This window comes from Aotus nancymaae, unplaced genomic scaffold (assembly GCF_030222135.1).
Source record: "Aotus nancymaae isolate 86718 unplaced genomic scaffold, 86718_ANA_hifiasm-v0.15.2.pri h1tg000155l, whole genome shotgun sequence".
NCBI lineage: Eukaryota > Metazoa > Chordata > Mammalia > Primates > Aotidae > Aotus > Aotus nancymaae.
In genome coordinates, this window is record NW_026988570.1 from 2,977,814 (window position 1) to 3,266,171 (window position 288,358).

General features: G+C 43.6%; 2 protein-coding genes and 1 pseudogene across 6 annotated transcripts; 2 read left to right on the forward strand and 1 right to left on the reverse strand.

The window, feature by feature from the left end:
- Positions 1-30,782: 30,782 nt before the first annotated feature.
- NCK2 (NCK adaptor protein 2) lies at positions 30,783-178,805 on the forward strand. 5 transcript variants are annotated; one of them, XM_064371693.1, is made up of 6 exons: positions 30,968-31,009; positions 100,970-101,150; positions 119,633-119,730; positions 136,822-137,063; positions 164,556-165,277; positions 177,529-178,805. In XM_064371693.1, the coding sequence occupies exons 4-6, from the start codon at positions 136,838-136,840 to the stop codon at positions 177,721-177,723; spliced, it is 1,143 nt and encodes a 380-aa protein (XP_064227763.1). In that variant the 5' UTR covers positions 30,968-31,009; positions 100,970-101,150; positions 119,633-119,730; positions 136,822-136,837; the 3' UTR covers positions 177,724-178,805. The 5 variants fall into 5 exon arrangements, with proteins under 5 accessions (XP_021526651.1, XP_064227763.1, XP_064227764.1 ...); XM_021670976.2 differs by lacking the exon at positions 119,633-119,730 and having other exon boundaries at positions 30,783-31,009; XM_064371694.1 differs by lacking the exon at positions 119,633-119,730 and having other exon boundaries at positions 136,825-137,063.
- Positions 178,806-215,414: 36,609 nt separating this feature from the next.
- On the reverse strand, positions 215,415-216,861 carry LOC105705722 (actin-related protein 2/3 complex subunit 1B-like). Its single transcript, XM_064371639.1, is given in 1 exon segment — positions 215,415-216,861. A coding segment is annotated over 1 exon segment (1,119 nt). The 5' UTR covers positions 216,816-216,861; the 3' UTR covers positions 215,415-215,696.
- A 53,078-nt stretch (positions 216,862-269,939) lies between these two features.
- On the forward strand, positions 269,940-270,829 carry LOC105705721 (ras-related protein Rab-31-like; annotated as a pseudogene).
- Positions 270,830-288,358: the final 17,529 nt, after the last annotated feature.

The following is a 288,358-nucleotide window of genomic DNA, read 5'->3' on the forward strand; positions in this document are numbered from 1 at the left end:
GACAGGTAAACAAGTTGGGGCTCAGGCTTCTCTTTTCACCATATACTCAGAAACAAATTCGTGACAACCTCTTAAGCTCTGATTAGGGCAATGGATCTTCCCGTCTAAGAGCTCCAGGTTTCATTTTGCAGAAAACACACCATTGTCGTTTTGGATTCATTTGTGAGTTGGCTCATTTCCAAATGCCATCAGAACGTTGAGACCCAGCCTTGCAGTGGAGGTTGGAGGAAGACAGTCCCAGCAGTACTTTTATTAGAGTACATCTCTAGCAGTTACGTCGACTAAAAAGCCAACAGCCAGGTCAGACTGTTACAATCAAGCTCTCTGCAGTTAATTTGGAACAAAAGAAAAATAATGCACTTTCTATATGTAAATATGGTGTTTGAACAATTCAAGTCAACTATGGAATTCCTCAAAAATGCAAGAGATAATCGGAAGCCCATCACCATGGCACAGCTTCTATTATTTGGTGATATTTACCTTCATGTGTCTTCAGTCCTTTCATTGATAAACATATAAGAAGATGAGAGAGGTGGCGCTCGGCATTAGGGGAGGCTGATAGCTTGAAGGAAGGCTCCCAATGTGGGGAACACCCAGGCTATTTAGAGGAAATGGGGGAGATGGGTCTGGATGAGTTGCAGAGGGAGCAATGGGGACAGCCAGCGGCCTAGGTGGAGGTAGAAAGGAACTCAGGGGGAAGGGGCACTGTTCACTCTGCCAGCCCATTTAATTGATGCACCATAGACACAGCACCCAGCATATAGACTCAGCTGGAACTTTGAGACCCAAAACCAAAGAACTGTCTCTAAAACAAAAGGAAAACTGCAACAGAAGCAAAGAACGTAACATAATGCCAACAAGTCAATAACAACTCAGCCCTTCAGTAGTTAAACATTGATAAGGACATGTATTCAAAATGCAGCATGGCTGTGTCTCATCCACCCCTCTACTCAACATCACCACTTGGAGGTCTGGTAGACATGTAAACTTCACACGACCACTGCAGTTGGTGACAATGATGTCCTTCCAGTTGCTCAAGCCAAAATGTCTGGAGTCATCGTGTCTTGCTTTCCTCCGCTCACATACACCATTAAAAAATTCTGTAGATCTACCTTCAAAGATAGTAGAAATCCGATCACTTCTTATCCCCCTCGTATGAAGCACCATCATTTACCTAGATGCCTGGAAGTGTCCCCAGATTGGTCTCCATGATTCCACCTTTGCCTGCTTTGTGCCACCCTTAGCCCAGGAGAGGAGCTCTTCCAAAACCCAAGTCAGAGCCTGTAAGCTGCTTAGACCCTGCGATGCTGCCCATCTGCCTTGGATCAGAGCCCCAATGTGCCTGCGTGACCTGGCCTCATCTGTCACTATGCCCCAGCTCACTCAATCCACTCCAGCCACTGTGGCCCCCTGCGGTTCTTCCACATGGCAGGCACAGTCCCACCTTGGAGTTCTGCTCTGTCTGTTCCCTCTATCTGGAATGGTTTTCTCCCAAATAGTCACTTAGCTAACTCCATCACTCCCCTTAAGTCTTTCTTCCAATCTCCCCTTCTCAATGAGTTCCTATTCTGACTGTTCTATTTGATATGGCGACCTGCCCCACCCCTCATCCAACTGCCCTGCGCTGCCGTCTAACCTACTGCACAGTTTTTTTTGACTTGTGTTTATTGTTTGCTTCCCACCACCCCACCCCAACTCAAGCATAAGCTCTGGGAGATCAGAAATCTTGATTTTGTTCTGTGAAGTTGCCCAAGTCTCTGGAACTACTTTCTGGCTGATGATTAGCACTCGATAAATATTTGTTGGATAAACAGTGAGCAAATTAATTTGGCAGAAGTGTGGAAGATTTATTGGAGAGGGATAAAGCATACACAGGTAGAGATAGGTATCTGAAATTCAAGATTATGCTGAAAAGACAGAACTGAGCTGAAAATACAGAGTGGACAAAGAAGGCATAGACAGTATGACAGCAAAATTAATGTACGTGCAGTGTTGAATCTTGCTTTTTTCACTTAAAAAGAAATCAGTCTTTTTGCTATTTGTTGCAGTTTTCATAAATATTATTTTAAATGACTGAATTCCCATAAATGGATATATAATAACCATTTATCTTTTGTTGGGCATCCTGATTCTAATTTTTCATTATTATTAATGGTATTGTTGTGAATGTCTTCACACATATAACCTTTGCTATGTTTTGGATCATTTCATTATAATAGATTGACAAAGGCTAGAAAAAAATAATTTTATGGTTCTCCTGAAGGGTTATACGTAATTTCATCATTTCAACCTTGTTGGAACATATGCATTGCACTGTATTATCAACATTGCCAATTAATATATGAAAATGTTGGCATGGTCTTTTCAATATGTATTTCCTTTCCTGTATGATTTTTATTTGTATCCTTCCCTCGTTTATTTACTTGAAGCTTATTGTTTTTGTTTTATCAGTTTGTATTATTTGCCAATCTGAGAGGTTAAAATGCTATTTTAATTTGCCTTTTCTTAAAAGAATAAATTAATATTCTGGTGTATGTTTAAGACCTATTCCTATTCCCTTTCTTATGAACTGTTTGTATCTTTTTTCTGTGGCTTCTGTTTTTTATATTCAATTATTAATTCCATTTCATAATTACTTTCCTATATGACATCTAAGAGTTGTTAAGGGAGGAGGGAGGGCAGAGCAGGATAGGAGGCTCTATTCCACAAGATAATCCAGGGATCCGAGCCCCTTCCCTGTAACTGCTCTGTCATCTCCCCAGGTTTTTGTCCTCATCCTCATGGCCACTGCTGGTTTACCATTGGCAAGTCTGAATTCTGGGCGCTCTGCCATGGGAAGGCAGAAAGAATGAAGACCACACAGTTTCCTTTTTAAGGAAGTATCCAGGAAGTTGCACTGTTTACCTACCTGCTGGAAAGCTGGAAGAATTCAGCTGGGCATTGAGGTGCCCTACTAAAACCCAGAGGGCTTATTGTTAAAGAAAAATGGAATATATACTGGGAAAATTACCAGTCATTGCTCTAAGATGTAAGTGAAGTTCCCCCCACAAAGTGCCAAACACTTATTCCCACACTATTTATTCCTTTCTCCCATTGTTTACAGATGATTCTCTCTAAATATCTACTGATTCCAATAAAAGAGGGCTAGGCATAGTGCCTTACACCTACAGTCCCAGCCCTTTGGGAGGCTGACATGAGAGGATTGCTTGAAGTCAGGAGTTCAAGACCAGTGTGGGCAACAAAGTGAGACCCCCATCTCTACAAAAAATCTTTTAAAAAAATAGCCATGCATGTTGGCATGCACCTGTAGTCCCAACTACTCAGGAGGCTGAGACAGGAGGAGTGCTTGAGCCCAGTAGTCTGAGGCTGCAGTGAGCTATGATCACACAATTGCACTCCAGCCTGGGTGACAACATGAGATTCTGTCTCAAAAAAAAAAAAAAAAAAAGTCTTGTAGGTAATGGGGGGATGGAGTCAGCAAACTACCATGGCACGTGTTACCTATGTAACAATCCTGCAAGATCTGCATATGTACCCCAGAACTTAAAGTATACTTTTTTTAAAAAGTCGTGTTTTCCTGGACAATATTCTTTTTTTTTTTTTTTTTTTTTTTAGACGGAGTTTCGCTCTTGTTACCCAGGCTGGAGTGTAATGGCGCGATCTCGGCTCACCGCAACCTCTGCCTCCTGGGTTCAGGCAATTCTCCTGCCTCAGCCTCCTGAGTAGCTGGGATTACAGGCACGCGCCACCGTGTCCAGCTAATTTTTTTGTATTTTTAGTAGACACGGGATTTTGCCATGTTACCAGGGTGGTCTCTATTTCTTGACCTTGTGATCCACCCGCCTCGGCCTCCCAAAGTGCTGGGATTACAGGCGTGAGCCACCGCACCTGGCCCCCTGGACAATATTCTTATTACACCATTGTCATTACTTGTTAATATTTATCAGAGGAATATATAGTTTGTCAATTTACCAAATTTTTCATAAGCATATTACTGTTGGGTCACCTGAATTAAATTATTTAGGTTGGGGCCGGGGGCAGTGGCTCACACCTGTAATCCCAGCACTTTGGGAAGCTGAGGCGGGTGGATCACAAGGTCAAGAGATCGAGACCATCCTGGTCAACATGGTGAAACCCCGTCTCTACTAAAAATACAAAAAATTAGCTGGGCATGGTGGTGCGTGCCTGTAATCCCAGCTACTCAGGAGGCTGAGGCAGGAGAATTGCCTGAACCCAGGAGGCAGAGGTTGCGGTGAGCCGAGATCGCGCCATTGCACTCCAGCCTGGGTAACAAGAGCGAAACTCTGTCTCAAAAAAAAAAAAAAAAAAAAAATTATTTAGGTTGTCAAAGGGAGAACATTTATCTCGTTTTACAGATGCATCCACAAAAGCAAAACATTATTTTAATCTCAATGGATAATAATGTAGACTTGAAAGACACTTTAAGATTCCAAACCTGTCTTGCGAAAAAAAGAATCCCATTAATAAAATAAATGCGGTACCATATTTAGGGTAGGCACTAGATCCTCTATTTGAGTCTTGATTCAAAAAAAAGGTGGAACAAACAAAGACATGTGCAAATAGGCTACATTAACTTTCTAAATGTGAGTGAATCGAGATCTCGTTTCCCTTTACATTGAAAATTATATTAAGGAATGGTGAAAGATTAATAAGATTTAAAACTTCCATAGCAGAGGAGATAAAGGTTGATAAAAATTAACAGAAAGTTGTGTTTCTCCTGCATTGCCAGGGTTCGTGTCTGTCTCTAGCGGTTTCCATAGTTCCTGGAAAACGCCATCCTTGCCAATTCTTGCCATCTTTGCCTGGGATGGGGGACACACTGGTTCTGGAAATATAAAATCTTGACATATTGGTTGGGTTGATACATGGGCTGAGACTGAACATTATCAGAGCTTTTTTTTTTAATTGCATTTTAGGTTTTGGGGTACATGTGAAGAACATACAAGATTGTTGCATAGGTACATGAATGGCAGTGTGATTTGCTGCCCTCCTCCCCGTCACCTATATCTGGCATTTCTCTCCATGCTATCTCTCCCCAACTCCCCACCCCCTGCTGTCCCTCCCCTATTTCCCCCCAACAGACCCCAGTGTATGATGCTCCCCTCCCCGTGTCCTTGTGTTCTCATTGTTCAACACCCACCTATGAGTGAGAACATGCGGTGTTTGATTTTCTGTTCTTGTGTCAGTTTGCTGAGAATGATAGTTTCCACGTTCATCCACGTCCCTACAAAGGGACTCACCATTTTTTTGTGGCTGCATAGTATTCCATGGTGTATATGTGCCACATTTTCTCTGTCCAGTCTATCACCGATGGGCATTTGGGTTGGTTCCAAGTCTTTGCTATTGTAAACAGTGCTGCAATGAACATTCGTGTACATGTGTCCTTATAGTAGAACAATTTATAATCCTTTGGATATACATTATCAGAGCTTTAAAAGTAAGGGTCTGTTACCTGAGATAAACTAAGTAAAATTTTGAAAAATGTAATTTTGCATACTTATCTCTATATTAAGCCTGTTAAGATTATCCTTGTCTCCAGTCTGGACAAATGGCTTTCCAGATCCTAAAGTCGCTCTTTAGAAAGACTTTGAACCGTCTTCCAATTCATCTTGCTGCTGTAAGGCGGGATGATAATTAAACTGCTCAGAGAAATGGGAATCCATGTTCACTTTAACACTCTTCAGTGAAGACTGGTTTGTGAGGACTTTGTCGACAGGTCTCCTCACTTAGGGATGCGTCACACTCCAGGAGGCTGGAATGAGAGACAGAAGAAAAGAGCCATGAAGGACAAGGTCTGGGAATGTCCCCAGGAAGGCTTTCTGACTGTGTTCCTTCCTCAAGCAAAGGAAACAGCTCAGACATGAGAGCTGTGGGCCAGCAGGGTGACTGCCACGTGGACTAAATACTTTTCACAACGGCAGCTCAGAAGACAATTTCCAGACTAGACACATCACAGTTGCTGCAACTCCCTCCCCCTCCCCCTGCCTAAATTAGAAAGGTGCCCAGCACTGCCCCAGAGCCTATAGATGGCTGTGCCAGAGTGTTCTGGTGTTTTCTAGCTTAACACCGTCAATGTGATCAGCTCTTTAAGACAGCACAAGAAAGGAAGGGGTGGTCACCCTGAGTGCTTCTCTTCCTCTACCTGCTGCAGAACAGTTCCTGTCTCTGCTCAAATAAATGGATGAAGTTGGGCAGATATAAAACTGGATATGGCACAGTGGAGGCCCTTGAGACGGTGATGGAGGGGACGACGAAAGAGTTGGAGGAGGAAGAAGGATGTCTTCACCTACTTTAGGTTTTATTTGAAATTTTAGAAAATTTAAGCAGCTAAACACAGAACTTTACATTAAATGAATATGTTATTAAAATCTTGGCCAGGTACGGTGGCTCAAGCCTGTAATCCCAGCACTAGGAGGCCAAGGCAGGCGGATCACCTGAGGTCAGGAGTTCGAGATCAATGTGGCCAATATGGTGAAACCCTGTCTTTATTACAAATACAAAAATTAGTTGGGCATGGTGCCAGGTGCCTGGAATCTCAGTTACTCAGGAGGCTGATGCAGGAGAATCACTTGAACCCAGAAGGCGGAGGGCACGGTGAGCAGAGATCATACCACTGCACTCCAGCCTGGGCAACAAGAGCGAAACTCTGTCTCAAAAGATAAATAAAATAAAATAAAATTCTGAGAGAAGAATCAAGTCATCCCCATGTATACTCAAGGGATTGGTCCCAGGCCTCCCTAAATATAACAAGCTCAGTGCACGCTCAAGTCCCACAGATGGTCTCGTGGAACCTACCTTAAGGAAGGGTCAGCCCTCCCTCTGCATTACTTAGGTTTCACCTTTCCATGGATATTATATTTTCTATCTGTGTTTGGTTGAAAAAAATCCACCTATAAGTGAATACACGTAGTCAAAACCTCTGTTGTTTGAAGTCAACTGTAGTTTCCTCAACACAGAAGTAACACAGTAAATCATAAAAGGAAAATTTGACCACATAAATATTTAGCACTTTCTATGGGAAATCCAAGGCAAGAAAGCAAAGGGTAGGCTGGGAGAAATGATAGAAAATTGCTCAACAAATTTCTTAAATAAAAAGAGGTCATAAGAGAGCAGAAGAACATTGTAAACTTGACAGCTAAATGCCAAAGAATACAAGCAAATCATTCATGGTCAGGAAAACAGAACTGATCATCAAAATATGGGGAAAAACTCAGTGATACTCACTTGTAATCAGTGTTTGGCAAATAAAAACAACGAGGTGGCAATATTCTTCACTTTTTAAATTGAATTAAGATTATGTGTACAGGCAGAACGTGGTGGCTCATGCCTTTAACCCCAGCACTTTGGGAGGCTAAGGCAGGTGGATCACCTGGCTAACATGGTGAAACCTCATCTGTACTAAAAATGCAAAAAAATTAGCTGGCGTGGTGGCAGGTCCTGTAGTCCCAGCTACTCGAGAGACTGAAGCAGGAGAATCGCTTGAATACATGAGGCAGAGGTTACAGTGAGCCAAGGGTGCCAGAGCAAGACTCCGTCTCAAATAAAAGGTTATGTATACATTTCCCAATTCTAATCACAGTGTAGTGAAATCTGTACATTAATTGTGATTATGTTGTGTGTGTTTTTTAATGGAATTTGGAAATGTGTATGCTTTTTAAAAAATCGTTTCCTTGTTCCAATAATCCCACTTATAAAATTCTAGTTCAAAGGAATGTTTCCAAACATGGAAAAACACATATATAGGAAGATGATTACAAATGTGGTTATGTGAAAAAGTTAGAAAAATGTCCAGCAGCTGGATTCTGGCATAGAAACTTAGTGAAACCTCGTATACTGCAAGCAGTGATTATAACAATTAGAATGTAACATGAGAAAATATTATTGAGTGAAACAAGTGGTGAGAAATTCTGTGGAGGATAGGTGCAATGTCTTAGTCCTTTGGGGCAGCTATAACAGAAATGCCATAAACTGCATGGCTTAAAACAATAAATGTTTATATCTCACAGTTCTGGAGGCACTGACAAATTCAGTGCCTGGTGGGGCCCGTTCCTCATAGATGGTGGCTTCTCGCTGTGTCCTCACAGGGCAGAAGGGGGAAGAAATGTATTCCTGAGCTGCTTTTATAAGGGCACTGATCCCATTCGAGAGGGCTCTACCCTCATGATCTAATCAATTCACAAAGGCCCAGCTCCTAACACCATCACTTTAGAGATTAGGTTTCAACATAGGAATTTTAGGGAGACACAGACCATAGCATATAATGGACTATGAATGTAATATGTGTTTGGAAAAAAAAATGACTGAAAAGAAATATGCCTGTAATCCCAGCACTTTGGGAGGCCATGGTGGGTGGATCGCCTGAGGTCAGGAGTTTGAGACCAGCTTGGCCAAAATGGTGAAACCCCATCTCTACTAAAAATGCAAGACAATTAGTCGAGCATAGTGGCACATGCCCATAGTCCCAGCTACTCAGGAGGCTGAGGCAGGAGAATCACTTCAACCCAGGAGGAAGTGAGACAAAATTGTATCATTGCACTCCAGCCTGGGTAACAAGAGTGAAACTCTGTCTCATTTAAAAAAAGGAATATGCCAAAAAGATAAAAAGATAGTAATGGTTGGGTTGTGACCATGAAATGACCTGGGATTAATTTTCTTTATTTTCAAAAGTTTCGGTGTGAGGTTTATAACACATTGAATTTTTAAAAACAGACTAATATGATAGCTTCCTTGAAAGGTGGAAATTAGGAGATGCTCGTGACTCAAACAATCAGAAAAGAGTGAAGCTGAGAGGGGGCCCCCACTCCCTACCATGACCATCCCCGCACCTCCAATAAGGTTAAACACCTTCAGGGACCGTAAGTCAATGTCTTTGGTCCATTCTCTCTTCAGATCCAAGCTAATTGCTGTAAAATTATTACTTCAAACTAGTCAAAAGATGCATGTATGAACTTCCCATGGCTGCTGCAATAAATTACTGTGAGTTTAGTGGCTTAAAAAAATAGAAATCTATTCTCTTACAGATGTGGAGGCCAGAAGTCTGATGTGAGTCTTATGGGTCTTAAAACCATGATGTCAGCAGAGCTGTGTTCCCTCCAAAGGCTCTAGGGAAGCACTGGTTTGCTGCCTCCTCCAGCCTCTAGGGTTTCATCCCCTGCATTCCTTAGATCCTGTCCCTTCCTTCATCTTTGAAGCCAGCCTGTAGCATCCTCACTCTGACTGTGCTTCCCTCCGCCTCCATCAGCACGTGACCTTTAAAATGACACATGGAATTGCATTTACGGCCAGCCTGGATCGTCTGTCCATCTCAAGATCCTCAGCTTGATCGCATCTGCAAAGACCCTTTCTCCATGTGGGGTAATAGTCACAGGCTCCGGGAACCAGGACGTTAGTATTTCTGGGGACTGTTGCTCAGCTTACTGCATGACCTTTCTGTGTGTTCCAGTCACTATGGATGTGGAAGAAGGGAGACCTGTGCACAATATATTCATTTTTCTTGATGATGGCAATGGTTTCTTGAGTATATAAACGTGTCAAAACTATCAAATTGAATAGTTTTTAAAGGTGCAATTTATAAAATGTTAATTCTTCCTCAATAGAGCTGTTAAAAAATAAAGTATAATTTCATGTTACATGATACACATTCTCTGAACAAATGTGACAATGTTCTTTTTGAATCCATTTTGTATAATTTTATTGAGTTGGGGAACTTGTTGGTATAGCTTCACGTAACAGTCTATGGGAACAGCAGATAAAAAACCCAAAACTCAGGGGAGTCTTAATTAGTCTCTAACTGCTTAATTCTCCTTGGAGGGTACAGTCCCCCAGGTGACAGTCACTTAACCATCATGACGTCAATGTGCCCTTTGCCCGCCCCCACCACACACACTTTCCCTGAGGTTGATCGGCATGTGCAGGTCAGGGGAAGGCACACAAATCCCTCAGGGTGGTGACATCCACTGAAGCTGGCACCGCGGGAATGTCCATCTTCCTGTGCATCCAGGTCACTGTGGAGCTTCACGTCTTGCAGGGTCAGGCCATCTATTATCAGTATCCATGCAGTCGTCCTCCACTAGGTGAGCCAACGCACTGCTCCTGCACTCCTTTGGGCTACAGGGAGAATCCAGAGACAATGAGAAGCTCTGGCTGATTGGCCATAGATGAAGGGTTTTGCTGCTTTCTGGGGCTCTACCTAAGAAAAGGAGCTCAGGACCCCCTGAATCTCAGGACCCCTCAAATCCTTAAACCTCTGTAGGGTTGTCTTCTTCCCCCGGGGCACGCTCAGGAGAAGCATGGCAGAGTTTCTCACTCTCTTCTTGTTACCCTTCTATTTGCTGGAACAGGAAGCCACCAAAGAAACTTCCAAATGCAGCGGGTTTGTCCAGAGTTGCCTAAGATTTCAGTACTGTGCCCGGTGTCCTGCTGTGCCACCCTTCCAGAGACCATGACCCTTCCAGTGCCCTGTATGTAGAATGAGGCTACAGGGAAATGTGGAAAGGGATGGGGAGGCTTGATTAGAGCTTCCCAAGACTCACCCTGTCACGAAGCAGTTGTGTGCACCTGCTCATCTGCGCCTCCTCTTATACTACAGAACAGATTAATTTGACCTGAGCAGGTTTTAGAGCAAAGGTCCATGAAAGATAAACTATTTATCCATTGATCTCTGGCATAAAGATTTCCATGAAAGGCTGGGCATGATGGCTCACATCTATAATTCCAATACTTTGGGAGGCCGAGGCGGGTGGATCACTTGAGGTCAGGAGTTCAAGACCAGCCTGGCCAATATGATGAAACCCTGTCTCTACTAAAAATACAAAAATTAGCTGGGCATGGTGGCGGGTGCCTATAATCCCAGCTACTCAAGAGGCTGAGGCACGAGAATTGCTTGACCCCAGGAGGCATGAGCTGAAATTGCACCACTGCAGTCCAGCTTGGGTGACAGTGAGACTCAGTCTCAAAAACAAAACAAAACAAAATAAAAAAGATTTCCATAAAAGACAAACTTCAGAAATACTGAGCACAGGACATTCAGTAGGAAAGAGTATGATAAATATAAATATATCCTAGACTGCACCCTAAATACTATTTCAGTTACCAAAAAAGTCCCCCAAAAGACAAATTAATCTCTATTTTGTCAGTGCTGAAAATTTGAACTTGGTTATGTTACATTTACTTAAAAACAATACAGTTGTATTAAATAGAAAGATTTGTTGTTATAAATATTTTTTAATTTGAAAATAGGAAGTGGAGTTGCTTAGGAATCACATGAGACATAAAAAGAGCAGCCCAGATGCACTAGCCCAGCCAGACTCTCCGTCTGCCTTCTGCTCACTGTCACTCACTTTCACACGCTTCTGCCCTTTCATTCTCTCTTGAGTTTTCCTCCTAACCTTTTTCCTTGAGCTTTGTCAGCCAGACTTCATTCAAAGTAGAATGATAAACTCCTGGAGCTTATGACAAGGGAATAGGAGAGCCGAGTATCTCCTAGACACTGACAAAGTTGAGAAGTCAAAAGTCATTCATGTATTTGCATGTTTATAGCACCACAATTTGCAATTGCAAAAATATGGAACCGCCCAAATGCCTGTCAATCAATGAGTGGATAAAGCAAATGCGGTGTATGTATGTACCATAGAATACTACTCAGACATAAACAAGAATGAAATAATGGCATTCGCAGCAACCTGGATGGGATTGAAAACCATTATTCTAAGTGAAGGAACCTAGGAATGGAAAACCAAACATCGTGTGTTCTTGCTTATAAGTGGGAGCTGAGCTATGAGGACACAAAGGCGTAAGAATGATACAATTGACTTGGAGGACGCAGGGGAAAGGGTGGGAAAGGGGTGAGGGATGAAAGACTACAAATTGGGTACAGTGTACACTGCTCGGGTGATGGGTGCACCAAAATCTCAGAAATCAACACTAAAGAAACTATGCATGCAACCAAACATCACGTATTCTCCAAAAACCTATTGAAATTTAAAAAAATTAATGTGTGTTTGAAGAGCTACTTGAAGAATTTTAGCAATCTTGTTGCTTCATAAAGAGGATTTGATGGAGGGTACACTGACAATCGTGTTATAAGCAGCTAATTACCATATTTCAGAATTTATCTCATTCTTGGTCAAAAATGGTTTCTAAAGACTTTAAAAGAGTGTTTAAGATAAACAAGAAGGACCCGTTAACTTGCCCCAATTTTTAGTCTTAGGTTTAAAGTAATAAAAGTTTACGTATTGGGGCTGAAACTAGTTGCATGTCTTTAGTTAATGTATAGAGGCTTAAAATAATTCTTTGCCTAAGTCTTTCCACTCCCTACAATGTGTGCTGAGGGGAGGCAGGGCAGCTCGAAACTCAAGGGATCAAATTGCTACTGCCACTGCAGCCACCAGCATTCCCACAGAATTCCGAAAGCTCTGGCAGTTAGGTTTCATTAAGTCTAGTAACACTGCAATCCAGATGTAACTTTTAGAAAGAGAGGTCTTCACTTGGAGTAAGCCTGGGACCACACATCCACACTGTGCTGTAATGCTAATCAAGGAGAAGCAAAGCCTTTCCTTATTCTTCGTTTCTAGTCTTAATAAGAGTGACATTTCATCTTGCATCTTGTACCCAAATGGAAACTATCATCTCCTCTTGTCTATTCCTCATTTCAGGATATGAGCTAAGTTATTGTACCAGTCTTTCCATGTAAATATGCGTTTTTCACACATATATCCAGTCCTTTATTTAACCCCATCATGCAGATGCTATTTTATTAGCAGTGGCAGCTGACAGGTGACACAGCTTTGCCCGGGTGGTGTTTCTTGCAGCTGCTGCTGAACCTGGGCCATACAGAGATCTTGGCACTGTCAGCGGCTGCTTCCTATAGCAGCTGAAGCAAGCACAGGACTGAAATCTGGGTGCACACCAATTAGCAAGCTCTAGAAACCACTAAGGCAGCTAGTCAGGGCTGCAAAGTCTTCGCTGCAGGATACCTGCTGCATGTCAACCCTCATTTTGGGAAAGAATTATTTTAACCTTAAAAAGTCATTGGATATGCAGTGAGGCATGGTAACAATCTGACAGGTAGCGACGAGGTATGATTAGAAAGGAAGAGAGGTGCTCTGAGCCTCTCATGGCATGCCTTGCAATTTCCACTGAACAGAGTTTGGCTCTCCATTTCCAGTTCTTGTGGGACACACAGTAAGACTTGCAGGTGCCTGATGACAACAGTGCTGGACGCTTCATCACTGCCACTACCACCATCCTCATCGACTTGGATGGCTACAAAATGCTGGCAGAATTAGCATAAGGGAGCTGTCCTTCCTTCTCATTTCAGGAACAGACTGATGCCAGTCATCTAGGCCTATTGTGTGATCAAGGGCTTACTCAGGTTACTTAGAGGTAGGAAGTGGACTGACTGGGCTAACAGGGACTGAGGGAGAGGCATAAGGTTTCTTCATAACATCTCATGGTAGCTGGTCTCTGAGATGACCTCCAAAGATCCACATCACCTGGGATGAATGTTCTTGTGTAATCCACTCCTCATGAGTGTGGGTTGGACCTCAAGACTTGCTTCTAACACATTGTATTAGTCTGTTTTCACACTGCTATAAAGAACTATGCAAGACTGGGTAATTTATAGAGGAAAGAGATTTATTTGACTCACAGTTCCACATGGTTGGGGAGGCATCAGGAAACTTACAATCTCGGCTGAAGGCAAACAGGAAACAAGTACCTTCTTCACAAGGCGGCAGAAGAGAGAAAAACGAAGGAGAAACTTCCAAACACTTATAAAACCATCAGATCTCGTGAGGATTCACTCACTCTCATGAGAACAGCATGAGGGAAACCACTCCCATAATCTGATCGCCTCCTTCCTTTGTTATATGAAGATTACAGGCCCCTCCCTTGATACGTGGGGATTACAATTCAAGATGAGATTTGGGTGGGGGCACAGAGCCATACCATGTCACACATAGACTATGAAAAAAGTGACAGGATGTCATTTTCACAATTAGGGTACAAAACATCTATGACATCTGCTTTGGACACCCTGGTCATTCTGAGCTGCCATGACCATGCCATGTTGTGAGCTGGCCTGTGGAGAGAGCCGCAGGGAAAGGAGCTGAGGGAGGCTTCCAGCCAACAGCCAGTGAGGAACTAAGGCCCCAGCACAACAGCCTGCGCAGAAGTGAATCTTGCTAGCAGTCAGCTGTGTGACCTTGAAAGCAGCTCTTCTTCCTTCCATAGAGCTTTCAGGTGAGACCACAGCCATGGCCAACAGCAGGACAGTAACCTCATGGAGACCTTGACTCAGAGGCACCCAGCTAGGCTGTACCAGGAATTCTGACCCATGCAAACTGTGAGTTACTACATGTGTATCACTGTAAACACTATATATTTTTAAAGTAATTTGTTGTATAGCAAGAGATGGCTAATACATACCCTGGGGACACAAAGCTATGATCAGGAACTCAGGGTAATTCAATTGTGTGATACAAGGTTTCTCCTGAATCTTTTTTCATCTTGCAGATATTTTCATTTCACAGCAGGAAAGACTAAAATATTGTCCCAGTCAAAATTCTAAAGGTTTGCTCTATTAAAAGCTTTTTGTTAGGGTTAACAAAATACCAAAATTAGCTGCTTTCCTTTTTTTTTTTTTTTTTGGAGATGGAGTCTTGCTCTGTTGCCCAGGCTGGAGTGCAGTGGCACCATCTCGGCTCACTGCAACCTCTGCCTCCTGGGTTCAAGCAATTCTCATGCTTCAGCCTCGAGAGTAGCTGGGATTACAGACACCTGCCACCACACGTGGCTAATTTTTGTATTTTTAGTAGAGACAGGGGCCTCACCATGTTGGCCAGGCTGGTCTTGAACTCCTGACCTCAAGAGATCAGCCTGTCTCGGCTTTCCAACATGCTGGGATTATAGGCATGAGCCACCTCGCCCAGCCTGCTTTCCATTTTTGTTGTTGTTATGTATAAATTTCTCCATTGATCCTTCAGCAAAAGTATAGATGAGCAGTGAACTAGACCCACAGCAACTAGCTTGAGGAAAGGAAAGTGAGGAATCACAAACTGGACGAGCCAAGAAGCTGGCACATCTGAGTCAGACGGTGATGATGGACAGCACCTGGATGGCATCAGAGAAGGTAAAGGACTACAAGACAGGAACAGGAACAGGGGTGTGTGTGTGTGTGTGTGTGTGTGTGTGTGTGTGTGTGTGTCTGTCTGTCTGTCTGTCTGTCTTAGGGATATATATCTAATTTAGATAATATTTCAGTATTTTGGAAAATATAGAACTTTGTTTCAAGTTCATATTAGAGGAGTCAAGTCTTCAAAAAATGAAAAAACCTTAAAAATCAATTAGTCCAGGGATTTTCAAAATATATTTTACCCACAGAAGCTTTTTACCACAGAAACTGTAAGCAGACTTTTAATAAGCAAAACGTAAAATGTGGTATTTTATTAGCATAAATATATTTTATACCTTGAAATTCATAACATTTACTCATAAAGCAATTAATTGAGAACAGTAATATGAATACATCATTTCGAGACTGGGACTTAGACGTCAGGTACAATCTTATGCCCCCTTCAGTGTGGTTGCACAGTATGGAAATGATTGTGATTTACCAAGATAAGTAGTTCCAAATAGTAAAAGTTTTAAAAACAGCTTATCTTGCAATCTAAGATAATCTGTCAATTAAATGAATTCAGAAACTTGATACAGAAATAGACAAATTATATCTAATGATATCAAATAAATTTTATTATTTCTTAATACTTGTTAAGTCTGAAGTAAAATACTTGCTTTAATGATTGCTGGGCAAAAGATAGTCTTCAAATACATCTTTTGATATATAAAATATTTTACAAACAGTAATTTTTCAAAAATCAGATGGAGTTATACACAGTTCTTTGTAGATAATAATCTGAACTTTCTAAATAGCCTAATTTGCTTTGTTTTGCATGTTGAGTCCAAACTTAAGCCTTCACATTCACTGCTGATACTTCAGCTGTAATTTTAGGCCTGGTGACATAGGGGCCTTACATTGCCGAATTTAGTTCTTTAAAAATATCACCAAGATATGCAAAGGAATGCAGTCATGCTATATTTGAGAGCTTTAGCTAAAGATGCTTCTATTACAAAATAGTAATTTTCTGTCTCATTCGAAGTAGTCACACTGATGCCTTGCTGCTGTATAACCAGTGAACTTCAATATGAAAAATAAATTCTGGAATTCACCCCATTTATCATTGTAAATAACTGAAAAGTTTGCAATGTGAAGACAATCCTTTAATAGAGTTGCCAATTCGTATGACATTATCAAACACTTAAAAAACAAAGTTGCCTTCTTTGTAACAGGCAGTGCTTATTATGCAAATACAGTGCCTGCACACGCACTGGCAACAACTTTCATGTGAATTGTTTTTCTATCACTGCTGTCACCCATTATAGAGACATTGCTACATTTTTATAAAGTTGTTTCTGGTGTTATTGGAATTCAAAGCAGTTAAAATGTTCTCTTAATAGGTCTGTGGTGTTTTATAAAGTGATAAATATCCCTTTGTTGCCTGCAAGAATATATACAAATATAACCAAAATGGGAAAATTAGCACATCCACACACTTGCCTATTTGAAATGTAAAGATTTTACGAATCTCAGTCTCTGAGTGCATTATTTAAGAGCCTTGGATCTGCACTCTCAGATTCTGTTTTAGACTATGTTAATGGACAGTGGTGATTATTGTGTTGTGTAAACTTCCTCTCAGCCCAATTTTATGGGTGATGCCAATGACACAGTATTCTGGGATATTTTCTGAACATTAAGTACTGCGAAGGGTCTGAGATTTTACCTGACTTGTATGCTAAACATTTAGATTGCCATAGTTTTGTGAATGCTGCACAGAAGACACGAGATTCCTGGGTCAGAGACAAAGAGCTTTGGTACTCACAGCACAGCAAGTAGCACTAGCTTCATGTCCACCTTGGCTTCCCATGCCTCCTAAGTCCCATGGGAATAATATGGAGACACCCAGAGAGATACCGGGCACACAGTGTGTTTACATCACTGCTGAAGAAGCCAGAGCTCAGGGAACTTCTGTATCTTATAATCAGCTACAAGCAAACAAACTTGCTCAACCATTGCACTGGACAGAAAAATTACCTTTATTAGCCTGGAAAGCAAACAAACCTATCATTACCCTGTTGGGAGACACGACCTCTATTTCCCAAGTCTCTTTGCTATACAACATCTTCAAAAAGATAGTCTGAAACAAAGGTTGCCTGTGCCTCCACATGCAAGATGTATAGAAATGTGAGACACCCATGGAGAACTGTTTCTCAATACCCAGTGGTGGATTCTCCCCTTCACCTGCAATTTCACAAGTTAATTTGTATGATTCCATAAGTGCCTTTTTATTTTCAGATTTCACTCTTGTCTGGAGAATCCTCCAAGTACTTCAGGGGGATCCCACATTTTGAAAATCACTGTTTTAGTACAAGCCCTTATTTTACAATAAGGAAACTGAGGTACAAAGAAGTTAAGTGCTTTGTCCAGGTTACAGCTATTTGAATGTCGAATCCAGGTGATGGAATTGTAAACCTAAGAAATAAGAAGGTAACAGCCAAAATGTCCTCTTCTTTAATCGAGAAACAGACTATTTAAAGAGTGCAAGGGTAAATGACTTTCCAGGGCACCTTAATGTGGGTTCCTTTATATGCAATCTTTGAGACAAGGATTGGAGTACAAGAAGGTCATTTGGGAAAGAAGACAAGGTTAGTTATGAAGGAAGTTATTACTGTGGCTACCTGGGGCTTAACCTGCTGGGGAGCTCTGGGACCTAGTATAGCGTGGGAATCCCAGAGTTATGAAAAAGGGAGGAGCCAGGTTATTTATCAGCTAGTTCCCGTCAGTCATTGGTTGAGGCAACTCCAGGAGATATAACTGTCCTAGCACTTCTGCCCTTCCCTGCACTTGGGTAGAACAGACTGTTCAGAGAGAGCCTGAAGGTGATGTGTTGCAGTTGGGAGCAGTTGAAAGTTAGATCTGTGTGCAGGGAGTGGTACATTCCAAGGGGATATGGCTGGGCACCAGCTACACCTGCTCCAATAGGCACAGCCTCTCCTTAAGACTTAATAAACATTCGAGTGAATCTTTCCTAGTCTAATTCTTCATCTCTGCATTTAGATGAAGGTCTTCAAACCTGATAGTGACACATGTGGATGGAATCAAGATGGTATTCTAATGAAATGGAATTACAAGAAGGGGACAAAGAATACAGAAAGTGTTGATCAAGGTGAGAAAGGAAAACCTACCTGACTGGAATGAGACATATAGGCAGGAGAAGAGAGTAAGACAGAAAAGAGGAAGTACCGGACAAGAATAGCTAGAACAAAAGAACTGATGGCATGGGCAATTCCGGTTAAGGAAACTATTTTAGGGTTGAGGGGGCAGTGGACAGGAAGCAGATTACAGATTCTCTTCTTAGGTCCTGTCCGAGGAGACTCTGCTGAGTGAGAAATGTTTCTTTGTTACAGATGAGAACAATGACTCCAACATTTTGAGGAGGAGGATCCCTTTTACAGAAACATATTTTTTTGAAGATCTCCATGTGTTCGTGGTTGTACGCAGTTGAAACCTCCTTTGATTAAAAAGCATATGGCTAAAAGCTACAATGAATTCAGTAACACTGAAAAATGAGTTTGTGTTTTATTCATCACCATAGCATTGCTTATATTTGAAAAACAGTAATGTATGCATGTGCAAAATGTGAGCTTTGTTCAGACCCCAGGTTGGGAGAGTGCACTTGTTCCAAGACCCACCAAGTGACTCTCCTGTGAGGATGGGTGACAATCTGAAGTCATGAGGGAGGAGCCTGAAAGATGTTCCCCCAAACTGCTTTAGAGAAGTGCCAAGAAAACACATTATGCAAGGCCCGGAAACAAACTCCCCTGGGTAATCTGTCTCCTGAATTTCCTTCTATCAGTCAAGATTGGCCGTGCACCCAAATGCCTTTGTGTAAAACAATGGTAATGGGGGAGCAGAAAAAACTGGGTTCACAGAAAGCAAAACCCTTGAGTCCATATGTGCATTCTTTTAAGAAAAAACCCCTGCCCTTCCACCTCCCAATTTTATCCTTGGGTGGCGTAATACAAGGCTGTAGGGAATTTGGTTTGGGACGCTCAGTGGCATTTTCTGCTGTGAAGAATCCCTGCTTTATCAAACCAGGTGTGTGTGTGTGTGTGTGTGTGTGTGCACGCGTGCACGCACGCGCATATGTTCTTTATAACAACTTTGGATATATGCTGTCTTAATTTGGGTTCCAACTCTGAAATAAGGATTTGGGCGTAATTCATTTGGCTGGTGTTATGGCCTAAATTGTGCCCCCTCTCCCATTCAGATGTTGGAGCTCTGACCCTCAACGTGAGTGTATTTAGAGATAGAGCCTTTAAAGAGGTAAACAAAGTTACATGAAGCCATAAAGGTGGAGGCCCCTAATAGAATAGGACTGATATCATTACAAGAAGAAGAGACACTGGGGATGTGCACGCACAGAAGAAAGACTGTGTGAGGACATGGTAAGAAGTTGGCCATCTGCAAGCCAAGTAAAGAGGCCTGGGAAAACCAAACCTACCATCACCTTGATCTTGGACTTCCAGCCTTCAGAACCGTGAGACAATAAATGTCTGTCATTTAACCCCTTGGTCTCTGGGTCTTCGTTATGGCAGTCTAAGCAGGCTAATACAGTAGGTGTCCCAGGAGGCACAGGGAGTGCATGAGATGTGAAATGGGGAAGGAAGGAAGGTCACCAGCAGGTCCCAGCTTTGGACAGCTGGGACAGTCTCGCTGGGGAGTTTTGGGAGACTGTATGGAACACACCGCAGCATTGTCCCACCAAGAGGAGACAAAGCTGGGCCCTTATGAACAGATACACATTGGGGTGTTGAGGAAGGGTTGCTCCCTGGTACTGCCGCCCTGTCCCTACCTAAGGGCCAAGCACACACCTATGGCCAGAGAAAGCCTCCAGCGAGAGCAACCCAGTGCTTGAGAGAGGAAGCCATCAGTGCGTAAGAAAGTGGGGGCCCTCTCCAGCAAAGCCGCCGGTGACTCCTAGGGAGGATGTCGGGCAGACACTGAGGACCTCTGCTACAGTAATCTGCATTTAACAATTGTATCTACTTTTAAATTATGTTGGTGTTTATCAGACTAGCACAGGTTTTAGACTAATTTCTTCAACAGCAACACATCTCCCCACTCTGCTTATACTGACTGGATAGGAGAAGTAATTTCTTGAAGTGAGACTTGCTGGTTTTCACTTTACCTTGGAACCAATCTTTGAATAACATAGAAATTTAGTAGTTTTGAGGCCTAAGGCAAATCATACTAGGAATGTGTATATATTATTGAAATCAGGATTAACCCATTTATGCCTAGTGTTCCATTATTGGAACCCTAAACTTGTGGTAGTTACTTATATCCTACTGCTCAGGGTCATTGCCAAGTTCTGATTTTTCACACAAAAAAATTTTCAACTTCTAGCATAAATGGGTTAAATGATATTCAAGGTTAGCTTGGAAGAGAGGTTACAAAAGGTGGGCTCAGCCATAGGTGAGACCTGATAGATTGCGATGGTGTTGAGGTGGGGTCTGAGGGCCTGGTGGGGTAGGGTGTCTGGGCAGTACCATAGGGCTCCAGATGACACAGGGGATCCAACTGGCTGCTGACTTGTAGAGTGACTCACTGTTAGCATCAGCGTCACAGGTCCCTCAAACATGGTATGAGCATCTCAAATAAGAAACCCCAAGGCAGCCTCCCAGAAAAGTTAGAGAATCCCTCCTTTCACCCATTCAATACTCCTTTCTTTAGTAATTCAGAGCGGTTTCAGAAGGTTAGCCTGAAAACTTGAGAGTCACAGGGACTGTTTCGACAAACATGCAATTTCTTGTAACATCCAAATGGATGCCCAGATTGTTTCTGGACCAATCCCCCAATGAGAACAACTAGAAAAAAAATCCTGGAAGAAATAGGGAAACTTTTGTCTCAAGGCATGGCTATGAAGTCAGTGAGAAAATCGTGGGGCCAGTGTCTGGGAGGGAATATTCTTATAATTCTAGGTTTTATCCTTGCCTGTTTCACCCTTGCCACCCAGGCTCTCCTGTTCCTCTCTTGGCATCACTCCCCAAATGAACTACTCACATACACGCCCTTGTCTTGGGTTTATTTGTCCAGAGGTCAGAACATTTGAGGAAGCTGCTGATGGTCCTCTAAGGAGACAGATTGGGACTCTAGGCAAAGCAAGGGTGCCAGATCCCTCATGAGCTTAGAGCAGGCTCTGTTTCTTTTGATGGTTCTTCTGGATTAAGTAGAACTACAGAATGCACATTCCTTTCTTTTGACCCCAATATGTAGCCAGTGACTTTGTCCTGTCCAGTATTACCTCGTCTGGACCACACACATCCCTCTCTTTCTGTTTTTTTCTAGTGTGACCACCGTGGGCAGGGTTCCTCAATCCCATCCGGCCCATGCTGTGATATTCACAACTTCTGTCTGTCTCCGTATTGGCTTGCATACCCCCACCTGACAGTCTTCCCAAATATATCATCAACATGTCATGTTTGTATTGATAAATGTAACACACCTACAGAAAACCACAGAAAGCAAATATATGACTGATTGAAACATTGTAAAGCAAACACCCTTATAACCATAGCCCCTCCAAAACTCCATCTCTTCCCCCTCAAGAGTTCTCGTTTTCTTTCCTTTCTGCTGTGGCATACAAGCATGCACCCCTAATCCCTGTGGCTCATTTTCTTTTGGTTATTAAAATGTATTTTAGGTCTCTTAACCTATAGGTTCAATGTCCACCCTTGTTCATTTTTCTTAGCAATATTGGTGGAAGAAGCCAGATCGTTTGTCCTTCAGAATACCCACAGTCTGGATTTTGCTGATTGCATCCCAGTATAGTTGGACATGTTTTCTGTCCCCTGTGTTTCCTGTAATTTTGTGGTTGGATCCAAAATATCTTCTTAATGCCTGACTTCCTTATTCAAGCAACCATCAGCCTCCCTAAACTACTCCTTTTGCCTCTTAGGTGGTGTATTAGTTTGTTTTCACACTGCTATAAAAAACTACCTGAGACTGGGTAATTTATAGAGAAAAGAGGTTTAATTGACTCACAGTCCCACATGGCTAGGGAGGCCTCAGGAAATTTACCATCATGGCAGAAGGCAAAGCGGAAGCAAGGCAAGTCTCATATGGCAGCAGGAGAAAGACAGAGGGAAACTGCCACACACTTTTAAACCATCAGATCTCGTGAGAACTCACTATCATGAGAACAGCATGGGGAGAACTGCTCCCATGATCCAATAACCTCCCACCAGGTTCCTCCTCCAACACATGGGATTACAATTAGAGATGAGATTTGGGTGGGGACACAGAGCCACGTCATATCAGGTGGGGTGTGTGACTCATAAATGGAGGCAGCCAAAATAAATGCCCCACCTCCTCTAACCCACAATGGTCATCTGGGCCAAGGGCTCCAGAAAGCACTCACAGGAGGAGTAACGTGTCCTCATTCTCTTATATACAGCAGGCTCATTTCCTCCTCAAGTTCTCTCTTCCAGTGGTTCCAGAGGCCGGAATATCCCCTCTTCCTTCTTGCCTTCTTAGTGGCATTCTGATTCTGCCCATGCCCTCCGTAATGCCCCTACAGGATTTAAAGTCTCTTCCATAAACGATGCTCCAGAATCATGACACCTCGAAGATGCCTCTGCTCACAACCCTGCAGCCTGTGACTGTTCCCTTCCATGGCAATAAGACTTTGCAGAGGTGAGGAAGGCTTTGAACCTTGAGATGGAGAGACAGCCCTGGATTGTCCAGGTGAGCCCTCTGCCCTCATAAGTCCTGAAGGGAGGGTGATCTTTCTGGGATGCAGTGAGAGACACTCAGAAATGGAAGCAGGGTCAGAAAAGTTGCATCACTGCTAGCTTTGAAGGTGGAGGAAAAGGCCATTGGGAAGGAGCACATGTGTGGCCTCCAGAGGCTGGAAAAGGCAAGGAAATGAATGGTCCCCTAGAGGCTCCCAAAGGCAACACAGCCCACTGTCATCTTAATTTTAGCCCAGAGAGAGCTAGGTTGAATTTCTGACTCACAGAACTGAAGGATCGTAACTCTGTGATGTTTAAGGCCCTGACTGTGTGGTGAACTGCTACAGCAGTAACGGGAAACAATACCCCATCCAGTGTGGCTCCGATGCCGACCTTGTGGAGGGGCGACTGCTCCAGTCTGAATCCCTGAAGGCAAAGGTGCCAGTCCTCTCTCACACCTCCCTACACCCTGAGGCCCCCGGCCCAGTGCAGACATGGGAAGTGTCTAATAAAATTAGAGTAAAAATAACAAAGTGAAATCAGTAACTCTGTTAGGAATTCTCAACATGAAAGTGATTTAATAGGACATTAAAATAAGCACAATTTATAGATCTTGGTTGCACTTCTCAGAAACTTTGTAAATCAATATTAGAGATTCGTAGGAGATACCGTGAGAAAGAAATCACAACCATTTGTCTGCTTTGTGACTTTAGACATATTTTTAAAGCTTTTCAACCTCGGTTTCCTTATAAAGTGGGCGCCCTCATGCCTCCCTCACTGAGGTTGTCAGGATTAGATAGCGTGCTTGGCCAGTGGTAAGAATGCAATGAATGACAGCTATTAACAACTATTGTGTTAATAATAAAAACTTACAACAGTAAGTTTTTTAAATATATTATTTTTTAAACCCATTTGCATTTAAAAAATATTATTTCTAGGCCGGGCGTGGTGGCTCAAGCCTGTAATCCCAGCACTTTGGGAGGCCGAGGCGGGTGGATCACGAGGTCAACAGATCGAGACCATCCTGGTCAACATGGTGAAACCCCGTCTCTACTAATACAAAAAATTAGCTGGGCATGGTGGCGCGTGCCTGTAACCCCAGCTACTCAGGAGGCCGAGGCAGGAGAATTGCCTGAACCCGGGAGGCGGAGGTTGCGGTGAGCCAAGATCGCGCCATTGCACTCCAGCCTGGGTAACAAGAGTGAAACTCCATCTCAAAAAAAAAAAATAATAATAATAATATTTCTAAAAGGTGTATTTTCATCTCACACCTTTCCTTCAAAAAACATCATTAACTGCCAACTTTGAATGGGGCATCAGTGAGATACTCTGGGGAATTCAAAGAAATAATTTTCGTGGCTCATACCTATAATCCTAGCACAAATGAAAATTTGCGTAAAATCTTAGCGTTCGTAAAGTTACAGAGCTCTCTTAAAATTGTTCCTATCTGAAACTATCTCTGCCCTGCTGCTAACAATCAAAAACAATGTAAAGTTTGATTATTTTTATTTTTCAGATCAAGCAGCTGTTAAAATTTAAAGTTATGATGTGTAACGTTGAAACGTTGATCACCACAGGCAGTGTCTGACAAAACTCATACTGAAAAATAGGCCAGTGTTTAAGTGCACTTATGTTCCCTTGTTTTTTTGGTACCCTAACATACGTTCAACTTTATAGTGTTACTTCATCTGCTTTTCCTTTATTTACACAATTAGAGCACAGTTACTTCCTGAAGTCCAGATCACAATTCTTAGAAGCAGGAGAATTGTATTGATCATCCAAAGAGGACACCCCACTTTTTGGGTGTGTGTGTATGAAATCTAACTCTTTGTAGTGGTGGTTTGTAAAAAGTTAATCTTGCCAGTCACTGAGAGATGGGTTTTATGGGTTTCTAAGCTGCCCCTACTTGGGTCTGAAGAGGTCGTGGGAAGGTACTTTGTAGTTTGGGTATGAAATCACTGTGCCATCTTAAGACTTTTTCCTTCCCCATGTGGTCATGTAGGTGAAATGAAATCCGAAATTCTGTAAGTCCACCAGTATCTGTTTTGAGATTCTCAGAGTGAGTTCCTAATGGCCTCTTTTTAAGTCTCTTCACTAATGCTCACTCTCCTCTTTCACACACTCATAAGTGTGGAATTTCCATCCATCGTGAAAGATTTGCAAAGTGTCTTCTCTGTACTGAGTAGGCAGGAGAAGGGTCGGGGCTGTACAGGAAAACCAGGCTTGGCTCCTGCCCTCAGGGCGTTCATATTGACACTGAGATGGATGACACAATTAAAGAGCAATAGGCTTGTTACTCCAGCAGGGTATTTATAGCAGTAATAGCAACTTTTCTAGCACAGAGGCACTTGAGGGCAGGAACTGTGGCTTGTTCATTTGTGTACCTCCTGCAGTGCCCCCTCCATGTAGTAAGCTGGCAATAACTATTCATTACATTTAACGAATGTACGAAAGCAAAACTGTTCATCCCTCACAAGCCAGTCCTCCCCACTTTTCTATTTCTGATCTTGGCACCGTTATTTTTGCAGCTCCCCATATCCAAAGACTCAGGTTAAATTTGGGCCCCATTCTCTTTCTCTTTGGTCCCCCACATCCAAGCAGCTGCCAATTCATTTTGAGTCTCCCTTTCCATTTCTCCTAAAACACTTTTCTATCCACGCATTCCGCCCTAGTTGGGGTTATGACCTCTCTTGGAAATGCAAACTTTTGTCTGCTCTTCCTGACTCCAGCTGTCCTACTGTGCATGCACCAAATGAATCTTCCTGGGCTGAGCCCAGATGATGTCCACACTTAACTGCTTTCCTTCTCAGCCTCGTTATCTGCTCTGTGCAGTCTCTGCTCCGTTTAGGCAAGTGGGCCATTCCCTATTCCTACGGGGTCCTCCCACGTTCCCCTCTCTGCTTCAGGGTTCTGAGCTCCCGCCACTGGGAATTTTCTCCCTGTCTATCTCCACCTTTCAAAATCCAACCATTTACATTATTCAGGGGTTTGGGTTGCAAAAAGAGAAAGTGCCTCTGGGTACCTTAAGCAGAACAGGAGAATTTACCAGAAGAATATCAAGTAACTCACAGGGGAGCTGGAGAGCAGAAGGGGTGAGAATGGAGCTGGCTAATTCCTGAGGGAGGGACATGCTGGGACTATTTCAGCAATGGCAAATTGAATCTCACCCTCCCTTGTCCTTACACCCTCTCCAGTTTCACAGTCTTGAGTGGGAGGGCTCCACTGGCCAATCACAGGCCGTTCACTCTCACAGGGCTTCTGGGAATGGAGGGACCGAGGTGCCCACTCTGCTTCCCTCCAGGGTAAGAGGGAAGATCGCGCCACATATTTTAAAACCAGGAAGGGGCTAGATGTGGGGCAGCTGAATTAAAGGCAGCTTCCCACCACATCATCTCTCAAGGTCATTGCCAATGCCACCAGCTTTCATAAAGCCTAAAGCCTTTTCTGATTCGCTAGACATATTTTCTTTGGTACTGTTCATATTTAGTTTTGTATTATAGCTATTCGTATGCTGGTTTCATTCTTCCTTTTGGGTCTTTCCTCTCCATTTCTCCTAAACTGTTTTTCCATCCATTCACTCTACTCCAGTTTGCGTTAGCACCTCTCTGAATGATGCAACCTTACATCCGCTCTTCCTACATCATCCAGATGAATGAATCCTGAGCTGGATCTTATAATGCCTTACAAATAGAACTCTACCAGATATGCTTAATTGAATTGAAGGTTAAGAGAGAAGGTCACGAGGAAGCAGACATAAGTGTTTACCATGTGCTGAACACACAGTTGAGACACGTTTGCATTATCTCCTTTAATTCCCACAACCCTTTGCAAGAGTACTATTGCTATCTGAGGCTCAGAGAGGTGAAATGACCCCAAGGCACAGGCTCGAAGGTAGGCTTTGTGCCTCTGAAGCCTGACTCGGCAGCACCCTCAACCTTTGCTGTGTGTTTCCCATGAGTCCAAAGAGGGGTTAGAGATGGCCTTGAATGGAGCTCTGAAAGAGGAGCGGGACAGGGAATTCTCAGGCGCCTTCACACCACAGAAGGCTGAAGCTAGTGTGATTCAGTGTGGCACTGCGGGCAGAGCTGAGTGACTGAAGCAAACAGCTTATACCGGACAGAGGTAAAAAGGAGATTGTATGATAGGGCTAAGTTTGAGAGGCCTTTGGAAGAGAGATCATAAGGTGTAATGCTGATGTTATTTTAGGCAAAAGTGTACTGTGCGTCCTTCCACTCTATGTTTTTTATGCTTTCAATACTTTGTGATTGAAGACAGTAAAACAGATGTGGACACATTAATGGAGTAGAATGCAGGAAAACCTATACATTTTCAGATAAAACATAAGCTTCAAAGAAATGTCTCCCCCATACTGAGCCTTGCAGTGGGTTGGATGTTGGCTCCAAAAGATATGCTTACCTGGAAGCTGAGGATGTGACCTTATTTGGAAAAAAGATCTTTGCAGATGTTGTAAAATAAGAATGTTAAGATGACATCATGCTGGATTAGGGTGAGCCCTAAATTCAATGATAACTTGTCTTTATAAAAAGAGAGAAGGGAGAGGACACAGGGAACCAGGTTGTGTGGTTCTGTGAAGACAGAAAGGCAGAGATGGGAGTCATACTGTTGCAAGCCAAGGAACACCTGCAGCCACCAGAAACTGAAAGAGGCAGGGAAGGAGTGTCCTCTACAGCCTTCGGAGAGAGGCTGGTGTCTTGATTTCAGACTCCTAGAACTTTGAGAAAATAGCCTCTGTTTTATCATCTAGTTTGCGGTCATTTGTTAAGGGAGCCCCAGGAAACTAACACGGGCCTCTCAGGGCGAAATCCCCCAGCCTCCCTGGGTAAAAATGCTCAGTCTTCTGTCATCAGATGACTTTTGAGGAGACCGTGGTGAGCAATGTGGAGCCATGGAAAGTTCTTTAGTACAACCAGGGAAAAATGGAAGCAATTTGTAGGAAGGTTAGGATGACGTTGATGTCCAGTGTAAATCTGAGGGATAGAAGAAGTAATGGGAGATCAGTTGGAAGGCAGTAGGTGTGGGGAAATGAACAAGAGTTTTGGAGTCAGGTATGTGCAGTTCTGACCCCAGTTCTTTGATCCACTATTGAAGTGATTTCATCTGTAAAATAGGGATAATACTATTGTGTGTGGATTAGAGATGATATACGTCAAGAATTCAATCAAGGTACATTACAAGTCTTGCTAGGAATGATGTATAAGTTAGGATGCCAGTGATGGAAATGGAAAGGAAGGTGTAGTAAAAAAGATGTTTAAGAATCACCAGGACTCAACCATGGGGATAGACCACAAGGGGTCTTGGTGTCATTCAGTCCTCTCCCGGCTTTTCTTGGGGAGAACTTGGAGACAGGGAAGGAAAAGCCAAGATGACACTGAGATTTCTCCCAGAAGCTGAGGTGCCTGGTAGACTCTTGGCCAGGCCTGAAACCGTGAGTGGAGGAGCTGGTCTGGGAAGGAGATGAGTTTCACTCTAAACATGGTGACCCAGAAGAGATGCTGGGCCATGTGTAGGAAGTGAAGATTCGCTGGGGAGCTCTACAGATTCGCTGGGGAGCTCTACAGATTCGCTGGGGAGCTCTCTATGGCTACAGGTCTGGGAGTTAATCAATGAAAGTTTAGACAGGGAGCATACAAAAAATAGTCAACTCTCTCTCTCTTAAATACAAAGGTGTATATCAGAATAAAAATAAAGGGCCACTATCTGCCTTGGGGATATAACTTTTAGAGGGTGGGAAGACAACAAACTCTCTAGAGGAGGCAGAGATGGGCAGGTCAGAAAGGTAAGAGAATCAGAACTGACTGTGTTCGATGAATGAAAAGATAAGGTAAGAGAATCAGAACTGGCTGTGTTCGATGAACGAAAAGATGACGGTGTTTCAGGACATAGCAGAAATGCCACATATTTTAGAAAACTGCATAGATACTGATAAAGAGCCACTGGATTTAGATCGAGAATGACATCGGTGACTTTCTAAAAAGTCAGAGAAGGAAAAGGCATGCAAGAACCGTGATTCATTGAAAGTTTACAAAGCAAACAAGCTAAAAACTGGGTCAATATTGTTATACTTATTTTGAGAAAACTAATTTAAAATTGGGCAGACTAGAATTCTTCTTTCCTGATTGTAAACTAGGTATTATTAACACAAGACTTTTCCAAAAGGATGAACTGAAGTAGCTTCTTTCACAAGGTCAAAACAAAGGAAAAAAAGGCTGTCCCGATTCCCTGAGCTTGTATCTGATCCCTGCTCAGTGTACTGTGCCTCCTTCCACTTACTCAGCTCTTGAGGGCTACCTACTGCCAGGGTACTTCACATAGGAAATAGGTAAATATTATCTCCTGGCCGGGAGCGGTGGCTCACGCCTGTAATTCCAGCATTTTGGTAGGCCGAGGCGGGCAGATCACGAGGTTAAGAGATCGAGACCATCCTGGCCAACATGGTGAAACCCCATCTCTACTAAAAATACAAAAATTAGCTGGGCGTGGTATCGGGCACCTGTAGTCCCTGCTACTCCGGAGGCTGAGGCAGAATCACTTGAACCGGGCAGGCAGAGGTTACAGTGAGCCGAGATCGCGCCACTGCACTCCAGCCTGGCAACGGAGCAAGACTATCTCAAAAAAAAAACAAAAACAAAAACAAAAAAACTCCCAATTTGACAGATTTTAGAAAGGGTAAGGCCCACCTGTGCGAAATTACACAGTTCAGGAAGTCAATAGTCACTCACCTGTCTGACTGCAAAGCTACACCGATTCTAGTTACCTATTCTAGGATACTTCCTTTCTGGAAGAGGCAGGAGATGAGTGAATCAAATAATACTGCTTTATAACCTTGGGTAAGTTGTTATTGCCTTAATAGTAAGCAGAGACCAGGAGCCCAAGAAAGAATCTTATTAACATGGATGCAGGCTATCCTGCCAGGAAATCAGGATTATTTGAATATTAGAATTTCCTTTGGGAAATCACATGGGGAGGAGAAATGACATCCGGATGAATGTGCTTGTGAAAGGGAAGCTTGTATTTTTCCCCTTGCTCTTGGGTTTTAATCTTCCAAGTTTGTTTACAGGTTAGCCACAACTCGAGGCTGGGTGGGCTGAACGGTCCCACCATTAGCGACACTCCTTCTAGGGGCCCATTCGGGCAGCTCCTCTTCGGGTTCTGCCCCACGGGTGTGCAACCAGGATTCCACTGGCTGGGGCTGGCCTGGATGCCTGCGAGGCAACAGAGGTCGAGTTTCCTCTCCTTCTTTTAGGAAGTGCCTCGGACGGGATGATGGACTAAAAACGTGTCTGGTTGGGAAAGTAAATAGAAGCAAGGCAAATAAATAAAAATGCCCACAAGCAATTACAGGGAGGAAGTGACATTTTTATACAAGTCACTTTTCTGATGGACAACAGGCCTGCTTCGCTGAGTGCCGTGGGAATGCTTCCGGGACGGGGGCGGCTGCCCAGCAACTAGAGCTTCGTGATAAGAACATCAAACAAACAAAAAAGAGCACGCAAAGCCCACCCGGCAGTCATCCAAGGCTGGAAGTTACCGTTTGGGTTTTCACTCTCCTCTCCACCCATCGCCCGTGCGCAATTTCGGGCGTGGGGACCCTTTCCTGCACCGGACGCCCGGCCCGTGCTGCGCCTGTAGAGCGGAGCGTACCCCAGGCCTGCTCTATCCTGGCGCGCTTACCGGGACCCAGACCAGGAGCCTGGTGGCGCCGGGGGGCGCCCCAGGTGGGTCTCGGGTCCCCGCCCCGCGCGCCCGGGCCTGGGCCGGCCCCTGGGCGGCGTCACGGCGCGGCCGGGGAGGAGCGCGGGAGGAGGAGGAAGAGCGCGGAGGAGGCGGGCGCTGAGCGCCGGGGGAGGGTCGCCGCCGCCGCTGCCGCCGCCGCCGCAGCTGGGATCGTCAGGCCGGAGCCGCGCGGCCGAGCGGGCGGCGGGCGGAGGGGAGGGCTCGGCGGCAGGGAGGCTCGCGGCGCCCGGGCTGGCGGGGTCCGCCCGGGCCGGCAGCGTCCGCCCGGCGGCGGGAGGAGGGAGCGGCGCAGACAAAGAGCGGCGCCTGGGCGGGCGCAGCGCGGCCGCCGCCCCGGGACCCGCGCCGCTGCCCTCCGGCTCTGCGGGCGGCCCACGGCGAGGTAAGCGCGGCCGGGCGGGAGCGGGGCGGGGGCCGCAAACTTGGGGCCGTTGGGCGGAGTTGGGAGCTTGGCGGGGTTCGCGGGCCCGGGCGCGCCAAGGAAGGGGTTGGGAGAGCGGGTCCCCTCCGCGCCCCACCGGTGCTCTCGGCCCCGCCGCGGCCTGGGCGCCCCCCACCGCGGGCTGCCCGGCACCTCCCGTCTCGGCACCTTCCTGCCCGCCTTCCCGTCCCCACCCCCCGCCATCGGGGGCCGGCGCAGGGGCGGGGACGCCCGCCAAGGGCGCAGGCGGGGATCAGGGCAGGGGGCCCGGCGGCGGGGCCCCGGGGACTCGAGACCCCCGGGTGTGCAGGCAGCTCCTGGCCTGCTGGCCGGCGGCAGGCACAGAGCTTGGGGCTAGCGTAGGACCGTGCAGTGGCCAGGGTCGCCAGGGCGCGTGTGCTGGGGAAGAATAGCTGCGGATCGCAGGGCCCCGGCGCAGGGACGGGGGAGGCCGCGATCGGCCGAGAGAACTTAACTGTGTTTATTGCAACTATTTATGATCGCGCACAAAGCTGCTGTCACATCGCATAAAGGAGGTCCTCGCGTCGGCGAAGGGAGCTTTTGTGCCCGAATTCAGGCTCTGCGCCCTGCCCCAGATTTACAGGACTCTTACAGCCACCTGAACCAAAGTTTCTCACAATCGTTCTGCCTCTCGGTTTCTTTCGGGGCGATTTAATCACCGAGTGGTTCTGGAAACATTTGATGTGTGAGTTTTAAGGCATGGACTACGGTAACTCCCTTACGAACGCAGTTAGCTTTGCATTGTGTGGAGGGGTTTAATTTGCCACACACTAACTTGTAGACAATAAGGATCTCTGTGAAGGTCTGCGCTGGATGCTAGGGGTCATTGGCTGGTGGACCCCAGACACCTGACTTAAACTAATATTGTAACAGCTTCAGGACAAAGCCGAGCGTGCGTGGAGTCCGCCTTGTCCACTTCAGACAATTCAGGTTGGCAGATTCCCCTTTATTTGGCTTTATTTTACCAACAGGTTTAAGGTTGCTTCTGCCAAGTTTGCATCTGCATAATGGGATGAGCAGGCCCTAGTGTGGGCAGGAAGGGCTTAAAATATCGCACTGGCCAGCTCCCTCCCTCGACCCAGAAAGAAACTTGCCAGAGAAGCCGGTGGGCGTGGCTTGCTCGGGACCCACAGGTGGGGAGTCCCTTCCTGGCTCAGGCCCCAGGCCCAGTCCCTGCTTCTCGGAAAGGATTTTGTGTAGGAATGAAAGTGATTCAGGGCGTGTTTCATGCTTCTGTTTTGGATGTAGTTATCGAGTCTGAAAAGTGACTGAAAATGAAATTAACCTGGGCTGCTTTAACTTAACAGTACAGAACTGTGCTTGTGAACACTCCCTCAATTCACTTTCCAAGCGTTCATAGATAAACAGGTGAATTAGTAACAGGATTCAAGCCAGTGCGAGGTTTCTGTAAAGAGAATGGCAGTCACGGGACACATGGAGAAGAAATGCATTTCATCTGGAGATTGGGCTAGACATGTAGGTTTTTTGATGTTTGGAACAGGAATTTCCTGCGAAGCAAGTGTTAACCCTGCTTGTGAAGAAGTGACCACAAGGGAAAATCCTACCTCAGTATTTTCTCCCCTGGAGGTTGGTTAGATGTAGTTTTGATTGGAGACGGTGGCAGAATCTTAGTGTTCTTTTGGCGGCTACTTGAGGCTGAAATTGAGAACTTTGGCCATGGGAAGCTGTGGAGGTGCCTGGCCCACTTCCTGTCCTGGAGGCCTTGCATGGATTCTGAGCTTCTTTCCTGCTTCATAAACATTCAGAGGGATTGATCATGAAACACTGGATGAAATTGGGTCACAAATTACCATCAGGGAGAGTTGGCTGCTGCATAAACCCCTCTGTCCACTTGTGGAGAAACTGACCCTATTAACGGTGGGACTTGCTGAAGGCCCCTTTCAGGTAGTTGTGCTCAGTTTTCAGGCTTTGTGTTTTGCTTAGGACACACTACATACTTAAATCTTCTTCATCCCTGCTCTGTTTGACCCTGCTGTATTTACCCAGGCACTGTCATTTACATTTTGGGTTATTTAGCTTTTCCAAAACACAGCAGATCTTATGTACACAGTACTATATTTGAGAAATGCACATATTAAATACACTGGAAGTCTTCCTTGCCTGTGCACAGACTGGATAACCTTTTAAAATACCCTAAGACTCCCTGAATGGCACAGAATGCACTGGATTCCTTTACTTGATCACTTGCACTAGTTTAATTTACTCTGGCTAGACCAGGCTGTGTTGCTGTATGGGACACCCATTTTTCTGACTGCTCAGACTGGCTTGCTGTGTGCACTGGGAGAGACAGGGCTTGTGGAAATTATTTTCTGATATTAAAAATGAGGCTTAATGACTGAAGAGCTCAAAATTGCTTGCTGGAACTGCAGGGGAGGATGATGAGCGATGTTTGGGAAAACAAGTAAGCTAACTTTTTTCACAAATGAACTGGAAACTCCCCACAACTCACTCCAGAGGCTTAGGAAATTAGTTTTCCCATCCTGAGGGATTGTGAGTGGTGCTTCCAAATGGTTTCTCTTTCCTAAAATGGGTGATCGAAATACTTCACGGCATGTTTCAAAAGGCCTAAGCTAAAACATGATTTCATGTGTGGTGTTCCATCCGTGAGTTAAAGCAACTCAGAAGAAGGTCATGACAGCCTTTTAACTGGTTGTAAAAGTACGCAGCGAAAGCAAAACTAGTTTTGCATTTCTTTAGGCTATATAGGAGCACAATTAAAAAAATTAGACTCTTTTTTTCTTTTCCTGCGTTTTCCTTTGAGCGTATCCCAAAGTATGATTATTTCTGAAGGTATGAACATTAGCAAGTAATACCTCTGCCCAGTGATACACAGCTGCACACATGTGCGCTGGCACATACATTCCTACCTCAACAATCTCAGTCCTTGAAACTGTGGAAATGAAAGTTATTTTGATTGAGGTAGCAGTGTCACAGTGATGTCACACAGCATCACTGTCCCTGACAGCCTCTGTGTTCCACCTTGGCTCAGCCCCCTCAGTGTCCTGAGTTCTTACTTTTCCCAAGGGTCATCTCTTCTTTCTTTTCTTCCCCACATCTTATCAACTCCCAACTACAGGGATGGCTTCATCTTTGAACCGCTGCAGCACATTCTTTGTGTACCTGATTTGTCGTCTATGACCTTCTTTCCTACATTTTTAAAAAAATTTTTAATTTTTTTAAGGTAGGGTCTCACTCTGTCACCCAGGCTGGAGTGCAGTGGCACAATCACAGCTCACTGCGTCCTTGAACTTCTCAGTTCAAGCAGTCTTCCCACCTGGGCCTCCAAGTAGCTGGGACTACAGGTGTGTACCACCATGCCCAGTGAATTTTTTTATTTTTATTTTATAGAGACAGGGTCTCTACAGAAGGCTGGTCTCAAACTCCTGGGCTCAAGTGATCCTCCTGCCTTGACCTCCAAAATACTGGGATTATAGGCTTGAGCCACTATGTCCTGCCCTATGGGGTTTTTTTTGCATTCATCTTTTCTTTAATAGATTCTGAACCCCTTGGGGATAGACTGGTCTTGCCACTTATACACAATGGGTATGCAACAAATACTTACTGAATATGTATGTGAATATTGAGTTCCCAACCTGTCAATGTAGGGGCTCTGGCCTCCCACTGAGATGCGAGTGTTAAGAGACCTCTGGCATTCTTGTAAATCTGCTCAGAACCTCTGTCTGTTGTGGAAGACTTTGCCCTCAGGATGTCCAGGCAATGGGAGAATTTGGTCTGTTGCCCTCTTTATTTGGTAAATTTTCTGTCAAGTGAGTCATTTGTAGTCCTGAAGCTACATTTAAAAGCAAAAACAACTAAAAAACAAAGCCAAACACATACCCAACTGCATTACCTGGTGGGCTGGCTGAATGGTTTACTTTTGGAGGTTAGGCTGTTCATGTCAACCTGAATTCGAAACGCTGGGCAGAGCGTTTGTGATCCTGGCCTGGTTATTTGTGTCACCTCTTCTTTCTACTATTGTATTTGTAATGCTTTTAAGAAAAGAAGCTTCAAATGCACTCCGAATTTAAGTATTGCAGTTTCTTTTGAGACAGTTTTGGAAGGCGGGGTGTTTATGCTGCCCATTTGTTAGTGAGGACCTAAAACACCATGGTCAGAGAAGAATGACATGTACTAGTGCATGCATGCTGATTCATCGTTTGCAAAGTCCTCTGCACATGCACCATCATACTTAATAGTCAGAATAACATGGCACCCTTGGTTCTGGCCCTTGTTTCTAGGTAAGAGACTGGGAATGACATAGCTTGAATTTAGGGCTAAGTCCTGCAGGCAGCACATGAGGAACACCAACGCGTTGCTGGGTAGAGTTGTTTTTTTTTGAGGCAGTTTTTGGAACACAGTGTCCTCGGGTGTCTCTGCCTTTGCCATGTCACAGCTGTGTGCAGATATTGGTGGAGCAGATTCTGGGTGTGAGTTAACTGTGAGGTTGAGCAGTGTGAGGGGAGGCCGGCAGGAGCAATGTCAGTCTCGTGTCCTCACATCCTGGTTACAGGCTGAGGTTACCCTGGAAAGCCTCTTCAAGTTGAGAGAGCTTAGTCCTCTTTAGTGCATGTATTAGTCAGCTCCAGGTTATGTAAGAATAAAACATAGAGGCCAGGTGTAGTGGCTCATGCCTGTAATCCCAGCACTTCAGAAGGCCAAGGTGGGTGGATCATTTGAGATCAGGAGTTCAAGAACAGCCTGGCCAACATGGTGAAACTGTCTCTACTAAAAATACAAAAAAAAAAAAAATGGAAAAGAAAAAAAAAAAAAAGCCAGTTACACCTGGTGGTGCACACCTGTAATCACAGCTACTCAGGAAGCTGAGGCACAAGAATTGCTTGAAACCAGGAGGCAGAAGTTGCAGTAAGCTGAGATCACTCCACTGTACTCCAGCCTGGGTGACGACATGAGACCCTGTCTCAAAAACAAACAAACAAAATAGATACACAACAACATAATGGGTGGCTGAAGCTGCACATACTTATTTTCTCACAGTTCTGGAGGATGGAAGTTCATAATCCCGGGGCCAGTAGGGCTGGTTTCTGATGAGGGTCTCTTCCTGGCTTGCCTTCTTATGTCCTCACGTAGACTTCCTTCTGTGAATGCACGGGGAGAGAGAGGTCTGGTGGTGTCTCCTCCTCCTATAAGGACATCTGTCCTGTTGGATCAGGGCCCCACCCTTTTGACCTTTTTTTTTTAACCTTAATTGCCTCCCAAAGTGTCCTGTCTCCTAATATAGTCACTTAGGGGTTAGGGCTTCAGCATATGAATTTAGGGGGGACAATTCAGCCCTTCCCAGTGTGTCTGTCTAGGTTCTACAAGAGGGCTAGTGCTTTCAGGAAGACCTGGCGCTCCCATTATCCTGATCTGGGATCTGTGTTTATTTGGGGACACCTACCAGGGGATGGTTGGAGTAGTCAAAGTAAGGAGGGAATGTCAACTCTTTACATGTTGGTTGTAGCACCCCATAACAGGGAACAAGGTGCTGGACTTCCAAAGGCTGGAAAAGTTTTGAGTGAAGAGAGAGAAAAATCTTGACTTGATTTCATTTATGGAAGCTTCTCTTCTACATAGGTAGGGAGACACTTATTTGGGGGTTGGTTTGTCTCTGCTTGAGACCATGATAAAATATCAGTGATATGCGAAGGAAAAGTCTTTTCTGAGCCCTGGACGAAGAGAGCAAAGCAAGAGGTGGGGCCAATGGCAGCCAGGGTGGAGAGGCTGTCCCCTCTGAGCCTGCTATCTCTGTGATTGTGCAGTCTTTGCCACATGAGCAAACGTCCCTTAGCAGAATGTGCATGACGGTGGTGAGGTACACCCCGAGCATGACTGGAATGTTTCTGACCTAGGCCAGTTTGCCTTGTTCAGACGTGAGGCAGGGGCAGTGCCTGCATGACTGACCTCCCTCTAGTTCCAGATCTGTATGTTCATTCATGCTTTGTTTGTTCCTTAGTTAGTTCATACATTCATTTATTCATTCATTTGAATTATCCAAGTTCTTACTGATCATTTCCACCATCCCAAACCATTTGTAGCATCTCCTCCAACCTGCCTGCCTTCTCAGTTGTTTTCCCCATCACCGAATCACTGGGTCATCCTTGAATTCTCCCTCACCTCTCAACTAGTTATCAACTCCTATTGATTCTACCTCCAAAAGATCTAACATCTCAGCCCTGCCATCCTTTTTCTCTTTCCCTTGGACATCAAAACCATTCCTGCCAATCTGTCCCAGGGTGACTGCACCCGCATAGTCTGGTCCCGACCTGCTCTCCATTGCCCTCAGGTCAGTGTCTCAAATCCCCAGCATGGCAGGCATGGGCATGCATGACTGTGCTGCTTCTCTGTTTCTCCCAGCATCTAAATATCCCCTTCTCCACATACACACATGCTGAGCTACAAGTCATCTGTGGCCGCCCACTGACAGTTTGCTAATTGTGATAACAAAACTAAGTTTGTAATCAGTTTGTTTTTAAAGACTTCCCTCCATTGTGGCTGGTGAAGGGTTCTCCTGTGCAGTAATGGCAGGGCTTCCCCACTACAGCTTTGCGTAGAACTGAGCACGGGCCTGGCTCTCTGTCACGGGAGGAGGGGAGACTAAGTACAGAAAATGGTGCGTATGTGTGTTTTAATGCAGACCGTCTTCCTGCAAATGTCATTTGAACTGATGGGTTGTCAAGCAGTGCTGACCCCTTGAAATACAATGTGAACCACAAATGCGAGCCCCAGATGTAGTCATAATGTTCTGGTAGCCACATTAAAAATGTAAAACGAAACAAGTGTTACTAATTTTTATCATATATTTTCTTTTGCCCAATATATATATAAACTCTTCCTACATGCAATCAATATAAATTGTAATTAATAAGATAATTCACATTCTTTTATTTGTGTGAGGGCTTTGAAATACAGCATATAGTGTATACATTTACTGCACCTCTTGGCTCCCTCTCACTGCATTTTGAGTGGCTGCTAGCCATATGTGGCACCAGCCTTGTTGCAGAGTGTGGGTCTATACACTTTTCATGATTTAAGCTGCATTTGCTGTCTGTTTTCCAAACTTGAGATAGCTTAAGAGACAAAGTGGAAACAATGTAGAATAATTATAATGATAATTATTACTGTGCTTTATTGGGAAAGGTGTAACCTTTTTAAATATAAGGAATAATGTCCTACTTCATGCACTCAGTGCATGATGTTTTAGGGCACTAAAATCAGATTCAGTTAAAACTGAATGTGTCATCAAAATACCTTGTTCATTTTACAATTATTTAAAAACGTGCTTTGAATTCTAGAAGTTAAGTTACCAGTGTAAAATGACATTTTTGTATGTCAGTATTCAACACATTTCTTTTTAAAGACTTTGTTCAGCACCTCAGGAAAGGCAAAAAAAAAAAAAATTGCATACAGATATACTGTACAAGTGTTATTTTGTTACATAGATTGCCTAGTGGTGAAGTCAGGGCTTTTATTGTATCCATCACTCAAGTAACATACATTGTATCCATTGAGTAATCACTTCCCATGCCATCACCCTTCAGGTCTCTGGTTCCATCTGGATAATGACATCCAGTTATGTCTGTGTTGCTGCAAAAGATACAATTTCATTCTTTTTTATGGCTGAATAGTAGTCTTTTTTCTTTATCTAGTCATCTGTAGTATTCAACATATTTCTGATACATATTAAGTACAATCTAAAATCATATATTTTTAAAGTGAACATTAGTTTCTTCCCTCACACATGGACACACACACTGTAATCTCTGTTCTAAGCACTTTATTTACACATAATAACTCATTGGGTCCTCACTAACAGAGCATGTGGTTACTTTCTGTTTGTACCTTCATGGCTAAGGAAAGGGCTGCCATGTCTGAGGTTCCACAGTTAGATTCTGACCAAGCTGGCCGCCGTCCCTTCATTAAGATGTCTCTGAAAATACATAAAACAGAATCATAAACTTTTATTATGGTGTAAGATTTGAGAAACATTGGTGGAAAATCAATGATAAGGAGTGGAGCTTGGATACAGGTTCATTCTGGGAAGCCCTTATCAGCCAAGTGGTTGGGGAAGGCCCTGGACTTTGGAAGGACATAATGAGTAACCGATATCTTGGAGGAGGGGAAGCCTTGGACCATCGTCAGTGGACACCATTGGCCTGGCTGCTCCTCTCACCCAAGCCCCTTGCCGTGTTCTGTAGGCTGGTGGTCCCCCACCTGCCCAAGTCTCCAACTTGGCAGGAAGCACTAGCATCCCCTGGGGAGAACCACTGTTGGAGGGAGCTGCAGTGCCACTGGGAGAAAGGGAGTATTTTCTGTTGCAGTCACAGTGTATTAGCTCAAGCGGCCATGCAGGTGCCATCATAGATGCCTGTGTGATGTGCCTCTTCATCAGCAGCTGTGTGTTGGGTCCCCACCCTTGTCTCCTCCACACTGGGGGCTGAGGAAACAGGATTGTGTGTCTTCTCACTCTTCCAAGTGGCCCTGGACCTCTATGCCCTGGAATAGCTTGCACGAGGCCATTTTTGCTGCTACTGTTTTTCTTTAATAAGTTGCTATTGTTGAAGTGAAGATAGGCAATTAGATTCTTGATGAAAACCTTGTAGCTGGACATACCAAATCCTTTCCTTTTGTGCTTTTATGACATCTGGGAAGGTCTTGAAGAATTCCAAGGTGGCTTTGGAATCTGCTTCTGAGGTTGTGAGAGAGGCCAGGTCAAATCCTAGTGTGGATTCTTAGGAGACTGCTGCTATAGGTCCTGATGCGAACTCTGACACTGGCTGCCCTTCCAAGTGAGTTGTCTGTGCCAGCCTCTTGAACCTACCCTTTTGCGTTGAGAGGGCCGTTGGGGGCCATCAGAGGGTTGAGCAGCCCTCTCTGGAGCAGAAGGGACTGAGAGAGATTGAGTCTGGCGTTGGGAGAAGCTCCTGCATATTCCAAGTTTCAGAGGGGCTGCAACTTGGGCAGTTTCTTTCAACTCACAGGTTTAGATTTGCAATCACACTGCCTCTCACATGGCCACTTCTATATGTAGCAGGTTCCAGGATGTGTAGTGGCAAAGATTTGTTTACTTAAACATGCTTAATTTCCCAGCAATGGTGGGGGCAGCCAGGAAGTGAAAACTAAGTTAGATGGTGGGGAGATCACAGGGGGATGGCTAAAAAGATGCGCATGCCCATCTTAGAGGACAAAGTCCATCAATGCCTCCTTCGATTTTCCTTGAAGGTTGTGTCTCCATTTAATATCTTAAGAATTTTGGCTGAATATTTAAGGATGTCTTCAAGTCAACAAATATTTTAATTATGTCACTTATGAGCCTGGCTGCCAGAGAGAAGAGCAGTTGCTGTCTATTTCATGCTTTCCCTCTCATCAACTGTCTTCATTTTAAGGACAATCACTTTAAAAGCTTGTATCCCTGTTTGTGTGTGTGTTGGGGGGTGGAGGGGGCGGAGGGGGCTGCATTGGTAATAAAACAGTCCCCCTCTCTCCTCTTTTTTTTTTTTTTTTTAACTGTTCTGCATGATGGAAGCCAGCTTGGAGACATTGACATAAAAACCACAAGCTGCTTGAGTATTTTTAAATAACAAGGGATTCACTGAGTTATGTTAGAGACAGTTTTTGGGAAATTTAATATAGGTGAAGAGTGAATTTTCATTAAGTGACTTAAAAAAACACAAACAAACTTGGTAGCAGAATCTAGAAAGATGGTTATAAAAACAAATTTCCATTCTTTGTATTCTTCTGGCTCTCCTTTCACTTTTCACATTTGTGTGTGACTCCCTTCATGCCATCTCCCCCACCCTGAACACCATTTATCTTAAAGTTTGTCTGTTTCCTCTGTGTCTTTGTTACTGCACTCACATGACCTTTCCTTTATGTACTTCTGTTATTGTCTTCTTAGGACCTTCCTAACCTGGGTTTACAAGGTTCTCTTCCCTTAAATTAAGCCATCTGTCTTGCTTCAGTTCCCTTTTCGTAGTTTTCTTACTAGGTCTATTTTATATGGTTTAGTAGACAAGACCCAGTGGTGACTACGAAGAAACGGTGGCATTATCATCTTTAAAATAAAGAGGAGGGTGTCAGACACCGTGCTGTTGATTTTCATTTTGAAGCTTTGCTGGGTAGAACAAAAGCTCAGTTGATTGATCACCTATAGATTAGGTGTCTAGTGTTGAATTTGTTGCTTCTAAACTTGATTGTGCCAAGCACCTCGTCATCCCTCAGCCATCCCAGTGGGTGTGGCTGATTCCATCTCCTGTAAGAAGTAGGTTTTCCTTTCATGAATGCATCCGGTTGATGAGGGTTCCATGTCTAAGGAAGAAAATATGTTTTCAACACACTGCACTTCTGTACATATGGCTTCTCATTCATTTTAGCTCTTATTCGTTATTAGAACTAGATTGGGAAGTAAAAACAATTTACTTGTGCAGGTACACAGATACCTTTTTAAATGTTAGTATTTTGAGACACTTAATTGAGACTCGAACCCATGTCTATAAATTAATGGTGCTCAATTGGGGCAGTTTTGCGCATGTGGGCATTTGGCGAAGTCTGGAGATATTTTTAATTGTCATGCCGGTGGGGTGCTACTGGCGTTCAGTGGGATGCTAGACCAGGGATGCTACTAAATATCCTGCAATGCACAGGACAGCCTCCACAGCAAAGAATTAACTGGCTCAAATGTCACTATTTAAGCAACCTTGATATAAGTGAATGCTGCTCTGCTTTATTTAAATGTTTAAGTCAGGGGCACATGCATTCCTTCACACGGTTGCCTTTGGAGATCAATTTTTCTTCTATTTTAATAAACATGGTGAAACAATACATATGTGGAGATCTAAACATGATTTATACATGTATGCAGTTAAGCATGCAAGGGAGAAACTGTAATGTAACTGATTTAGCCGTTTTTCTTTATCTGTAATAATACTAGTGTTAAAGTAATGGCATACATTACTTTATTTCTCATTCAACGTATTTCAATCATAAACATACAAAAGGCTGATTTTGTTGGAAACATTTTGATATCTTGCCGGGATGTGATAAAAGTACATTCCCCTCACAATGCCCACTGACGTGGAAGTAATGAAGGAGATTTTATCAATTACTTTTAATAAGTAATTGATTTTCAGAGTTTGGCCTAATCAAAGACATCTGTTTTCTCAGCTCAGAAGCCTTATGCTGGTGATTGTCTACAGAAGCAAGTTTGTCTTTGTTGTTACTAAGGTTCATAGGAATCTAGATTCAGCCTGATAATTTTTTGAGCTGGTCACATATGTTAGCTTTTGAATGTTTAATTTCCTTCTTTGTGTAGTTCTAAAATAAACTTCTCAGGGGAGAGAGACTAAATATATCACAAATTAGACCTTACGAAGGGAAAAGGAAAGGGGAAATTCTAATCTGGCTGCTAGTCGCCGACTCCCAGTGTCTACAAAGCTGCCTATTACCTGGCCTAGCGTATGATATTGCTGTCTGAATGTACTTTTTTCCTTTTTAAATAGGCCCTTACTTGATCAAGTAAGATAAGCCTGGAGATGCAGAGAGCTGTCAATTAGAAGTTCTTTTGACTCTCTCACTGTCTGCTTTGTATGAATTATTTCCTGTTCCATTGTTCTTCCTTTTGACTTTGTTGCTTCTTCCCCCTCTCTTCCTGTTCTGTTTCTGGGAAACACAAAATCAGCACTTTGCAAAATTTTGAGCTTTCCTTGGTGGAGGTAGTTAAAAGTACAATCAATCTTTTCTTTTCCTCAATCGTCCCATCTCAAATGGACTGAGAAAGACCTCTGAGAGAGAAATTAATAGTAATTCCTTGGACAGATTGGAAAGTTCTGAAGTTGCAGCTTTGGAACAATGTGTGTATCTCTTTATTACTTGCACACTTTGTATCATTTGATTCTAACTTTGTCAGGAAGAGGGAGGCCAGTGTTGTTAATTAACCCTTTTTTAGGTGAGGAAAGTGTGGGTCCCTCACTAGGGCACAGTGACTGGCCCACTGGGGTTCTGTGGTGAGTGGCCATGGGGAGATGTCAGGCCCAAGCACTGTGGCCTGTGGGATGCCCCAGCCCCCAAGTGTCAGGCCCTGGACTTCATTCTGGTTTTATATTGATGTTATTGAAGTTCCTTCCTCCCTCATAACATTTGCCTTTGTGCAGTGACTGCTTGACTTTCCATTACAATGGGAGTTGGATTCAAACAGTATCATTCTAAACTTTATTTTATTTATTTATTTTAACTTATTGCTTGAAAACTATTAAAATTAGGATTAAACCTGAAAAAAGAGCGATGAGAATGCTAGCCCTTTGCATAAAATCAGCAAGAAAAAGGAAACAGGGAGGGAAAGAGAGGAAAGGAGGGAAAGAAGAAAGGGAGGAAGGGAGGGAGGGAGGGAGGGAGGGACGGCGGGTGGGCTGAATTTTATTTTTTATTTTTTGAGACGAAGTTTCAGTCTTGTTGCCCAAGCTGGAGTGCAGTGGTGTGCGCTGCCTCCTGCGTTCAAGTGATTCTCCTGCTTTAGCCTCCCAAGTAGCTGGGATTACAGGCAGGCGCAACCACACCTGGCTGATTTTCTATTTTTAGTAGAGATGGGGTTTCTCCATGTTGGTCAGGCTGGTCTTGAACTCCTAACCTCAGGTGGTCTGCCCACCTTAGCCTCCCAAAGCGCTGGGATTACAGGCATGAATCACCACAACTGGCCCCATTCTGAACTTTATTAATGGCTTGTGTAAATCTGAACTTCAACAATCTTGATTCATATGAGAAATAGAGATGTAGAGTCTCCTTTTTCTTTGCTACTAATTTGGCTAAAGTTGCATAGCTAATTTTTAAACTCTCCTGATCTCTGTTTTGTCTTCTGTGAAACTAGGGGTTGCCTGTAATGTACTTTTATAGTGTTTTATAGCCCTGACTTTCCGTGTTAAAATTGGGATGGAACACATCCTTGATTATTAGGGGATTTTTTTTCTTCAAAGTGGCATGGGATGAACTGACGTATGTGTAAGCTGATGTTGCTGTTGCTTTTCTCTGAATGTAGTTAGGAGGGCTGGAAGTGTACGAGTCCAGAGTTGTGGAAAGGCTGCATTGTTCATCCGGATGCCACCGACAGGTCGAACTGCTCTCCTGACTGTGTTTTAACTCAGTTGTGTGCCTGCACTTCATATCTACAAAGGACAAGCTGTGGGCCAGGCACTGTGCTGGGTGCCATGGGAAAACCACAGCAAACCACACGAACACCAGCTCTCAGGGAGCCTGTAAATGAGTGTGAAGATCCCACAAGCTCACAAAACACTCCTAATCTTAGTTAGCTAGTATGGAAAATGACTTTCCTGATCTCTGGGTGGGGGAAGCACATATGGGAAGTCCCCCTCTAAATCTCTAACCTACCCCCAAGGCCAGGCAGAATTCACTTGAAGCTTTCTGGAGGATAGATTTTTCAAGATCCTCAGAAGCTCTTCAGTGCTCAGGCAACCCCCGATACTGGAATTGTCACCTGAGCTGAGACATTCCTCATACCAGTTGTAAGCCTGGTCTCTCTCACAGCTGGGACAAAGCACCCCTGTTCTCTCATGCTGGGATGGCTGTTACTATTCTAGGGCCTGAATGAAGCTCAGTGAGTTTGCTTAGGATGAACACATGATTTATGGGTCAATTTTCAGATAATGTGAACTCTACTTATATGTTGTTTATTGCTTAAGAGCTTTATCTCTTAAAAATGAGTAAAACTACTTGATGCTTTGAATGGAATGCAGGTGTCAGCACACTAATACTTCCTTATATTTTATAAGTAATTTAATCACATTATTTCTCTTGGATTAGTAATGAATATTGCAAATCAATCCTGTGAACACCTTTTACAGGTTTGTTTTTTATCCTATTGATGGTTTCATTTGAACTGTGTTTGGAAATTTAGTTTATTTCTTACTCCATCGTAGATGTTCATTTTTGTATTTTTTATTGAGACAGAGGCTCGCTCTGTTGTCCAGGTTGGAGTGCAGTGGCACGATCTTGGCTCACTGCAACCTTGCCTCCTGGGTTCAAGCAATTCTTCTGCCTCAGCTTCCCAAGTAGCTGGGACTACAGGTGTGCACCACCACCCCCGGCTAATTTTCATGTATTTAGTGGAGACTAGGTTTCACCATGTTGGCCAGGCTGGTCTCAAACGCCTGATCTTGTGATCCGCCTGCCTCAGCCTTCCAAAAGGCTGGGATTACAGGCGTGAGCCACCGCACCCGGCCCATTTTTGTATTTTTTAAATGCAGTGTTTCAAATTCTTGACTTCTACTCAGTAGTCAAGACTGGTACTTCTACCCAGTACCCAGATTACTGTGCTGTTATGACAGTAAGTTGTTACAAAACTATTTTCCAAAGGTTGGAACTGATTTCAGGGTTTACATTTAAGCTCTGTTTAATGTCTGAAACTAAATTAATGCTAGCATTCAGAACTAGTAAAATCATAATTAGTGATTTGTCCTCTATTTGACACTGAACTCCAGCAGACATTTCCCTTAGCTTTTGGTGACGTGGATTAATGTAAAATGGTTCGGCGATTTACTATAATTAATTAGCGGTAGAGTATAATTAATGCTTGGTGTTTTGAATGAACTTAATTTGAGAATAATGAGAATTTAATTTGAGATCTGAGTTTGTGATACAATTTTAAAGATTGATGGAATACCTAGATTCCTGGTTCTTGGGCCTTCAGAAGGAGATAATTTCATGTGTTAAGTCTTTATTTGGTCTCATTCAAGGAAGCAAGATTTTTCATTTGTTCATAAACTCATGCAGTATATCATTTTACATATTCAAGTCCACATAATATGTTCTCTGGAAAAAGCAGAAAATTGTACTGCATTTCAACCTTGTAATACCCTCACGTTAGTGTATTAAGCTGATCAATAGGGGTATTTATCTCCTTTTGTTGAGAACAGAGAAATTAACTTTTCCAAAGCATCATTTGTTACTGTTGAAAGTCATGTTGCCCTGTGCATACAGGCTTTTGTATGATATTACACATAAAAACATATGGTACACGTTTTTAAGTAAGCCCTTAATTTTAGAATAGGTTTTAAATTTACAGAAAAGTTTCAGAGATAACACAGAGACTTCTGATAGAACCAGCGTCTACTTTCCCCTGTGATTAGCATCTTACATTACTCTAGTACATTGGTTACAGGTAACGAAACAGTATTGGTACATTATTGTTAAGTAAAGTTCATGGTTTATTTGCCCTGACATCCCTTTTTCTGTCCCAGGATCTTATGCAGGGTACATTTCATTTAGTCTCCATAGCACCTCTGCTCTGGGACAGTTTCTTAGACTTGCCTTGTTTTTGATGACTTGACAACTTTGAGGAGCAAAACTGCTTTTCAGGTTTTTTGTAGACTGTCCCTCAGTTGAGAGTTGTCAGATGTTTTTCTTGTGATTAGTCTCGAGTTACCCATTTGAGGAGGAATGCCACCCAGGTAATGTGCTATTTTGTATCAAGGGTCCATGCAATCAGCATGGCTTATGATGGTTGATGTTGACCTTGATCACCTGGCCCGGGTAGTGTTTGTCACGGGTCTCCATTGTCAAAGTGACTCTTCCCCATCTTTCCATACTTCAGTCTTTGGAAGGAAGTCACTTAAGGAAGAGGGAGTTCAGCTCTACCTCTTGGAGGGGTTGTATTTACATTAGTTATTTAGAATTCTATCTGGGAGATTTATCTATTCCCCCGCAAGGGACCAAGATTTTTAGCGGGGATAGAAGGCACTGTTGCACAGACAGCCCCTTGGCACTGTTGCAGAGGAGGTGATAGGATAGGATGGTGCCCCAGCACAGGGTTTCTAGAATGTGGTCCTGGGCTGAGGAGAAATGCAAATTCCAGAGAGCTGCCTTGGATCTCCTGACTCAGTCTCGTGGGGTGGGTTGGTCTGGAATTCTTCCTGTTGAACGAGTTTCCCAAGTGATTCTGATGCATATTCAAAGTTGAGAACCTCTGCTGTGGATTAGCACTTGAACCCTAGGTGTGCTGGCCAGGGGTCAAGCCCTCACCTCCTTCCTCACTGCTCACACCTCATCCCTGCTGGTGTCATCTAGCTCTAAGGCTCCCCTGCAGAGGGCCCCTGTGTGACCCGACCACTCCTTCCATGGTTTTGACCACCTCTTGGATCTCTCCATCTGAGGCTCCCTTTGTATCAACCCAGGGTCTTTGCTTTCCTGGATAACTTCATCCTTAGTTTGGTGGACCCAGAGTTCCAGTAAAGGGAGAAACCAATTACAGCTGAGAAACCTACTGTCAGGGCCAGAGTAGGGAGGTCCGTAGAGGCCAGACTTGTCTGAAAACGGTTTTGTTACTTGTGAGAGAGGCAGAGAGACTGAGACCCCACCTGGACTGTGTCCAGGTTCGGGCAAATTAAAAATCACCAGAAAATCTTCTAGTTTCCACGTGTGTCCGATGCCTTGTGCTCTGGGACAGCCCTAGCTCTTGGGCACATTCCCTGGTTGAAGTAGGAGGGCAGTGGCCTGAAGAGGTTTCTTTGGGTTTAGGGTCTGGGTGGCCATAACCCTGGTACCATCTGAAGAAGCCTGGGCTGTGACTGGGCTCATGAAGTGGTCCTAGCCCAGTGACTAGAGACCCAGTGTCTCAGTAAGGTGCACTCCTTTCATAGATGGGGACCAGAATCTGCCCTGGTGCCATTCTGGTGACCCTGCCTACCCAGCCTGTGAGGCCTCCTCTGGGCAGCAGGCTCCTGCCCTGCCCAGGCTTGTGTGGGAGTGGAGGTGTGGGCAGTGTGGCGATGGGGAGGGGCTTGAAGGGGTCCTTTTAACTCCTGGCTGACTGACTGAAGGTTCCAGATGATCTTTTTTTGGGAGAGAGGAGTGGCTGACCTTTCTCTTGGGTACAGGAAAAGTCAGTTAAGGCCATTAGCCTGTTTCTCTTTCTGGTCACTACCTTCTCCCTTCTAGTGATATCATTCCAGGTTTGGGTGGAAGGCCAGGTGGGGGAGACTACTTCCTGCCCCACCCTTCCCAAACTATTATACACAGATGAGAGACTGTTGTATTCATGCACATGGATATCATTTATAGTAATGCATTCTGTTTTTTAAAAAAATGATTGGGTCAGGCACGGTGCCTCATGCCTGTAATCCCAGCAGTTTGGGAGGCTGGGTGGGGAGGACTGCTTGAGCCCAGGAGTTCAAGACCAGCCTGGGCAACATGGCAAAACCCGTCTCTACAAAAATTACAAAACAATGCCAGTAGTCCCAGCTACTTGGGAGGCTGAGGCAGGAGGATCACTGGAGCCTGGGTGGTCGAGGCTGCAGTGAGCTGTGATCAGGCCACTGCACACCAGCCAGGAACAGAGTATGACCAAAAAAAAAAAAAAAAAAAGACATGTGCTCTGCCCCTTTTGAAAATTATTTTCTTTTCTATGCCTCTGTGTTATAGTTTGTTTTCTCTTTTGACCTGCAGATTTCTGATACATTTTAAAAATATCTTGTCCTTTTTCTAAGTTTTTGCTTTGACTAATTTAAAGTTGCAAGTGTGGGTTTTGGTGGCTTTGTGTAGATGAATCATTTGACCTGAAAACAAGGAGTTTCGCTTTGCTAGAAAATCAAGGACAGAGTTTCTGGAGTGGACTGCTCTTGGATTTTCCTTAGAAGAAGCTTGTTGGAAGCACAGTTTCTGTGAATTAAGAGTGGGCTTAAACCAGGTGATCTCCAAAGATTTCCTTCAACTCTCAAGTTGAAAGAGGCCTTGCGGAGGAAATAGGCAACTGATGGGCAGAGCATCAAACCAGGGGGACTAGGTCCAGGCCCGGAGGCTTCTTGCTGTTAGAGCGCCTCCTCACATCAGCAGGCATTCCTGGGATTCACAGCAACAAAAGAGCCCTCTGCTTTGAAAGGGGTTCAGTCTCTGTCTTCTGTAGTCTGGACTCTGGAATCTAGGGATTTTCTAAAGCTCATGGCCCAGGGTCTTGATGTAGTATGACGTCTGAGTGATTTCCTGAAGAAGGTATCCTGAACATGGGCCTGTGGTGATCAGCGCATGGACTTCAGGATATCCGTGAACTTTGGGGTGGGAAAAAAAATCCTTATTTCCACCAGCTTTTCACTGAAATTCAGTATTTCCTTCCCTCATGAATGTAGGTAGCATAGCCCATAGCATTTTGTCATCAGAGAAATGATCATTATTTTCCTGTTATGTAATAGTTCTGCAGGTGTGTTGAAAGAGCCATTGCTTTTATCATTGTTTTTAAATTATGGTTGTTATTAGCACTGCTGCTACCCTCTCATTTGGCGTGTCAATAAGGAAATACGTAGATTTCTATGTCTCAAGTTTGTTTTTAAGTAATTTATTAATAACTGTGTTCCATATAATTGCATAAAATGAAAATTACCTAAAATCACCCTCCGGAGGAATTCCTAGGCCTCACCATTCTGCCAAAGGGAGAGCAGGACCTGGCTGGGGACCAGGTGTTACCATGTCCTCTGATGGCAGAGCTGCTGGGACCAAGGCTGCTGGCCAGAGACAGTCTACACAGGCATGGCAGAAAAGTAACTCAATTTTGCTGCTTAACAGAACTCTTTCTAGTCATCCAGTAATGGCAAAACACGCCCCAAGCGGGTAAAATGAAAACCTGTTCTCAGAAAAGAATATAGAAAGAATTTTATTTAAATTGGATAAAAGCCTAGTTATTGTTTTTATGACTTTTATATAATTATTTAAGTTGTCATAGTGGGAAAAATTAAATTCAATTTCTTAGTCGAAAAAAAAAAACCCTAATGTAAATTTGGGTTCTGGAATGTGTGATTATTTACTATTATAGCAGTTGGGTTGGGATTGGGTTGTACGTTGGGCACTTAGGTGTTTATAATAACTTCAGTATCAGGACAATGTCAATGACTTAAAATCTCTTGTATGAAAAAGTTTGACTTTCCGATTCTCAGGAGTTTTGTGGCAAAATGGTCCCTGGAGTTTTGGACCCTGTGTTTAAAAAAATATGCTATAAAATAAAAAATAATTTGGAAGAAGAATTGGCCTACACATTACTTACATTGTGCCTTCTTGCATGTGGAACTATAAATACCAGCTGCTAGAAATTTCCTTGCAATGATGGACTGCATGAAGGTACATTCTTAAAGTATTCATGTAGCAATAGTAATAGCTAATATTTATTGAGCACCTAACATGGCTGTGCATTTCATATGTCTTACCTAATTTAGCCCTCTCTACAGCCCCATGAGGCTGCCCTCAGCCCCGTTTAACAGATGAGGTAGCTGAGTTAGAGAAGTGAAGCAGTTTATCTGCATGCTAGTCCTGGCAGCTTCGCTTTGCAGAGCTCCCACGTGGGTGTGTTCTATTTGCACGCCTGTGCAGTGATCCTCTGTGTGGGCCACAGCCTTGACCCTTCGGCTGGTTTTGCGTCCGCACCCTGTAGGTTAATGAGAGCCTGTGGGCAGGCATCCCACATTCTTAATTATTTTAGCACCAGAGCTAGAGTGGAAATGCTTCCTTCTGCAGGGCTGTCTGAGCTCCACGTGTTTATCTCCAGCCACCCTCCAAGGACTGCATCCCTGCAGGAGCCTGCAGCCTGCTCTGCTTCAAGGCACAGCCACAAAGCTGCCTCAAAACCCGATGGCTTGCCTCATCTGACTGAGGCAGAGGTCAGCAGGAGGCAGAATGACACTGGTCACTTGCTCTGGTCTTCCCAGGTGGGGTTTCAGCAGTGCCAGGTAAAGAGATCTCAAAGTGCAAGCTGAACACACAGCTACTTTATTGAGACCTAGATTCCTGAGATGTATTTTTCTGGCATTGCTTTTTCTTGGTGTGAATTTTCTTTTAAAGATAAAGATACTGACTCTGAAGCATAGTTTCTGAAAAGAGAGATGCTTCCTGTAATCTCACCATCCTGAAAGAGAAACGTTTCATATTTGCAGTTCATCCTTGTAAGTATTTATAACTTTTGTATTATTTCTATTCTTCTCACTCTGAATATTTTTTCCACTTTACTAGTTTTTCAAATAATTTTTTTCATGTTGTATGATATCCTGTGGAGTTGAAAGTGCCACCGCTTGCATAAGCAGTGTGCTGAGTTGGACATCTAAATTTTTGTTCCAGTAGAGGTGCCTGTGTACATTCTGGGTGTATTTCTCTTCTCCAGTGGAACCATTTCTTAGTGTAAATTGGAGAGGGATCGCAGAGTTACATGGTATGGACATCTTTATGGCTCCTGATGCATCTTACCTTAACACTCTTCCAAAGGGTTATGCCAATTTTCAGTAGCGTGAAAGTATCAATTTCACCCAAACTATAATGCTTTTAAAAGTCAATGTAAATGGTCCCACTATAAAGGCATTTTGAATTGATCTTTTCTAGAGGACAATGTCTCAGAGTGATTATAAAACAGTGTCACTGCTGTTTTGAATAAAATTGACGAGAATTTGTACATACTATGACTACTGTGTCCTTTAAAACAGGCTGACTCTAAAACAGTCCTTGAATTTCAGGGACTCTGCCAGTAGTGCTCACTGATTTAGCACTCCATCATGGTCATCCCGAGGCTGACCCCCCGCCAGCTCTTGGTGTTTCTTTTCAAGCTGGTGGTCCATTCTTTGAAGGGACTCCCTGACAGCAGATGGAACATTCTCAGCCATGGCATGACTTTTCCCTTTAAAGACGACCTTAGTTTTTGTTAGTAGACTGTGCTGTGGGGACTTGTTTGGGGCTTGATATCGGTGATGGGGCTGGATTATCACATTTTTGGTCACTGGCTAAGTGAGACAGCGGTAGTGGGATTTATTTTTTTTAATTGCTAATCTGTTCCTTAAAGACATTTTCAGAAACAGTTGAAAGTATTGTTAGATTTTCACACTCATAACAGGCAGATAGCCTCCCACAGGTACTGTTTAGAATACGGTGTGTGTGTGTGTGTGTCTCTGTGTGTGTGCACGCATGCGCACGTGTGTGTGTGTAAGCCTATGGAGGTATGTGTATTAGCTGTCTTTTGTTGTGTAAAAAGTTAAGAGTCCAGGTAAGCCACACCCAAACTCCAGACCCACAGAGACAATAAATGGGTGTAAGCTGCTGAATTTGCAGTGACCTGTTACATGGCAGGAGGTGACGCTTACAGTGCCCAGGTGTGACCAGTTCCTGGTACTCTTGGTCAGACTTTGCTTCCTCCCAAGCAGGACTCCCAGAAATTGCTACCCTGGATAGTAGAAATCACTTTATACTGTTCCCTTCAAGAGGGTTAAAGGAGACAGAAGGATGAAGAGGAGGTGCAGGTAGGGCTGAGTGGGGAAGGTGGGCCTGAAAAGCACATTCTGGTAGCAGGAGAGCCTGGGAATGTGGGGCCTCCCTACCTGGGAAAGTCTCTGTTCTGCATGGCTCTGGGAGGGCCTAGAAAATGGGGCGAACCTGATGTATTTATTACTCCTTCTCTTACCTCTTTTAGGTTTTATTTTTCTTCTTCAATTTAGGGATGGGGTCACGCTCTGTTGCCCAGGCTGGAGTGCAGTGGCGCCATCATGGCTCACTGTGGCCTCGAGGACCTGAGCTCAAGCGATCCTTCCACCTCAGTCACCCAAGTAGCTGAGACTACAGGCATACGCCACCACACCCAGTAAAATTTTTATTTTATATTTTGTAGAGATGGAGTCTCATTGTGTTGCCTAGGCTGGTCTCAAACCTCTGGCCTTAAGGGATCCTCCTCCCTCAGCCTCCCAAAATGCAGGGATTACAGACTGGAGGCTCTGTGTCTGGCCTAGGTTTTCTTTTTCTCCACTGCTTTGTATTTGTTCAGTTGTCACCTTTCAGAGTGGTCTGTGAGGGAGAATCCTGGCTGGGAGGGGGTCGGTGGGGGCAGGGTCAACAGCCAGCCATGGCTCTGCCCCCAGACCTTTTACTTGGCCTCCCCTCCATCTTGTGGGCATGCAGGACTTTTGTTCCCTCCAAACTATTTCCATCTCTGGTGAATAGTGTTAGTTTGACTTACGAGTTAATATTTAAGCCATCAAATTAGTTTAGTAACTGGCTGGAGGCTTCTGGCTCCATTTTCCTGCTGCCTGTGCAATGCTGGTGAAACTCAGGAGTGGAGAAAAGATGTGAAGAGAACCATGACACGCTTGGGAGGAACTCCTCTCACCTGAGGACACATGCCCAGGTGTGTCACGCCGGCTGGTATGGTCAGCCAGGTGAGGCCCACACACAACAGTGCCAGGATCCTGGTGCCTGCTTACTTCTCTGGAGCCAGGGAGGCTCTGACCTGGAAGCCTGGACTCCCTTCAGTATTTATCTCATAGATACAATTCCATATCTCCAGGTATATACTTGTAATGTTATTCATGTTACGTGTGTCGTTGAACCAAATGCAATTTGCTGTTAATGTAATACTTCTCATGACAAGCCCTACATGGCCTACTTATGATGTCTGATATGAGCTTAAAAAGCCTAATAGGAAGTTCACCTGCAAAACTGGACCCTCCCCATTCAATAACCTAATTAGTATTTTGTGAAAGGTGGTTACATTTTGATACACTGGTGATACTATCATTTATTTGGGAATATCTGTTACTCTTTGTGGTTACAGTAGAGGTTGGCAAACTGGCCATCGGCCACATCCAATTCATCTGTTTGTGCGTGAATACAGTTTTGTTAGAACCCAGTTGACCTCATTCATTTCCATAGCGGCTGCCCCGTGTTGCAACAGCAGAATTGAGGAATTGTGACCATGTGGCCCACAACGCCTGAAATGCCTGGCCTTTTCCAGAAGACCGCAGCCCCTAGTGTGCAGCAAGGAACAGAAGTCAGGAGTGCCACACTGGAGTCCCTGCTTTGTCCCTTTACTGGCTCTAGGTCTCCGTGCCTTCACCTGGGAAAGGGGAAGGAGGAGGCTCATTGCTCAGGATTGCTAGCATGCAATTGTGCAAGATACTGGGTGGTTCCCAGCACTTAATAAGCACTTAATAAATACGAATTCCTTCCCTCTATTACTCATGTCCCCGGCTCTCATCCATGAGTTGTTGCTGTCTTTCTACATGTGAAAAATTTGAGACAAAAGGTGGGCATCAGTGCCTGTGTTTTCAGAAATGAAGACATCGCAAGCAGCACCATCCAGCAGAAATAGAACGTAAACTGCCAGTGTGTGCTAGGTGTGTAACTTCACCTCCCCCAGTAACCACAGTAAAAAGATTACAAAAAAATAGATGAATTTTAATATCTTCTTTAACCCAATATAACCAAAATATCTCAAGATGTAGTCAGTTTCATAAATTACACTCATTTGCTTTTTCTGCCTGTCTTTAGAGTCCAGTGTGTGTTTGCCCTTACAACATGGCCTAGCTGGACTTGCCACACCTTGAGTGCTCAGTGGCCACGTGTGGCCGGTGGCTGTCTCGTCAAACAGGCCTCTGATTCTCTGATGCCACCTAGGTGTCCCCTAATTTGGTTCAGTTCTGACACTAGCTTCTCAGGGTTCGTGCCAGCCTCACAAGCTTTAAGGGCTCAGTCCCACAAGACTGTGTCCATTTCCGACACCAGTTGCACGTCCTAAGCCACCTGTACTTCTGGTCAACTGGCTGTAAGTTGGGCTTCCCATGGCCTCACTTCAGGTTCCATAATTTGCCAGGACAACTCACAGAACTCAGGAAGTCACTTTGCTTATTGTTAGTTGTTCCTGTAATGCAAGATTGTCCAACTGGCGGTCCAGGACAGTTTTGAATGTGGCCCAACACAAATTTGTATACTTTCTTAAAACATGATGAGATTTTTTTTTTTTTTGTAGTTTTCTTTTTCTCATCAGCTGCAGTTAATGTTAGTGTATTTTATGTATGGCCCAAGATAATTCTTCTTACAGTGTGGCCCAGGGAAGAGAAAAGATTGGACACCCCTGGTTTAAAGGATGCAACTCAGTCAGGAACAGCCCAAAGGAAGCGAAGCATGGGACAAGGGATGGGAGCCTCCATGCCCCCTCGGGGAGACACCTCCCAGGTTCCATCCCAAGGAGCTCATCATGCAGAAGCTCCCCACATCACATCATTCAGGAGTTTTTGCAACCCAGTCTCTGAGCCCCCACCCCTCCCAGAAGTTGGGGTATGGGGGGTGCTGAAAGTTCCTGCCCTCTAATCACATTTTGTCTTTCTGGCAATGACCAGCTTCCATCCAGGCTGTCTAGGGGCATAAGCTCAGGTGTGGTGCACTGGGGCTCTTATGAATCATTAAGGGCACTCTTGTTACTCTGTAAATTCCAAGGGCTTTAGGAGCTCCATGCCAGAAACCAGGGACCAAGACCAGAGATCTTTTTTATTATCCCCACCAGGGCAGCCCTGTGAGCCTGCTGCCACACCCCGCCCCACCCCTCCCCATCCCCAGCTGGCTGCGCCCTATTTAAAGCCCTCTTGTCAGTAAAACAGCTGATGCGTGCCTATTTTACATTCTTCTCTACCCTGGGTCTGACTAATCATGACTCTCACTGTGCTGGTAACTCCCCCGTTCTTGCTTCTCAGGAAGCAAATGTAGGAAAAATATAGTAACATTTCTAAGGAAGCTTAGAGATACAGAATATTTAAATGTAGCACAAAAATTGTGACTCTACTTATAATAACTTACAGAAGAAGAACTCCGCAGTAGAAGTTAGGCATGCATGGCTGCAGGTTTTCTAAGAAATGGGATGTGTCCGTGACCCACTGCACTGCCCGTTGCTCTCCAGAGGGAACCATGGGGTAAATTAGAGTGATTGACCAAGAAGGCCGAGGGTCCATGCAGCTCCCGCCCTGAGGAGTTGCGCTGTCCAGCACAGCCAGGCGGCCACGGGAGCCTCTCGCAGGGAATGCATGTGTCAGGCATATTCGGTACAATTAGTGAGAAGGTAAACTGGAGAAGAACTCAGATTTTAATCCCTCAGAGTAGTCTTTGGCCTCTCCTCCTTCCATATGTGATGTTTCTTGATGTTTTCAGTTTTTTGACCTTCTGATTTTTGATTCAGGATTTTGGAGCCAGAATGCCTCGGCCCCGCTGTGAGGTCCGACTTAGGCTGGCTCCTTCCCCCTTGGTGCCTCCATTTCCTTCGCTGGAAAATGAGTTATTGTGCAGATTAAAGTGAGTCAAACTATGGATAGTGGTACCTGGCACATAGCATTAGTTAAGTATGTTTGCACTTAATTTCATAACATAAAGCACTAATAAATAAAAAAAAAAAGTGGTATATTGCAACAATAAAAAAGAATGGTGAAAGAGAACTTGCAGTGTGGAAGTGGGACATGGTTGCTAAAGGAATTTCTAAGAATCAGACTTCTAAAAAATTTTAATATTCTGAACATAGTTTCCTATAGAATTCTTTGAACTTTAAGAGCATGATTGAGATTTCCGTTGCAGTATGACTCCAGTTAGAGGTAGATTTAGTGGCTCTATCTAATGCTGAAATCTTTTTAAAGGATGGTGTTTGCATCTGGCTTTGATCTTTCTGAGAGGTAGATTCATGTGTCCTGATAAAAAGTACAGTGCTTTTCTTACAACTAAGGAGGCCTGAAACTTATGGTTGTGTGTGTGCGTATGTGAGTATGTGTTTATATAACCGATCATATTTAAAATCATTTTCTTAGAAGTAGAAGGCTATAGAATAGCTGCCATTTTTAGAGGATGTAGATATGCTCTAGAAACAGACCATGGATCCGTCAAATGATCAGGTCAGTGACTCGAATTTGATTCTCATGTGACTCACAGAAGGCTATATTGCCTAGGATGTGGATATTGATATTTAGGAATCTGAATTATTTTTCATTAAACTATATTGCATTAAACAATTTGGCAGTTATCATTTCAGTCTTCTGTTTTGGACAATCCTGATGTTAATATCACTATTTCTATCCCCTTTCACATTTTTCATCTGACTTTCTAGTAAAACAAAACAAAACAAAACACGAGGGCTGGGCATGGTGGCTCACGCCTGTAATCCCAACACTTTGGGAGGCCAAGGCAGGTGGATCACATGAGATCATTTGAGACCAGCCTGGCCAACATGTTGAAACCCTGTCTCTACTAAAAATATAAAAATCAGCTGGGTGTGGTGGCAGGCACCTGTAATCCCAGCTAGTTGAGAGGCTGAAGCAGGAGAATCTCTTGAACCTGGGAGGTGGAGGTTGCAGTGAGCTGAGATCAGGCTGTTGCACTGCAGCCTGGGCAACAAAAGTGAAACTCCCTCTCAAAAAAAAAAAGATACCTAATTTAGACAAATATTTTAAGAAGTTTCCCATTGTTTCTAATGACATCATTTAGGTAGAAAGTAATGTTCTTTTCTTATGACTAGAAGTCAGTTTTTTTAAAGCTGATGTTTCTCAAATAGCGACTATTGAGATTTGCTTTGAGTTCATAAACCTTTCTAGAAAAAGCATGTACCTGGGTTGACTGCTACTGGCAGCTTTTTCTAACCATTGTTTTTTCTGTCCGAAGTAAAAACCCTCGGTTAAAAGCTGCCGTTCCTTTGTGAGGCCTGGCCGTCACTCAGATCTATATTTTTCTCCACAGCTGTTCCCAGTAGCTTCCTCAGACTGACTTCCTCTATCCCAGGGCCATTCCAGGGCCTAATTTTCCACTCCCTCCAGGTCACCCTTCCAAATCGGGTATTGTCGTGGAAGTGTCCAGGAACTCTTCAGCTCAGAGGTCTTTGAGAACTCAGCTTGTGAGTTGCACCCTGCCTGTAAAACTGCCGGTCCTGGCTCAGCCGAGGGCAGTGTCTGAAGGATGGCAGAGGGGGTAGGTAGCGTTTGCAGAGGCTGAGAATGTGGCGTTAGCAGTTTCCACTGGTGTCTTCCCAACAGCCTCTTGGGGCCTCCTGGGAACTCTTGATCTCTTTGGCCCTGAGTTTGAGAATTGCGGATTTATTTAGAGTGTTGATTTTTAACTTTCATAAGGCTCAGCTCTAACACTCAGCTTGCTTATTTATTCCCAAAGGAGAACCTTCTGCCCGTGGAGTAAACAACACTCAGCATCCTTCCCATTTGCCTGTATTTGGTCGGGATAAGAACCTAGAAAAAGGAAAATGATCCTTTCTTTGTTCCCAGGGAATGTGGGTATAGCCCTGGGTTTCACTTTAGCCCTTGCAGTATTCTGCATTTTAGATAGCTGATCTAGCCTTACAGATGCACTTCCCCAGAAGTGGCCGGATCTCTGGTCCTCCTCCCTCTCCAGCACTGGGGTCAGCCGCATGTTACTGATGCTGGGTTAAACACTGAGCCAGGACTTGCCTGTCACTGTTGGCTCAGCATACGGTCATTATTGCAGAGGACATGGGAAGAAGTCAATGACAACAACATCCTGCTCTGACTTCAGGGAAGTCCAGAGGTATTAGTGACCTCCTACTAGAGTTTTTTCCCGAAACTCTTCTTTCTGGAATTGGCTTCTTCTCCCCTCCTATTTTCATAAGATTTTAGCTTCCTTTCATCTGGGAGGCTGAGTCTTCCCTGTCATTTCTCTGCATCTAGGTCTCCTGGTCCTTCCTTCACAGTGTGTTCCTGGCCACCTCCCACATCATCCCATGTGTCTACTTTTTTTGGTGGGATGGGAGATGGTCTTGCTTTGTCACCCAGGCTGGAGTGCAGTGGTGTGATCATGGCTCACTAAAACCTTGAATTCCTGGATTCAATCAATCCTCTTGCCTCTGCCTCCTCAGTAGCTCGGACTATAGGTGTATGCCACTCCACTCAGCTAATTCTTTTTCTTTTCTGTAGAGACGGGCCCTCACTGTGTTGTCCAGGCTGGTCCGAAACTCCTGATCCACCTGCCTCAGTCTTCCAAAGTGCTGGAATTACAGGCATGAGCCACCCACGGTCTGGCCATCACTCATATTTTTGCCAATGAGTGAGTGCCAAGGACATTTTTCTTTAACAAACCAATATCGGCAATTGCAGTTGTTTTTCGAATCCTCTAACACTGGCTTAGTCCCCTTGTCCCTCTCCTTTCCAGCCACCTGCTTGAGGCAGACCTGTCTTCTTGCCATCTGGTCCATGTGCCAGCCTCCATCAGTCCATGCACCTTTGCTCATGCTGGTTTTCAGCCCTGGAATGCCTCCTTGTTTCCCACATGCTCAGCTCAGGGCCATCGCCACTGTACCCGGAACCTGCAGAGCAGGTAACTTCAGTATCAGTAGAAAGACCCCATGGTGTCTGTCATCTGTGCTTCATACTTAGTGTCTTCCGTCACCCTTCCCTGTCCTCTGTCAGCACCTAATACCAGAGTGGCCCTTTGACACATAATGGTTCATGACTTAAATGCTAGAGCATCCTGGTCTATGGATATTTTTTCTTTGGAATAGTTGAAGCAGCAGTCACCCACTCTACAACTATTTGAGTGCCTCATCTGAGCCAGGCGCTATTTCAGCCCTGGCGATCCTGCGGTGGAAAAGTGCACCTGAGTTCCTGCTCCCAGGAGCCTGTGTCTGGCAGACTGCGGTGGTGTAGACTATTGTCTTTTGCTCTTATGCAGTCTTTTGGGTAGTCCAGCAGTCTTCTCTTTAACTGATTTCATTTGCTTTAAACAAGACAAAAGCCTCCATTTATAAGAATGATGTCAGAGGTACCAAAATGAAGTGTGCATCTAGAAGTACTCATATGGAAGATGTGGGTTTTTCAAGCTTTTTTGGGGGGAGGCGGGGATGGAGTCTTGTTCTTTGTACAGGCTGGAGTGCAGTGGTGTGCTCTCGGCTCACTGCAACCTCCACCTTCTGGGTTCAAGTGATTCTTCTGTATCAGCCTCCCAAGTAGCTGAGATTACAGGCACGTGCCACCACGCCCAGCTAATTTTTGTATTTTTAATGGAGACAGGATTTCACCATGGTGGCTAGGCTGGTCTTGAACTCCTGACCTCAAGTGATCCACCCACCTTGGCCTCCCAAAGTGCTGGGATTACAGATGTGAGCCATTGTGCCCAGCCTCCAGCTATCTTAGTAATGGATGTTTTAGGTACCTAAGTCCTCACAGTAGTTGAGTCCTTGCAGCAAGCATTAGCTTGGCTTTGTGATGATGGTCTGATTGGTCTGGCAGATATTCAGTATTTTCTGTGTTAGCAAAAATAAAATTGACGTATTGGTTAGAATCTGGTGGCCCTCCCTATGAATGGACCCCTTATGCCTTGGTGTGCTGAATCCCTGGAGAGATGTACCTGTGTCCCAGAGCCAGATTTGATCATCTCAATTTGGGCCCGTGCCCACTGCAGGACTGGTCATGTGGCTGGGGAAGGCACACAGTTAACTCCAGACCTGGCTATCGGGGCCTGTCCTGCTGCAGTGGGGAGAGGAGGTGTCAAGTTGTCTGGGGCCTGGGCATGACAAAAATCTGTGTTCCACAAGTGCACTCAATTTTAATTAACTCACATTTATTTTACAACTTTTATGACACATTCATTGGACACTGAGTACTTTATATCATCTAAAAGCCACTTTTTTAGTTCTATATTTAAAGAAATGTAGCTTAATGAGTTATATAGATGTACAATGAAAAAATACTTTCTAAAACCATTACCAGTCCAGGTGTGGTGGCTTATGCCTGTCAGCTCAAGAGGATCATTTGAGGCCAGGAGTTTGAGACCAGCCTGGGCTATTTAGTAAGACCCTGTCTCTGCAATGATATAATAATAATTACCAGATGGATTCATGTAGAAATTAAGTCACACCATGGTGTCTGAGTCCCTTGTCATCTGATGTTAGCTTAACTTTAGTTTTGAAAAAACAGTAATACAGTATATTTGTTGAAGGGTGGTTTTTACATGCCAGTCATGTTGTAAGCAATTTGTGCTGTGTGTGGCATGTGGGTGCCTAACCAATAGAATTTGCCTCTTTCTATGTGGATTTTTAATTTTTTATAATGGGAAATTTCAAAATGTAAGTATCCTGACTCCTGCGGGGTGTACCTGTCACTGGAGATCAGTAGCTTCACTCCCTTCCACTATCTCTGGGCTCCCTATTAGATTATTCAGATTCCAGGTAGATGGATCATTATTTTTAATCGCAATGTAGTTTTTAAAATTCAACTTCACATTGATTTTGTTTGAACGTAATTCTTTTTCCTCTGACTTGCTTATTCTTTTCAGTTGTCATTGTAGCACCTTGATATATTCTTTCTTATCTCCTTTTGGGTTTTAAATATTATTTATGATTTTATACCTTAAATAGCTTCTGCTATAGACAAAGGAAAGCTGTCTGTTTCATGCAACCTTTCAAGTGAAGAATAATCAACTAATTACAACTATTTGAAAATTAGCTTCCTTTTTGTTTGTTTGTTTTTCCCTTCTGCCCTCAGCCAGCCAGGCATCACTGGGAGCATCACACCTCCCGGGTAGCCTGGGAGCTACCTTGAGTCACTTGGATTCTTTTAATGTGAATTTGTGTCTTTGTGTGCTAATCAGGCTCATGATTTTCTCATCTGCAAATGAGAAACTTGGAATAGCTGGTCATCAAAAAGTTCCTTTTTGATTTTGTGGTTACCAAAACCAAAACAAAGCACCACCACCAACAAAAAAAACAGTGCAAGGGGTAATTGTTGAACATCAGTGGCTTAGGGAGTTAATGACTTCCACCTGGGAAATAAGTTAAAAAAAAAAGGTACCCATTGTATTTTGGTTTTTCCCAATTTGATGTGGCCTGGAGCATTGCAGTGGGTGTGAAGCAGGCCGTGCCTGGCTGGGGACCTCCCCTGGGAATCCCAGTGCTCTACCCTGCCATTTGCTCCCACTTCCCGTACATTGCTACAGTGTCTTGGGCAGGGACTCCCCAGCTTCTGTCCTATCGAAACCATACATCCTGGATTTTTCTATAACACACTCAGTTTCTTACCTTTTACCTTTTGTTTCTGTAAGTACTCCATATAGCTTCACATTTCAACATCTGGAAGCAGCCATACAGGTTTGGGGGAGGGAGCTCAGAACCCCTGTCACCATGCATATGACAGGTGGCCCCGTTTGACTGGGGCAGGGTGGCCGCTCTCCAGGGTGTGCAGTCACCCAGCTGTGGTTGGGAGCTGCTTCCTGTACCATGCCATCTGCTGGCCCACCCACCTGTGGAGGGCTGCTGCATGCTGACTGCCTTGGGCTGTCCCCTGGCCTGGCAGGGGGATCTCTATGACATTTTGAGCATGACCAGAAAAAGGAACTTGTGGATTTTCTTTTAGGGTTAGCTGGTGAGCAGATGATGCCAGCTAGCAAGCCACCTTCCTCCTCCATCTGGCCTGGCTGGTTTAAGCTCAGCCATCCCAGTACAAGGCTGAGCTTGGTTTAGGCTTCGGGCTCTGGGCTCCAGGCCCTGGGCTCCCCACTCCAGGGATCTTTAGCAGTCGGACCACAGGTGACTAACTGAGGGTACCATAGCCCTGTGGTTTCTTTCTGGGAGTCACTACTGCTGACCTCAGTTTTCAGATAATCTCTTCTCTACTCTGACCTTGGGGTTCTTCTTGACCCCTTGGAGCTCTTCCCTCTCAGTAAATGGAAACCTCCCAGAAGTTTCATATAGGCAGAATCTAGTATGGGGAGTGGCTTCACAAAAGTGTGAAGGGCTGGACAGCGAAAGTCATCTTCATCAGAGATCAGAGACTAAGAATGCTGCTGCTGTCCCTAGGTCTGAAGGGCAAAGTGAGAACTTGAGAGTTCCCAGAGCCCTACAGCAGGCACTCCCCACTGCTGCTGCCACCGAGCGGGAATCCTGAGCGGGAATCCTGAGCCCGTGGCCCTGCGGCTGTTACTGGGCACTCCACCGATGCAGCTGGAACCTTCTACTCTTGCTGCTGCTGCAGGAACTTGCTGTCCCCATAGCCACGAGCAGGGGTGTTGCGGGGGGCAGCACTTTGCCCTTCCTCCTGCCTTTTAATGTTGCACCTGGTTCTGTCTTTGACAGAACTTAACCAGAATCCAGCTGGCAAGTGTGGTTTTCAGGTACAGAGGAAGGTTGTGGCGGTCCTGACACCAGGAGGCCACATCTGGCACACAGACTCCTGAGAGTGTGGGTGGAATGAAATGACCCAGTACTCACCACCTGGTACGGCATGGGTGGAGAGTGGTAGGTGCTGGGCATTTTCTCTATGGATCAATGGAAACGGGGTATTGATAATTTGCTGATCGTGCAGCTTATACCCACACACTAAAATGGAAAAACATAAAACAAATGAAAAGTTTAAAAGGACCTGCCTTGGCCAGTGGGAATGACTGTAAATGACTCAGTTGCAGCTGTTCTCCAGGTAATCATCTGTGAACACCGACATGCACAGTTCCCATCAAGGTCCTGTGTGTAGAGCCACGAGGACACCGTGGTTCTCTGGTGCATATGTGGTAGATGGAGGGGCAGCCCACTTGAAGCCCTGGTAGGAACTGTTTGCTCCTGTCAGGCAGGAAACATACACGTGCATCTTGAAAACGCTGAGCTCCCTTTGCAGTTCTGTGCTTGTACTGAAGAGAGGATCAGCATTGGGGTGACAGCTCACAAGATTCCAGCAGCAGCCCCTTGGTTTCACCTAGCCATTCAGCTTCTGCCTGTCTTCTTGTGGTGGCAAGTTCTTTTGTTTGAGATCTGGACTTTGTGAGTCTCTCCTAGTTCCCTTGTTTGCACCTGCCTTTTCTCCTCGCCTTCTTCAGCTGTGCTCAGAAGAACTGCTACAGTAGCAGTAACAGAAACCCCACTGAGCTCTATGAAGTGAGAGAAATTTGGGCTGAGGACAAAGTGTCTTGTGAAGGGGATGTTGGCAGGCCTGTGGGACTGGGTCCAGGGCATGGAGGGGGATTGGGGACCTAGAAAACCCCCTGCCTTTTAGCTCTGTCCCTCTGCACATTACAGACTGGCCGTCCCTATCCCAGCGCCTGTGGTAGTAACTTTTGCCAGCTTCCTGGAGGCGTGTGTCTCCAGCAGAGGCTGGAGCCTTCGGGATCTGTTCTGTGTAATGCCTTCAGAAAAGAGCTGCTTTGGCCCAGTTTCTTCAGCTGCCCTCTCTGACCACATCTGTTGACCATCATCTGTGGCATGGGGGGTATAAGAACACAACCGCCCTTATGACCGTGTGCATGGTGACCAGGGAAAAGCGGTGATGGCAGAGGGAGGAAGCCCTTGGTTCTGGGCAGCCCCTCTGTGGGGATTTGCCTGCAGAGTGAACTTGCACAGAGTAATGCAGAATGCTGGTGCCTGTGTAAATCAAAGGTGCTCCTATCAGCTGGAGTTTCTGCACGTTTCTCCTTAGACTAGGAGATCATGCCCTTGATACTGCACTGGTTATGTATGTCAGTTGAGAGAACGGTAATTTTTATTTTCTTTCATTTATTACTATTATTTTTTTAGAGAGAGACAGGATCCCACTCTCTTGCCCAGGCTGGAGTGTAGCAGTGTGACCATAGCTTGCTGCAGCCTCAAACGTCTGGGTTCCAGCGATCCTCCTGCCTCAGCCTCCCAAGTAGCTAGGACTATAGGCACATGCCACTATACCTGGCTAAGTGAGATAATGGTTATTTTTTAAAAGAGCTTTAAGAATATGCTTTAAGAATATATATTTTAAACTTGGAAATTCAATATTTAAATATTAAAACTGAGAAATAATCGAGAATAATTTTCATTAAGAATCCATCATAAGGCTGGGCACAGAGGTTCACACCTGTAATCCCAGCAATTTGGGAGGCTGAGGCAGGTGGATTACTTGAGGTCAGGAGTTTGTGACCAGCCTGGCCAACATGGTGAAACCCTGTCTCTACGAAAAATACAAATATTAGCGGGGTGTGGTGGTGCACGCCTGTAGTCCCAGCTACTCTGGAGGCTAAGGCATGAGAATCGCTTGAACTTGGGAGACAGAGATTACAGTGAGCCGAGATCATGCCACTGCACTCCAGCCTGGGCAACACGGTGAGACTCTGTCTCAGAAAAAAGTAATCCATCATAAAATGTGTTTATTAAAATCATTCCTGAAGAAGATAGAAAATACCCAAACTCAGGGCTTTTAATCTTTTTGTATTAATTAAAGGGGATACTTTAAGTTGATTGCCATGTGACTGTTATATATAGAGCTTCAATCTTTCTGAATATGGCTGCGTCTGTTTGCCACCTACCAAGTGGTGGATGGCTGTGTCCAGCTGAACTTGGCTTCCTGGAGCTGGGTGCGGCCTCCTGGCTGGAGACCTGAAAAGGACTGCCCATTCTTTGTGCTTTACACTTGGCTTTGTGGGCAGATGGAAGAGAGATCTTGTTCTCCACCCACAGGACTTATGCAGGTGGAGGAGGGGAAGAAAGAGCTTTGATTTTATTCTACTAATAATGCAGCTTTTGAATTGAGCCTCTTGGTCAGACCATGATTTAAAACACACACTCACATACATATATATAGTAATTTCCTAGCAGAAATTTAGCTTTGTAGAGTCTCCATGTTCTGTATGCTGGATGAATTCCCTTAGCTATAGGAAGGAAGAACTGATATGGGGAAAACAGCCAAGATACGAGACCCCCTTCACCCTCTCCCTCACAGGATAGCGTGTACGTGTCCACATACTTCACAGCTCAGCTAATTCTCAAGACCCTCTGTTTAATTTAATTTAATTAAAATTCAATTCAATTCTACTCTTTTCATAAGCTACTCTAATTTCCATGTTTCCAGTTTCACCTTTACCTTATTCAATGGCATTAATTTAACCAAGCATATTTTGGATGCACTAGAAATGAAGCAAACTTCCTTTGTTTTAAAATTTCTGGTTGCAAGATTAATCAAGAATAATAAATATTTATTGTGGAATCTTTGGAAAGTTTTTAAAACAAAATTTCAAGTAATAAAACCATTGCTTCTCAGCATCTAGATTAAGTTGGGGCCTGATAGTCATAACTATTTAGATGTCTGTCACATTTATTTCCATAATATGGTTTATATATCTATGTATCTAAAGGTCTCTCTCTCTCTTTCTCTAATTTTCATTTCATATCTGGGTTAATATTCTAATGTTCATCCTCAAATTCTGCTTCTCTCTCATGTCTTTTGTCACATTCAAATAGACGTTAAATAAAGTGATAACCACATTTTTGTCATCTACATCTGGGCACTATAGAGATGAGGGGGCGCTGTTTGTAATTATGCTGAAACGTCAGTCACCAATCAGAGCCCATGGTCACCGATGTGGTCTGAATGTGTCTCTCATATGTTGAGATCCTACCCCCAAGGTGATAGTATTTGGAGGTGGGGCCTTTGGGAGGTGATGAAGAGGGAAGCGCTTGCAAATGGGATTCATGTCCCTACAGAAGATGCTCCAGAGGGCCCCTTTGCCCCTTCAGCACATGAGGATGCCGAGAAGCTGCCATGTAGCAACCAGGAGGGAGGCCCTTACCAGACACTGAATTTCCTGGTACTTAGATCTTGGCCTTCTGGACTCCAGAACTGTTGGAAATAACTTCCTCTGTTTATAAGCCACCAATCTGTGGTATTTTGTCATAGCCAGCCAAACAGACTAAGACTGTCACTCATCCTTGAGTGACTGCCCCTCTTTTCTCATTGCCCACATCTGGATTTTGTCTCTCACCTGGTCATGGTCTTCCTGTCTTCTTGCTTCCAAACTTTTCTCCCTCTCACCCACCTGTTCCATTGCTACTGAGGTTGGCTTTCTGAGATACAGATCTAATTGTTTTACTTCTCTCCTTATACACCTTTAGCTCCCCATTTCCTGGAGGCACCTTCTTGTTGTCAAAGCACCTTTAAAATCTGATTTTTGCTTCACCTTCTACCATTCAACCCTTGTGAATTTTATGAATGCAATTACCCTAGGTATTCCCAACGGAGTTGTGCACTTTTTACACCTCTGTGCCTTTGCAGATGCTGTTGCTGACGCAGGGGCAGCTTTCTCCCATCTTGACCTCCACCTCTACCACTCACCCCTTCCCCCACTGCAAGACTTGACTAAATGCTGTCTTCGCTTTGAAGCCTTCAGGATTCCCCCAGCCAGAACTAGTGACCCTTCTTGGCCATGTATATCTGTTTCTTAATACTTCTGCACTCATTCCCAGAAGGCAGTGCAGCCTAGCAGTAAAGATCTGGTTTGCTGGCATGAATCATGGCCTGCCATTGCCATAGTGTGACTTTGAGCTGGCAAAGATCTTTGTGCATCAGTTTTATTATCTGAAAAATGGGGCTTGAGTTTCATTCCTTCCTCACTCTGTTCTTGCTATGACTGTGGGAAGTTGCTTTCGAGCTTCCACGAGAGTGGGAGCCTGTCTCCGATCATCTCTTTCCCCTCTCTTTATCAGGAGTAAGGACAACCCTCCTGGTCTGGCTATGGGCAGGGGACTGGCCAGGCCCAGGGATTCACTGTGGCCCTGCCTTCTCGTCTAGATGGATGGATTATCAGGCACCTCCTGCTGATGGCTTCCACCCGCCCAAGGGGATTAGTGACCTGTCTTCTCTCTCTGCCACCAAAAATCTCCCTAAAACTAGTTCCACTTCCTCCACAGCAGGTGTCTATGGGTTGGGTTAATGGCTCCATGAGGACTTGGAAAGAAACAGTCCATATAATGAAACTCTTTTCTTAGGTATTAAAGTTACTTTAGATTCTACACAAAATCTCATTTGAGGAATGCTGGCTCTGTGAAATGTCTTGTTTTCATCATCTCACTCTTGAACTCTACGCATAGGCAGTATCTGGTTTTAGTACTTTTTACTTTGTTAGAGCAGTTTTGTTTTCAATTTAGCTCTCCTCATACAATGTCAAATGATAGAACCTGATCATTTCTGAGAGCGGGAGGATCCGGCCCGTTGAAATCATTTGGCAAAACGGGCTGCAGCTGCCCGTAAGATGAACTGGATGTTGGGGAGAAGAGGAGGTTGCAAAGGCTGTTAGGCTTGTGCTCAGCTCTGATGGCCACAGCACATGCCTCTCAGAGCTGGCTTCCAGTGACTGGTACTCACTTACTGTCCCCAGCGCTGCCAACTGAAAGGCGTAGGGGGCAGTTACTCCAGACACTTGTGCTCACCGGCTTGGTGAGGAGATTGGGAGCCTTGCCTTTATTTCCAGCATTGTAACAAGCCCTATTTGCAGCCGAGTTGGTCGACTATCCTTTGCAACAGGTAGGCCTTAAGGCCAGGCCCTTTTAGGGTAGCTGGGATATAACTATGGAACAAGATAGAGGGGGAAGCTGCCTTAGGAATAAGAGTAGCAGAAGGCCAGAGCCCTGGGAGGTGGTTGAACTTTTTCTGCAGCTCTGCTTTGCTTTCTGCCGAAGTAGCTGAGAAAGCGAACTGAACTTTGAATTCTTTTTAAGATGATATGTAATCTTTTGAAGATGGAAAGTAATGGCAGTGGAATGTTCTGCATGCTGTTTGTAGCTTTGCTAGAGCTTGGGTGGGCCCCCACCCCCACCCTTCCCTTAGGGAGCCTCTTAGCTTGTCACTAGAGACTTCCCCCAACTTCCTTCCTCAGAGGGAGTTATTAAATTGTGCCCGTGTTCTGGGGTAGCACCGTGAAGCCTGCATGGAACATGGCTTTTATTTAGGGTAAAAATAGCTTGATGCAGCATTGCCTGTCGGAGCCGGCCTTAGCTCTTCATCTTCACCTGTTTGTGGGAAGCTTCATACACCACTGAGGTGGTATTTGCCACCGTGGGTGCAAGTTACCAGGAGGGCGGCCATTCATGGGTAATAATGGTGTGTTTTATCCACCTTGTTCCTCTGAGCCTCATAAAATACCTTTAGCATGAAGAAGCCCTGTACATATTTTGGGTAATAGCCCTACATAAGTGTATTCAGATTGTGTTTTTTTCTCTATATAGGTGAAAAATGATGACCTCCACTCTTTCCAAGAGGGGTAGCCTGTTCCTGAGTGACTTCAGTGTGCTTCCCAGCAGAGGGGGTTTTGCACTGGAAACAAGGGCATTTCTTCCCAGAGAGTGGGAGTTGTCTCGCTTCTCCCTTTATAGTGCGCCTTGTGGCAATCAGAAATGTGGATATATTTGGAATTTGCAGGAGAAAATGAAACACCCCTTTCTCTGCAGAAGACAGAGTGCCATTGCCTTTGCGGGTCACTGAGTAAGCAGCAAGACCTGCCTCAGCTGGGCAGCAGTTCCCTTCTGTGGCACCCGGCTCGCCTCAACCAAGGGTGGCATTGGCAGTGATGAAATTCAGTTTCATCCAGGAAAGCACTGGCTATGTTCTTTCTTTCTTTTTTTTTCTTTTTTGAGACAAGATCTCCCTCTGTCACCCAGGCTGGAGTGCAGTGGCTTCATCTCTGCTCACTGCAGCCTCTACCTCTTGGGCTCAAGTAACCGGCCCACCTCAGCCTCCCCAAAATGCTGAGACTACAGGCATGAGCCCCTGTGCCCGGCTGTTATTTCTAATAGGAAGTTGCCATCCCTTTTCTCACCCCAGTGGCATTCCCAGGGAGCAGTTTTCCCACCTGCTGATCGGACTCCTTGTGGTCACGACGGCTTGGGGTGAACTAGGAGGGGAGAGTTTAATTTGCTTACATGTCAAGCTGTTTAAAACAGCCTTTTCAGGCTAGTAAGTATTGGTGCTGGTTATATTGAGGTGAAGGGGCATGTGAAATTCAACATACATTTGTGTTTTCACTATATGCCAGAAACTGTGCTGGAGTCCACAAAGGAATGACACATCTTCCTTGTGGGGAGTACCATGTAGAGAGGTATTCAGGTCTTTACAATGTAGATGAGCATAAATGCATTTTTATCATTTCTGTAATCATATTTAAATTGAGCATGTCCGTGGTCAGGCAGGCAGTTACAAATGCTTGCCGTAAAAGATTCTCATTTAGTCAAGTGGAAAGTATAACACCATCAAAATTGCCGCTGGAGGAGCAGTGTGTCTGTTGTAGTCCATCCGTTCCTCAGCAGCCACTGTTCCAGACTCGTGTTTCCCACGCATCCCATTTCAACATTCTTAGAATATGCACAGAGTGTGTCCTCAGATACTGATGGAATAGGATACATGAGTTGGGAACGCGCGCACACACTTAGGCAGCCTCCCAATTAGAAATGCTTTCTGAAGCAGGCAGTTGCTTCTTTACAGTGTCACTGGGAGCCAAAGTAGCCATGCTTTTGTGTCTAAGTGCAAAAAGAAGCAGAGGACAGTTACCCCCTCCTGGCCAAGGAGGCTAATGGGAAGCTTCCTGAGAGGTCTGTAATCACAGGAAAAAATTGTCCTTGTGTTGTCCTACGTGGAGACATGTGAGTGTAATTCCTGCTATTCAGAAAGATAAAGTTAGAGTCCAAAGTGACGCCACCAAATGACCGCCCATAAAAAATTTAATGCCACCTGTTCAGTTCTCCCCGTAACCTGAGTGGACCTGCCAACAGGTTCCTAAAGGGAAAGGCCCAATCTCCAACAGCACGAATAGAGTGGAAACCCTTGGCTCTGAGCTGCCCGAACATCCAATCAGGTTTTTGCAGCTGTGCCTAGCCAGGAGTCTGGGGCAGCCCTGCCGAGGTTGAGTTTGCCTTTGAGCTTTATAAGCCAAAGCTTGGAAGAACCTGATCATACCCAAAATGTCACTCTGAGGGTCAGGAGGAGGTTGGGTGCAGGATTCCTGGTAAGTACTGAGTCTGTCTATTTAGCTGTTCTCATCTAATGTGCTGAAGAAAATAAATATTATATCTGGTAGCAGTGCAATACTTTTGGTCCTGGTGATGCTCCAAATTATTTAACTTGGGCAACTGGTTCCCTGCATTTAATACTTTTTGCCTTTTTTGTGTGTTTTCATAGACGTGTGTGTGTCCACTCTTTGTCCATCTGTCGATTTTCTCATTTACCTTCTGCCTTATTTGCCTTATTTTCATATCCCTCCCACTGCACATCTCTCTATCAGTTAATTAATCCATTCATCCAGCCAGCCTTTTATTGATCATCTGTTCTGTCTAGGGTGGCATGATTAGTGTTGTGGACTGAACAATAAATTACAAACAATCCCAGCATCAGGGAAGGAAAAAACTGTGTGTACAAATGACTGATAACAAATGATGCTTATTTTGAATCTGTGTAATAACAGTAGTGATTATTAACTGAGCATGTGCTATGTGCCAGGCCCGGCTCTGAGCACGGACTCATTCCATCAGCCCTGGGCACGGTCAATGGGTAGGCTAGGGACAGGATGGGAGTTTGGGAAGACTGGGCCTGTCTGGGAAGGTGTCTGCCTCTGGAGACTTGGCCTCCAGCCTTGGAGGTGGCCCTGGCCGCTGCTTGGGTCTTGTGTCTGCTCCTCTTTATGCATGAGATACTGAGTCGGTTCCTTTAGCTCAGACTCATCCACACCTTTAGGAAAAGAAGGTAATGCCAGCCTCTCGAGGTTATGAGGGTGAAATTAGACTCCCCGTAGCTGGCTCAGGGCGAGGCCTAATAAGCACTGTGTCCCTGTGAGACCTCCTCCATGCATTGCTTCCTCTTGGGTTTGTTCCCCTCTGCCTCTCAGAAGCCATTGCCTTCTGCCAGCCCTGCCACCTGGCCTTAGGCTGGTTCCTCTACCTCTGCTGCTCAAGCACCCTCCTTTCTAAAGCATGGTGATAACAGCAACGTCCAGACTCGAAGGAGGGGACCTGCGATACTTCAGCTGGTAACACCCTACAGGTGCTCCGTGGCCTCAGTCACTCTCGATTGGGGGGTGTGCATGTACCCTGCTTTCCTCTCTCCTGCCCTTTGCTGCGACTCCTCTGCTGTCTTGCTCTGCCTGCTGCAGGTGTGGTGGCACTGGGCAGCTGCTGTAACCCCACTGTCCTCACCTTTGACCATCAGCCCTGAGCACTCAGCTGGATTTCTCTTTTCTGGGTTGGTTGTCCTCACACTGAAGGAAGCTCAGCTCAGCACCGTGGAAGGGGCAGGACCCAGCCTCAGCTCTGACATGGTCATATCTGTAGGCTTGGGCCAAGTCTTCCATCTGCAAGTGCAATGGACTGAACTTTTGTGTCCCCCAGAAATTCACATGGTGAAGCTCTAACCCCCAGTGTGACTGTATTTGGAGATGAGTCCTCTGAGGAAGTGGTTAGGGTTAAGGGAGGGTAGGGCCCCCATGATGGGATTCCTGCCCTTCTAAAAAGAGACAGCAGAGAGCTCTCTGCCACCTGAGGACACAGCGAGAAGGCAGCCGTTGGCAAGCCAGAAAGTGGCCCCACCAGACTCTGCTAGCACCTGGATTCTGGGCTTGCAGCCTCCAGAGCTATGAGGAATGAATGCTGCTGTTGAAGCCCCCTAGTCTGTGGTCTTTTGTTAGGGCTGCCTGAGCAGTGAAGCTGCCTCAGTCTCTCCCTGCAGTGGAGACTCCACTTGAGGGGGTGTTGGGACGCTCTGGTGACCACTGCACCGTCCCCACAGGACCATCTCCACTGGCCAGATTCCTTCTTGCTGAAAACAAGGCTCATCTTTTCTTGATGACAGTGAGGGGGTGGGTGAATGGGAAGATTACAGCCATTCTTTTTTTTCTTTAATTTTGGCCTACATCCATGTTATAAGATGATCTCATTCTGTTAGAAACGCGTGCATAGACCCCCGACGTACAGATCCCTGGTCCATTGGCAGAACGGAGTAGACCTGGGCTTCCTGCCCTCCTGGGCTCCACGTGCCGCCAGCTAAGGACAAATCAGAGTTGAGATGCGCCTCCTTCCAAGGTTGGATCTGCTTATATCAGAATGCAAAAATAAGGGTGCTAGCTTCGAAAAAGCTTCTCCGTTTGACTTTCTTTTCACTTCCGTTAAGTGTAGGGGATTAGAAGTGAGAGTTGGGGAGGAAGGAGGCCAATTCTGGATAAGTTTTTTCATCAGTTACGTGAATTGGAGATAAAAGTTAGAAAACCTAGGTACTATTGCTGTCTTTTGCTTAAAGGATTTTTGTGCTCTCAAAACTTCTACACCCATAAAATGCATTTTCGTGGAGTTGAAGCCATTGCTTAAAAGTAGGTTGAAAGGAGAGGGAAATTCTTTTCTCCATGTCTGTCAACCCTGTTTAGATGGTGACTTTTCAGTCTTTTTTCCATGCTTAGGTTTCCTCTAGTTTGTGTATTTAGAATTGTACTCTATCCCAATGAACTTTTCTCATTAATGGGGATTCTGAAACTACTGTCATCTCCATCTCCTCTTGAAAAAGTAACACAAGCAGTATATATTTTTGATATTTAATATATCTATAGTTTTACTATACTATTGATACAATTACTATATATTGCATATATATAGGTTATATAAGACACTTCTGTTGGCCAGTGTAGAACTTCCTAACCTCTAAGTGCCTTCTCCTAGGGTTTTCTATTTTTTGTTTGTTTTCTTTCAATATGCTTTATCTATCGAATGCATAATTTTTTTTTGTTTTCCTCCATTCCTTTTCTTCATTCTTAAATAGCTGAAATCAGTTACAAGCCAGTGTAATCCAGTACTCTGTACTTTAACACAAAAGCTATCTGTGTTAATTTTGTTGGGTTTTGACAGAGGGAGGCTGGTCAGGGCAGTGGGTCTCTTATCTGCTGGTTTGAGTTTTTAAAAATATATTCTGGTTGTATTTAACTTTTTAGAATTCTAAACTGATACAGATAAATTGTTATTTAAAACATGGTATGACTGGCTGGGCGTGGTGGCTCAAGCCTGTAATCCCAGCACTTTGGGAGGCCAAGGTGGGCAGATCATGAGGTCAAGAGATCGAGACCATCCTGGCCAACATGATGAAACCCTATCTCTACTAAAAATACAAAAAAATTAGCTGGGCATGGTGGCACATGCCTGTAGTCGTAGCTACTCAGGAGGCTGAGGCGGGAGAATTGCATGAACCCGGGAGGCAGAGGTTGCAGTGAGCCAAGATCACACCACTGCACTCTAGCCTGGCGCCTGGTGAGAGTGAGACTCTGTCTCAAAAAAACAAAAAAAAACAAACAAAAACATGGTATGACTGTGAACGATTTAATGCACACTTCTCTGCCAGTCTCCCCTCTTCCCTGATTCCTACAGTCTCACTTGTGCTCAGAGGGTTCCAGCACCCAAGTGAGTCCCACCTAACTTCCTCAGCTGAGGACCTGGGACCCTCAGCTCCCATAGGGGCTATGAGAGAGAAGCCAGGTTTGCAGTTATATGTGGCACTAGAACCCAGGTGCTTCACAGCATTTTTTTCTTTTTCTTTTTTTGGAGACAGAGTCTTGCTGTCTTAATCAGGCTGGAATGCAGTGGTGCAATCTCAGCTCACTGCGACCTCCGCCTCCTGGGTTCAAGCGATTATCCTGCCTCAGCCTCCCAAGTAGCTGGGAATAGAAGTGTGCACCACCACACCCAGCTGATTTTTGTATTCTTAGTAGAGACAGGGTTTTGCCATGTTGGCCAGGCTGGTCTCCAACTTCTGGCTTCAAGTGATCCGCCCACTTTGGCCTCCCAGAGTGCTAGGATTACAGGCGTGAGCCACCTTGCCTGGTCTCCCAAGGTTTTTTCAATGAGAAAAACATTAGCCTCCTTTTGTTACATGTAAGAGAGTTCTTTCTAGTTGAAGAGCTGTTTCCCTGAGTCTTTCTGATGAAAATGATCCTCTTGCTACATAAAATCCTTATAGGGGCAATAAAACCTGCCTTTGGAACAAGGTGTAAAGCACTTACTGTCCATCATGATCTGCTTATGAGGACCTTGCTCCCCGGCTTGTGGTTTTCACACCCTGACTTAGGCTTGCTCCTGGTTAACGGGAGGGCTTTTCCGACACAGACGGCTGCCCCATCCACCCCCAGTTTCTGCCTTAGTGGTCTGGGGTGGGCCCCAGTAATTTGCATCTCTAAAAAGTCCCCAGATGATGCTGGTGCTGGCCAGGGGACACCTCACTGTCAGATGACAAACAGGTTGAATATGAGTGGTCGCCAACTAAATGTTCACAAATGGATGTTGCGTTTTGCCATCACTGCCTGGAGGACACGGGAATCAGAATCCAACGCTGTAGTGTGTTCAGGTATTGAGTGCAAAGGAGCAGAACTGGCTTGTCTTCAAAACATCTTAATTTTTATTGCGTCTGCTTTGTGGAATGTTACTTCCTATTTGTAGAACGAGAAGAATTAAAAGTTGATTTGTGAGCTAAAAATATGGGCAGCCGTTTTTTCTTCCTCAAAGCCCATAAATAGGCCCGAACATTTAGACATAAAAGTAAACCGTTAGAAATAGTGTGCTTGTCATTAGGATCTGTCGATTGGATTAAAATGACAGGCTCCTTTCTTGGCTTCCTGCAGCTCGCGTCATTGCCCACTGCCTATTTTTAGCAGATCTTGCCCTGCTGACTCAGAGTGCCATAGGCTGGCAAGTAGCCTGGCTCTTAGGATGGGCAGCACTCTATGCCCGGGCACCAGGAGAGGCTGTGCCTGTGAGAGGACCCCTCTGCAGGTAGCCTGCCCCCTTTCTTGTTACTTCACCCACCGAGAGGAGCCACCTCTGGAGCCCTCATTTCATGGGCCCTTTGAGAAGTGTGCCAGGTGGTGCTTCCTGGAGTGTCATCACTTGATGTAACATCTTACTGCATCCCCCGCACCTGTCCTCATCTTAGGTGATGGCATCAGGCCAGGTCCTTGGCGCCTCCTGCCTCTGTTCTGGGTACTCCTAGGGGAAAAATGTATATAGGTGGAGCTTGTCTTCAAGGGGCTGTACCTCTTTCTTTAAGTCTGCTCTGCAGGTGGATCTCTCCCTAATTGATGCACCCAGGCGAGACTTGGGTGGAGGGAACGGCCTCTGAGCTGTGCCTGAGGAAGGAAGGGTGTGGCAGGTCAGCCTGAGGCCAGGGAGGAGAGCCTTCATCCGCAGGGCTTGGCAAGGAACCAGCCAGAACCCAACTCCTCCCCTGTATATTGCACAAGGAGGCACGCGGCTAGGGTAGTGCTCCTCACGTTAGAACCTGCAAGAGTTGAATGACACTACTTCGAGGTTGTCTGCTCCCATTCAGCAAAGTTTGGGGCTCTGGAAATGGCCACGAGCAGCACAGCTGAGCAGGTAGGTACTGCACATGGGAGCCACTCCGAAGCCCCTGTGGCCGGGCTCAGCCACGCTGCACGCTCATTTTCTCATTTGTTAAATGAAGAGCTGACAGTGGAAGATCTCTAATCCTTCCTTCTAGGATTTAAATTCCAGTAATTTGTAAGAGAATGTTGAGGCAGGGATATAAATTACAGCCACACTGATAAGAAACCAGTCATTTTTCATCTCTCCCGTGTAACCTCTGTGCCTTCACGTTTTTCTCCTCACTACAGAAGAAGAGTAACCAGGTATGGAGGAAGGCTCATTGGTTTTCAGGACAGGAGCATATACAGTGTCAAGTGCTTAACAATGTAGTGAGCACACCCTGTCCCCTTTGCCATGCTTACCTGCCAGAATGCTGCTGCAGATTTATCAGACTGTCTTTGGGATGTCCTTATTTGTTCCGTGTATTACAGTCTAGTTTATTGTATGTTTTTGGAGCACTCTTGTGTTAAACTTCTCTACAGCAAGGAGCATTTCAGACTGACTCACTTCATGATACATCTGATCGTAGGGACCTCTTTAAGTGTTTGATATAGGGTTTAGTTTTACTGCCTTGACAATTCGGGCAAATCTGTGGTGTACATTCTTCTTAGAGCTTGTGAGTTGTGTCCATAATTTGATATGTGCAAAAATGATATGGCTGCTGGTGGCAGTGATGTTTTTGATAGGCTACCCAATATTTTCACATCTGTTGTATATTTAACACCTGAATAAATTAAAAAGATTTTATTGGGTGAACTGATTTTTCTTTTTGGAAGGAGCAGAGGTCAAGCTACAAAAAGTGTTTTTGTTTTTGTTGCTGTTGTTGTTTTAAAGTATAATCAGTAACAAAAGGAAGAGCCTTCATAGGTTCATAGTTGATTCTGAGAAGCAGTCTGCTGATTGTGTTGTGGGCTCTGCCCCGAGCTTTGGGAACGCTTCCCCAGCCCTGCCTTGGTGACTGGAGAGATGGATGAGGTTTTGGAAACCCCACATTCCTGCTCAGCCTCACCGCTGACCAGCTCCATGCCCTAGACCGGGAGGTGCTCTGCTTGCCTTCCTGTGTAGAAGATGGTTTGCCGCTTGGTGGTTTCTCATGGCCCTTTGAGCTATCACATTTTATTATGATCTTGACATTCTTTATGAGCTGTGATTTCTTAGTTTTCCCTATCAGGATCATTATATTCAGTGTAGTCCTAAGGCAGAGAGAATCATAGAATAAATTGCCCAGCTTCAGCAGTTATCAATGAATGCCCGTGCTTACCGGCCAGAGTGCTGCTGCATATTTATCTAAGACCCCATAGGCTCTAACTAACGGATTCTTTCTGAATTGAAAATTTCAGTAACAATCATTCCTTAATATTATCAAGTATGTAGTCAGTGTTCAAATTTTCCCACCTGTCTCAAAATGTTATTTACAACTTGGTTGTTAAAGTCAAGATCCACCTAAGGTCCACACATGCATTTGGATGATCTATTGATTTGTCCAAATTCCCGACCCCCACCCCCTCACCTTTTCCATGCCAGTTGATTTCTTGGTGAAACCAGGTCTTTTGTCATTTGGGTTTCCCACAGTCTGCAGTTACTGACTAGGTCCCTATACTCCCTGCAGGTCAGATCCAGAGCCGACCTGGTGTGGTTTTTCTGGCAAGGCTGCATCATGGGTGGTGTGTGTGCATCTACCAGGCCATGACCCATGTGAGCAACCTGGATAGCCATGGCCTCAATCTGTAATTCACAGGGGTTGCAAAGTGTTGATTTTCTGCTTCTGTCACTCCTTCTGCACTTGCTAGCCAGGTGAGGAGAGTACTTGTCAACTATTACCTGACACACAGTTTTTATGGTAAAGTCTTTCCCTTTCTTACCAACCAAGTCAGCTTTTCTCTAATGGTGGGATTCTTTCCTGTCCTGTGTCATGAAGCCAATCCATGAAACCGAAGGCGAGCATCAAGCAGTGCAGGCTTTATGGGATGGCTGTGGAACTGAGAAGTGGCAATGTGGCTCACAAATTGGCTTCTCAGTCCATGAGAGGCGGGAAGCCACAGATGTACGATATCTTTAATGAAGGGGTTGGGCATTCGTATCCAGGGGAGGAATGTTCATGCCTTTTCTTGGAATGGGGAGAGAATGCCTTGAAATGTGATTGCTGCCTGTCTTTTTGTCCCTTTATGGTTTCTTGTCATTACCATGGTGATTGTCAACTGTCATGGTGTGGTGGGAGTGTCATGGAAGTGAGATGATAATGAAGTTAAACGCTGTTCAGAAATCAAGTGAGCTGCCTTCCTGGACCCCACTGGTTTCAGCTGGTGTGGTCCGGAAGGGAACTTCTGCCCTCAGGCATCCTGTTTCTGAGACAAGAGTTGAGGCAGGGTAGAAATTCATCTAAGTCATGTAGGCATTGCATGGGGTAACGCGTTTATTGTAGTTTTCAGAATAAATAGTTCTGGTTCCCCAGTACTCACCAAAGCGAGCAATGAATTTATTTGTTTCTTTGTTTTCAGTAGTAATTGTAGAGCTATGATTTAAGGTATTTTGGATGTATTTTTATCCACTGCAGTTGACACCCTCATTGCTGCTTAGGTTGCCCCAGCCTTGACCTGTGACAGCTGCCTTAGGTGGCCTTCATGTTCTCTTGCCAGGTGCCTGTAGGCTCCTTCAGACAGTGCCCGCCCCAGCCGGGGTCTGCATGTCTTCAAAGAACCGTGGGGACGGACCACCGTTTGGGGTTTAGGATGCTTACTGCTCCTGGCTTGGTCATTGTGTCTGAGCCTCTTTCAGTGGATAAAAGCTTTTTTTATTTGGTTTGATTTGTTTTTAAACGTAATCTATTATAAATCCACATTGATATTTCTAACTCAAAATTAGGATTCTAAACTATTGTATCCTTCATTTTTGTTTTGTTTTGTTTGTTTATTTGTTTGTTTTTGAGACGGAGTCTCACTCTGTCGCCCAGGTTGGAGTGTGGTGACACTATCTCAGCTCACTGCAACCTCTGCCTCCTGGGTTCAAGTGATTCCACTGCCTCAGTCTCCCAAGTAGCTGGAATTACAGGTGCCTGCCACCACACCAGCTAATTTTTGTATTTTTAGAAGAATTTTCTAAAATTTCACCATGTTGGTCAGACTGGTCTCAAACTCTTGACCTCAAGTGATCCGCTCGCCTCGGTGTCCCAAAGTGCTAGGATTACAGGCGTCAGCCACCGTGTGCCTGGGCGTAGCCTTCAATTTTATGTTTGCTTTATGCTGAAAATTGTTGTCCCTAGGATCATTTACGTAATGACTTTTTTGCTTGCTTGTGTATTTTATTTATATACAACACACATCAATGTTTAACATAACTCCACCAATATAATTGCCAACCATATAAGTACTGAAAACAGCTGAAGATGTTTTTGTCCTTAGGGTTTATCTCACAAGAGGAAATATAGTCAAATTAATGTATTTCAGAGTCTTTCGGGATAATTCCTCTCCGTACTTCTGCCACCAGCTCAATTTATATTTTAGTTTGTTTCATTCTGCTTTTACTTTTTGGACTTAAATTATAATAGTTTATTGTTTATTTATTTATTTTTTGAGGCAGAGTCTTGCTCTGTAGCCCAGGCTGGAGTGCAGTGGCACGATCTTGACTCACTGCAACCTCTGCCTCCTGGGTTTGAGCAATTCTCCTGCCTCAGCCTCCCAAATAGTTTATTATTACGTAAACTATTCACATGGTTCTGCAGCCAAAGAGAGTATGTCCAGAGAATGATTATTTTGTATGACTACTCTCTCTATCCTCTTATTTCTTGCTTTTAAAAAAAGTTTTTTTTTTTAGAGTGGTTTTAGGTTCAGAGCAAAACTGAGTAGAAGGTACAGAGAGATTTCTCATATACCCAGTTGCCCGACGTGAACTAGCAACATCCCCAGCAGGGTGGTGCATTTCTTTCTATGGATGAACCTGCATTGACAAAAACCAGTCACCCAAAGTCCAGGGTTTACATTTGGGTTCACTCTTTGTGTTATGCATCCCATGGGTTTGGACAAATGTATAATAATGTTTATTGCTTTTTAATGTGAGCAAACACCTATGTGAATATAGTCATATATTTTTAATATTTTTTGTTTTCTCAAATAAGCAATAGCATACTCTATACACTTTTCCCAAGCAAGAGTTCGAAGGTGGTTTTTTAATTATATGGTATATTGTAACTTAATCATGATATTGAGTTAAACTGAATGAGCCTGTTTATTTTATTTAGTTATTTTGGAAGGGATAATTATAACAACTGCTGCATAAATATTTGAGTCATATTCCAAAAGAGTTAGCAGAAAAATGGATATTCCTGTCTTATTTTTGCTGTTAACAAACGTGATCTATTTAGTTTACATGCATGCTCGTTCAGTGGTTCTCAGCCGAGGTGATTTCATTCCCCAAGAGACATGCAGCAGGCAGCAGCATCTTCAGGCATTGTTGATTGTTACCAATTTAGGCAGGGTGTGGGTTGCTGCTAAACATCCTACAACACAGGGGACAGCTCCACAACAAAGAATTACCCAAATGTCAGCATGCCCCTGGTGAGAAACGCTGCTCATGTTCAACCAGGCATTTGAGTTATTATTCCTCCCTCTAGACCTCTCCCTCCTCCCTAACTAACTTCCTTCCTTCTCCGCTTCCTCTCATCTTCCAACCCCTCTCATCTTCCACGCCCTTCCCCCCAGTCCTTTTCAGTAAAACTAGGTGTTTACATCTAGGACTTTAGGAAAACATGAATCATTTAAAATGAAAAACATCAATGGTATATTCTTTATTACCAGTCTTGTAAAAAGAGCAAAACAGTTTAGCATTTGAAAACTCTATTGTAGTTTACTCTGGTATAAATCATATGTGCAAGCACACATTTTTTGGAAAGCTAATTCTGTTTTATGATACAGGTCTCGGGAAGACAGAATTTTATTAGGTGCATGCACGGGAATACCAACTGCAGGGTTTAAAGTGACTGAGGTTGATAGTTTATTTGTTGGCTGCCCTCTGGGCACTGTGGCTTCAGGGTTGAAAGACTACTATTTGCGGGCATGTGTAAGTATATGTATATGTGGTTAGTGGGCAGAGTGGTGGCTTTGCTGCTCTTGCAAGGCTATTCTGTCATTGATGGCAGCAGGAGAATGCTGGGGGTGGGTAGTGTCAGTTTATCATAGCCCTGTACTTCCTGCCTCACTTTAGGATCTTAAGAAATATTCAATTTCCACTAAAAAGAGGAGTGAATAATTCAATGTCTTTGCTGTTTTAAGGGTCATGTATGTAAATACGGATGAATGGGGGGCATTGGAGCAGGGAGCTCATGGGGTATTGGTGCTGGTTGCAGAGAGGGCCTGGGGACATGAGTGTGTGGCACAGAACACAGGTGTTCAGATGGGCAGCGTCTGGACTGAGCCTGGGAGTTGGAAGGCTTGTAATGGTGTTTTTTTTTCTTTTGCATTTGACAATGAAGAGTATCCTGTAATTTAGTGTTATTCCAAAAGTTCTCGGCATCACCTTTATTCCCTTTCTCTTTTTTCCCTTGTACTTTCTCATACCTCTAGCACATGAATTAAATGAAGTGGAAAAATAACTAATCAGCATTTGACACAAGTAAATGCAGTATACTTTGGATTCCATGGAAAGGAAATATATATAATAAGAGCGCATATAGACATTAGTGGTGATAGTTCACAGGTTTGTCTGCCCTCTCAGGAGTTGGCTTTATAGAATAAATTATATTAAGCATTTTACATGTAAGTGTCAGCATTTATCTGTGGTTGGTTCAGTGCCTAGCTGGGTGAGTGTGTGTTATGATGATGGTTACAAGCATAGTCTTGCAGAAATTGATTTAGTCATCAGAATCCCTTTTTTATTTTAACTTTATGTCTCTAAGACATAAAAATTTATTATCCTTTTTAGGCCTTTGACTCACCATTAACTGTTTTCTTTCAGCATCTCCCCTGCCCACAAGGGAGAAAAGCTGACATTGATTTCTAATCCTTTGTGTCTGGCCAAATGTAGGATCTTAGAAAGGACTGACCTCTATTTCAGCTCCTATACTGGTGTTTAAAGGGGAATCTTTAAATACTGATGGGATTCTGAAGCCTTAGCTGATTTTTCATTTCTGCACAGGAAATAAACACCAGTTTGTGCTATTTCTGGGTGGTGTGTGTTGAACTTGCAGTTCTGAGACCGGAAGGGACTGCCAGCCATGCAGTTCCATATTGTGCAGTGCAAGGGCAGAAATGGTTTCCAGGTCTTTCTAAGGGGGAAAAAAATCGATATGCCCAAGCAGCAGGATGCCAGGCTGTGTGGACTAGCAGCAGGGAGGTTCTTAAATTCTCTGCACACATTTGAGGGAGGCCCCTCTCTTGATGGCATCTTGGGGTCAGGATGGCTGGCCTGGAGCATAAAGCCTGGTCTTGTTGGGGTCCCTGTGTGGCCTGTTGGAGATGAGTGTAGTAATGGTGAGGCAGGAAGTGGCTGGATTTGCAGCGACTGTGCGCAGCCTCCCCGTTTAGGCTTAGCGAGCAGATGCAAAGTCTTTTGTAGCCACTATCAGTTAAAATGCCTGACATCGTGGCCTCCTGTCAACTTTTGCCTTCCTGTAGAAAAAAGAGGCTTCTAGAAAACCAGTTTTTGAATTTGGCAGGGAAAAGAAACTCTTTCAGCAATTTGGTGTGGACTCTGCTTGTTAATTTATGGTTTCACAACTTTTTTAAGCTACTGGCACTAACAGCAGATCTTTAAGCGGTTTCATCATCCCAAGTCAGGTGTGACTGTGGGCTGATGAGCTGTAGTGATCTGATTTGGTTCATTTCCTAGAACAGAATTGTAACCACATTTTTATTAATTTATGGTTTCGATCCATCTATTTTAGAGTCAATATTAAATCATCCCCTACCTCCAGAAGATGTGTTTTTGAACATAAGTGTCTTTAGGATTGAACATGCCATGAAAAGAGTAGGATGTTCGCTTGTTGTAATGTTTGTTTTCTTCTGATATAGCTGATACGGTGATTTTGTTGAAAAAATGTATTTGAAAGAGTAACTTGTAGGTAACAAGTAAGTTAGCCAAAACCATATGTCGAGGGAAGCCTCCCTTCTGTCCCAGGAGCCCAGATAGCCTCACCATGGCCTCTTGTTTGTACATCCAGAATATTCTTGAAACTGGGTTACCTGAGTCATTTTCTTTTCTTCTTTCGGTGTTCCTATTTTTTAATTTTTATGAAATGACGAGATCTATCTGTAAGGCTGGTGGCCTCGCCAGGAGCTCGGACACACCCCCACTCCCTCTCCGGGAGCTCGGGGACACACACACACACACACACACACACACACACACTCACTCACTCACTCACTCACTCACTCACTCACTCACTCACTCACTCCCCGCGCGCTTAGAAACTACGTCACCACTCCACGGCCGGCACCAAGCTCTGCACTCAGTACCTAGCTCGCAGTTAAAGAACCCTGCCAAAATTCAAAAGAAGCCCTGCCAGAACCTGCCCAATAGCATTTTGTCCCATCCAGGCCCCACTCCACCTGGGCGCCAGCTCACCGGAAATCCCGCCTACCTGCCAATAGCAGCTTGTACGTCCAAGTCCTGCTCTCCCACAACCAATCAAACGCCTCCACTCGCTATAAAACCCCCCACGTCTGAGGAGTCCAGGCAACTTCTCCGGCCCCTCCTGTCTGATCTTAGAACCTCGCCCAGGAGCCGATTAATTTTCTTTATTTCAATAACTGGCCTCCGTTGCCTCTCATTTAAACCTTACACTATCTACCCAATTCTAGCTTTTAGCAATGAGAAAAAACACTTTGTTATACTTTAAATGATGAACCAGTTCGGGGTCTGGTTTAGAGAGAAGAAATAAGAGTTTAAAATGTTTACATCTTTCATATCTGATTCACATCATCAGATACGAATAGTGAAGTTCCCCAAAAATACGTGTGAGCTCTTAAAAACAATTATGGTTTGCTTAGATGGTGGAAGGCTGCAGTGAACCCACTGAAGTTGCTGGTGATTAAGTTTATGTGGACAGTGAATTTCAACAGAATGAGAATAAACTGCAGGTGTCTGTTTTGAAGCAGATGAACCAGGCAGCAAGGCAGTAGCTATGGTAATTCATAGATAAATACATTTGGGGGGAATTAATACAAAGTGTTCTTCCCTTATTTTTCTGAGTTGTTCGCCCAGCTTCCTCAAATGTTAACATCTTAACCACAGTAGCGTTATGAAAATCAGGAAGTTATACAAGGCTGTTGGCATCACACAGACTCTGATCTCCAGTGGTCTGACAGGTGAGAGGTGATGGCTTAGTGTCATTTTAGTGAAGTTCGGATGTTCCTTTTCATTGGTTTGAAGGGCAGATATTTTCTTACCTAGTTTTCCTTGGCCCATGGTTTTCTTGGTTTGCTGGTCTTTTCTTGGGTCAGGTTTAAGGAGCTCTCACTGTGCCCTTTCTGTTCTTTGTGTCCTAAGTTGCAAATGTTTTCTCCTAGCTTTTTATTTGTTTTTTGAACCTACCTGTGGTATGTTTTGTCATGTAAGAAAATTTTTTATATTTATGTAGTTGAATTCATTCATCTTTTATACTTTCTGGAATTTGAGTCCTAGGTTTAAAAAAAAGTTCCTCTTTCAGGGTTATAAAGGGTGTTTTCTGTATGTCCTTCTATACTTTTACTTTTTCACTGTAAATGTTGGATGTATTTGGAATTTATCCTGTTGTGGGTGTGGGATGTGGCTCCAGCCTTCTTTCAGATGCCCACCAGAATACCCTGTGGCCATTTATTGAAAAGGCTCTCTCTGCTCTGGGGACTTGAGCTAGTGCCTTTATTGTATATCTGGGTCTGTTTCCTGTGTTCCTGCTTCCTAGTGTTTGATTAGTCTATCTCTTTATCTGCCACACCAAACATGAGCTGATGAGTTATTTGAAAACTTCCTATTATTTTAAAGCCAATAAACAAAACAGAATACCACTGTATTAAAGTCTATAAAATTGAAAAGCTAACTACCATGTTTACATAAATGGCATAGTAGCAGCCCAAAGGTCAGCGGGTTGTTTTGACATGGAGGGATGCTTCCCTCTACCTCCAGCCTAAAAATGGTTAAGATTGATCCATTTCAAGAAGCTGTTGGTCCTTACCTGGTCTGCCCCTCTGCCATCTTGCCACTGTGTTCTTGGCTATAAAGACAGGATCGGGGAATTTGAAAATCATGAATGACATAACTTTTTTTTAAGAGAGAAGGAAACACTCAAACACCACATTCTGTACAGTTTGTAAGAATCCCCCCCACGAATTTCCTTTGGTCAGTGTAGTGTCTGGTAATCAGGAAATCTGTCATTTGGAAACACCATCTTTGTTTGTGTGGTATCATTAGATGTGTCTTTGTACCAGCATTTGACAGAGACCGTGACAGTTTTCCTCCTGAGCCCCTGCTTTGTGAGGAGAGAGGGTCAGCTCAGCCGTGTAGCCTGGCCGCATCGTGCGTTTCTGGCTCTCCTGGTCTCTGGCACGGGAGCCGCAAGCCCAGGGTAAATACCAAGGAATGGCCCCGGGCTCTGGTTCCGACTGCACACCTTGTTCTCTGTCTTCACTGTGCACATCACCTAATACTTTGCTGTGAAGGGGAGTTATGAAGTATCATCCTGTTGTAAGGATTGATTGTGATAGTGCATGAAAAGTGCTTAGCCTGGTCTGTGGTACCCAGGATAGGGTTGGTAAATGATTGCTATTAGCATTAGTCTGTTTCCTTTCCTCTTTAGAGTATGAAATTTTGAGGTGCACAGTTCCTGAGCTTTAAACTTGAGTGCTGAAGGCCAAGGAAAACAGAATACAATTCAGGGTTATGTAAGATAGTGGCATATATGTGTGTAATTAGCCCATAGAAAGTGGAAAGCCAGCTGAGATGGGGTTAGTCTCAAAGTTCTACTAAGGTCTAAGAATAAGAAATGCTCCTCTTGTTTTTGGTTTGTGTAAGATAAATGGACCGAGAGAGTGGGTTTGGTGCTTGGTTTCTGATGGGACCAGTTGCAGGAGCGCAGTTGATCAGCTTTCATGAACATCTGTGTTTTGTTGTTTGTCAAAAAGAAGAATCTTGAAAGTAGAGCATGCAGAACAAATGTCGCAAAGAAGGAATTGAAGCTCAACGTGAGAAAAGCGAGTGGTGAGCCCCTTGCTGCTTTCCGATCCAAGCTCGAGGTTCCCGGGGATTACATGCATGTCCAGGTGAATGGCAGAAGCCTGTTAGTATGCTTTGAGGAGCCTTGATGGAGAGGAGGAGTGTCAGAAGATTGAGGACAGGCAAATGTTCTAATTTTCTAAGTGGAGGAAAAAGCAGAATCAGGGAAGAGATACTTAAACAGATTACTGAATGGAGATGAAGGCTGGGTGTGCTGAGCCCTCAGCATTTCTTCTCTTTGATGCAATGTGCCTCATTGTCTGCAGGGTGTCTGGGGAGGTTGGACTCTCTTAGGTGTGTGTGTCCCATAAATCTGTGGTGTTAATATGCCTCCTTACTCTGGGACCTCCCCTCTGACCTTGGTCACTGGCTAGAGGCCTGCCGGGCTGTTGTCTCCTTGGGGACAGGTCTGTGGCCATCTGCCCCCTTGTTGGACATCATTGTAGGGATCTCCCAGACCCAGCCCTAAATCTGTTGACCAGCTCACTTGGCTTGCCTCCCCGCCCATGTCATCGTGTGCACCAGCACATGGTTGAGGGACGTGTTTTTTCCTTTTTTTCTTCTCACAGTGTATTTGCGTAAAACAGAGTGCACAACGTTAACAGAAAAGAAGAAAGACTGAGGGACAACACGTAAGAGAGACCTTTGCCATGTGCTGGCTGTAGCGGTAGAGTGAGGAGGGGCCCACGGCACAAGGAAAGCTGGAGCTGGGGGAAGGACGTCTGATCTGCCTCCGCATTGTCTCGCTGCCTCCTGCTTGGCTTCTTACCTACCCTGTGAGAGCAGCCTCGGGATTGTTCTGGGTCATCCTTGGGAGGCTCATCTCAAGGGCTGGGTGTTTGGAGGCAGAGTGGCCCTCGGCTCAGTTCCCTTTATAATGAGAGTCATTTTCATGTCCACTTGGAGAAACAAAGTGACATTTTCTCTGAGTGCGCACTAAGCACATGGAACTTTATAGGGTGCTTTTTAGAGTATCCAGCTCTAGAGTTAGTCATCTTACTGATTGACAAGTGATAGAGCTGGCACTGCATTCCAAAGCCAGTGTGTGTTCACCGACTCAGGCTGCAGGCCTATCTCCCTGCGTGGAGAACTGTTACGCAGGTTGGTAGCAGTTGGACACCCATGCCCTGTCACCTGCTGGTTCAGTGCTCCTCCAGGAAGGCCTCAGATGCCTACTGCCTTTGACCATGATTTGGATGAAGAGCTGGAAACCTGCTTATCAGATTTGCAGATGATGCATGGATAGAAAAATGGGGACCATCTGGGGGTGCTTCTGGGGACCATCTGGGGTGCATCTGGGGACCATCTGGGTGAGCCAGGATTTAGGACTCTTGAGAAGCTAAACAGTGGACAGAAACTGATGTGATGAAGTGGAACAGGAAGATGTGCACGCACCCTCTACCTCTACTCAGAAATCCCTGGCCCAAATGTGGTGTGGGAGGCTGGGTCCACCGTGCACGCATGGCACTGCTTGCAGAGGCAGTGCAGCATCAGGCGTCCTTAATGTGCCTTTAGCATTCACATTTCTATTTTCTGTAGTGACATCTGTCTTAGTCCGTTTGCATTGCTGTAAAGGAATACTTGAGACTGGGTCATTTATAAAGAAAAGGGTTTATTTGGCTCATGGTTCTGCAGGATGTACAGGAAGCATGGTGTCAGCATCTGCTTCCAGTGAGGGTCTCAAGCTGCTTTCCACTCATGGTGGAAGGTGCAGGGGGTTGATGTGTAGAGATCCCATGGCGAGAGCGTGGAAGTAAGAGAGAGAAGAGGGATGTGCCAGGCTCTTTTTAACCATCAGTTCTTACAGGAACTAGATAGAGAACCCACTCATCACCACGAGGAAGGCACCATTCATGAGGGATCCGCCCCCATGATGCAGACCCCTCCCTTAAGGCCCCACCTCCAACATTGGGGATCAGATTTCAACATGAGAATGAGTCAGGTATTTAAACCATAACAACGTCCTTGTTTGCCTCCATGTGTCACATGCATAGGCCATGGATGATGACTGATCATCTGGAAATCCGCTTTTTGTCGCTTCCCACCCAGTTGTCTGTTTCATTTGCTTCTTGGGGGTGAGGTAGTGTCAGTGATGTCTGTCGTGTGTATAGCACCAAGCACGGTACTAGCAGGGGTTCAGTAAATACTTGTTGGATGAATTAGCTTGAAGTCTTTTTACAAGAGAGAGCAGTATTGGAATGGTGAGGTTTAGGAAACCTTGTTGTCATTTTTCAAATTAGGAAGGTTTTTCCTTGGAGAAAAGATAATAGTTCCCCCAGCTTTGAAGGTCAGTCAAGGTTAGGCTTATTTTCTGTTGCATCACAAGTTAGTTTTTATCTAAGATGATTGTTAATATAAACATTTATTTTGCTTGTTTCCATAGAATTTTTAAATTTGAAGGCAGATATTTTCGATAGCACACATCTATTTTAAAAGTTACCTAGAAAAGTTTAGCTGCTGTGTTTTATAGGCATGTTTTCTTGCAGCAAATATAAACAGGCACTGCTATGTAGTCTCCTATTTGACTTTGATCTCTGACTAGGCCAAGCTCCTTAAGAAGGGCAGCGTCTGTGCTGTGCCTTATGTATGTACAGCATTTGCACACAGCAGATGTGCAATACATTTTCATTGAATATGTGTGACTTTGATTTCATTCTATCAACAAGGAATTGCTATTGTCTCCAAGGCAATACATTTTCATTGAATATGTGTGACTTTGATTTCATTCTATCAGCAAGGTGACTGCTATTGTCTCCAGGGAAAACTAGTTTCTGAGGTTAATTAGCAGCCTCAAATTCATATCGCCAAGAAGGTGCGGAACCAGCATTAGCGTCCAGTTTCAAACCAAGTCCTCATGGCCCTACGTCATTTGCAGAGGCATTGCCAGCTTCATACCCTGGTTAGTCGTTTTTCACATAGTCCTTGCGGTCCAGTTACCAGGGTTTAGAGAATAAGGCTTTCTTGAATTGGCCTTTCTTCAGTTTCTCTTATTTTCTCCAGAGTAGTGGTTCTGAACCAGCTGGGCCTCATAACCACCTAGAAGCTTTTGTAAATCACAGATGTTCTAATTAAGTAGGTCTCAGGTAGAGTCTGTTTGGAATGAATAGTCAGGCTAGAGCTTTTCTGTTTCTGGAATACGTGGTTAGAACACGCCTAATTCCGGCTGTTGCATGTAAGCTGAGGATACTCTGTGCTTTGTGAGTTGTGAATCTGAGTCATGGACTGCAAGACAGAGGAGTAAATTAACACACTAGGTGCGTCTCTGCTGTCCCCCCGCCTCTGAGTTAAGTTTGGATTTGCTTGCCCATTTTTTATGGCGCAAATTATATGCATAGAGGCAGTGGTGAATCTCAGGATTTACTAATTTCAAGGGTGTACTCTATAAGGAGTTGGTTGAGTAAAACTATGAGTCTAGAGAAAGCTTGAGATGGTTTCTGGCCCTCACTGCACAAAATTTCACTGTGAAGCTGAAAAGTTGATCATTTCAAAATGTGTGTAAATGAATGGACCAGCGCTCTTCTTTGATGCTTGCACTGGATGCGGATTATCTGAGAAGACCTGGCTATACAAGAAAATGGGTTTGACTTTTTGCCAGATGGTCACTGAATGTGTTTTCTGTCTTTGTGCCCAGTTGAAAGGCTAGGCATGTAGGTTTTCATGCTCTTGTCTGGTTTCGGCTTTGGAAGTGCTTACACAGCTAATCTGGCATTTATGATGATTTCCACTTTGAGCTCAGCAGGAGGCTCTTTGGGGATATTCAGACAGAAATGGCTTAATTGGATTTCAGCCCAGACACAGTATTTGAATGGCTTTATGGATGGCATTAATTGGGTAGCTGCCATAGGAAGTCATATATATGATTTTGAGCTTTAGAATTTAGAATTACTCTTTGATGCTGTCCCTCTCATTGACTGCTTATAAATTTATTAAATGAAATACTCAAAAAAATTAAACTTATAGCCTTGAAATTAAGAAATACAGTGTGTAAGCAGAACCAGAACATATTGGTTTGGTTTTGGCATAGGTACGTTATTATCTATATTTAAGGTTCTGAGTTGATATTCATGGTATTGCTCAAAGGCACAGTGGTATAAGGGATTCACTGTGTTTTAGATTGAAAACTGGGGGATAAGGATTCCAGGCCTAACATGGCACTGTCTGCTGCAGGGTACTGGGCAGTCACAGTCGATCTTACAGATGGAACTAAGGAATTGGAAGTTTATTGAACCATAAATGGGGGAGAAGAGTCATTTTATCCAGAGCCTGCCATGGGCCTCCCCATATGGGTATCAGGACATGAAAAAGTTGTGTTCCCTACCCAGAGGCTCTTCCTATCTGGACAGTTATGTAAATGACCGTTTATATTATAAAATAGTGCTTTCTATGGGCACGGAGGCCAGTCTCCTGGAAGAGAGCACATTTGAGTTCCTTCCTAAAGGTGAGTTGGATTTGATTGCACGATGCCATTGGGAAGCTGAGGTGCAAAGATGTTCCCAGTACTGGGAGGAAATAGACATGAGGGCAGAGAGTTGTGAAAGGGTCCAGCGTTCCAGGAGAATGTGGGTGAACATTCCTTGACCATTTTAGGAATATTTAAAAACTAATTGTATTTTAAGAACTAAATATGCTTAAAGCTAAACATACTTTAAAAACACAGTGATAGTAAAATTTCTATTTAATTGGAATAATAAATTTATTTTCTATAAGTTAAATTTTTATAACTATTAGCCTTTTAAAATTTCATATATTTTTAAAATTAAACATTTTAAGTTAAATTTTCAGAACTTATTTATTTTATAACTGAAATTTTGACCTATTGACCAAAATCCCCCCATTTTCCCTACCTTCCAGCCCTCCTATTGGACTTTGACCTCCAGCCCCTGTTAACTACCATTCTACTCTCTATTTTCCATGAATCTGACTTCTTTAGATTCCACATGTAAGTGAGATCTTTCAGTGTTTGTCTTTCTGTGCTTGGCTTACTTCATATAATATCCTCCAGGTTCATTGGCATTATTGCAAATGGCAGGATTTCCCTTTTTAGGACTGAATAATATTCTTGTGTGTGTGTATATACAGGTTAAGAATTCCTTAACCCAAATACTGTTTCAGGTTTGGGATTTTTCCAGATTTTGGAGTATTTGCATATACATAATGAGAGGTTTTGGGGGTGGAGACAAGTCCAAACGTGTAATTCATTTGTGTTTCATGTCCACCTTATATACAAAGCCTGAAGGTAATTTTATCTCTTTCTTGGGGGTGCTGGGTAAACTGTGTTGTGTGTCTACATTTTGACTGAGGCCCTTCCCATGAAGTTAGCTGTGGAATTTTTTTTACTTGCAGCATCATGTTAAAGCTCAAAAATTTTCAGATTTTGGAGCAATTTGGATTTTATATTTTTAAGATTAGGGATGCTCAGCCTGTGTATATGTGATATGTGTGCTTGTGTGTGTGTACATATCACACATACCGCATTTTCTTCATTCATCAGTGGACACTTAGATTGTTTCCATATCTTTACTAGCCGCTTTTTAAATGAGAAATTTTAAATTTCCTTTTCCACATTTGATGGAATTTTATGGTATTCATTTATGGGACACTATAATATCCATGTAAATATCTCTGCTACTTAACAATGAGGAAACAAATCAAGTTGATTCAGTGCTTATCAGAGGAAGAGGATAACATGGAGTGAGGTTTTTTCAGTTTCTTAGAAGCAAATGCCATTCCATAGGGGGCTTCCCAGTTATCAGTAATATACAAAATTTAAAAAAACAACCAAACCTTCCTACAAAATCTTTCTGAACCTTTTTCTCCAGAGTTTCATTGTTCTCTGTACTTGTGGGGACTTCTCAAATGCCCATGGTCGTGGGGTGATCTTAGTCTTTCTTAGTCTATCCCTTTGTCTAATTGCTGTAAAACATCCTATCCTGCACCCTCATGCTGAGGGTCCTGTTGTGATTTTTGAAATGACCCCTGATGTAATCTGGAACAAAGGTAGAGTCTGAGTAACACTTGCAATCCCTGGAGTACTCAGTTTTGCATCAGCCCTTGTAGCTTGCTCCCTGGAGGACCCAGCTGCTTAATCCTGAGTTAATTGGAACATGGGCCCTGACCGGAACAGCTCTTTCTGGATGTTTCCGTCCTGTGACGCACACATGTGTGAAGGGCAGGCTTCGCAGACTTTGTGTTCTCTCTAAGATTAATAGGTGGTTCTAAAATCACATGCAGGTGCTCTCCTTAAAGGGCAGGGGAAATAAAGGGTTTGAGGTTTCTGATTTAATTCTAGGATATGGGAAAACTCTCAGATTTGTATAAGACAATATAAATGTTCTTTGTAGAAATAAAAAGTGCAAATTTTCCTTCCTAGGGAAAAAATTAGTAGCATACAGCTAATATCTATATAATTTGAGAAGTATAAAATGGCATTATGTTTCTCAGTAGGGTCACTTGGAGCCTCCTTCCTAGGGTAGTGTGAGGATGACCATCAGTGATGCCCCCTCCCCTCCTCTCCCCTCCTTCCACCCTCTCTTTCTTTCTTACTTTCTTAGAAAAGAACATGACTTCATTCAATGCTTAAGATGATTTTGTAACTTTCAGCCTTAAATTTCATTTACCTTCTCCCAGTTGGAAAAGTAGGACGAGGCTTTTCCTTTTTTTCTGGAAAGGCTTCAGAAGGTCCATGGACTCTGCAGAAAATCTCATTTGAAAATGAGAGGCTGGAAAGAGCTAAGGACAAGGGCTGGACTCCTTGATACATTAGCACCTCCAACTTGTTGTTTCAATTACTAAATCACGGATTAATCGGGTAGCTCTCAATGCCAAGCACATGGTCAGTGCTGGGTCCCTGCTCTTGAGAAAGACTCTCCCATTGAAAGAGCCCCCAGAACTAACTGCCAGTTTACTAGAAATGCCAGGGCTGGGGAGCATGTGAAAAACACCAGGGGGATGGAATGCCACGTGGCTGCAGGGCGGCTCACCCAGCCTCTTCAACACATTGCCATTAAAATAAAATCAACTTAAAGTGGCTTCAGAGACAAATTGTAATTTATGGACATGACTTGGATCCTGACTTAAGTAAATCAGCTGTAGAAAGTCCCTTACGAGACTGGAAAATCAGGACCTAATGAGATATGAGCTTTATGTTAAGTAACTGGTCATGATTTGGGATATGATACTGGAGTTGTGCTCCTCTGTTGGTGATAAGCACTGAAGTGTTTATGGGCAAACTAATTTTTGCTTGTCATTTGCTTTAGCCATCTTGTGAGGGCTGGGGCATGACTGCATGTATAATTGTTGAGATTGGATGAGAAAGGACTTTTGCATATTGTGAAACATCACAATTCAAATGCAAAATGGCATGGCTATGTTACAGTGTGATGCTGGAGTTTGGCCCAGGAAGGGAGCCATAGTGCTTAAACTGGGTTTTGAAGAAGGAACAGGTGTTGAAAATGGAAGAATAGTTCCTTTCTGGTGTGCAGGAGATACCTGGTAGGTAAAGTGTGGGTCACCTGATAGTTTTGACCTGGAGTTCCATCAATTCACCCATCCTTGCATTTGCTCACAAAAGGTTTTTCAAATTCCTGTTGTATGTGTCATATATCATATGGTTGAGTCTCACCAAGACCCAGGCTGCCATGGGAAAGCACAGACTGAGGGGCTTACATGGCACTTTATTTTCTCACAGTTCTGGAGGCTGGAAGTCTACGCCCAAGGGCTCAGCAGGGTTGGTTTCTTCCTGGGGCCTCTCTCTGGAAATTGCAGACTGATGCTGCCTTGCTGTGTTTTCCTACGGTCTTTTCAACCTGCACACCCTCCTGGTATCTTCCGCTCCTTAAAAGGCCAGCAGTCCTCTTGGATTAGGGGCCACACCCTGAGTGCTTCATTTTAACCACCTCTTTAAAAACCTTTTCACTGTCAGTCTGAAGTACTGAAGGTTGACACTTCAACATACAAATTTTTTTTTGGAGGCAGGGCAGGGACACAATTTAGCCCATAGCAGATGGGATGCACAAAACTTCATGGTGTAATCAGTAAAATATAAGCACTTACTACTTAATTATTCACAGAATAATAAGTACTGGATAAGGTGCCAAGGGAACCTGGAGGAAAAAGCATTTAACTCTCCCTGGAGCCATTCAGGAGGTCTTCCTGGAGGAGGGGCTTTTTGAAGAGCTTCTTGAATGAGAGGCAGATCTCACCCACTGAGCACAGCTAGAAGAAGAGGGAGTGATGAAAGGCAGTTCTCAAAGCTGAGGGGGAGAGAGCAGGCAGGGAAGGATCGAGCTGTGTTAGTAGTGGAGATCTGCTGTGATGACAGGATGGGCCTGAAAGGAGACTGGGTGCTGAGGACTTGCTCAGTGGGGTCAGGGCTGAGAGGGAGGAAGAAAGAGCACGCACACCCCCTCTCTTCACTCCTGGGCCTCAGCTTAGCAAGTGATGCAGTGATGAAAATGGGGAAAGGAGTCTGGAATTTTATCTAAAGCTGTGCTTAATTACCAAAGTAAAATTCTTTATAAAAGTTCAAATGTTATAGAAATTAACCCTTCTCGGGTCCAGGCGCGGTGGCTCACGCCTGTAATCCCAGCACTTTGGGAGGCTGACGTGGGCGGATCACGAGGTCAAGAGATCGAGACCATCCTGGCCAACACGGTGAAACCCCGTCTCTACTAAAAAGACAAAAAAAGCCGGGCGTGGTGGCATGCGCCTGTGGCCCCAGCTACTCGGGAGGCTGAGGCGGAAGAATCGCTTGAACCCAGGAGACGGAGGTTGCAGTGAGCCAAGATTGCGCCACTGCACTCCAGCCTGGAGACAGAGCGAGACTCCGTCTCAAAAAAAAAAAAAAAAAAAAAAAAGAAATTAACCCTTCTCACCCCTGATTCTGTTCCCTAAATGTGTTAACAATAGTTGTGTCTCACCTTCTGGCCCACTTCTCAAGATGCTATTTGAAAAAAAAACAAAACGCGCGCGCGCGCGTGTATGTGTGTGTGTGTGTGTGTGTGTGTGTGAGAGAGAGAGAGCGAGCGAGCGCGAGAGCGCGCACCTGCAAGCAAACTAGCTAGCAGTAGGGGGAGGGAGAGGGAGGAAAACAGGATTTGTTTCCCTGACCCCTCACTCTTCCCTACCTCTTCTTTCCTTCATAAAAAGGGCGGTTTGCACAGTTTGTATTCAGTAGTGCATTTTAGTGTTTACAGTTTATTGTTGTTAGCATGCTTTTTATTGGTGGTGTCACTACCTAGACAATGGTTGAATCCTGTGCATGCTTAATAAAATGCTGGTGAACCTGTTAAGAAGGTGATATGTAATTAGATTGTCTGGTTATGGCACTGAGAGTATAGCAAGGCTTTTATGCTGATTACAAAGCAACTAGCAGTTTGGACTAGAGGAAAAACCTTAAGAGAAACACCTGGGCAGATCCTTTTTTAGCGAATGGAGTACTGCTGGATTGAAGAGGCTAGCATTAAATATATCAATAAAACCCTTTACAAACCTTTGGAAATAGTGTCACTAATCACATTTCTATATGTTAGAATATTTAGGCAGCAGACTGTAAAACTTTATATTAAGATTTGCACTGTGACTTTCTTGTGTTATTTTAGTAAGTGTTGATACACTTTTGGGACCACAGCATCAATTTTTGATAATGTCTATTCCTGTGTGACCCAAAGATACAGGATTGCAGTTGAGTGTCTGGGGTGGTGGATGAGAGAACAGAGGGGGGTATTTGGTGGCCGAGTCAGGCCTACAGCCTTGTCATCCTGACCCACGGCCTTGTTGCTTTCTTTTCTGGCTTGTATTTTGCTTCTCATTATATATGGATGATGTAGGGTTAATGCACCTGACAGCAATAACTTAAGCAGACCCTTAGAATGACCTTGCATGGCAGACGCACCTAAATGTGTGTTCCCATCTAGGGAATCCTGAAGTTGCCAACTTGGAGATTCAGTCCTTGTCTATAAGGATCATCTGAGTTCCCCCCAGTCTGTCTTGTGTAACAGGTGTGGTAGATGCCCTGCGTTTGGGGTTGCATAAAGGATGTCAGGTGGAGGTCCTTGGTTAGGGAGGGTGTGAAGTGAAAATGCTACATGACTTGCATGATGCTTGCAGGCAGGTGTGGGTCCCCTGTCTATCCCACTGCCACTGGACTTTCCCTTCTATGTAAGCCCCTAATAACACCCTGGCTGGCTCTGGGTCCCTTCAGCCTCTTGAACCTGGTGCCTTCCATATTAAGGTTAATAGGGGTTCGGCGCATCCATTGACCTGCCGCTTGCTGTTTCTTTCTTTTCTCAGTTCTGGAGTATCTGAAGGCAGAAATGATTATTCCAGATCCTAGAACTGACAGACCTTAAACTCTCATCAGTTACCGTTCTCCCGCAAACACCTGCTTTGGTCACACAGTGGCTTCCTAGAGAATTAGAAACTAGCACTGTTTTTTTCCCTCCTGTTTTCGTTAATCAGCTTCTAATTAACCTTATAACCACCATTAATATATGGAATTGATATAATTTCAGCTCAGTGCAGAAAAACTTGATATTTTTACTTTTCAGGACGGCTTCACCTTGAGTAAAAAATCTAATTGCAGTGAGGCTTTTTGAAATGTGGAAGGTAGACTTCAGCTCTTTCTGAACCCTGCCTGGGAACCACTGTGCCCTGGATGATTAAGAGACAGCTGAGGTCATCTCCTAGGACGCCTTTGAGTTTCGGATTGATAAACACATCTAAGCTGCTCAGTATCAGTCCACATGGGTTGCACTTTAGCCAAACCACTCAAGGAAACTTGTGTAGCTTTGTTCAGTGTGTGAAACCAGCCTTTTCCCACTTGAATAAGGTTTTCTTCCAAGTGGTTCAGTAGGAATGAAATATAGCTAGTTCTGCCAGAATTCCCCCAGACAGCGCTGACCCCGTGCTGTGTTGAGCAGGCACTGCCGCCTCTGTGTTCTGAGCTGGAGATCTGCTTGCTGGGCCTGCCTGGTCAGGGGGTAGGAGGAAGAGTATTTGAGAGCTCTGAGGCCTATGCTAATCCTGTGCTTTTTTTTCTTTTTAAATTAAAGAGAAAGGACAATTGCCTTAGCTCTGGTTCCAGACTAGGGCTCTGGCATGGTTCTCTCCAGGTGTAACAGAGATTAGATTTGGTTATGATATACACTTGAGTCCAGGATCTGCTCATTACTGACCCAACCAGGTGACATTACATTATTCAACAAGGTTTTTTTTTTTTTTTTCCCCCTGTGCTGACATCTAAGAGGAGCAGTACTGTTGAAAATGAACTTGGTGTGTGTACATTCATGGGCTTGCTTCTTGATGTAGCCTAACATTGTACCTACCTGATGTGAGAGTTGCAGAAGATACCCCAGACAGATGACAGCAGCAGATGTGATTTGCAGGATGCGACTGTCAAGGTTGTAGCCCTTTCGTGATGATCTTTGCCAGGAGAAAGAGCACTCTGGCTTTAAAATCAGACAAGTGTGTGTTCAAATTCTGGTTGTGAGACATCTGGTCGTTTGATTCCTGAGCTGAATGATAAGATGTATCTCCCAGGGTTGCTGTGACGATTCATGCAGCTGACGCTAAGGTGAAGCCACAGCGAGTGTCTCACTGGGACTAGAGCATGTTCTTCTCCCGGCCTGTCACTGTTTCCATCAGTCAGGGAGTGGGAGTGGAGGGATTCCCTGTGCTTTCTGAAGGCTGACTTTAGCCTCTTGGTGACTTCAGTTTTCTGGACAAATAGGCCACCTCAAAAACAGGTTGAGTGACAGTGCCCAGCAGTATTATACCCACAAGGCTCACAGACTCTGACTGTCATCAGAACAAGGCTCATAACTCTTTTGTTAACCCTGAACTGCTCCTCTGGAGTTGCCTTAGTCAAGGACCTCATCACAGGACTTCCCTCTCAGATGGTGATAGTTGGAGGAAACCAGCCCAGGTGCAGCAGAAGACACTGTGCTGGACCATGCAGGCACCGGGGATGTAGAACCGGCCAGGACTGCTTGTACCAGGGCATCTCTCTGCCTGGCCCTGCGCCTGGGACAAGTAGTGTGGCCTGGCGGAGCTCAGCATACTCACCCAACACTGCAGCTAAGTGCTGCTGTAAAGACTGGAAAACCATGGGTTGTGGCTTTAGTAGACAAAAAAGCAAATCTCAAGGTTACAGAGAATTCAGATAATCCCTTGGATTTGCAATGGTAAAATTTAGTAGTATTAAGGGTCTAAATTAAAATGAAGAGATACGTATGTTCTCAGTGTTAATTGCCTTCCAGCCTTCCCTCCTTTTTTTTTATTTCTAAAGGAGATGCACGTGGTGCTAGTGAGGTACTTTTAGAGAAAAGTACATATCCCTTTCACATATTGCTGTCTTCTCGAAGCTGGCTATAGAAAATCCTTGAATGACTCCTTTGGTGAGGGCCTTCTACAGTCCAAGTGATCTTATAGGTGTTTATCGTTCAGGCTGATACTGTTTTTTGCACAAAAGTGTACACTTCCCTGATGGGTTTAGATCACCGGTTATAATTAAGACCTGCTTTGAAATGCTCTTCCTTAACACAGGCTTTGAATACGCTAAGAGCCCCATGTTCAACATGGGCAGTCTTCATTTAAACCCAAAGAGATTTTGATCACCATTGCTTTTTTCCCACTTAGGATGTACACTTAGCACATTGACAGTTTGTCAATGGATTGCTTTTCTCAAGGAAAACATCGCATGCAACCTCCACTTTTTACGCTTGAATGCCAGATGGCCACTGGCACCTTTTAAATAGCCTCACTTTTGTTGGAGCTGCCGCATTAGTTCAAGTCCTGCTCCTTTCTGTCTGGCTTTTCCTCTGCTGATTGTGCTTGGAGAGGCCGTGTTCTGACTTGTCCACTGGGCCTAGAATCAGCGGACTCAGGTTCTAAATCCAGCTCACTGTTCTTTTGCCGGGGCTGGCAAAGAAGCTGCCCAGGCTTTTGGTTTGCTGTTGGCATAAGAGTGTCTCCTCTGTGTTCAAATGCAGAGGAGATTAGAGTCATGCAAAGCTCTCTCATCCGGAGTCCAAGGCCTGAGTAAGTTCCTCACTCTCCAGTTGGTTGGGAAAAACATTTAGTGTCCCTGAGAAAGTTAATGCCTCTGTATATTTGGGCATTAGAATCCATCCTGGAAGTTTATCAGAAGGATTAAATCATATTACTCATGAGACACAGGGTACACAGCAGGAGGTTTGTATTTGTACAACTTGAACAACCGCATAAACAATTCCTTGCATTCGCCTGTGGAAGACGGACTCTGGGCAAATTTACTTTCCAATTAAAATCTTGACGATACAACTTCTGTTTATAATAGCCCCTGAAAATGACACATACAGAGGTGGTTTTGGGGGTATGGTGCCCAGCACATTGCCCTGTGCTGATGGCTCTCTTCAGTGGTGTCAGCATGAGAAACAAAAACTCTTGGTCAAGAACTGAGTCCTGATTCCAATACTTCTATTTCGAGAGTACCTGTCATTTTATTAAAAATACGTAGCAGAGAGAAGGGAACTCTAGTGTACATCTGACATCTTGCCCAAAGATGTATTCCTATTGTGTTAGGCCATCACCTTTTCCTTGCCTTAAATTATATCTATATTAAAATGATGCAGCCTTTAAAATAATGCTAGAGAATGCATAAAAAGTAATTAATTTTTAAATCAAAATTTATGAACTTGCCTTATAACATTTTTATGATAGCCCTATTTGAATTATCTTCTCTTTGACTAAAATAGAATTCGATTTTTCTATAGGGTATTTAACATTTTGGGTCATAATCATGTTAGGGATGAATTAATAGATCTTCTCTGAGTGAACTGTCAAGACAGATCCCCACTGGGTTTGAAATGTAATTAAAAATGTCAGTGAACTCACTCAAAGTCCACAGAGTGCTCCAGGGTCCCCTCGAAAATGTTAGTCAAGGACTGAAAATATTTACCAAGTGTAGTGAGCATAATGCAGCAGCCAGCTCTCCACAACCAAGAGGAAGCTGGTCACCCTTATCAGGCACCTCTCACCATAACTTCCTTCTAGTTTTGAAGTGTTCATCTCAGATTTCTTGAAAGCAGGTGTGTTTAAGGTTAAGTCTTAGCCCAAGGCTATGGGTCCGGTTGGTGACCTCTTAATAAGTGGATGGTCCAACAGACTTCCATGAGAGGAACGAGTCTCTAAACAATATGCATGTCCTTTGTAATCCTTCTCCCTCATTAGACTCCCAGACTGGCCTCCTTTCCAAATTGCAGCCTCCCTTTTGTTTCTGGCAGACTTTTAAAGGTGGGGGTCATTGGGAGGAGGAAGTCTGGAAGGGACTGGGAGCTCAGGTCCCTTGATTATGGGCTAGCTGTCCACCCCCACACCCCATCATCTCCTTCCAACTGTTATTTACCGGGTATGTGGTTGACCCCCCTACCTTGATGTTGGAGCTTGCCCAGGGAATGAAAGGTGGGAAGGGGGAGGATGTGTGTCTTGATGGAGGTCTTTAGGCACAGAGCAGCTTTATTCTGGGATATATTTAAAACACTGGTTTCGAAGTAAAAAAAATTAACCAGGGGTGGTGGCATACACCTGTAATCCCAGCTAATGGGGAGGCTAAGGCGGGAGGATCACTTGAGCCCAGGAGGTAGAGGTTGTAGTGAGGCAAGATTGTACCACCAGACTCCAGCCTGGGTGACAGAGGAGACCCTGTCTCAAAAAAATAAATAAATAAACTAACTATTGGTTTTTAGGCAAATAAACAGTTATTTTTCAAAGCGGTTACTGAAAATCAAAGAAGCAAGCAGACCTAATACAGGCTTCTTTCTTTTTAGATTTCATGTGTTCCTTGCATACAAGCAATGTCCCAGATTATAATTCTTTGCTGAGATTTGAGTTGGATTTGAGAATTTGGAGAATTCCTGCAGCTTTGTAACTTCAGAGGTATAATTAGCTGAAAACGTCATCTTGAAGAGTTCTGCGTTTTGCCATTCACCTCTCAACTGTGTGCCAAAGGTAAGTCTGCAGTTTTCTACTTAAAACAGAAGTTGCAGCTTTTTGCCTCAAATGCTTAATTTGGACAGTAAGTTCAGTACAGTATTAGTCAGTGTAGGCTTGATTTGTTGAATCATATTAAATTTAAGCTTTCAAGGAGAGACCTGGTTATCTTTGTTTAGATTAGATTATCTCTGTTCCTGCTTTAGTGTGTGATTGGCTCTGAGTATGTAGCCAGGAAGCAGGATGGTAGACACCTCCAACCTGTAAGATGGTACAGGTACCTTCACACTCAAATATGTACTGACTCTTGAATCCGCAGTGAATCCTGGTCCCCTGTATTCTGTATAGGACAGGGAGTATAAGGATAAATAACCACTTTTCTGGTGCTTTCTGTCTAGTAAAGGTTGGATTCCGGCTTTAATGCTGAGAAGATAAATCTACATCAAAGGATAGCTGGGCATGGTAGCATGCACCTGTAGTCTCAGCTACTCAGGAGGCTGCAGCAGGAGAATCACTTGAACCCGGGAGTTGGAGGTTGCAGTGAGCCAAGATGGCACCACTGCACTCTAGCCTGGGTGACACAGCAAGACTCTGTCTCAAATAAATAAATAAATAAATAGCCTGCATTAAAGGAGATGCAGACAGATCAAGGATTTCGGGAAGGTTTTACCTGTTCATATGAAAAACCTACTTGTGTATGTTACAATAAAATCATAACCGTGATGCAGCTTGTGGATTCTGGGACCCGTGGGTGCTATAACCACAGGCACCAGACAAAAGCATGTCACTGTGTAACAGAAATAATTCTTAGCCGTAATAGCTTGGGACATTTCACTTAAAATATGGGTTGCTCTTTGGTGGTCCAGTTAATTCAGTGTTCTGTGTCTGGCTGGGCAGTAAGAAGTGCTTTAGGAGAAGATACATTTTCACCTCCAGAGCTTTGTCTCAGAATGAACTGCAAGGATAACACCAGCTTTCCTTAAAAACCTTAATTTGCTTCTATTATTTACAGATTGTTTTAAAGTAATCTTGAAACTGTCATGTTGGACTATGTAATGGAATCTCTTAGTGTAGTGGTTTCTGTAAATTTACTCCTTTAATATAAGTTAGAATTTCCTCTTACTTGGTCTGCTACTGCTAAAAAACATCTTGTGTGAATATGTTCTTTCTCTTCGACTACTTTAAAAGAAAAATCTCTTAGAACCTTTTTAATTTCAGTTTTGCCTCTTTTGATGTGTGGTATTCAGAACAGCATGATATTAATATGCAACAAGGACAGGATTAAGTGTCTTAGCGTTCTGGTCTTGTTATGCTTTATGTTATCTTTTGGAGAAAATGCCACATTTTCCCATTGATTTAGGGTGTTGTGTGTTGTGATTTCCAGAGCTAGCTCCTGGTGTGCAGTCGGGAGTTGGCACTCCCATTGCACACCTGCCTCTATTCCCCGCTCCTTTCTCCCTCCCCTGTACTTGCTGACCCTGCCCTACCCACCCCAGGCATTCTTGGCTGTTTTAGGTTTGGATCCCCTCATGTATTCATAGGGCATTCCCAGGCCTCTCTTCCATTCCTTGTGCAAGACCAACACCATCAGGGTGTTCCCGTTCCAATCCTGGGAGGCTTTTCTTACATAAGAAAACTTCTCAAACCCATGGTAAATCAGTTAAAAAAAAAAGCCATTGAAGTAGAACTTTTTAAAACAGTCATTTGCAATTGCAGTCACATATCCATTTGTCAGATTTCAAGGGAATGGAGTATAAGATAGAAATGACAGATCCTCTGATCCGATCATCAGAACTCATGAATAATTCATTAGCATCAGAATCTGACACTACTTCTTTAGAAAGGTCTTGATCATCAGTGACATTAGCAGACCTGAAGCTGATGTTGGTGCTGGTTCAGAAGGTGGTGAGGCAGGGGAGGGTGGCATGCTCACCCAGCAGCTCAGTCTGCAGGAGCTCCCAGCGCACCGGAGCCACGCAGACAAGATAGTGCATGGAGACCCACGCACAGACTAGCATGAGAGCTGGCTTGCAAAAATATCTGTGTCCATGTAATTTTAAAGGATTACTTTAATTTTATAAGTTTATAAGATCCACACAAAACCTTGGTTCACCTATTAAAATTTACTTTTGTGGTTTAGAAAACTGTTCGTTTGGAAAATCATGAGATACAGCCCATTCATATGATAAACATCTGTTGTGAACACCACACCTGTATTCTGGGCTATTTTTCTTGCAGTGACTGTTTTAGCAGTTTAAAAAGAATAGATAAAATATAGTCCCACCCACCTTTTCCCATGCCCTTTTCGAGTGGGACCCTGACAGTCTGAGACTGTGCTACCTGCTACAGTGAAGGTTCTTACGGCCAGTCCCTAGTACCTGAGGCAGGGACCAACTGTCCCTCTGGGGAAGAGTATGGAAGAGCCAGGGGATGTTATGTTTGGAACAAGTTTTAAAGAATGAGGGGACATGTGTACAGAGGTGTAATATGTTTCCTTGGAACAAGGCAGGCTGGTTGGACCAGCTGGGCCATGGGTCCCAGAGACTGCAGGTCATTCAGACAATACTGGGTTGGGGACCAGACATTTGCCATTCGGTCAGTGATCTTTGAAGTGCCAACAGGAAAAGCAGCAGCTCAGTCAGCCGTACCCTTTGGCATGTCAGAAAGAAATGAAATGCTGGCCTGGTAGAACAGTAAGCAGGATCTCAGTCTTGGATGCGTTTCCTGATTATTGGGTACTCAAGGTTTTCATGCCTGGGGCTGGGCTGAAAGCAGCTTCAGTAGGATGGGGGTGTCTCAGGGCCTGAGTAATGTCTCAGCCCATTTCCATGTGGCACATTTTCCTAACCCGTTTTCTGGTCTCCCATTGAAGTTAAGGAATAAAGTCTTGGGACCCTCCGGCTCTGACCCTGCTGCCTTTGGGGAGTGGAGACTGTAGGAAGAGGCTGGAGGCCACCAGAGTTGTCATTTTGGCACATGTATATAATCTGCACTTAATTCTTCCTATGTGTACTTTATTTTTTTATTTTTTTATTTTTATTTTATTTTATTTTTTTAATGTGTACTTGAAAAGTGACTGTAATTGACTATTGGAGGCTGGCCATTCATTACTAGGGACAGAGATTGCAAAGGGCCTTGTCTGCTATGCTGCAGATGCGCTTGACTTTTGAAAAGCTATTGAAGGCTTTTTCATGACAGACATGTCCTAATGGACAGAAGGACGGTGGGATGGTGTAGTGGGGTAGGAAGGACAGTGGCTTAGTGACACAACTCAAGTCTAAGTAAACAGGACTGGATTTCACAAACCATGTGTCATTTGGTGATGTGCATAGCCAGTGTGTAAATGTCAGCAGTGAGCCTACACACATTGTTTTCCATTCTGTGATAGAAGCAGCAGAGGCTGTGTTTAACCGAGCAGTGAGCACAAGAAGATGAAACGTTGAGCCTGTCACTCTTACATCCATAAAAGCGCTATCCAGTAATATTTCTTTAACTACTAAAGTTTACTACATACCTTCATATTAGCCTCAGTTTATTTCAGAACAGTTTTTCCTAGAGTGTGTACACTTGGAAAAGTCATCTAGAATTTACTACTCACTTTTATCATATCCTGGCTTTTTGGTATTTTGGAGATTGTTGGTAGCTGACTTTGCCCCCAACAGGTTATTTAGAAAAACTTTTTACATGCAAAGCCCAGTGCTCACACATTGAGTTTTTAGGGCTAAAGCTTCTGTTGGGGCTGTAGCTCTGGAGCTTTCCTGATACCTAGAAGTAACTCGTGGAGTTTCTGCCAAAAGAGAGTGGCCCGTCTCAGCCGCCTGTCGCACACTGGCCCCTGGGCCATCTGGGGGAACAGTTAGACGGATTGTTTCTTCCGTACAGGGTACCGAGTATAGAGAGATGGCCACGGCCTTTGATGCTGTGGATAAATCTCTGATTAATTACTTAAATAATTGCCCAGTAAGTATTGACAGCTACTAGGAAAAAATATTGCCACATTGATTCCACAGTGCCCCGGTGGTGCAGTCAGTGGAAGCCGCCGTGATCTATGGGGTTATCGTTGGCAGACACCCGGCACAGGGCTTGTCACCACTTGTATATAACCTCTGGTCGCAAATGCAGATGTTATTGCCCCCGTTGAACAGATGGGGACCCAAAGCCTCAGGAGAGGTTAAGGAGACTGTCCACTGCTGTGCATGCTCAACTCCCCTTAACCTCTCCTGCGGCTTTGTGTCCCCATCTATTAATTGCAGCCCGGGAAGCAGAAGGTCTGTTGCTTACAAGCCCACGTTCCTTCTGCTTCCCGGGCTGCCATCTCTGACACACGATGGTAGTGACATGGTAACCACCCATTCTCCAAGTGCTTACCTTGAACCAGGATGTGAGGCTTTGGGAGATTCAATGACTTAGTGAAAGCCCAGAGCTTCTAGATGGCAGAGCAGTCTGGGCGCTTCCATTTCCTGATCCCAAAAAGCCTTTCTTACTGTACAAGGAATTTTGTTAGATTTATTTTTTTCTCCCCTAGAAAAATCTCCTGCAACTAAGTACAGTTTGGAGGAGTGTCTTTTTGGAAACATAAGGGTGTGTGAAGGAAGGCTTTGGGAGGTTTGAGAAAGGATAGGAGCTAGGAACCTGAATCCCCCGAAGGCCTCTGCTGCTCCTGAAGCCCCAGGATCAGCTTAGCAGCTCCTGTGACCTCCAGCTCCGCCCATGCAGCCCCAGGACGGTGCTTGTATTGGGGACCCACAGCTTAACATCAGAACTGCCACAAGAGAAGTTCTCTGTACAGGCCAGGGACTTTGTATTTAACAGCCACTTCCTGTGTGCTGTGGCCAACTCTGTGGTCCCTGACGCTTCCCACAGCACCCCTGTTCAGGGCGAAACGTCATAAAATTGTGATTTCACATTCTTGCATGGTCAATGACATAATTATTTTCTCTTAGTTGGGATGGTGATCAAGGTTAAGCCAATCATTATTTCTGTTCTGTCACAGCTAATGTACTCTAGCAGTGTGGCTTCCTAGAAAGCTGAAGAAACAAATTAGCAACAAAAAAGCCAATTCCTGCACCACTCCAACCTTCTTTTCCTTACATGGAAAGTGAACACATAACATTCCAGTCATTTCTCAATGATTCTCTGAATTGCACCTTAGAATTTACAAAGCAATTTTCATGAATTCTCTGTAATGCCAGGTGATACGGATATTCCTCCCTGAATTTTATAGGAGAAAATGAGCCCAGAGAGGTTACCTTCCTTGCCTAGTATGGCCCAGCGTTGGATGGTGACTGGCTAATCTATCCTTGTCTTACCTTAAGAGTCCTTGGGCCAGGCATGTGGCGGATGTGTATGTAAGAGAACAATATTAAATAAACAGGCTGCACAGAGCTTGAAATGAGAGCATTGCTGCCATTGAGGTTCCCAAACTACAAAAGGCAGAGAGAGACTTTTCTTGACTTCCTCCAGAAAAACAAAAAGTCCTCTCATGCTGTGTGTGTGTGTGTGTGTATGTGTGTGTCATGGTGGAGGGGGTATTGCAGGGCTTGTAGTAAACTGGACCCTGAACAGGTAATTACAGACCAACTCCAGTAGAAGAATACTTTCTGGGATTATCACTGGAATGTATGGAACTGAAGGGAACACGTGGGAACTGCAGAAGTGTCATTCAAGTTGGGCATGTCTGGTGGAGGGTGTGGGAGGGGAGTGTATCCCAGTGACCTTGTGCCTCCTCGTTTCATGCTGTGGGTGCCTCAGTGGACACACCAAAAGCATTTTGAGTTTTAGATTTCTGCCTATCAGAACCACTTTTTCGGTTGACTTTTATTATAGCTAACCTTGAAATGTTTTCTTTAGAAATGGTCCTGGCTCCAGGATGTCAAAATGGTTATAAAATGTGATGAATAAATCAGATCCTAAGAGGTCACAGTTTAGGGGGAATGGATTTTGGTACCGTGTTAACAAGCAGTATATTAACAAGATGCCAGTTTCGGATGGAAACGAATAACCCTCAGTGCTCGCTGGGGCGGAAGGTACCCGGGCCCTCCTGCCAGGTCTGTGGCTGTGGAGGCAGGCCTTGTATCTCCCTGGGAAGTGAAATGTGCCTTCTCAGTTTCTCAGAGTCACGCCTGACCAGCAGCCCCACTGACAATTAGTGAGATTAATTAGTGGGATTTGAGCTTGATTGCTACCTGCAAGAAGTAAGGATGATCCTAATTGTGAATCCGCTGTGGCTGTTTCCTATCAAAAGCCTCATTCTGTGACCTTCCTGTGTGGAGGTCTACCCAGGTCACAGTGTGAACAGGAGCAGTCGGCGTGGACTCCAAGCCAGGAGTCTGCAGTGGTGACATCCCTCCTGAGTGTCCTCAGGTAGCCTGTCTCTTACAGGGATGTGGCCAGGGACAGGGAGTAGCTCTAGAGTTGACATTTTTAGTAGTTTTTCTAAGTTGCTTGTCTCTTTTACCAACATTCTATTTTGGGTTTGCTTATAATTGTTCTCATCTCATTTTGTACGTGTGAGTGCTCCCTCCCTTTGTTGACCACAGAGCAGCGTGCCCAATCCTTAAATGTCACTTTCCATAGAACACTGCCTTCCACTTGGGTCCCCCACGGCTCACGGGGAATGAGTGGGAAACGCAACAGATCTGAGAGCCCACTCACTCCTCAGTCAGACTTGTTTTAATTAGAGCCTTCCAGAATATACCACTTACGATCTCACCCAGAGGTTATGTTGAAGATTTTGTTGTGTTCACAAAGACTAAGGTTGGAAGCGCTTGAGAAAGACAGGGATTCCGGGAGCCAGGGAGCCAGAGACAGGACGTCTTCCCTGCCTGGAGCCTGGGTCTGGTGCAGGCCTGTCTTGTGGGATAAGCTAAATGCAACCGTATCTTACAACCTGAGAGCTCATTTTGTAACATTTTTGTAAAACGTTGGTCATTTTCCCAGTGGTTGGTACCACGCCTCGTCGGCATGTGCTTGGAACAGAGGTCTCTGGAGGAATGGGGTGTGCGCATGCATGGGGTGTTGTGCTTTCATGGCTGTGTGTTAACTTCTGACCAGCTTCCAGCCTTGGTTCTTTTGGCAGTGACATGGAGGGAGAGGGTAGATAAAGTCGGGCCCATGAACTTGGAATTTTGAGGACAGGCCTGCACAGGGAGGACAGTAACACAGACCTGGCTGCCATGCCCCACAGAAATCAGTGGGAAAACATGCTCAGAGTTTGTGGGATGCCAGTGTCCCCCTCCCCACCACTACAGTAAGATCAGGAGCCCGTCTCCCACTCTCAGTTCCGAGAAAGAGCAGCAGGGATTCTCCCAAGCTGTAGGCAGGTGATGCTGCTGATATTTGCTTGGCTGAGTGGGGCCAGGCATGGAAGGAGATGAGTGGGCACTAGATGAGGTGCTTGGGGACATAGTGGAGATAGACGTGGAATGGCTCCTGCTCCTCCTCTCCCTCCAGGCTTTGGAGCTCTGTGAGTCCGTGCCTGCCAGCTGTAATGGGGGTCACCTGGGATCCTTGGGGGTGACCTAGGATGCTCAGGGTCCACTCCAGACTAATCTGGAGTGGGAGGACAGGACCTGGGCATCTGTGCTGTTATGCTGATCTTCCCTAAAGGGGTATTCTACTCTGAGGACTTTCATTTGTGAATTTTTATGTATTCACACCTGAGATAATTCATTGCACTTTTAAAAATCCCATTCCATGACTAGTAAGTGTTTATTGGTAGTTCTCATCTTCCTTTCTTACAGCGAGCTAACCTTCCGTGGAGACTTGTCTTATGCACAGAAATTTAACAAAACATAATGGAGAAACAGGAAGCAGCACTAGGCATTGTAGCACTTTAGAACATACCAGATATGAGAGCTCTAATTCTTCTTACGCCTTGTGTTTTCCACTTTGGAGATTCTGGCTTGGGGGATGGTAGGTTCCTAAAAAAGGTTTAGTAGAGAAATCACATAGCGTGTCCATATTATCACATAGCAGAGAATGATAATTTCTCTTGTTTTAGAGATTTTTTTTACAGAGCCTTTATTTTTGCCCAGCAGGGCCATTATCTGGGTCACCAGCAAGGCACAGAGGGATGGGAAATGTTTGTAAATTTACAGAAGGCAGTAAATATATACTCTGCTCTGTCAGTTACAGTATAACCCAAAAACCTTTGTAATGAGTTTTGTTACATAACCAGACCCTCTAGTCAGTCCTCAGGACTGGAGTTTCTTAGGCAGTCATAGTGTCCTGGTGATCGATGAGGTTTGGAGTTCCTGGCTCCATTAGAGCTCAATAGAGATTCTGATTAACCAAAATGATTGCATTATGTCCTTCATAACTCTAGAGCAGATTGCTGGGATATTCCACTTCCCTTAGAAAGCTGACACCATGTATTAGTCTATTTTCATACTGCAATAAAGAACTACTCGAGACTGGGTAATTTATACAGGAAAGAGATTTAATTTACTCACAGTTCAGCATAGCTGGGAGGCCTCAGGAAACTTAATCATGGAGGAAGATGAAAAGGAAGCAAGGCACCTTCTTCACAAGGTGGCAAGAAGGAGAAGTGCTGAGCCGCTTATAAAACCATCAGATCTTGTGAGAACTCACTGTCACTAAGACAGCATGGGGAAAACCACCCTGTGATTCAGTTACCTCCGCTGGTCTCTCCCTTAGCACATGGGGATTATAGGGATTACAGTTCAATTCAAGATGAGGTTTGGGTGGGGACGCAAAGCCTAACCATACCGCCCTGTGAGGACCAATTCTGTCGGCTCAGGTAGTTTGATTGCAGTGTGTAAATGTTAGTTGGAGGCCTGCCATGGTTTTTTTTGTTTTGTTTTGTCTTTTTAAGATGAAGTCTCTGTCGCCCAGGCTGGAGTACAATGGCCTCCTGGATTCAAGCGATTCTACTGTCTCAGCCTCCCAAGTAGCTGGGATTACAGGCTTGTACCACATACCCAGCTAATGTGTGTGTGTGTGTGTGTGTGTGTGTGTGTGTGTGTGTGTGTGTTTATAGAGACTGGGTTACACCATGTTGGCCAGACTGGTCTTGATCTTACAGGCATGAGCCACTGCATCTGGCATTTTGACTATTTCAGGAATGAAAAACTTAAAGAGACTGATATCTAGAATATCTGATTGGTTAGATTTTTTTAATGCAAAAACGTAACTAATAAAGCAGGAATTTCTTATTCCCAAATTACAGCCAAATTCCAAATGGATGGCATGGTAAAGGGCTCTGAACTTCCTTGTACGGTTCCATGCCCCCTAGATTTGGGTCATTACTGACTTATCCTCATAGCACCCTTCCCTTTCAACACCTAGTTCTTGCCAAGTAAATATCCCATCTTCTGAGGAGCTCCTTATCTCCCCTGCCTTATCCTGGCACATTTTAGAGACATTTTATATGTGTGTGTATATATATATGTATGTGTGTGTGTGTGTGTATACATTGAAAATAAAAAAATGGAAAAAGATATACCATGCAAATATTAGAGCAGAAATTGTTGTATTAATATCAGATAAAGAAAAGCAGAGTTACCAGGGACATAAGAGTCTGTTCATCAAGAAGACATACCATTCCTAAGTATGCATGCACCAAACAACAGAGCTGTGAAATAAGAAGCAAAAACTGCTAGAACTACAAGGAGAAATAGATAAACCCACAATTATACTTGAAGATCTCCATACCCTTCTCAACAGTTGATAGAACAACCAGACAGAAAGTACACAAAAAGTCAGCAAGAATATAGAACTCACCACCATCAATTAAGATTATCTAATTGACATTTGTAACACTGCACCCAACAATAGCAGAAGACACATTGTTTTTAGGCACCCACAGAGCATTTGCCATGTTAGGGCATGTTCTGGGCCAAAAAACAAACAGTAACAAATTTCAAAGCATTGAAATCATACAGAGTATCTTTGTCTTTTCAATAAATTTTTTTCTTTTTGCTTGAAAACAGAAGAGTCTCAAATGGTCACAATGATTCCGTTTATATAACATTCTCAAAATGACAGAATTACAGAGATGGAGAGCACATTACTGTTTACAAGGGATTGGTGATAGTTGTTGGAAAGGGGGGTGGTGGCTGTTATGATACAAGGGATAATGTCAGAGAGATTTATGTGATCAAACAGTCTTGTGTCTTGATTGGCGTGATAGTTATAGGAGTTTACACATAGGAAATGACAGAACCATATATACTCATACTAATGTCAGTTTCCTGGTTTCAGTATTATACTGTAATTATGTAAAATGTAACCATTAGGAGAAACAAGGTGAAGGGCACAAAAGACCACTCTGCACTATCTTTGGAATTTCCTGTGGACCTACACTTATTTCAAAATTAAAAGTTTACACTTTTTTAAAAAAGAAAAAATTGTTGAAAGATCAACTCATTTCTTTTTTTTATGGTAGTCTATAGTTTGGGATCTAAGAAGTATCCACGCTTACATAGCAGTAGACGAGTAAGTCATGAAAGGAAGATGGAAATAAGAGAGGGACCAGAGAGAATTGGGCACCATTCAAGATTGCTGAAAATGTTTTTCTTATCAACAAGTTTCCCTATTCCCTACTTTGGAAAAATATGGCCTAACCATACTTTTCTGTTGTTTTGATACACAATTATAATTCACAATAATTTGCCTGTAATTAATGCTGATCAAATAAAAATAAACAAATGACACTGACCACAAGAATACTACCATTAAAGACCCGTGACAGCGCACATATACCCCCCAGATCAGTGTGGAGTGCAGAATTTAAGCATGTGTTAGGTAATGACTTTGTCTCGATTCTGATGTCTAAGAAACAAGCCTGAAAACAGTAGAAGGCTCTACAAATCATGGCAGCTACTTCAAATGAAATACTTATTTTCATGAATCTAGACACACAAGTACTAACCCTGGGGTCAAGAGTCCCGGGGAGAGGTCTCAGCTTGTCTTTGATCGCCTATGACATCTTGAGCAGGTCACCACTTCCCCCTTGGGGCTGTTGTAAGAGTGAAATAGGATGCTGCTTGGGTTGACCTCTTAGTAAATTAGGCACACTCAATATAGGGAAGGGCCATCACTCACTCATCTTTTCAGCTGTATCCTCAGGAAGATAGTGGCCACTGTCTGAAATGTCATATTTTAATAGAAACCATAGCTCTTGATATGAGTTCACACACCAGCTCTCTGAGGCTTCCACCTTTCCCAAAATAGGCATTATTTTTATCAGAGCCCAAATGAACTGATTGTTTATTTCACATCCCCAGCTCTGGGCGATACAGTCGGATAGTGTAGAGTTCCAGGCCTAGGGACATAGCCATGCTGACTGGCATCTTGGGGGAGATTCAGCAAGTGCTAGCTAGTGAAATACTCTTTCTGTCCCTGTCTTTCTGTTTGGCCTGTGTGCTTTCTTTTTAAAATTTCTATTTGTGATATTTGATAGGTACAGCATACATAGATGTCATTTATATGCTTATGGGGCATGATAATAAAACAAATGCCCGTGAACCTACCTCCCAACTTAAAAATTAGAATATTCTCAATATTGAAAACAATAGTGTTCTCTACCTCCTTCTGTCCCATTGTTTCTTTCCCCAAGAGGTTCTTCAACAGAAGGCTTTTGAAGATAGCATAAAGAGTTCTCATCTATTTAGCATCTAGTTTCCCCTTTAACTAAAATTGGTACATTATTAACTAAGGTCCATATTTTATTTGGATTTAAAACTTTTTTAACCTAGTGTTCATCTTCTGTCCCAGGATCCACAGTGCCACACTCTATTCAGTTGTTATGTCTCTTTGGGCTCTTCCTGGCTGTGACAGTTTCTCAGACTTTCCTTGTTTTGTTGACCTTGACAATTTTGAGGAGTTGGGTATTTTTTACAAAGTCTGCCATTGAGAGTTGTTTGATGCTTTTCCCATGAAGATTTTGGGAGGAAGACCACAGAAGCAACATGTCCTACTCATCTCATCACATCAAGGATCCATGCTACCATTATGGCTCGGGACTTGCCGATGCTGAGATTGCCACACTGAGGCAGTGTTTGTCAGAATTCTTCACTCCATACTGACTCCCTCTCCCCCTTTCCCTATGTACTCTTTGGAAGGAGGTCTCTGGGTACACCCCATATTTAGGGGAGTTCACTGCTTCATCTCCTTGAAGACAGAGTGTCTACATAAGTTATTTAGAATTATTTTGCCAACAAGATTTGTCTCACTCACTTATTTACTAGTCATTCATTCTCTTGCTTTTTGTTCTTTTCTTTTTAGTTGATGTTTTGTTTTCTTCACTGGATCGGTTTACCATTTTTTTAATTTTACATATTAGTGGGTAAAACATGGTATTTTGATACATGTATACAATGTGTAAAGATCAAATCAGGGTAATTAGCATATTTATTACCTCAAACATTTATCTTTTGTGTTGGGAACATTCAAAATGCTCCCTTCGAGTTATTTTTTAGTCACCCTGTGGTGCTGTCAAACACTAGAACTTATTCCTCCTATCTAGCTGTAACTTTGAATCCAGTTAACCTCTTCTTATTGCTCCCTCTCCCGACTCTTCCCCACCTCTAGTAACCACTTTTCTGCTCTCTACTTTTATGCATCAACTTTTTTAGCTCCCACGTGAGTGAGAACTGTGGTGTTTATCTTTCTTTGCCTGACTTAATTTCTCTTAATATAATAACATTATCCAGGCTCATCCATGTTGCTGTGAGTGACAGAATTTTGTTTTTTCTGGCTTAATAGTATTCTACTGTGTATATGTACCACATTTTCTTTATCTTTTAATCTTAGGTTGATTACATATCTTGGCTACTGTGAATAGTAGTGCAGCTAACATGGGAGTACAGCTATCACTTGAATATACTGATTTCATTTTCTGTGGGTAAATATGCGGCAGTGGGATTGCTGGATCATTTCCACCAGTGGTAAATTAGTATTCCTCTTTCTTCGCATCCTTGCCAGAATTTATTTTTTTTTCTGATAGTACCATTCTCACTGGGCTGAGGTGATACCTTAGAATTTATTAAAATATATAAGATCTTGTCATCTACAAAGAGGAACAACTTGAATTCCTCTTGTCCAGTATGAATGCCCTTTCTTTCTCTTGCTTAATCGCTTTGGCTAGGACTTTAAACCATATATTAAATAAGAGTTGTGAAAGAATAAACATGCTTGTATTTTTGCAGTTCTAAAAACTGAAGTTTTCAGCTATTGCCCATTCAGTATGATGTTAGCTGTGGCTTTGTCATATACGGCTTGTATTGTGTTGAGGTATGTTTTTTCTATACCTAATTTGTTGAGAGTTTTTATCATGAAGTGATATTGAATTTTATCAAAAGGTTTTTCTACGTCATCGAGATGATCGTATCTCGATAATTATTCTTCATTTTGTTGATGTGATGTATCACATTTATTGATTTGCATTTGTTGAACCATCCTTGCATTTCTGGAATGTGTCCCACTTGACCATGATGTACTATCTTTTTGATATGCTGTTGGATTTGGTTTGCCAGTATTTTTTTGAGGATTTTTACATCTATGTGCATCAGGCATATTGGCCTGTAGTTTTTGTTGCTGTTGTCATGTTCTTGCCTGTTTCAAATGTGAAGATAATGCTGGCCTCCTAGAATGAGTTAGGAAGTATCCCCTTCTCTTAGTTGTTGTTTTGTTGTTGTTTTTGGTATAGTTTGAAAAGAATTGGTGTTAGTTTTTTATTATAAGTTTGGAAAAATTCAGCACTAAGGCCATCCAGTCCTGGTCTTTTCTTTGTTGGGAGACTTTTTTTATCTTACAGATTTAGTCTTGTTACTCATTATTAGTCTGTTCAGGTTTTCTTTTCTTTTCTTTTTTCATTTCATTGATTGATTGATTGATTGTTGTGATGGAATCTTTCTCTTGTTACCCAGGCTGCAGTTAAGTGGCGTGATCCCGGCTCACTGCAACCTCCACCTCCCGGGTGCAAGTGATTCTCCTTCCTCAGTCTCTCAAGTAGCTGGGATTACAGGCATGCACCACCATACCTAGCTATTTTTTTTTTTTTTTTTTTAATTTTTAGTAGATACAGAGATGTTGGCCAGAATAATCTCGAACTCCTGACCTCAGGTTATCCGCCCACCTCGGCCTCCTAAAGTGCTGGGATTACAGGCATGAGCCACTGCACCTGGCCAGGTTTTCTATTTCTTTCTGGTTCAGTGTCAGCAAGTTCTGTGTGTCCAGGAATTTACTCACTTTCCTTGGGTCTTCTAAGTTATTGATGTATCGTTGTTCAAATTAGTCTCTAAGGATCTTTTGTATTTCTGTAGTAACATTTTGTAAATGTCTTCTTTTTTATTTCTGATATTATTTATTTGGCTTTTCTCTTTTTCATAGTCGAGATAATGGTTTTTCAATTTTCATATTTTTGAAGAAACAACTTTTTATTTCATTGATCTTTTGCATTTTTTGGCCTCTATTTTGTTCAGTTCTCTGGTCTTTATGATTTCTTCCTACTGATTTTGGGTTTGGTTTGTTATCACTTTTCTAGTGTCTTGATTGTTTTACTTTTTTGATGTGGGCATTTATTGCTATAAAATTCCCTCTTAGCACTGCTTTTGATGAATCCCATAGTTTTTGGTATATTGTGTTTCCATTTTTATGTTGTTTCAAGACTTTTTATTTCCTTCTTAATTTCTTCATTGACCCATTGGTCATTCAAGAGCAGGTTGTTTAATTTGCATATATTTATACAATTTCCAAAGCTGCTGCTGTTATTGATTTTTAGTTTTATTCTGTTGTATTCTGAGATAATACCTGACTTTGATTTATAAAATTTTATTATGACTTGGTTTATGACCAAACATACTGTATATCCTAGAGAATGTTCTATGTGCTGATGAAAGGTTGTTTATTCTGCTGCTATTAGATGAAATGTTCTGTAAATGTCTGTTAGGTGAGTTTGATATATAGTGCAGTTTAAGTCTGATGCTTTTTTGTTGAATTTCTGCCTAGATAATCTGTCCAGTGTTTGTAGTGAGGTGTTGAAGCCCCCAACTGTTACTGTATTGGGGTCTCTCTCTCTCTCTTTAGCTCTAATATTTGCTTTATATATGTAAGTGCCCTGTTGTTGGGTCCATATATATTTACAATTGTTAGGTCTTTTAGAATTCACTCCTTTATCATTACATAATGACTTTCTTTGCCTGTTTATGTTTTTTGACTTAAAATCTATTTTATTTAAATTATATTTTGTCTGGTATAAGTATAGTAACTCTTGTTTACTTTTTGTTTTCATTTGTGTGGAAGATTTTTTTTTCATTCTTTCCCTTTCAGTCTCTTGTGTGTTTTTATAGGTAATGTTTTTTTGTAGGCAGCATATAGTTGGTTGATGTTTTTTAATCCATCCGTCCAGTCTACATCTTTTAATTGGGGAATTTAATTCATTTACATTCAAGGTGTAAGGCTGGTCGCCTCGCCAGCAACTCAGATACACCCCCGCCCCCTCACCGGGAGCTCGGACACACTGACCTCCCTCTCCAGGAGCTTAGACATGCCCACCCCCCCTCACACAGCACCTAGCGCTCCCTTAAAGAACCCTGCCAAAATTTAAAGGAAGCCCCACCAGGACCTGCCCGATAGCATTTTGTCCCGTACGGGCCCCACTCCCCGCCTGGCATTTTGTCCCATCCGGGCCCCACTCCCCGCCTGGCATTTTGTCCCGTCTGGGCCCCACTCCTCTTGGGCTCAACCAATCAAACGTCTCCACTCCCTATAAAACCCCACATCTGAGAGGAGTCCGTGCGACTTCTCCGGCCCCTCCTGTCGGACCGCGGAACGTCGCCTGGGAGTGGAATAAATTCGCATTGGATCTTCTTGTGCTGGCCTCAGTTTCTTCATCTTAAACTTGGCAAGAACCCAAGAACCCTTACACAAGGTTTTTAAAAATATTTATTTTTATTTTATTTTTTAGAGACAGGGTCTCACTCTCTTACTAAATCTGGAGTGCAGTGGCATGATCATAGCTCCCTGTAGCCTTGAACTCCTAGGTTCAAGCGATCCCCCTGCTTCAGCCTCCTGAGTAGCTGGGCCTACAGGTGCGTGCCACCATGTCTGGCTAATTGTTATTTTTATTTTTGCAGAGATAGGGTCTCATTGTATTGCCCAGGCTGGTCTTAAACTCCTGGCCTTAAGCAGTCCTCCCACCTTGGCTTCCCAAAATACTGGAATTACAGGCATGAACTGCTATACCTGGCCCTACATTCAAGGTTGTTATTGGGAGATGAAGGCATACTCTTGTAACTATGTTAACTGTTTTCTAGTTGCTTTGTATATCTTTTGTTTCATTCTTCCTTTCGTTGTTTTTCTTTGTGGTTTGCTGGTTTTCTTCAGTGGTAATATTTGATTCCTTTCTCTTCCTCATTTATGTTTTTGCACTACCAGTAAATTTTATACTTTTGTGGGTTTCCATGATGGCAGATATCATTCTTTTGCTTCCAAATGTAGGGTTCCCTTAAGCATTTCTTGTAGGGCCAGTCTGCTGTTGGTGAATTCCTTCAGTTTTTGCTTGTCTGGGAAAGGCTTTTATTCTTCATTTTTGAAGGATAGCTTTGCTGGGTATAGTATTCTTGGCTGGCTTTATTTTTTTGTCAGCATTTTGAATATATCATACTGATCTCTCTTGGTCTGTAAGGTTTCTGCTGAGAAATCTGCTGTTAATTTGATGAGGATTCTGTTTTGCATTACTTGATGTTTTTCTCCTGCTGTTTTCAGACTTCTCGCTCTGTCTCAGTTTTAACAGTTTAACTGCAGTGTGCCTTGGAGAGGACTTTTTTAGGTTGAATCTATTTAAAGTTTCCTGGATCTGGATTCTTTCTCTCAAGAAGGGAAGCTTTCTGCTATTACTTTATTAAATAGGGTTTCTATGCTTTTCCCCATCTCTTCTCCACTTAGAAATCCCAAAATATGAATATATGTTTGCTTAACGGTGTCCCATATGTCATGTAGGCTTTCTTCAGTCTTTTTTATTCCTTTTTCTGAATTTTGGTTTGACTAGGATATTTCAAAAGACCTGTTCAGAAATTATTTTTTCTGCTTGATCTAGTCTCTTTTTGAGGCTTTTAATTCATTTTTTATTTAATTCATTTAATTCTTTAGTTCCAACAATTTTTTTGATAAATATCTCTGTTGAATTTTTCCATGAATTGTCATGAATTGTTTTTCTGATTTCATTGAACTTTCTGTGTTCTTGTGTAACTCACGAAGTTTCCTTAAAATCATTATTTTAGATTCTTTTTTAGGCATTTTATAGACTTCGTTTTCTTTGTTCTGTTATTAAAGAATTATTGTGTGTCTTTGTAGGTTTTATTGTTTCCTTGCTTTTTCCTGTTTCTTGTATCTGTACATTGATATCTGCACTGTTAGTGAAAGTTTCTTTTTTTTTTTTTTCAATTTCATGAAGTATCTTTTATAGAGAATAGAGTTTTTTGTAGATGTATCCTATAGTATCATTTAGGTAGGATACTTTCTGTTTGATTCTGGGTGAGCATAAAAGTGTAGTTTTCGTATAATTTCTTGGACTGTAATCACTGTCACTGGTGTCTGCAGGTGCCTCAGTGGTTAAGCTGCAGTTGGTTTTGGAGGCTGTGGCATTGTTTTGCCAAAAACAAGGACAGTAGGTGAGCTGTTTTCAGTCCTCTGGGCTGCGTATGTGGCAGCTTACTCTGCTGGAGGGAGCAAGGTTGTTGGTGGAGGCAGCAGCAGACCCCATGCAAGCAGCTTTCAGGCTCTGGGGAGCACATTGGCTCTGTCTGTCATAGCGGAAGCCTTCCTCTTGTGCTGGACCACCTGTTCCACAGAGTTTAGGATGCTGCTTGGGTTCAGGTGCTGGGATTATAACTGCACTTCTGGATCCAACCGGTATCGTAACACTGCAGTTCTTTGGATGGATATGGTGAGATGTTGACAGGACTGCAGGGATGTGGAGATGCCGGGGCCCACTGGCAGGATGCACTCTAGTGGTGAATCCAGTCTCCAAATGGTGCTGTGCTGTAGCAGCCTGGGACTCGGAATGGGGGCTACCCAGCATGAATTTGCCTCTCTCGAATAACACAACTGCAAAGATGCCGGGCTCCTCCCTCTACGGGGCTAAAGGGCTGTGATGGCTGTGGCTAAGATCGTAGGCATCTGTAGTGTGAATGTGGACTGCTGTGGACCTTTAGCTTACTTTTTCCTGTAACAGGGAGTGCCTTGTGGCTCAGAGTCAGTCCTGGCTGGCTGGTTTTCTTCCCTCTGTGCTGGTATCCTGAGCTTCTGTCCCTCAGAGGGTGTTATTACTTCTTTGCTGAATTCCAGTGTTCTCCCTTGGACATTTTACTTGCTGTGTGGTTTATCTGTTGTTTTAGTTCTTCATGGAGGAGGTGAGTGCTGGGTATGTCTCTAATAGACCAACTTAATGACATATAGCTCTTTGATTTTTAATGTTAGTTTTACCACATACATATGTAAGCCTAAACTACATCATTTAATTTTGTTTGTTTTAGGGATTTATGAAAATGGATCTATGTAGTATGCAGTCATTCAACTCCTCCAGCCCCTCCCCAATTTCATATTGTTTCTCCAAGTCATCTGTGTGATTGCGGTGAGCTGTCATTTCTTGGTTTTCACTTTCTTGATATGATACTGAATCATGTGACTATACCACCTATTTATCTTCCCTCAGGTTTATTTTCTCTTCTTTAAGTGTCATAAGCAGTACTGCCCTGAGCATTGTGCTTATCCCTGGTGCACAGTGCAAGAGTTTCTATACTGCATATAAGTAGGAGTGGAGTTGCTGCCTTGTATTACGTCAGTATTCTGCTGTACAAGATAGGTCTACATTGTTTCCAAAGTAGTGATTCTCTTTTACTTTCTCCAGCAGAGTATGGGTATTCCCATTAATTTTCAACCTTCATAACACTTATGTTATCAGCCTTTTTCATTGTTACCCATCTATTAAAAAATGGGATCTTATCATAGTCTCAGATTATAAATGAACTTGAGTTGTTTTTGTTTATTCACTATTTGTGCCGTCTGTCCTAGTAATGACTGTGTCTTTTGCCTGCTGCCTAATTGAGTTATTGGTCTTTTTGTTGTTGAATTGTAGAAGTTCTTATATATTCAGCACCAGTTCTGTAAGATTATATGTGCTGTTTGCAAGTTTCTTCAGAAGTCTATTTAACCCTGTTTTGATCTGTGAAAATCAGTAATTCCTACATGAGAATTCACTGTTAAGCCAGACTTTCTGTTTAACTAGAACAGTCTTTTTTTTTTTGCACCAACAATAGATACTACTATTTATAAACTTTAGCATTTTCATGTAACAAGAGAATCTTGTGTTCTCACAGCTGTGCCGAAAGGGCTATATGCATTTTGTGTTTCAGTGTTCAGCAGCATATTTTAAAATTAAATTTTGGAGTTGCGAAAGATAAATGCAAAATTTTTAATGCTGGAATTTTATTAAAAATATTTAAATCTTTTTTTTTTTTTTTTTTGGCCGGGTAACTAAGGCTTAGACAATTGCCTTCTCAGTCATTTAATGAGCTTTCCCAAACTTTATCTTTCATTATCTTTGGCTGCACTAATCATTTGCTAAAACTTATTGGAAGATTCACTCTTTATTATCGATCTGTATTTCACGAATATTCATGTATAATCTCTGTACTTTCACCCTTTTAACAAAGTAGCTGAATAATATAAAATTTAAATTTTTTAATGGAATTATTTTATGGCTCCCATCATATGAATAAAAGATTCCTTATTATGTAGAATAACAATGAATATATCAAGAGGTGGGATTGTTTTAAATGAAGCACCTTAAATTTGAATCCACCTGCAACGTAGGGCCTCCGTGTAGTATGGAGTAGTTTGTAGGCATCTTGTATCTGTGTGTCAACATCTGATGGAGGCAGTCCATAAGCCTTTCATCCACTCTGTCTTTCAAATGTTTGCTGAATATATATGCATAGTAGGCACCCTCCTAAGTCTTGGTTTACAAGGGGACAAAGTCCTTGTTTTCAAGGAGTTAAATGCAGTCAGAGAAAATAAATGATAAATAAATTAAAATGTGTGTGAAGTACTGGTAATGGCCATGGACAAAGAGAAAACAGAACAAAGGAATGGCAAGTGGTGCAGCAGCTATTTTAGATGAGGTGGGGCAGGTTTGGCTTGGCAGAGAGTTGGATGGAATCAGAGAAGGAATATGAGAGAGGGAGGGAGAACAAGGGAGGGGACATTTGAACAGAGGCTTGAACAAAGTAAGGGAACAAAGGGTCCTGCAGAGAGCTGGGGAAGAGCATTCCAATACAAAGACCCCAAGGGGAGAATCTGAGTTTGGAGAAACAGCCCAGGGTCAAGGTTTTTAGGCTTTGGTACAGCTTTGGATTTCGTTCTGTTGTGGTGGGAAGCCACAGTGGGGTTTGAACAGAGAACTGACACAAATCACCTTCAGCTTTTAAAAGTCCCCAAAGCTGCTGTTAGGGAGCTGGCCTGGTGTGTGGGGAGGGTGGACTAGAGAGACTGGTAGGCTGGAGAGATGCTGTTGGTCTGGAGTGGAGTGCATGGGAGAGAAGTGGGTGGATCCGAGGCATATTTTGAAGGCAAGCCTGTGGGGTTTGCTGCTGGAAGGAATGTGGAATGAGAGACAAGAGCCTGAGGGATAAATCTCAGATTGGGGCCTGAGTCAACCCACTTAATGGTTGTCTAATACCCACTTACCCAGAAGGGCAGACTGTGGGAGGCACAGGAGGTGGTTTGTTTATTTGATTGGTTTCCTTTTGTTTTTTGTGAGAATGACGAGCTTAGTTTTAGACATGTGAGGTTTGAAGTGCACATTAGACATCTAGATGGAGGTTTTCAGCAGGTAGCTGGGTGCAAAAGTCTGGCATTAGGGGATAGAGCAGGGTGGAGACCAACATTTGGCAGCAACACATGGATGATTCTCAAAGCCAAGAGGGTGGATGGAGGGGAGGCCCCAAGAGAGCCTGGCTACCCCTGCATCTTTAGGTCAGAAGCACAAATGGAGCCAGCCAGAAGACTAAGAAGGAAGGGTCAGCGAGGGACAAGCAGCAGGGCTGCGGTGAGGGACAAAGCATCAGGGCTGTGGGGTCTCTGCTATAGTGGACATGCAGGTAACAGGAGGACTTTTGGCTTTGACAGTATGGTAGGGACAAAAGCCAGTTAGTGGAGGGGCAAAGAGCAGGTGGGGAAGGAAGTAGAGATGACAAGAGGAGACAGCTTTCTGATAGAGAGTCACCTGCTATAACGGAGAGATGGTGGGAGTAGGGGCAAGGGACTATGATCACAGCATGGAGAACGCAGTATGTCTTATGCTGGATGAGATGATCCAGAAAGACACAGTAGCTCCAGGGAATAATTATAGGAGCAGGTTCCTTCCAGAGGTGGGATTCAGGTGTGGGCTGAATCCCATCTTTGGAAGGAACCTGCTTCTATAATTAGGAAGACAGGCCTTGGAGAGGCACCAAGACAGCTCACTCCCGTAACACGTGGGACAGGTGGAGATGTTTTCTTCTGATGGCCTGAGTTTCTCTTAATGAAATAAGGAGGGCAAGTGGAAAAACCTCAGTTTCTCCTACTCTACTCTCAAAACACACTTATTTCAGCAAATGTCTGGGGATCGCTTCCCAACAGCAAGTAAGCAGTTGCTTCTGCAGCAGGTATCACTGAGTGTCTGCTAATTTAATTCAGTTCTGACACTGTCTACCTGGAGATAGCATGAGTATTCCCATAGTTTGAGGACTCAGTCCTTAAGACTCCCCTCCCACCCCTACTTCAGATGCCATTTGCAAGTTCCAGATTTTTACCTGTGCTTCTGGCTATAAACTGGGGTTCCCATGTTGCCCTCTGCAAGTTTAATTAATTTGCTAGAGCAGCTCACAGAACTCAGGGAAACACATTTGTCTCTTCTTATTGTGAGGAAAATAAAAAATCTCAGGATCCCCCCTGCTAAACTACTTATGCAAAAGGATGGCTTAAGCCTGGAGGCCGAGTCTTGCATCCCCCTCTTCCTAATGAACGGCTGTTACCAGCCTTATGCATCTGCCAGGTCCCCACGGAAAGGTAAAAGGCCGCAGGTGTCTGAAAGGCTGCACCCACAGATCATTCTTAAGTAAATTCTTTGCTGGCTTCCCATAAACAAGGACAAACCAGTTGTAACTTTAGGTCAGTAATTGAGGTTACCTCCTGATTCTCCACACTGATAATGTGGATTACAAGCTTATCTTCCCAGGTGCAGAACAAGTCCAGACTCATTTCTTCCACCTACCTAGAGATGACTGCATAATTGTCTCTTCCTTTTTTCTCTTCAGATGTTCACTTTATCTGATGTAAAATGTAGATTTACCGGGCACTAACCAAAGTCTCACAGGCGTGTAACCTTTTCGCCTTAACCGCCAACCTGTCTTCCCCCACTTTTAAGGAAATGTCTAAATACTAAACCTGAAAACCTCTTTGGAAAAACAAGTGGGCTCTGTGGCTCATGTTTTTTCCCAGAAAAGCCTAAAGCTGGCTTAATAAACTTCTGTGATTGAGATGTATACCTCAGTCACTCATTTTGGTTGTCACTATAAAGGATATTTTTAAGGATACAGATGGCAGAGGTGTGGGTATAGTGAGGTATGGGGAACGGGCATGGAGCTTCTCTGCCTTCTCCAGGAACCTCCCAAAGTTCAGAAGTCTGGATGCCCATCTGAACTCTGTCCTTTTAGGTTTTATGGAAGCTTCATTGCGTAGGTATGATTGGTTAAAGCCTTGGCCATGGATGATCAACTTGACCTCAGCCCCTTTCCCCTTCCTGGAGGGTGGAGGGTGGGGCTGAAAGTCCCAACCCTCTAATCCTGCCTTGGTCTTTTTCCAGACCAACCCCATCCTGAAACTTTCTAGGGGCTGCCAGCCACCAGTCACCTCATTTGCATATAAAAAGACACTTACATTTGAAGATATGCTAGGAAATAGGAAGATGACCAAATATATTTTATACAATATCATAGAAGGTCATTCATCAACTGAGGCTACAGAAAGGGTAGGAGATACTAGAGTATGGACAAGAAAGATATTAATAAACCCTTCATAGAGGGGAAGGGAGGCCACTTAGAAAATGGAGTAAGTTGCCAGGAGGCACCGAGCGCCCACTTGAGGCCAGAGGTCAGAAATGTAAAATGGCACTGGCTGCCCTGGGGCTGGTGTGGAGTAGGTGAGAGTTGGGTTTAACCAGAGAAAGTAGTAGTAATATTTGTGTGGTGTTTTTGTTTTTGTTTTGGGTTTTTTGTTTGTTTGTTTTGAGACAGAGTTTCGCTCTTGTTGCCCAGGCTGGAGTGCAATAGCATGACCTCCGCTCACTGCAGCCTCCACCACCCAGGTTCAAGTGATTCTTCTGCTTCAACCTCCCAAGCAGCTAGGATTACAGGATGCACCACCATGCCTGGCTAATTTCTGTATTCTTAGTAGAGACAGGGTTTTGCCATGTTGGTCAGGCTGGTCTTGAACTCCTGATCTCCAGTGATCCATTTGCCTCATCCTCTCAAAGTGCTGGGATTACAGACATGAGCCACTGCCCGGCTTTTGTGTTTTTTTTCTCTTAAAAAGAATAGAAATCCTAAACAGTGAAGAAACTTCATCACATTTATTCCTGTATACCTCTAATCTTAATGAAAATACATACATTAAAAAAAATAAAAATTTGAACCTTATTATACATGTGTTTTATGATTGTGTTGTCTGCCCTGCTGCTACCAGAGTTGTTTTAATTTCCCCTCGGTCCTTTTGGCAGCCACATCTGACTCTTGAGTTAAAGCCACTGAGATCTTTCTAAGTGCTCTTGACTCTTGACTTGTGTCACTATGTTTTGTTGCCCCAAAGTCGGGTGTACAAGTAATTACACATGGAATAGCATGAAGCACTCACAGCAGAGACTGCAGATGGGCTCTGGGAGGCCTGGCTGGGTTGGGAGCAGTGGGTGCAGAGGTGGGGATGAGACTGAGCCCGTGGCAGGAGAGGGCGGCTGTGGTTTTGGAGGGATGAGTTTTCAGGGGAGTGGGCACTGTGAGAAATGTGTTAGGCAACCAGTAGAGGTTCTTATTGCTTGGCGTTGCTTAGCAGGAGGGACAGTCTAGTGGAGATCAAATACCTCAGGCTTCACAGCACAGTTTTATTATTTTCTTCAACAGCATGTGGCCCAGGAGTGGACTGAGTCCACATAGGAGAAATCTAAGTTCTGGTTGAGTATACCTTATCCTAAAGGCTTTGGATCAGAGTGTTTTAGAATTCAGAATTTTTTAGGGTTTTGGAATATGTGCATATACATAAATGAGATCTTGGGAATGGGACTCAAGTCTAGATGCTAAATTTATTTATGTTTCATATATACCTTATAAAGCTCAAGTTTTGGATTTGGGAGTTTTGAATGAGGGATGCTTAGCCTGCATTTCTATACTATGGTCACCATAGGAAGAAAAAAAACCTAGCCCTCCCCTCTTTATTTTGTAAAGGATTCTTGTGTAAAAAGTGGACTGCAGGTACTGCTGGTTACCATCAAGGCAGATATACTGATTCTGGGACTAGGGTAGAAAATATGCAAGAAAAGCCCAAAGCATCTCGTGGTGCCCAAAAGTAAGGATGTGCTCAGAGAAACAAGCAAACACAGACTCATGATGATGGTGATACGTTACAGGGATGGCTAGCTGAAAGCGCTCCCATAGCCAAAGTTGGAACAATTTAAGAAAAAGCAATATTGGATTGTAGCCCAGAGTATAAAATAGCCATAAGATCACAGTGATATAAATGATGGAATAAGTTAATTCGTCGGGGAAGAGTAATCTCCTGTGCAAAAGGTTTCCAGATAATTCATGTAGATGCTTTGCCTCGAGGAGGTAGAAGAGGTAACTCCCCACCCTTAAGTGGGCTGTTCCTGGAGACTTCCTTCCAAAGAGTGCAGTATGGAAGGAGGCAAGTGTAACTACGCAGTGGAGAATCCTGACAAACACTGCCTCAGTCAGGTGATCAAGGTCAGCATCAGCAGTCCACAGTCCTAAGCCATGTTGACCTCTGATGTGGTGAGATGAGAATAGCATGTTGCCTCTATGGTCTTCCTCTCAAAACTCAACACCAGAGCACGTTAGGTATTTTGGGGTCTTCTTCCCAAAAGCTGTTATCAAAGCACTGGTCAGATATTTTGCATAATGTCCCCCAATTAAGATTTATCTGATGTTTTTCTCATGACATCAGACAAATCCTTATGGGGGATGTTCTGTAAAATACCTGACCAGTGCTCTTTAACAAGGGAAGTCTGAGAACTGCCACAGCCAATAGGCACCTAAGCAGACGGGATGACTAAATACAGTGTGGGATCCTGGGTGGGATCTTGGCACAGGAAAAGGACACTAAGGGAAAACTAAGGACATCTGAATAAACTGTGAACTTTAGTTAATGTAGGGGTAGTAGTTCATTAGTTTTAACATGTATATCAAACTAATGTAATGTGTTAATAATAGAGAAACCTATTCTAGTTCTAAAATAATATTTTTGAGCCAGAAGCGGTGGCTCACGCCTGTAATCCCAGCACTTTGGGAGGCCAAGGTGAGTGGATCACAAGGTCAGGAGTTCAAGACCAGCCTGGCCAACATGGTAAAACTCTCGTCTCTAGTGAAAATCCAAAGAAAAATAGCCGGGCTTTGTGGCTCATGCTTATAATTCCAGCTACTTGGGAGGCTGAGGCAGGAGAATTGCTTGAACCCAGGAGGCAGAGGTTGCAGTAAGCCAAGATCGCACCACTGCACTCCAGCCTGGGTGATAGAGCAAGACTCTATCTTGGAGAGGTAGGGGATTTTTTTTCTTTTTTTCAAAATGTCATGCACAGATGCTAGAAACTTTCATTTCCTCATTCTGTTTTATTAAATGATAGAGATGGTTTCTTTAACAGAATTATACATTTCGAGTACATATTAGCATTTATTGTTCCAAACTCATTTGTAGAAGTGTCTGTAGTAATTAAACCCAGCATAACCCATATCCCCTCTTCTACACAGGGTCCCTGCTGACAGGTAGGTTCAGGTTCTTGTCCCCAGAGCTGGATACAGAGGTGCTTTCTAAAATCTGCTCTCCCACTTAAATAGGAAAATCTAAAGGATAGATATAATATTTGGGAATGTGGACACAGACCATATAAATCTACAGAACTAAAATGATTTTAGCAGTCTAATCATATTTGAACATTATGAGACCTGGATAGTGCGGAATCTGTTTTTCAAAGTCACTGTGCTGCTTGATTCAACCTTGCATGTTTCAAAACCAGGCGGGGAATCGTGAGTAATAAGGTGTCAAGGAAAAAGGTCAGGTATTGATTAATGTAGCTGAATTCATTTGTAAGAATCGAGGAAACTCATGACATTTATATTTTGATTTTTTTTTGAAGATGGAGTCTCACTCTGTCACCCAGGCTGGAGTGCAGTGGCATGATCTTTGCTCACTGCAACCTCCACCTCTGGAGCTGAAGTGATTCTCCGGCCTCAGCCTCCTGAGTAGCTAGGATTACAAGCGTGCATCACCATGCCCAGCTAATTTTTTGTATTATTAATAGAGGTGAGGTTTCACCATGTTGTCCATGTCTCAAACTCCTGACCTCAGGTGATCTGTCCATCTTAGCCTCCCAAAGTGCTGGGTTTACAGGCATGAGCCACTGTGCCCAACTGGTAAGTTTTTGAAATAGATGTTTAAGTTGTAAAAATTACAAATACCTTTATAGTTGTGAAAACAAAAATAGGAAGGCCTAAACCCCTAAAAAATGGTGACTGTTACTTGTCTACTTTGGGAGCAGGGAGTACTACCTGAAAAGACCCACTTTTGTGTTTCATAAGAGGCCAGGTTTCACCAAAGCCATCCATGTCCATTTTTGTACATGGGTATTTTCCCATTGCTGGTATTTCCTCTTCACCCCATCACCATGCTGTCTTCTGGGTTGGCAGAAGGCAGTGTTGATTCCAGTGCAGTTATATGGAGTTTCATTTGTTTACAGTTAGCATCATGTAAGAAAATTGGCTTATTAAATTGGTGGCGTTTTTCCAAAATGCTGGCACCAGAGAATCACTTGACAGTCAGAGCCTTCCTCCTAGTGTGATTAATGTCTAAGACACCAGTGAGAAAGCCAAGGAAGGTTGCAAAAATGTGTACTTTTGTGGCTGGAGTGGTAAATTATATGTAAAATAGCATTTCCCAGATTCTAGTTGAAGTGACAGTGCCACCAATTCTCCTTTTTTTTTTTCCTGTAAAATTTCCCAGACACTAATGAGCTGTGTTGACTTACAGTCTAGTCTGCAGAATGCTAGTGTGTCCTGGCATTTCACAGAGTAACTGAGTTGCTTAATGATGAAGTCCTAGAAATTGGTTGATAAACTCACATTTTAAGGCATTTTTCTTCTGTAGTTTAATTTTGAGGGGTAGCCTGATGCTGGCAGCAAAGATAAATTAATGATAGGTATTCACTGAAAAAAATAGGAGGGTGTAGCAGAAAACTATAGATGATCATTACCATCAGTATAAAAATTTTCCTTTTATTGAGAATTGCTACGTGCTAATAAATTCTATTGAGGATGCAGTAAAAATACTGTTCAGTTAAGAAATTAATGTATACTTTACAGCCAATAGGATGGCTGCTGTCAAAAAACAGAAAATAACAAGCATTGACAGGATGTAGAGAAATTGGAACCCTTGTTTACTGTTGGTGGAATTATCAATGCAGCCTCCACGGAAGGCATTAGGGCAATCCGTCAAAAAAGTAAAACTAGAATTACCATATGACCCAGCAGTTTCACTTCTAGGTGTATACCCAGTGGACTGGAAACAGCAGGGACTTGAAGTGATATTTGCACACTCATGTTCATAGCATTATTGACAACTGTCCAAGGTGGAAGCAACACAAATGTTCATTGATGGATGAACAGATCAACAAAATGTGGTGCATGCACACATGGGAATATTATTCAGCCTTAAAAAAGGAAGGGAATTCTGACACATGCTACCAAATGATGAACCTGGAAGGCATCATGCTAAGTGCAACTAGCCAGTCACAAATAGACAAGTGATTCCACTTAAATGAGGTACCTGGAGTCTCAAATCCGCAGGGACAGAAAGTTGAATAGTGGTTGCCAGGGACTGGGGGAAGGGGGAAATTGAGAGTTAGCATTCAGTGGGTACCTGTTCCAGTTTTTCAAGATGAAAATCGTCCTGCAGATGGATGATGTTGATGTTTGCACAACAGGATGAATGTAGTTAAAGCCACTGAACTGTACACTCAAAAATGGTTAATCTGCAGGGGTTGGGTGAAAAAAAAATAAAATGGTTTAAATGTTAAACTTTTATGTATTTTATCACAATTTTGTAGAAAAGAAATGATGTGGGATATTGTGTGCTTGAACTTTTGCTGAATAATACTTACTATAATTACTGTTTAAAAGTGGTCAATGCCACTCTAGGGTCCTGGCCTGTGTCCAGCAGACAGGTGGAAATGCAGGTGTGCAGTGGAACCAGTCCCCCTAGAAACAGAGAGCCAGCCAGCCAATGGGAAGTGGATAAGCTTACACCCTGGGAGGGGCTCCCAGGGTGGGAGAGGGGCCTGCGGGGACACTCAGGGTACGTCAGAGAAGGAGCAGGTAGCAAAGAGGGAGGAGAATTCGCTGGATAATCACTTATCCCAGGTACTTAAGTATATTTTTTTCATTGACTGGTTCTCTAAAATGAACATTAAATAGTTTAAATTTACATTTTATAATAACTTGACCACACCTCTTTGTCTGTAAATGTATTCTGTTAGATGCTGTGGATGAATCAAAGCTTTTCTAGGGTAGCTAGATACAAGCTGATAGCATTAGCCACACTAGGAACATTAAAAAAGGGAGTTGGGATGTACCCAAGACTCATTGGGGTCTCTTTGTAAAGCCTCACATAACTATGCCATTCCAGTTTTACTACCTTTGAGTGTTGGCACATCTTTCTGTTTAAGTTTTCTCTTTTTCAATGACATGATCTGATGCACATATGTTTCTGAGTCCCTGTGAACCTTACCTTCAAGCTGTTGAGCCTCATGATGACTGGGCATTACATGGACATGAGTAGAGCAATGATGGCTAACACTTGCCCAGCACAGACTGGGTATTAGATATTTCCTATAGACTGGCTCATTTAATCCTCACTGAAGCTCTGACCCATCTGCAAACATGGAAGTAGGGGGCAGAGTGGTTAAGCACCTTCCCCCAAAGTCACCCAGATGGTTGATATGAAGATGGCCTTTCAAACCCTGGTTTTCTGCAGCTGAAGAGGATCATTCACAAAAGTGGTCCTATCAGGGTCCACAGAGGAAACCTCTGCAATTTCAATGATTGGAGAGAGTTTACAGGCAGCAGATTTTGACCATTACCCAATAAAAACAGAATATAAATCATAAAAGGACTCTCTCTAAAATAACATACTGAGCAAAGGCCTTAGTGACCGGAAGCCACTGCCCTGTAAGAGCATCTTCTCTGTAGCTGCTCAGCCATGCTCAGTGGGAGCAGCCACAGAGAAGATGCTCCTTTGCTCCGGAGAATAGCAGTATACACATCCTGCCTCCCACGCTCTGCAATAGAGAGGGGTCAAGAGAAACCGAGTTCATGGACTTGTGCTTTGGATTCAGTAAACTTCTCCCTTTCAACTAGGCCTGCCTTCCTCTTCCCGTCCCCAGTAAAATATTGAAACAAGCCCCTTCCCAAATGGTATCTACTAACAGCCTATATTTGAATGAGTCTCCATAAATTGATCAGTTGCATTTTTCCCCTGAAGGCATGAGATATTACAAAGGAAAGTCTTAAGGACCCACAGTAAAGTAGATTGTATTATTTGAATAATTCAGACTGTGTGTTGAAAATCAAGTAGGGATGACAATTTTTTTCATATAGACTCAATTTTTTTCTACTAACTGAACTCTCTAAACCAATTAGTTCCACATAGACAAATGTATTTTGGTGTGACTGCACATGTGTGCACATATATATTTTTGAAATTTCAAGTTAATATCCTGGAAGTAACGTGTTAAGACTTGTTTGTCTGTGCATATATTTTGAATTAAGTTTAAGAAATCAGGGCTGGGTACAGTGTCTCATACTTGTAATCCAGTGCTTTGGGAGTCCAAGGCAGGAGGATCCCTTGAGGCCAGAAGCTTGAGACCAGCCTAGGCAACATAGTGAAACCCCGTATCTACAAAAAATAAAAAAGTAACAGGGCACGGTGGTGCACACCTGTAGTCCTAGCTACTTGGGAGGCTAAGGCAGACAGATCACTTGAGCCTAGGAGTTGGAGCCTGCAGTGAGCTATGATTGCACCACTGCACTTCAGCCTGGGTGACAGAGTGAGTTGCCATCAGAAAGAAAGAAGGAAGGAAGGAAAGGAGGGAGAGGAGATCTGGTCTTCTCTGTGGTGGGTAAATTGGTTAGTCGGTGGAAAGGTGAATGAGGCAGGTGGGTATTAACCTAGAATCATCTGTCTGCCTTCTTCTTTAGCTTCCCATTAAACCAGATGGCTGAAGCCTAAACAGCCATTGTCAGCACACAGTGGGGCTTCCTAGACAAAGTAAGTGACAAGGTCGTCTCTTGTGCTAAACGCTCTTCAGGAAGTCAGACAAGAGGGCTAGGATAGTGACACTTCGATGGGTATCTGTAGAGGTACTGCTTGTGCACGGGCTTGAATCATAAGAGAGCAGACACTGGGCCTATCTTGTGCTGCAGGGAACCCTGGTGCCCAGAAAACTCAGTAAATCCTAGTTAAATGAAGCAGGGATGGGCAGAACATGGCCCCACCTCACATGTATGAAGTAAGTGTTCAGAGGGTATTCATTATGATTGTAGCTGCCGTTCTTAAGTCTCTCTTATGCTGGCACATCGGGCCTCAGGACTTTGTTTACAAGCTCCTCAATGAGGTATTACTCCGGGCTATTGAAGAGGCAGCTGGGCTAAGGTAGTGGTAAAGCCTACACCTATATAATGCTAAACCTTGCCCTCTAAAGCACGTTGTACTCATGTTTCTCCTGAGTATCAGAAGTATCTTTTGAGGCAAGTGGCGGTGTCCCATTTTACAGAAGAAACTGAAGTCCAAGGAGGACATACAAATGGTTCAGCTAAGCTTGGATCCCAGACCCTAACCTCTTCTTTCTTCTGTAATATTTGCCTTTAGGACCACGTGGTTCAGCTTGATCCCCGTGACCTCTCTGGAAATATCTGTGACCATTTTTTAATGTTGTAGGGACACTGGCTACTGTCAGGAGTATGTAACCCAGCAAGATACAGTTAATAGGATTGTCTTTAGAAAGAAAATAGGGTCCTAAAGTAGGATTGCTCGTATTTTAGGGGTTAGTGAAAACTCCTGAGCCGAGAAAGTTTTTATACGTATCCTATTTGTTTTTAAATCCGTTCCAAAAAGCAGCCTAGCTTATGAGGTTCTGAAAGCTGTTTTTCCAGCATAACCTCGGGGTCCTGCTAAGCTGTGTTCTAGAGAGGTCACATGACATACAAGATGTGATCTGGCTATTTAATATCAAATTTGTAGCCCTTGTCTCTTTGGGCTAGACCTGAGTGATAAACTTAACTAGCTGTAGTAATGAAGGCAAAAATTAGGTTTTCTTGAACTGCTAAAATAGAGAGAAAAACATGCATTGTTTTTTGAATCATACCTCTATGATTCTTGCCTGGACTAAATCAGATTACCATCTCTGACTTAAAATTTCAGTAGTCAGTCAGTTAGAATACATTTTTTTTTTTTCAGACTTTCTTCTGCTGAGGCTTTTTTCCATGTTGGAAATTTGTCAGTTTGTATGTCTTATTGTGGAGTAATGGTTCATCTGCACTCTTCTTCCTGTTCAAATCCAACCTGCACCATAGCAAATTACGTAACTGAAAATACCACATGGTCCTGTTGGACTTTTAAGAAACAGCTTCCCAAGGCCTCAGGGATGCAACCTCAACACTTGGCCAACATGCAAGACCCTTCAGATGGGCTTCCAGCCCCCCTTTCAACCTGTATTGGCAAAGAAAGAAAAGACTGAAGCCTGTGAGGATACAGGGTGATGGGGCACTCTTCCTTCCCACTGGTTTTGGGGTGTCTGAGGGCAGCAGCCCAGGCCAGCTGTGCAAATGAGGGAGCCATTATTCTATCAGTGTGTGGTCACAAACTCAGCTTCAGAATAAGAAATTGTATGGGTGCTTCCTTCATTGAGGAGGCAGGGCTCCTAAGTCGGTCCCAGTACAGAGCTGAGCTTTCTAAGGGTCTTGGGAAGTGTGGCTTCCATGCTCCTGGAGTTTCAGAAGCAGAAGCATTCAGGAATTAGTTAACCTTTAACTACAGAGGGTGATTACCCCATTGGGGGCTGTCATTGATTGGCTGTCCCTCTGAAGCAGCCTCACTGCAGTGAGGCAGTTACCTGTTGGCTGGCCATCTGGTGTGGCATGGTTGTTGAGTGGTGGATTTCGCTGGAGTGAAGTGGTCGTTTATTGGCTGGCCCTCTGATATGAGGCAGTTTTTGATTGGTGGACTTCAGTGCAGTAAGTGAGCAGAAGCAGGTTTTGTTTTAAATTGATGGGGGCGGTCCTTGAGCCATTAAGATAAGGTTAAGCCCATTGCTATGGCCAACCAATAGGCAGTCATTTCCTAGGTGTATGGGAACTTTTAATTCTCACATGTCCTAGAAACTAGTTCTGAGTTGGAATAAGCCTCTCAAAAATGCAGACTAGTGTCAGGCCCCCAGCCACACCCACCCCTAGGAGTGAGCACATGAGAACAGACTGGGTGGGGGTCCACAGGCCTGGGCTCAAATCCTGTCATTAAACAAGGCACTCAATCTCTGTGACACTTAGTCATCTAAAAGATGACACCTCCCTGAAATGTGGATATTCCCAAGATTAAACGCCTTGACATGTGGGAGGTGCCCATTGCAGTTCCGCGGAGCTTAAAGTGGTGGCCCCGGGGATGCTCTGTGGGGCATTGTTTTGTGGCTCGGTTCTCTCGCTTGGCTTTTCCCACCTAAGACTCAGCAGAATTATATTGCCAGATGTAAAACTCCTTGGATGCCCAGGCCTCTCGCATAAAGATCCTGATATAATTGACTTGCAGTAGGGCTCATGCAGTAGAATTTTTAAAGCTTCAGTATGACATTCTGTGTGCATGGGAATAGATCAGGCCCAGCCAGCTTCTTCCTTAACTGCCGTTCATTCAGTAGGAAATATTAATAAACAGCTTTGATTGGCCAGATCTTGACTGTTCTTAAGTGACAAGCTGCTCTTGTTAAAACCTTGTGGAAATTGTGTAATTAAGAAAGAAACCTGGTATTCAGATGCAATATTCTCTGAGCTCCGTTCCTCTTACTGCTATTGCTCTTCTTGTTGTTACTTAAAAAAAGAAAATTTACCTTTATGACTTTCAAAACTCTAATCTGTCATAAAGGTTGGATTAGGGAGTTCCACATGGTATGGACTTGAGATTTTCTGAAAGTGGATAACAAAATAGTCTCCAGTTCTGATAGGAGCTTTATGTAAACTTTATCCTTTGGATATTGTATACATTATGCAGAGGCTTTCCTCCTTCCCAAAAGGTTTGTTATCTTCAAATTTGGAAGTTAATTCATGAAAAAAACATGCATTATTTATAAAAAAATTTTAGCATCTAGTAGAAAACATCATGTTATTTAAAAATGATATTTATGCTTCCATGGAGTCAATGTGCATAGATCCCCTGTAATCCTAAAGTCATCCCTCTAAAATAATGAGAGCTTCTGTCGGGGGAAAGGGGATTTTAGTCCAGGGTCTTTTCATCATTCATTTCTCCCTAGTTTGGAGAAATGTGTAGTTAGTTTAAGGACTGAATGTTGAATTTTTCTGCTGAAAGAATACTGGTTCATCTTCTACCTAAGAAGTACAGAGTTGCTGAAGTAGTTGATTATTTTATTCAGCTGTATTTTTGCTATTTATTACTTCCAAAATTAACTTTACTAGATATATAATATACACATTTATTTATTGTTGTTTTGATAAACTTTTCATTTTGGAAAAATGTTATATTCACTTCTGATGTTGCACATTTTGTAGATTTTAACAAATGTATAGTGACAGGTGTCTGCCATTATAGTATTGAACAGAGTAGTTTCACTGCCCTAAAAATCCTGTGCTTCACCTGTGCATTCCTCCCTTCCCTCTTGCCCCAGGCAAGCACTCATTTTCTTACTGTCTTGCCTTTTCCAGAATGTCATACCATTTGAAAGAAAAAAGTTATTCATGACATTTGTTAAAGAACAGTTAGACTTTATTCAGAGGGACTACTACAGTAGGGTTTTGCAGTCAAGAAAGAGATTAGGTTTGACTCCTAATATTAATACAACAAAGAATGGGCATTTGTAGGCAAGGAGCAAAATAAGGGAGTTGGTGGATGGAAAATTACTAAGAGGAAACATCAGGGGTGGAGGGTGGGGATTCTGGCTAAACTAACCTAACAAGATTCTTCTGAAGGCAGGACAGGGTGATCAGATGTCACCTGGGGGAGGGGGGATGGTAGAGGATGAGGAACCTGATCAGATGTGGAGGATGGAGGATTCCTGCTAGAGCAACTTAGCAGGAGAGTCTTGCAAAAATTGGGCAATGCAAAGATGGTCACAGAAGTACAAAAGTCAAGGCCTAATGAGAAGAGGATTCAAAGGAACTTGGCTGAGGTTTGGTTAAGGATAAACTGTCAGAATCACACTGTGTGTAGCCTTTTCAGATTGGCTTCTTTCACCTAGCAATATGCATTTAAGGTTCCTCCATGCCTTCTCATGGCTTGATAGCTTATTTCTTTTTGGTGCTGAATATTTCATTGTCTGGGTGTACCACAGTTTATGTATCCATTCACCTACTAAAAGGACATTTTGGTTGCTTCCAAGTTTGAGCAATTATGAATAAAGCTGCTACAGATGTCCCTGTACAAGTTTTTGTGTGAATGAAAGTTTTTAGGAATAATTTTATATTTTTTAAAAAAAGTTGCCAATATAATACGGAACATTCCCATATACCCTTTACCCGGTATCTCGTAATGTTAACATCTTACGTGAATGTAGTATCATCTTACTGGTGTGTTGTCTAAACCAGGAGATTGACAATTATTTATTATTATTACTTTTAGACTTTATTTTTATTTCACCAGTATTTCCACTAATTTCCTTTTTCTGTTTCATGATCCAATCCAGGATACCACCTTGCATTAGTACAATGTTAATTTTAATTAATAGGAGTAGTTTGATTATGTTACATTTATTAAATATGTTCATAAGACACAGCATATCCTGAGAAAATGAATGTAAACCTATCAGTTATCAGGAGGCAGTGTTACTTAATCAATTGGACTCATTTAATTATAATATTGTTATGTAGAATTTTTTGCAAGTTTAATTTTTAGAGATTTCCTCATGTACAATGAACAGTGAGATAGGATTTGTTTCCTAAGATTGCTGTTTCTAAACCAAATACTAAAGCTTGTTGAAAGAAGGACATTTTAAGGTTGAGCATTTCAAGACCCAGGAGGAAACCGGTTGCAGAGTTGTAATAAAAACTGTCAGTGCCTAATTTTTCAAGTTGGTGCAAAGGATGAAGTGTCCAGGTAGTTCTCTAATGAGCATCTCCAAATGTTTTGCTGGCAGAAGGACTCCATGAAAGATGACAGAAGAAGTTATTGTGATAGCCAAGTGGGACTACACCGCCCAGCAGGACCAGGAGCTGGACATCAAGAAGAACGAGCGCCTGTGGTTGCTAGATGACTCCAAGACATGGTGGCGGGTGAGGAACGCGGCCAACAGGACAGGCTATGTGCCGTCCAACTATGTGGAGCGGAAGAACAGCCTGAAGAAGGGCTCCCTCGTGAAGAACCTGAAGGACACACTAGGTGAGTGTTCACCCACTGGAGAGAGGAAGCCTTGTGCATTTCAAGGGATACCGTCCATCTTTCTAGTTTGTTTGCTTTTTCAAAGAAAAAAAAGTGTTTTAAATGTTAACATCTTCCTAGTTGTCTTTTTAAAAATCTAAGAATTAAGAAATGAAGATGGAGAAATAAGATGTTTGTCATTTCCGGGAGATTCTGGAGTTTGGGGTCTTGTATATGGAGACACTTCTATGTGCTTGGGACTTCTGCAGAGGTATCTCCTTGTATCAAAACTTTAGAGGACCCTGACTTGGAATTCTCACCTCTAAGTCTACCCAGCTCTGCCAGTATCATGCCATGAAGTTCTTTCTCTCCTATAAAATCCTGTCCATTTGGCCTATATGCCTAGAGCCAAAGCACTTTTTCCCTCTCTGAAATTGATGCTGCATCACACCATGGTCCCGGGTGCTGTTAGCTAAGAGGGCACCTGTGTGACGTGAGAGGCCGCTCCAGGATAGGGGCCCAGTTCAGCCATAGTGTTGTCTGGCCCTCTCTCCATGTGCCTTGTTTTCCCCCAGGTGTCAGGACATGGGCAATGCCCCTGGGAGTTACACAAAGTTAACAGTATCCAATCTTGCTTTCTCATGTGCATGCACACAGGACTGACTTATAGTAGTTGCTGCTTCAGATTACTTAAGAAAATAATTGTGAGGACTTTTCTGAAGAATGACTCGTCTGAGCAGACATTGAAACATTGTTGTTACCTTCTTATGAGGACAATGTTGTCTGTACCCAAGACTGCAGGTTATCACTTAAGGGCTTGCTGTTTAAATGAGTTAATATTATCACCGGTGTTACATTTACTTAGGGTTTTAAAAAATTTTCTAGCAAGAGGGTTTCCTTCCTTTTGTGGGGCAGAGAATGAGGAATACATGGGAAAACTGAAAGTAAAATTGTACACCAAATGTGGTGGGTGTTGCAAACTGTTCATCTTTCCTTTTATGCGATCTTGAAAAGTCTCAACTCCCTCTGCAAAATCATTTAAAGCCTTCATGTTTCAGGTAGTATTTTTGTGCATGGATTAGGTTACATGATTTGGAGAGACAGGTGAGACACAGGACTTTGTGTGAATCATACCAGGTCACTGGTCATCATAGGTTCTCAGCCTGATGGAGAAATTTCATTTTTCATTAGCAGTATGGTCCTTCTCCACTGAGCTGCCTCTCTTTCATCTTTTTTTCCCCCACATAAGCATGCTACTTGAAAGAAACACTGTTTTATGCTTATAACTCTTAATTAACTGTGGTTACCAAAAAAGAGAGTAGCGTGAATAGAGAAGTACTCGAAGATTGCCCTGAGCTTTATTTTTCCAATTTCCGCCTTTCACCAAAGTACCTTCTTTTAAATGATGCTAAACATTGTTACGTTCTTGACTTGTGTCTTTTCTTTTTTTTTTTCTTTTTTGCATCCACTGCCTTTTTATTTTTTTGTATTCACAAGATTCTAGTAAAGCACAAAATGCTCAGAGACTGGTAGGAAGTAGAACAAGGCCAGGCAAGTGCTCTGGGTGACCTGGAAGTTTGAAAACCTTGTCATTTTTCTTCCTCAGTTTTTTAGAAGGAGAAAAGACAAAGCCACAAATTAAAACTACAGACCACATCTTCCACCCAACATGCTTAGTTTTTTTGTGAGTTGTGATCGGTTCAGCCAATGGGTATACTCCCAGGCTCTCCGACTGAGCCAGCCGCCCATCCTGGAGCTGGCGCTGGACCTGCGCCCATCCCTGACAGATGGCCATCCAGCCCTGCTGGAGCACAGCGACGGCTTGGGTAGGCCAATCCCATTTTTGGAGAAAACAGATTGTTAGAAAGCTCTTCCTTAAATAGAATCAGATCTTTACATTTCTTTAACTTCCTTTCTTCCTTTGGCTCTTACTTTGCCCTCTAGGCCTGTGCTGAGTAGATCGTATCCTCTTCTGTAGTGTCAGCTCTCCCATAGGCTTGGTTTCAATCCAGGCAGGCAGTTCTTGGGAAACATTTCTGTTAAGCATTAGGTACTGTAAAAATACAGATAAAATGATGTTCTGAACGCTTGTATTGATTTTAGCAGTTGATCTTCATAGCCAAAAGGCCCTTGGGGATCAGTATCCCTGTCATGAGGGAGAAATATCCCCATGGTTAGTATATATTTTTTGTTTTGATCTCTTTATCCTGCTTACCTGGTGGTTTTTGTTGGACAAAGGGACCTTGTTATCTCAGCATGAGTTTTCCTTTGTCCCATTGAGCTGCATCTAATAGAAGAGGAGGCACCCCCTGACCAGGTCTCACCATCATGCAGTAACTTCTGTGCAAAGTTTATAGATGTGGCTTCGCCAAGAAGGAAAGTAAGAATGCTTTCCATAGCTCCCCACTCCCATTACTTTTTTGCTTTTTTTTTTTTTTTGCTAAAAAGATAGGAGCCAAAGTATTCATGGCTTCCTATTATTGTTGGTGATTATAATTAAATAGGTATACCATCAGAATGACAGTATGACTTTAGGCCAATTGTACAGCCAGCAGAAATTATCCCTGCTCTGTATTAGGAGTGAAAACAGCACTGAAAGTACACCACATGTATACTGACCATGGTTTTCGTTGTTGTTGTTGTTGTTGTTGTTTGAGATAGGGCCTCACTCTGTTGCCCAGGCTGGAGTGCGGTGGCATAATCACTGCTTACTATAGTCTTGACCTTAGGGTGTCCTCCCACCTCAGCCTCTCGAGTATCTGGGACTATACGCACGCACCACCACACCCAGCTATTTTGTATTTTTTGTAGAGACAGGATTTTGCCATGTTGCCCAGGCTGATCTTTAACTCGTAGGGTCAATCTAGTAATTACTCATGGCACCACCCACATTTGCAATTTTCACTGCTTTGGGAGTCCACCTAATTCATAAATACATGGTAAGATTCCCCACTGCTTTGGAATAAAATGGCACCGACCTCCCCAGCAAAGCCACAGTGTTGTGTGTTGCATCCTCAATTGCAGATTACCCTAACTCTATCTCTCCTGCTTTCTGGTACTCATTTGCTGTCCTGAAGTTGGTAGTAAACTTAATTTTGTCACATACAGTACTTTGTAAGAGTAGCTTGAGGAAAGGTGTGACTACCTTTGACAAAAAGAGCTCTTATGAAAGTATTCACATTCTTTCTTTCTCTGCAATAATTTAAAAGTGAATAAAACAATCTGAGCTCTTATTTTCACAAGGTCAAAACATTTATATACTGGATCTCCTCTCATATTCAGTGTATGATGATGAATAGTTAGAACTCTCCCACAGATAACAGAGAATGATGATGATCAAGGACCGCTTCTGCTGGCAGAATCAGCTGACGTTTTTGAAGGGTTCAGACTGCACAGCTCTGAGCTCAGCGGAGAGTGGACCTGGGCTGAGGTCTGGCCTTGATATTGCCACTCACTTAGAAAATCATGCAGGCTAGGTGTTGTAAAAGCACTATGCTACATCTTTTGAGATGGGGAAGCTGCTCCCAGGGAGGTATTTTTCAAAGATTTTCCTTCAAGCTACTGAAGAGCAGTTTTTTGTTACTACTTTATGACACCAGCTGGAGCCCTGCAAGGCCCCAAAGGTTAATTCTCTTTTTGGTCGTTAGCATAGGCTTAAGGGCTGACTCACATTACCCAAAAAGTTACAGTTCCATTTGCAACCTGATCATATCCTCAGGAGGGTATGTTCACAGGCCCACCTGCCCAAGGCTCAACTTGCCACCCTACCCACCTAGGACTTCAGCATCAAGTGTGACCTGCCCCAGGGCTCATTTGTCAGCATTCCTCCCAATGAGACCACACCTAGGCCTAGGGTGGTTAGAAACTTGTCATGATCAGCCCCAAAACTCCTACCTCTGTGATCCAAGCCAGATCTGGGAACACAGAAGCTGCTGAGAGGGCTCCCTAATGCTCACTGTGAAATCGCCTTTACACTGGTTTGAGCTGATGATTTTGGATGGGGACAGGGTAACTGGCAACTGTATGTGAAACTGACAAGGTTCTGAAAGGCATATAGGGTCAGCTTTGGAATTGAACTGATCAAAGATAAAAAGGAATACAGCTGTAGGATTGTTATGTAAGATCCAAAAGCAGTTAAAAGCAGCGCTTGGTATTAGAGTCAAGATTACAGTACTTTGGAGGGAGGAAAGCAGAGCCCAAGTGAGGGTAGAGGGGCTTCTGTATTGGTGATCTTCTGCCCCGGGGTCTGTGGGGCAGACTTATGGGCATACCTTCCTTGTAGGAATTTGCAAAGCTAACTGCTTATTTCTGTTAGTATTATACTTTTGTTTTTAAGAGATTTATTTTAGAAAAATGTCAATTCAAAACAACTATCAGGAGCAGGCACGATGGCTTATGCCTGTAATTCCAGTGCTTTGGGAGGTTGAGGTAGAAGGATCACTTGAGGTCAGGAATTCGAGACCAGCCCGGACAACATAGCAAGACTTCGTCCCTACAAAAAATTTTTTTTAAAATAGCAGGACGTGGTGGCATGTGCCTGTGGTCCCAGCTACTCAAGAGGCTGAACTAGGAGGACTGCTTGAGTCTAGAAGCTGGAGGCTACAGTGAGCAGTGATTGAACCACTGCACTGCAGCCTGGACCACAGAGTAAGACCTTGTCTCAAAAAATGAACCACAAAAAAACAAAACCATCAGAACAAAATGTTAGAACTTTTAGAGTTCCTGCATCCACAAGGGGACCCTTTCCACCAAGTGTCAGCCTCCGACCCAGAGGTCAGGATGGACAGAGCCCCTGCTCTTGCGGAGTGTGTATGTTCCACACAGGCCCAGGGACCTTTGAAGCTGTGGGCGTCTCAGAATGAGGAGGGGCATTGTATTGCTGGAGTGAAGTTCATAGGGGGCATGGAGGATGAGCGAGCATGTAGTCAGAACCGCATGAGGAGGACTCCCTGGGCTGTGCACAGGACTCAAGCGTGATCCAGGGTGATCATGAACAGTTGAAGATTTGAGCAGGGGCATCTCATGTTCTTCTGCAGGGCTGGGGAGGAACTGGGGATGAAGAAACTTGAAAAGCTCAGACTGGTCCTCAGGGAGCTGTGGATGCCCACGGCACTGTGTTGGAGATGGAGGAGTCTAGAGCCATGCCCCGCCAGCCTGTGCATTTACCAGGATTGCCTCTCATGCCTGGATTAACCGTTCCCTGCTACTGCAACTTGTGGGGCACACCACATGGGGAATTTTCTCTCTACTTCTGCCAAGTTTCACTCAGAGGAGCCATGGATGGATCCCCCAGGGCACTATTGCTACGCTGGAGGAACCCAGGGGTTGTGGATCCCGAAAGAAGGGACTTGGGGCAGGTGGCTTAGGAGAATCAAGCCTGGTGTGGAAACCCTCCAGGCAGCAGTGAAGGTAACAATGTGTGCAGAAAACTATCAACCATTTTCTAAATGAGTTCTCCTGAAAGTAAAGGATACATATGCCTTTGCAAGGGAGAAGAGAGCAATTTGAATTGCATTCTTCAGTTACTTTTTACACCTTTGTGGAGTCTGATTTTAGATTTTAAGTGTGGACTAACAAATTCCCCATTATGTAAAAAATAAATATCTGCCAGGTTTTAACAATAGATGCCATTACAACATTTTTAAAGCATTAAGATCGTATGTGATCTTTAAAGACACTGTATGCAGACATCACGTGTCTTATGAAAGGAAGTCTGGCTCATGCACCAGGTTCTGACCACCTCTCTACAGGGAAGGATGCCCACATTTAGGTGCTGTTTGCTGGATCCAGGAGCCAAGTCGCTTTCCTTCTTGTATAGCTACCTGCTGAAAGTGATAGGGGCTGTTGGTACCATTGAGGTTTTCCTCTTTTTTTTTTTTTTTTTTTAAAGACAGATTCTCACTGTGTCACCTAGGCTGGAGTGCAGTGGCATGATCTTGGCTCATTGCAACCTCCACCTCTCAGGTTCTAGCAATTCTCCTGCTTCAGCCTCCCGAGTAGCTGGGACTACAGGCATGCACCACCACACCTGGCTAATTTTTGTATTTTTTGTAGAGAAGGGGTTTTACCATGTTGGCCAGGCTGGTCTCAAACTCCTGACCTCAGATGATCTACCTGCCTCGACCTCCCAAAGTGCTGGGATTATAGGCGTGAGCTACCATGCCTGGCCAGTTTCTCTTATTTTAAAGCACACTGAGTCTTACCACAAAAGTCATGCTCAGCAATTTATCTTAGGATCAGACTGGCCTCCTCCCTCCCTCCCTTCTGCTCCCTCTTCCCTTTCTTCTACTTGCATAGTGGCTACAAGAAGTAACAGGCAGGGATCAGGATATTGGTTTGTACACTGGAACAAGAGAAGGCAGCTCTGCCCAGGGTAACTAAAGGCCCTTTAATTAGGGTTAGCCCACATAAATACATGTAATAAGAGCAGCATCAGTGTGCAATTTATATAGCACTTTGCAGGTGACCAAGCGGCTTACACTTAACGCATTTTTTTTTATCAGTAGTAAAGACTCTGGAATTATGTCTAGGAAGAATTTGAGGGCTCCAGACTGGTGGAGGGGGTCAGTCTTGAGCCTGTGCTTCAGGTTAAGCATGCTGATTTTACTTAGATTGGAAGACCCAAGTTAGCAGAGTAGTCATGCAAGATGCTTTTAGTTACGTGGTACATAAATATATGAAAATGTCAGTTCACGTGAAAATATGTGACACCACTCCAGGCCAGCCTCAGTAGTGTTACTAATCACAAATGAAAAAATTAAGCCTGAGAATACACCAGTCACAGGTACAAGACCCAGAGGGGACTTCAGATCTAATCTGAATATTTTTCCTATACCAAATTGACTGTCTGGATTTAGTGTTAGGCCACTTTGTTCATTTGGGGGGACTGTGTCGCAGAGTCAGAATTATTCCAAGTTTTTCGTTTTAGAAATGAGAAACCTTGGGACTGACTAGCAAGCCTTGAAAGGAGTTCAGGGTTAGATGATAATCATGTGTTGATATAAATTAACTGATTATGATGAATGCCCTCGCTTGTGGAAATACACATGAAGTATTCAGGTCATGGAACATCGTCTTGGCAGCTTAATAGCAAATGGTTTGGGAAAATAGTTTTTTTTGGTGCTGTTTTTATAACTTTCCTTTGCATTAAAACAAGGAGACATATCAGCAGTGATTTAGAGACTACCCTAGGCTGTAAAGGTAGCTGGTAGTCTGGAGACTTGGGCAACTCTGCTGTGCCTGGGCAGTGCCCTAAGTTTGGCATAAGCATTTAAGGGGCCAGAAAGTATTGAGTATCTGCTGCAGTTGGACCTAGAACATGGGAATAACACCAGGTGTCAATATGCCCAGCTGTTGCTTCACAGAATGGTTCTAACAGTACCTGACTCAGAACTTTCTCTAATTATTCATCAGGGTTCTCTCCACATCCCCAGCATGCAAGTGAAAACCATCTCTGCCTCTTGCTGGATTGGCCCAGGCTGTTTTGAGCTCCTAGGCTCGCTCACAGCCTCTGATTGCGGGAAGTTGGAAATTCTCATTCAGCATCGTAGGATTGTGGGTCTGTCATCGTGCTTATAAATATTCTCACAGGTCTCAACAAGGGCAGAGCTGTTCATCTCTGAAATGAAATTTAGGTAACAAATGCAGCAGCCTAGTTCTTTTGGAAGCTGAGTCTAAGCTTCAGTTGTCCTTTTCTGTATCCCTTGGAAATCTCGTCTGAGCTACTGCATTCTCTGTTGTGAGTGACCTTTGAAAACAATGACCAAAGGCTTTGAAATAGGGATGCAGATATAATGCAGCGACCACCACAGTGTAATAGGGTATGTTCTGATCAGAAGGGGGAGCCTGGTCAGATATTTCATCTGGTTGGGATGTGAAGGAAGGATAAGATTTAGTCCCTGACTTTCTGAGGCTTGTATTTGTAATATAATTGGGAAAATAATACTGGCACAAGATAGACAGTCCTCATTCAAATGATTGCACCGTCCCTTCCTGTGCCATGGGAAACCAGAGCTGAGATGTGCAGCTCGGGCACCTGCGCTTTCAGAAGGCATGTAGCATTGTGGGCAGGAGGCAGGACTCTGGAGTCTTCGACCACCCGCATTCAAATCCAGGCTTTGCCACCTACTACTGTTAATAGTTGAGTGACTTTGAACAAGCCATTGAATCCTCTGAGCCTCAGTTGCATAATCTGTATAATGGGATAAGGGACTGCTTGTCTCATAAAATTTTTGAGAACTGAATGAAGTCATTCATGTAAAGAATACTCTGAGCTGGGTTGAGACTTGGCGAGGGAACGTGGTGTTTCAGTTGATGGTTGGAGGGTGCAAGACAGGATGTGTAGATGGAAACCCCTAGGTGTGGGAAGGCCACCGGTGAGTCAACCAGATTAGGGTGAGCAAGAGGACTGGGGGCAGCCTTGGGGGTGGAGTACACCACATTGTGAAGGCCCTGGGTGTGAATAAAGAACCCTTGGAGGTTTCTGCAGGGCTTATGGGGGAGATGACTGCTGGGGTGTCCGGCAGGGGTCCTGATCCTTGTTTTCAGGACTTGACTGGAAAGGCCTGAGCCTGGCTGTGAGAAGCAGGGGACAAGGCCTGACAGTGACCCCGGGTGACATCCCAAGCCCTGAGCTCAGCTATGGGGTTGGAGGATTAAAGAGAAGAGGGAGATTTTGAAGGAAAACCCCTAGGAATCTGTTGACTGGATGGGGAACGCCTCGGAGAAGTGTTAGAATGACTCAAGCATTTCCAGCCTGAAGGACCAACAGAGTGACCCAGAGAGTTGGGGGAATAAGGGGAGACTGAGCCACGGTGCCTGGTGGAGTCTGAGGTTTAGGGCGGGACGTCAGTAGGATGCCGAGAAAGCTACAGGCGTGAATCTCAGGCTTGGAAGATAACACAATTATCCTCATGACATACTTCCTTTCTGTTAGTGAATTTTTATTTTCAGATGTGTAAAGATAATGTAATCCAGGGCCTACCTCGGAGAGCTGGCACTTCTGAGGCAGCTGGTTAGGTACCTCAGCTAGGCATTCAGTCTCTGTTAAGGACTGGCCCTTGCCTCTTTTGGATTCTTTCTTGTTCCTTTCAGGCATGAGTTTGGCCTTCCGAACCCATGGGAAAGATCTGTAACCTCTAGCTTGCATGTGCATGCCTGCGGCGTGCGCGCGCGCACACACACACACACACACACACACACACACACACACACACACACGGTTCCCTGCAATTGGATGACTTTAGATTAAGTTAACACCATCCAAATAAAACTAGAAAGAATAACACTGGAATAACACCGCTAACACTAGAAAGAGGTGAAAAGCCATCACCAGAGCCCTCCCCAGTAGGAGGCCTTGTGGTAGCTGGTGTCAGGGCCAAAGGCTCCCCCAGGCAGCATCAGTGCTCCCCTCACTCCCTGCTAAGGAGTATGCGGCCCACCCTGAAGATAAACAGAAAGCTCACGCAGTAGGAAAGCCTAAACCAACTCCCCCAGCCGATCTTACATGCATTTTCCCAGTGAATGGGCCATGATAATTATTTATCTTCGAGTGTCTAAAGTGTGCTAGGTACTGTGCTAGATGCCCGAATATGTTTTTGTTTCATCTTCACCGTAAGCCTTCTAGGGAAATCATAATAGCCTCATTTTGCTTGTGGAAAAACTGAGACTCAGAAATTAAGTGAGGCGCCAAAAACACATAGTACGTGCTGGGGCTGACACTTGAGCCCAGTGTGGCCTGACTCCACCTCTTGTGATTGCTGCTCAGTCTCAGGAATTGGGGGAGCTGGCGGGGGGTGCTGATTGGGGTGGGATGGAGAAGCAATTCCTGCTAGGCATCAGTATTGGCGACTCCCACCCACACGGCTGCTGAAGTTATTTGCTGCTGTTGCACTAGCTCCCAAAATGCTAAAGGAACAGCTCCCCAGTTTGTAACTTTTCCTGGTTCCTTAATGTTGACGTGAGCAAGAGCCATTAATCAAAATGACTGAGAAGCTGAGTGTCACAGGAACGTACTCTTTTTTTGTAACTGAGTTTAATTTGGCAGCAGTTTTGTCAGCACACGTGTGCCGCTGCTGCATGACTCATCTTCAGCCATCTTCGTTGTCAGTTTCTTTGTATGGCACAGGTTTCTGCAAACAGATATTCCTCAGAATCGTAGTTTCTGAAATGCCTGAGTTTTATAAAACTATTAATCAATTGTCCTCTTTTTTTTTTTTTGAGACTGAGTCTTGCTCTGTCGCCTAGGCTGGAGTGCAGTGGCGCCATCTCAGCTTACTGCACCCTCTGCCTCCGAGGTTCAAGCGATTCTCTTGCCTCAGCCTCCTGCGTAGCTGGGACTACAGGTTCGCACCACAACACCCAGCTAATTTTTGTATTTTTTTTTTTTTAGTAGAGACGGGGTTTCACCATGTTGGCCAGGCTGCTCTTGAACTCCTGATCTCGTGATCCACCTGCCTCGGCCTCCCAATGTCCTCAGTCTTAAAGAAAGGGATATTATTTTTAAAATTTGGAAACTATAGAAAAGCATAATGGAGAAAAGCAAATGCCCTGTGATCTTATCACTCAGAAGTAATCACGGTTAACATTGTGTTGATTTTCCCAGTGTTAATATAAACATATAGTCAAGATCCTGTTACACAGACGACTTCTTGCTGTTATCAGTTCCAGCTGTCACAGTGGAGTTCGTCTAGAACATGGTCCCCAGCCTTTTTGGCACCAGGGACTGGTTTTGTGGAAGACAGTTTTTCCACAGATGGTGGCAGGAGGTTGGGGGGAAGGTTTCGGGATGAAACTGTGCCACCTCAGATCATCAGCATTAGATGCTCAAAAGGACCGCACAACCTAGATCCCTCACGTGTGCAGTTCACAGTAGGGTTCGCACTTCTGTGAGAATCTAATGCTGCGCCCCCCTGACAGGAGGCAGAGCTCAGGGGTAATACTTGCTAGCCCACTGCTCACCTCCTGCTACATGCCATTCCTAACAGGCCACGGAGGTACTGTTCTACAGCTGGGGGTTGGAGACCCCTCATCTAGAGAACATTAGGCTTTTCCTACAGGGCACTTGGTCCTGACACAGGCTGGAAATGAGATTTACGCAGTAATTTTTGGTATATGTGCTTCCTGGGTGTTGAGTGGTTGGGATGCTCAGTGTGTCTTGTATATTCTCTGAGTCATGTAAAAGGAGAAGCTGATTCTTTATGGTGCATTTTGTCTTAGAAGTAGTTTGTTTTTCTGAGTTGAATGTTCTTCAGGAATGAGAAAATTCCTGTTAATCATCCTGATATCATTCAGATATACTTTCTAAACTAAGCCACTCTCCAAGGAACCACTTTTTCCTTTATCACTACAAAGCCAGACTGTTCCCTTTGAAAAGTTTGTATGTAACATAAGGGGAAAGAAATTAAGCTATCTTAATTCTATTTTAAACGTTCCGCTTCTCCGACAAATTGTTTATCGTCTCTTTACCACGCTAAGACAGGGACTCTGTGGGTTCTCAGAGATGCATTTAACACTTCACGTTTACTTTTCATATCTCTGTTGTATAATTTACCATTGTATGAACATGAATTAAATATAATGTATCAGAATTTAGAATTCATTAAAATTCTGTCTTGCGAGATTGTTCCTAAGAGGAAGGACCCACATAATATGGAATCTTCGGCAGTATTTGCAGTGCCAGACACCCCAAAATAAATGTGGGTTTGTTTTTTGTGTGTCGTTAGCTTCCAAATATTTAGAACCAAAAATGTAAAACAAATCACAACAGATTAGTGGGAGGATGCTTCAGGAGAAAATAGACACAGATTGTCTAAAATGATTTCTAATGGGGGACAGGGCAGGAGAGATGCTGGGAAGTGAGGGTGGGGTCCGTACCCTTGGAATACTAGGGAGAGTCAGGTGTGGAGTTCGCTGTAGGATGTGTAAGACTCATATTGCTGTGTGCACTTGGCTGAGTGAGAGTGGTCACGTCCTGGTGAAAGGCAGAGCACCAGGCAGAGCATTTCCCAAGAACTGGCATCTTGGTTGCTTTTTATTAAGATGATCTCACCCTGCTTCAGCTTCCTAAAGATCACCCCTTCTTAAATAGTCACTGGAGTTACTCTGCGGGAGTCTGAAGTTTACGAATAAAGAAACGTGAACCAAATATTCCAGGGAATTAGAGAGCAATCTTCCTAGCCTGTTTCTGTCTGCATTTATACCCATACGGCATCATCTCTTTTTTAGGTGCTATCCATATGTTCAAGATGTTCCTTTGTTCTATTCCATTTTAATATCTGTTTCCTGGAGGCAGCTATGAGGCTACAGAGAGAGCCCTTGTTTACTGGCTTGATATGTGAAGCTGCCTGTCTGCGAGCAGGTGGGCATCTGTAGGGCTCCTGCACGGTCCATGTGCCACCTTGGTCTAATTGATGGACCTTGGCCAATATGGGTGGAGTTGGGTGTCTCTCTGCACATCAGCCTACATTGACTTATGTCAGCTTTTGTCCAGAAATCTGTCTCTATGATCAGCCCCTCCAGGCTGGTGTGGGTTTTTCTTTATAACCTCTCCTCTCCATTTGAGAATTCACAGATTTTGTGCACACACTCAGGTTGTCCTCAGTGGCCCCCACAGCTGTGAGAGCCACCCAGAGGGCGTTTGTAAGTTAAAGTCTGGGGTGGCCTGCGTTTCTTCCTGGAAGCAGCCATGCTGAGGCTGCTGTTTATGGGGAATCCTGCTTGGTTCTGTATTTTTGTTTTTTTAAGGAACATGGTCGTTGATTGTCTGATTTGTGAAATTTACAAATGTGTGTTTGTAAGGTAGAGGTGAATTAGTGGTAAACATGCAGTTTGTTCAGATGCCACTAACTGAAGTTGACTAAATCTATAATGTTTAACTGGGTGTGCTAAGAAACTTCATTCAGCAGTGACAAAGGTTGTCTTTGTGGTGTCCAAAAGGATCACTTGATCCCTTGTGGTTCTTCTGTGGGTTTTCTTTTTTCTTCTTCAAAGCCTACTATACACAGTTAGGTTTAAAAAGTAAAATTAATCGATAATTTGGGCTGTCAGTAGAATTCTGGAAAGGCAATAGCCTGGCCTAGCACTTTTCTACAAAAATGAAGCACTTGAGGCTCAGGCCAGACAAGTGACTTGGCCAGGGCGGTGGGTCTGCCTCAAAGCAAGGCCAGGAATGGGCCCCTCAGAGCCCAGGCTTGGAGGCTGGAGCCCAGTTTCATCAAAGACCTTCTCCAAAGCACGGAACAGGTGGACCACACCCAGGCACTCCAGAGCACTTACGTCTCAGTAACCCTTGTTCGCTTCGTCCAAGGCAGCATACGATCCAGTCCTGCTGCCCACTCTTACCTGGGAACGGTGCTCCTCTCTGACCCCCTCATAGGCCCACTGTGCTCCCCGTAGCCTGTTTATAGGTTCCCTTATGTCTGAGCTGCTCCTGACTCTGAAAGTAGGAATGAGCTGAGACACGTCCCCCAGGAGCATTTTAGGGAGGATAGAGGTATGTTCACTCCTTGTTGAGAAAGTGCCATACTGGATCCTGCCTGTGTTCCCAGCCGTAACAGTGAGTGGTACTAGGATGACAACACACAGTGGCAGCCATCACTTGGGCTCCTGCTGTGTGTCAGACACCCTGCTAAGTGCCATGCCCAGCTATTGGGCCCTCGTAACAGCCCCACAGATACTAGGGGTGTCCTTGTGTTACAGATGAAGACATGTAGATGCAGAGAGATGTCACAGAAAGTGCCAAGGCCAAGCACAAGGAGGCGGAGAGGCTGGGCCCCAGAGTGTTCTGAGAAGCTGGCACAAGTATGGCTCCGCTGTGTCTTTGCCAACCACGTGCCACCTGCGTATCCCCCCATGAATGTGCTGTCTCTTTTCGTGTATTCGTCGCATTTCATTTTCCTGAGCAGGTGTGGCCCTGGAAAGCGGCAGGCATGCTGAACTTTTGCCAGTGGATTGACACTTTAAGCAGTGCAGTGCTCCAGAATGTCGCGTCTCATCCTTGCTGCGTCTTGTACGCTCTTTTGCATATTCAAAAACGCTTGGGCTTATGGATCCGGTATATGTGTTGAGAGGTACTAAATATGTATTTTTAATTAAAAATTATAATGGAAAAAAATTTTTTTTAATTCTCTTCATTGGCATCTGTGTTCCCATTTGACTTTCACATTTGTGAGAAACTCCTATACTTCTAGACCATTTTTTTTTTTCAGGTTTAAATATTCAATCATGTTGTTTGCCTGCCTGCTCACAAAGCAATGGGCTTTCTTATGACTGGAGTGGAAAGTCAGGTTCAGAGCCCTGGGCACATGAACGCATGTGGTGGTCGAGAGGGTGGGCCCTTTGACCCGACACTTCACTTTTGGAGCTGGCTCCTGTTGTGCCTACCCACTGGCAAAGGGACTACCTGCATGTAGAGATGGTGAAAGACACTTGACCTCACCTGTGTGGGCTGAAGTCCATCAGTGGGACTGCAGCACCACAGGGGCCAAGCAGGGGCCCTACAGGTACCCCTCTGCCCTCCCCTCTAGAGAGAAGCAGGGTTGCCAGCAGCCCTAACCCCCACCCAGCCAGGGTGGCTGCTCAGGGCTTCCCTAAGGAATGGCAGCTCCCTTCCGTCACATGAGGCTCCTTTCTCCCTGCCGTCCTGTGGCAATCCCTTCCTGAACTTGGGGATTTTGAATGGCAGACAGTTTCATTATGGGGTATGCATGCCTAGAAATAATAAAAGTCAGGCCAGGCACAGTGGCTCACGCCTTTAATTCCAGCACTGTGGGAGGCCAAGGTGGGCAGATCACTTGAGGTCAGGAGTTCGAGACCAGCCTGGCCAACATGGTGAAATTCAGTCTCTACTAAAAATACAATAATTAGAGTGGTGGCACACACCTGTAATCCCAGCTATTTGGTGGGGGAGACTGAGGCACAAGAATCACTTGAACCCTGAAGGTGAAGATTGCAGCCAAGGTAACGCCACTTCACTCAAGGCTGGGGGACACAGCGAGACCCTGTCTCAAAAAAAAAAAAAAGAATAAAAGTAAATCTCCTAGAGTTATTCCAGTCTGGGGAAATTTGGGATGGATCAGAAACCACGTGTACCACGTGTAGTGTACCACATGTAGTGTACCACGGAGCCATCAGACACAGCTCAGCAATAGCACTGCTTTCCACCCTCGTGGCAGCATCACTGACGTACCAGTGCATGAGTGCCCAGCACATGGTACAGTCCATGTGGAAGGGAAGGAGGAAGAAATAGCTGCAGAGAAGGGTTAGTGTGGCGTGTGCTTGGGAAGTCTGCTCTTCACGATCCTGGCCTGCTACTTTGAAAGTGTTCGCTCACACCCCTGGCAGTGTAGGTGCCTGTCGCTGCAGACACAGTCCTGGAGGAGCTGATGAGTGCATGTGAAATCATGGTGATGAGACAGCAAGTGGGGTTTATTAATTAGCAAATGTGTATTGAATACCTGCTCCATGCCCGGCTCTGAGGCTACAATGGTGACTTCGTTTGTCCTTCCCAGGGAGATAAATACAGAGAGATGAGGAGGGTGGCGACATGAGCACCAGTGAGTGCTCCCAGGGCCTGCGGGAGACAGGCCTTTAGACAGGCAAGGCATTCTCAGGCGCTGAGCCAAGTTATTGTGCTGGTTACCGATCACAGTGCTTCGAGAGCTTTGGGATCAACCCTCATTTTACTATGGAGGGAAGGCAGGTGGTGTTTCCCCATTGCCCGTGTTGCCTGCAGTCTGCTCAGGGAGATGGGGATTTGCTAATCTTTTGAAAAAGACATCGTTTTTTGTTTTCTTTTCTTCCTTCCTTCCCCCTCCCTTCCCCTCCCCTCTCCTTTCCTTTCCTTCTGTCTTTCTGTCTTGACAGAGTCTCACTCTGTCACCCAGGCTGCAGTGCAGTGGCATAATCTTGGCTCACTGCAACCTCTGCCTCCCAGGTTCAAGTGATTCTTCTGCCTCAGCCTCCCCAGTGGTTGGGATTATAGGCACATGCCACCACACCCGCCTAATTTTTTTATATTTTTTAATAGAGATGGGACTTCATCATTTTGGCCAGGCCAGTCTTGAACTCCTGACCTCAAGTGATCCACCCACCTTGGCCTCCCAAAATACTGGGATTACAGGTGTGAGCCACCACACCTGGCCTGTTTTTTGTCTTCTAAAGCTAGAGTTAAACTACTAGAGGTAAAAAGTTTCCTGGGTCAACTTCATAAGAGACTTTACTCTTAGGAAGATTACCAGCTTCCTAAGAGACCAACTTCCTAAGGACCTTAGAGCGCAGGGATGAAACTACGTGACATCTGACAACAGGAACCGGAAGGGACAGTTTTTTACATGGGCTGAGATTTTGTGCAAGGAAAGTTGGTGCCCAGAAAGGCCATGGAAGACTGGAGAAGCTGTCAAGAGTACATTTAGTGCTTTGTCTCCACGGTGGTCCTGAATTTAGAATTTCTTCCTTAAACATATGCAGTTCTTAATGGGGAGATTATGTTCTACCAGCAGGACACTTGGAAGAGAAAGGGCGGTTGAAGACTTCTTTTGCTTTGCCCAACATGTTTCTTCCGGCCTCAGCTTGAGAGCTCTGTGCTCCTGCCCTGCCCAGATCCCTCTCTGCAGCTATGGAAGCAGCTGGCGGTGCCTACCGCTGCCTGCATGCTGCCCGGCCCAGGCTTGTCCTGTGCCTTGTCCCCTTGCTTTCCACACTGTGCCATAACACCTCCTTCACATCCCTGAACAGCTCCGATCCTTCTGCTCACAGCCATGGTGTAGCCTGTCTTCCTTGCCGCATGTACTTCCTGTCCTCACCTGAGCTCCTCCGTGTCCTGTGGGATAGAAAGTGACATGCTCAGGGAGGTCTTCCCTGACCTCCTCCTTTTATTGCAATTGTCACCGTTGGTCGTGATCTGCAACTTGGGTTTGTGTACGTGACTCTTAGACTAGTCTGTGAGGTTTAGGAGGCTGGATAAGTTCTTCACACTTTCCCTCAGGCTGAGCATTAAACAACAGATGAACAGAGACCTTTCTTGAGAACTCTGAAGAAATGAAAAAAAGAGGTACAGCTGGAGGTGGCATTTGTAGATATTCTAGGTGAATTCATAGCAGAGCCAAAGGACAGTATTTCAGGAACGATTGGAGAACATTGTGATCTGTTAAAGTTCTCTGAAAGTTTTTGTGCCTTAAATGCATTTGTTGCTAGGGAGGAGTCAGAAATGATATGGAGAAATCCCCCAAAAAGTAACCCAGTCCCCTTTCTCCTTCATCCAGGTGCACCTGTGTTGAGCAATGAGTACATTCCAGGTGCCCTTCCTGGAAGTGGACATTAGCAGCACCTGTCCTCTGCCCAGCTTGGCAGGTGTGCTCTGACCCCAGGTGGACCCATCTGATGCCCCCACCCACCTGCCAGGAAAGGTCACTGTCCTTCCAGATCCCACTTCCCCAGTTCTGTGACCCTCGGCCAGTACTCAGTGACACATCTGAGACTCTGTGTGACAAAAGGAATGGGTGTTGGCTGAAGCAGCTAGCTGATGGCATTTGTGCATGGGTCTCTTCTGACTTAAATTTGACTTTGTCTGAAATTGATTTGTACCCAAAAGTGTGTCCCACTCTGATCAGACACTCTTAGGATTTTCTCTGACCACTGTGCCTAAGATACTGGCCCCAGTGAATTCATGTGGGCCCACCCTAAGCTAGCTCTGAGAGCCCCCAGAAAATCGATGTTAGATTGTGTTAGTCTGTGAGGCCTAATGGATGTGGCCTCCCAGCATCACGGGTTTCTCATTATTACTCTTGCAGTAAATATTTTAAGCCCAGATTGTCCAGGCTTAGGAAACATGCACACTACCCAGCTGTGAATTGTGTCTGCTGATCTACCACCACCGCCACCCTCACTCCCACACCCAAAGCCCTCGGTCAAAACCTATCACTGTTCTTTTCACCTCACCCATATATACCACGTTTTCAGGTGGGAATCAACAGTTTGGCTCATCTAAGGGGATGGGTTTGGAAAGGAACAGGGAGGTTGGGGGAAGGGTAGTTTTTTTTAAGGTCTCTTAACTGAAGTGACTGAAAGTCAACTCAAAAGTAACTGCAGGGGGAAAAAAAAACATAAAGTTGGCTCAGGTGATTGGGAAGTATGGTTGGATCCCGGGGTGCAACTCTGGGATGGGGTCTGTCTCTCTGTGCCTCTCCCTGCCCCCACTGCCCCTTCACTTCCTACATGAACGTCTGCAGCGTGGACAGGTGCTGCTGCAGCCCTGGCCATGTCCTCATCGGGACGGTGTTTCCCCCATGAGTGTAGCAAGGGTCCCAGGAGTGCCCTGACCACACAGATGAGTCATGGGCCTTCCCCCATGGCCAGCAAGGGCAGGGGAGGGCTCTGGGGTGAGATGGGGCCCTTCACAGAGACAAATTTTGTTTGACTAAGAGAAGGGACAAAGGGTTCTGAACAGATTAAGACAACATAACCACTGCATTAATCTCATGTGGCCGCCCTTTCAAAAAATCCTTAAGTTGAATAAATTTGATTTTTTTCCCTTTACCTATTGAAGTATTATGATGATAAATTTTTGCCCTGCATGCTCCGAACAGTGGAATCTAATCTTAGCAGCATAGCTAAAAAGCTAGAGGCAAATTAAATGAACATACAGTAACACAAAAACTCTTAGAAGCTGAACATGAGCTGTATTCTCTTATACGGAAATGTCCTTCGGCCACTTTATACCATAATCAGATCTTATCGGATCTCCATAGCATTTAATAATAAAAGCTTTTTGTACTATTTAGCTGACTTTAGTAATAGGTTCTGACTCTAGTTGGGAACCCCCCCCCAAATCAATAATCTTGATTCTTAGAAAAATAACATTTTCAACAAAAAGAAGCTTTCTGATTAAATTTGCTTTATGTTACACATCTGATCAGTAGCAAAAATTAAATGATTTTGCCATAGAGCTCCCAAAACTTGAACACACTCTGTCTAAATGAATTGGCTTGACTATGTTTCTGAAGTACCAAGTTTATTTGACGCTTTATCTTACATCTCCAGAACTCCAGCTGGAAGATGACAGCCAGAGTATGTTTTAAAGTCATCTGTTATAACATCCCTTCATCTGAAAAGGGATATAAAAGATAGAAAAGATTTTGACTTTAAATTTACTGACATTAATAATGTATGACATATTCAGGCTTTTATTAGAATCCAATCTTTACTGTATGTAATTTTATTCAGGAAAGTTAAAACGTGCGTGTTAACATCAATAAAAATATGATTTGTGATCAGAGATCCAATAGCTTGATGCTGCAGAATCACCACAAAAGCAGAAACTTACAGTTTACCTTTAAATCCAACTCAGCTATTTGCCACTTAAAATTATACTATCTGTCTGCTCGCTGAGTAAGAAATATTATTACCTATAGTGCACATGTTGTTTTATTGTTATTAAATGCAGATAAAGTCACGGCACAATTTGTGGCTGGTCTTTTTTTTTTAATTGCATTTTAGGTTTTGGGGTACATGTGAAGAACATGCAAGATTGTTGCATAGGTGCATATGTGGCAGTGTGATTTGCTGCCTTCCTCCCCTTCACCTATATGTGGCATTTCTCCCCATGCTCTCTCTCCTCAACTCCCCACCCCTCGCTGTCCCTCCCCTATTTCCCCCCAACAGACCCTAGTGTATAGTGCTCCCCTCCCTGTGTCCATGTGTTATCGTTGTTCAACACCCACCTATGAGTGAGAACATGCGGTGTTTGATTCTGTGTTCTTGTGTCAGTTTGCTGAGAATGATGGTTTCCAGGTTCATCCATGTCCCTAGAAAGGACGGGAACTCATCGTTTTTGATGGCTGCATAATATTCCATGGTGTATATGTGCCACATTTTTCCTGTCCAGTCTATCATTGATGGGCATTTGGGTTGGTTCCAGGTCTTTGCTATTGTAAACTGTGCTGCAATGAACATTCATGTGCATGTGTCTTTATAGTAGAACGATTTATAATCCTTTGGATATATACCCAGTAATGGGATTGCTGAGTCAACTGGGATTTCTATTTCTAGGTCCTTGAGGAATCGCCACACTGTCTTCCACAATGGTTGAACTAATTTACACTCCCACCAACAGTGTAAAAGTGTTCCTATTTCTCCACATCCTCTGCAGCATCTGTTGTCTCCAGATTTTTTAATGATCACCATTCTAACTGGCGTGAGATGGTATCTCAATGTAGTTTTGATTTGCATTTCTCTAATGACCAGTGATGATGAGCATTTTTTCATATGTTTGTTGGCCTCATTTATGTCTTCTTTTGTAAAGTATCTGTTCATATCCTTCACCAACTTTTGAATGAGCTTGTTTGTTTTTTTCTTGTAAATCTGTTTTAGTTCTTTGTAAATTCTGGATATCAGCCCTTTGTCAGAGGGGTAAGCTGCAAAAATTTTTTCCCATCCTGTTGTTGCCAATTCACTCTAATGACTGTTTCTTTTGCCGTGCAGAAACTGTAGAGTTTGATTAGGTCCCATTTGTCTATTTTGGCTTTTGTTGCCAATGCTTCTGGTGTTTTGGTTATGAAGTCCTTGCCTATGCCTATGTCCTGAATAGTTTTGCCTAGATTTTCTTCTATGGTTTTTATGGTGTTAGGTCTTATGTTTAAGTCTTTAATCCATTTGGAGTTAATTTTAGTGTAAGGTGTCAGGAAGCGGTCCAGTTTCTGTTTTCTGCATATGGCTAGCCAGTTTTCCCAACACCATTTGTTAAACAGGGAATCCTTTTCCCATTGCTTGTTTTTGTCAGGTTTGTCAAAGATCGGATGGTTGTAGATATGTGGTGTTGCCTCCGAGGCCTCTGTTCTGTTCCATTGGTCTATATCTCTGTTTTGGTACCAGTACCATGCTGTTTTGATTACTGTAGCCTTGTAGTATAGTTTGATGTCCAGTAGTGTGATGTCTCCCGCTTTGTTCTTTTTGCTTAGAATTGACTTGGCTATGCGGGCTCTCTTTTGGTTCCATATGAAGTTTAAGGTGGTTTTTTCCAGTTCTGTGAAGAAGGTCTTTGGTAGCTTGATGGGGATAGCGTTGAATCTGTAAATTACTTTGGGCAGTATGGCCATTTTCACGATATTGATTCTTCCTAACCATGAACATGGAACGTTTCTCCATCTGTTTGTGTTCTCTCTTATTTCGTTGAACAGTGGTTTGTAGTTCTCCTTGAAGAGGTCCTTTACGTTCCTTGTTAGTTCTATTCCTAGGTATTTTGTGGCTGGTCTTTAATGCGGCCCCTGTGGAGGTGGCTTGGATAAGGAGCTTGTTCACACTCCTTACCGGCCATCTCCAACAGCTGTGTGCTCAGGAGCTTTGTTCCTTGCTCTCCAACCGGGTGCTAACTGGCCTGGGAGACCTCAGGCAAATACTCAGTCTCTCCTAGCCTCTGTCACTTGTCTTGTCTGTGGAGCACATTGTCAAGCACCCAGGGCCCCTATGTAAAGCAAACAATGTTGCAGCTGCTGGAGGTCCTGGGGGTACAGGGTCTCCTGTCCCACTCAGTTCCCTAGGCCACAAACACGTGGGATCCCAGGACTCATTTCCCACAGCACCAGCCTGAGAATAACTGGCCAAGCTGCTGCGGATTGCGTTCCCCACATTCATATGTTGAAATGCTAATCCTTAATGTGATGGTATTGGGAAGTGATTATGTCATGAGGGTGATGCCCTCATGAATGGGATTCATGACCTTCTAAAAGAGATCTCAGAGAGCTCCCTCACTGCTGCTGCCATGTGAGGACACAGCAAGGAAGGGACCATTATGAACTAGGAAGTGAGCCTTCACCAGACACCAAGTTTCCTGGGACACTGATCTGGGACTTCTAGCCTCCGGAACTGTGAGAAATAAATGTCTGTTGTTTATAAGTCACTTGGTTTATGGTATTTTGCTTTAGGTGCCTGAACCAATTAAGATACCATCAGAACTCTAAGTTTTCTTCTAGAACTTAAACACCGTAATTTGATGATAGATTTAAAGAGCTTGAGATGCTCTCAGAGCCTGTTCTGCAATGTAAGAGTTAAAATCCTGCTCACTGCTGAGCATGTCTGATCAAACAGAATCTTGCTTTTTTTTTTTACAGTAACTTTCATTCCTTCATTCTTTTTCGTGCAAAGATGTAGCAGTTTACACATTATTGAACAAGCTGTAGATAAAGTCATTACTTGGCAAGAAAATGCTGCTTCATCTAATATACAGCGTGCCAGCCGTTGGAAGGTTTTGTAATGGTCACATTCTAGATATGATCATCGCAATATGATTTATCCAAAGCACGCTGCTATAACACCTCCAACCAAAATGCTCAAAACCAGGTAAATTCTGTGCAGTAGGATTTTATGATTAACTTGAGAATTGGAAGAAAAACACATCATTTGATCTGTTGTCCCAAGTCTTGCTAAAACACAGAACCACACATCATACCTCGGTAAGGGCAGGAATGGGAGGCATTGAAACCGTCTGGGTGTTCTGCATGGGTGAGGCCCTCCTACCTCACATCCCTCTGAAGGATCTACCTGGCCTGCAGCCTGCTTTGGAGTTCACTGTTGACGCCAAGGTGAGCAGGCTCCAGGGACATGCTGGCAACTGCTCTTCCAAAATGCGGCATAGAAAGACAGGTGAGCAGGGGCCCTGGATGATGGGGGCTTCCGTCTACCATGTCCTGGTTGGCTGTGGTTTAGTTATGGTAGCTAAAGACAGCCTGATTCTGAGAAGTAGGTATGAGGATCTGCCTGTCTTCTTGAGAAAATACATAAAAGTCTATGAGGAAAACATCATGTTACCCTGTTAAAATAAACACTGGAGTTCAAATTGTGCTTCTGTTACAACTGGACGCAGTAGGTGGTTTTACTTTAGTGAAAGATGAGGCAATGAAGTGGAGACGTGTAGAAAAAATACAGAGAATCAAAGCAAACTGGGATCCCTGTGCCGCCTCTTTACCTACAAAGTAATGGGTTTGCCTTCAAATTAGAGGCAGTCGCTTGGAGCCTGGACCACTCAGGTTCTTGCCCTCGATCAGGACACAGCGCTCCTGCCTCACAGACACACATGAATCCCTGTTCGTTTTGCAGCAGAAACCTTCCTTTTAAGATGTCCTGGCTGCCACCTGGCTGGGTCACAAGCTCCAGGTAAAGTACAGGAAAGGGGAGAAGGATGGGGGATCGCCGAGTCCCCTGAGCCTGCCCCATGTAAAGGCTCTCCTGACTCTGGGGTTGCAGTTTACTTAATTATCTTAACACAGAAAGGCCACCTGCACTCTTGGTGCATTTTTCTCTTCCCACTCCCCGCTCCTGTCACTGAGACACCTTGTCCAGCCACCCTTCCCCTCCCTCCCCTGGGCCACAGCTTTCTGGCTCAGGTATCCTTAGCAGTCAGTAGGGCTGAGCACATTAAATCTTCCTATGCCAGCATTCAGGATCTCCTATACCTTCTGTTCTAGATGACCCTGGCTGTGGCCATTGGGCAGGAACAGGGTGCAGTGAAGAAAAGGGCTGTTTCTCAGCAACCCAGCAACTTGGTCCCATTGACGTCTTTCCCACACGCCCCCCTCCAACCTGCCGAGACCTATTAACTGCTGTTCTGGGGCCCTGACCTGTCACTGGGGTTACATTTCTTATCCAAAATCTTCATTACCTGAACCTCAGCCCCTCTCCCACCTGGAGACACAGGGGCCTCTTCATGCTGTAGAAAAAGAGAAAAGGTTTCTCTCTGCTTGGGCATGCAAGTGGGCAGGGAGGCAGTGGGGTAGATTCTTGGCACCCCAATTCAGAATCCTAGTTCCATTTTCCATAGAAATCATATTACAGATGATGATGCTTTGCCATAAAAACCATGCTGGACAACAGTCACTATCAGGACTATGCTTCTTGACTATTATGGATTGAATGGGCATTTATTGGGTGTATGGTCTGTGCCACATCACTGGGTGGGTATGTTGGGCCAATTCCCTGGCCTCTTGTAGCCTCTCATTTCCACAAATGAAAAGGTTGCCCACTTTGTCACAGGACTGTTGTAAGGGTTTAGATAACACAGGCGTCAGTAAAGTCAGGTCCTTCACCATCCCCAGGCACCTGCCTCTTGAATTTCACGGCACCAGCAGCTACATATAACATGGAAGAGTGTTTGCTTCCCAGCTGCCAAAGTCTGGCAGACAGGCTTTCTATTTTGGTGGCCATCTGATACTGGTAGGATCATAGCCAAGTGTTTTTAAAGAGGACTTCGGCCCTCTTTTGGTAAAATACCGTTCAGAGCAACAAGAAAGCCTCAGCTCAGTTAATAAGAGTAATCATTGTTATCCACAGAGCACTTCCTGTGCTTTATAGCATCAGCTGAATGCCAGTGCCTGTCATGGGCCAGACTGTGCTTCCCTGAAATTCATATGAGGTTCCTATCCCCAGGACCTCAGAATGTGACTGTGCTTGGATGTAGAGCATTTACAGAGGTGATTACGTTAAAATCAGGTCACTGGGGTGGGCCCTCATCCAGTCTGACTGGTGTTCTTACAAGAAGAAGAGATTGAAACGCAGACCACACTCAGAGGGAAGACCTTGTGAAGACACACAGGAAGCAGACAGCATCTGCAAGTCAAGGAGAGAGGCCTTGCAAGGATCAACCCTGCCTGCACCTTGATGTGGACTTCCAGCCTGCAGAACTCTTAGAAAAGAAATGTGTGTTGTTTAAGCCACACAGTCTATGGTACTTGTTACGGTAGCCAGAGCAGACTATTATATTCACATTTTGGGGGTAAGAAAACTAAAACACAAAGAGACTGTTATTAAGTGATTTGATCAAGAGCACACAGCTCTCTGTCAGTCTGCACTGCCTCTCTGAGTTGCCCCAAAGACTATTTAGATCACATTGGAGCAAAACAAGTAAAATTTCCGCTGCATGCTTGCTACGTACAATGTTCTAATCTTGATGGAGAAGTATAAGCTCTGTGCGGGCAGAAAGCATGCCTGTCTGCTCATTTCACCCCCTCCACCCCACCGTCTAGATTGGCGTCTGGTATGTCTCAGGAATTCGGTAGGGCTGTGTTAATTAAATTACTGTATTTTGCTTTTGAAAGAAGTCACTAAAGTAGAATATTCATAAATCAGTTATAAAGTGTCTTTGTAACATATTGTAATGGCCAGTATCTAATGTCTTTTCTGCTGATCTTGTCACTTTTATCTTCATGGCCTGATAAATATTCCAAAACCTGCTCTTCCACATGCGTTTTTTTCTCAAGTAGCTTTTGTAACTCACCTGTTTGCAAAGGTCTATAAAAAGTTTATTTTCCAATGTTATTTCTTGACATCATTGTTACCAATAAAAGTTGTCCTCTGCCTGGCCCCCCTGCCCCGGCATGCTAGCTGTTTGATAAGGCTGTGAGGCCGTCCTGATTGAGCTTCAGGCACCACTGCTTTCTGGACAAAAAAGTTTGCTTTCATGGATGGCCTGCCTTCTGGATTGTGGAGCTGTGGTGTTATTATGGTGCTCTCATTGTGTAGTTGAACCATCGTGCATTTGAAATCCTGGGAAAGGATGAGTTCTCAGATTTACAGGTTTGTGTTTTTATATAATATAAGTTAACCCAAAGTAGAAATCTAAGCATTTCACCTGTTCTAATATTCTGGCTTACTCTTGTGTTTCCCATGCACGCGAATAAAATGCTGCGGTACAAAGAGAAAGGGCAGAAGCCATTAGCATAAGTGAGTCTGTATTTGCTCTAAAACCTCTGTGGCTAACCCCTCCAGTGGTCTCGAATGCCTCCTGGCACTGCGGGGCTGCGCATCCCTGGGCAGTGGCTCTTGGGAGGGGCCGGTGTGCCCCAGGACCAGCAGCCTAGCTCTCCACCATTGAGGACAATCAGCCTTTTCCCCCTCTTGACCTCCTCCCCACTCAGCAAGGCCATAGAAGCACAAGTAATTCTTAGGACTGATCTCCCTTTATTCTAGTTTAAGGAAGAAAAGGAGAAAGGGGTATAAGCTACCCATGGAAGTGCTTTGGTGTCATTTTGAGGAGTCTACAAATGACTAAACCTCCACACTGGCTAAGGTAGAGGTCGAAGCACTCATCTCTCCGGACAGCCAAGGAAGGCCAGTCCACCTGTGCAGGGTGTGTCCCCAGCTCTGGGGCTGACATGCTTTCCTCTCCTAGCATGTTCCGGAATTCCATGTGGTTAAAACATTTTTACCTTAGGGCTTTTCTAGCTTTTTTCCTCATGCACAGGAAAAAATGTTTCTCATTCCTATTCAATACTCACATCTGTGACTGAAGAAACAGTACTTATTGTAATTGTGTTTGATGCACTGCAATTTTCTACTTTATTCCCTTAAACTCAACACATACATATAGGCTGGTTGCAACCCATTAAAGTGATTTTCATCATCCACTAGTGGGCTTTGAATCACAGTATGAAAAATTTTGCCTTCGATTTAAGCTATCAGCTAATTTTTCCTAATTCACTCATCACAATTTGTTGTGGGAAATTAGTCTGCTGTTTGAAAAAAGAGAAGAATTAAGAGAAGAAAGGTAGAGATGATGGGTTTTGCCCAGTAAGACTGTTAAGTTGCCCAGGGGTAAGGGTAGGGGCAGTGAGTGTCCCAGGAGTAGAGGAGGCCATGGTAAGGCAGCTGGGGGCAGGGCAGGGCAGGGCAGGGCAGGGCAGGGCAGGGTAGGGTAGGGTAGGGTATGGCTGTGCTCCCTAAGACTGGATCGGTCTTACTTTGAATTCATTTAGTCTGACTTCCCAGTCATTCTAGAAATGAAAAAGATATTTTCTCTGCGTTTATACTTTATTTTTCTGAGGGGCACAGCGATGCTCTAAAAATGGTTGTTTCAGAAGGAAACTCTCTACTGTTCTTGTTATCTTTTGTGTCACTGGTACTCCTGCACTTGGTGGTTTTGATTTTAGAGACGGCCTCAGTCTGGAGTGCAGTGGAGTGATTTTTTGCAGACACAGGGTCTTGCTTTGTTGCCCAGGCTGGTCTCAGACTCTTGGCCTCAAGCAGTCCTTCCACCATGGCCTCTCAAAGCCTGGGATTCCAGATGTGAGCCACTGTGCTAGCCCCATGACATGTTTTTATGGGTAAAACAGAGAGATCAATATAAGTAATTCTCAACTTTAAATACCTTCACAACTATAGGAGGCAGCTGCCAGCACCTTGTTTTTCTGATGGTAATTCGTTTAGTCTAACTTCCCAGTCATTCTAGAAATGAAAGAGATATTTTCTCTGCGTTTATACTTTTTCTGAGAGGCGCAGCAATGCTCTAAAAATGATTATTTCAGAAGGAAACTTTCTACTGTTCTTATCTTTTGTATCACTGGTACTCTTGAACTTTTTGGTTTTGTTTGATTTTAGAGACAGGGCCTCAGCGTGTTGCACACAGTAAGTACTGTCCATGTGTCCCCTTGTATTTAACCACCAGAGAAACTGCGTGGAAATCCCGGTAAGCTAGGGAGTGGGGTGGTGCCCAAGTGCCCCGCGCCACTGAGCCTTGCTGTGTCTCCACAGGCCTTGGCAAGACGCGCAGGAAGACCAGCGCGCGGGACGCGTCCCCCACGCCCAGCACGGACGCCGAGTACCCAGCCAACGGCAGCGGCGCCGACCGCATCTACGACCTCAACATCCCCGCCTTTGTCAAGTTCGCCTATGTGGCCGAGAGGGAGGATGAGCTGTCCCTGGTGAAGGGGTCGCGCGTCACCGTCATGGAGAAGTGCAGTGACGGTTGGTGGCGGGGCAGCTACAACGGGCAGATCGGCTGGTTCCCCTCCAACTACGTCCTGGAAGAGGTGGACGAGGCGGCTGCGGAGTCCCCGAGCTTCCTGAGCCTGCGCAAGGGCGCCTCGCTGAGCAATGGCCAGGGCTCCCGCGTGCTGCACGTGGTCCAGACGCTGTACCCCTTCAGCTCAGTCACCGAGGAGGAGCTCAACTTCGAGAAGGGGGAAACCATGGAGGTGATCGAGAAGCCCGAGAACGACCCCGAGTGGTGGAAATGCAAAAATGCCCGAGGCCAGGTGGGCCTCGTCCCCAAAAACTACGTGGTGGTCCTCAGTGACGGGCCGGCCCTGCACCCTGCGCACGCCCCGCAGATAAGCTACACCGGGCCCTCGTCCAGCGGGCGCTTCGCAGGCAGAGAGTGGTACTACGGGAACGTGACGCGGCACCAGGCCGAGTGTGCCCTCAACGAGCGGGGCGTGGAGGGCGACTTCCTCATTAGGGACAGCGAGTCCTCGGTAAGTGCGCTGCGCCTGCAGCTCCGCCTGGAGTCAAAAATGCGCCTTGCGCGGTGGCTCTGTGTGCCACACTCTCTTCACATTGTGTGAGTACACTAGAAAGTGGGAGATGCAGATGAATGCAATTTAGTATAACGTTTTCTACTCCGTGATTTCCTTACATCTGCTTTGGGGATAATGTGTGTCCATTTCTGGAGGTGGAAGGTTAATTAAAAATATTTTGTTAGCTCACAGAGGTGGTTCTGCTTCTCTTCTAAGATTCCCCCTCTTGTATATTACGGGTTCAAACATCATTTTCTCTCCTGGTTGCCCGTTCTGTGTAAGTAGAAGGCCCGAGTGATTTACTTTGTTTCTACTCGGTCTGTGTCCCAGAGAAAGCAATCTCTGCAAGACCTGTGGCTGGTTTCTGACACTGCCTTTTGTTGTTTGCTTACTTTTTCTTTGTAAACCATATCATCCCAAGGTCATTGCGTCGCCAGGCAGCGCCACTGAGTTCATCTCTGAAAAGCTTTTAAAGCACTTAGGAGATGAATTGAAAAGAAAACAAGGGTTCTTAAGAGAGAGGAGTTTTGTGTGTGTGTGTGCAGTGAGTCGGAGATATGAGGCCACTCGACTGGGGCAGCGGACCACTTCCAGCAGTGGGCAGGCTGTGGGAGTAGTTTCAGGCATGAGGTCAATTGGAGCCTGCATCCCAGAAGGCAGCCCTTTCTGGTGTGAAGGAAATACTCCACTAGTTTTGCAAACATCTTTCCGAATACACCTTCTACAATTGAGAGACCCCCAAAACAAGCATTTAGGAGACAGAGTTTGATGTATTTGAATTGTATTGGTTCTAGTAGGCTTCAATTTCATCTTTAAATGCACACTGTAAGACTACTATGTACTACCTACTGCCACTGCTGTCCTCTGAAAAGGTTACTAGCACAATAAAAAGTGTACATTCAAGAGTCCTGTTGACTGATCTAAGAGACATTCAAAGCCCTCCAGAAAGAGGCAGCTGGGATCTGCTCCTCTTGGAGGAAGGAGCATCGTGGTGGTGGAAACTGGGCTCCTTTATGGTGTCATCAATTTTGCGGAGCCTTAGATGTACTTGGAAGGGCATGCCAGCCTGAAAGCTAACTTCATCTGAAATCTGAACTCTGAGATTTTCTTATCAAGTCACCAGGGTTTATCATTCCTGGCAAGACATCACATTGAATTGTTCTCACATGATGAGAGCTCTGTGCACCACTTCCTTTAGACCATGTTTGAAGCCTTAAGCAAATTGAGGACAGCAGCGCTTTTAACTCAATCGAGCAGAAACTTAGAGAAAGCACTGGAAAACCAATTAGAATATTAAGTGCTTGGTCCAGAGTGCTTAAGGGCTAAGGATAATGCACAAAATATGATCTTGGCTTAAAATTTTTGAGTTTGAAGAGACTTCTCAGAGGGAAGTCCTGCAGTGTGGAGACATTGGCCCCAATCATTATTCTTTCTTCTTAGGATTTGGGGAGAAGAGGAAAGACTTTAGAGGGTAAATGAAAAAGGTGTTCTCTGGGGTTGTGGCCTTAGGGAAGACCTATGGCTTTTCTGTTTAACATGCACAGGTGGTCATTGCTGTCTGAATTGAGGACCAGATCGCTTTGGATATGGAGGGATGCATGTTTTGACTGCATTTTATCTCAGAACTCTACACCACACTGTCTCAGTTGCCTTCCATTGTTAGAGAATAAGCTGACTTTTTCTAAAGAATTAAAGTACTAATTGCATTTCCTTTTAACCATTTTTTAATGGAAGCCTTTCCAGATATTTTACAGTCCTCCTTAGCTTAGAAAGTCAAGGAACAACATGTATGATTCCAGGAATATAAGGTGGAAAGGGCTTTACTGGGACTTGCATCGGCTCTTCACACGTAGCGGCACCATCTCGGTCTGAGGCTCCACGTGGCCTGATGCTGTGCAGGGCAGCTTGTCCTGATGGATCTTGCCATGACACGGGCCATTTCAGCTGTTAGTATGCGTGTGCCACGGGGATTCTGCAAGGGCCCTGAAGTGTGTTGCTTCTTTTCTCCTGACAGCAGAACCAAGCCAGGTTTGCTGCATTTCCTGTTCATAACCAAGGCTGTTCTCAGCTGTCATCTGTGACTGCTGGGGACCTGCCCTAATGGACAAGACCTTTGCTTATTTTTTTCCCACCATCCACTGCCTCCCCCCATCCCCATGTGTTTTCCTGTTCATTTTGGCATTTCACAGCCACCACCAGGCCACCAAGAGCCCTTAGGTCCATGATCTGACATAATTCCTTCACAGCATGCCAGGATGGAAAGGTTTCTGAGGGGTTCAGCCTTCCTGCAGAACTCAGAGGCAGGCATCTTCATTTAATTTCCTTTTCTTTTCTTGCAATCTTTGGGCCTGGGCCTTTATTTGAGGTTACCATATGAAGCCTGGCTTCTGGATAAGCACAGCTGTTTTTTTTGGAATGGATCTTCAAGATGTATATCAGTTTTTAAAATATCCTGAGTGATTGCAGTGTAAATGAGCTAGACCTTCGTTTGACAATATTGAGAGGTGGATATTTCAGGGAAAACAAACCATTGCTATATCCTGCGCTCTCCACTATCAGTAAGTGCTGGGTATTTCAGAAGTATCTGTTGGGTATGTTAGATGAATCAGTGAACCAACAAACGAAAGAACCTGTTGGGCTCTTTTTCCTGCCCTAAACCTCAGTACCTACTGCTTGTTCTTCCATTTCTTCCTTTTCCCCTGCTCTCCTCTTTCAATTGTCATTTATTGTTAGTAGCTAAAGGTGATGCATTGTTATTGCTTATTCTCCATATTTCATTATCATACCTTCATCTGTGGGTCATACCTGCTTTCATCTAGAAAACTCAGAAATTTTACTCACCCTGTGTGTGTTCATAAATCTTTACATGTTACATTTCATCCGCATTGATTCTATGGATGTGGATATAAAGCTGTACTTAAAATGAACAGTGATCGTTTACTGGGTTTCCGGTAAACTGGACAAGTTGTCAATATTTTATTTTCTTAATTGCTGCATCCCCCATCCTTGTAACGGTTGCTTGGGAAGTGACAGATCACAACTAGGGTATGGTTGGAATAGGTGCAGAACTGAGCTGCGTGACTTGCTGGGCAGCATCAGCCACAGGTCTGGGAGGCTGTTTTCCTCTGTAAGATTTTAAATCCCTAAGAGATCACATACTTATTCTTTCTGCCTAGGACTTGGGAAGAAGAGGAAAGACTTTAGAGGGTAGATGAAAAAGGTGTTCTCTGGGGTTGTGGCCTTAGGGAAGACATATTTATTATGTCCTGCAATAGTATTAGGTACTAATATTTTTGTGATAATATACATTGATTCAAATAGAGAAAAACTCTCTTGCTAAGGATAATTTAATGCACATATTGGCCATACTAAAAGTTGATGGATATTTCATTTCTCTTTTTTAAAATATACTAAAAGTAATTGACCAGAAAATAATTAGAATAGTTCCTTTCTGTATTTTTAAAATTATATTTCTTATAGAAATCATAACTTCTACCCAAAACTCTATTTTCAGCAATTTCATTATTCCATTTCTCTAAGTAGTGATTCTCAAACTGTATGTAGCGTGTAGAATCGCCTTGAGGCCTGTTAAAACAGAAATTGCCAGGTCCTTCCTGCAATGGTCCTGATTCATGAGGTCTGGGGCCCAAGAATCTGCACTTCTATTAATAGCACATTTCTTGGTAGTGAGATTGCTGCTTTGGGGACCACACTTTGAAAACCCTTGATCCCTATGATGCATTTTTAGTGGTTTTATACATTCTCACAGCTGTTATTAAAATCATTTCTACATAATACTACATTTCCAAGAATTATAAAAATATTGTCGTAAAGCTTAGCTTTATTTACAACTATAGCTTTTGTTGAGTGGAATTTATCTCTTGAAGTGTATTTCTGTTGAGTTTTTTGTTTTGTTTTGTTTTGCTGTTTAGAGTTTGAAAATAAACGTGCTGTATTTGCTGTGTTTCTGCTGGTGAATTGGAAGGAGGTAGATTGTTAGAGCAAAGTGAAAACTGCTTCCAGGTCACCTCTGAAGATGGGGGGCAATTGAGTGAATTCCTTCAGTGATTTCCTGACAAGCTGCCTAGATTCATGGTTAGGCTTCCATCTGTAGGTGTTTCTTCATAAATGAATTAATGTTAAGCTGACTTAACCTTAGGTTGCTGTGAGCAGTGCCAGTAGGCATCTTTCCAGTTTCAAAGATAACAAGTTCATTTTAATTGCCAGGCTTTTTGTCCAGTACCAAATGGAAGTTTTAAGCCTGGGTTTTTGTAATATTTCTAATTTTAAGCATATTTAACTCTTGAAGATGGAAGGGTCTGGAAGATCATGCAGTACAGGCTGTTATCTAGAAGTTGAGTGCTCATCACCTGATTCTGATTCTCAAATGGGCCAGAGCCCTTAAAGACTGCCTTCTCCACCCTGGCTGGCTCTTCAGTGCCGGCCTTTAAAACAGACGAGCAATATACCATGCACTGGGATCTGTGAACACAAGAGTCTTATTAAAAGCTAGTGTTTTTAGTACAGTAAGTAGCAAATGGTCAGTATCATGTTCATAATTTCTTTTGGGACCATGGCTACTGGTTTTTCCCAGAAGGTGGTGATGTGCTGGCCTCATTCTGTGAGTACTCCACGGTTATTTATCACGCACTGGACTTAAAATTGCAGCTGTGGCTGCAGAATAATCTGTGACTATGTTGGCTTATAGATGTAGATGTCTCTTTGGTTTACAGAATACACTGTGTTACCGTGTCCTACAGTAACATGTGTCCAGTACAGTAACATGCCATGCAGGTTTGTAGCTGAGGAGCAACAGGCCATACCCTATAGCCTAAGTGTGTAGTAGGCTGGACCATCTAGGTTTGTGTAAGTTCACCCTGATGTTTGCACAGTGACCAAATCACCTAATTATGCATTTCTAAGAACATATCCTGTCATTAAGCTACACATAGCTGTGTGTGTGTGTGTACACACACACACACACACACACATATATGTATGTAAAATGGCCATTCTGGTAGGTGTGAGGTGGTAGCTCATTGTGGTTTTGATTTGCATCACCACATAACCTTTTAATCTCAGCTTTACATTTTGCTTGTCTTCTTTCAGCGGGCATATGTCTCCCCTTTCAAGTTGTATTTCTGTGTGGAGTCTCTCATTTATTTATCTGGGGATGTTTCTCATGGCACTATTGCTAGGCATTTCTTTAACATGACCTTTATAGCATGGCAAGAGCAGCATAGAGTAACAAAACAGAGTTTCAGATCCCTGTGGAGTTTATAACACAAAAAGCAATTTACTATAAATAAGTTCATTGTGTAATAACTGATGGTGGAGTCATTTGTAGACTGGTCTGCTTACCCATCTTCCTCTACTGCGTTTCATTTTAGCATTTTAAAAATTCCAACTACAGTATTGGAAGTATAACAGAATCAAGCATAGATGCTGCCACAGGTGAACTGGAGAATACCCAAAATGTATAGTTTTCTTCAGCCTCCATCCATGGCAGTAATTCCAAAGTGTGGTTCCCAGACCAGCAGCATCAGCATCACCAGCAAACTTGCTACAGCGCAGATTGTCCCGGCCTGCTGCCTATGAATCTCTGGGGTAGGGCTCTGCAACCTTGGTTTGAAGAAGCCCTCTGGGTCCTTTTTTTCCTTCCAAATCCTGAGAACCTATGAACCCATGAATACTTGTGATGCTCCACTTTGAGAACCACCACCTTGTGGAGTATGCAGTTGATTCAAGCCCTTTTGCCTACTGTTGTGTTACATGGCAAAATTCTGACTTAAATGATCACTCAGTCACATCAGGTATGACACTGTGGAAAGACAAAGAATAACAAGGACAATATTCTAAAGGTCTATATGGTAAGGGATTACATGTGACTTTAGGAAATACATTTGGGGGTAGGGAGGGCTAAACACACTCATGCATCCTAACAAGAAAGTGGACAGGGAACGCTCCGTTTGCCTAGATTAAGTAGATGGGACTTGGAGGGCTGCTTTGTAGTTGATGATTGATTTTCATCATTGATGTAAATAAGATTACTTCCAAAGTTAATTAGATGAATATTTGTCATGTCAGTGTGGATTGGCTTCAGGCCTGCGGAGTAAATATTTTATAGGGTGAACATTGATAGGAGAATAGGAAATGCTGGTGAGACTCATCACACTTGGGGCAAGGAAGAGATAATCTGATGTAAAAACAAAGAGCATAGGGTCAGGTGACAGCAGCGTAAGTATAGACAGGAGTTGATTTTGATTAAAAGAAGACTACCTTAGACGGCTAGGGCAGGTGACTGAATAGAATGGTAAAACTGAAAGGCAGTTTTTCTAAGATAAAAACCGAGAAACTATTAATCAGTGGATTACAATTTGCCTCTAACCCATTTGTTCTCAATTCTGGGAGGTAAATGAACCACTTCTGCGGACAGAAGAGTGCCTTCTGTAAAAAAGTAAAAGGAGAAAAACATCTTTACCAAAAGAAAAGAATGATACAACATGTGATAAGAAACCAACAGGGTGACGTCTCTCTGGGGGTGGAAGGAGTGTTATGTGCAAATTGTTGATGCTCGGGGACTTCAGCATGGCCGGAGATCAGTCCACGGTCTGTGTGGGAGGCCTGGTGAATCACACAATTTCTACCCTCATCTTTTCATAAAGTCCAAAGTGAAAGATAAGGAGAAATTTTAAGGTTTAAAGAACCAGCAGTACCTGGAGCAAGGCCCCTTCCTCTTATTTTCTCATGGCCATTGTGTTTAGAAGAAAATCGCATTAATATGTAAGCTTTCAGGGATGGAGGAAGAAATGAAGGATATTAAAGTCTGTCCTCGGCATTCATTTTTTTCCTCCTATGAGAAAGCAATGATTAAATCTTGAGAGAGGGATAGGCATGTCTGATCAGGACATCTGTTTTATAAAACTGCAAAGGTGCTTTTCAGCAAGTATTCGAGGAAATGGATCAAACTGGTGAAGCCGTCGAGATGGGATCACAGCATGTGCTCTCTGCTGTTCTTTTCTAGTACCACTTATCACGAGCACAAATTGCAAAGAGATGAGGTGTTAAGAATTACCTAAAGGAATGAATAATGTAAGAGGTCAAAATTAGAAATTTGTAAGTCTACGTGTTTGTTGAACCCTAGATACTCTGAGCCCAGTGTGGGGATGTGGAGTTAAATAGGGTTCTTGCACTTAATTATATTCAAACACAGAAACTAAAGCCTAAACAGAAACAACAGTGATCACAGAGGCCCTGAGAGAGGTTGGTTTTCCACCACCCTTATATTAATTGTCCTTAGATTCCACTTGGAAAATGACTTTCTGAAAAGAGGGGTCGAATGAATGAGTTGTACTAATTGTTCATTCTCCAGAACCATTGATTCAAAAACTATAAGGATAGAAAAATCATTCCTTATAAGGAATAGTCATAGAAGGATGTAACAGGAAGGAGTGTCTAATGTTAGAAAATTTGAAAATTTGCCTAGTAATCACAGAGAAATTACTATATACCAAGTAAGTACAATGTTTGGACATGGAAAGTGTAGGAAATTGGGACAGTGGGAGGTAGCACAAAGGTGGCAATTGCAGAGGAGAAATCAAAGGGCAGATGTTTCAAAACCCCAGGACTGAGTCTAGTTTAGTCCAGCCATAGAAAATTTTAATGAGTGTCATGTCCATCTATGATGGCTTAAAAAGATGCCCATAAATTCCTTGGTACTCTGCTTCAGAAGGTGGAGCCTGACTCTCTTCCCTTGAGCATGGGCTGCACTGAGCAACTCACTTCTAATGACCAAGATGTGGCAGAAGCAATGGAGAGCAGCTTCCGACACACGTGCTGTGGCTGCCTCTTTGCGCTTTCTTGGGTCACTTGATCTAGAGTGAGCCAGCTACCATGTTGCAAGTACATTCAAGTAGCCCTGCAGAGCCACCCAGGGGTTCATGTGAGCACACTGCCTTGGAAGTAGAGCTTGCATCTCTAGTCAAGCCTTCAGATGACTGCAGCCTCAGCCAGCATCTTGACTGCATGTTTCAAAAATGTGTTAAGATTCTTTGACAAGCTTAAATGTAGAGTACTCTACCATACTATCAATACTGTAGTACTTGTTGAGGAGTGAGTGTGGCATGGTCCTTTTTCATCTGATTTCTTGAAGTCTGTTCTAGGAAGCCAACCATGGAAGGACTACAACAGATGAGAACAGGACTGATGGAGTTGCTTTCATGGGAATCATTCCCTGGCCCCCTCTGGAGGCAGAGTTGTTTTGGGTCAGGAGTAACTCTTATCTCCATCAGATGCAAGGACTGGCTCACTTTGAAAGGAAGAGCCCGTATAGCACTGTCCCCAGCAGTGTCCCAGCTTTCCCATCAGGGGAAATTCCCTAAGAGGGATGTCTGGAACAGAGCCAGAGTCCTCAGGACAGAGTCGGAAGGGCATCCACAGACTGGGGCTCCCTCCATTATGGGCTGCTTTGCCCATAAATCGCATTCCCATCTTTTTCTGGTGACTAAAATTTGTTGGTGGCTCCAACACTGCTGATGTTTGTTCCAAATTTTCTTCCAGTTCTCAAACTGCATCAGCGTCTTCAGGCTTATTAAAACGAGGGTGCTGGAGGTTAAAACACAGATGGCTGGGCTCTACCCCAAGATTTCTGCTGCAGCAGGCTGGGCAGAGCCTAAGAATTTGCTTTTATTTTTTTAATTTAATTTTTTTGAGATAGGGTCTCTGTCATCCAGGCTGGAGTGCAGTGGCCTTATCATAGCTCACTGTAGCCTTGACCTCCTGGGCTCAAGTGATCCTCCCACCCCAGCCTCCCAAGTAGCTGGGACCACAGGTATACACCACCACATCTGGCTAATTATTTAAAATTTTGAGTAGAGATAGGGTCTCACTATGTTGCCCAGACTGGTGTCAAAGTCCTGGCCTCAAGCAATCCTGCCACCATGGTGTCGCAAAGTGCAGGGACTACAGATGTGAGCCACCATGGCTAGCACCTGAGAATTTGCTTTCTAACCAGCTCCCAGAGAATGCTGATGCTGCCAGTCTTATCTTCACACTTCACTTAGAGGTGTTCAGTGGTAACATGTAACGGTGTATGTTAGTATATAGGTTGTTCTTTTTAAGATTTCCTACAGAAAATCTCAGTTTAAATTAAAGAACACTCCCAAACTTCTAGCACTCCTGCTTGGCATAAATTGGTTCTACATCCTTAACTTTAAGGTTTCTGCTCAGGAGCCCATGGAATTAAAAATTACCTTTTCTGCTGCGAAAATTTTATTGCTGCAACTCACGCATGCATACAGGCGCACACACACCATGATGTTAAATTAAGGAGCTTGAATTAAAAGCAAATTTCCCTATGCAGAAAGTCATCTGTTGATCATTTGGCTTAATTAAAATTGGGTGTATCATATATTTACCACGATTCACTCCCATACTGCCTCCACTAAAACTGATGCCACTTTATCTCTAAGTTGATAAAAGTATCTATAAAACTAGTACAGTACCTGGCTTATGTTAAACTCTACAAGTGAGAGTGTCCTTCATCTTTTCCTAAAGGCACAATTTCTAGTACAGAATATACATATTTACAGAATAATCATCTGTAGGCTGAGGCCTAATCTGAGATTAACCTTCTGGTTTCTTCCTGGAGTTTAATCCAGGAGCATTCCCTGGGCCTCCTCTAAGACATAGAGCCCTGGGTTTCACATGGCAATGAGACGGGGCTTTTTCCCTCGAAGGTTTGTTTTTATTTGATCTGTTTGGGGCAGAAGCATGCACAAATACAAACTATACTTACAATTGTTCCTTTCATTCTTTTCTGTTAACAGCTGTGGCTGGTGGGTGAGCCGGGCTGCCTTGCACAATTTGAGTTTTCTCAGATACTCATTCCCCTGTGTTGTCATTGGTGTAAATGGAGTGATTCCTTATTTTGCAAAGGTTGCCCACTTATCAAACATTTATTTGGGCTTTTGTGAACTCTGTGATAGACAGTGGCCTAGGCCTTTGTTCACTGTCTGGAGGTCCTACTGGGAGGTCTTCAAGCAGGGCCCCAAGCTCCTGGACCCCAGAGCAGGAAGTTCCTGGGCTTTGAGAAAAGCAGAAAGCTGGTGTGGGAATTCCATGCAGAATTTTATTAGGCTGTGGTCCTGCCACTGGCAGGCATGTACTGATGCTACCTAGCAAGCCAGGGGTGCAGCACTTACCTTGTGGACCAGACTCCCTTCTCCACTCCACCAGCCACACTGCCCCTTGGGTGCCGCAGAAGCAGAACCTTCTTCCCTTTCTTCACCGAGGTGCCAATTTCTCAAGCACTCTCTACCAGCCCTGCCTCTGCATTATCCAGAGGGCTCTCCTGCCCCCACCCGGTGCATACCTGTGTGTGCACGTACATTCATATACTCACACACGTGCACTTACGCTACATATTCTCTCTCAATATTCACATACGCACACACATAGAGTTCATACCTGTGTGTGTACACACATACAGTCACACGCTACACATTCTGTCTTAATACTCACATACTCCCTCTCACATATGCACACGTTCACACACTTAGAGCTCTGGTAGCTCATGTTCCTCTCCCATGCAACTCTGGTGTTTTCTTCATAGAACTTACTGCCCTGTGCAGCCATCTGTCCACCTCTGTTTATCCACCTCTATTTATATGCACTGAATTGTCACGGAGCATATATCCCGCATGCGTGCACACACATATCCAGGGCACAGCCTGCCTGGCATGTGTTACTAACTAATTGTTATTTGTTTAATTAATTAATCAAAACTTGATATTTTTATAAAAGAACATTTGTCATTCATTTATCTTCTTTTCTGCATGTTGTTCAGGAAATGAGAGAAAAGCTAATTTTTTTTTTTTTCCGAGACGGAGTTTCACTCTTGTTGCCCAGGCCAGAGTGCAATGGCTCAATCTCAGCTGACTGCAACCTCTGCCTCCTGGGTTCAAGCAGTTCTCCTGCCTCAGCCTCCCGAGTAGCTGGGATTACAGTTGCACATCACCACACCCAGCTAATTTTGTATTTTAGTACAGACAGAGTTTCACCATGTTGGCCAGGCTGGTCTCAGACTCCTGGCCACAGGTAATATGCCTGCCTCGGCCTCCCAAAGTGCTGGGATTACAGGCATGAGCCACTGCACCCAGCCAATAAAAGACCCATTTTAATTAAAATAATGAAATGTTTCTAAAAATTCTGAAATATAACTAAGGCACTGACATATCACAGAATTTAAATATTTTTCGATAAAATCTGTAATCAAACCATAGTTCAGCTTCCTCTGGGAGATTGTGAACTGTGTTTAAAATGCAACCAGAATTTTCCACTGCTCTTTATATTTTTAAATGCTTAGAATTAGAAAATTTTTGATGTCTTAATTTCTAATAGTGTTAGACATCAGAAGTAGTAATATTTCTAGCTACTGCCTACATACAAACCGCTCAATAAATTCCCAGTTTATCAAAAAATAGTTTGGTAAATAAAAAATGACAAATTTCTTGAGCAGTCAGGTCAGCACTGTATATTCCATAATGAGGTGCTGTATATTCCATAATGAGTCTGCACTTTTCAAATAACTAAAACACATTTAGCACTGAAACTGGGCTAAGCACAGTGTAATTTTTCTTCTGTTCAGAACTTCAGAATCATGGACTGCCTCCGGGTGTTTCTGAACATCAGATGCTATTCTAGATATAAAACAGAGACCCGGCCAGGCACGGTGATTCATGCCTGTAATCCCAGCACTTTGGGAGGCCAAGGCAGGCAGATTTCCTGAGGTCAGGAGTTCGAGACCAGCCTGGCCAACATGAGGAGACCCTGTCTCTACTAAAAATACAAAATGTATCGGTGCGTGGTGGCGGGTGCGTATAGACCCAGCTACTCGGGAGGCTGAGGCAGGAGAATCGCTGGAACCCCGGGGATGGAGGTTGGTTTCAGTGAGCCAAGATTGCACCACTCCACTCCAGCCTAGGCAAAAGAGTGAAACTCCATCTCAAATTAAAAAAAAAAAAAAAAAAAAAAAGGGTGGTTTGGATTTAGACACGCGGGAGATGCGGATGGAAGTACCCAGAGGGTTCAGAGTCAGTCGAGCGAGCCTCAGGCCACCCAGCGGTGGCGCCCACGTCCTGGGCCTCCCCGTGCTGGACAGGCACTCCCAGCTGTGGCCCGGCGGTAACTGTGTTCTGTTTCCTCCGCAGCCCAGCGACTTCTCCGTGTCCCTTAAAGCGTCAGGGAAGAACAAACACTTCAAGGTGCAGCTCGTGGACAATGTCTACTGCATTGGGCAGCGGCGCTTCCATACCATGGACGAGCTGGTGGAACACTACAAAAAGGCGCCCATCTTCACCAGCGAGCACGGGGAGAAGCTCTACCTCGTCAGGGCCCTGCAGTGACGGCGCCCGGCCCCACGCTCGCCTCTTGGTGGCGCTACCGCTCGGCCCTGCCGCAGAGGCTCCTCCTGTGGGGACGGCCCCGACGGCTTCCCAGCGAGTCTCTCTTTATGTTCAGGTCGCTTGGTCGGTTTGTCTCCCATTCGCCATCCAGGCCTCACCCACACTCGAGCCCACCCGGCCGGCCAGCTTTAGAGGAGGGGAGGAGCAGGGCGAGTTCACGTTATTCCTTTTCCATTGGAAACGGCACTTGTGCATTCAACTCATTGCCGCTCACAGAACCCCTCATGACAAAGACACGGGACACCTGTGAGCGCGTGAGCGAGCCTCAGGCCACCCAGCGGCAACACCCGCGTCCTGGGCCCTCCACGTGCTGGGCAGAGCAGGTGCAATGGCCCCAGTCCTAGCAGCCCTCGCCCGTGTCCTGTGCCCTTACATGGCTCCCGGACCCTGCAGGGAGCCGACATGTTTGCTGATAGCAATACTGGAACTACCGGGTGCGATGGCAGTGAGGAGACTGCCCAGTGCCTTTGGGGCTGTGCTTGCAATAAAGAAAGAGTTTCCTGGAAAGGCAGTCTGCAAAAGAGGGAACCGGTGACTCAGAAAGACAGATGTTTTGGTAATTTACCCCAAATGTGCCATCCACATAGTGCTTTTTCCTCTTGCCCTTTGGCTTGTTTGAATCTCACAATTATGTATTTAATTCTCAAAGAAATATGTATCTGTAGCTGTTTGTTGACACTAATACAGATGATTAAGGAAAACAACTGATCTTTGGGGAAGGGAGCTACCAACACTTTATACACACACACACACACACACGCACACACACACTATATATATATTATTTACAGGGAAAATTTTCAGGGTTTACAGAAGAGTATGTGATTGGTAGTAAGAGACACACAGAATGTTTATAAAGAAATTGCATTTTCTTTTTCCTTTACATTTGAACTTCTTTATAGTTTAAATATACCGTCTTGAGATGGCACATTCCTACAATTGAAGAAGGGGTCTTGAGATCCCCTAAACTTGCATACCCAGTTTTTTGGATATTGTAATAAAAAAAAAGTATTATGACGAGGCTCTATGTGTATTTATCTTTGGGAAAACTCCGATTCAATCATGGGAGAGTAATTACTGCAGCATTTCCTGAATGCTCATTGCAGAGCGGGAGTCATTTATAGAGAAGAGCTTCACATTTATTACTTGCGTGTTTTCATTTTCTACTGCCACATTTTTGTATATTGAAATAATGAGTTTTAATTAGTGAAACTCCAAGGGAACTCAGAATCTCAGGCTTGGTCTGAACTTTGCTCTTTGGAAAGTATTTGTTTAGAAATATGTTGTTGAACTGTTGACAGCCAGCACTCTCACACTGTGTCCCCCACAGCTGACTCACATTTGTCCTCTCGATCAGGAGCATTTATTGATGTGCCGGGTCCTGGGGATGCAGAGTCACATGACATGGCATTCGTGCCCTCCTAGGCCAATCATGTATCAAGCGCTCCCTCTGTGCCAGGCACTGTGCCCCCATTTGTTCCTCATCATACCCCCATGAGGTGGGGCCTTGCTATCCCCATTTTATAGATGAGGAAAATGAGGCCCACAGGCAATGCACCCAACACGTGGCTGCTGCATGGTGGAGCCAGGATCCGCAGCCAAGGATCTGCTCCAGCACCAGACCCTTCCAACCCCAACCTAGGAAGGCGTTGGGGAGAAGCAAGGTGTTGGACACTTACTCTACCATGCGTGTTCCCTGTGAGGTCATTGTATCTTTCTGTTGCCTTAGATTATGACAAATTAGAAGTCTGGTGTCTTGTACCTGAGGTTGATGGCACCCAGTCATTGTGAATAGACATTCAGGTGAGTGAGGGAGATCATTACATGAGACAGAATACATCCAGGGAAAAACCAGTTCCTCCAGACTCTTTCAGGTCTCACTAATGAGAACGACATTTTGACCTGATGCTGGAATCCCACCAAATACTGAGGGCCTGGACTCGAGCAAATTACTCAGCATCTCTGAATGTTTGCTCCCGCATCAAGTGGGGCTCCAATCCACAGGGTTGTGCAAGGGTTAGCTGGAGTTGCCCTGGTGAGGGTGCTTGCGCGAGTGCTACCTAACAGTGATGGATGCCCATGGGGCGTGGCCTGCATGTGTCAAGGGATTTGCTCAACATTTTTCTCACTTGGAACTAACTCATAGGTGCCCTGTTAGGGACTTTCTCAGGGCCCCCCTGAAGAGCTGGCTGCCTCAGACCCTCAGTGTGATCCTTAGCAGTCTTAGGGCCAATGCACCCTGCTTCTTAAAGCTTAGACTCCTCAAGTGTTGGAAGAGGGGTTGCTTCAACAAGCTGCTGAGCTGTCTTTCATTAGAAGCTCAAACCAAAAGCTGCACTCAGCCATACTCGGCACTCGCCTTCTTACCTGCTCTGCAGTGGCTGGCGAATTCACATCCCTAAAAATGATCCTCTTTAGGGCAGGAAACATTTTGTTTTCTCCTTAAGGGTTAGGAGTGGGGTGGGATGGTAGGAAAAAGAAGTTCACTAAACCAACCAGTATTCCACAAATGTTGGGATGTTCCCTGAAGGCTTCAAGTAGACAAGAGTGGAACCCAAAGTGTAGGTCTAAACCACCTCATTGGAACCTCCTGCTGGAACATTCTCAGCCCAAGTCTGACACAGTGGCTATTGAGCATTGGGCAAGAGTTCAGTAAGCCAACCAGTGTACAGAAAACCTGTGTCCCCCTCTGCCCCTAGCAGATGGCCTTCCCACTGCTGAGGAAGCTGGCTGTTTGCTGAGTACAGCTCACATGGACCTCCAGCCATTAGGAAATGTGCTCCTTCATGCACTGTCCCTCAGACTCTGATTTGCAGGGGAACAAGGCAGTCATCTGTGTTTTTTTTTTTACTTTTATCTTCAGGGGCACATGTGTGAGTTTGTTATGTAGGTAAACTTGTGTCATAGGGGCTTGTTGTACAAACTATTTCGTTACCCAGGTGCTAAGCCTAGTACATGTTACTTTTTCTGGTCCCCTTCCTCCTCTCACCCTCCACCCTCCAATAGGCCCCAGTGTGCATAGTTCCCCTCTATGTCCATGTATTCTAATCATTTAGCTCCCACTTACAAGTGAGAACATGCTGTATATGGTTTTCTGTTTCTGAGTTACTTTGCTAAGGATAATAATCTCCAACTCCATCTATGTCCCCTGCAAAGGACATGATCTTGTTCTTTCTTATGGCTGCATAGTATTCCATGATGTGTATGTACCACATTTTCTAGTCTACAGTTGATGGGCACTTAGATTGATTCCATGTGTTTGCTATTGCAAATAATGCTGCAGTGAACATATGTGTGCATGTATCTTTATGATAGAATGGTTTATATTCCTTTGGATATTTATCTGCTAATAGCATTGCTGGGTCAAATGGTAGTTCTGTTTTTAGGTCTTCGAGGAATCACCACACTGCTCTTACAATGGTTGAACTAATTTACATTGCCACCAACAGTGTAAAAGTGTTCCTCTTTCTCTGTGGCCTCACCAGTATCTGTTCTTTCTTGGCTTTTTAATAGTAGCCATTCTGACTGATGTGGGATGGTATCTCATTGTGCTTTGGGTTTGCATTTCTCTAATGATCAGTGATGTTTATTTTTCATGTTTGTTGCCCACATGTATGTCTACCTTTGAAAAGTGTCTGTTCATGTCTTTTGCCCACTTTTTAATGAGGTGGGTTTTTTTCTTGTCAGTTTGTTTAAGTTCCTTATAGATACTGGATATTAGACCTCTGTCAGATGCAGAATTTGCAAAAATGTTCTCCCATTCTATAGGTTGTCTGTTTACTCTGTGGGGATAGTTTCTTTTGCTGTGCAGAAGCTCTTTAGTTTACATGGATCTCATTTGTCAACTTTTGCTTTTGTTGCAATTGCTTTTGGTATTTTTGTCATGAAATCCTTGCCGATTCCTATGTCCAGAGTGGTATTGCCTAGGTTGTCTTCCAGGGTCTTTATAATTTTGGGTTTTATATGTAAGTCTTTAATCCCTCTTGAATTGATTTTCGTATATGGTATAAGGAAGGGGTCCAGTTTCAATCTTTGTCAGCTATCCAGTTTCCCAGCTCCATTTGTTGAATAAGGAGTCATTTCCCCATTGCTTGTCATTTGTCAGCTTTGTCAAAAATCAGATGGTTGCATGTGTAGTGGCCTTATTCCTGAGCTCTCTATTCTGTTCCATTGGTCTATATGTCTGTTTTTGTACCAGTACCATGCTGTTTTGGTTACTGTAGCCCTACAGTATAGTTTGAAGTCAGGTAGCATGATACTTCCAGCTTGGTTCTTTTTGCTTAGGGTTGCCTAGGCTATTTCAGGCTCTTTTTAGGTTCCATATGAATTTTAAAATGTTTTTTTCTAGTTCTGTAAAGAATGTCTGTGGTAGTTTCATAGAAATAACATTGAATCTCTAAATTGCTTTGGGCAGTATGGCCATTTTAACAATATTGATTCTTCCTGTCCATGAGCATGAAATTTTTTTCCATGTGTTTGTATCATTTCTTTGAGCAGTGTTTTGTAGTTCTTGTAGAGATCTTTCATCTCCCTGTTTAGCTGTATTCCTGGGTGTTATATTCTTTTTGTGGCAATTGTGAATGGGATTCTGTTCCTGATTTGGCTCTTGGCTTGACTCTTGTTGGTGTGTAAGAATGCTGGTGATTTTTGTATGTTGATTTTGCAGAAGTTGTTTATCAGCTGAAGGAGCTTTTGGACTGAGACTATGGGTTTTTCTAGATACCAGATCATGTCATCTGCAAATAGGGATAGTTTGGCTACCTCTCTTCCTATTTGGATGCTCTTTATTGTCTTCTCTTGCCTGACTGCTCTGGGAAGGACTTTCAATATTATGTTACATAGGAGAGAGGGCATCCTTTTCTGTGTTTCCAAGGGCAAGGCTTCCAGCTTTTGCCCATTCAATATGATATTGGCTGTCGGTTTACCATAGATGACTTATTTTGAGGTATGTTCTCCCAATACCTCATTTATTGAGAGTTTTTAACATGAAGGTATGTTAAATTTTATTGAAAGCCTCTTTTTGCATCTATTGAGATAATTGTGTTCTGTCTTTGGTTCAGTTTATGTGATGAATCACATTTATTGATTTACATATGTTGAACAAACCTTACATCCCAGGAATAAAGCCTACTTGATCATGGTGGATAAGTTTTTTGATGTACTGCTGGATTTGGTTTGCCTGTATTTTGTTGAGGGTTTTTGCATCAATATTTATCAAGGATTCTGGCATGAAGTTTGCTCTTTTCGTTGTGTCTCTGCCAGGTTTTGGTATCAGGATGATGCTGGCCTTATAGAATAAGTTAGGGAGGAGTCCCTCCTACTTAGTTTTTTTAGAATGGTTTCAGTAGGGATGGGTACCAGCTCTTCTGTGTTTGTCTGGTAGAATTCAGCTGTGAATCCATCTGATCCAGGGCTTTTTTTGTTAGTTAGGCTATTTATTACTGATTCCATTTCAGAGCTCATTATTGGTCTGTTCAGGGATCCAGTTTATTTCTGTTTCAGTTTTGGGAGGGTGTATTTGTCTAGGAATTTTTCCACTTCTGGATTTTCTAGTTTATGTGCCTAGAGGTTTTTATAATATTCTCTGATGGTTATTTGTATTTCTGCAGGGTCAGTGGTAATACCCCGTTTGTGATTTCTAATTGTGTTTATTTGGATCTTCTCTCTTTTCTTTTTCATTTGTCTAATTAGCAGTCTATCTGCTTTACTAATTTTTTTCAAAAAAAAAAATTCCTGGATTTGTTAATCTTTTGAATATTTTTTGTGTCTTTATCTCCTTCAGTTCAGCTCTGATCTTAGTTATTTCTTGTCTTCTGCTAGCTTTAGGGTTGGTTCACTCTTGGTTCGCTAGTTCTTTTAGTTGTGATATCAGGTTGTTAAATTAAGATCTTTCTAACTTGATATGGACATTTAGTGCTGTAAAATTTTCCTCATAACACTGTCTTAGCTATGTCCCAGAGATTCTGGTATATCTTTGTTCTCATCGGTTTCAGAGAACTTTGTGATTTGTGCCTTAATTGTATTATCTACCCCAAAGTCATTCAGGAGCAGGTTGTTCAATTCTTTGTAATTTTATGGTTTTCAGCAATTTTCTTAGTCTTGATCTCTAATATTATTGTGCTGTGGTCTAAGAAAATGGTTGTTTTGATTTCAGTTATTTTGCATTTGCTGAGGAGTGTTTTGTATTCAATTATGGTGTTGATTTTAAAGTATGTCTTATGTGCAGATGAGAAGAATGTATATTCTGTTGTTTTAAGGTGAGAATTCTGTAGATGTCTATCAGGTCCATTTGGTTCAATGTTGAGTTCATATCTTTGCTAATTTCCTTCCTTGATCTGCCTAATACTATCAGTAGGTTGTTGAAGTCTCCCACTATTATTGCATGGGAGTTTAAGTCTCTTTGAAGGTCTCTTAAAAACTCGTTTTATGAATCTGTGTGTCCTGTGTTGGGTCCATATATATTTAAGGTAGTTACATCTTCTTCTTGAATTGAACCCTTTACAATTATGTGATGCCATTCTTTGTATTTTTAAATCTTTGTTAGTTTAAGGTATGTTTTGTCTGAAATTCTGATTCCAACCCCTGATTTTTTCTGTTTTCCATTTTCTTGGTAGATTTTTCTCCATCTCTTTATTTTAAGCCTGTGGGTGTCACTGCATTTAAGATGGGTCTCTCTTGAAGACAGCATACCAATGAGTCAGTCCTGGATTTTTCTTTTCTTCTTTTTTTAATCCACCTTGCCACTCTGTGCCTTTTAACTGGGGCATTTAGCCCATTTACATTCAAGGTTAGGATTGATATGTGTGGATTTGATCCTGTCATCATGATATTAGCTGGTTATTATGAAGACTTGTTTATGTGGTTGCTTTGTAGTGTCACTGTTCTGTGTACTTCAATGTATTTTTATATTGGCTGATAACAGTCTTTCCTTTTCATATTTAATGCTCCTTTCAAAATCTCTTGTAAGGTGGGCCCAGCATTTGCTTATCTAAAAAAGGATCTTATTTCTCCTTTTATGAAGCTTAATTTGGCTGGATATTAAATTCTTGGTTGAAGATTATTTTTCTTTAAGAATGTTGAATATAGGCTCCCAATCTCTTCTGGCTTGTAGCGTTTCTGTTGAGAGGTCTGCTGTTAGCCTGATGGGGTTCCCTTTGTAGGTGACTTGCCTCTCTAACTGCCTTTAACATTCTTTCTTGCATATCAACCTTGGAAAATCTGATGATTATGTGTTGTGAGATTGATCTTCTTTTGCAGTATCTTACTGGGGTTCTCTGCATTTCCTGAATTTGAATGTTGACCTCTCTAGCTAGTTGGGGGAGTTTCACTTCTTTGGCAATGTTGGATGCATGCAGACATGCTCACTGGCAGAGCAGGGAAGGCAAAACCTGCTGGCACACACACTCTGGCAAAGCAATGTCAGGGGTGGCTGTGGGCCTCAGGGAAGCTTCTGTAGGGGGAGGAAGCAAGCAGGTTGCTGCATAGCCGTGGGGGCCACCTCACTGGAGCTCTCCATTAGTCAGGTGTGGTCCACCAGTGCAGGATCAGGGCCCCCAAGGTAACTGAGGCTTTCCTGCAAGTGGCCTCAGCCAGGCTGGGGCCTCAGGATAGACCAGCAGACCAAGGGTGCTAATATCAGACTGGCCCTGTCTGGTGGGCAAGACAACTCTGCAGAGTTCAGGTCTGACAGTTCCCAGAGGGCTAAAGTCTCCTATGAGAACAAGTTGAGCCTAGGGGGCTGGGCGTCCCTGGCTGTGCTCCATTGCAGATGCTCCCGCATCAAACCCTCTGGGCTCCACATCAGCTGGCATGACCCACTACCACTTCTCTAAGCAGCTCTCCCTGCAAACTCGAGTGTTTATGGTGATTGAGGGGTCTCCTCCTGCCAGGATTCCAGAGGCCTGTGGTGAGAGTAGGTTGCTCCTTGTCAGTTCAATTCACCCATTCCCCCAGAGTTGCTGGGGGCCAGGAGTGAGTCCTGGTGCACAGTACCCTCCCCATGCAGGGTTCCCAACTTCCCATTCAGCTCAGCTTCTGTGTCTTCCCTCTGAGTACTCTCAGTGCCTTCCCTCTGAAGATCTGTTAAAACTGTGCCAGTGATACTCATCCCTTGGTGGCAGATGTTCCACCTGGCTGCAACTAGTTGGCTGCCTTGCCCCAAAAAGTCTCTATCTGCATTTTTAATGTGCTGCTGGAAGCTTCCAGTGGGTGGTTTGGACCTGCACTTTGAGTTCTAGTCTAGCCTACTTGACACCTTTGGGGAAACACATTACTCTCAACACATGCCGTCTACAGCATGCCCTTCTCTTTGGACCGTATAGAATAGGGGTCCCCAATCCCTGAACCATAAACCACTACTGGTCCATGGCCTGTTAGGAACCAGGCTTTGCAGTAAAAAGTGAGCAGTGGGAAAGTGAGTGAGCATTACTCCCTGAGCTCCGCCTGCTGTCAGATCAGTGGCAGCATTTGATTCTCTTGGGAGTGCAAACCCTACTGTGAAACTGTGCATACAAGGGACCTAGGCTGTGCACTCATTATGAGAATGTAACTAATGTCTGATGATCTGAGGTGGAACAGTTTGATCCCAAAACCATCACACACACACACACACACACACACACACACACACACTAGTTTGTGGAAAAGTCTTCTACAAAGCCAATCCAGGTTGGGGACTACTGATATAGAAAGAAATGTCTGATCTTAAAAGCTTAGAGTGGTTTTTTTTGTCTTTTGTTAACTGTTTTATTTGCCTTAACCTCCGCCGGGTTTCCCACAGCACGGCTACTAGCCATACAAACTCACTGGAAAGACTCGTGCCATACTATCTTTGGCAGATGCTGCTACCTGACACTAAATGTCCATTGAAGATAGACTAGCCTGACAGCTGGTGTGAAAGCTCGCCTTTGACAGCTTTCAGAAATGCCTGAGCTCCTCTCCAGGGGCCAGTATTTGGTCAGGAACCAGGTCACCAGGGCCTTGTCCTCAAGCTCCTGCTGCTTGGTAGGGGCATGTGGCCTTCCAAGATTAGGTCATGGCCTAAGGAAGCCCCAGGTCCAGAAAATCAGTGGACTTGTGTAAAGCAGAGGCCTGTGCTCATGGTGGTGGAGTGCGCCTCCATCGGCACACACTCTGCATCTGAGCCTGGGCGCTCCTCACCAGCAGCTTGACCTCCAGCCAGTGCTGAAAACTCTGTGCCTCCAAAACACTGGTGCAGAGCTGCATTTTTTAATACAGCCATTTGAGGAGGATATTAGAGTCTTTAAGCATGGTTGTACATTTAGACAAAGTAAACTACATAATGTGAAATGCTTAGCACATTTGTATATCTTCTTAAATAGGCATAATGAAAAGGAAAAAATAGGTTAATGTGCTAAATTATCTAAATGAAGCTAGTAGTGACTAATACAAGATTTCAGACCACATCTACATGTAGTACCATAGAGACACCGTGTTCAAATGATTTCAACCTAGAACTCCAGTCCCACGGGGAATGGATGTCGGTAGTATTCATTTCCACAAGTGCCAAGGAGGTCCCATTGAGTGCAGTGAAGAGCAGAGAATAATACAATGAGGGAGGCTTGACAGTGAGGTAATAAAACTAACTAAGATACTTGCCCAATCAGAATGTAGACATCCGGCCAGGCACACTGGCTTATGCCTGTAATCCCAGCACTTTGGGAGGCCAAGGTGGGTGGATCACTTGAGGCCAGAAGTTCGAGACCAGTCTGGCCAACATGACAAAACCCCATCTCTACTAAAAAACACAAAAATTAGCTGGGTGTGGTGGTACACACCTGTAATCCCAGCTACTCGGGAGGCTGAGGCAAGAGAACTGCTTGAACCTGAGAGGTGGAGGTTGCAGTGAGCTGAGATCGCATCACCGCACTCCAGCCTGGGTGAAAGAGAAAGACTCCATCTAAAAAAAAAAAAAAGCAAATATCCAAATAGTATCCACATCCCATTGGTTCTGTGACAGTGGTGGCCTTAGGTGTTCTAAAATTACAGGTGCTCTCTTCGTGAAAGGTGCATTTGGAATTTGTCTTTGGGAACTGTCCACCCATATACTGTGGGGTAGCCTTGGATTATCTGTGGTGGAAAATTTTTCAGGTTGTGATTTTTTTGAGGTAGGGAAGGTGATACTGGTTACAAATCCATCTAGAAATCATTTGGAAGAAGTTTAATTTTTTTTCACATTTTTATACATCTTTTTTTTTATCATATTTTAAATTGCAGGGAACCAAATTTGGGTTGAGTAAAAACAGATACTCATTTTGGTTGTACAGGTGGTAGGAAAATATTTAGGAGAAAAATGTCTGCTCTGGACTTTGCTTGGTTTCCTGGTGGTATTAGAAAATTATTTTCTGGCGAGGTGTGATGGCTCACCTCTGCAATCCCAGCAATTTGGAGAATCGCTTGAACACAGGAGGCTGTGGTTGCAGTGAGCCCAGATCGCACCACTGCACTCCAGGCTGGGCGACAAGAGAGAAACTCCATATCAAAAAAAAAACAATTTTCTCTTTAGTCAATATTTTTACCAAAAGTACTTGTTAACATTATTCGCAACTTTCAGAATGTAGTGAAGTCAATGGGCAGATTGGTGTTGCAAAATACTGAATTCCTAATCTAGGTAATCTAGAAAAAGTTTTTAATACACTTCTCAGTGAAGCCTACCATGACTATCCCACTAATAATGAAACTTCCCCTCTTTCTCTGCTTTCATCTTTCCCCTGTAGTACTTAGCAACTTTTAACATGAATAATTTACTTACTTACTAGGGTTATTATTCTCTCTGTCAACATACACACAGCTAGCATGAAGTTCCAACACAGGCAGGGGTATTTATTTTGTTAACTGATGTATCCTAAATAGACCAATGTTTGGCACCTAGTAGGTGCTTAATAAATTAGTTTAAAAGCACTGAGTGAATCAGCCTGAGAAAAAGAGTACAGTGTACTCTGAATCTGTTTATATCTGAGAATGCCTTTATATGGCCCTTGAAAACAAATGCTTGCTTAGCTGCACATGGTTCATGCATCACACTCTTTTCTTGCGAAATTCTAGATAGTGTTCCATCATCTTTTGGCATTTAGTCAAGCCAAGTCAGATGCCATGACTCTCCTCATGACTTGGGTCAAAGGCTCACCTGTGTCACTGATTCCTGCCTTTCTCATTTAGCGGCTGCTCCACATACCTGCCTCCAACTCCAGGACCACCTGTTTCCTGCATAAGGTCCTCACCCACCCGCTTGATCCCCAGTATATAATTTCCTATTCTCAACCCCCAGGCATTTGGTCTGCTTTCTTGCTGCTTTCTGCCAGACTAAATAGTCATTTTTAATGGCACAGCCTTCCTATAATTTCTTTCCTCTGCAGTCTTTCCTTCCTGAACCTCTGCTGTACTCTCATCCCTTCACTGCCATCAAGGAAGGCTCATTGGCTCCCTCCTGTCCCATGGGGATAGAAGACGAAATCCAAACTAACAGACAACCCAAGACGCGGACTCTGCTAATGTGCTTCAGCTTCCCTTCCAAGCTCACTTTCTCACGTCTGCTTATTAGAAACTGTGTTCTGAAAAATTCCACAAAGAGGCTCAGCACAGGCACTTACCTTTCCCTGTCGGGTTCACACTCTTCCCCAGGCACTTCTGTGGTATGGGGAGTTGCTCTGCCCTTTGATCCCTGTTGTCCCAGCTCCTTCTTTCTCATGCTGCTCCTTTTCCTGGGAGACCAGCAGTATTTATGTGACACCAGGGCTAGACTTGATTGCTGCTGACCAGCTTTTCTTCTATCTCTCTGTGTCTTTTCTCCCCCATTAGACTATCAACAGTTCAACTTGAATATATGATATTGCCATTTTTTAATCAAAATGATTGAATATTCTCAATTTCATGATTCACAAAAAACATAAACTTTCCCCAAAGTTCTTAATATGTGCTCCCTGTACACATTAGGTGCTTAACAGACATTTGTTCACTGATTGACAACAGGAAAAGAGAACCTATAAAATAAGGTAGCAGACTTCTCTCTGGCTTGATTGGAGGTAAGCCATACCCACTTTAAGTCACTAGAAAGGTCTTACCCACCCCTTAATTAAGCCAATGTTTAATGAAGACAACTTAACCATTGGCCAAAAAGTGTATTCTAGGTTTCGGTGGTACTTCCATTTACCTTGAGTTTGCTCATGCAAGCCTTGGAGAGGACAGACCTCTGGGCTCCTGTGTCTCCATCATTGCTGAAGACCACATGGCATCTGAGAATGTGCTCCACTGAGTTGGATCTTCAAGCCCAGGGTGCCATTGGCTAGAACTGTTATTTCTTATCTGTCTAAATCTACCGCAGTACTTGTGAAAAATCCTTTAAGTTGGGTACCAGATGTGGTCTGCAATGCTTTTTTTTGTAGGAAAATATGCATACCATAAAGTTTGCCACCATAACTACTTTTAAGTGTACGGGTCAGTGGTGGTAAATACATCCACACTGTTGTACCACCATCATCACCATCCATCTCCAGAGCTTTCTCATTTTCACAAACAGATACTCTGTCCCCATTAACAACAGCTCATCCTGCAGCCCTCCAGCCCCTGGGAACCACCATTCTACTTTCTCTATGCATTTGACTACTCTAGGTACCTCATTTAAGTGGAACCATACAGTATTTAACTTCTGCAACAGGCTTACTTCACTTAGCATAATGTTGTTCAAAGCTCAGCCATGTTGTAGCATGTGTCAGCATTTCCTTCCTATTTAAGGCTGAATGATATTCTATTCTATGGCTAGACCACATTTTGTTTATTCATCTTTCAATAGACATTTGTGTGGCTTCCACCTTTCCAGCTATTCCCAATAATGCTGCTGTGAACGTGGGTGTGCAAATATCTGTTTGAGTTCCTGCTTTCAATTCTTTGAGGTATGTAACCATAAGTGGAATTGCTGGATCATATGATACTGTTATTTTTAAATTTTTAAAGAGCTGCCAAACTGTTTCCCATAGCAGCTGTACCATTTTACATTCCTACTAACAGTGCATAAGTGTTGCAATTTCTCCACATCCTCATCAACACTTATTTTCTGTTTTTTTTTTTTTTTGAGAGTAACCATTCTAATGGGTATCACAATGTTGATATTTTTATGAAATGTAGAGAAAGTGTCATTCCATTAGAATTTAATCACCCATCTGTAACTGGATGTGAGAACTTAAACTTCAGTGCCTGCATATCCTCAGACCCACAGCATCTTGGCATTAAAAAGTACATTTAACTTACACGATACAGTACCATCTTGAAAGATTAATTTTGAGCTACCTTAACCCACAGGTGATGTGCATAGAGTCTAGTTTACTCAAATTTGGAAAAGTGGAAATCTGGAAGAAAATTAGCAAGAGACTGGAGATTAGTTCTCAAAGTTGTTGCTAGAAGATAATTAGCATTTACATTGGCCATGTTGAGCAATGAAAATAAAAGTGTAAAAACATTTTAAGTATAAAAGTGTAAAATAAAGTGAAAATTAAAGCAGTCTTATCTCAACCATCACCATTCCCCCTCTGTCTGTAACTTTAATGGATTTAATCCTCTGAGATAGGGGCAGGCAACCGGGCCCACTGGGACAGTTGGACTCGAAAGTTTTATCTGTATCTACACACTTTAGACTCCCTTTCGCTTTCATGCACATTTGTAGGTCTTCATTCAACCGTTGTTGAGATGCTGGTTCCTGTGCTAGGCCATGGGTTGCAATAGCAAAAAAATATATACAGATCTCTGACCTCGGGGAGCTTGCATTTTATGGGAATCAGTATATAAGAAAACAAATCATGCAAGTTATGGATTGATGGAGAAACAAAGTTGTGATGGAAAATGAGTGGGTCGAGGGCGGTAGCTCACACCTGTAATCCCAGCACTTTGGGAGGCCGAGGCAGGAGGATCACTTGAGGTCAGGGGTTCAAGACCAGCCTGGCCAACATGGTGAAATCCCGTCTCTATTAAAAATACAAAAATTAGCCAGGTGTGGTGATGCCCACCTGTAATCCCAGCTACTCAGGAGGCTGAGGCAGGAGGATCACTTGAACTGGGAGTCCAAAATGAATTGGTTGCCCAACTTAATCAGGATGATATAAAAACAAAAATAGAGAATTTTTATTCATTTATTTTTGTGTTGCCAAGATACAAACACAGAAATTTTATTTTTTGAGACAGGGTCTCACGTTGTCACCCAGGCTGGAGTACAGTGGCACAAACATGGCTCAGTGCAGCCTTAACCTCCTGGGCTCAAGTGATCCTCCCACCTCAGCCCCCAAAGTAGCTGGGACCACAGATGTGCACCACCAGGCCCAGCTAATTTTTGTATTTGCTGTGGAGATGGGGGTCGCACTCTGTTTCCCAGGCTTGTCTTGAACTCCTGGACTCAAGTCATCCACCCGCCTTAGCCTCCCAAAGTGCTGGGATTATAAATGTGAGCCACCACACCCAGCCCTGGAGTGAATTTTTAAAACAGCCTCTTTGAAGAGTTATGATTTAACTCTAACATTTAGAGACTTTGAAGTAGCCAGTTATTCCCAAAGACAAAGCACTAAGTGGAACAGCCCTCTGTGTGGGCCCTGAGGGAGATGGGGATAAGCTTGGAGCATGCAGTGCTTGAAGGTGGTATGGAAGGGGGCTACTGGCCAGCTTGAAGAAGACTGAGGTGGAAATAGTTCAAAGTAGAAAAATGTTCACTCCATCAGGAGCTCAGTTTTAAATGTTCAATTGAGCAAGGTTTAATCATGGTAAATCCGAGATGCTATGAGCCCTGAAAGGGAGTTGCCAAAGACAGTTACATGTGCCAATCTTGGCACCAAATATGGGACTTCTCAGGGTACAGTTGGCATTTAAAGCCAGGGAAGTAAGTGGGCTGTCCAGGGATAGGACACAGAGAAAGAGGAATGGGAGGTTCAGAAGCAATGTCCTCTTAGACTTGGAGACTAGGAAGAAGATTAGAGGGACAGGAAGAGAGAGAGAGAGAGGCAGGGCCAGACAGAAGTCAAGTCAGATAAGGATAGAGACAAAACTCACTGGGACAGCAGCAGAAAAGCTGGTGACCTTGACATGAGCAGTTTGTGTGGAGCAGATTGAAGAAGACCAAGGAGGGACCAGGCGGAGGATGAAGACAACTTGAGAGCTGAGAAGGAGAAAGAGCTGGAGGGCTTGGGGGACATTTCATGAGATGGAGACACCAGAGTTTGTTTACTGGTTCATGCTAACAGTCCCAGAGACGGGGAAGTGAAGATACAAGAGGGAGGGCGTCAGAGCTGCGTTAGAGGAGCCTGGGACGGTGGGGCAGCAACGCGACTGCTGCTGCCTGGAAGAAGGAATAGGAGGCGCAGCAGCCTGGGGATTCGATGACCAGAGGAGGATGAGGGACTGTCCGATGGCCTCTGTTCCCCCAGGAAGTATGAGGCTGTCAGTGGAAGAGTTTTGTGTCCTCAAGGATGGGTTTTGAATGCAGAAATAATTACTCTCAAAAAAGTTGAGTTTTGGGCCGGGCGCAGTGGCTCACGCCTGTAATCCCAGCACTTTGGGAGGCCGAGGCGGGTGGATCACGAGGTGAAGAGATCAAGACCATCCTGGTCAATACGGTGAAACCCCGTCTCTACTAATACAAAAAAAATTAGCTGGGCATGGTGGCGCATGCCGGTAATCCCAGCTACTCAGGAGGCTGAGGCAGGAGAATTGCCTGAACCCAGGAGGCGGAGGTTGCGGTGAGCCGAGATCGCGCCATTGCACTCCAGCCTGGGTAACAAGAGCGAAACTCCGTCTCAAAAAAAAAAAAAAAAAAAAGTTGAGTTTTAAAAACTAAAGATACAATTACCAAACCCTGGTTTCTTCCTTAAGTTTCTAAATTTGGCATACCGATCTTTTTACTCCATTTATAAACCTAGCATTCAGCAAGTCCTTTTAATTACTTGGGTTAATGTCTACTTTCATTTTTAAATTGAATTAAATAAACCCCTTTAAGTATTTTAACACTTATGTGTCTATTAATTCCATTTCCTTTCTGAAGCACTTAAGCTACCTAATTAACAAACAAACCTTTCCAAGTACTTAAGTAATCTTTGGAATTCTAATAAACTTAGAAATATACTGAGTCTTAATTCTTCTAAATGCTCCAGGGCTGTATATTTAGTAAGATTATAACCTAGAATAAAAAGCCTAAGTTTAATTATACATTTTAAATTAACAGCCCCAATTATCTTAAATTTTACAAACACTTAAACTACCAAATATGTACAAGATTTTTAATCTCAAAAATATTAATACTATTAGTTTGATTCTCTTAAACATTTCTACATTTGACTCAAAATCTCCCTGGGATTAAGAAATGTTTACATACAAAAGAAACGGTCATCCCCGACAATGTTGGTGTAACTTTTCTAGGAAGTTTGTGAGTTTACCTTCTCAGCTGCTGGCAGTTTTCAATTAAAAAGAAAAATCAGAAAGGTCCTCCACCCAGACACTGGCTGGGGTCTTGCCTGCAACCCCTGACAGGCTAAGTGTGAGCTCCTCCTGGGTTTGGCTGCCCCCTTCCAGCAGGTGCTCCCTGCCACCCCGTGGATCCTGATGACCTAGTTGCTAACTGTTTCCCTAGTCATGGCTGTTTTCTATTACCTGTACTTTTTTAGATGCAACTTATCTCTTTTCTAGGCCATTCTCTGGGGGAGTCTTTTCATATTTGTTCTCCTGCTAGGGCCATAATTCTTAAATAGATTATCAGGCACCCAGTTGACTCTCTCATGGCATTGCTTGGTCCTAAGGTCCTTGGCTCTAGATAGAGGCAGGGCCATCAGATGAAAGGGAAGGGCTGAGAAGGGCGATCGGGGAGGGACTTGCGGAGGCAAAAAGGCTGAGACAGAGCCTTCAGGAGCATGAGGGTTTTAATGAACTTATGGGCTGAGGCGCCCAGATGGCTCCATGAGCACCCACGCTCCACCGTTCAGTTCTGTTTGTTCTGGGCTTACAAGTGTTGCAACACCTGTTCAAGCTTAGGTGTTACTGTAAGAACATAACCGCACTCAGATGGCTTCCAAATGTCATTCCATGCTCACGCCATTTTAAAGAAAACCAAACTGGAAGTTGTAGAGGAGCCTTTATAGTGACTTGGCAAAACAAGAACGCAGAACTCTAATCAGTAGACCCATTCTCAAAGGAAAGGCATGAGCCTAACTCAAAAGACTGGCAAATTAATCCCAATTTCTATGTTCTTTGCTAAAATAATTGTTCAAAGGTATATATGTCATTTTTTAGAACTGCCAGCTTTAACTTACTTTTTTTATTTTTTGAACTTTTTCTACTTAAGTTACCAATTGCCAGACCAAATCACATTGGATGAAATAGACTCTACTATAGTTATGAAGATAAACCATGGGATATAAATTTCATAAGGTGGAAAGAAAAGAAAAACTGATTTAAATAAAAAGACAGAGAGAAAATGCCAGGGATCAATAAATTGGGAGGGCTTAATGAGATTGAAAGATTAAATACATGAACCAGAAGGATAACTGATTGTGGCTGGAAAACAGGATAAGTGAATTGCAAATTTGGAGGCAGTGCAGTTGGTAACCAAGAAGGAAGAAAGGAAGAAGTCATTGGAAAGAAGAAAGTCAAGAAATTGGAATCATTGGATGACCTTGGCCAATCCTCGCTCCTTAAAAAATGTACTTCAAAGAGTTGCACTCATGTGATTATCAAGAACCTCTGCTTCTTTGCCTGGGAAAGTTGTGTGTGATGGGTTGATTTTGCATCAGCCTGGCTGGGCTAAGGAGTGCCCACATATCTCATTGAACATTATTTCTGGAAGTACCTATGAACGTGTTTCTGGAAGAGGTTAGCATTTGACTGAGTGGACAGAGTAAAGAACATCTACTGTCACCAATGTGGGTGGGCACAATCCCATCCACTGAGGGCGTGAGTAGAACAAAATGGCAGAGGAAGAGAGAATTCTCTCTCCCTCTTCTTGAGCTGGGCCATGAGCTGGGACATCCATATTTTCCTGCCCTTAGGCCTTGGAGCTTCTGGTTTTCAGGCCTTCCATTTCCAGGGTGTACAGCAACGGCACCCCCAGGTTCTCAGGTCTTTGGCCTCAGACTGAATTACACCACCAGCTTTCCCGGGTTTCCAGTATGCAGATGGCAGATTATGTGGCTTCCTGGCCTCTGTAAGCATGTGAGCCAATTATCTATATACTATCGTTTCTGTTTCTTTGGAGAACTGTGACTGATACAGTGTGGAAACACACTCATGGAACGTTCTGAGCTAGAAGGTGCCTTAGAGATTGCTTGGACCCACACTCTTATTTTATAAGCAACAAAACTAGGCATAGAGAGATGATGGGAGCAGCATAGGAAGAGCGTTCAAACAGGGAGAAGTGTAAAGAACAGCTATAGCCTTCTCCAGACAGATCCCTGGGGTGGACACGTCTTTCACAGAGGGAATGCCATGGCAAGGGGCTCTTGAGTTTTTGAAGACTCGATCTTGCTGGCTACTGGAAAGGGCCTGTGGCAGCCTGACCTGCCAACCTCAGTACCGATTCCAGGTTGAAATTCCTTCTGTGGGTCTGCCTCAGTGGTCCTCGTCCACATCCAAAGGTCTCTGAGATGGCGGAACTCTGCTAGCCACCCAGCTTGGTTGCTTCATAACAAGCAAGAGTCAAAGCTGAGGCCACAGGTCTGAGCCTGAAATGAGCACACTCATTACTGGTGAAAGTGAGAGGTAAAGGAGTCATCTGCAGTTGGGAGAGCACAAGTATATCCTAGGCTGATGGAGAGGAGGATGTGTGCTGGTTGAATTGCAAGGAACAACCATGAGCGTGACTGGGAAGGAACAGATGGGAAACTCCCTAATAACTGTTCTCATCTTTCACCAGCAAACTGAATACTCTTATTGTACACCCCTCAGTTTCTGACCCTTGAAGGCCCATGGACTTGAAAATAAGCACATTCTCAGGAAGCATCTGCAATGGTCTTGAACGTTCTTGAATGTTATCCTGAAGAGTCATCCAGGCATTTGGAGTAAGGGTCCTCCACCTCCCCTGAAGGCCACCATCAGGAGTACATGTGTTTTGAAAGTGGGTCAGACCCATTCATGTTCTCAGGACATAGCTCCCCGTCAGCAGTAGTCTCTGGGGAGACTTTGTTTCCATGGACAGCACAGTGCTAAAGTCACCTGGAATTGCTGGTCCATGCAGTGTGTGTTTTGCTGCCAATCATGAGAACAGTAGGACCTTGTGAGTTGCACTGGGCTTCTTCCTGGAAACCATGGCCCTGACTGATGTGGAGCAAGCACACAAAAACAACTCCCAGATCCAGGCTAGCCAACTGCCCACGGCAGAGTCTGGCCCTGAAACCAGGAGCCGGGCACTAACGCCATGAGCAGAAGCCTCCAGAGGGTGAGATTGTGGCTGACTGCTGCTCTATAATTTCTGAACCTCCTTTTCTAACTCCCAGAGACTAAGAGACTGTGGAACACATTTTCATCTCTCCACTGTGTCCTTTTCTCACTTGAATAAGTCTCCTAATGGGTCCCCTTGCCTCTGGCTCAAACTCCACTTTCTGTCTTCCACACATTTGCTGCCTTGGGTGGGAGTGGGGGTTGCACCTCCTAAAAATGGCTCATCCCACAGGCTCTTTCAAACCTTGCCATTCAGCCACCAAGAGATGGAGTCTTATTCCTCTATCCCTGAAACTGAGCAGTCTTTGGGACTGTCTTTACTAATACAGTGAAGAAGAAGTGATGCTATGTGACCTTGGAGATGAAGTCAAAAAGGTGATGCAACTTATGCCCAACTGTCTTGGAACAGGCACCCTGGGAACACAGCTGCCGTATGGTGAGGGAGGCCAGGCCCGGGAAGAGGCCCATGAGGAAAGCAGCAAGGTTTCTGGCCTTCAGCACTGGCTGGCCCCACAGCTGACTACCAGCACCATGACCTTAGAAGCAGATCCCGCCCCCCTAAGCCCAGCAAACTAGCAATACCACATAGAGCAAGGACAAGCATTTCCTGATAAGCTCTGTGCAAACTGCAGATTCATGGGCAAAATAAATGACCATCACTACTTGCAGCCATTGTTTTGGATGGTTATGCAGCAGTGAATAACCAGAGCACCAGGCACACACCACCTCTCTGCTCATTTCCAGTTATAAGAACCTTCATGGAGGTAGGTAGCCCAGCTCTGTCCAACTCAACAGCCTTAACTCACCAACCTCCAGTCATACGGTTTTATTTTCAGACACCTGATCTTGCCACATTCTCCTTTCTGCCTAGAAAGTTTATCGTTCTGTCTCCAATTGCCACTCTTTTCTACCTAACTCCCAGTTGTCTTTAGGACTCAGTTCAGGAATCTCCCACCTGAGAAACTAGATCCACTCCTCATTTTGAGCTGCATACTCCTTCCATGTGTGATCCCCGAGGGATCTGTGCACATTTTCACTGTAGCACTTACCACACCATGCTGTATGTAACGTGTATCTTCCTCTCCCATAGATGGTGAGCTTCTTGTGTGAAGGACATGTCCTATTTCTGTATAAACCCCAGAGAGGAGCAAGCACCTGTCATAAAGTACATGCTCAATAAATGCTTAATGAATAACTACTTCCAGACATGGGGTTTGATGCCATGAAGCCCTTCTGTAGCTGGAAGAAGATGTAATACTGTCCGCCTGAGATAGGTCCCAAAGAGGTTTTTGGGGCTCATCTTCTTTGGTGGTTTATATCTGCTTTTATACAGTCAAGTTCTTTCCTGCCTGTCACCAGCTACCTTTCTTGGTTTCTAGCTCCTGCATTCAAGATGAGCCCAGGTCATATTGTCAGCACATTCTTGATTCTAGAATCCCAGCCCCAGCAGTGCCTACTGTCTCGTTTATCCACAGGCGCCCAAGGCACTCTGTGTGAAACACAGGTGGTGGCTTGTGGATGTCTCCCTGACTCCAGACTGACAAGTTACCTGGATTCTACCTGTCACTTGAGGTAGGCTATGGTAAACAAAACTAGCATTCAACAGGCAGGTGAGCAAACAACCAATGATTATCAAAACCTAACGAAAACAATCTAAAAATAGAAGAACTGACAGCCGAGAAAACAGAACTAATTCAATAAATACTCGCTTTAAATGAATGAATTAGTATTTTTAGATTTGAGAGAATGCTGAGTCACAAAATGGAAGAAGTATCGAAGATAGAGTGGCTGCTGGCATCTGGAAATGTTGTTGACCTTAACAATGCATAAGGGAAACTACAGATAAAAAGCTGGTCAGTGAAAAGGGGAAGATTGCTGAAGGAAAGCCCAAGATAGCCTTTCCATAGTTGATAAACAGTGGCTAAAAGTCTAATTCAGTTACCTGGAATCACCAAGGTAACTTATAAAGAAAGAAAATAGTAATGTGAGAAACCGAAATGACGGGAAAGGGGAGGGAGGTGAAATGTGGTGTAAATAAACAAAATCTTCACCCATCTTAGCAGAAATCTCATGTCCAAAACAGATAGATCTAGAAATAGGCCAATTAATTAAAGACATAGACTAAACTAAGGTTGGGAGATAGGGAAGATGAGAGGTTTATTCCTTTCGAATGTATTTGTATCTTCTGATTTTTCTCACAATAAAAATGGTTACCTGAGTAATAAGAACACATAAAGATATTATGAAATACAAGTGTAGTTGCATTATGCACACGTTACTGCTGTAAACCAAAAAGTACCTGAGACAGGTCTCAATCAATTTAAAAGTTTATTTTGCCAAGGATAAGGACATGTCCAGGAAAAAGAAACACAAAGCCACAGAAACAGTCTGTGGTCTGTGCGTTTTTCCAAAGATAATTTTGGGGACTTCAATATTTAAAGGAGGAGAGTAGGCTAGAGGGGAGAGAGGGAGGGTATGGTCACGATACTGAATCCACATGTTGCAAGAGAAAAGGAGCAGGTAGGGGAGTAGTCAATTAGATATTCCCCTCATGCTCAGTAAATTGGCACTTTACATAAGGATAAGGTGAACATAGAGTAGCTACCTGGGGAGACTGTTTTAACTTTTTATCTGTAGCTATCTTCTTAGGATCTATCAAAAGGAAAGGTCTTGCATGACTCAGCTTTCAGCTTAGTTTTTCCTTTTGGCATTGTGAATTCTGGTCCTGAGATTTTCCTTTCCTTCTACACTGCCCACATAAATTCAAGTATGCAGGCAGAGAGAGGGAGGGAGGGAGGGAGAATGAGAGAAATGACACTGAAATCCTGTCGCGGAAGTGCCTGCACTGCTTCTCTGCTGCGGGCATGGTATTTGCCTCTAAGTGAGTGTGAGGCAGGAAATAGAAGGCCACTCTTTTCTCACCGGATCTCAGATGTTTGTCACACCTAGTAGGCTCTTGATGCTTAGAGATAAGAGTTTGAGTAAAACAAGTTGAGTAAGTACTAACTTTAGGGCACTAATAGCACCCATGGTCCTCAATATGCAGATGTTGAGTGGGTGGAGACCTCAGTGAGCTGGCATTGGCCTTTCACAGCCCAAGCACTTTAGATTTGTGCCTAGATAGTATTTTAAATTCTTCTATGTAGATTAACTGTGAGTGACCGTGTGTGACTGTGTTTAACGGTGCTCTCTGCCACTGGCTTCGTTAGGGGCAAGCAGAAAATTATGTATCCTCCCACAGCTCCTTTAAACTCTTTCCTTCTTTCGTACCTGTGCGTGAAATCTTGAGAAACTCTCTCAATATTCTTGACTACTTTGGGCACAAAACCAGTCTTGTTTCAATAGTTGAAAATTCCTATCCAACAAGATTCCAAAATTTCGTCCAGCTTAAAGTGACACCAGCCTGGGCCTGTGCTGACTGGAAGCCTGCGGAGCTGAGGACAGTGTGGTGGCTCCTTCCCCACTCCTCACCTGCCTCCCCGCCTCCCTCTCACTGCAATGGGCTCGAAAGGGGCAGAAAGGTGTGGTGTGTGGAGGAAATGCCTTTCCTGACTGGCTCCTTTGTAATCAGGATGTGGATAGATGTGCAATTGCTGGCTCTTCCTCCCACAGAGCACATTGGCCAATGCTTGGAATCCCCCTGCTGTGACATGTGGGTGGTGTCTGTCTGCCTCTACCCATCAGCTCTGTCTGACTCTTCCCATGGCCTCTGAGCTTCTGCTGGAGGCTTCCTCTGTCCCAGGCAGTCCTTCTTGGTGGGACACCCCTTACAATGACTCCAGGCCAGGTCCTCTCTACAGGGTCCCTGACAGCTCTCCAGAATGTATCACCTGCCATGCAAATGCACATGCACTCTTCTCAACCCAGCTGGGAACCCCCTGTTTCCAACCCAGCCTGTTTTCTTCATTCTGCTCCCACCGAAGAGCTGCTCTAGCCCTTAGACTTAGTAGGAGGGAAACAAGTTTCTCCTCCTCCTAAACTCTAGGCAACATGATATCCAACTCTCATGAAGTCCAAATCACTTTTCTTGAGGGAAGGGGGAGTACTTCTTCTCTGTGGGGTGTGGGCAACCCATACATATTCCTCACTCTCAATCTCTTCCACCAAAACCTGCTCTGAGGCCTTCCTGGGTGACAGGAAGAACCGGCAGAACCGGCTCCACAGTCTCCATGCACTCTGCTTCAGGGCACGGCACCCGTCATTCTGCCTTGGGAGATGAACCTACCATGTTGTCCTCAGTCATGGGGGCTCCTGCCAAAACTGAAAGATACAGAGTCCCAGTTTACATCCTGTTACACCCTGAGAGTTTTCCCCAGAGTTTAGTTCTCAAATAAATCCACTAGTATTGGAACCTCCTTATTTGAGATACTTAGGTTCAGACTTGTCTGTGAACGTACAATTGGAGGTGAGGCAGAAATGCGTTTCCGTGAGGGTTCCTGACAGAACGAGAAGGAAGGAGTGAGGGTGGGGGGAGGAGAAAAGGAAAAGGAGAGCGTAATGTCTGCCTGAGAACAGTCCCCACCCTCACACTGCAGGTTCCCATCTGAGCTCACTGTGGGACGCAGATGCTGAAGAAAATGGCATTCCTATACATGCAACGGGGCCAGAATAGTGGGTGTGGGCAAGAAAAGCCTCCCTGGAAGAATGCAAGGGATCCTCACAGACTCACCCAGTGTCTCTGGAAATGACTGGGTGAGACCTTGAGTGGGGCTGGAGACCTGGTGTTAACGAATGGGATAAAGTACAAAAACTAGAGTTATCCTTGATAATGTCATGGCATGGAGCCCACAGGCTGGTCAAACCTGGGACCATGGAGGATGTACTTTAAAGATCTTAATACAACGTTCAGTGAAAACACTCTTCTGCTCCCTATTTCTTTTAGAATACAAGATGCTAAGACCTAGAAATCACCCCTTGCAACATCTGTGTTTGACACTCTGGACAAGAGTTGGCTGTGTAATTCTTAGCACCCTCATCTCTGCCTCTGATTTGTGCCCTGCTATGGCCTGTGTCGAAACATGCTGTAGTGATAGCACATCTGTAGTATAGTAACATAAGTCATAGGTGCTCAGAAATTTCAGTTCCTGCAAAAGGGTTTAAGCTTTTCTGCAGGAGGTGCTAAGGTGTTGGCCCCAGAAGACTCTCAGCTGACCTAAACAACCCTTCTTTTTTATTTTCAAACAGTCTTAAATAGGTTTCTGCATGTGATGACAGCAGACAAAAAGGTAAATACAATATATTCAAATTATTTATCTGGTTAAATATTATTGCAATATCTTGAGACTTTGCTGACTTCTCTTGGAGTTCAGACTCTCAGAGTCTTTCGTGTGAACCTCCACTTAAAATGCACAGCAATTGTCCACCTATTTGATAAACTTTCCTCCGTTCGCTTTCTGACACCCACTGGCCATCAGTCCAAGCCAATGGCTGAAACCAGCTCTTCTTACGCTGTGCTGTCAGCCACAGCCATGCTGACCATACCCCTGGGGCTCCTTCCTGCAGGATAGATTTGCACAAAGACCTCTCTCATAGCTGTTTCTCTCTGTCCTCTAGAGGTCCCTGGGCTAAGTCCCTGTATTGGAACCCAAGCCAAAGCTAAGTGCAATGATACAATTGAGCTATTGTGTGAGCTGTAAGTAAAGGGAGGGTGGCAGGGGCCCAGGGCTGACTCATAGTCACACCTGTCCAGCCTGGCCTTCAGAGATCCTACTGGGTACAGACTAGGGCTCCTCGTTCCAGGCCCTCTAACCCCAAGGGATTGGGGACATCTCTTCTGCCTCCTCCTACTGGCCCCTGCTGCATTTCTCCTGACCTTGTCTTCTCTCTACCCATGCAAAGACCTAGAGGCCAGACTCTAGACACAGCTGCCCCAGGCCACACCAGTTCTTGAGCAGCTGTGAGTGGAGTGGGAGCCCACACCCTATCTGGAGTTTGAGGTTGGAGATAATCTGGCTGCTGGCCAGACACAGTGTAACAAGGACAAGTTCCTTTCAGCCTTTCATGACACCTTCAGGCTGCAGCATTTCTAGCCAGTTTAAGAGCCTGGGCAGCTGGGCAGTAGCCTGGGGGTATTAAGTAGAGCCCAAGAATGATGCTAACAGAACTAGGTCATGTGAAGTGATCCCTGGGGGAACCAAAACTTTGAAAGGGTTGAGATCAGGAGCAAATGCAATTACACACATGGTGTCCAAGAGGGGAAATTATGCAGGGGAGGATGGGTGTCGACCGGGGACCTGAGATGGAGCAAGGCACCAGGCCCCACCATCCAGGAGGCCAGGCTGTTGGGAGCAAATTCTAGAAGCAACCTGCAAGAAGATGGGAACCAGGCTGGAAAGTATGTTCTTCGGAATGTCAAAGCAGATATAAACTTAGCCTGCAGGCATGGCTGATGCAGCTTTCTGCAGACCCAAACCATACAACCTGATTGCCATGGGTCACACATAGCTACTAAGCATTTGAAATGTGACATGTTCAAATAAAGATATGCTTAAATGTAAAACATATTGTGAATAAAATTAAAAATGTAAAATATCTCATTAACAGGTTTTTATGTTGATTACATGTTGAAATAATATTATATTGGATATATTGGATTAAATAAAATGTTATTAAAATTAATTTCAACCTCTTCCATTTCACTTTTTCCAATGTGTCTATCAGAAAATTTAGAATGACATAATTGAGTCAAATTATAGTTCCATGGGATAGTGCTGCTCTGGGCTGTTAACTTGCCTGAATTCCCAGCTTCCCCCAGCAGAGTACCTCCATATATGTGTAATGCTGTGCAATACTCTTCTTAGAATATAGTGTATTTGCAAAAAGAACTGGATGCTATCAGACAAGAACAGCCAGAGAACAAAAAAAAACTCTTGGATATTAAAAACATGATGGGCCTATTAATAGAAGTATTGGAATATCTGGGCAATATATAAGGTCATCTTCTATAATGGAGAGAAGAGATAACAAAATAATAGAAGCAGCACTAAAAATCAAACCATTAGGAATTCACACACACACACACACACATACACACAAAGGAAGAAAATGTTGGAAAGAAAATTATCAAAAGACCTGGGAGATAGAGGAAGGGCACACAAGGGCGGGGTCAAAAGTGAAATCCTCATTTGTCATCATGGAAAGTCAATTAAAAACTGAGAAAGGTCAGTCTAATTGTATACGTGGGGCATTTGATCTGGAAGTGACTACTAACTGCTAAAAGTGGTGGCATTACAAATTGGCAAGAAAGAGACAGACTACTCAGCCTACAATGGGGGATCCCTAACCCTGTTTTTGTTTTTGTTTTTGTTTAGTTTTTTGAGACAGTTTCTTGCTCTGTCACCCAAGCTGGAGTGCATTGGTGCCATCACGGCTCACTGCAGCCTAGACCTCCTGGACTCAGGTGATCCTCCCACCTCAGCCTCCCAAGTAGCTGGACTACAGGCAGTTTGCCATCACGCATGGCTAATTTTTGTAGTTTTGTAGAGACAGGGTCTCACTCTGTTGCCCAAGCTGGTCTTGAACTCCTGGGTTCAAGCAATCCACCTGCTTCAGCCTCCCAGAGTGCTGGGATTATATGCATGAGCCACAGCATCAGGCCGTCTTTCTTTTAAAGACAGTTTTGAATTGTGAAATATACCTACAAAGCAGTAAAAAATTAAATGCACAGTTTGACATATTATAAGTCAAACACCCACATAATGGCAACCCAGGTCAACAAATAGAGCATTATTAAGTTCCAAGATCCCCCGCCCATAAATTTCTTCCCCACCCAAGCAAGCACCATCCTTCCCTCCAGATGTAACTGCTATTCTGACTTTAAAATAATCGTACTCTAAACAGACAACTTAAAAAAATGGGAGGAAATATTCATAAACTATGCATCCAAGAAAGGTCTAATATCCAGAGTCTATAAGGAACTTAAACAACTTGACAAGCAAAAAATAAATTAAGTGGGCAACAGACTTGAACAGACACTTCTCAAAAGAAGAAATATAAGCAGCCAGCAAACATGAAAAAAGGCTAACATCACTAATAATCAGAGAAATGCAAATCAAAAACACCATTATGGGTGTATATTTACCCAAATGAAAACAAATTGTTCTACCAAAAAGTCACATACATGTGTATGTTCACTGCAACATTATTCCCAATAATGAAGACACGAAGTCAATCTAGGTGCTCATCAATGGTGGATTAGATAAAGAAAATGTGTTACATATACACCATGTATGATACGGTCTTTGTCTCCACCCAAATCTCATCTTGAATTGTAATCCCCATGTGTTGAAGGAGGGACCTTGTGGGAGGTGATTAGATCTTGCGGGTGGTTACTGCATGCTGTTCTCATGATAGTGAGTGAGTTCTCACAAGATACGATTTTTTTTTTTTTTGAGACAGAGTTTCACTCTTGTTACCCAGGCTGGAGTGCAATGACGCGATCTCGGCTCACTGCAACCTCCGCCTCCTGGGTTCAAGCAATTCTCCTGCCTCAGCCTCCTGAGTAGCTGGGACTACAGGCACGTGTCACCATGCCCAGCTAATTTTTGTGTTTTTAGTACAGACAGGGTTTCACCATGTTGACCAGGATGGTCTCGATCTCTTGACCTCGTGATCCACCCACCTTGGCCTCCCAAAGTGCTGGGATTATAGGCGTGAGCCACCGCGCCAAGCCGATATGATGGTTTTATAAGAGGTTTTTCTCTTCTTTACTCTGCATTTCTCCTTCTTTCCACTCTGTGAGAAAGAATGTGTTTTGTCCCCTTTGCCGTGATTGTAAGTTTCCTGAGGCCTCCCTAGCCATGTGGAACAATGAGTCAATTAAACATCTTACCTTTATAAATTATGCAGTCTCAGGCAGTTCTTTGTAGCAGCATGAGAACAGATTAATACAATGGAATACTATGCAACCATAAAAAATAATGAAATCATGTCATTTGCAGCAACATGGATGTAGCTAGAGGTCATTATCCTAAGCAAATTAATTCAGGAACAGGAAACCAAATGCTGCATGTTCTTACTTATAAAGTGGGAGCTAAACATTGGGTACACATGGATGGGAACAAAGGACACTGAGAACTACTAGAGGCAAGAGAGAAGAAAGCAGCCAAGGGCTGAAAAACTACCTATGGGGTACTATGCTCACTATATGGGTATTGGGATCATTTGTACCCAAAACCACAGTGTCACACAGTAACCCCATGTAACAAACCTGCACACATATTCCCTAAATCTAAAATAAAAGTTGAAATTATTTAAAAATATATATATATAATACTCTTCTTGACTATTTAACAGATTTACCACCTGTGTATGCATCCTTGAACAGCGTAGTTTGGTTGAGTCTATTTTTAAATTTTATATAAATGGAATTATGCTGTATTATTTTTCATATGTTTCTTTCTCTCCACATTCTATTAATAAAAACTCTCTGGGTTTGTGCCTGTGTGTGTGTATGTGTGTAGGTGTGTGTCTCTGTGTGTGTGTCTACTTCATTTTAATAACTGATTAGTAAATCTATTGTGTTAACATGAAAGAATGCATTTATTCCCTCTACTTTTGATGAGTGTTTGCTGATTACTGGAAATATATAGTGTATGTTATTATCTAAAACTTAGTGTGCCTCCCCAAAAATTTGCCTGGTGAAAAAAAAAGGAAGAAGGAAAGAAAAGAAAGAGAGAGAGAAAGAAAGAAAGAGAAAGAAGAAGAAAGAAGAAAGAAAGAAAGAAAGAAAGAAAGAAAGAAAGAAAGAAAGAAAGAAAGAAAGAAAGAAAGAGACAGAAAGAAAGAGAAAGAAAGAAAGAAAGAAAAGAAAGAGAAGAGAAAGAGAGAGAGGGAAGGAAGGTAGGGAGGGAGGGAGAGAGGGAGGAAAGAATTTGAAAAATAGGGAACATTTTGCCAATTTTATTTCAGGGAATTTAGTTTAGACAGCAAAAGTGACCTCATAAGTGAACTTGTTTCCCATACCTCAAGCTTGTATAGACTGGTGGTTCTGGCTTAGCAGGCAGCATAATCCCCTCAAAGGAATATTAAATAAAGAATGCTGCATGCCACCCCCACAGTTTCTGATTCTGCAGGTCTGGGTGGAGACCTAAAAATTTCATTTCTAATAGAAATCAAACTTCGACAACTACTGTTGTAGACAATTCCTGTGCAGAAACTGACAGGCATCCTAAAGAGGAAACATCATAAAAGAAAGAACAGCATGCTCATTTTTGTGTCAGAAAATTATTTTTAAGACTCCTAACCTGAAAGCTCATTGGCATCAGAAGAATGTTCTTTTTGTCTGTATGAAAATGAACTTTCAGGCTGGGTGCAGTGGTTCAAGCCTGTAATCCCAGCACTTTGGGAGGCCCAGGCGGGTGGATCACCTGAGGTCAGGAGTTCGAGACCAGTCAGGCCAAAATGGTGAAACCCCATCTCTACTAAAAATGCAAAAATTAGCCAGCGTGGTGGCAGGTGCCTGTAATCCCAGCTACTCAGGAGGCTGAGTTGCTTGAACCCAGAAAGTGGAGGCTGCAGTGAGTCAAGATTGCACCATTGCACTCCAGCCTGGGTGACAAAAGTGAAACTTCATCTAAAAAAAAAGAACTTTCAATAGAGCTAAATCAGATTTGACTGGGGCAACTAGATGGCCTATTGCACTCAGTTTCTCAATCTATGACCATATTGTCTCAAAAGGTAATACATGCAAAAAAAATTAGTTCATTCCTTCTTAAGATATCAGTGCTATTTCCCTAACTCAGTGTATTATAGGAAAAGTCATTAATGAGGATCCTTATTTAAAATTTTGATTTGAGATATTTTAGCAAGATGTATCTGCAATCTCCTTACTAAGCTCATTAATTCTAATAGCTTTTCTGCAGATTCAATCAGATTTTCTCCATAGAGAATCATGAGGTCTGGGAATAAAGAGGAGGTGGTGCTACAGGAACCTGGGAGCTGGGCTCACTAGCAGAAACTAAACTCCATGCTGCCTCCAAGAAGTGGAAACAAAAGGAACAGCTGCTGCTGCTGTTGCTGCTGAAGATGCTGCCTAAGGCTCTCCTCGGTCTCCCCCTAGTCCCTCCCTGTGACTGGGAGTTGCTGCCTGGGGCTTGAGAAACAGCCTGCAGAGCCTGCCCACAAAGGACAAAGCAGGGAAGGAAAGCAAAGAGGACAAAAACCAACACAGATGTTAAGTCATTGGGGGTGTGAAGGAGCAATTGGGGAGACCAGCAAGGGTCACTGGTGGGGTGGAAGGGAGGCCAGCTGAAGGCAGGTGAAGGAAACATTTCAGGGATGCAGGGCGAGCCACAGTGAGGCCGAGCAGTGAGCACTGGATTCAGCAACACGAAGGTAGGTGATGAGCAGAGGGGAAACCTGGTTGGAGTCCCCTAAGGAGATTGTGGGAGGAGAGGAGTTGGAGCCAGAAGTACGGGAGCTTCTACTGAGGTTGTGCCGCAAAGAGCAAGAGCTGTAAGAATCATCAAGGTTAGAAGAAGTTTGCATGTGTTTAAGTGAGGAGAAATCATCCATGTGGAGGCCAATGAGTATGGTCCAAGAGTCCCCCTCAAATCACTCAGTACATACGCACCCACTCAATACATGTGCATATTGACCCTCAAACAACACTCAGGTTAAGAGAATTCACCCCTTGCTCAGTTGAAAATCCCAGTAAAACTTTTCATTCCCCCAAAACATAACTGCTAGCAGCCTACTGTTGACTGGAAGCCTTACTGCTGGGAGAGGCACAAGGTCAGACATAACCAGGTCCACGCACATTTGTGTCTTTCAACAAGTTCAGGCTTTTATTGATGCCATTTCCATCATAAAAGCCACAAGCTGCATGGAGTTCCCAAGGAGGCAGTTCTCCTTAGCACTCCATTCGCTTGGGACTCAGAGCCACAGGCACACAGGCTCAAGCCACTCCACAGGTCAGCTGATATTGCAAACCATACCTACTAGTATACTTAATCAATATATGAATAGTATACATTAAACATTCCACATCAAACAGAACAACATTTAACATTAAGAGAAAAGGGGATAGAAAAAGGGGTTAATTCATCCATCCAAGAACAGTGATGTGGACAAGGAGAGGGTCCTGGGCAGATCTAGACGCACAGCAGTGTCATGTAAGGGAGAGCCCTTGGTTTGGACAGAGTCCTCAGTAGCGGAGGCCAGATGCTGATCACGAGTGATAGCAGGATGGTACTTCATAGGCTGGTGGAGTCCTGCTGTTTTGTAGCCCTTGAGTCCTCTGGTGAGGACTGACTGATAATAAAGAGTGTGGCTGGCCATGCTCTGGCTATAGAGACAGTCGGGTGCTGTGTCTATTGATTAGGGGAACATCTGGTCCTGTTGGCATGATGGCTTTTGAAATGTAAGATGGAGTCTTTTTCTAAGATGGAGTTACTTATGTCACAGGTGCTCTGTATACCTTACCAATAACATAATCAGTCCATTACCCATATTTTGTATGTTATGTGTATTACGTACTATATTCTTACAATAAAGTAAGCTAGAGAATAGAAAATGTTATTAAGAAAATTATAAGAAAGTGAAAGTATAGTTACTATTCCTTAAGTAGAAGTGATGAAAGTCTTCATCCTATTCATCCTCATGTTGATTACACTGAGGGAAAGGAGAAGAAGGAGGGCTAGGTCTTGCTGTCTCAGGGGTGGCAGAAATAAAAGAAAATCCATGTATAAGTGGACCCATGAAACTCAAACTCATGTAGTTCAAGGGTCAATGGTATTTTGGACTCCCTGTTTCATGTGACAGGAGGCCAACTCAAACTGAAGCAAAATAAGAGAACTGGGAACATTACAAGGACATGGAGATATCTCATGGAGCCCCGAATCCAGCGTGTGGTCAGGATGCAGGAGAAGCTGAAACCAGAGATGGAAATGGCCTTGGGACACTCTCTCCAATTCGTGGCTTTACTTCTGTCTTCTCAGCCACTGATTCTTTCTTCTCATGGTAGATTGTTCTGTCCTCATGGCAGAACTCTGAGCGCTTTGCAAGGTGGCCCAAGAGGCATCACGCCTTGCCCTCCAGCCACTCTTGGAGGCCCTTACAGGATGAGGCATCTGAGAGCTGGACACCTGAGAACTCCTAAGATTTTTTATTTTATTTTATTTTAATTATTTTTTTAGAAACAGAGTCTCACTCTGTTGCCCAGACTGGAGTGCAGTGGTGCAATCACTTGAACTCCTGGGCTCAAGCAATCCACTTGCCTCATCCTTTCAAGTACCTGAGACCACAGGCACATGCCACTATGCCCGGCTAATTTTTTATTTGTAGAGACAGGGTCTGGCTATGTTGTCCAGGTGGGTGTCAAATTTCTGGCCTAAAGCAGTTCCCCTACCTCAGCCTCCCAAAGCGCTGAGATTACAGGCATGAGCCACCATGCCCACACTGACATTCTTTTTACCACTTCAGCCACTAGGAGAAGAGTTGTTCTCAACCATCTTGATTTCCAGCCGACAGATTCAGGAGAAAATCTGAACTTAGGGAGTTGCTTACTCATGGCACAAACAACTGTGGCCATACGGAGTGGTGTTTCAGTTTATAGAGCAGTAACTGTGTCAAGGGGTGGTAAAGAGAAAAGGCACTTCACAGAAAATTAGGAACTGTGCAGAGGAAATATTCAATACGAAATAGTAATAGGATTGGAATTTGTCAGCAGGTAGCTGGTTCCCAGTGGGTTTCCAGCCAATAGAAATGGGCTCCCAGAGCCCTGGGGGATTGAGCAAACTACAGAAGTTTAAAAATCAATATACGCAAGGGCCAAGTGGCTGTTTGGGAAACTGACAAATCGGAGGGCAAGCTCATTCGGTGTCACTTACAACACACTTCTGTTTTGTCCTGGACTGCAGAGGCTGGGCAGGTGAAAAATCTCATTCCTTAGAGTCATCAGAAACTAGGGTTCTAGACATCATCTAGAGTCCTCTTCCTGATACAAATGGGAGAGACTTAATGTGGAAGCAGTCAAGTGGCCAGAAAGGCAGGGCTGAGATGTCTGCTCACTTGTATGGGGAGAGCAGAGGTGGGTGGTTCCGAAGCCGGCTGGTGTGGGGGCTGTTTGCCGATTCTGCAGGCAGCTTCCTGGTTAGAAATGTGGCCAGGTTCTGCTAGATAGCTTTGAGAGTGGCTCCACGGGGCTCCTCCTAAGGTCTGTTTCTTCAGCTTTTCCAAGGATTTCATAAGCCATTTAGTAGCCTGTGACACATTACTTTCTGCTTAAACTAGGACAAGTAGTTCTGTGAAATTGAACTGGATGAATTCAGGTGCAATGTGGAAACTGTCTCTCAGAAAACTAAAGCAGGGGCCTTGGTGTCTGAACTGTGGCAGAGCCAGTGAGGCCTAACCATGGGGGTGACGGAACACTGACACCAGTGTTCCTCCTTGCCTCAGGTCTGGCTGGATCCTAGGATCTAGAGCAAGGACTGGCCTGAATATAGCAGCCCAATGGCCCCAACTATTGGACAACGAGGGAAGCGATGAGTAGGCAGTCATCAGGGCCTCCTTTATGCTACGTGTGAACAGCAGATCTATATTATCAGGCCTGGCAGGAAGCCAACCTCCCAGCTTTGCAAAGAGGAAAGTAGATGATATAAGACATATTTAGAATTATAGGGGCTCCCACATCTTAAACATTGCAAATAGCTCCTGGTACATACAGAGTACTTCATAAATTGTCCATAAAATGGTAAGGCAAAGGAACCCAAGAAGGGCTTATTGACTTGAATGTATTTTATTCATAACTGGAGACTTCCCATCACTCAGTCTCCTTCAAGCACATATGCATCAAGCCATCATTGGACATGAGGATTACAGCAAGGCATCCCAGAAGCAGCAGTTACTCTGATTGTAACCTGAGGAGAGCAGCAGCCGAGGAATCTTACAAAAGGGTTGTGGCCATTTTCCCATAAGTGAAACAAACATAAAAGCAGTCTCCAAGGACCATATTTATCACTGATCGATGGAGTGCTTTGCCAATTTAGACAGTAGGAGGTTGTTTAATTGTAACAGATCAGTGTTGTAGATTACATCAAACATTTGTTTTACATCTGAAAATCCTGGAAATGAAAATTAATAGATTGATGCAGGATCACCCTTGCTTGCAGGGTACCCATGATTCTGAGTAGGCCGGTGATTAGTCATTTTCCTTTGAGTTCGTTTCTATGGTAGAAAGTAAAAAAAAGGCGGAGGGGGGTTTCAAGAAGGAAACTGTTGCACGGAAATCTGGCAAGTTTTCACAAGAACTCAATTGCTCTTTTGTTTTCTGACATATGATATGAGATCGTGAGCCCAAACTGGGTCTCAGCTGCCGTTCACGAGACACCAGCCCTGCTCAGGCCGGCAGACTTGAAGTCCTGCAGTGGCTCTGCCCTGGGACTGGAGGCCAAGGAGTTCCACAGTGTCCAGTGGAGAGTGGGAAGGCAGGTCCTCTGAAGCAAGGGCGTCATCAGTGTCAGGAGAAGGAGGGAATTCCAAAGGGAAGACGTGGATTCTGTAGGCAGCTGGCAGGCATGGTCCACAACTAGTTGGGGCAGACTTTAGTTGTCATGAAGTTTAAACAAATGAAAAGAAATAATTAATTCAACCAAATGAAGTTAAATCCAAGCCCACTGATTTCCTTTACATGTGCAGACCCAGTAGGAGCAGACATTGCCACACGGTGAGGCTCCTCTGTTTAATAAATGATGGTTAAGTGAGGATGGAACCAAAAGTCTGAGCAAAGAGGAAGAAGATGCCTGAGATGTCAAGACCTACCTTCTATAGGTGAAATCTGTTTGTGTTTTTGTTTTTGCTTTGAGATAGGATCTCTCTCTGTTGCCCAGGCTGGAGTGCAGTGGTGCCATCATGGCTCACTGCAGCCTCAATCTCCTGGGCTCAAGTGATCCTCCTACCTCTGCCCCCCAGGTAGCTGGGACTGTAGGCACTTGTCACCATGCCCAGCTAATTTTTTAAATTTTACATAAAGACAAGGTCTTGCTACGTTGCCCAGTCTGGTCTCAAACTTCTGGGCTCAAGTAATCCTCCTGCCTTGGCCTCCCAAGGTGCTGGGATTACGGGTGTGAGCCACTGCTCCTGACCTGTTTTGTTTTCAAAAAGTCAACCAGGTATGGGAAGCTGGTGATAGAAACTGGTTGCAGAAGCAGTAAGCCTCAGTGTAACCTCAGTCGATGATGTGGGAGGCATCTCAGAGGTGCAGGGGTGAGCAGGATGCAGGGCTGTGATGAAACATAACAGCAGCCAATGTTAGCAAGATGGAGCGGAGCAAATGAGTTTCCTGGCCCTCTTCCAGCCATGCCTCAGTTCCAGCTTCCTGGCGGCTTCCTGCAGCCTGGCCAAAGGCAGTCTTTCTTCCAGAACCCCCACCTTCTGGGAGGGTTGAAGCTTGGATATAAAACAATATAAATGATTATTGAGTAAGGTCCTTTATCCAATACTTCACAAATCTTAGAGCCATCTGTTGGAAATTTATTAGATTTGTTCCCCAGAGTTAAATGAATTAGGCATTGATATAAGGCTTTCTCTCTTACTCTCAGTACACGCACTATATATACATACACACACACACACACAGAGAGAGAGAGAGAGAGAGAGAGACAGAGAGAGAGAGAGAGAGAGATCTCCTGTGATCATATAAATCAGAGGGCAATGAAATTTTTCTGCAGTCTGAAGGAGAGAATGTCAAAACTAGACAGAGAAAAATAGTCTCACCTGGTTGAGTGTCAGCAAATTCCTCTTCTGCGGCTAAATCAAGGGCCATTTTGCCAAATGCCAGTGACCAAAATGCTAGATACTAGAAGCTATTGAGTCTTCTCTGGCGCTTCGGCAGTGGTCTGCCTCATACCTGGGACCATTTCTTCTAGAGAGGGAGAGGACCTGGGAGGTGGTGCGGGGACAAGAGGGAAAGGACTTGAGGGACAAGGTCAAGCAGAAGAAAGAGAGGACCTTTAGTAGAAGTATAAAATAAGAGAGTCCCTTTCAATGTATCTTCGCTGCAGATGCTCAAAAAAGGCAGAAGAAGCTTTGTCTTCAACAACTTTAGAAGTTATACAAAGTGTTTTGCTCTTAGGGAGTCACAATATTTATTAATATACACGTGCTCTGAGCATTCCTGCAGCAAAGAAATCTGACTTGGATCAGCCCAGCATGTTCCAAGCTGGCCAACACCATTTTACAGGTTACATCATAGAGTACACTGAGGAATGCCCTCCTGGAAAACAAACTTGCTCTGGGTACTATGTCTGGGGAGAAGGGGGTCCCTGATGCAGAGCCTCTCCAGGCCGTTTCAGGAGTCCGTTTGTATAGGGCCACTATGGGAGGCATATTTTGACTGTGGTAGCATTTGCTTGGTCTCTGATCCTGAAGACCCAAGAGTGCCTGACGGTTCGGGGTGGAGAGACCAGAAAAGAAGATACTAGAATCTCCTTACGGTCCTTTCTAGAGTACTGGATTAAGAAAAATTGTGGGCCAGGTGTGGTGGCTTAAGCCTATAATCCCAGCACTTTGGGAGGCTGAGGGGGGTGGCTCACTTGAAGTCAGGAGTTTGAGACCAGCCTGGCCAACATAGCAAAACACCATCTCTCATAAAAATACAAAAATTAGCAGGTGTGGTGGTGTGCACCTGCAGTCTCAGCTACTAGGGAAGCGGAGGAACAAGAATCACTTGAAATGAACCTAGAAGGCAGAGGTTGCAGTGAGCCGAGATCACCCCACTGCACCCAGTCTGGGCAACAGAGGGAAACTGTCTCAAAAACAAAAAGAAAAGAAAAGAAAAGAAAAATTATGAAAGAGATCTTGGGTTTCTTTCCAGAGCAGTGCTGATTCAACAGAAAATAATGCAAGCCAAGATGTAATTCTAAATTTCATAATAATAAAAGTAAAAAAGAGGCTGGGCACGGTGGCTCATGCCTGTAATCCAAGCACTTTTGGAGGTCAAGGTGGGCAGATCACCAGGTCAGGACTTCTAGAGCAGCCTAGCCAACATGGTGAAACCCTGTCTCTACTAAAAATTAGCCAGGCATAGTGGCATGAACCTGCAGTCCCAGCTACTTGTGAGGTGGAGGCATGAGAATCGCTTGAACCTGGAAGGTGGAGATTGCAGTGACCCGAGATGGTGCCACTACACTCCAGCCTGGGCGACAGAGCAAAACTCCGTCTCAGAAAGAAAGAAAGAAAAAAAGTAAAAAGAAATCCTTTTTTTTTTTTTTTTTTTTGACACAGTTGCATTTTATTACCTCCACATTTTGAAGCAGTTCATGACCAGCATAGTGCTTTGGGGGAATTTTTTTTTTCCAATAAATGAAAGCATTTCTTTAAGAAAAAGGCACATATTCCTTGAATAGAAAAGCTCCCCATCTGTCCTCTCCCTTTTTGAGGGAGCAGCCCCTGTGGGAACTCATGCCAGTACCCCAGAAACGTTCAGCAAAGCAACCAGTAGCCTCCCTGACCCCTCGCCCCGCTTCCCCAGCAGCTGGGATGAAGACATTCCGCACAGGTCATTTGATCTTGAGGTCCTTCAAGGCTGACTCCAAGCTCTTCACATCCCAGATACTCATGCCACCGTCCATGCCAGTGGTGCAGAACTGTGAGCACTTGGCCGTGCCCCCGCTGAGCACCGAGATCTGGCTGATGCTATTCTTGTGCAGCGAGTCCAGGCCCGAGCCCGCGGCCATGCTGCCCTCGGAGTTCGCCTTCTTGTCAAGGTTCTGGAAGCGCTCGCGGGCCGTCAAGCCGCGCTGTGAGCTCTGCTTGGGCACATCCAGCCGCCCGCTGAAGCTCAGCGTTCCCGCAGCGGCGTCGTAGGTGAACAGCACCAGGAAGCAGTTGTGGCCCGCTGCCACCAGGCTGTTGTCTGTGATGAAGGTCAGCGCCAGCAGCGGCTGTGTTTCAGAGGCCAGGGTCGTGACGGCCATCTTCTTCTCGGCATCGGCCAGGCACTCGGTGCTGTCATGGCTCACCCAGGCCACGCGGCTCCCGCTGGCTGAGAAGCAGACGCCATGTACACAGCCGCAGCTACTGCTGGACTCAACCATCAGCTCCCCAAGGGGCATCTTAGAGCCCCATGGCGTGGGTGCCGGCCGCTCTTCCACCTCCTTGATGTAGGCTGAAAAGATCCGGCACTTGAAGTCGCAGGAGCCGGCAGCCAGCAGCACATTGCTGTAGTGCCAGTCCAGGCTCAGGACGGTGGAGCGGATGGGCTTCTTGATGTGCTTGCAAACCCACCAGTCATTCTCCTGCTCTAAATAACAGATGGAGATGACACGGGAGCCGCTGCCCACAGCGAACTTGTTCTCGTTGGGGGCTCAGTGCACTCAGCGGGCGGCCCGGTTGATCCGCAGGATGACCAGCGTGGGCTTCCACGTGCGGCCCTTCAGTGTCCACACGTAGGCGTTGCGGTCTGTGCCACAGGTCACAATTCGGTTACTCTCAGGAGCCCAGTCGATGCCTGTCACCTGCCCATTGTGCTCCTTGAGCTCGTGCACCGTGGTCCACTTGGCGCCACTCTTCTTGTAGATGTGCACCTCGTGGTTGTTTGGGCAGATGGCGATCTGGGTACGGTCCTTGTTCCAGGCGTGGCAGCTGATGGGCTCCACCAGGAAGCTGTGGTAGGCCATGGTGGCTTGGCTCCTCCCGCGCCCTGGCCGCGGACTCTGGGCAGTCGACGCGCCGAACCGGCTCTGGGCCCCGCGCGGCAGCCGCAGCCACTTCCTCATGGGCGGGCAAAAAGAAATCTTTGAAATTGATTTAATAATATATTTTATTTAATTTCATATACCACAAATTTTTATTTCAACATATATTCAATATAAAATCACATTGTTAAGATTATTAGTAAGTCTTTGAAATTCAATATGTATTTGACACTCAGAACATATCTCAGGGCCCTGAATCCACAAAGTGACCTCAAGACAGAACTGTAGGTGTGCAGGGAGGCTTCCAGGAGCCCGTGCTGGGACCTCACCTCAGATAATTACAGGGGTCCTCATCTCTGGGGAGGGAGACTTGCTGGGTAAAGAGGGAGCCATGGGCCAAGAGACTTATCTATCTGCTAAATTGCAGGGAGGAGAAAACAAAGAGCCTGGTGACTTCCTCAGATGATGAGGCTGGCCCCATGCCCTGCTTCATTGTTCAGACTTCATCCCAAAGAAACACCCCGCTCTGTCCCATGAGCATGTGGCAAAAAATAGTGGGCCTTGGTTTTTCTCCTTCTGAAAGTGGAAAAAGGAAAAGGCCACATGGCTAAGCCGGCCAGCATCTGGTTCTGCCCACCTCTTTCCCATTGCCCATTGGGCTTGAGCTGGGCCCCTAGTGGTGGCAAAATATGCCTCCTGGTGGTGGTAGATGTCCTCCCAATTGTGGCTGCTGTCCTCATGGACCTAGGCAACCCGCTGATGTCACCAAAGGAAGTGTGTGCTTTAAAAAGCTTCTGTTAGCTGAAGTTCCGTGGGAATGACACTGAAAAGCAAAGCCAAGTTCACCAACCTTTAAAAAAAAATGACAAAGCTGCAAGAACAAGACTGTGTGTTTTGGAGGCCCGATCCTGCTCACACGCAGGGCAGTCAGTACAAGACAGCTCCAGAGGACCCACTTCACTGGGGCCAGGGTCACGTGGGTGCAAAAGCTGCAGAAGAACGAGGAAGGATTGGCTACACACGAATCTGCTCAAAGGGAAATAAGGAAGACTTGAGGCATTAGCCTTGGCAGGACTCAGCGTGCGTGGATCCAATGCACTGAATTCTGGAGCTTCCAATTGGTGCCCTATTCTCTCTGGAGACAGAGGTTAGCACAATAGGCAGAAAGGCCAGACAGGTTTACTTGGTGGCAACAAAGCTACCATGCTTCTTCCCTGGACTTGGAGACATTCTGAGAAGATTGGGAAATATTCCCGAGAAGGAATGCTAATGGGAGTGATTGGACTTCATTTGTTCATTTGTTCAATAAGACTGCACTTACTGAAAGACCGCCTTGTGCCAAGTGATGTGCTTGATACTCAGGACACAATAGCGGGAGCACCCTGACCCCAGACCCTCCCTTGTAAAGCTTACTTTCTGCAATGGAGATGGCCAGCACTCATATCTGCCCCTGTCTGGGAATTCTAAAGGGAGCAGCTCTTGATCCTCCAGCAACATAGCTTTGGGACAAGACAGTTAACACTCTAAGAAGCTGGTAGAACAACTCGAGGCTTACTTATCCCAATAGGTCAAAGAGGCAGAAGCACAAAGAGACGACAGTGTCGAATTGTGGAAAACCACTGGTAACTCCAGGTTTGGGCACAGACCCTGAGACTAGCAAGGGACCAGAAAAGAGAAAAGGGGCGGTGTCTTTGCCTCTGGATGACCACAGCTTTTTTGTTTTCAATAAGTGATATGACCAGATGGATGTGCTCCTAGATCCTTTTGGTTTTACAACTCTAGATGAACTCAGGAATGATAGATCCATAATCAGGAGTTAAGGAAAAGTAGGGACCCCAGAAAAATTCCAGAAATTTTCAGCTCTTTCAACAAAGTCATTAATGTCCCCACACAGAAATTACCATCAGGCTACTGGGTCTCACCTCCCAGGGCCCCCATTGCTGGAGCTGATCTTTTCCATTAAGAAAACCAAAGGTGTCAGGGTCAGAAGGTGGTATTACAAGATCTAAGAACTCCACTAGATGCTGCTCGTAAAGCAGCATCACTGGGGTAAATACCGGGGGGTGGGAGGGTTGTCTCATGCCAAGAAGATTAAGGATACAAACACATGTGGGTGGGTTAAGGAGGGGAACGTTTCATAGGCAGAAGAAAGGAGAGAGGAGAGCAGCTCTCTCTTGCAAAAAACAGGTGTCTGAAAGGGAAAAGCGGCCCACAGTGGACTGCAGCAGATTTTATAGACAGGCTTGAGGAGGTGGTGTCTGATTTACATCGGGCCCACAGACTGGTTTGAGGAGGTGTGATGTTTACATAGCAGGAGGGGAAGGCTGGTTGCCCCGCCCTAATCTTATTATGTAAGTGGGATTTCCACTTGGCCAGTGCCATCTTGTCTGCTCCTTACTATACACAGGGCTGGAAAAGAGAAGAGAAGATGGAGCCACCATTTTGATCGTGCCTATTCACAGGTAGCCTTTTTCTATTGGCCCAACTGCCAGCTTTCATCCATGCAAACTTCTAGCTTGCTTATCTATGTCTGCAGCTCAATTTTATGGGCTGCTCTGTGTTAGAAAAGACAATGATTTAGGGGCTGCTTTTCATTAAAAGGAAGACCTTACTGAAGACTCCTGTACCCTCACTATCTGCCTAAGTACTTTTTCTTTACTCCTATATCACTTGGGCACTCTGGAAGTTTCATACCTGAACTCAATGAACCTGGGGCTGTCGCCTTGCCCAGTGCCTGCCGTACAGAGCACAGAAAGATTGGCACTAAGGAGACTCTCCCAAGGGCATGTCTGCTAGGGATCCTTAGCAGAGAAACTGTGGCTGAGCTCTGGCCCTCCTGACACTCAGGCTTGTGCTTTGCCAAGCTGGGTAAAATTGCTGCTTGCAGTGAGATCAAAGGCGAATCTGCAACCTTGCAACTGAAAGGTCAGCCTCAGGGTCAACCTATTGAAGGTGTGCTTTCAGCAAAGGGAGGATTTTCTCAGCCAACTTTAGATAAATGAAATCAGCCTAGAGGGAAACAAATCTTTCTGCCAAACTCCATTTGAAAGAACAAAGATCTCTTTAAGACTCTGAGAAAGGACAGAATATATTTAAAAAAAACTTTTAAATATAATACAGCTGGATAAGAAATGTTAAAAGCTGGAAAGGCTGCTCAAAAACAATAAGACAAACAGAAAGTTGTTTAAGAAATTAGTGATGCCAATGTGATGTTTTACAATGCCCCTGGATCTCTTACTTATCTGAATAAACTTAGAACCTAGCCTGAGTCCGATTTTCTTCTTGAGATCAACACAGCATCTTTCTAACCTAAAAGCAAATAGCTTTAGAAGTGCTCAGGAAATGACTGCTAAATGGGTTAAGTGTAACTCTTAGTTACACATCTGTTCCTCTGAGCTTAGAGTTCCTTGTACTTGAAAAAACAAAGATTCTCCCTCCCCGACCAACTTACCTTATAGCTAAGCTCTTAATGTAATTTGCATTTGTCAAACTTTTCAAAATGACTTCTAAAGCTTCCCTTGTCTGCCCTGAGGACTCCATCTGTAGTGTGACTGCCAGTTTCTGGTCTCCTGAATTGGTTTTCATACCTTGTCCCACCACCCTACATGCTCAAGGGGATCCCAGAGAGTCAAGGCAGAGAAACCCAACTCTGTTATCCTTGCCACCTCAAATCTTTAATTGACTGGGGCAAGGAGTGTGTGTCTACTTGCAAAGTAAATCCCTAGGACCCCAGGCAGATGCCAGGATTTTATTTTTCTTGCTAATTAGAAAGTTGGATATTCAGAGTTGAGGGGCTCAATTACAGGATACCTTTCTTGGAAGTTCAGCTACCAAAAAATGGAAAGGGAGGTTTCATTCGAATATTCACTTCCAGATGTAATCATGCACATGCTGCTTGTAAGTGTTCTGTTCAGACACACAACTCAGCACACACACTCATATGCCACAAACACTCACACTCCTACCCACCACACACACAGAAACACACACTCAAACCACCACCCAACACACAAACATCCACACACTCACACCTTTACCCAATACACATGCATCCACACACACACCCCTACTCAACACACATCCACATAAACACAACCCTACCCAACACACACACACACACACGCTCAAACCCCCACCCACCACATACACATCCATACACACATACTGAGGGACTGTGTTAAAAAAAAACTTCTCTTCCCAGGCCCGCTAGGGGAGGGGTTTCAAATGCAGGAATTTCCCAGCTCCCCACCTCAGGTGGCTGGAGCTCTTTGAGCACCTCCTCCACACGTGCCAGGTAAAATTCTTTGTCTGATCTTTCTGTGCGTGCAAAAGCCAGGTAGGGCTCTTTTGTCCCAAATTCCCACTGAAAGCTCTGGGAGGAGGGTGTTCTATAACTCAGGGTTGTAAAACAAGTAGCCAATCCAGTATCAGAGTCAAAGTTCAATCAATCCAGAGGAAGTTTAAAAGAACTCCTCTCATTGGACGAGAACATGAATGGAGAGGGAATAACTCACATGTTAAAACTTCAGCTGGTCCTACCTGAACAGATTTCCCTCTCTGAGTTTCCCTCCCACAACAGCATAGAAGCTGTCTTCTCTCTATCTCTCTGTCTAATAAATCACTCTTCCACAAAACTCTTTGGGTCCACAATTTTATTTGGACAGTAAATTCACCACACCTCTGGGAGCCCTTTCCCCATTCTTTGGGGTTAGGGAGGCCAAGAACCTACAAGCTAGGTATGCCCCTGGTAACAATACCCCTACCCAACACACATCCACATAAACAATAAGCACAGCCCTACCCAACACACAAACATCCACACCCTAACACCCCTACCCAACACGCATTCATACATACACAACCCTACCCAATACACATCCACATAAGCACAGCTCTACCAACACACAAACATTTGCTCACACCCCTACCCAACACACACGCACATCCACACAGAGCCCTACCTAACACACACACATCCACACATACCCCTGCCTGACACACATACATCTACACAGAGCCCTAATTAACACACACACATCCATACACTCACACCCCTACTCAACACACATACTCACACACAAACACTCCTATCCAACACACACACATATTCATACACACACCCCTACCCAACACACACACTCACACCTCTACTCAACACAAACACACATCCATATACACACCCCTATCCAACACACGCACTCACACTCCTACCCTACACACAAATACACATACACATATACAAACACACCTCTACCCAACACATACACACTAACCCATAAACACACTCTTACACACTTACATGACACACACACCTCTACTCACATAGTCCTTCTCATACATACACACGCACACACACCTTTCTGCTCACAGGCCTGCCTCATTGTCCCATTAACTCAGCCCTTTTTCTTATTGAGTCACACTTATGAATAAGATCTGCCCAGACTTCTTCAAGTCCTGGTGACCCAACTAACTAGTAGCTTAGCTGAGAGGTCACTCCCCAGTTTCCTGATTCTCAGATCCTAGGAGCAAGTGTCCCCTTTGCCAATATTGGGATTATCTTCCTGTGATCCCACAGAAGCTCTATGTCATCTTACAGTCTCTTCCTTATTCCCTGATCAGTCACCACATTCTGCTCCTGCTTCCTTTGCAAGTGCTTCCAAAGTCATCTGGTGTTTCCCTGGTTAACACCCCAACCTGAGTCCAGCTTCTTATTTAAATGGAATCTTAGTGGGTCTCCCTGCCTCTAGCTTCTGTTCACTGAAATCTACCCTGCACCGTGCTGCCAGATGGGGTTTCTTATGTCGTCACTTTTGTTGTTACCTCTCACCCAGCTATGGATGGTTCCCACTTACCTGTAGTTGACAAGTAATTTTGTGGGTTCATCTAGCACTCAAGGGCTCCACAAAGCAGCCCGTGTCTCCGCAGAGGCACTGTGCCCAGTGAAATGAGGCCAACTTTCCAGATCAAGCTGAGCCGGGGATTTTCCCAGTTTTGCCACTCACAGATGGGTAACTTGAGGTCAGTTACCCAACCCTCTGAGCCTCAGATGTCTCATTTATAAAATAAAAACAACTACTATTTATTGAGTGCCTCCTGTCTGCTGGACTCTGGGCCAAGCCCCTGTGAAGAACTGACCCAGCTGATTTGCCCATTCAGAGTGTGTTTCAATACCTGCCATTGTTTCAGTGGACACGGGGAGTCTCTGGTGATTAGAGGCAGCCAGGGGGCTTACAGGTCATCCCAAGGTTGTAGCAACAGCAGATATCAGGCTGACTTCCGAAATGGTTTTCATTCTTAAGCAGACCCAAAAAAGTTGAAATAGTTTGGATATTTGTCCCTCCCAAAGTTCATACTGAACTGTAATCCCCTGGGCTGGATGTGGGGACTGGTGGGAGGTGTTTGGATCATGAGGATGGAGCCCTCGTGGCATGGTGCTGTCTTAGTTACAGTATTTTCTCATGATATGTGTTCACTTTAAAGTGTGTAGCACCCCACTGCACTCTCTTTCTCTTGCTCCTGCTTTCATCATGTGACATTCCTGAACCCTCTTTGCCTTCCACCATGGTTGTATGTTTCCTGAGGCCTCCCCGGAAGCAGAGAAGATGCCAGCATCATGCTTCCTGTTCAGCCTGCAGAACTGTGAGCCAGTTAAACCTCTTTTCTTTATAAATTACCCCATCTCAGGGATTTATAGCAATGCAAGAACCACTTAATACAGGAGTCCTATAAGCTCTTTGTGTAAGTTCAGGGAAATCCAGGCTCCCTGTCCCATGAAGAGTTTCCTGAGGGCAGATGTGGCAGGGTCCCTGAGTGACTGCATGGGTCAACACTCTCCATCAACCCACATCAGATGTATGGCAAGTATAGAGGCAAACTTAGGTTGTGTTAAGTCTTTCATAAATCTGAAAACGGCTTAATTTTTACCAGATAGATTATCATCTTATATGGTTTGGATATTTGTCTCCTTCAGATTTTAAGTTGAAATGTGATCCCCAGTGTTGGAGGAAGGGCCTATTGGGAGGTGTTTGAGTCATGGGGCCCAATCCCTTATGAATGGCTTGGTGTCACCCTTGAGGTAATAAGTGACTTCCTGGTCTATGAGTCCACCTGAGCTCTGTTGTTTAACAGTTTGTGGCATTTCCACTTCTCTCTCTTGCTCCCGCTCTTGCCATGTGACGCACAGGCACCCCCTTTGCCTTCTGCCATGATTGAAGGCTTCCTGAGGCCCTGACTAGAAGCAGTGCCATGCTTGTACAGCCTGCAGAGCTGTGAGCCAATTAAACCTCTTTCATTATAAATTACCAAGCCTCAGGTGTTCCTATTAGCAATGCAAGTGGACAAATACGTCAGAAAACCTAGAGTTTTTTCTAGACAGTCTAGCTTCCCTGATAAGCTAGACTGTAAGCTCCTTGAGGGCAGGTATCTTCTTTGCCATGTTGTCTAGAAAACAAAAGTTTCTAGAGGCTGGTAACTTTTCTTGTCTAGGCAACCTAGAGTTGACTGAGAGGAAAGAAGACAATTGCAATTAAAGGGAAGAGGACCAGTATCTTCAGGAACATTTAAATACAGTCATGTGTTGCTTAGCAACAGGGATGTATTCTGAAAAATGTGTCATTAGCTGATTTCATCGTTGTGCAAACATTGTAGGGTGCACTCGCACAAATGCAGATGTATGACCTACTGCACACCTGTATGGGGCACTTACTATGAATGGCACTTGCAGGACTGGAAGTTGCTCTGGGTGAGTCAGTGAGTGAGTGGTGAGTGAATATGAAGGCCTAAAACATTATATGTACACTTGGCATATAAAATTTATTAAACATTTATTTTAAAATACTTTGTTCTTCAATAGTAAATTAACCTTAGCTTACTATAAATTTTTACTTTATAAACTTTTTAATTTAACATCTTGGCTCCTTTATAAACACTTACCTAAAAACAGAAACACATTGTACGGCTACACAAATATATTCTTTGAGTCTTAGTCTATCAGCTTTTTTCTATTTCTAATTTTTTTTAATGTTTTAAACTTTTTTGTCAAAAACTAAGACACAAACCCACACATTAGCCTAGGCCTACACAGGGGCAGGGTCATCAATATCACTGTCTTCCACCTCCAATCTTGTCCCACTGGAAGGTCTTGAGGGGCAATAACATGCATGGAGCTGTCATCTCCTATGATAGCAATGCCTTGTCTTGGAATCCTCCTGAAGAAGCTGCCTGAGGCCATTTTAAAAATAACTGTCTTGGATTAAGTAGACGGAGTACACCCTCAAATAATGATGACAGTATAGTATAGTAAATACATGAACCAGTCACATAGTTATTTAGTATCATTATCAAGTATTATGTACCATACATAATTGTACGTGCTAGACTTTTATACAACTGGCAGGGCAGTAGTTGTGTTTACAGCAGCATCACCATAATTACAAGAGTAACGTCTTGTGCTACCATGTTCCAGCAGCTGGACACCACTAGGTGACAGAAATTTTTCAGCTCCATTATAATCTTAGGAGACCATCGTTGCTTATGGAGTCTGTTGTTGACTGAAATGTTGTATGTAGCCCATGACTGCACAAACACAGAAAGGCTGAGTCTACATTCCTGCGCTTCTGTATTTTAAGGTTGCTTGTGACACAGATTAGTCAACATCTGTCTTTCGCCAATAATGCATTTTGTGGAATGGAGAAGTCTATAGCCCAACAGAGTGAATCAGCAAAGTTAACACTAATAGGTTTTTTCTTTCTAGCCATTTCTAGACCAATGGGTCTCTGTTCCTATTTCTGTTTTCACAATATCACTACTAACCTCCATCACTTTTTTGTTTTTTACATAAACTCTGCCTTCCAGGCGCAGCTTCCCAAGTCACCTTCTGATTGATCAAAGTCATCGAGACCTTTTCGGAGGAGGATCTTCAGGGAAACCTACCCAAGTATGAGTCACTCAGAAATGGACCAGTGATGCTAGGGGTTCCCTGTTTTCCCTCTCTTCCCTGTCCCTGACACTTCCCACTGTTACAGGAACCCAACGATGAGTAGACCTAGAAAGCCCAGGGCCCACTTCTGGCCTGCCTGTTATAACCAGTGGTCTCCAACCTTTTTAGCACCAGGGACCGGTTTCATGGAAGACAAATTTTCCACAGACGGGGGAGGAGGATGGAGCGTACAACCTAGATCCCACGCATGCGCAGTTCACAATGGGGTTTCTGCACCTGTGAGAATCTAATATTGCTACTGACCTGACAGGAGGCAGAGCTTAGGTCCCCTACCAGTCCATGGCCTGGGGGTTGAGGACCCCTGCTATAGGCCACTTAGATCATCTGCCCAGAAAGCGGCCTCAGAGACACTTCCAACATGTTCAGTTTTGATGAAACCTGCCCCACCACAGCAACATGAGTTTAAGGAAATGTTACTGTAATTACCTGACCCTATACCTGGTTTCCAAGGCCAGCTGGAGATGTCTTACCGTTAGCTTTTTAGCTAATCACATGTGCTCACTTCCAGCTGCCGGGTGAGCCGTGAAATCAAAATAGGACAGTGATTATCCTTGCAAGGGGGATCCCATGCTCAGGGTGAAGCTAGATGTTCCTCTTTCTTACAGGGAAGAGCAAGGTTTACTGCCATTAATAGTCAGAAAATCATCTGTGCTACCTAGTGAGAGTTCTAAGGATTGGATTCTATGTCAAGGCTCAGGCAAAGTGACCGTTGCTCCCTGCATAGGTGACTCCCTGTTAGGAGTCTCAACCTGTCAGCTGCTGCGTGAGGCCTGGCATGGCAATCATCATGCAAAGGCACACTCTTAAGGAGCACTGTAAGTACTACTGTAATTCTTACCTTTATATTCTACTACTAGTGTGTTAGTCCAGGCTATGATAACAAATATACCATGGACTGGTTATATTTGTGGCTTAAACAACGAGCATTTATTCTCACAGTTCTGGAGGCGGGGAAGTCCAAGATGGAGATGCGGGCTGGTTCAGTGTCTGGTGAGGATTCACTTCCTGGTTCATAGGCGGCGCCTCCAGGATTTGTCCTCACTTGGCGGAAGGGGCGAGGGAGCTCTCTGGTCTCTTCTTATGAGGGCACGAATCCCATTCGTGAGGGCTCCACTCTCCTGACCTAACCACCTCCCAAAACCACACTGCTTCATACCATCATGTTGGGCTTTAGGATTTCAACATACAAACTGTGGGGGGACACAAACATTCAGTCTGTGACAACCAGATTCTGCCAAAGGTTCCCCTGAGAGTCTTCCCTCCCTGGGCTTCATGGTGGTGATGGTGGGGATGCTCAGCTGAGTGTATCTCATGCTGCAGCGCCACCTCCCCAGCAAGCCACCATATTTTTCATTAGCCGGATGTGGAAGGTGCCATTATCGGTCCAGTTCTCCAGCCCTCTCTGTATTTAGATCTTTTCTCCATGACTTTACAGTTTTTCCCACAAAAGGTAGAACATAATTCCCACTTTCCCCCTTCCTTTAACTTTGGCCATGGGACTAGCGTTGGCCAATAAATTAAAGTGGAAGTGAAGGCGCGCCTTTACAGGCCTTGCTGGTTCCGCGAGCGCTCTCCTCTATTTGCCTGTGCCTGGCCACGCCCAGAACTTCCCCCAGACGCTCTGGCTCCTTCACCAGGGTCACAGAGTGACCCTGAGCCCAGACTCCCTCAAGAAACCACCCCCTGCTGATGCTCAGAAGCAGATGGCCCAGCTGAACCCAGCCCAGATCAGCCACACCGCAGGTAACCTTGAGGCTTCCCAGTTAAGGAACCAGCAGCTGCTGCGTGTGCAACCCCGAGGCTCCTGGCTAAGAAACCACTTGCTCCTGTGTGCGGCGCGATTCGTCGTTTCGTGTTAAGCAGTAGAATCGTACTCATAGTCACCTGACACACAGTTATCTTCTTTAACAATTTTTGGGGGAGTTACCAACTTGAGTTGCAGTTAAGAGATGAGAGTTTATAATTTTTGTTTTAGCAATTCTAATGCAGCTGCAAGGTATCAAAGATTTTTTTTTCCTGATGAGTGCTTCCCTTTAATGAAGGCTGCTTCAGTCCTCCCTGCAGGCCCACTAGAGTCTCCCAGCAGTACATGTCAGCAGGAGCCATCAGATTTTCCAAAAAATCTTCTTTCTCTAGAGGATGTAGGCAGTGAGCACCCAGAGTCAGGTGCTCCCTGTGGGACTGGCTGTCCTCCAGCTTCCACTGAAAGGGGAAGTAGGTCTCAAACACCTCATGGGCAACATACACCAGAATAGAATTCATTCCTGGATAAAAGAACAGGGTTCCTGTCCACAGCCCCTTCACATCCACAACCGGGTACAGGACCAGCAGGACGATGAAGGCAAAAAAAACTGAGCGTGGTGACATATGAAAGGGATTGGAGATTTTTGTTTACTAGAATAAAATCTTTATTTTCAGAAACTTTCGTCAGTTGTTTTTAAAGGTTTCTTGTAGCGCTCAAGGCACAAAGGAGACTTCGCTCTGTTTTCCAGGCGTGCCGTTGTCTATTCATTCACAAACTCATGGCTCTCATCCGTGATGGTTGTTACAGAAAATAAGCTCTACAACTAGATACGCATTTAAGTTTGGTTAAAGATAAATTTGTTTAAAAATAAATAGATCAATACAATCCACTGATTTTAAAATGTTTCCTTTTTTTTTTTCATTTATCCACCCCCCAAAAAATGTATTGCGAATCTCCTCGGTGCCAGCAACTATCTTAGGCACTGGTGCATCAGGGAACCAAATCACACCATGTTCTTGGGAGAGACATTCTGCAAGGGCTGAGCCACTCTTCCACCAACTGTGCCCACTTTGTGTTTATGTCTTTGGTTAGACTAAAGGAAGAACCAGAACCTGTGTTTGTAAAGCCACCCAAGCAGGCTAAATAGAATGGAAACAGACCATAAAATGGTGACAGCCTAGCTCAAATATCAGTTAGGCTCCACCAGCAGAAAATGCAATTGTATATTTTCTAAAAATCAATTTAAACTTAAAAATTATCTTTAAGGCTGGGTGGGGTGGCTCATGCCTGTAATCTGGGCACTTTGGGAGGGACAGGTGGGCAGATCACTTGAGGTCAGGAGTTTAAGACCAGCCTGGGCAACATGGTGAAACCCCATCTCTAGTAAAAATATAAAAATTAGCCAGGCATGGTGGCGCACACCTGTAATCTCAGCTACTCCAGAGGTTGAGGCAAGAGAATCGCTTGAATCTGGGAGGCGGAGGTTGCAGTAAGCTGATTGCCACTGCACTCTAGCCTGGGCAACACAACAAGACTCTGTCTCAAACGAAACAAAACAACAACAACAACAATTATCTTTAAATTTACAGAGATATTTGTACACCCACGTTGGCCCTTAGTCCCAGTTGCGTTGCCGTAGCAATATTATTTCCAATAGCCAGAGGGCAGAAGAAACTCAAGAGTACCTTGATGAATGAATGTATATGAATATACATATGTGAGTATATATATTTACCACATTTTGTTTATTTATTCATATAGATAAACAGAACTTCTTCATCTATAGGTGTACATGTAATTATATTTATATTATCCATATAGTATATATATGTGAAAAATATTATTTTGCCTTAAAAAGTGAAGGCCATTTTGACACATGCTACAACGTGGATGAGCCTGAGGTCCTTATACTAAGTGAAGTGAACCACTCACACAAAGGTAAATACTGTGTGATTCCACTTCTATGAGGTACCAGAAATAGTCAAATTCATAGAGACAGAAAGTAGAATGGAGGTTGCCAGTGACTGCAGGGAAGGAGAGAATCAGAAGTTAATTGGCTCAAAATAGTTGTATGTGGGCGGGGGCGGTGGAGGGCAATGAAAATGAAAGTCTGGGTACAAAAGCTCTGTGTGATGTCAACTGGGGCACTTGGCCTCTCTGATCCTGGTAACATCATCTTAATTTAAGGGATTGGCCACAAGAATAAAGGGGCCAGAGTTGATGGAGATTGAGTTTCAGTTTGGAAAGTGAAAACGTTCTGGAGATGGATGGTGGCCATGGTTGTACAACGTGAAATGATCCTAATGCCACTAAACTAGATATTTAAAAATGGTGGAGATAGTGTATTCTGTTATGTATATTTCACCACAATTGAAAAAAAATTGAAGTTTAAACATTTAATCCACCACACCATAAGCCAAAAAGCTCTGTGTGACCTTGAGTGGGGCATTTGGCCTCTCTGATTCTGGGTGGCATAATCTTAATTCAAGGGGTCAGCCCCAAGGATGAAGCCTCTGTTTCTCTCTGGCAGAATGAGTTATGTTATATGTCATCCTTCTTTGGCTGACCCATGTACAAGGTCCGCGCCAGTCCAGGCTCCCACAGGCATCAGGTGCCCCTTCTTGCAGTGTGAAATTGCTTTGCAGACTTAGAACAGCAGGACTGTTTCCTGTTGCTCTGTTGCCACAGCTTTGGGCTTTGCAATTAACCTGCTGGTCATCGTTTTTCTTGACTCTAGCACGCCTGCTCCTCTACCGGGAAAATATGATTTTTTGGAAAAGGAAGGTCCACACTGAGGCCATGCTAATTAGTACTTGGTTCACAGAGAACAATAGCTCATTTAGGAATCACTTTCTTAAGACAAAGACAGGATAAATATCTGCTAGATTTGATGCCAAGGGTGTCATGTCTTAAAGCATGCCTGGGGATACTTCCCTGTCAAGAAAAAAAAAAAAGACATGAATGTTTTTCACTGAACAAGAAGACACAATTGGTTTCCCTCTGCGTAGGCAGCAGCAGCCTGTTTGTGCGGCTCTGTTAGAACGGTCTATGCTCTGCAGAAAGGCAATAAGATGGCATGAAGGCACCGCCTCAGCTTCCAGATGGACAGCTGAAGGACAGGTAGCTGGAAAGATGTGCGCTGGGCCAGGTCTGAGAAATGCTGAGATGATGCAAGCTCTCAAATGGCACCACAGAAGCCAGGCATATCAAAGGTCAAAGGAAGATTTTCAAGAGAAAATCAAAGCCTTGGATGGCTAGAGGAGTTCCGGATTTGCAAGGGGCTCCTGAAAACAGGCGGCCTTTTATATATATATGTGTGTATGTATATTTGTATATACACAAAACATTTTCTCTCATAAGAGGGGCTTTACACAATTGATTTTTGTTTTCAGAGGTATTGCTCAGTCTATCTTGCCTTGGTATCTACCAAGCAGTGTCACTCACACACACAATTCTAGAGAACTGGTGTGTGTGTGTGTGTGTGTGTAAGTGAAGGTACTCAATTAACTGTCATGTCAGATGTAAGCGGGTTGGCAGCAACAGCACAGGTTTCTTTCATTGCAAATAGCAACCAGTGTCAGTTTGGTACCTGCCACAGTTGGGGGCTCTGGGAGGCTGACACTGAGCGGGTGGTCAGCGTGCAGGATGCTTGTTAGGGGCACAGGATTGACCCCAGTGGAGCTTCTAGAGGGGCTGGAAGCCAAATTGCAAAGAGGGAGGAGGTGGGCTGCCATGCCAAGGCTTCAGCTGGTCACAGGGAACTCCGAGCAGTATGGCATGAAGGGTTTTATAGAAAATTTTACATTCTTAGTAAAGTTTTCCATGGAAACTTTAAAAATTAACAATGATAGAGATAATAGATAATAAACACATCATAAGTATATTATCACTAGGTTTCAGAAATTCTCATTTTGCTGTTTAATTTCAACTATCAATTCCAAATATTCTAGGAGTTTTTTACATCAAATGTAAGATACAATGTCATTAATTATGGAAGAACGTAAGTAACTATTACCTAACAAGTGAAGATAAAACAGAAAATATCATTATCACATCTAATACAAATTTTAATATTTAAAAGATTTATGTATTCACCAAAGAGCAGACTCTACAACCACCGAAGGCTTTGCATGAAATGTTTTAACATGTTTCATCTAATATTTCATCTTCAGACACAAAATATCAATACATGAAAATATTCAATTATGTATACAGGGCCACAGACTATGTTTGGAGGAGGAAATCGCAAATCAACAGTGGGATATTCCAAACCACTTTATTGTGAATGTAAATGCAAGAGGCCAGGCACAGTGGCTCTCACCTGTAATCCCAGCACTTTGGGAGGCTAGGGCAGACAGATCACGAGGTCAAGAGATCAAGACTATCCTGGCCACCATGATGAAACCCTGTCTCTACTAAGAATATATAAATTAGCTGGGTTGGTGGTTCTTGCCTGTAGTCCCAGCTACTTGGGAGGCTGAGGCAGGAGAGTTACTTGAACCCGAGAGGCAGAGGTTGCTGAGAGCCGAGATCCTGCCACTGCGCTCCAGCCTGGCAACACAGCAAGACTCTGTGTTTTGGCATGACCATTATGGGCCTGGTGGAAGATGAGCTGATTGCATCTCTCTGTTTATAACCATGATGTGGGAGCCTCATTTCATATGCACAGATTCCCTCCAAAGACTAGATGAACAGGCCTGAGCCCCCATGGTACTTGGAGTAATGACAGCCTTGTCCCCATGCCATTCTCTCTTCCCACACTTGTTGCCACCATCACCCAGCTTCACAGTGTGGTTATGTGAAGAAGTCTCCACTCTATGAAAATCCTAATCAACAACAACAACAGCGACAATAATAAAAATTTAATGAGAAACATAAAAAAAGAAAATCCTAATTTTGCTGGTCTTTTTCAGCAGGAGAAGTGATATTTTGTAGTCTTTATAGTTGTCAAGTCCAGGATCTTATAATGCTAATTCTTCTAAGGTAAGATGGCATTAGTATGCCGAATACCAATGAAATCCATGCTGATGGCCCTTCTCATAGCGGCAACATCTTGATGCAAGTCTTTGTATTCACACAGCCGTGACATAGCCTAGGAAAGTCAATCAAAGAGAAAATGGGTACAGTTTTTAAAAAGGCTCCAACATTTTGTAAAAGGCATCATTGATGAGAAGCCACACACACAGATTCCTTTAGAGGGTTCCCTTGCAGCTGCTTTGGCTGAGGTTTACACTGCCAGGTTCTGAGGATGCAACTCCCTGCCCATTCACTAAGGTAGTCTCCTTTAAGAGCTATGAAAAGACTGCCAGAGCCAAGAGGAATTTACTTTATAGTTTTAAAATTGGGCTCATTGCTTGATGATACTGTCATGTAAAAAATAAAATAGGGCTCCTAAAGATCTTAAGAGTATAGTGACAAGCTTGTAACAATATTATCTGTTACCTGTACACTTGTTCCTTCAACATAATCAACATACACTTGTGCCAAACAATCAACTTACTCAGCGATTCAAATTCTACCCAATCCTTAGTAGTTGCTACACACTCCAAGCAGATTTTAATGAGGCAGGTGCGTGCTGGGCTGTTTTGGAACATCCAAGAAGCCTAATGATTGAAGCACCAAAAGGTGCTACTTCACTTGCACATTGTGGTAGATAAATGTATTACTCCAAAGTACCACCAAGACACCAGAGACAGTGCCAATTTTAACTGTGTCTATTTCAGTTGTAATTTTCCTGTATACTCACCAAGAGTCATAAGCCATAAATCTTATGTTGTCCCATGAAGCCATTTTCATGAAAAACCCATGTCCTTCCTACACCTAGTACTTGAAACACCGGCACCTTATACAGTCTAAGCACAAGGCTCTCAGCCACTACTGCTTTGTCTAACAAACTCCTGGGACTGCACCAAGATATATAGAATAGACAAGGACACAAAACTGCAAACTGCTTAAGTAAAAGACAGTCAGGAGCGGTAAGTGCATTGTCTATTTAGATATCTGCGTTTATTCATGAACGTTATGTGAACAGGTAGAGATTAAAAACAAAACCCATTAAGAACAGATTAAATTTAATTAAAAATATTCTGAATTATAGTCAAAGCTGTGAGAATATCAATAATTTTTTAAAATATAGATCCTTGGCCGGGTGCAGTGGCTCATCTCTGTAATCCCAGCACTTTGGGAGGCCAAGGCGGGCAGATCACCTGAGGTCAGGAGTTCGAGACCAGCCTCACCAACATGGAGAAATCCTATCTCTAATAAGAATACAAAATATCCGGGCATGGTGCTGCATGCACATAATCCCAGCTACTCGGGAGGCAAAGGTAGGGGAATTGCTGGACCCAGGATGCGGAGGTTGCAATGAGCTGAGATTGCACCATTGCACTCCAGGCTGGGCAACAAGAGCAAAACTCCTTCTCATAAAACAATAACAACAATAATAATAAGGATTCTTGTATAAAGCATAAAAGACAAGAAATATGATGCCAAAGAAATAAGCACTTTGCTCTGTTAATTTTAAGGCTTTCATTTTCCTAATCACTACTTAATATGATTTTGTCACAGATGTTGGCTTTTGTGGCCAATGGGAAACTCCACTAAGTGACTTCACAGCCTTACCTTCAATTTCTGTGCTTTATCTTTGCGAAGAAAACGAAATATAGCATACAGGCCATGGTCGTATGCCAAGGCACGCAGGTCAAAGTAATATTTCACATAAACACTGGTAGACACACGGATATTAAACTCAAGTAGCTCCAAAAAAATTTCTCCATCTTACTCCTGGGGGAGGAGAAACACAATAAAGCCAACACAGGGCAATTTTAGTCAAGTGGGTTATCTTTAAAAATATCACTCTGAGCTACTAGGAGGCTCCAAATTCTGTTTTGAAACAAATAAAGGCGGCCTGGTCAGGTCCTTACACTAATGTCCAAACAAAGCACAGATGCTTGGGGTCTCTTCGGCATCCCAGCACCCCAAGTTTGGGATGAGGGATAGGTAGAGGCCTCTTCTGCACTCCTCCTGCTGACCCGGGGCTTATTCTTCACAGTTCCCTTAGGGCAACTGCACAACTCAGACTCCACATTCATTCACAAACCCCGCAATCACGATCAGATGACAGGAATGATGGGTACCATTTACTAGCTCTGAAGAAGCTCCACGCATGTTTACCAGGATGATAACAGGAAGGGACTTACTGAAGTAGAGAAGCACCAACGGGAAGATGGGGCACATCACCATGGCAACAAATGGACCCACGGAGACCCACCCTATTACCTCGGAGGAGGAAAAACTCTAAGGATACAAGGAGGATTCGTCCCAAATAAATACATAAGCAATATACATTCCATGGCAAAAAGAATCCCCTTCCCTCTGCTCCAGCACACAAGGCTATGTCAAGGACACATAATGCAAGTTTCTGCTCACCTTAATATTATGAAGAGACTGGGGAAGAATAACATGTACAATTTGAAAGGCAGAAAAGTCAAGGACAGACATTTTGGCTCAACTAAACTCATTTTCTAATGTGATTAATAGTAGGGCCCTGGCCTTAACACATGCAGTGCTGCTCTTGAGTTGGGAATGCAACCCTGAAGGACTCAGCATCTGTCACCCCTGGACAGAACACAATGTGGGGAAGTTGGATGCAATGGGAGAAGAAAGGACTGGGAGCCGTCCTCTGCCTCATGGTCATCCAGCTGGCCTCACCAAGGCTAAATTAATAGGTACACAGAGTCATTCTGGCTGCTTTCAGAGTAACCCCTGTAATGAGTTAATTGATTAAAAATGATCAATATCTAAACAATACATTTGGTTTCTTGGTTTGAAAGTTTTAACATTTTACCCACTGGCTAAGTCAACAAATGCTTGAAAGCAGGGGGCAGTTAGACTACAAGCCAAGATGTGGGGATCTCATTTGCTGAACTTAAAACCCAACTGAACCTACTTCCAAAATTAATTTCCTGTTCACATGTCCATAAGTCTATAGAAATGTAAATCAAACAATATTTGAATAGACAGCTAATCAGGACTTGACTTACTATCAGAATTAAAGGCACTTCACAGAATTAACATATCTGTTAATAAAGGTTTAACCGCTGAAGAAAAGAATTCTGTGTACAGACTATGCATCTTCTAGGATTTCTGGTTTTTTAAAAGGCTAGATGATTGAATAGCATACTCTTTATGACACAGCATTTCTGAATAGTGGCTACTCAGTTTTACTCTCTAGAAAGAAAATATATTCTAAGGAGACACATAGATGTTGGAAAGTTTTAAGAAAAATCTGATGGACAGCAGTTTTTTTATCTATTAAATTGACACTCAAAATGGGATCATGCAAACAGTCAACAGCAGTGGGGTGAGACACATGGCTATTAAACGCTTGGACATAATGCTTTTCAGTTTCCCAAGATCATACACAGAAGCAGCCTGTTTGGAGCATAGCTCCTGCTGTTTCTCCGTTCACACACAAACAGCTCTGTTTGGAGCCGGTCTTCTTGGAGCTGACCTCTGCCTCCACTGCTCCTGGAGCTCACTTCTGTGGAAAACTGCACATATCCTCGCATGTTCTCTGATCTTGTGACTAGAAATCAGAGCCCCAGCCAGCTTAGCTGAAGGTTTTGAGAACAATTCAGCCACCAAAATGGCAGAACTAAGTGTTTATGATTACAAATTTGAAAGCACTTTTGCAAAAATTGTAACTGAGAAAATTATGACAGTGGAAGAGGGCTGATCTGACTTCATCTCACTTCTAACCTCCAAGCTGTCCTTGTTCATTCCTACACAGAGGCCAAACTAACTTTGGAAGGAACTTAGTTTGCAGTTTAACTTTGAGACAAAGATGGTAACAACCCTATCCCAAAACAAACCCCTTTCCCACCTGGGAACTAGATAGATGACCTTTCCAGAACTAATAAATTAGCCACAAGATTAGAAATTGTGGCTTAGGAGTCATGAGGCTGAAGGCTGCAAGAATCTGAACCTCCCCATATTGCTCCTGGGAATAACATCACTATTGTAAAACCTAAAATCAGTGCTTGAGATATTTTGCAGACCCTGTACTGGGATCAGGTGGCACCACCCCAACAAATAAACGTGGCTCATCTGGTTCTGTGGCCCCCACCCAGGAGCCAACTCAATGCAGGAGGACAGCTTCAACTCTCAATGATTTCATCACTGACCTGATCAATCAGCACTCCCCACTTTCTGACCCCCTACCCACCAAATTATTCTTTTAAAAAACCATCCCAGAGTTTTCAGAGACACTAATTTGAGTAATAGTAAAACTCTGGTCTCCCGTACAGCTGTCTCTGCATGAATTCAACTCTTTCTCTATTGCAATTGTCCTGTATTGATAAATCAGCTCTGGCTAGGCAGCAGGCAAGGAGAAATCAGGCAGTCACAAATCTTTCTTCCTTTAGGGGACCAGTTTGCAAATGGATGACTATGATTAAACTCACTTTAGCATTTGCAACTTTCAAAGTACTTCTATTTGTTTCAAAATCATTTGCTGTCACGCTCTTTGCTAAAATGGCTACCACAAATATCACAATGATCACTTGGTGTATACTATTAGCAAAGTGGTGGCAAAACTGTTTTTTTGTTTGTCTGTTTCATAGAGAGAGTGTGGCTCCATCACCCAGGACTGGAGGACAGTCATGTGATCACAGATCACTACAGCCTAAACTTACCAGGCTCAGGCAATTCTCCCACGTCAGACTCCCAAGTAGCTGGGACTACTGCAGGCACCTGCTAACACACTTGGCTAATTTTTTAAAAAATTTTTTGTATGGACAGTCTTCACTGTGTTGCCCAGCAGGTCTGAACTCCTGTGCTCAAGTGATCCACTCACCTCAGCCTCCTGAAGGGCTGGAATCACAGGCATGACCCACTGAGCTCAGGCACCAAGTGGTTATTTTTGAATGTAGATATATACACACTGCAGTATATCTACAATATACACTATATCTTCAATTGTAGACATACACTGAGGTGATTCTGAATAACAGTCCTATCTGGAGTCACAGGCAAAGATCACAAAACTAACTTGTGCCACTGCCTGGCATCATCTTTTCTGCTGCTGCTCAATGTAAACAAGAACTGCCTCCTCATCTTGCGCCAGATGCAGCCAACACAGTTGTCCTCACTGTCCAGCGGGCAGCCTGGGCGGCTCTGCTGGAAATGCCCCCCTGCTCACCCTGCCTGCCTGCTTCAGGGCCCTTCACTTCACAGCAGTCATAAGGCCAAATTGGAGGGGAACCGTGGGGAAGCTGTGTTTCAGTCATGTTGGTGCATCTGGGAGGAACCCAATGAACCCGCAAGGCTCTCCGCACTCTCATAAACGACTACTGGCTCCCAGCCTGCTTCTGTGAATGTCTGAGTACCCAGGGAGCCTGTGAGTGTGGTGGGCATGGGGTGATGCCCCAGAAATGCTTCTCACACTGCAGGAGGTGAAGGCGGAATCTTCTAACTCATCAGACCGATTTCCAAACACATGCAATGTTGCCAATGGGGAGGAGCCAGGGCATAGAAATCTGTAGCTATTTAACATCATATCTCAAGGTTCCTATAAAAACATATCTTCAGGGCCGGGCGCGGTGGCTCAAGCCTGTAATCCCAGCACTTTGGGAGGCCGAGGTGGGTGGATCACGAGGTCAAGAGATCGAGACCATCCTGGTCAACATGGTGAAACCCCGTCTCGACTAATACAAAAAATTAGCTGGGCACGGTGGCGCATGCCTGTAATCCCAGCTACTCAGGAGGCTGAGGCAGGAGAATTGCCTGAACCCAGGAGGCGGAGGTTGCGGTGAGCCGAGATCGCGCCATTGCACTCCAGCCTGGGTAGTGAGCGAAACTCCGTCTCAAAACAAACAAACAAACAAACAAACAAAAAACAGATCTTCAGATTAAAGGGGGAGACAAGGACCAGCAAAAGCAAATACACAATGGATGACTTAGGTTAAAGCTGTAACTTCTGCTTTAGTCCAGAGGCCTTAAGGCCTTAACAGTGGCCAGTTATTTCAAAGGCCAGATGTTTGCCCCTTAAAAGGTGACTGAAACTGGCAGGCAGCTTCTAAAAAGCTATAAAGATATTTACTGTACTGTGTCATTCTGACAGCACACTTGTAAGAGGTTTGCCAAAAAACAATCAGAAAAACACTTTTCAGATTATCAGCCAGTTATTACAACAATAACACATCAAGACCTACCCATTAATGGTGGAAAATATAAACTGTTATACTGAAGCTGGATAGATTGAAGCCTGTGGTCTTATGCCTATTTCCTTTATCTGCACAATGAAACCTATAAAGATATTTCTTACAGTGATAACTTGGAGAGCAAATGAGGCATGGAAAATGATGAGAAAGTTTGACAAAACCTTAGAAACTCACATTGTCTTAAGTGCATCCACGCTCAGGTGATGACGATTTCTCCAAACCTTGGAGGCCAGAAGCACGGCTCCAAGGACAATTTGTTTCCAATTAGTAGGACAAAGATCGATGTCAGCATTAGTTAAAAGGCGTTCAATGTACACCTGCAAAATAGAGCACTTGTCTTTGATTTCAGTTCTGTTTCAGTGTGGTGATAAGAACATTTAAGAATGAAAGACTTCTTCTGGTTTTGGCCAGAAAGTAAGTGCCTTTTATTCTTATGTTCTGCAGAGACTTTGCTCAGACAAAGCGAGAGGCCAAGTCACAGTCATAGTCAGATACCTCTGCAGCATACTCTGCCCACAGAAATTTCCATGCCAATTTCATTCACAGGGATGTGAGCATGAAGAAAGGCACCTTCAGCACCTTCACACTCATGAAAGGCAGCACAAACACAGGCCTTGTGCAGATTAAGGTTGTTCAGGAAACACTACAGTGCCATCCGCCTGCAGCGTCACAGCTGGCTGGCAGGTAGACAGGAATTTTACAGGTGTGCCATGCTCGAATGTGTAGCATCCAAGTCATACTGAGAACACTGCTGTCTTCTCCTTTGCACAACAACTAACCCACTCGGGACACAGGCTTAGGAACTGCGGGTCAAGAGTGCTTCCCAGTGCCTGCTGGGCAGACAGCATGACAAGGGCAGGTCTCTGTTGCTGAGAAACAGTCCCTGTATTCAGTGCCTTGATGAGGAATGCATGTGAATGAATGGAGAGTCCTGCTCACAGCCCCTATTTTCCATGTCTCCACAATCACTTCATGAAAACTTATTTCTTGTTCTACAGTATCTGCATTCAGTCAATTCTGTGGGTTTGAAGGCAGAGAGAGCTGCCGGCCTCTGTATCCTTGGGGTGCCTCTAAACCTGTCAAGCAGTTTGTGAGATAATCTCAGAAAGTATTCTCTATCTATCCAATCTCTATCCTATAAAGAACTGGGTGAGGGACCAGCTGAGTGAAGGTTACAGAGATAAGCAGTGAGGTGTTGCCACCTCAGAGGGTGCTCTGTAGAAGAGTATGACTCTATGCTACTTGAAGTCTTTGTATCAAGGTGAAAGGAAAACAGTTCATTTTAAGAGAGTTCATTTATTGTCTGAACATTATCAGATTGGTGGCTCAGATCTGGCAATGTTCTCCAAAGTCAACTGTGTTTTCCAAATCACATGGCCCTTGAACATGGCATGTTCTTATGAGAGACACCGCTCCCTTTCTCCAAAACTCTGCACTGTCGGGTATCCAAGGAATAACCCTCCCTCCCAGGGTTCAACTCCACAGGACTCATTAGAGAGCACTGAAACAGCACTGGCCAGCCCTCAACTTCCTGTCACCTTTACTGGTAAGCCAGTGACCTGCTGACACTCATCGATACCACTTGCCCTCCAGGGTCAGTGAGAAAGTTCCCCTTTTACATCGACTCTTCTATCAGCATGATGGATCCTATCCCACTTTTGCAGAACACTGTTCCCCAAATCACCTCTTCTTGAAGACTTTCTTCCTCTCTCCCAGAGATTTTCCCCAATACAAATGTGTTGCCTGTTCCCATCCTGCTCCCCTCAGCTCCCCCAGGACATCCTCTCATTTGCTCACAGTGTCATGCCCTGGTGCCAGCTCATCTCCCATCTCTCCTTAACCACCCCCCACCCCCATCACTCACCTGAGACTCCTCTTGCTGAGGTCCCTGGAGCCTTCACACCCACAAACCAGAGCCCTTCACCCCAAGGCTCCACTCCCCAACCTAGCACTAATCTTGTCCAGGGAATTGCCATTGGCCTAGCTCCTGGGGACTAATACTTACATGTGAGTTACCCTCCTCCAATCCATGTGCAATCCCTCTATGGCTACCTTCACTGTAGGCTGACTGCTTCAGATTCTGGGCCGCCATGTGTCATGGCTCACCTGTAACAGCCTAGTTGCTTCTTAGTCCTCTTCTCTGCCCCAACCCTCCTCCCAACTATGATCTACTCTCCCCAAAGCAGTTGGGATAACCTCTAAATTAAGAACACGGCACTCCCCTGCTCAAGATTTACCATTAGTCCCTGCTTCAAACTGGAATAAAACCTTAACTTCATCCCCTGGTCTGCAAGCCAAAGGGCTCTGTGAGCTATGGCACCACCTGTGCGGCCTCATCTTTTCCATTCTTCCCTTCATTTCTCTCACAGGGGGCCTCCCTGCTGTCTGTTCCTTGAACACACATGAAATGTGTTCCTGTCTCAGTCTTGGCACTCATCTCACTGCCTGTAATGCCAGCACTCCTTATCATCCTCGCTTTATAGTCAGGTCACTGCTCAGATGTGACCTCTCTAGAGAGGCTCTTCCTGATCATTCTATCAGAAACAGCGAGACCCTCCCATCACTCTCTCTGTATCCTGCTTTATCATTTTGCTATTTGCCATTACCTAAAACAAGAATTGCTTTCCTCATTAAAACAAATGCCTCATAAAGATAAGACTGTGCTCAACCTGTCCTCTTCTCTACCCCAGCACTTAGAAGAGTGGCACAGGGTTGGCATCTCAGGGGTGTTTATGGAATGGGCACCTTCTTGGCAGCATGTAGCACTGTGACCACAGCCTTTCCTATCGTGAACCCTTTGTTCTTATCAGTTTTTCCTGCTCTTCCTCCTCCTACTCTGGCCACTTTACTGGGGGTTTGGCCCTTACATGCTGGTAGTCTTTACAGAGCTATCTTTTGTCCATCTTCTTTTTTTCCTTTTCCTGAGTAGCTGTGACTATAGGTGTGTCCCACCATGTCTGGCTTGTCCACTTTCATTCTAAACACTTTCTTTGCATTTGAGCAGCTACTCTTTTTTTCTTTTTTCTTTTTCCAGAGTTTTGCTGTTGTTGTTCAGGCTGGAGGGCAGTGGTGCAATCTTGGCTCACTGCAACCTCTGCCTCCCAGGTTACAAAGATTCTCCTGCCTCAGCCTCCCAAGTAGCTGGAATTACAGGTGTCCACCACTATGCCCAGGTAATTTTTTGTATTTTTTAGAAGAGACAGGGTTTCACCATGTTGGCCAGGCTGACCTCGAACTCCTGACCTCAGGTGATCTGCCTGACTTGGTCTCCCAAAGAGGTGGTATTACAGGCATGAGCCATCGTGCCTCACCTTGAGCAGCTACTCTTATTCTTCATTCCTTACCTCCAGCTCAGATTCATGCTCCAGTCCCATAGATCCAAATGATGACTGCACTGCTCAGATTCATCCTCCAGTCCCATAGATTCAAATAATGACTGCACACATCACTTTGCTATCTCACAGGCACGCCAAATTTAGCCTGTATACAGTGAACTCCCCCTTCTTCCAATCCACCTTTCCCTCCTGCATCAGCTCTCTCTCTCTCCATCTGGAAGTACCACTCCTGCTTCCCTCCAGCATGTGCTGAGCATTCCCAATGGCTGCAGCTCCATGAAATGGCCTGCATCTGATCCAGTGCTCATGGAGAGGTTTCTATGCAGGTGCCCAGCAGAAGCCTTTGCCCCTAAGCTCTAGCTGGATGCTAAAGGAGAGGGTACTGATCTAAGTATCCTTTCTCTCCAGGCCGTGTGGTTGACATTCCTCTACAGGTTAGTGTGGGGAGGGGTCAAACAATCCCAGCCATCTGAACAGGACTTTATATTCAGAATGAGTCTCACCACAGGAATTCTGTGAGAACCATGTAGAGGTAAGGACACAGCTATGGCTTGGCAGGCTAACTAGCAAAGCCCATGTCCAAGTCTTACTGGTTCCACATTCCTGGGCAATTTCTTGAGCAGGCACAAGAGGTCACCAGGAACAACTAAGCATTCAGAGCAGCAGCTCCACGTCAGAACTGTGGGGAAATACAGCCTGGAACTCAGCTTAGACCTACATTGGAATCTGTTGAGGGAGAAACCAGAAGTCTCTCCTGCTGCTTTTAGTAGTAATTATTCTGTGATAAGAAAAGCAATGGCATCATTTTAAAACATGAGAATGATTAAACTCTAATATGTGTATTTACTTTGCTTGCATAGGTTTCTCTTAAAAGATCTGATGATAAATTTAGGAACTGACTTTTATTTAGAAACATGGCCATACACTGTGTAGGAGACCAGTTATTAAAGATGCTTTATAGATAAGAAATAGCTTACCAATGCTATGATTGCACATGGAGCTGTTAGTTTTGTGACTTTAAAAAGATCACAGAAATATTCAAAAATGCAGTTACGTGTGGGATCATCCTCAAAGGATTTCCTGCGAATCTTTTCTTGCTGAAAGAAGAAAAAAGGTAATATAAATATTCATTCAAGAAAACTTCTTAAGTACTCTTAAGATGGGAATGTTCAAATTTGTGCCCACATGTCCCTTACAATAAATTTGCTGGGATAAAATGTCTTTAAGTTCTAAAAATATAAACAGTATGATCTTAAAATATTTTTGGTTTTCTGTAAACATAGGTGCTAAGGTGGCCCTGTGGCTATCATATGTCTGAAGAAGGAAGTTTTTAAGTTTCTATAGCATTTAAACAATTTAAATTTAAATTGTTTTCTAATTCTATTCACAGAGTTTGTGCATATTTGCTAGGACTACTTACAAATATTTATATTGCTTGCTGCTATAAAAAAATATCTTTTAAAATGACACATTTTGTTATTTGGATGGTATGTTTATTCCCCTTAGCACACAAATTAAACAAAGCTGTAAGTCAGCTGTTACTCCAGTGTGTCCAATTTACAACACTCCTTACATAAGATGATTAGACACAACTTAGTGAAGACTTAATGGTGGATAATTTTGACTACATCATGAAATAAACACAACCCTATAAGACATAAACAGAACCTCAGAGAAAGTGACACTTACTGAAAATGGATGTATTGGCTCATCCAAAATATCCAGAGATCTATTTCCATATCTATAAAAGAAGAATGTGCATTTAAGAAATTAATTCAGGAATTGTTAATATCTTAGTAAAGTATCTGCTGGGAGTAGGGCATGGAGGGTGGAGGGAGATACTTCTTGTTTGCTTTGGTAAAATTTGTTCACCAAAACAGTTGTTGCTAATTTTTCTCCTGGATCCTGGCCTTCAGAGGGTTTCTTGACCTCTTTTTCATTAGCACATCACGTTCTAAACTGGGAAGTCTTTTCTACATTGATGAGTGAGACTTGCCTTTAAATACTGACTCCCGCTAACAGGCAATGGTAATAAGCTATATCTATTTTTACTCCTCTAACCTCATGGTGGAACACAAGAACATTTTAGAAAGCAGTAGTTGTTGGCAATAAGGATTTTAGAACTTTTTAGAATCAATTAAGATTTCCCAAATCTTTATTATACTTTATGTTTGCTGAAGTAGTTTGAGTTACAGACTTAATTGCCTTTTTATTTTAAAAGAGGCTAGTCTCTAATGAACTTTAAAAACTAACACGTTATGTGATCATTTAGGAAACCAGTGGTTCTCCCAATGTGGTTTGTGGACCCCTGTGATTCCCTAGGAGACCCATGATGTCAAAACTGGTTGTTGTTGTTATAGGGTTTTGCTCTTTCACCCAGGATGGAGCACAGTGGTACAAACCTGACTCACTGCAGGCTTCACTCGGTGGGCTCAAGCAATCCTCCTGCCTCAGCCTCCCAAGTAGCTGGGACAAAATGTCCACACCACCATGCCCAGCTGATCTTTTTTTTTTTTTTTCTTTGATAGATGGGGTCTTGCCACATTGCCCAGACTGGTCTCAAACACCTGATTCAAAGTAATTCTCCCACCTCAGCCTCCCAAAGTGGTGAGATTACAGGTGTCAACCACCATGTATGGCCCAAACTGTTCTTGCAAGAATACTAATTCATCCTGAGAAGCTGATTGAAAATAAAACACACAAATAATTTATTACTTTTTAAAAGTATTAAAACATTGATTGCTTTCTCCCTGTTCAACACTTGTAATGACTGTTTAAAAGCAAAAGTGGGTAAAACTGATGGTTTCTCAGTATGAATAAGGACAGTGGTACCAAATTATACCAGTGTTCATTCCACTCTTCACTGCCCCTTGCAGTTTTTATTAAAGTAGCATGTTTCACTGAAGAATGTCCTCGATGAAACAGTAAAAATTAATGGTGTTATTAAATCTTGACCTCTCTTTTTAGTATTCTAAATAGAAAGTTCACATAAAGAGCTTCTGCGTACTGAAGTATGGTCATGTTAAAGAAAAGCATTTGTGATTAAACTGTGAGCTGAACAAGCCAATTTTTCACAGAACACCATTTTTATCTGAAAGTATAACTGACTATTATCCATAAAGTTAAGTCAAGTGAGTCTGTCATTTCAAGGAAAATAACAAATATTTGTCTATAATAAAGCTAAAACTTTCAAGCTAAAAATCAGGACTTTGAAAACTCATACCTACTACTGTGAGCTTGACAGCATCTCCATATTTGAAGACATTTTTATAATGGTGGTGATACTAATGAAAGTGAGTTTCTGACACTATAAATAAACCAAGTAGCCAATGCATAATATTGTAAAAGCCAGTAAGGGGAAAGATCCATTTATAGTACAAGAAAGATCAGTGACTATTAGTGAACGAATTCATTGATATGTACAATCCCGCTATAACTATTTTAATCAGTTAGCACTTCTGGAGTTTTGGTGGGGTTAAAGAATACCCACAGCTACCTGGAAGCTTTAAAAATACACCTTTTTCCTACTATATATTTGTGTGAGGCTAGGGCATCTTTTTACTGCTTCTTTACAAATAAATTGCAAACAAAGACATAAACAAATACACTTTGGAACCCTTAATAATTTAAAAGAGTCTTACAGACTAAAAAGCCCACAAATGATTCACTGTAACACTGTAAAATAAGCACTCTGCAGCTTATAATGTCTAGAGTTATGACCTAACAGCATGTTTTGTATGACACAAAGTGATGAGCTGGAATAACAAGACAGGTTTCAAAGAGCTCACCTGTGCCTTATGGTGTAATATACGGCCAGAATCACACTGTGGAGGGAAAAAAAAGTTGTAAGAACTGATTTTATCATTTGTTAGGCCTGAAGATATATTTCTAAAGGGTGGGGAGGGAACCCTCTCAGTGGCCCTGAAATCCTCTATTCAAAACAGTACCACATGAGCACTTTCCTTTTGTTTTAGTCCTCTGACTTTACAGCAAAAATAGGAGAACCAAAATGCTAGGCAATATGCTGTTAGAAGACTTGTGTCTGCAGATGGTTATTATGTATAAATAATGACATATTTTCCCTGTCATTTGCTCTTCTGCCCATAGAACCTTTCATTCTGTGCAAGTTACTTATATCTATGTGTACTTATGCTTACATTTAGGCCAGACAGTAGTGTTTTGCTTTTTAAGTTGCTAGGCCCTGCACTTCGGCTGATTTAGTTCACCATCACCTACTCACCCATTTGTTATTATTTCTCTAAAAGCACATAATGAATGTGCTTTATACCAAATAAAGTAATTTAAAGTCACCTATGCATGATTAGCAGAAAATTTATTAGTAAACATTATAATGCATCCAAAAATCGATGACACTTGCAGCTCTCCTAAAATAAGCAGTACTAAACACACAGCGTAACACCATATCATACAATACTAATGACAGGTACTTCCACATTAGTTTACACAAAATATGAATGAACAAATGCAACTCTTCGGTGTATGTTACTGTGTTCCAAAGTCATCCACAGATGTTGTGTGTCAGGAAACAGGGGCTTCTCTTTGGTAAGTTCTGTCCTTCCATTCACCCTCAACATTTAAAATGAGGCTCAGAATAATTTGAGAACGCAAATTGGAGTTGTAAAAAGTAGGCCTTATGACATTATAAGCAACTAAGATAGATATTTCTATAGTGCTTCCAACAGTTTCATCTCCAAATTTTAAGATCACAGAATTTGAAGTTACACGCTGAAAAGGACCACCGAGCCTCACATGACACTCCATGCACCACCCTTTTTACAATTAAGAGAACCAAGGCTTAAAACTGATTTGTCCAAGGTCCCCGAACAGTGTTCCTGTGAACTGCAGATGTTCACAAAACACTATGGTATGGTATAAATTGAAGCATATGCACACATAGATAGAAATGACTCGCACAGATGAAAGGTTATATGGATAGAAAGAAGAGCAAATGACAGGGAAAACATGTAATTTTTATATTAGAACGATCACTTTTTCACACAAAGGAAGCAGTAGCCTCCACATTTACTGCACACTGGATCACCCGAGGAGCTTTAAACAGGGCCTCAATGTCAGCTGGAGACATTCTGATTTGATTGGCGTTGGGTATGCTTTAGGAATCAGGATTGTTGGTAAAGTTCCCCAGGTGATTCCAATGTGCAGCAAAGTTTGGGAATGACTGAATTAGGGTTAAGATCAGAATCATCTGGGATGCTTTTATCCATACAATGATGTCTCACATACTTCCCCGTTTTCATAAAAGGCTTGTGAGTGCCCAGAGATGGAGGGAAGGTAGAGCTGGGAAGATGCATGTGTTTGCAGACATATATTTTGAAGAAACAGTATAAGTGATTCTAATATGGCTCACTTCTTCCATTGAGAACAATGCTCTACTAACCATGAAATACATTTTTCAAAATCTTTCCTAAAAGCCAATTTGCTATATTAACTTGCTCAGTAAACCTTTATTTCATCAAAAGCAAATGTACTAAATAATCCCTTCTAAAACTGGAGAGTAAATTAAAACTTACTGTGCTTCAAAAATAGACTTCTAGTCCAGGCACGGTAGCTCATGCCTTTAATCACAGCATTCTGGGAGGCTGACTTGGGTGTATTGCTTGAGCCCAGGAGTTTGAATCTAGCCTGGCCAACACAGCAAAACCCCTTCTCCATAAAAGAAAATATATGTATTTCAATTTTTTAAAAAACTTGTAAAATTTAAACTATGCTGGAAAAAAAAGCAGGACTTTTACTTGTTGGAACAAGGGTGAGCTTAAAAACTACTTTTGAATTGCATACTGAAACATTAGAATCTTTTGAATTCAGAAGAAGCCAGGGACTCTAGCCAAAAAAAGGTGGCTTTTTACTTAGGACTGAATACAAACATTAAGTGATGACACCATAGAGGTCAAAGCTCAGGGCTTTAGACACAGGTAGAGTCCAGTTCTTGCTGAAACACAATTGGATCTCAATTATTGTTATACATGAGAGAGGAAAGTCACATTATTATGAGTATAAACTGTCATTTTTGATTAAAGTGGAAGTTACTGACAGCTTAAAAACTAGTACATTAGAGACAAAACTAAGCTTGTAACTTAGTCATGTTTATAGACTGGAAAGTCAAGTTAGGGATAGGGAGATTAACATTCTGAGGTACCACTTGTCAAACTGTTTTCTGAAAATCAACACTCAGAATCGAAGGAGATGTTAATAATGTTTCCTGGACGTCTCCATTGGAGCTGGCTTTTTAAACCAACTTGAACCCATCTTTCAATGGTGTTTTGAAAGGGCATCTCTGATTGTGGTCTATGAAGTGCTGGTGCATGATGGGAAAATTTCAATGCAGATACACTATGGTGCCACTGGAGGACAAGCTGTTACTTCTTCCAAGAGTAGTTTCCAAAGTAGTGCCCATCATCTTAGGCCTATGGCCCATAAAGAACTAATAATTTTTCCTAGAAACATCCAATAAAAAGCACCTCTCCTGTCTATTAGGTTCAATACTGCCATAACATAAATGCATCAGATAAATAGCCATGCTTTTTCTGGGATTGCTTATTTGCTAACTGGCTTTCCCTTTTACCATGCAGTGTCTAAGATTAAAAGAGAAACAGAAAATTCATACTTGGGTCCTGAAAAATCCATATATCATTGACATCAACTTCTTCAACTGCTTGCTGAAAAGGGCAACCAAATGGCTGAAATGACAGCAGATGGCTGGGATGCTTTTAGCATAGGGGGGTCTGTCACTCAGCCCTTGGCAGCCTCGTTGTACTCACCCTTCTAATATGTAGCTGAGGTCAGGATTGCTGACTGTGCTGTTATCTAGCAATATGGTGGAACACGAGCTGTATTTTCTATCAAGATGCCATGGAGGTAACTGAAGAAGAAGGAAGACAGAGAAAAATATCACAGTAGGCTGAACTTACAAAAGTGTGGGTTTTTTCCCTTTGTCAAAATGTCAAACAACAAAGCATTAAGGTATTTTTTATACCCTGTGACCTGCCTGAGTGTGGTATCATGTGCAGCTCTATGGGAAACTCATTGGACGGCTCTTAACTTTCACAGATGATGTTTGAGAAATGGGTTATAAAATGCTGCCCTTGATATGACACTGATCATCAAACCTGGCAAGCCTCTATTATAAATTCCCTTTATAAATAATGGGAAACATTTAAAATGGGATTTCATGTTTTTTTCTTATGCAGTAAAAAGCACTGAGATTTTCTATTTCTGTTATTCATTAACTGCAACAAAATGTCATACATTAAATAATATTGACACAAGAGCATTTGATTGCAGTAAATGAAGACCTGATACTACATTTACTAAGTTATTAAACCTCAGTGTGTGCATTCAAGAGAGAGTGCGATGGAACCAGTGTGTTAGAGTCAGAGACTGTGTGTGCCAGAGCTGCTCAGTCACCAAACAAGTGAGGGGCCATAGGTCTCCCTGGGCCTGTTTCCTTGTGGGAGGATGGAAATAATACTGCTTTAAGACTCTCTCACATCCAAAAATCAGATGATGAAAACAACTTTGGGAATTTAACTTTCACTTCATGTTTACATAAGACTGCTATTACACTACTCAAATGAGAACTTGTGAGAATACTCTGCATTCATTTCAAAAGTTAATTGATTTCATTAAGTTATTTGATACACATTATGGTACATTCCTGCCTCACTCGTGCTGCTCTCTGTCTGGATTATTTACTCCTTTCCCCCTTGTCCCAGCAAGCTTGACCTCATCCACCTTCTGGGATCCCTTTGCCTGCAGCCACACCACAAAACATTTCTGGTTTTGTGTACTCATCAGTCTAATTCACTGTGTGTTGCATGAAACGATTGCCTGCAGAGCATTCCCCTCATGAGAAAGTGAGCCTCTCCAGGGGAGGGAGGAACCCTTCTCTCCTACCTGCAGCTGCTGAGCACAGAATGTGGGAGAAATTAAGGAGTTCAATAAGAGCTTAACAAATATTTAAATCAGTTACAATTTGGAAAGTAAATCTTCCTACAGAAACAAATCAGTGAAAATTCATCCACAGTGCTATCAGAGATATGACAGTGAATCTTTTGAGCCCTGTAGAAAATAAACTATCTCTAAAACACTTCAAAGTATCTATTAATTTGTTGAGAGTGCAACAGTCAATATGGAAACTGCCTGAACTATGTTAAGTAAATGTTCCTCCTGGCCAGGCGAGGTGGTTTACTCCTGTAATCCCAGCACTTTGGGAGGCCGAGGTGAGTGGATCCCATGGTCAGGAGTTCAAGACCAGCCTGGACAAGATGGTGAAACACCATCTCTACTAAAAATACAAAAATTAGCCAGGTGCGGTGTTGGGTGGCTGTAATCCCAGCTATTCAGGAGGCTAAGGCAGAGAATTGCTTGAATCCCAGAGGTGGAGGTTGCAGTGAGCTGAGACTGTGCCACTGCACTCCAGCCTGGGTGACAGAGCAGGACTCTTATCTCAAATTTAAAAAAAGAAAGAGAGAGAGAGAGAAAGAAAGAAAGTGCTCTTCCTTAAAAATAATCCCAGTAGCCAAATGCCAGTCACCAAATAGGTGAAAAGATCAACAGCATTATTTAAAACCACAAAATACCCATTATTTTAACTGGAAAAAAAACTAACTCAGATGAGCCTTCCTTCCTCCTCTTAATATGCTTATTTGCATCATGTTATCACACTCTTCCATAGGGTCTCTCACAAACACATTAAAGACAGAACAGGTTTGGATCTACTACTAATGAGCTAGTATGAAAAAAAAGGCAGGGTAGGGAGAAGATCTAATGGTTGTTTCTAAAACTACACTGCATTTAAACATTGCCAGTAGCCAATAATCAGAAATATCCACAGAATCCAATAGCATTTTGCTGCTTCAGATGCTTTTTACTGCAAATTCACTTATTTCTTAACCAAAATCCAAGATGTTTTTGAACAGTAATACTATTTGAAGGACCAAATTACCCTTTAAGATAGAAATGTTTTAACTCTAGGTAAACTCTTCTGTTTCTTAAGCTATTCTGTTATAGGTTACATTAACAGTGTATGTGTGTCAATGTATATACTTTTATTGTCTCAAAAAGAGATATGGCATAAAAAATAAAAATGGACTCATTCAGACACTTTCATTCAAAGGGAAAGAAGGTATCCCTTAAGGCCACTACTATTAGGGGTAATGCAGCGTAACACTTTAACATAACAAAAGTCAATTCTGAGGAAAATTCCATATATGAGAATAAAAATAACAGGAAAAATGTACCAAAACACAGACTAGTTGGTACAGCTTTAGGTGATATCTGTCCCCATTTTTTTAATTTAAAATTTCCTATCACTCACTGTGACCTCCACCTCCAAGTTCAAGCAAGTCTCCTGGCTCAGCCTCCCGTGTAGCTGGGACTACAGGTATGTGCCACCATGCCTGGCTAGTTTTTGTATTTTTAGTAGAGATGAGGTTTCACCATGTTGGCCAGGCTGGTCTCGAACTCCTGGCCTCAAGTAATCCACCTGCCTCAGCCTCCCAAACTGCTGGGATTACAGGCATGAGCCACCACACCCAGCCCTCAAGATCACTTTTTTCTCCCCACTTTTTTATAAGACATGTTTTAGATGTTTTTAAAATAATTAATGACTTTTAGCTAACTTAAAAATTTCCAATACTTGGTGTGCTAATAAAATCAGCTCCATCTATGTTGCACAGCAATGGGACCACATGGCAGGTATAGAGTTTGAACAGAATTATTACATGAGGCATGAGTGGAAAAGTGTAATATGCTTATTAGAGGTATAACTAGAAAATTGTCTGAATTAATGTCATAATTATGTTCAATTTAAACTTAGATTTACACTTACATATAGGTTCTAAATTTGTGTTAAATATGATGGATTGACCACAAATCTATTTTCTCTTTCTTCTGAAATCTCATGAGAATTAGTCATAAAATAAACATTATACATAGGACCAGGAGACAGGATTGACAGCAGATGATTCTGAGTCAATGTTGCAAGGTGACAAGCAGATAGAGGAGTGGTAACTGACATGAAAGCACAGCCCTGGGGCCCACAGGGAATGACTTGAAAAGAAACAAGCAATCCTGTGTATTTTGAAGAACCCAACACAGTCTCCAAAATCAGAGCACATGGTACCTGGGGTGAAACATACAACAGAGCCGGCAAGGTCAATAGTAAATCTGTGGTTAGAACCCCAGGTCAACCTGTCCTCCCATCTTATAAGGAATGTGGATGTGTATTCTCTGGATATATTATACCTGAAGGTTTCTGAGCTCAGACCTACCAGGGCTGAAACCTGGGAAATGAGAGTAAATGGCACACACAAAGCGAAACTCCACCTTGCTTTGCAACCCTGCTTCTGGAAAGCCAGCAGCCATGCTTGCACTGCCCAAGCAGAAAATTGGGAGGCCCTTCTTGGAAGAAAACTGAACCATGGTAAAGAAAATACCCTCATTCCCTCATATAATACACTGATGTCCCTCAAAGGAAAAGCTGCCTCGACATCCAAATCCCTACAGTGAGACCCCTCAGTGAAAAAAAGGTCCTGCTTTCAATGAGAGAAAGCCAAAGACCACCACACATTTGAGCAAAGCCTCCAATGGGAGATCAAAACAACAGGAAAAAGGTATTCCTGGGATCAGTAAAAACTCAGGAGCAAAACTTTTTTAAAAATCTTAAAACACCCTTAAGGAGATTTTTAAAAATTCAATAGAACAGTTAGCATGGACAGTCGAAAAATCTCTAAGAAACAGAACAAAAGACAAACTGGAGAATTGGAGGTGAGGAAATTACAGATCAATGCAGAAATACTGGTCTAAGAGGTCCAACATCTGAATCATTAGACTAAAATAATAATAAAACAGAGCACACAGAAAAATTCTCTAAATTGTATTGTAGACTTAATGGCCACAATAAAATATAAGGTCCCTACCAAGCTCTGTGATACAATTTCAGAATCTCAGGGATAGAAAAGGTCCTAAAAACTTGACAGATGGAAACATTGATTACATATGGTGTATCACACAATGGCAATACTTTCAAAAACATTATAATAAAAATGCAATAGAAAAATGTCTTCAAGCCATGACATTTCGTTTTCACTCTAGAATTTTATACTCTATATCAAAGGAGGGGTTTTAAGAAAGCCCAGATCTCTAAACATGTGTATACATGAGGCTTTCCTCAGAAACTGTGCTCCAGCACCACAGGGGAGTAACACAAGGCAGAGGGCAATGCACACTCTAGGACTCAGGGACCCAACACTAGTGGTCCCAGAAGATTTCAGAGAGAGCTCCCAGGCCAACAGGTGCAGGGCAGCCTAGGAAAACACAGTCTATCCTGAGGAGGATAATGAAAGGCCAAGGAAACTTGCTTCAAGAAAAAAACATGCAATATATTTTTTAGTAGATAAAACATATTTTTGATAGGCATATGACAAACGTTACAACTATTGGGGAAGAATAGTTGTTAGAGAGTCAAAGGAATATAGTCAGAAAATCAATTTCACACACACACACACAAATGAAGGATGTGAAAACAAAGAGACCAGCCAGAGGCTAATGGTCACATTTGGCTTTATGAGCCATCGTGGGCTAGGAAAAAGGAGGTTATCTGGGAGAAGTGCAGAAGTGTTCAGGTTTCAGAAATATTTAAGAGAAAGAATGAAGGATGTACAAGGACGAGGCACACTCAGAACATTATATGACTCAGCAGTGAATAGTAAGTGCATAGTCATAATGATGTAAATATCAATTCATGATTTAATTAAAAATGTGTTACAGGTGGAAGAAACAGGGAGGGAAATAAGGTCACAGTGGAGTGAGGATGCTACGCTTTCAGCTGCTAAGACAGGGAGTCAGCAGAAAGTGCTGAAGAAAATGGACTTAGCTATTTTCAATTTTATTTGATTTTAAAAGATTAAATATTTGAGGCAGATCTTTATATCACAACCAAATTACTTAAATTTAACTTAAATGTCAGACAGCCTTAAAAATGGGCACAGTAGAGAGATCCAAGATGGCCGATGACTAGCAGCTCGGGCACGTACCTCCCAGTGAAAGCTCAAAGAACGAGAGGACGTCACACTTTCAGACGAATATTTGTTGCTCACGGACCAGGAGATTCCCAGTGGAGGAGCCCCACGGGTCGCCAGGGCGACTCTTGTGGCCGGCGCGGCGGTTTTGCTGGTACCTCAGCGCGCCAATTCTAGGTGCAGAGTCCGGAGATTCCCGGGCAGAAAAGCACCATCAATCTTAACACCGCTGTTTTGGCCGGCACAGTGGACTGCTCAGATTTCGGCGCTGGGAATCAACAACTTGGACGTCAGAGACCTAGTTAGAAAGTCGGCAATTACAAAGACGACAGACGGATAAATATATAATGAAGGGAAGAAACCAGCGTAAAAAGGTAGAGAACACTCAAAATCAGAATGCCTCTCCCTCTACAGGGGATTGCAATTCCTCATCAGTAACGGAATAAGGCTTAATAGATTACACGTGTGTTCCAATAACAGAAGCAGGCTTCAAAACGTGGGTGATAAGAAACTTCTGTGAATTAAAAGAACTTGTTTTAACCCAATGCAAAGAAACTAAGAACCTTGAAAAAAGGTTTGACGAAATGTTAACGAGAATGGACAAGATAGAGAAGAATATAAGTGAATTGATGGAGCTGAAAAACACAAAAGAGAACTTCGCAAAGCATGCACAAGTTTAAAGAGTCGAATTGATCAAGCAGAAGAAAGGATATCAGAAGTCGAGGACCAGCTCAGTGAAATGAAACGAGAAGACAAGAATGGAGAAAAAAGGATGAAAAGGAACGAGCAAAGTCTCCAGGAAATATGGGACTATGTGAAAAGACCTAATCTACGTTTGATAGGTGTACCTGAATGTGATGAAGAGAATGAATCCAAGTTGGAAAATACTCTTCAGGATATCATTCAGGAAAACTTTCCCAACCTGGCAAGGAAGGGTAATATTCAACTCCAGGTAATACAGAGAACACCACAAAGATATTCTTCAAGAAGACCAACCCCAAGGCACATAATCGCCAGATTTATTAGGGTTGAAATGAAGGAGAAAATACTAAGGGCAGCCAGAGAGAAAGGTCAGGTTACCCATAAAGGGAAATCTATCAGACTTATAGCAGATCTCTCAGCAGAAACCCTACAAGCCAGAAAAGAGTGGGGATCAATATTTAACATCCTTAAAGAAAAGAACTTTCAACCCAGAATTTCCTATCCAGCCAAACTAAGCTTTATGAGCGAAGGAAAAATTAAATCTTTTGCGAACAAACAAGTACTTAGAGACTTCACCACCACCAGGCCTGCTTTACAAGAGCTTCTGAAAGAAGCACTATACATATAAAGGAACAACCAATATCAGCCTTTCCAAAAATATATCAAAAAGCAAAGAACATTAACATAATGAAAAATTTACATCAACTAATGGGCAAAACAGCCAGCTAGCATCAAACGCCAGTATTAAACCTATATATATATTCTAATTGGATAAAAAGCCAAAACCCATCAGTATGCTGCATCCAGACCCATCTCACATGCAACAATACACAAAGACTCAGAGAGGAGGAAGATTTACCAACCAAACAGAGAGTATAAATAAACTAATAAACAAAAAGCAGGAGATGCAATTCTCGCCTCTGATAAAGTAGACTTTAAAGCAACAAAGAGCAAAAGAGGCAAAGAAGGATATTACATAATGGTAAAAGGATCAATGTAACAAGAAGAGCTAACGATTCTATAGATCAACGAGATAGAAACATAACAAGGACATCCAGGACTTGAACTCAGACCCGGAACAAGTAAACTTAATAAACGTTTATAGAACTCTCCACTTCAAATACACAAAACATATATTACCACCTCACACCTATTAGAAAAGTGACTATATAATTGGAAGTAAATCACTCCTCAGTAATCGCATAGCATTTCATAGGTTTAAATGAAATATTGGTTGGCTGTTTGTTTGTTATCTTCTTCCCTTATTCCTTCCTGATTACATCATTAAGTATAATTATCATTATAAAAGAGGTTTTTAATAACCATTACTAAATTACGTTCTAGCCTGAGCAAGAAAGCAATACTCCCATTCTCTCTCCCTCTTTCTTTTCCTTTTTCCTCCTCCCCATTCTCTCTCTCTCTTTCTCTTCCTTTTTCCACCTCCCCATTTTCTCTCTCTCTTTCTCTTCTTTTCTTCCTCCTTAAAAAAAAAAAATGGTCACAGTAAGTTAAAGACTTTCCTGCATAAATCTGACACTTAGGAAAATAGAAAAGCGTTAGAAAATTCACAAAAAAGGATCATGCTAACAGCACTGGGTCCCTGTTACATTTCTAAGGAATCATGACAGATACACTTTTAATTTAAACAATTAATCTCTTAACTTTTCAAAAGGTTACTTACAGAATATAGGCGAAAGCGTCTCCTCTTTCCTTACACTAAAAATAAAAATATAACTAATCAATTCTGTTATAATAAAATACCATAGAATAAAAGTAGTTGCTAATCATCTGATCATCATTATATAAAACAAGATAAATCTGATTATCACTATATACAAAAATTAATTTTTAAAAAAATTTTAGTTTAAACAAAATTTAACATTTAAATAATCTGGCATGACAAATCTCATAATGTAAAATTTAAAAACACAGTTTTACTTTTTGACCTAACACATATTCTATTACGTTCAAATGAAAGAATCCCCATGTACATAAGGAAAGGGAAAACAAATTAGGGAAATCTCATGTTGAAATGTAATCCCCAGTGTTGGAGGTGGGGAAGTCTTTGGATCACCAGGGCAGATCCCTCATGAATGTCTTAGTGCCATCCCCTTGGTGATGAGTGAGTTCCTGCTCTGAGTTCATGCATTAACTTCTTGCGGTTTTGTTGTTGTTACTGTTGTTGTTCTGAGATGGGGTCTCACTCTGATGCTCAGGCTGGAGTACAGCGGTGTGATTATGGTTCACTGCAGTCTTAATCTCCTGGGCTCAAGTGATCCTCCCACCTTCCCCTCATTATTAAAATGTACTCTTTAGAGCAAGAGAAAAATGGCAAAGACGTATGAAGAAAAAGGCATAAATCTGTGACTACCACACTAAATCATGTGGCCAATTAATTGTGTTGGTAAAAATGTCACCAAATGTGTAAACACAAAGTCTGTATGTTTCCATAAACAGTGACAACTAAAGGAAATTATATCACATATGAAAATAAGACAAGTAAATCTATGAAAAGTTGAACATTTTTAACTAATATCTGAGTTTCTCTAAATACTTTCTGTAATACACAAGACAGAAAATGTTTAGGTTTTCCCTGAAGGCAGAAACAATATTGTCTCATCACTCAGTTGATACTTTCTCAGGAAGAGTGTGCTTGCCCTTGGATGGTCAGAAGCAATATCTGTAGAGGAAGAAAAGGAAACAATGTCATAAGTGAGGTGAGTAAAAAAGATTCTTTTTAAAGCTACATAACCATTTTAATCACTTTTAACAGTCTTGAGAAAAGCTTTTAGTAATAAATATCAAGGAAATAAAGGCACCAATGTCCCAATTCTACTGGAGAATGCAAAAATCACAGAATCTCTCCATGCATGTGGAATAAAACCAGGCTGGGGCTGGGACTTCTTTTTCAAACTTGCACCTAAATAAGCAGATGCAACTTTTAGATGAATCATATATATGCCCTCCTCCCTCTACTTATCAAATATAACCACCTTCCTCTAGGCTGCTATTACCAGCACATTTCAGGGAAAGTCTCAAGCAGTAAGAGATGCTGTGGTCAATTACTGTGGTCAGACACCGGCTCAATATGTCAAATGTCTTAAAACAAAGAGCTGTTTTGGGCAAAAACAATTTTTTAAACAGACAAAGTCTCACTCTGTTGCCCAGGCTGGAGTGGTGCAATGGTGAGATGAAGCCAGCGTAACTCACTGAAGGCTCAAACTCCTAGGCTCAAGAGATTCTCTTGCAGCTGGGACTGTGGGTGCAAGCCACCATACCTGGCTAATTTTTAATCATTGTTTTGTAGAGACAGGGTCAAATGAGACACACCTGTAAATGTGTTATAAATCCCCAAAAATGATATGAAAAGTCTATTTTGGGCCCTCATCCAACACTACCCATCTGCTACCTGGTGTGTGAAAGCACTCAGAGGCTTACTTTACACCACCAAACAAGGAAAAGCTTTCACAAGTACTTGCATGCTTTGTGTATAAAGGCACAATTCATTCACATACTATCTTTGTTCATTCTTTCACCATTTTTGAATATTCTGAGAGAACAATACCTTCCAGCCACAAAGTCACATTCATCATGAAGCTTAATTATTCTAATGTTTAAATAAATTAAGAGGCCAACCAAAGTAAACAGAAGAGCTGTAAGACACTTCCTCTACAGCAATGAAATCTGTAGCATACATTTTCTATTTGGAAAACTTAGCTTTCGGCCAGCCTGGGGTTGAGAAAGGGGCCAGAACTGGGCATTGGGGTAGGGAGGAGGAAAGAAACCACGAGATGCAGCAGGGAAAAAGAATGAAGGGTGGGGGCAGGCATGAGGCAGGGCCAGTCCTCCTGCCTGGTGCATGGGCCTGGGAAAGCTGGCTAGGGGCAGGAGGGAGGAGCCTGAGGCTGTGGATGCCTCTGGGGTGGGAGGAGGGGTGAGAACTGGTATCAGTGTCAGCCAGAGGTGTGCCTGAGGGCAAACAGTATCATTCATTGCCTTACGTTTGCGAATCTCCTCGTCACTGATGTACCGCAGGTCAGGGCCATCACTAGCTCCCAAATCCCACAGGGCAGGCTTCACAGCAGTAGGGTCTGGCACTTCCACCACCTCCCCCTCGATCGGTTCTGCCTGGTGCACCCTGCGCTGGCTCTGCCTGGGTTTGGCTTTGGGGAGCACCATGATCCCTCTGCCAGGCCTCTGCTCCTCTCTGCCTTGGTCTGCACTTATGCTTGACACTGCCTCATAGATGTCACAGCTGCCAGACACCTGCCCACACAACCACCTCGGGCCCCAAATTGGTCTGGAACTGGTGTTGGACATGTTCGATCTGTCTTGGCCTGCAGCTTTGCTTGCGACCGCCTCATTGATGTCAGAGCTGAAGGACAGATCCTCAGACCACCTACGCCAATCTCGCCTGCGCCCGACTTTGGGGCACAAGCAACAACTCAGCGTGTTCCCCATGGGGCACCTTGGGTCCTCTCCAGCAACTTGGACCTTCCCTTGCCTCCCAGTCTGCTCAGTTCAGCACTTCGCCTCTTTCAAACACAGGCACGCTGGCAGGGCCAGCCCCTGGCTATGGGGCTGCACACCACTAACAGCTCACTCCCCGCCTCAGCTGCCTCCCCTGAGATGACTGGTCTGAAGGGAACCTGCTTGATTTAAAATGGGTCTAGATACAACAAGCCTGAGAGCTGAGATTGCAGAGAAGAGAGCAGAGCGGGAGTTACTCCTTCCACTGTTTTCTACCAACTGAAGGAGGTTGCCCTACCAACCACCAGAGTTCCAACCTGGTGCCCAGGAACCAATCAGAGTCTCCTCCAACCTGGTGCCCAGGAACCAATCAGAGGCACCCCCACCCCCATTCTGATGTGGGAGCCCAGGCATATGGCTCACCAGGCCCCACCCTGTTGGCAGCCCCGCCCCACCTTTCATTCATTGCTGGCTGCTGGGAGCTTTCAGATTTCTCCACTATGATGATGTTCCTAGAGATCATCACCTTACAATGAATTATACTAAAATTGCTGTAACCACATCTTCTTCATGACTTTTCTGGTATCCAAAGAACTCCCTTTCCCCCGTGGCCTCTGAGTTCTTACAAACTAGAAAGAGAGTAAATTTCTGCAGTTGCTTTCAGAGAAAGCATTGCCATGAACTAAGTGTACTCTGTGATGTCAACTTACATTTTCAATACATATATAGATTCAACACATATTTATTCAGTTTACATTTTTTTTTTAAATTACACACATATTCAATCAAACTAACAAGAGTAGTGAGGGAAATTTCCTAAAATTTATATGCTAAGTACATCACATTTTTCTAATTACTGACTAATGAGTCATTTTTCCTAACACTGTGAAAAAACAATGTTGGTAGCTTGATAGGAATAGTGTTGAATCTGTAGATTTCCTTGGGCAGTATAACCATTTTGATGGTACTCATTCTTGCAAATTGTCTCTATTTGCAGATGTCATGATTGTATATTTATAAGACCCTATCGTCTCAGCCCAAAATCTCCTGAAACTGATAAGCAACTTCAGTAAAGTCTCAGGATACAAAATCAATGTGCAGAAATCACAAGCACTCCTATATACCTATATCAGACAAACAGAGAGCCAAATCAAGAGTGAACGCCCATTCACAATTGCTACAAAGAGAATAAAATGCCTAGGAATACAACTAACAAAGGATGTAAGGACCTCTTCAAGGAGAGCTACAAACCACTACTCAACGAAACAAGAGAGGACACAAACAGATGGAGAAACATTCCATGCTCATGGTTAGGAAGAATCAATATAGTGAAAATGGCCATACTGTCCAAAGTAATTTATGGATTCAACACTATCCCCATCAAGCTACCAATGACCTTCTTCACAGAAGAAGAATTACTGTGTACAGCATATTATGTCATATTTTTCAGTGATATTATATTAGTGTTCTGCAAGAAAATAAAGATATCAATTTCTCTAAACTGCTGATCTGTAAACTATTTCTGATGAAAACTTAAAATTTTGTCAAAAAATGGCTTTTTTTTTTTTTTGAGATGGATTTTCACTCTGTTGCCTAGGCTGGAGTACAGTGGTGCGATCTCAGCTCACTGCAACCTCAACCTACCCGGTTCAAGTGAGTCTCCTGCCTCAGACTTCTGAGTAGCTGAGACTACAGTCATGTGCAACCACACCAAGATAATTTTTTGTATTTTTAGTAGAAGTGGGGTTTCACCATGTTAGCCAGGATGGTCTCGATCTCCTGACCTTGTGATCCACCTGCTTCAGCCTCCCTAAGTGCTGGGATTACAGGCGTGAGCAACTGCACCCAGCCATGGCTGTATTTTGATTCCATGTCAGAGAAAGGAAATGAGTATCTGATAGTGGCTTCCAGTTTTTGCTGTCAGATTTGTGTTTGGGAATACATCCAGAAATGCTTATCAAGGGTTTGAGTACAAAACAAGCATTTCCACAAAAACCAGTAAGAAAGACTACACTTTTCCTCATGTGGACGCTTAGGTTCTGACAATTCTTGGAAAATGTTGGCACAGGAACTCACCAGTCTAGGCCTGACTCTGTGTAGGTAGCTGCTGCAGTTATAAAAATATTAGGTAGGATTTTGACAGGTGTATTCTTCCTCTCATACTTGAACACCAGAAGTACCATGTACCTAAATAGTAGAACTTACAACTCTAAAAGTGTTCTGTTGAAGAGGGTACCATCAAAGAACTTTGAAAATATTAATTTAATATACTTTTTAGTAATCTTACTTGTAAGAATTTATATTCTTCCTCCTTGAAATTCTCACATTTTTGAAATTTTTACAGCATCCCTTCCTCTGATAAACTCTCCTACTTTTCTCTAGCCACTGCTCAGGCTTCTTTACTAACTTCTTTTCCTCTGGGAAATGTTGATATTCCCAAGTCTTGTCACTGCCTTCTGTTTATTTCATGTCTTTCCCACCATGGACAAGCTCATTTGGATATATGATTTTGCCTACATTATTCCAAGTCTGCATCTCCATCCTCAGTTCTACCTCCAGCTAGAAATGCCTAAAATTCAATTACCTACTGAAAATACCCTACAAGAATATTCCATTCAACTCAACATGCACAGAAAGAGGTTAGTCATTCCTGCTGATCTGTTGTTCTTCTCCATTCACCTGCAAATCTCCTACTCCCTCCTCATGTGCAAGTTAAATGCTAGTTCACAACCTGGAAACCCATGAATCCTCCGAGATTTTTCTCTGTGCCCTAAGTTTGTACATCCAATAATCACTAACTCATATTATCTCTGTCTCTCTTCTGCCTCTGCGTTATATTTTTCCATTGCCGCTGGTTCTTAACTACTGGCTTTTATAGGCTACCAACTATTAATACTATTTCTTAAATTAAAAACAAGCAAAACAAATGAAAAATGCAAAAATCAAGAGAAAGATCAACATTTTAAAGTTACTAAGTAGCTTTCTGACATCACTTATTTCACCATGGATGGGTGAAAACCTCATAATGGATTGATGCTAGTCTAAGGGTTGGTGACAAGGAAGTTATAGCTTTGGCTACTGCAAAAGCTTCCTTTGTCTTCCAGTCTCTTTATGTGGTACCTTCCATCTAGCCTCCATATGAGAAGTCATCCACTACAGGCCACAGACCAAGTCCAGCCTGCCTAACGGTTTTGTAAATAAAGTTTTGTGACTGCTTTTACACTACAATGGCAGGGTTGAGTAGATATGGCAGAGACCACGTGGCCTAAAATATTTCCTGCCTGGTCCTTTACGTAAAAAGCTTATGAATACCATAATCAGAATATCCTAATACCCAAATCTAATCTTGTGACTTTTGTTCTCACAATTCTATAATGAGTTCCTACAGAAAACATTTGCTGTCTCCCTACCTAACGACCATTTCTTATTTTTTTCTTGCCGGAGAACTACAAGTCTGTTTGAGTATTTATCATCCTAATATCCCTCCCCATCCTCAACAAGAGAAATGACTATTCTAACATAATTACAGTCATTAGGTATGTTTTCCCAGTGCCTGGTTTAGGAATGAGTATGTGGTGTAACCAAGCCAATAAAATGTGAAAGAAAGCCCACTGCAAGCTTCTGACTTTTCTCTCTATTTCAAAGAAACATGGAAAGAAAAGCAGCCCTTCCAGCCTTCAGAAATTGTATTGTGAGAACATGTTTGGAGCTACTGCTAATTGGCCAGCCATGAAAGGAGACATGAACAAAACACTGCCAAGAGCACAGCTGAAATAGGAACACCAAATGGGACCCAGTGTTATCACTGAAACGGCCACCAAAGCGACTCTGCTTCACACTGTTTTAGTCACTGTTAGTCAGGTCCTTTGGTATTTTCAGCCCAAAGCACTCCACCTGGTAAATTTCCCATAGCCTGCAGGATAAGATCTACTCAGTTTTACAGTATTAAAAAGCCCATCATGAGCTTGCCTTACCTAAGTTTTTCCCTCATTCCCAACCACTCTCATCTCAGTTTCTGCAACAGCAAAATAGGGCTGCTCATAAATCCTGCAAAGTTCACTCAAGCCTCTTATCTTTTGCACCTGCTGCTCCTTCTCCCAAGCATGCCATCTTGCTTGATGTTCCTTCTGCCAAAAACACAAACTTGTTAGATGTTCCTTCTGCCCACATCATCCTTCTGCCTCTTTACCAAGAAAAGGGTCTACCCCTTCTGCATGCTTACCTGAAATCCTACCCCACTTTTTAATAGCTTTCATTCCTCACCACATACTTAAAGTGTCTGGCACATATTTAACATAATAAATGATCATTAGACGCTTCCAGACGGCATCTAGCACACAGTAGAAGGCATTGAATGATGTAGCAAATAACATAAATGAAAATGATCATAACAAGCTCCTGACTGTTTTTTGTTTGTTTGTTTGTTGAGATGGTCTTACTCCATTGCCCAGGCTGGAGTGCAGCCTCCAAGTCACTGGGACTACAGTTGCATGGTATCGTGCCCAACTAAATTTTTCATTTATTTTTATTTTTATTTTTAGTAGAGTTGAGGTCTCACTGTGTTACCCAGGCTGGTCTCAAACTCCTAGGCTCAAGCAATCCTTTTGTTTCAGCCTCCCAAAGTGGTGGGATTATAGGTAAGAGAGACCATGCCCAGCCCTGACTGTATTTTTTTTTTGAGATGGAGTCTCTCTCTGTTGCCCAGGCTGGAATGCGGTGGTGCAATCTCAGCTCACTGCAATCTCTGTCTCCAGTATTCATGCAATTCTCCTGCCACAGCTTCCCAAGTAGCTGGCATTACAGGCATGAAGTTGAAACCCTGAACAGACCAATAACAAGGGCTGAAGTAGAGGCAGCAATCAATAGCCTGCCAGCCAAAAATGTCCAGGTCCAGACGGGTTGACAGCCAAATTCTACCAGATGTACAAAGAGGAGCTGTAAAACTGTAAATCCCTTATAAAACTGTATCAAACAATACAAAAGGAGGGAATCCTCCCTAACTCTTTTTATGAGACCAACATCATCCTGATACCAAAACCAGGCAGACACTCAACTAAAATAGAACACTTCAGGAAAATGTCCATGATGAAAATCAACACAAAAATCATCAATAAAATACTGGCAAACCAATTGCAACAGCACATCAAAAAGCTTATCCATCACGATCAAGCAGGCTTCATCCCAGGGATGCAAGGCTGGTTCAACATACACAAATCCATAAACGTAATCCATCACATAAACAGAACAAAAGACAAAAACCACATGATTATCTCAATAGATGCACAAAAGGCCTTTGACAAAATTCAACAGCGCTAAAAACTCTCATAAACTAGGTATCAATGGAACGTATCATAAAATGATAAAAAGCCATTTATGATAAACCTACAGCCAATATCATACTGAATGGGCAAAAGCTGGAAGAATTCCCTTTGAAATCAGGCACTAGACAAGGATGCTGTCTCTCACCACTCCTATTCAATATAGAATTGGAAGTTCTAGCCAGAGCAATCAGCCAAGAAAAGGAAATAAAGCATACTCAAATAGGAAAGGAGGAAGTCAAATTGTCTCTATTTACAGATGACATGATTGTATATCTAGACGACCCCATCGTCTCAGCCCAAAATCTTCTCAAACTGATAAGCAACTTCAGTAAAGTCTCAGAATACAAAATCAATGTGCAGAAATCACAAGCATTCCTATATACCTATATCAGACAAACAGAGAGCCAAATCAAGAGCGAACACCCATTCACAATTGCTACAAAGAGAATAAAATGCCTAGGAATACAACTAACAAAGGATGTAAAGGACTTCTTCAAGGAGAGCTACAAACCACTGCTCAACGAAATAAGAGAGGACACAAACAGATGGAGAAACGTTCCATGCCCATGGTTAGGAAGAATTAATATCGTGAAAATGGCCATACTGTCCAAAGTAATCTATAGATTAATGTTATTCCCCAGCAAGCTACCTATGACCCTCTTCACAGAACTGGAGAAAACACTTTAAATTTCATATGGAACCAAAAGAGAGCCCACATAGCCAAGTCAACTCTAAGCAAAAGGAACAAAGCTGGAGGCATCATGCTACCTGACTTCACACTACAGTACAAAGCTACAGTAATCGAAACAGCATGGTACTGGGACCAAAACAGAGACATAGACCAATGGGACAGAACAGAGGCCTTGGAGGCAACACCACACATCTACAACCATCCGATCTTTGACAAACCTGACAAAAACAAGCAACGGGGAAAGGACTCCATGTTTAATAAATGGTGTTGGGAAAACTGGCTAGTCATGTGCAGAAAGCAGAAACTGCACCCCTTCCTGACTCCTTACATTAAAATTAACTCCAGATGGATTAAAGACTTAAACATAAGACCTAACACCATAAAAGCCCTAGAAGAAAACCTAGGCAAAACCATTCAGGACACAGGCATAGGCAAGGACTTCATGACTAAAACACCAAAAACATTGGCAACAAAAGTCAAAATAGACAAATGGGATCCGATTAAACTCCAGAGCTCCTGCACAGCAAAAGAAGCAATCATTAGAGTGAATCAGCAACCAACAGAATGGGAAAAGATTTTTGCAATCTACCCATCTGACAAAGGACTTATATCCAGAATCTCCAAAGAACTAAAACAGATTTACAAGAAAAAAACAAACCCATTCAAAAGTAGGCAAAAGATATGAACAGACATTTTTCAAAAGAAGACATATATGAGGCCAAGAAACATATGAAAAAATGCTCATCATCACTGGTCGTTAGAGAAATGCAAATCAAAACCACATTGAGATACCATCTCACGCCAGTTAGAATGGCGATCATTAAAAAATCTGGAGACAACAGATGCTGGAGAGGTGTGGAGAAATAGGAACACTCCTTACACAGTTGGTGGAAGTGTAAATTAGTTCAACCATTGTGGAAGACAGTGTGGCAATTTCTCAAGGATCTAGAAATAGAAATTCCATTTGACCCAGCAATCCCATTACTGGGTATATACCCAAAGAACTATAAATCGTTCTACTATAAAGACATAGGCACATGTATGTTCATTCCAGCCCAGTGTACAATAGCAAAGACCTGGAACCAACCCAAATGCCCATCAATAATAGACTGGACAAAGACAATGTGGTACATATATACCATTGAATACTACACAGCCATTAAAAAAGATGAGTTTGTGTCCTTTTTAGGGACTCGGATGAATCTGGAAGCCATCATTCTCAGCAAACTGACACAAGAACAGAAAACCAAACACCACATGTTCTCACTCATAGGTGGGTGTTGAACAATGAGAACACGTAGACTCAGGGAGAAGAGCATCACACACTGGGGGCAGTTGGGGGGATTAGGGGATGGATGGGGGGAGGTGAAGAGGGTGGGGAGGGATAACATGGGGAGAAATACTGGATGTAGTATACACCTAAAGTAAAATAAATAAATATATATAATGTATGTTTTGAAATGTGTCCATTCAAGATAAAGTGCTATATAGACTTAATTTACCTCTCCAAGGTTTCCCTATGCCAGGTGCTGTGGAGCCTGCTGAGGCAGAAAAGCAAGGGCCCTGGGGACAGGCCCCACTGGGAAGGGGGCGCTTTTCTCCCACACCCCGCCTCAACCCAGCCCCTGCCCCCCAGTCTAGCTCCTCTCACCTCTTCTTCTTGTCTCTCTCATCCAAGTCAACGTTCCCGCGCATAAGGATGAGCTGCACCCTGAAGACGTCACCCCCGCTAACCACTCTGTGGAGCTTACCGAGATGTTTCCCTTGGAAGTCGCACCCACGCTGGGCGAAGGGGCTGTCATCGTGCTCGGTGACATCACCCCTGCTGCTCCTCCACCAGCGGGTGAAGAAGCCACTAGGCCCCTGGCTCTTCTGGTCCCAGGAGCCAGAGATTCTTTTCATGGCGGAGGTTATTAGAGACACCTCAGCACCATTCCACCTATCACAGCCTCAGGGGTCCAATAAGACCAAACCACTCTGGTCAGCCACCACCTCCAACCAAGAAACTCCGCTGTTTCCAAAGTCAGAGCCAGTAACAAGTGAAGCCAAGCAGCCAAGGCGCGCCAAGCAAAGCCTGTAAGCCCAACCGTGCATGCGCACCTCTGGCAGCTCCGTCACTGCGCATGTGCACCTCTGGCAGCTCCGTCACTGCGCGTGCGCACAAACGACAGTTGGCCAAAGGTTCTCAGCGTGCGTGCGCAAGGCCCACGTGTCAGAAACATCGATGACAGCTTGTCACCAGTTCTGCGTTCCTGTCCCACGTCAGTGGGCGTTGGCAGAGTTTTCAGGACATTCCCTGAGAGAGGTAGGCATCCTGAAGTTCCAGCAACTCTAGCGCCAGTCATGTGTAAAGACTGCGTTCCCACCTGGGAACACAGGGCTGAGGCTAGAGCAGCTAGAGAACCTTGGGATGCTGAAAGCCTCGCCCGGAGAAACACCCATGAGGACGCTCTCTGGCTGGCAGAGCTCCGTACAAATCACGGCTGCAGCTCGGGCGCGAGCGAGGGCTGCTGAGCTCAGACCCGAGGACCTCAGAGTGGGCAGCTCGCCACCCGTTGCGCGGCCAGAGGGCCCTCCCAGCACGGCTTCCGGCGCCCGCGCCCCTGGCTTGTGCTCAGAGAGGGGCAGGCCGGCCCCAGCGTCCCGCAGTCTGCATAGGGCCCAGCTGCCGGTTCCACCCCTATTCAGCCGCCGTCGCCGCAGCCAGGCCTGGCTGCCTCAGCGGAGACTGACCCCGGGTCCGTGCTGCTGGAGGAAAGACGGTCGGAGGAGTAGGGGTTGCATTCATCTCAGTCATATTAGAGGCTCTCCTCAGCTGTCTGGGGATCCTGCGCCATCTGCTCTATTTAAAAGGGCAAGACACTAACACACTGATTGGAGGCTCAATCCCCTGATGCTTAGCAACTGTGAGCTTTACAGGAGGGCAATCATGGGGCATTCCCTTAAGGAACATCCAGAATTTGTACAGTATCTTTGGGGAAACCGACCACGAAGGGAGACTTAAAAAGTTTTCTATAACCCTCTGCCCATAGAGTACAGCCCTGGAAGTCGGCATCCTGGAAGCTGAGCGTGAGAAGAAAACTAGGGGTCGGGCACTGTGGCTCACGCCTGTACTCCCAGCACTGCGGGAGACCGAGGCAGGTGGATCACCTGAGCTCAGGAGTTTGAGACCAGCCTGGCTAACACGGCGAAAACCCTGTCTCTACAAGAATTAGCCGGATGTGGTGGAGGGCACCTGTAGTCCCTGCTACTCAGGAGGCCGAGACACGAGAATAGTTTGAACCCGGGAGGCAGAGGGTCGCACCACTACACTCCAGCCTGGGCGACAGAGCGAGACCCTGTCTCAAAAAAAAAAAAAAAAAGAGAGAGAGAAAGAAAATGAAAAAAGAAAGAAAAGGGAGAGAGAGAAAAAGACTAGGAGCCACTCCTGTGGCCTACTATCCATGGTGTCTGCCAAGTCAGAGACTTTCTTTTATTTGACGTATTTTCCCTATTTGTTGCCCAGGCTTGAGTGCAATGGTGCTATCTCAGCTCACTGCAACCTCCACCTCCCAGATTCAATGGATTCTTCTGCCTCAGCCTCCCGAATAGCTGGGATTATAGGCGTCTACCACACACCAGGCTAATTTTTTGTATTTTTAGTAGAGACGGGGTTTCAACATCTTGGCAAGACTGGTCTCGAACACCTGACCTCAGGTGATCCACCCACCTTGGCCTCCCAAAGTGTTGGAATTACACAGGTCTGAGCCACCACACCCAACTGATTTTCTGCTTTTTCAAATCTTACCTTTACCACTACTTCCAGAAGTGCCTGAAAGTGCCAATTCCTGTGCCATTTGGGGGTTCTTCAGTGTAAAGTAAGCATTTCCCAGCAGACAGAGAAAACTGACTCCTAAGCCAGTGGTAGGGAGAACCAAGTCAGTTCCCACTTGTCCATGTGCTTTTCAACTTCCAAATTTCATGTTTTTATTTCCTTTCTCTTGCTTTTTTCTATTTTTTTTTAACATATTCTTTTAATCTTCTTACTTTTTGTTTACTCTCAAAGCTTCACTAACATGCCAGGTGATGCATACATTGAATCAGCTATGTCTACCTAGAACCTAAGCTGACTTTCAACCCCCAAAGAAACCCCAGTCCCAAATTAACAAGGAGAAACACAGAAAACCCTACTCCCCTTTTAGTCTCCTGATACCAACCAAATGTCCTCCTTATGGAACTATGAAAGAGGAAAGTTCCCACGATCTCGCAATCCGGGCTGTAGTGGATTATAATAGCCATTGTTTGGGACTGCCCAGCACCTTTCTTTTTGGTGGATAAGCATCTGATGCAGACCCAACCAATCATTGCATAGCATTTCCTGGGGCAGAGGGATGGGCCCAGGAATGGACCTATGCTTCAAACCAGCCCCTATCAGAGTCCTTCCCTGGTATAAATATGCAGCGGTTGGGAAAAACAACTGCAGTAGAAAAGGGCTTTTAAGATGAAAAGTTGGGTGGCATCAGCGAGGGGCCCAGGCAGGAGATGCCAACGGGGCCAGAAGGACGTTGCTGAGCTCCTGCTCCCCATGATGGCAATAGGGGAGCTCAAAGTGTGCCTTCTTGGGGACACTGGCATTGGGAAATCAAGCATTGCGTGTCGATTTGCTCAGGATCACTTTTACCACAACATCAGCCCTACCATTTAGGCTTTTTTTTTTTTTTTTTGAGACAGAGTCTCATTCTGTCGCCAGGCTGGAGTGCAATGGAGTGATCTCGGCTCACTGCAACCTCTGGCTCCCTAGTTCAAGTGATTCTCCTGCCTTAGCCTCCCGAGTAGCTAGGACTGCAGCTGTGAGCCACCACGCCCAGCTAATTTTTGTATTTTTTTTAGAAGAGACGGGGTTTCACCGTGTTGGACAGGATGGTCTCAATCTCTTGACCTCGTGATTGCCCTGCCTCTGCCTCCCAAAGTGCTGGGATTACAGGTGTGAACCACCATGCCCAGCCTGAGGCATCTTTTATGACCAAAACGGTGCCTAGTGGAAATGACCTTCACAAGTTCCTCATCTGGGACACCGCTGGCCAGGAATGGTTTCATTCGTTGGCTCATGTGCTATGGAGGATCGGCTGCAGCTGATAACAGTGCATGATGTTACCCAAACAGGATTCATTTCATACCTTGAAGAAGTGGGATGAACAGCGGAAAGAACATGGTCGGGAAAACATCCTAATGGTTATTGCTGAAACAAGTGCCATCTCTCAGATATTAGGGAGGTTCCTCTGAAGGATGCTGAGGAATATGCTGAATCCATAGGTGCCATCAGTGGTTGAGGCAAGGGCAAAAAATGCTATAATATTGAAGAGCTCTTTCAAGGTATCAGCCAGCAGATCCCAGCCTTGGACCCCCATGAAAATGGAAACAATGGAGTGAGGAGACGGGGAATAAACCATGCAATCCAGCCTCAGATGTTGTTGACCCAAGGGCAGCTGTCCCTGGTACTTGAAGAAGCCAGAGCCCATGCCCTGAGAGCTGCTGAAGGACCCCATGCTCGGTGGCCTGGCACCTCACTTTGAGAAGAGTGAGTGAGCTGGCTTTGCATCCTGGAAAACCATCAGTGTGGGGCAGGAAATGTCCCTAGAAAGGATTTTAGAAAACCCTGGGAAAACCCACCCCACCACCACAAAACAGCCATTAGTATGTGAAATGCACATGGGAGAGAGAATACTCATTAGGTAATAAGTGTAGTTGCATTTTTGCTAAAAACTTTTTAAAATTCTTGGATTTGTATAAAAGCTAACTGCCTTGTTATGTGTATGGGATTCTACAGTGGTGTTCCACTCAGATTTCCTGTGCTATCTATCCAAATTTCAGTAACTTCTTCAGTGTCATTGCCTTTGTCACCTAACTAACCTTCACTGAAAGGCAGATTTAATTCAGGAGGTTACTTTTTACCTAGATTTGGAAGTAAGGCTTTATGTATTACTTTTCTGAAGGAAGTCAGAGAAGTGTCAATGGCCCATCACTCAGACTGAGACTTGAGCTATTATAGAAGCTGGGAAATGTGTATTAGAAATTGTTGTCTATACTTCTTTTAATTGGTGAACATTTTTCTAATTCATGGTCATATATAAACAAAAACAACAAGCCAGACTAAATTATTGCAAAATTATTGTGATTTTGGAATTGGAAGGCCTAGTTCCTCAAAAAGCTAAATGGAATTACTGTATGATAATTACCATAACAGCTGTATTCACAATAATCAAAAAGGGAAAATAATCCAAATGTCCATCAACAGATGAATGAATAAACAAAGTGGTTAATGCATACAATGCAATATTCAAATATAAAAAGCAATGAAGCACTGCTGCCTGCTGCAACATGAATGAGCTTTGAAAATATTATGCTAAGAGCAAACAAGACACAAAAGACTATGTATTATATGATACCATTTCTATGACATGTCCAGAAGAGGCAAATCCATAAACACAGAAAGTATATTAGCCAGGGCTAGAGGAAGGAGGGATGGAGACAGAGTAACAACCAGGGTACAGATTTCATATATATCTATAATATATAATATATTTTACAATATATTATAAAATATTCATAAATTATTATATATTAATAAAATATATTATATATTTTATATATGTGATATACATTATATCATATAATATATATATATTATTGCACTTTAGGTTCTGGAGTACATGTGAAGAACATGCAGGATTGTTGCCTAGGTACATACATGGCAATGTGGCTTGCTGCCTTCATCCTCATCACCTATATATGGCATTACTCCCGATATTTTCCCTCCCCAACTCCCTACCCCCTGCAGTCCCTCCCCTACTCCCCCCAACACACCCCAGTGTGTGATGTTCCCCTCCCTGTATCCATGTGTTTTCATTGTTCAACACCCACCTATGAGTGAGAACATGCAGTGTTTGATTTTCTGTTCTTGTGTCAGTTTGCTGAGAATGATGGTTTCCAAGTTCATCCATGTCCCTACAAAGGACATGAACTCATCGTTTTTCATGGCTGCATAGTATTCCATGGTGTATATGTGCCACATTTTCCTTGTCCAGTCTATCATCAATGGACATTTGGGTTGGATCCAGGTCTTTGCTATTGTAAACAGTACCTTAATGAACATACATGTGCATGTGTCTTTATAATGGAACAATTTATAATCCTTTGGGTATATACCCAGTAATGCAATTGCTGGGTCAAATGGAATTTCTATTTCTAGATCCTTGAGGAATTGCCACACTGTCTTCCACAATGGTTGAACTAATTTACACTCCCACCAACTGTGTAGGAGTGTTCCTATTTCTCCACATCCTCTCCAGCATCTGTTGTCTCCAGATTTTTTAATGATTGCCATTCTAACTGGCATGAGATGGTATCTCAATGTGGTTTTGATTTGCATTTCTCTAATGACCAGAGATGATGAGCATTTTTTCATATGTTTCTTGGCCTCATATGTGTCTTCTTTTGAAAGGTGTCTGTTCATATCCTTTGCCCACTTTTGAATGGGCTTGTTTGTTTTTTTCTTGTAAATCTGTTTTAGTTCTTTGGAGATTCTGGATATTAGCCCTTTGTCAGATGGGTAGACAGCAAAAAATTTTTCCCATTCTCTTGGTTGCCAGTTCACTCTAATGATTGCTTCTTTTGCTGTGCAGAAGCTCTGGAGTTTAATTAGATCCCATTTGTCTATTTTGACTTTTGTTGTCAACGCTTTTGGTGTTTTAGTCATGAAGTCCTTGCCTATGACTGTGTCCTGAATGGTTTTGCCTAGGTTTTCTTCTAGGGCTTTTATGCTGTTAGGTCTTATGTTTAAGTCTTTAATCCATCTGGAGTTAATTTTAGTGTAAGGAGTCAGGAAGGAGTGCAGTTTCTGCTTTCTGCACATGACTAGCCAGTTTTCCCAACACCATTTATTAAACATGGAGTCCTTTCCCCGTTGCTTGTTTTTGTCAGGTTTGTCAAAGATCGGATGGTTGTAGATGTGTGGTGTTGCCTCCAAGGCCTCTGTTCTGTCCCATTGGCCTATGTCTCTGTTTTGGTCCCAGTACCATGCTGTTTCGATTACTGTAGCTTTGTACTGTAGTGTGAAGTCAGGTAGCATGATGCCTCCAGCTTTGTTCCTTTTGCTTAGAATTGACTTGGCTATGTGGGCTCTCTTTTGGTTCCATATGAAATTTAAAGTGTTTTTTCCAGTTCTGTGAAGAGGGTCATAGGTAGCTTGCTGGGGATAGCATTAATCTATAGATTATTTTGGACAGTATGGCCATTTTCACAATATTAATTCTTCCTAACCATGAGCATGGAATGTTTCTCCATCTGTTTGCGTCCTCCTTGTTTCATTGAGCACTGGTTTGTAGCTCTCCTTGAAGAGGTCCTTTACATCCTTTGTTAGTTGTATTCCTAGGCATTTTATTCTCTTTGTAGCAATTGTGAATGGGCGTTCGCTCTTGATTTGGCTCTCTGTTTGTCTGATATAGGTATATAGGAATGCTTGTGATTTCTGCACATTGATTTTGTATTCTGAGACTTTACTGAAGTTACTTATCAGTTTCAGGATGATTTTGGGCTGAGATGATGGGGTCTTCTAAATCTACAATCATGATGTCTGCAAATGGAGAAAATTTGACTTCCTCCTTTCCTAACTGAATACCCTTTATCTATTTTTCTTGCCTGATTGCTCTGGCTAGAACTTCCAATTCTATATGGAATAGGAGTGCTGAGAGAGGGCATCCTTGTCTAGTGCCAGATTTCAAAGGGAATGCTTCCAGTTTTTGCCCATTCAGTATGATATTGGCTGTCGGTTTGTCATAAATAGCTTTTATTATTTTGAGATACATTCCGTTGATACCAGTTTATTGAGAGTTTTTAGCATAAAGAGCTGTCAAATTTTGTCGAAGGCCATCTCTGCATCTATTGAAATAATCATGTGGTTTTTGTCTTTGGTTCTGTTTATGTGGTGAATTACGTTTATAGACTTGCATATGTTAAACCAGTCTTGCATCCCCAGGATGAAGCCTACTTGGTCACAGTAGATAAGCTTTTTGATGTGCTGTTGCAATCAGTTTGCCAGTATTTTATTGAAGATTTTTGCATCTATGTTCATCATGGATATTGGCCTGAAGTTTTCTCTTCTTGTTGAGTCTCTGCTGGGTTTTGGTATCAGGATGATGCTGGTCTCATAAAATAATTTGGGAAGGATTTCCTCTTTTTGGGTTGTTTGGAATAGTTTCAGAAGGAGTAGTACCATCTTCTCTTTGAACAACTGGTAGAATTTGGCTGTGAACCCATCTGGACCTGGGCTGTTTTTGGTTGGTAGGCTATGAATTACTGCCTCAACTTCAGCCCTTGTTATTGGTCTATTCAGGGTTTCCACTTCCTGGTTTAGGCTTGGGAGGATGCAAGTGTCCAGGAATTTATCCATTTCATCCAGGTTTAATGGTTTATGTGCATAGAGTTGTTTGTAGTAATCTCTGATGGTAGTTTGTATTTCTGTGGAGTCAGTGGTGATATCCTCTTTATCATTTTTTGTTGCATCTATTTGATTCTTCTCTCTTTTCTTTTTTATTAATCTGGCTAGTGGTCTGCCTATTTTGTTGATCATTTCAAAAAACCAGCTCCTGGATTTGTTAATTTTTTGAAAGGCTTTTTGTGCTTCTATCTCCTTCAGATCTGCTCTGGTATTAGTTATTTCTTGCCTTCTGCTAGCTTTTGGGTTTCTTTGATCTTGCTCCTCTAGCTCTTTCAATTTTGATGATAGGGTGTCAATTTTAGATATTTCCTTACTTCTCATGTGGGCATTTATTGCTATATATTTTCCTCTAGACAGTGCTTTAAATGTGTCCCAGAGATTCTGATACATTGTGTTTTCATTCTCGCTGGTTTCAAGGACATCTTTATTTCTGTCTTCATTTCATTGTTTATCCACTTAACATTCAGGAGCCAGTTTTTCATTTTCCATGAAGCTGTGTGGTTCTGATTGCACTGTGGTCTGAGATACTGTTATGATTTCTGTTCTTTTGCATTTGCTGAGGAGTGGTTTGCTTCCAATTATGTGGTCAATTTTAGAATAGGTGTGATGTGGTGCTCGACCTGGGAAGGGCATCTGCCATTACCAAGGCAGTCCACCACAGGTCCAGCTGTGCTTGCTGTGAAACTCTCAATCCAGAGCATTTCAGATTGCTGGTCTTTGTGGGGGTGGCACCCGCTGAACCAGATCACCTGGCTCCTGTTTCAGCCCCCTTTTTTTTTCAGTTGAACGGGTGACTCTGTCTCCCAGGCATTCCAGGCACCAGTTGAAACACCACCCAGATTTGTGTGAGTTTTTGTGCAGAGACCCACTCTGCCAGCTGAAGCTGCCGTGCTGGAGACTCACAGTGCTTTTCCACCTGGGAATCTCCTGGTCTGTGGGCAGTAAAAAATCATTTAGATATGCAGTGATCACTCACCCTCTGCGTTCTTGCTGGGAACTGCACTCCAGAGCTGTTCCTATTCAGCCATCTTGGATCATCCCTCAAGGGTACAGATTTCTTTTGGAGGTGAGGGACATGTTCTGGGGTTATATCACACTGATAGAGCTATGACTTTGAGAATGTATTAAAAACCACTGAATTATACACTTTAAAGATTGAATTTTATGATGTATAAATTATATTGCAATAAAAAGAAAACAAAGGCAGAATACAAGAGGTGGTTAACCTACTTGATGGATTGATTTTCTCATCATCTTAAATATAAACAGTGGGGAGGGCCGAGCCAGAGTGGCCAGGGACGTGGACAGGTCTGGGTCCCCCCTATGCTCAGAGCCTCCCCAGCCTACATGGGAGGCCTGATTATACAAGGGAACATGGCCCTTTCATCCCTGGCTCCGGGATGGGGAGCTTCTGTCTGGGGAGGGAGGCAAACCACCTTGTGCACTCCCCCACCACCAGGGACCAGGGAAATGAGGGAGAAGGCCCCACGTGCCCTGGCAGAGATGCTGCTGAGCCTCAGGAGGATGATCTGGAAGAAGCTGGGATCAGGATGACGGCACTTGTGGTGACACAGAACGAAGGCACCCCACCCCAGGGCAGGAGGACGGTGAGTCACCCATGACCACACTTATGTTCAAAATACAATTCTGAAAGAGCAAGTTCAGAAAGTCCATTGCTACAGCCAGGAAGTAGAAACCATGGAGACCCCAGGATCAAAGATTAGTGGTTCCAGACCTCTCCAGCCTACATGTAACTATGGGATGAGTGCGGGATGAGCAGACACCAGGCTGGAAAGCAGCCTCCAGCATCATGAGGTATGAGCATTTGACGCATGGTCACCTAGGGAGTGACACCGGCCAGGCCTTCGGGGAGACATTTCCCGTGAAAGCAGTGGAGGAAGCTGAGAAATGTCACACAGCAGACAGTAACTGTCCACATTAGGAAGGTGTTATGGGCTATGTCTCTCCCAAAATTCATAGATTGAACTTATGTTGAAGTCTTAAACCACGTGCCTTAAAATATGACTGTATTTCGAGATAGGTCCTTTATATTAAAGATAAATAAGGTCATATAGGTGGGCCCTAATCCAATGTGACTGGTGTTCTTATAAGATTAGGACACAAACAGGCACAGAGTAGAGACCATGTGAAGGCACAGGGAGAAGATGGTCATCTACAAGCTAGACACCGGCAGATTGGTACTCAAGTGATACTGCAGGGGACCCTCTGCAGGTTTCTGGTGCTATGCGCACATCTTCCTCCCCTCCAGAGCTCTGCCTTGCAAATTCTGGCTGCTTTGGCCGCTAAACTCTGACTCTGTCTCCCTAACTTTGTGAATTATCCAGGCTTCATTTTCACTTCCCCTCCCTGTACTGAGGCCTAGAATCTGCCCTTAGGCACTAAGGGGGTGTAATTGTAGAACTTACTGTTTCAGTTTCTCTTTTTAGGGATTACAGTCCTGTGTTGCCCATTATGTAATGTCTGAAAAACCATTGTCTCAGATATCTTGTCCAGTTTTCTAGGTAAGGCATGGGGTTAAACCTATTACTCGATCTTGGCTAACAGCTGGTCTTGAATCTTCCAGATTGGAACCATTTCCAAAGGAAGTGGAGAACTCTATATCAGTAGCCAATTGGTAACCAGGTCAAATTTCTTAGTTTCTCTAGCTCATTTTTGTTGAAATTTGGCTAAAATGGTTGATGTTTGACTGTGGAAACATTTGAGAACACTTAGATAAAGGGAAGTCTGGAAGGAATGGATCCACGACATTAAACCTTGCAGATGAACACATTCACATCCCAGAATCTCAGACAATTCTGGTTCCATTTGCTTATACCCAAAATTAAGAGTTTTCTGCACTCAGGCCTATTTGTTTGGGTGATGTCAAGGGTGTTGTACATTTCTGGAGTTTCAGGCCAGGTGGACTGCCAACTTTCTCATTGAAATACTGGGACTAATCTTGGTGTGTAACTTTTTAAAATCCATTTTGAATAAAATTGGAACAATTTAGCAAGCAATTAAGAACTAATTAAATCTTTGCATTGTTTTCATGGGAAGCATAATACATTACAGTTGTGATTTTTTTTTTGAGATGGAGTTTTGCTTTTGTTGCCCAGGCTGGAATTCAATGGCACAATCTTGGCTCACTGCAACCTCCACCTCCTGGGGGTCAAGCAATTCTCCTGTCTCAGCCTCCCTAACAGCTGAGATTACAGGTGCCTTGCCACCACATCTGGCTAATTTTTGTATTTTTAGTAGAGACAGGGTTTCACCATGTTGGCCAGGCTGGTCTTGAACTCCTAACCTTAGGTGATGTGCCCACCTCAGCCTTCCAAAGTGCTGAGATTTCAGGTATGAGCCACTGTCCCCAGCCTATGATTTTTCTTTAAGAGACAGGGCCTCACTCTGTCACCCAGGTTGGAGTGCAATCATAGCTCAATACAACTTCTAACTCCTGAGATCAAGCAATCCTCCTATTTCAACCTCCTGAGTAGCTGGAACCACAGATGTGTGCCACCATGCCTGCCTAATTCTTAAATTTTTTTAGAGATGAGGTCTTGCTATTTTGTCCTGGCTGGTCTCAAACTCCTAGCCCCAAGTGATCCTCCCACTTCAGCCTCCCAAAGTGCTGGAATTACAGGAAAGAGCCACCAAACCCAGCCTAAAATAAGTTTTTAAGAAGCAGCTTACTAATTCCATTAATGCATGCAAAATAAGCATTGGAAATATGGCTGCCCAGAATTCTGAAAAGGTGATGGCCAAAGGCTATTTTGTCTAGCAAATTTGAGGCTAAGAAATTTTGTGGGATTTCAACTACTGTGATAATGCATGAGAGGATCATTTGCCTCATAAGAGATGTTTAAAATCAAGAGGTTCATAATCAATAGCTTAAAAACAAACTCTGATTTCTTGCACCCCATGAAATTCTGGAGAATAACTGGTTCAGGAGCAGGGGCAATGGGTGGGATAAGGTAAAACAACTCTTCTTTATGCTTGTTTTGGACATCCCACCATCTATAGCACTTAACACAGGATCAGACAAAAGGTTCCCACAAATATTTAGACTCACTAGTTCATGGCAAACATCAAAATGGCTGCTCTTGACCACATCAAGGAATCTGAGTATCCATCAACATATTTACTGGTGACTGGCACAAATAATAAATCTTGTAACACAGAAATTTAAAATATCAGTGTTTTTAATCTTCATCAGGTGAAAAGGCAGAAAACTTTAAAAATATACTCCCTAAAGCAGAATTTTTATAACAGCCAAAAGATGGAAACAACCCAAATATCCATCAATGGATGAACAGAGGAATGAATAAACTGTAGTATGTACATACAGTAGAATAGTACTAGGCCATAAGAGGAAATAAAGTACTGATGCCTGGCTATAGAATCAATGTAGGTTGCTACAACTTGGAAGAACCTCAAATATATTTCACTAAGGAAAAGAAGCCCGACACAAAGGGGCACATATTGCATGATTCCATTTGTATGCTATATCAAGAATAGGCAAATCCATAGAGAGAGAAAGCAGATTAGGTCCCTATTCACTTCTTGGTCTCCTCTGTTCCAACAGGCCTCCACAGGCTCCTCTGGGGCTTCCATTGTCCTGTGACATGCAGGTACTAGGAGATCTGTTGGGAGACCATCCAGATATGGCAGAAACTGGGAAATTCAATAGTGGCCTTTGAGGATGTAACTGTAACTTCACCCTGGAGGGGTGAGCTTTGCTGAATCCTTTTCAAAAGGATCTCTATGGGGAATGTGATGTGGGAAACTTTTAGAAACATAGCTTCTACAGAAAACAAATGAGAAAACCAGAACAGTAAAGATCAGTACAAAAATTTTTTGAGAAGGCTGGGCATGGTGGCTCACACCTGTAATCCCAGCACTTTGAGAGGCCAAGGCAGGAGGATCACAAGTTCAGGAGTTTGAGACCAGTCTGGCCAATATGGTGAAACCCTGTCTCTACTAAATATATGAAAATGAGCTAGGCATGGTGGCAGGTGCCTGTAGTCACAGCTACTCAGGAGGCTGAGGCAGGAGAATCACTTGAACCCAAGAGGCGGAGGTTGCAGTTAGCCAAGATTGTGCCACTGCACTCCAGCCTGGGCGACAGAGCAAGATTCTGTCTCAAAAAAAAAAAAAAAAAAAAAAAAAAAAATTGGAGAAATCAAAAAAGTCATATGGTAGCAAGACTATGTGAAAGTAAAGAAGGTAGTTGGCAGGGAGAAATGTTCAGCCAGATTCCAAATCTTAATTTGAACAGGAAAATTCCTACTGGAATAAAGCAGTGTGAAAACAGTGTGTAAAACATCTTCAACTGCCATTCTTCCCTTTGTAGGCACATCGTACCTAATTCTGGACACAAATCATGACTGTGAGGAAGGCAGAGAGAAGATATATACACGTAAACAATGTGGAAAAGCCTTCATTTCTCACCAGTGTTCAAGGACACATGATAACACACACTGGAAGTTCATATTAAAAATGTTCAGTATGTGGAAAGCCTTTGATTTTCTCAATTTGTTGCAAATCCATCAGAGAACTCACACTGAAGAGAATTCCTATAAACGCAATCAATGTGGGAAGCCTTCAGTTTTTCCAGGTCCTGTCAAATATGTGAAAGAATTCACACTGGCAAAAGATCCTATAAATATAGGGAATGTAGGAAAAGATTCATTTTTCCTTTCTCTCTTAAATACATGGAAGTATTCACACTGGAGAAAAATTCTATAAGTGTAAGAAAAGTGGTAAAGCCTTCAGATATTTCCATTCCCTTTATAACCATGAAAGATCTCATACTGTAGCAAAACCCTATCAATATAAAGAATGTGTTAAGGCTTTGCTTATTTCAGCCACCCTCATAATCATAATTAAACTCATACTAGGGAGAAACTCTATGAATGTAATCAATGTGGTAAAGCCTTCAGATATTCCAGTTTCCTCCATAACCATAAAAGGATTCACACTGGTGTGAAACCATACAAATATAAGAAATGTGGTAAAGGCTTCACTCATTCCAGTCACCTTCATAGTCATGAAACAACTCATACTGGAGAGAAACTCTATGAATGTAGGGAATAGAGGAAAGCATTTGCCTTTCCATGTTCTCCTAGAAGACATTAAAATATTCACACTGGAGGAAAACCCAGTGTGCGTAAGAAATGTGGTAAAGTATTCACTCTTCCTTGTTCCCTTTAACTACATGAAAGAACTCATACTGGCTGGTCATGGTAGCTCACACCTGTAATCCTAGCACTTTGGGAGGCCAAGGTGGGTGGATCACCTGAGGTCAGGAGTTCAAGACCAGCCTGGTCAACATGGCAAAACCCCATCTCTACTGAAAAATACAAAAATTAGCCAGGTGTGGTGGCATGTACCTGTAGTTCCAGCCACTCAGGAAGCTGAAGCAGGAGGATTGCTTGAACCTGTTAGGCAGAGGTTGCAGTAAGCCAAGATCACACCATTGCATTTCAGCCTGGGTGACAGAGCGAGACTCTGTCTCAAGGGGGAGAAAAAAAAGAACTCATACTGTCAAGAAACCTTATAAAAGAAATGTAATCAAGCTCTCATCCTTAGATGTTTAGTTTCAGGAATCAACCAACACTCATAAAGCCTTTCTCAGTTGAGTTTCTGTCACTTATAACTAAAAGAATTCTCACAATGGAGTATAACACAACTATCAAAAGAATGAGGTAGATTTGTATGTACAGACATAATTTTCTGTAATATATTAAAGGAAAATAGCAATAGCAACTTTCAGAGCATTATTATATTATGCCTTTTTTGTTGTTTTTGAAAGATATACATTTTTCTATTAATAGAACCAGAAAAAGAGTAGAATGTTCACTTCAACATATATGACTTTAAAACATATATATAGATATTTTTATCACAGAATAAAACAAAATCTTCGATCCGGATGGATCCAAGATGGCCGCTTAGGAGGAAGTCGGGATTGCAGCTCCGAGAGAAGGCGCAGAGGGTGAGTGGACGCCGCATTTCCAGACGGACTTTTACTGCCCACAGACCAGGAGATTCACAGGAGGAAAAGCCCCACGGGTCACCAGCACCGCTGGTTTGAGCGGAGTGGCCGCTCAGCCTACGCCCTGGAGCGGGGGGCAGTGGCTTCTTATGCAGAGCGAGAGAGACAGAGTTCCCTCTGAGCCAGAAAGGGGAGCTGAAGCAGGGAGCCAAGCCAGGAGACCCCCGGGCAAGGGAGCGCCAGGAATCTCAGAGCCGCTGCTTCAGCTGACGCAGCGGCACACAGGGCAGCAGATTTTAACTGCCCACAGACCAGGAGATTCACAGGTGGTAAAGCTCCCCGGGTTCCCAGCGCCGCTGGTTGGACCGGAGCAGCCGCTCGGCCTGCACGGGGGGCGGGGAGCAGCGGCTCCTTGAACAAAGCGAACGAGACTGTGTCCCCTCTGGGCCAGCAAGGGGAGCTGTGGCAAGGAGGCAAGCCAAGAGATTACCGGACAAAGAGGGCCCCTCTGGAAACACGGCTGAACCCGGGTTGGTCCAGCTCTGTGGGGGAGGGGCGTCCTCCATCGGGAAACACCCTGCAGTTCTGGGGCAATTTTCCATAACCAAGACAACCCGCCACTACAGAGACTTCGTCACTACAGGGGCGGGCCAGCATAGCGGAAGCAGTTCTAACTACACTCACAGGACTGCAGGGAAGCTCACACGGAAGCTGGGCGGAGCCCACAGCAGCTCAGCGAAGCCTCTGCAGGCTGAGTGTGACTAGACTGCCACCTTGTGGGCAGGGAAAACGGTAGCAACACAGCTGAAAAACATAAAGTGCTAAACCCCTGGGCCAGAACACCTGGGGAGAAGAAAAGGGGGTTTATGAGTTCAGCTGCTGCAGACTTAAAATTACCAAAATCAGAAAGACAGCAACTACAAAGTCAATAGGCGGATAAATCCACAAAGATGGGAAGAAACCAGCGCAAAAAGGATGAAAACACCCAAAAACAGAACACCTCTCCCCCTACAAGGCAGCATAACTCCTCACCAGCACGGGAACAAGACTGGACGGAGAATGAGTGTGATGAAATGACAGAATCAGCTTTCAGAAAATGGATAATAAGAAACTTCCGTGAGCTAAAAGAACATGTTCTAACCCAATGCAAAGAAACTAAGAACCTTGAAAAAAGACTTGATGAAATGCTAACGAGAATGGACAACTTAGAGAGGAATATGAATGAATTGATGGAGCTGAAAAACACAACACGAGAACTTCGCGAAGCATGTACAAGTTTCAACAGCAGAATTGACCAAGCAGAAGAAAGGATATCAGAAGTTGAAGATCAACTCAATGAAATAAAACGAGAAGGGAAGATTAGAGAAAACAAGGTAAAAAGGAATGAACAGAGTCAACAAGAAATATGGGACTACGTGAAAAGACCTAATCTACGTTTGATAGGTGTACCTGAATGTGACGAAGAGAATGCATCCAAGCTGGAAAATACTCTTCAGGATATTATCCAGGAAAACTTCCCCAACCTAGCAAGGCAGGCCAAGATTCAAGTCCAGGAAATACAGAGAACACCACAAAGATATTCCTCTAGAAGAGCAACCCCAAGGCACATAATTATCAGATTCACCAGGGTTGAAATGAAGGAGAAAATACTAAGGGCAGCCAGAGAGAAAGGTCGGGTTACCCACAAAGGGAAACCCATCAGACTCACAGCAGATCTCTCAGCAGAAACCCTACAGGCCAGAAGAGAGTGGGGGCCGATATTCAACATCCTTAAAGAAAAGAACTTTCAACCCAGAATTTCATATCCAGCCAAACTAAGCTTCATAAGTGAAGGAAAAATAAAATCCTTTGTGAACAAGCAAGTACTCACAGATTTCATCACCACCAGACCAGCTTTACAAGAGCTCCTGAAGGAGACACTACACATAGAAAAAAACAACCAGCACCAGTCACTCCAAAAACGCACGAAATGGTAAAGAGCAGCAACACAATGAAGAATCCGCATCAACCAATGGGCAAAACAGCCAGCTAGCATCAAAATGACAGGACAAAACTCACACATAACAATATTAACCCTAAATGTAAATGGACTAAATGCCCCAATCAAAAGACACAGACTGGCAAATTGGATAAAAAGCCAAAACCCATCAGTGTGCTGTATCCAGGAAACCCACCTCACATGCAAGGATACACAAAGGCTCAAAATAAAGGGATGGAGGAAGATTTACCAAGCAAATGGAGAGCAAAAAAAAGCAGGAGATGCAATTCTCATCTCTGATAAAATAGACTTTAAAGCAACAAAGATCAAAAGAGACAAAGAAGGACATTACATAATGGTAAAAGGATCAATACAACAAGAAGAGCTAACGATCCTAAATATATATGCACCTAATACAGGAGCACCCAGATACATAAGGCAAGTTCTTAAAGACTTACAAAGAGACATAGACTCCCACACATTAATATTGGGAGACTTCAACACACCATTGTCAATATTAGACAGATCAACGAGACAGAAAATTAATAAGGATATCCAGGACTTGAACTCAGACCTGGAACAAGCAAATCTAATAGACATTTACAGAACTCTCCAGCCCAAATCCACAGAATATACATTCTTCTCAGCACCACATCACACCTACTCTAAAATTGACCACATAATTGGAAGTAAATCACTCCTCAGCAAATGCAAAAGAACAGAAACCATAACAAACAGTCTCTCAGACCACAGTGCAATCAAGTTAGAACTCAGAATTCAGAAGCCAACCCAGAACCGCACATCCTCATGGAAATTGAACAACTTTCTCCTGAATGTTGACTGGATAAACACTGAAATGAAGGCAGAAATAAAGATGTTCTTCGAAACCAACGAGAATGAAGACACCACATACCAGAATCTCTGGGACACATTTAAAGCAGTCTCTAGAGGAAAATATATAGCAATAAGTGCCCACATGAGAAGAAATGAGAGATCTAAAATTGACACCCATCATCAAAATTGAAAGAGCTAGAGGAGCAAGATCAAAAAAACTCAAAACCTAGCAGAAGACAAGAAATAACTAAGATCAAAGCAGAAATGAAGGAGATAGAGACACGAAAAACCCTACAAAAAATCAATAAATCCAGGAGCTGGTTTTTTGAAAAGATCAACAAAATAGACAGACCACTAGCCAAACTTATAAAAAAGAAAAGAGAGAATAACCAAATAGATGCAATAAAAAATGATAAAGGGGATATCACCACAGATGCCACAGAAATTCAAACCATCATCAGAGATTATTACAAACAACTCTATGCACATAAATTAGAAAACCTGGAAGAAATGGATAAATTCCTGGACAGTAGTCTCCTCCCATGCCTAAACCAGGAAGAAGTCGAAACCCTGAATAGACCAATAACAAGGTCTGAAATCGAGGCAGCAATTAAGAGCCTACCACCCAAAAAAAGCCCAGGCCCAGATGGCTTCACAGCCGAATTCTACCAGACATACAAAGAGGAACTGGTACCATTCCTACTGAAATTATTCCAAATAATCCAAAAAGAGGGAATCCTTCCCAAATCATTTTATGAGACCAACATCATCCTAATACCAAAACCCGGCAGAGACTCAACAAGAAAAGAAAACTACAGGCCAATATCCATGATGAACATAGATGCAAAAATCTTCAATAAAATACTGGCAAGCCGACTACAACAGCACATCAAAAAGCTTATCCACCATGATCAAGTAGGATTCATCCCGGGGATGCAAGGCTGGTTCAATATACACAAGTCTATAAATGTAATTCACCACATAAACAGAACCAAAAACAAAAACCACATGATTATCTCAATTGATGCAGAGAAGGCCTTCGACAAAATTCAACAGCCCTTTATGCTAAAAACGCTCAATAAACTAGGTATCGACGGAACATATCTCAAAATAATAAAAGCTATTTATGACAAACCGACAGCCAATATCATACTGAATGGGCAAAAACTGGAAGCATTCCCTTTGAAATCTGGCACTAGACAAGGATGCCCTCTCTCACCACTCCTATTCAATATAGTACTGGAAGTTCTAGCCAGAGCAATCAGGCAAGAAAAAGAAATAAAGGGTATTCAATTAGGAAAGGAGGAAGTCAAATTGTCTCTATTTGCAGACGACATGATTGTATATCTAGAAGACCCTATCGCCTCAGCCCAAAATCTCCTGAAACTGATAAGCAACTTCAGCAAAGTCTCAGGATACAAAATCAATGTGCAAAAATCACAAGCATTCCTATACACCAATAACAGACTTAAAGAGAGCCAAATCAAGAACGAACTGCCATTCACAATTGCTACAAAGAGAATAAAATACCTAGGAATACAACTAACAAGGAACGTAAAGGACCTCTTCAAGGAGAACTACAAATCACTGCTCAACGAAATAAGAGAGGACACAAACGGATGGAGAAACATTCCATGTTCATGGTTAGGAAGAATTAATATCGTGAAAATGGCCATACTGCCCAAAGTAATTTACAGATTCAACGCTATCCCCATCAAGCTACCAATGACCTTCCTCACAGAACTGGAAAAAACCACCTTAAACTTCATATGGAACAAAAAGAGAGCCCGCATAGCCAAGTCAATTCTAAGCAAAAAGAACAAAGCGGGAGGCATCACACTACCGGACATCAAACTCTACTACAAGGCTACAGTAATCAAAACAGCATGGTACTGGTACCAAAACAGAGATATAGACCAATGGAACAGAACAGAGGCGTCGGAGGCGACACAACATATCTACAACCACCTGATCTTTGACAAACCTGAAAAAAACAATCAATGGGGAAAGGATTCCATGTTCAATAAGTGGTGTTGGGAAAACTGGCTAGCCATATGCAGAAAGCAGAAACTGGACCCCTTCCTGACACCTTACACTAAAATTGACTCCAGATGGATTAAAGACTTAAACATAAGACGTAACACCATAAAAACACTAGAAGGATACCTAGGCAAAACCATTCAGGACATAGGCGTAGGCAAGGACTTTATGACCAAAACACCAAAAGCATCGGCAACAAAAGCCAAAATAGACAAATGGGACCTAATCAAACTCCACAGCTTTTGCACGGCAAAAGAAACAGTCAGTAGAGTGAATCGGCAACCAACAGAATGGGAAAAAATTTTTGCAGCCTACCCGTCTGACAAAGGGCTGATATCCAGAATTTACAATGAACTAAAAAAGATTTACAAGAAAAAAACAAACAAGCCCATTCAAAAATGGGCGAAGGATATGAACAGATACTTTACAAAAGAAGACATACATGAGGCCAACAAACATATGAAAAAATGCTCATCATCACTGGTCATCAGAGAAATGCAAATCAAAACTACATTGAGATACCATCTCACGCCAGTTAGAATGGCGATCATTAAAAAATCTGGAGAAAACAGATGCTGGAGAGGATGTGGAGAAATAGGAACACTTTTACACTGTTGGTGGGAGTGTAAATTAGTTCAACCACTGTGGAAAACAGTGTGGCGATTCCTCAAGGACCTAGAAATAGAAATTCCATATGACCCAGCAATCCCATTACTGGGCATATATCCAAAGGATTATAAATCGTTCTACTATAAGGACACATGCACACGAATGTTCATTGCAGCACAGTTTACAATAGCAAAGACCTGGAACCAGCCCAAATGCCCATCGATGATAGACTGGACAGGAAAAATGTGGCACATATACACCATGGAATATTATGCAGCCATTAAAAAGGAGGAGTTCACATCCTTCGTAGGGACATGGATGAACCTGGAAACCATCATTCTCAGCAAACTGACACAAGAACACAAAATCAAACACCACATGTTCTCACTCATAGGCGGGTGTTGCACAAGGAGAACACATGGACACAGGGAGGGGAGCACTATACACGGGGGTCTGTGGGGGGGGAGGGGGGATAGTGGGGGGGTGGGGAGTTGGGGAGGGATAGCATGGGGAGAAATGCCAGATATAGGTGAAGGGGAGGGAGGCAGCAAATCATACTGCCAGGTGTGCACCTGTGCAACAACCTTGCATGTTATTCACATGTACCCCAAAACCTAAAATGCAATAAAAAAAACAAAAAAACAAAAAAAACAAAATCTTCTAAAATTAAATGCTATGCATAAAATTTGCATTAAAGTCCAATTATCAAAATTTATTTCAACTTAATTTCCACAGAAGCCTGTGGAATGTATTTCCTAGAAAGGAATAAGAATAACAAACAACAGCAAACTGAATTACAAAGAAACATGAGTGATACAGTTCTTATGAGCTCATCAGTGTTTTATATATAACTTTCTTCAATCTGACTCTGAAAAGCAAAATCCAGTAAATGGTTATTTCACCATCCTTCTATTAATTCCAGAAAAGTGGAGTATATGCACTTGAGACCAAATGATCTCTGGGCAGTTTTTAAGAAACTGAGGAAGGGAGATACTTCTAAAGAAGCTAAAATAAAATATTCAAATCAAGGTATAGAATTTTGCCACCTGCCAT

Bases quoted from the DNA above. Each gene is read 5' to 3' on its own strand.
- NCK2 (XM_021670976.2), top strand. From the start codon at position 136,838: ATGACAGAAGAAGTTATTGTGATAGCCAAGTGGGACTACACCGCCCAG. The intron at 137,064-164,555 runs GTGAGTGTTCAC...GTGTCTCCACAG, and splicing joins GAACCTGAAGGACACACTAG to GCCTTGGCAAGACGCGCAGG. The intron at 165,278-177,528 runs GTAAGTGCGCTG...TTTCCTCCGCAG, and splicing joins TTAGGGACAGCGAGTCCTCG to CCCAGCGACTTCTCCGTGTC.